This window comes from Globicephala melas, chromosome 17 (genome assembly GCF_963455315.2).
Source record: "Globicephala melas chromosome 17, mGloMel1.2, whole genome shotgun sequence".
In the NCBI taxonomy this organism is placed as follows: domain Eukaryota; kingdom Metazoa; phylum Chordata; class Mammalia; order Artiodactyla; family Delphinidae; genus Globicephala; species Globicephala melas.
In genome coordinates this window covers 37,641,099-37,929,456 of record NC_083330.1, presented here as the reverse complement: position 1 = coordinate 37,929,456, position 288,358 = coordinate 37,641,099, and the positions used below count along the sequence as shown (strand labels likewise).

The 288,358-nt window shown below is 38.7% G+C and overlaps 3 protein-coding genes, 1 long non-coding RNA gene and 1 pseudogene across 15 annotated transcripts; 3 read left to right on the top strand and 2 right to left on the bottom strand.

The window, feature by feature from the left end:
* Positions 1-33,088: 33,088 nt before the first annotated feature.
* Positions 33,089-76,344, bottom strand: TMEM67 (transmembrane protein 67). Of its 5 annotated transcripts, XR_004040883.2 has the most exons (29): positions 76,125-76,339; positions 74,229-74,317; positions 72,478-72,571; positions 71,443-71,542; positions 69,902-69,971; positions 69,735-69,809; positions 64,603-64,665; positions 62,964-63,118; positions 62,741-62,849; positions 61,820-61,906; positions 61,432-61,497; positions 59,595-59,751; positions 59,095-59,218; positions 57,362-57,467; positions 54,601-54,657; positions 53,434-53,532; positions 51,437-51,535; positions 51,095-51,181; positions 49,489-49,588; positions 49,255-49,394; positions 47,573-47,713; positions 43,302-43,382; positions 42,696-42,812; positions 38,695-38,811; positions 38,484-38,588; positions 37,827-37,929; positions 36,053-36,195; positions 34,973-35,111; positions 33,089-33,815 (listed from the first exon to the last, which is right to left on the bottom strand). XR_004040883.2 is itself a non-coding variant. In XM_030862881.2 (28 exons), exons 1-28 carry the CDS (start codon positions 76,315-76,317, stop codon positions 35,031-35,033), a joined length of 2,958 nt encoding a protein of 985 aa, XP_030718741.1. In that variant the 5' UTR covers positions 76,318-76,344; the 3' UTR covers positions 33,089-35,030. The 5 variants fall into 5 exon arrangements, 4 of the variants coding, with proteins under 4 accessions (XP_030718741.1, XP_060143332.1, XP_060143333.1 ...); XM_030862881.2 differs by having other exon boundaries at positions 33,089-35,111; positions 76,125-76,344; XM_060287349.1 differs by lacking the exon at positions 71,443-71,542 and adding an exon at positions 71,326-71,392 and having other exon boundaries at positions 33,089-35,111.
* On the top strand, positions 44,829-45,141 carry LOC115856532 (signal peptidase complex subunit 1-like; annotated as a pseudogene).
* Positions 76,345-90,112: 13,768 nt separating the features above from the next.
* RBM12B (RNA binding motif protein 12B) lies at positions 90,113-99,484 on the top strand. 2 transcript variants are annotated; one of them, XM_030862879.3, is made up of 3 exons: positions 90,113-90,196; positions 94,016-94,063; positions 94,649-99,484. In XM_030862879.3, exon 3 carries the CDS (start codon positions 94,677-94,679, stop codon positions 97,659-97,661), a length of 2,985 nt encoding a protein of 994 aa, XP_030718739.1. In that variant the 5' UTR covers positions 90,113-90,196; positions 94,016-94,063; positions 94,649-94,676; the 3' UTR covers positions 97,662-99,484. The 2 variants fall into 2 exon arrangements, with proteins under 2 accessions (XP_030718739.1, XP_030718740.1); XM_030862880.2 differs by lacking the exon at positions 90,113-90,196 and adding an exon at positions 90,228-90,428.
* A 1,937-nt stretch (positions 99,485-101,421) lies between these two features.
* On the bottom strand, positions 101,422-126,813 carry CIBAR1 (CBY1 interacting BAR domain containing 1). 7 transcript variants are annotated; one of them, XM_060287395.2, is made up of 10 exons: positions 126,664-126,813; positions 125,913-126,147; positions 124,714-124,737; positions 123,607-123,675; positions 122,548-122,649; positions 118,348-118,452; positions 109,404-109,517; positions 104,444-104,563; positions 102,705-102,781; positions 101,422-102,486 (listed from the first exon to the last, which is right to left on the bottom strand). In XM_060287395.2, exons 1-9 carry the CDS (start codon positions 126,687-126,689, stop codon positions 102,734-102,736), a joined length of 843 nt encoding a protein of 280 aa, XP_060143378.1. In that variant the 5' UTR covers positions 126,690-126,813; the 3' UTR covers positions 101,422-102,486; positions 102,705-102,733. The 7 variants fall into 7 exon arrangements, with proteins under 7 accessions (XP_060143378.1, XP_060143379.1, XP_060143381.1 ...); XM_060287396.2 differs by lacking the exon at positions 102,705-102,781 and having other exon boundaries at positions 101,423-102,486; positions 104,466-104,563; XM_060287393.2 differs by lacking the exon at positions 102,705-102,781 and having other exon boundaries at positions 101,431-102,486.
* Positions 126,814-126,901: 88 nt separating this feature from the next.
* Positions 126,902-265,131, top strand: LOC132593761 (uncharacterized). The gene is made up of 3 exons (XR_009559569.1): positions 126,902-127,087; positions 156,183-156,355; positions 264,803-265,131. It is a non-coding gene; the product is annotated as an uncharacterized lncRNA (long non-coding RNA).
* The last annotated feature ends 23,227 nt before the right edge of the window (positions 265,132-288,358 follow it).

Genomic DNA, 288,358 nt, shown 5'->3' with positions numbered 1-288,358 from the left:
GAGTCCCTAATTTCACTTCAGAGAAATTTTTATCACAAATCCACTTCACGAATCCTCTCTCACTCTCTACTCTCTCCCTTTGGGATGAGGGAGGGGATTTTAGTGTCCTGAAGTGGGTCCTGGGTACTTGGAATATTTTCTCTTGCATCTCAAAGTCTCTGTTAAAATGTAGAACTTAAAATCCTGTTATACAACTGAAAACACATGAACTAATGTTAATCTCTTTTTTTTTAACAACTTTATTAGAGTATAATTGCTTTACAATGGTGTGTTAGTTTCTGCTTTATAACAAAGTGAATCAGCTCTACATACACATATATCCCCATATCTCCTCCCTCTGTGTCTCCCTCCCACCCTCCCTATCCCACCCCTCTAGGTGGTCACAAAGCACCGAGCTGATCTCCCTGTGCTCTGCGGCTGCTTCCCACTAGCTACCTATTTTACGTTTGGTAGTGTATACATGTCCATGCCACTCTCTCACTTTGTCTCAGCTTACCCTTCCCCCTCCCCATGTCCTCAAGTCCATTCTCTAGTTTGTGTCTTTATTCCTGTCCTGCCTCTGGCTTCTTCATGACCGTTTTGGGTTTTTTTTTTTAGATTCCATATATATGTGTTAGTATACGGTATTTGTTTTTCTCTTTCTGACTTATTTCACTCTGTATGACAGACTCTAGGTCCATCCACCTCACTACAAATAACTCAATTTCGTTTCTTTTTATGGTTGAGTAATATTCCATTGTATATATGTGCCACATCTTCTCTATCCATTCATCTGTTGATGGACACTTAGGTGGCTTCCATGTCCTGGCTATTGTAAATAGAGCTGCAGTGAATATTGTGGTACATGACTCTTTTTGAATTATGGTTTTCTCAGGGTATATGCCCAGTAGTAGGATTGCTGGATCGTATGGTAGTTCTATTTTTAGTTTTTTAAGGAATCTCCATACTGTTCTCCATAGTGGCTGTATCAATTTACATTCCCACCAACAGTGCAAGAGTGTTCCCTTTTCTCTCCACACCCTCTCCAGCATCTACTCTTTCTAGATTTTTTGATGATGGCAGTGTTAATCTCTTGTGATAGTTCTTTAAGTATGAGTCATAGTCCTGACCTCAGAGAGGAAAGGAAATGCACAACCATTTAGGAACTGCCACGTGCTGGGCCTCAGAAAGAGCTTCGTATGTTTCTACGTCATTAAATTTGTGTAAGGACCCTGCCAGATGAGGGTTCTCATCTTCTTTTCAGGCCAAGAAACTCAACTTCAGATAAGACAATTAGCTTTGTGTATGTGAGGTCCCACAGCCAGAAAACGAAATCCAAACACAGGTCTGGTGATCTGCTAAGCACTTCCATAATCTTTGCATCCTATGCCAGAGACAAAACTGTGAATAAGTAAATTCTAGAGTACTGATCATATGATAAATCTCAGGAAAGGGGACTATCAGTGTGGGCTGTACTGATTTGAGAGTAGTCTGTGCTTAATGTTGAACTTGATCTTGAAGCATGAGGAACATTTAGGCAAACGGAAATTAGAAGGGAGGGCATTCCTGGGGTAAGGACTATACTAGGCAAATAAAAGGAGGAGGGAATTAGTACAGAGTATGTGAGGGACAGAGACTGGACCTTCCTCATTAAGGAGATGGTGCCTGTCGAAGAGCAGCAGGAGATAAGTTTCGATCAGAAGAGTCAGCGCACATTAGAACAGAACTGGAAGTCCAGCGTGGCGTAACACATACTGCATGGGGATAGACTTGGATCACTGCCTTGTCTTACTTGTGAAATCTTGGGCAATTCATTTAAACACACTGGTCCTCAGTTTCCTTACCTGTATGGTAGAGACGATCGTACACGTGTTGTAAGAAGTAGCGATGATATTGGGTTGGCCGAAAAGTTCGTATGGGTTTTTCTGTAACACCTTACGGAAAAACCCAAACGGACTATTTGGCCAACTCAATATATGTATAAAGTGTTTGTCCCAGACCTGGCACATAATAAGTGCTCGATATACGGTAGAGGCCTTTGCTACCATCACCATCATTATTGTCCTCATCCACACGTTAGACGGTAGGGAAGCAACGGATATTTCTAAACATAGGAGTGGCTGAGCAGAGGCAGTGTTTCAGGAAGACCTGCCCGCAACAGAATGCAGTCTGATTGCTGAGGGTGATGTCGGAGGCAAAGGGGACTGTCAGAGGACCCTCAGCTTACTGGGGTGTGAAACCAAGGGCTTGAGCAAGTGGAAGGAACTGGAAAGAAGAGGGAAGAGCAAACTAGTGGTTCTTTGAAGGAAGAGTTGGCAGAGCTCTCAGAATCCTGGAAGTGACGTACCAGGGAGAGAAAAGATTCTAAAAAACAGCACACTTTCTAGTAAGAGAGATGAAGGAGGAAGATGGGAACACCAGTGCTGTGAACTAAAACGAAGGAAGGAGGGCTGATTGGGGAGTGGAAACACCACGGGGGAGCTGCTCTGGTCAGTTCTGGGCTTGTTGAGACCTCAAAGTAAGACAAAACCATACATGGGGTGAGCGGGAACTGATACCAGAAAAAATGAGGAAAAAAACAGAGTATCTGAGAGAGAGAGCAAAGCAAGAGTCAATTAGAGTTGAATGAACCGGCAACAGTACCCTTCATACAAAGAATTCTTGTTGTCTGAAGCCAATAACAGAAAAACAGTGCACTTGTTTGTACTGTGGGAGCAGCCGCAGAAAGCCGGGAACCACGAGACCCTGCAAGGCTGTCCTTTGCCTACTTGGCCCATGGGTACTACTGCACTGGGCACAGTGCTAAGTGGTCACTGCTGTGGCAGAAGGAGGGAAGATGGTGTTATGGGAAGTTGCACGTTTCCTCTGCTGGGGAACTCTGAGCTTTTGTCCACACATACCTCATGTGTCAGCTCATATGACATGAAGGCAATGCAGCAGCACTGACCCTAATGCTAGGGTGCTGGCTGATATTTGATGTATATTCTGTTGGAAATCCCCTTAACACTTCTAGGTTGCTAGGATACTCTTCAGAACCACTCAGAACTTTGCATGTCTTGAAAGTGTTCATGTAGATCCCCCAAGACTTTAACTGTGACCCACTATATTTAAAAACTAAAGTGGAATTCATCTGATTTAGCAACAGTCACAAGGTTTTATCCTTTGTTTTTTTAAAAAATCGTATTTCAGCAAAATTTACCTAATGCATGAGTTATTCTCAGAGTAAAGGGTTTCTTTTCATTTCAAATCATGTCTGATTATTTCTGTGTTAATCACAATGTTGATCATTATTCCAAGAAACAAGACCGTCAGCATTTGGTACATTTTTTTTTTGGTACATTTATTATTTGAGTGAAATGGCGTACATCGTTAGCTGGATCCTAGATATGGCTTCCATTTTATTGGTATTCTGAATTCAAGCAGATTCTAAATTAAAGTATTAAATTTTATACAAGCAGTACAGTATCGTCAGAAGTGCCTTCTGGATAGGAAGGGGAGAGTAAGGAAGAGATTTTATTCTTGCTTCTGTTGCGGGACTATGCAGATCAGATGTCCAGTTGCCAACTTGACAAAAAAGCTCAAACCTGAAATTGTCGTGTCACTAGCTTTTCCGTTTGGCCCATGTTGCATTATCATGAGCTGGTAGCCCTGGTGATTTTTATTATAGAATTTACATAATAAAATTTAAGATTTACTGATGATGCCCCTCCTATGTTCCCCCAACCTTCTCTAACACAGAAACACTGCAGTGTGTTTAATTAGCATTAAATTGTCAGTTCTATGAAGAAGAGACCACGTCTGCTTTATTTACCATTGTATCCCCAGTACAGTTCCTGTGTCAAATTGTGACATGCATCCAGTACACATTTGAATATCTAAACCCATGAATGATGGCAACAAGCTGGTTCATGTGACTAGTTACATGAAATGCTAAGATGTTTCTTGAGTCATTAGAATTTTTCCCATCACCTATTGTTTTACCTTAGAATCATAGAAACTTAGAGTTATAGAGGCCTTATAAGTCACGTAGCGCAGTGGTTTTCAACTTTAAATGCACACTGGAAGCATCTGGGGGCTTTACAAAAGACCAGTGCCTGGATCCCCCCACCAGAGATTCTGATGCAATTGGTCTGGGATGTGGCCCAAGGGCTGGGAGTTCTAAAAGCTTCTCAGAAGACTCCAATGTGCAGTCATAGTTGAGAGGCATTGCTATGTTGCAGCCTTTTAGAGATAAGGAAGTTGAGGTCCAGAGAGACTAACTGACTTGCCCCACATCACAGAGTTAGCTAGTGGCAAAGGATGGAAACCCAGGTGTCCTGGCTCTCAGATCAGTGTTCTTCCCACTTATACCTGTGTTTTTCAATCTGGACTCACTCACAAACCATTTACTCTATCATTCAGTATTTTCCCTTAAAGGGACTCCTTTTTTAGCAGTTAACCGATTTGTCTTAAAAGAAAATTTTATATCATTTGATAACTGGAAAATCTGTTTCACTTGCTATACATAGATGAGAACTAAAAATAAAAATGTTACTAAGGGGCTTCCCTGGTGACGCAGTGGTTGACAGTCTGCCTGCCGATGCAGGGGACACGGGTTTGTGTCCCGGTCTGGGAAGATCCCACATGCCGCGGAGCGGCTGGGCCCGTGAGCCATGGCCGCTGAGCCTGGGCGTCCGGAGCCTGTGCTCCGCAACGGGAGAGGCCACAACAGTGAGAGGCCCGCGTACCGCAAAAAAAAAAAAAAAAAAAAAAAAAAAAAGTTGCTAAGTTTTAGCTCGATGAAGTTGCCTGCTGAAGACTCTCAGTCTGAAACGTGTTCTCTCCCTGAAAAGAACAGCAAGAAGAAACAGGTAACTCTCATTGAGGCTTTCTCCTTAACAAGAGGACTGAAAGGGAATTGAAATGGAATGACTAGACATAGAGAATGGAGATTAGGTTTGACATAATTACACTACCAAGTGTAAAAGATAGCTAGTGGGAACCTGCTGTATAGCACAGGGAGATCAGCTCGGTGCTCTGTGACGACCTAGATGGGTGGGATGGGGGGTGGGGTGGGAGGGAGGCTCAAGAGGGAGGGGATATGGGGATATAAGTATACATATAGCTGATTCACTTCATTGTACAGCAGAAACTAACACAACATTGTAAAGCAATTTTACTCCAATTAAAAAAAAAAAAAGAAATAGTGGTCTCCAAGAATCAGCAAATAGGATATGAAATCCCGTGAAAGAAAGATGGCACTTGCTCCCTCTTCTCCCAGAGGGCAGAATCATTCATTCATTCATTCATAAAAAAAGAAAAAAAAAAAAGAAATGGAATGACTTTTTAACTATATGAGTCAAATAATAAATTTTAGAAGAATGAATGAATTCTTTTATTAATCATGGATTCCGTGTCCGCGTAGCACCTACAACTGCCTCAAAGGTCAAGGTGGGCCACATCACATCCTCTCTGAAATCCCATGATGCAGGTGTAATTGGAGCCACAGCTGTTTCGCCGCAGTGGTCATCTAATCAGAGTGGTTAAAGACCAAAATATATTAAGGGTAGAATTCTGGCATAAAAGAAACTGTATAGAAAGGGGAGAAAAGAACAACACAGCATTTTCTTTTGATACGCCAAGAAAGGAAAAACTCACCAAGGATTTCTCTTACTGGGTTTAAAGCTCTTTCAGATTTTTCAGTTATCAAGTTCTGATGCAGATTACAAACTGGTATATTTACTAAGTGCTCTCTCCAGGCAGAAAAAGCAAAAACACTGGGTGGAATGAAAATAGAAGATAAAAAGTGGGTGGAAGACCCTGCTGAATTCTCAGCTAAGTCAAGTCTGATTAGACCACATTTTCTAAAGCAGATGTTTATGTTCTGAGGCAAAAGTTAAACTTATCAGACACACATGGCATGGACAGTGGAATGGGACAAATTATGAGGGACACAAGCCTGATGTCTGTTTCCTCAAGCATTATTCCATACCGAGGAAACGTTTGCTGGAACAATCCTTATGTTCTCCATAGCATTTGAACTTATAGGCACTCATCCACAGTTTCTTTCTTGGAGGCTGAAAACGTCTTTGTCTACTTTGTGCTGTTTAAAAGTTGTCTAATCAACGTTGGCCTAATGCTCTGTCCTTCCTGCAAAAGAGCCAGCTGGGATCTTTGGTTCCATCAGGGGGTAAGTTATAATACAGCCATTTCCCTTTTAACACATTGGCTGGGAAAACTCCCCTGCCAGGAACTAAAAGGCTTTAATTTTATGAATCATCAAAGCTTTTTCTTATACATGATGTAGAATAACCTTTTCTTTTCAGAAGGTCTAATCCCACAGCCTCCCAGAAATCAAGATGTCACCAAATGGCATGTGCGTGGAGCTCAAGAATAACAAAGGCAAGCTCTATTCAAGGCCAAGCTGCCTTCTTGCAGTCTTGCATAACACCCGGTGTTAGAAAACCTCGACCCATAAAACACTCACCTACTTTGTGGAGTTTAAATAAAGCAGAATGGTGTTCCTTTTTAAAGAAGTGCTTTACAGTTATCTTCCTGTCAGAATTTCAATTATTCTATGACTCAGTGGGTATATGTCTAGCTTTTTTTTAATTCTTTTTTTGGGTAAGAATGTGAAGAAGTTTTTCGGAGAAGTTTGTAAAGGAAACGTTTATATAACAATGCTAAGCTGCATCAAATACAAATACAGCTTATTTCATTCTTGGAAATACAATATTTTAAAAGCAATGTTTTAAGAATTGAGCCTTATCTATAAAAGTGAACAACATTTTCTTTGGTGCATTTGAAAACATGGTAGTTCACTTGGGAATTAACTGACATTTATGGCAGAGTTGAGGTTATTCAATATTCACCTGTCTCAGTCCTTCGGATTCAGACTTCCATAGAAGAAGATAAATCAGGCTGAAATTTCTTACATGCAAGGGATTCATTTTTCCTGGTTTTCACAAAATCTGAGCATCTGTCCTTTCTCTCATCTAGAGCATAGGCTGGCCAGCTGCCCCCTATACCCACCTCCACCTCTGAACACACAGCTAGACTACATTCCCAGCGCTTCGTGCCCATGACTAGTTCTGGCCAGCAGAACGTGGACAGAAGTGGTGCGCTTTTCCGGCCTGGCCCATAGAAACTCCCTGTGACACCTGCGCCCATCATCAAATGGCCAAACACCCGGGGCGGACACTGAGGCCACGTCACAAGCTGAATGGCCATGTGCCAACCACAAACGTGCACAGCACTGAACTCTGAGTCTGAAATAAGCTTTCATTGTGTTAAATCACTGAGAGTTTAGAGTTTTTCATTGTTTTTAACAGTAACAACCAATACATCACTGTTGTCTTTTCTTCTCTCTTTCCGTCTCCTTCTGCTGTCCTCTTTCCTTCACTCGTTCCTACTGTCTCTCCTTATCGTGTGATTAGGTCTCTCCGATTTAATAACTAAACCAAATTGCTTTATTGGATTTGCGATTAAGGCCTTAACAGTGTTGAAATAATAAGCAGACTCAATTAATTTAATTGGGAGAAAAACTTCAATCAATTCGACTTTTCAAAAAGCGTACAAGTTAATATTTAGGATAATTTGTATTAAACAACTGAGTAAATAGTGAACATTTTATCTCATTTAGAAATCACATGAGAGCCTCAGGGTAAGTTATCTTAATGCTAATGACCCAGCAGATGTGTACATGACAACCATCTTCTAATGAGGAAAACCGGTGTCCATGCCCTTGGAAATCGATATAACCTTATGTTCTCAGACAACTCTATTTGAATGGCACTGTGACTTCCAGTGGGCAAGCATGGGCACTGTCACATCAGGCAGGCCAGAAAAAACACACTCGTACTACATACGACAACGTGAGGCTTCCAAAAGAATTAGAGTTTCAAAGTGGCTTTTAGAAGATCCAAAATGGAAATTCCGATCTGATCTTGTGTAAGCTGCTTTCTTTCAGACTCAATATGGCAATTAACCCTCCTCCTTCTTTTCTTGCTCCAAGTTGGTGATTCTCAAACTGGACTCAGGGAAGCCCATTTAGAGGTTATCTCCAGAAGTAGGCTCCAGGCAACTCACTCCAGATTTGACTAGAAAAGCTTTATTTTGATCTGTTTTGCAAACTGGGTTTCTGCATAAGCATTTATTTTTGTGTGTGAGTGGAGAAGATTCTTCTGCTTTAAAGCAAAAAAAAAAAACATAGCTTTATATGTTCTACCTGGATATGACATCTACTCTCAGAGTTTTAGTCACACAAATGTCCAAAGACGTCCAAATGTGAACCTCTAGCACATCATCCCACTTGTATTTCACCACCTCCGCTCGCTGGATGCCTCATAGCCACCTCTTCACAATATTCCTGAAATAGAATGCATTATCCTGCCTACCCTCTTCCTGCATTAATGACATAGCCTCTACCTGATTACTCAACAGAAAGCTCTGAATCATCCTGACCCCCTTTCCTTTTCCTCCCCATATCCCAGCAGTCGTTTAGTCCAGTTTGTAAACCGTCCTAAGTATCCATTAAATATGTCCTTCCTCTCCATCCTCGTTGCCACGGCCTTAGTCATACTCCTTCTGGACCATCACAATAGTCCCCAGTGGCTCTCATGTTACTCTGCCCCGACGGCACTGAAATACAGTAGAAATCATAATAGTTCATATTTGTCTTTAGCTTGGCAGTTAATAAAATGCTTTCACGTACATTGTCATATTTAAGTATCACCACATTCCAGCAAGAAGACATTGTTAGTCTTCATTTAGATCAGGAGGCCTCAGAAAATTATCTTGATCAGGCATCCTCAGAAAGTCAAAGAGCTGGTGCTCGAACCCGAGGACTCTGAAGCAAATTCAGATGACATTAACCACACTACCAAAGACACATCAGTCCTTGGCTTTAAGACCTTCAATTCCTCACCACTGCCTACAAAAGAAAACCCAGACCTTTTAGCACCTCGAACACAGCTCGCTCTAATAGTGCCCCAGGAAGCTTTAGAAGTTAGTAGTAGTAGCTAATTTAGTAGTTAACATTCCAGCTCTGGAGTTAGAACACACATTCTAGTGTAAAACCTTGGATAAGTTACATAACGTTTTTAAACCTCAGTTCCTGAAGGTGCAATGTAAGGCTAATAATGGAGTTAATCCCACGAGGTTGCTGTAGGGCCTAAGTAAGATTGTGCCCGTGAAGTGCTTTACACACTGCCTGTCCCATAGGAAGTGCTCAGTGAATGTTGGCTGTGGGGGGGCAATTTACCAGCCTCTTCCTGCTCTTTCTATCCTTTCTATCCTTTCTATCTATCTATACTTTCTATCCTCCACCCTTCAAGCAGCCACACTCTCTACGATGTCCTCCATGAAACCCCGAAAATCCCATGTGGTAAGCCCCCCACCACTTTGTACACACCTCTACAGTTAGATGCTTGGTTGGGTTATACCACCCGTAAGACCAGGGGTGGAATGTTCCCTGGGGCTGGTCACAAGGTCTCGGAGAAAGTCCCCACAATGGAAGCCTCTTCCCACAAGCTCTCCTAGGTCTCTTGCTTTAGGTGTCTTTGCTCTGCCTCTCCCCCAACCCCTGGCACTTCTGACATCAGTGTTGTTCTCCAGGCTTGCCTGTGCCCCAGCCGGATAGCCCTGCTGTCTAACTCCAGTAGTTCGATGGCTATGTGACCTCAGCTCCGTGTCAGCACAGTTGTTCCCCTTCGGTGCAAAGCTTTGGCATCTGGTCTGGGTTCTTTCTGGCATCTGACCTCCAGCTTCTAGCTCTTCCGAAGCTGATGGCTCCCAGAGTCTGACCCAGAATGGGTCAGATGGGACGATCATGAATCTTATCACGCTGTTTTGTGTTGTTTGTCTTGTCTTTGATCTTGGTAGGTCCTCCACAGCACCTGGTTTAGAATAAACACTATCAGTGCTTGTTGACTGAATATGAGACAGGCTGGGACCTGCAACCTGGGACCCTTTGCTGCAGTGCTGGCACCTGGACAAATGTCTCCTCAAGCAACAAAATGTAAAGAAACTTAAGGGACTACAAACAACTGTGTGCATGCACAGTTGGGGCAAATTATGGACAATAAGATACAAAAAAAAAAAAAAAAAAAAATCCAACTGCCACTTCTGAAGAGCTGGGAGCAAAAGGAGGGTGTTGGGAGCAAAAGCGGGGTACTGTGCATGACCCCTGCACACAACACTACCAAAGGGGTGAGCAAACCATCTAAGCTACCTCTTCAGCCCGATCCCCGGACAAGGCCCTACCCTCACCCCAGATAAGTAACAAGCTCCCCCCCGCCCCCCCCCCCAGGGAGTGAACAAGCAAGTGAACTTATTGCTTGTTTTTGCTCCCCCCTGCTGTAGCAGAGGCCCCAGTAAAGCTTTGCCTGAATTTCTTGTCTGGCCTCTTATCAATTTCTGTTGATTAAGGAGGTCAAGGACCCTGGTCCGTCCCAAAGGAGTGGCTGTGAGTCTTGGGAACTCCTGATATATAAGTTCTTAAGACCACCTAGGGGCATCTGACAGCGAACTCAGTCTTCTGAAACCTCTCAAACACCACAACATTCAGATCAGTGGGAAGTACACGTAACTGTGGTCATACGTGAGGGTTTTATCCCCAGTGGAATTAAGAAAAGCATTCCACCTGTAAAGTGTTTTTTTTCTTGTTTTTGTCCATTATGTAATAATAAGCTTCATTTTCTGTGTTTTCAAGATTGACTGCTTTTTGCCAAGCACTGTGTTGATAGTAATTCCTCGCAACTGTACATAATTCCTTGAAAGAAGCCTTATCTTTGTGTACTTTTTCTTTCTGGTGGCACCTTGCTGAGCAACTTTATGAAAAATGCATGCCACAAAATGTTTCTTAAGTTGAAATACACTGCAGTTTTCCAAGTTTTGTAGCTGAGAAATATTCCCATTTTGTGTTTGATTCAGTTATTATGGCTTTCATTGGATACACTTTTTTAAACCACTGGGCGTTATTTTTGTTTTAAATCTGTAAAACAAAAAAAAGTTGCCTAAATGATTACTGTTTCTTCTCAACTCCAGCTATCTGTAGTGTATAGTTAAAAACCCTGGTGTCTCCCCGTCTCAAATGGTCTCAGAGTTAGTCAGCAAAGATCCTAAAATTCTACTGGTTTACTAAAAATAAGAATACACTTTGAAATTATTAAAATTTTAAAACATACACTTTAGAGAAATGCAAATTGATGCAGTGAGATACTGTTACCAAATCCAGGCTCACTCTACGACAGGCCAATGAATCGGTGACGAGTTGTTGAGGCAAGGAACACGACTTTAATTCGGAAAGCCAGCAGACCAAGAAGATGGCAGACTAGTATCTCCGCAAACCATCTTTTTGGGGTCTGGATGCCAGTTTTCTTTATAGAACAAACGGGGGGATGAGATGAGGAAGTAAAGTAAAAAGGTCATAAGTTTTACAAATATCCCCTGGTATGGACAGCCTCGGGGAGGGGATGTGTTAATGTTAATTTCTTCTTTCTTACAGCCATCCACAGGTGGACAGGGTCCGGATGTTTCCCTGAACAAAGGCATTTTGGTTTAACATTCAAGCACAAGGGTAGGGCTCCCTGAGGCAGGCCATTATGTATAGACAGTATCCTTTTAGTGAACAAAAGCAATGGGATGCAAGGGTTAAAGTAAAAAAAAAACAGATCCAACATGTAGTCAGATTTGGCTCCTCCCTGTTAAAATAGCACAAATTGCCTACCAAAAAGAATGATTATCGCCAATGCTGGGAATATTATCAGACACCACTGGTAGGAATGTACAACCATTATGGAGGACAATTTCACAATATGTATCACCAGACTTAAAAATGCATATTTAAAAAATGCATATAGGGCTTCCCTGGTGGCGCAGTGGTTGAGAGTCTGCCTGCCGATGCAGGGGACACGGGTTTGTGCCACGGTCCGGGAAGATCCCACCTGCCGCTGAGCGGCTGCTCCCGTGAGCCATGGCCGCTGAGCCTGCACGTCCGGAGCCTGTGCTCCGCAACGGGAGAGGCCACAACAGTGACAGACCCGCGTACCGCAAAAAAAGAAAAAAAGCATATAAACTCTGAACCAAACATTATTCTTCTAGAAGTTTCTCCCAAAGAAATGATCGAGGATAGATGCAAAGCTTTATTTTTTTTCACATCTTTATAGGAGTATAAATGATTTACAATGTTGTATTAATTTCTGCTGTACAACAAAGTGAATCAGCTATATGTATACATATATCTCCATATCCCCTCCCTCTTGAGTCTCCCTCCCACTCTTCCTATCCCACCCCTCTAGGTGGTCACAAAGCTTCGAGCTGATCTTGTGCTATGCAGCAGCTTCCCACTAGCCACCCATTTTATATTTGGTAGTGTATATATGCCAATGTTACTCTCTCACTTCATCCCTATATATGCCAATGTTACTCTCTCACTTCATCCCAACCTCACCATCCCCCTGTGCCCTGAAGTCCGTTCTCTACATCTGCATCTTTATTCCTGCCCTGCCACTAGGTTCATCAGTACCGCTTTTTAAAATTCCATATATATGCATTAGCATATGGTATTTGTTTTTCTCTTTCTGACTTAACTTCACTCTGTATGACAGATTCTAGGTCCATCTACTTCACTACAAATAACAATCTCACTCCTCTTTATAGCTGAGTAACATTCCACTGTATATATGTGCCACATCTTCTTTATCTATTCATCTGTTGATGGACGTTTAGGTTGCTTCCATGTCCTGGCTATTGTAAATAGTGCTGCAATGAACACTGTGGTACATGACTCTTTCTGAATTATGGTTTGCTCAGGGTATATGTCCAGTAGTGGGATTGCTGGGTCATATGGTAATTCTATTTTTAGTTTTCTAAGGAACCTCCATACTGTTCTCCATAGTGGCTGTATCAATTTACATTCCCACCAACCATGTACAAGGGTTTCCTTTTCTCCACACCCTCTCCAGCATTTATTGTTTGTAGATTTTTTGATGATGGCTATTCTGACCAGTGTGAGGTGATATCTCATTGTAGTTTTGATTTGCGTTTCTCTAATGATTAGTGATGTCGAGCATCTTTTCATGTATTTTTTGGCCATCTGTATGTCTCCTTTGGAAAAATGTCTATTTAGGTCTTCCGCCCATTTTTGGATTGGGTTGTTTTTGTGATATTGAGCTGCATGAGCTACTTGTATATTTTGGAGATTAATCCTTTGCCAGTTGCTTCATTTGCAAATATTTTCTCCATTCTGAGGGTTGTCTTTTCTTCTTGTTTATGGTTTCCTTTGCTGTGCAAAAGCTTTCAAGTTTCATTAGGTCCCATTTGTTTATTTTTGTTTTTATTTCCCTTACTCTAGGAGGTGGATCAAAAAGGATCTTGCTGTGATTTATGTCATAGAGTGTTCTGCCTATGTTTTCCTCTAAGAGTTTTATAGTGTCTGGCCTTACATTTAGGTCTTTAAAGCATTTTGAGTTTATTTTTGTGTATGGTGTTAGGGTGTGTTCTAATTTCATTCTTTTACATGTATCTCTCCATTTTTCCCAGCACCACTTATTGAAGAGGCTGCCTTTTCTCCACTGTATATTCTTGCCTCCTTTGTCAAAAATAAGGTGACCATATGTGCATCGGTTTACCTCTGGGCTCAGAGCTTTAGCTCTGAATGGTAGTTCTCAACCTTGAGATTGGAAAAGAAATGAAACAAATGTTTGTGGATTGGCTGAAATGCCATTTCCCCAACAAGTTGGACAGATCTTTGGGGCAATCGTTCTGTAAGTACTGTAGGCTGGGCACACAGTAGGTCAGAAACTCACACAGACTCTTTCTGGAGCTCAAGTCTCCGGGCTGATCCCACGGGGGTTGGGCTGGGCGAGGCCATTTTCCTTTATCCCCTCCCTGGCTTTGTTATGTGACAAACCAGAGGGAACTGAGCATCTCAGAATCTGAACCAGAGGTTTGAGGAAGAAGAGCCTGGATGAGGTAAGGGAGCCAAGGAGAGGAACAGAGGTAAAAAGCTAGAAGGGAGGACAAAAGAGGAGGCCGGGGCAGAGCCACTCCTACACCCCCTATGAGGAGACGAGCTCCGAGAACAAGAGATGACTGGGTGGAAAAGGAAAGCGCTCTCTTGCGCCACCTTCTGGTAACTATGTGTATATACAGCATACATTTTCTGCTCATAAACTCTGCTTGCTCTTCTAGATGGTTAGGACATAGTTACTGGATTACAGTAGAAAGTAACCAAAAAGTCCAACAGTGGAAGATGGACTGAGAAAATTTTTATAGACGACTACTGTAGAGGAGGAAAAATAATTTTCCTTTTACTCTTCTAAGTTCTTAGCTGAGACCCCTGTAATAAAGACATTAACAAGAGAAAACCAGGAATTTTATTAACGAATATGTCATGTATACATGACATATTCATGAATACATGTATACATGTATTCATGTATACATAGTAGAGACGCAGGGAAAAATGCGTGGCTCTTAGAATTCAGACTTAAATGCCATTTTAATAGAGAAAGGGGAAGGGAATGTAGCCCTCTCAGCAGGGAGTGAATGATTTTTAGGAGAGATGGCTGGGCACTTAGCAGAGCAGGTGGGAGATATGATGATTTGTGGTGAAGCTTGTCTGGTCTCCTCTCCTGTGGTAAAAGTCAGTCTTCCCGGGGAGGGGACTTATCACCGTTGAGCTCCTTTTGGAGAATCTGTCTTGAGGCAGATAAAGGGAGTTCAGAGAAAGCCTCTCCCTGCATTTGCTGCTTTTCCAGTAACTGTAGCTGAAAACTTAAAAAAATATACAAAGCAGAATATTTTGGGGTCGCATACTCTGCTGCCTTTCACTATTTTCTAACATGAAATGCTATTTACAATACGCCGTTGAGTGAAAAAAGCAGGTTACCAAAAAAGTGTGCAGCCATTTCAGTGCTGTGAAAACAACACACAAGTCATATATTGTATATATACAGTCAGAAACATGGAAAAAATATGAAATGGTACTCTTTAAGGTGTTAACAGAGTTCTAGGCCCTGGGGTTAGATACAGAAGCAAACAGGACAGACAAAGCTCCTACTTGTGGACCTTTCATTCTCCTGAAGATATACATAACTTAAGAAACAAGCTAATAAATAAATAAATAATATGTGCCGCATACTGTTACCAGTGCTGGGGTTAAAATTTTGTGTACATGACGTGTGGATATGGTCCATATCCTGATAGAAGTCTCAGTCCTTCTGAGGAGGCAGGCAGGAAAACAGGTTAAGTGGATGCCACGATCAGTGCTATGAAAGAGGAAGTAAGGTCGCTGTGGGCCTGAAGGGAAGGGGTGCCCGACCTTATCCTCGGGGTCAGGGAAAGCTTCCTGAGGAGGGAAGTCCAAGCTGACAGCTGGAAGATGAGGTAGGAGTTAGCTGAAATAGGGGAGAGCTTTCCAGAAAGAGGCCATTGCAGGTTGGAAGGCCTTAAGGAGGCAGGGAGGTGGGAGAACAGACAGACACGCTGGCTGAATGACAGAATGAGTCATTCCGAGAACCGAGTCTGGGTTCTCTGGTGCTTAGAGTTTGAGTGTGGACAGAACAATGGGAAGAGAAGAAACTGGAGAAGCAAACAAGGGAAGACCATGAAACCATGTTAAGCAGTGTTTGGACTTGACCTTGAGTTACCTTTCAAAGATCATCATGAGTAATTCAAGGGATCAGTAAACGGGGTTAGCCCTAGTATGTTCCTCCTCAGGAGGAAAACATCTTAAAATAATGATGTTGTTAAAATCAATTTCTGAAAAATACTTAATCCAGACTCAACACTGAGGGTCCACGAGATTTTACTCTCATTTTTCTGTAACAATTTGAATTGTAATCTGAGCAGCACTAAAGTAAGCTCTGTTTATCATTTGACAATAAGACATAAATTTCCCTATTGACAGATAAATTTCACCTGTACAACTACTCTATATGCACATATTTTTGCATGTCTAATAGTGTCATTTGCATATAATTTAAAATCATAGGTCATGTTGGAAGAATTCTGAGCCATACTGGTTGTACTCAACAAGCAAGGGAAACAATCTAAATTATATCCTGTCTCTGTTTAAACTATTATCAGACCAGCAGTGGGTGTCCTGAGGAGGCTTTCATTCCAGCTCTCCACTGAGGGGCCTTGGATCTACCACAGAACTCCTTAGGGCTTCAGTTTTCTGATCCATACTTGAGGGAGGTAAGCAAGTATTGCTAAGGTCCACCGAAGTCTATTATTTGGGGACTTCTTTTTCCCCATGGTAAAACTTGACAACATCCTAAAAACATTCTACACTGAGCACTCTTTGGATACTAATAATCTGTATTTTACAAGTTTTACAGAAAAGGAACAATTGTTTTTTTAAAAAGAAATGTTTGAAGCTTCTTTCTCATTATGGAAGGTGGAAAAGACAAGGCTGATTTTTTTTGTTTGAGAAATACCTGGAAAGAGCTTTTGGGTTATAAAAGGTGAGCTCTGCCTGGCATATTCTGGAAAGAGATATTTTTGACAGAGAACCTAACTGTTCTGTAGATAAAGTAGAGAGATTGCGGATTTGCAGTGGTAAAATGAGTGGTGACTATTGACAGAAGTGGCTTCAGCTGTTATTCTATAACCTCCAGTAGACATCCCCCAACCCACTTCAAGTAACATATAATCTAAGCTTTTAAAAACAAGGTGCTTCTAAACAAAGGACACTTGGACAGAGGGACTTTACCCCTTACCTCCAATCAAATTTTCCTCTCCAAGCCCCTTCTATATAGTCTGATAGTCACCACTGGCAGAAGGAAAAGGTTTAGGAACCCTGGGGACTCCAAGAAGAAGATAAATGGGAAAAAGATCAGGATGGAGAAGAAGGTAGGTCTCAGCAGCACACAGCAGGCCAGCGCCTGAAAGTTAAGACAACAATGTAAATTCCCCACAGTGGAGAGTTGGCTGAAGGACTCTGAGAACAACAGGGCTTAACATTCAACTTGAAGTTGTTTTCTGATCCATGCTATGCTTTAACCCCTCCTCTGTTATTCCAGGTCTTTGGCAAACTGTTAAAACATACAGTTATCTAACAGGGATAAAATGGATGCAAAAAGGTATTAACAGATATAATCAAAGAAAAAAATCCTCAAAATGAAGATTTGAATCTCCAGAACTAAAAGTACACGTTCTATTTGAAGAAAATTAATATCAGTATGTTTAACTCTAAGGTAAGTAATTGGACTTTAAAGATAAAATTCTTTAAGCATCCAGGCAGAAAAAAAAGTCACCTATAAAAGAAGAAAGTTAAACTGCCCTCAGACTTCTCTACAGCATTATTTACTGTCCAGACATCATGGAAGAGTCTCCAAAATTTGGAAATAAAATTTGACTCAAGGATGTTAGACCTAAGTAACCTGTCTTGAATTCGAAGTTTAAGAGACAAACATCTTCAGACATGAAGGAACTCAGGGTATATGACATACACAACTCCTACTTGAAAAAAAAAAAAAAAACCAAAAATTATTCAATGATGAAATTCAGCCAAGATAATGCAAATGTTAAAAATATGGTAAACGGGATTAATGTAACACTCAATTACAAACAATAAAGTAATGTCTCTGGGTCCAACAAAACTAAATGTAAGCCAAGAATTTTGAACGTAGTCAGACTTTTCTTGAGTATAAAGAGAACAAATATTATCAAACACGGAAGAAATCAAGAAATGGATCATCCATGAGACTTTCTGGAAAGTACAAGCTGCCAATGGCATTAATTCAATTGAGAGACAAATAGCATGTAGACATCAAGAGTTAGATTTTGAATATTAGAAATACTGCAGAATGGAGGCTTCCCTGGTGGTGCAGTGGTTAAGAATCTGCCTGCCAACACAGGGGACACGGGTTCAAGCCCTGGTGTGGGAAGATTCCACATGCTGCAGAGCAACTAAGCCCATGCACCACAACTACTGAGCCTGTGCTCTAGAGCCCTTGAGCCACAACTACTGAGCCATATGCCACAACTACTGAAGCCCATGCACCTAGAGACTGTGCTCCACAGCAAAAGAAGCCACCACAATGAGAAGCCTGCACACCGCAATGAAAAGTAGCCCCCGCTTGCCACAACTAGGGAAAGCCCACGCGCAGCAAGGAAGACCCAACACAGCCAAAAATTAAAATAAATAAAATAAATAAATTTTAAAAAAGAAAGAAATACTGCAGAATAATAGGGAGTTTCATACTCTTTTAGTGTAATTTAAATTAGTAACATTGTTCTAATAATAATGGTAATGATTTTAAAAATAGGTCTGAATAGTTATACCCTCTGTTCCAATAATTCACTTCTAGTCATTTATTCTGATGAAATTATTAAGGATTTGAAAAAAAGATATCTGATGAAAGACAGTGATGTCAACACCATTTGTGAAAGGGTAAAATTCTTTTTTGATTTTCTAAGACAAGAATAGTTATGGAACATCTACAATATTATGCATAAAATTTCTGAAAATGTATACCTTGCAATTTTTTATTAGTGTAAATTATGTTCTTTCTGGATACAGAAATAGTCTCATACTGGATGGATAGATAGATAGATAGATAGATAGATCAATAGGTAAATTAACTGATTTGGGAAACCCAGACATGTAGATGAGACCCCGCAAACTGACTATTACACACTCAACAATGAGTATATAAAGTAATAAAGTAAGGTAGCCTTTGACATTTGAAATAAGGAAATTAAAACAATTTTTCTATCCTGATGAATTTTTACAGATAATTTATGTAAGTAATATAAATCTGCCTGTGTGTAGTTGTTAGTCCAACTCTGTTGGCAGTTTGGGTTTCTAGAGTGAAATATAAGCCTAAGAAAATTTATGAGTAAATTTATTTTTAGCATTTAATTTTTCAAAATATAGTTTCAATGTATTTTGTATTTATAAAATATTTCACAGGGCAAAAAAAGAACTTGTGAGTAAATTTATTGTTATGTAAACTGATTGACTTAAAAAAAGGGTGACATAAACTCAAAATGGACTAAAGACCTAAATGTAAGGCCAGACACTATAAAACTCTTAGAGGAAAACATAGGCAGAACATTGTGACATAAATCACAGCAAGATCCTTTTTGACCCACTTCCTAGAGAAATAGAAATAAAAATAAACAAATGGGACCTAATGAAACTTCAAAGCTTTTGCACAGCAAAGGAAACCATAAACAAGACCAGAAGACAACCCTCAGAATGGGAGAAAATATTTAGAAATGAAGCAACTGACAAAGGATTAATCTCCAAATTTTACAAGCAGCTCATGCAGCTCAATATCAAAAAAGCAAACAACCCAATCCAAAACTTGGCAGAAGACCTAAATAGACATTTCTCGAAAGAAGATATACAGATTGCCAACAAACACATGAAAGGATGGTCAACATCATTAATCATTAGAGAAATACAAATCAAAACTTCAATGAGATATCATCTCACACTGGTCTGAATGGCTATCATCAAAAAATCTACAAACAATAAATGCTGGAGAGGGTGTGGAGAAAAGGGAACCCTCTTGCACTGTTGGTGAGAATGTAAATTGATACAGCCACTACGGAGAACAGTATGGAGGTTCCTTAAAAAACTACAAATAGAACTACCATACGACCCAGCAATCCCACTACTGGGCATATACCCTGAGAAAACCATAATTCAAAAAGAGTCATGTACCACAATGTTCTTTGCAGCTCTATTTACAATAGCCAGGACATGGAAGTAACCTAAGTGTCCATCAGCAGATGAATGGATAAAGAAGATGTGGCACATATATACTATGGAATATTACTCAGTCATAAAAAGAAACAAAACTGAGTTATTTGTAGTGAGGTGGATGGAACTAGAGTCTGTCATACAGAGTGAAGTAAGTCAGAAAGAGAAAAACAAATACCGTAGGCTAACACATATATATGGAATCTAAAAAAAAAGAAAGAAAAATGGTCATGAAGAACCTAGGGGCAAGACAGGAATAAAGACACAGACCTACTAGAGAATGGATTTGAGGATACGGGGAGGGGGAAGGATAACCTGTGACAAAGTGAGAGAGTGGCATGGACCTATATACACTACCGAACGTAAAATAGATAGCTAGTGGGAAGCAGCCACATAGCACAAGGAGATCAGCTCAGTGCTTTGTGACCACCTAGAGGGGTGGGATAGGGAGGGTGGGAGGGAGACGCAAGAGGGAGGCGATATGGGGATAAATGTATATGTATAGCTGATTCACTTTGTTATAAAGCCGAAAATAACACACCATTGTAAGGCAATTATACTCCAATAAAGACGCTAAAAAAATAAAAGAAATTAAACAAAAAATTTTTAAAAAGCTGACAAATAAAAAATTCAGAAATCAAAAAAAAATACAGATGTCTAGTGTTAATAGTACTTCAGGGAAAGATGGAAGAGGGGTGGGGTCCCCATAGGGGTGACGTGACAGGAGCAAGACCTGTAGCTGCAGGAGGTGAGATGAGGAACAGGACTTCATCAAAACCATTCAGAGTGAGAGTGACTCCAAGAACATAAGCCAACACAGCTCCCACTCGCACCGCTCCTCTGCTGTGAGCCATGCCACACCCCTGAGCACCTGCACTTGTGCACACACACAAGCGCACAGAAGAACTGCCTGACCCACCCCACAGGCCATTTCCCCTTACCTGTCATTAAGGTCTCTTCATTTAAATGATTGAGTTTTAGTATCAGATGCTGTGTATACTCCCGAATTCAGTGTGTGTAAAACTAGGAACACTTAACACGTGACTGTAACAGAAGTAAATATACAAGATGTGACCTGGGTTTCGAGGGTCTTTTGTTTGTTTGTTTTTTTTTTTTTAATAAATTTATTTATTTATTTTTGGCTGTGTTGGGTCTTCGTCGCTGCGTGCGGGCTTTTCTCTAGTTGGGGCGAGTGGGGGCTACTCTTCACTGTGGTGCACGGGCTTCTCATTGCGGTGGCTTCTCTCTCGCTTTTTTTTTTTTTTTTTTTTGCGGTACGCGGGCTTCTCACTGTTTTGGCCTCTCCCGTTGCGGAGCACAGGCTCTGGATGCGCAGGCTCAGCGAACATGGCTCACGGGCCCAGCCGCTCCGCGGCATGTGGGATCTTCCCTGACCGGGGAAGGAACCCGGGTCCGCTGCATCAGCAGGCGGATTCTCAACCACTGCGCCACCAGGGAAGCCCTGCGGTGGCTTCTCTTGTTGCGGAGCAGAGGCCCTAGGCACACGGGCTTCAGTAGCTGTGGCAAGCGGGCTCAGCAGTTGTGGCGCACGGGCTTAGTTGCTCCGCGGCATGTGGGATCTTGCCGGACCAGGGCTCGAACCCATGTCTCCTTCACTGGCAGGCGGATTCTTAACCACTGTGCCACCAGGGAAGCCCTCGAGGGTGTTTTTTTATCCTGATTCATTCTGTGTCAACTGAAGAAAAACGCACAACCTAAAATTTGCGAGTTAAGTTTTATTTGGGGACTTGACTGAGGACTGTAGCCCTGGAGACAGCCTCTCCGACAGCTCTGAGGAACTCTTCTGGGAGGAGCCAGTATACACAGGAGTTTTTACTGGAAAAAAAAAAAGTGTAGTCGAACATCAAAAGGTTACTGCTATTCACAAAAAAACAGACATCTCAAGTTATTGGTTTTAGTGCTTTTCTATGTAGGGGAAGATGCAGGAGTCTGGGCTCATTGAAATTATTTCCTAGATGGGCTTCTTAAGTATTTAGGGCCAGTATTCAGAGCACAGAATGTTTTCTGGTTTTCTTCCCCCTGAATTCCCCTCAGGGCGCACCATCAGGAAGGCAGCTGCAGTGGCTGATGACTTGCTGGTGGGCAACATTCATTGTTTATTGGGATGGCAGGGGACATTCCATTTCCACATCTGTTAGCTTCCATGACCCACCGCAAGCTAAAGAATGGTCCAAACCCTCTGTCTCTACTCTTGCTGCCCTTGTAAAAGCGAAGTTTAAAGTACAAGATCATGAAACCATTCTGTGAGCCAGAACTTTCTTTGGTTATTCATGAACATATGTGAGTAAATGCCTTTTGGGTATGATGATTATAAGTGTAACAAGATGGGAGGAAAATTCTGTTAGCCACTGATGCAAGCATCCCTCTCAGGGAGAGCTTGCCTCCCTTAGGAAAATGCCATTCTTGCCCGAGCTAAGAGCTGAGTCTACGGTGGTGGGGTATGTCTTGTTACTCCGCAAGGAGCTCCTGGGTGAATTTGGGAGGGCTGTGGGAAGAGGAAGAGAGGGAAGGACAGAGACAAAGGGAGAGAGGAGATGTCCAGTGCTGTGCCACGACTGGGATCTCCTGAATCTTCAGAAAGTTAAAAGAAACCCAACACAGAATACTTCGTGTGTTTGCATTTCTCATGAAACCCTCAGTGGGACTGAGAAGCCAAGCAGCTAGCGCCCATGCAGTCACAGGGAGAAGAGCCCCTGTGTGGGTGACAGACAGGATCAGCCTGCTGGGGGGAGATGGAGGAAGAAGCTTAGAGAACAGAAGCCGAGGTCTGCGGCAGGCGTGCACACTCGGGAAGTGGACTGAGATGGTTAGTGAAAAGATACCTATAGGACAGATGAAGGAAATGTCATGAGTTTGAGGGAAGGCTTGAGTGGAAGAGCTCGTCCTGTCCAGCAGGGACATAGGAGCCCAATCCTTATAGGAAGAAGAAAAATATACCTATCTTATTTTCTGTTCTTAAGAGGAGTGCAGGCATTCTTGGAAACTGTGTCATAAAGCGGGATGTTACAAAATAGAATCTATTTTAATCCAAGGAAAATTATTATAGCAGAGTAGCATCCTGACTGAGAACTCAGCATTGCATAAACCATAAATACAACCAACACGAATCGTGAAAGCAAAGATACATATAAATTTACATAACCACTTAAAACTGTAACGTTATTCTTGAGTTCTTTAAAACAGATATAAATGTAATATACACAGAATTTTATAAAAGACTCCAGTATGCTATAAAGTGAATAGCTGTAAAAACAACTAGTGTAACCAATTTAACATGAAATATGTTAGTTATAATAAAAATTAAACAATTAATAATATTGTGTTTGCCTTCTTAGCACTTAAATATAGTTTTCTGGAACAGTAAGTATAAGCCTTAAAGGGGTTATTCAAGAAAGCTTGAGCTAATGCCTTCTTTTTTCTACTAAATGCCCCTGAATTAAGCAATGCTGCTGGCAGTCAGTCAATTAATCAGAAGTTTCTTAAGGAACAGAGTTGATACTCACTACTTGCTTGCTGTTCTTGTTGAGGGTGAAGATGATGTCTTGTCAGAAAACCATGAATAGCATATTTAGAAGAAAGAAGCAGAGAGGAAGGTATGAGAGGAGGATTCTCCACCGTGTCATTGAGTTGAGTGGGCTGTAAGTGGGTATTTGCACTCTTAGGAGGTAGGACATTGTATCAGGTGAAATTCCTACTATGGTTTAACTAGTGTGGGCTGACTGGGAAGTAGTTGTTGAGGGGGTGTTTAAAAGTCAGGATTGCATTATATTGCATGTAATGGACACCTGTCTACAAATAGGGGTTAATAGTTCCCAGTAACAAGAAGTACCAGCAGCCCTGGGCTGACCTAACTGCTCGAGGCAGTCATCAAAGACCCAGTCTTCTGTACTCTCCTGCTCTGCAGCCTCATGCTTGAGCTCAAGATGTCTTCGGCACCTCCAGGCATAATGACCACACTCCAGGCAGGAAGAGGGAAAGGGCAAAAGTATGTTAGTTCAGTTCATCTCTCTTTATCAGAAAATCAATAGCTTCTCAGAAGTACTAATGAACTTCTGCTAGCCTCTCATAGGCCACCATGAAACATGGCCACCTACACCATGGAAGCTGAGCATATTCCATCCCAAATGAAACCAGTGTTCCATAGTGAAGAAGGAGGGGAGAATGGATATTCCATAGACAGCTAGCAGTGTTCTTCCACGGGTTGATTTATCTGGGATAGGAATTCGGGGCTTTGTGGCGGCATACTCCATATTACAGGCTATGTTCAAATGTCGGGGCCATTAACATCTTTCACATACATTGTCTGAGTTTAAACTGATGTGCTGCTTATAAACTTGCCCTCTCAAGATTATTATTTACCATTTTAAAATATATAAAACTATATTTTAAATATATTTAAAATATATAAAATATATATATATTTAAAATATATAAAACTAAATTTTAGGTTAAATGACTAGTCCAAGGGCAAGTGGGCTCAGTACGAACATTAATTACCTTCATCTGGCATTTTACATAGAGAAAGTTGTCAGTTGTGGATCTTGTATTTAGAGATAGAAGAGGCCCTAGAGATTACTGGGACTACAGATGATGGAACAGAAGCCCAGACAGCAAAGCTGGTTTAGCCAAGGTCTAGTTACCAATAGAGACAGAACTAAACCCAAACATTTTGACTTCAGTCTCGCATACTTTCCAAGATCTGCCTGATAAATATTCATCTAACCTTTGAACTCCTTTCTTTTGTGAGGAAGAAGAAATGAGTTTCAGAGCTTTCATTTGATCTCCATCCATTTCAGACTTTCCTAAACCACTTCTTATTTACAGAGCCCCTCAAGACAACCCTAATAACGAGGCTTGTTACTTTGCGGACTTAGACACGTACATCGTGGGATAAATTCTATTTCCCAAAATGGTAGGACTATATAAATAACAGCCTGGTGTCCAGTTAGTCTCTGATCCTTGAGCTTATTCTGTGTGCAAGAATAAGTGTTCTTTTTTTAAATAAATTTATTTATTTATTTTTGGCTGCATTGGGTCTTCATTTCTATGCAAGGGCTTTCTCTAGTTGCGGCAAGCAGGGGCCACTCTTCATTGCAGTGCGCGGGCCTCTCACTGTCGCGGCCTCTCTTGTGGCAGAGCACAGGCTCCAGACGCACAGGCTCAGTAGTTATGGCTCATGGGCCTAGTTGCTCCGCGGCATGTGAGATCTTCCCAGACCAGGGCTCGAACCCGTGTCCCTTGCATTGGCAGGTAGATTCTCAACCACTGCACCACCAGGGAAGCCCAAGAATAAATGTTCTTTAGTATTTTAGTTCTCAAGGCTCACCATCCAAGGGGCCAAATAGACACCCTCGTTTGATGTGGTGATTTTGTCTGGGAAGGTTTAGAATTAACTTTTATTGCAGTATAGTTGATTTGCAATGTTGTGTTAGTTTCTGCTGTACAGAACAGTGAATCAGATATACATATACATATATCCACTCTTTTTTAGATTCTATTCCCATATAGGTTGTTACAGAGTATTGAGCAGAGTTCCCTGTGCTATACAGTAGGTTCTTCTTAGTTATCTGTTTTATATATAGTAGTGTGTATATGTCAATCTCAATCCCCCAATTTATCCCACCCCCTCCTGGGAAGGCTTTGTGTGCACACCCAAGTGGCAGACTGGGAAAGGACCATGGAATCCACATGGTCCACACTTTCCCCAAGGAAGGTAACCCCTCTCTGCATCCCAACATGTGCCGTTCTAAGGCGTGTGTAGGAAGACCTGAATGACGAGGAACCACTGTTATTTAGGTGTCTCTAAATTATCTGAAAGTTCTTCCCTCTCTTGAGCTGAAATCCACTGTTTCATAGCTTCCATTCATTGATTCTAAGTCAGTGGTTGGGAGCTGTATGGACATTAACTCCATCTTCCACGGGACAAATATTTGAAGAAAGCCACCGTGGTCCTGGCAAATTTTTTCCAGTTCCTTCTGTTATTCTTCCTGGGGCATCTCTAGATCCTTCATCATCCTAATCACCACCCTCCAAATAAAATCCAATTTGTCAAGGCCCCTAAGAATCAGGTACATTTGGAACCAGACACCATGGATGAGTGGCACATAGTAGGGCCATTCCCTTCTTTCTTTTGGATACTCAATTAAAGGGGCCTTAACTTGCATTAAGGAAGTTAACACTCCTCCCACTGTTGTTCCATCTTGAGGTTGTTGGTCAATCAAAGGTGTTTCTCTTTTTCTGGAGCACCGTTTTTTGGCCACGTCTTGTCTTCTGGACTGTCATATCTATACTCACCACAGGTTTACACAGAAGCATTCAAATAAGTGAATGTGTCACATCCAATTGTTTTGAGGTTGTCAAAACAGTAATTCAGTCACAGTGATGTACATTCATTGTGCAATTACCTGTTCCAGGCTCTGTGCTAACAACTTTATGTGTATTATCTCCTTTGATCCTTACAAGGACCCTCTTGAGACAGTTATCTTCTAGTTTGACAGATGAAGAACAGACTCAAAGAGGTTGAAGAGTCTGCTTATGATCACATACAAAGGAACCAGAGAAGTGGGGAGTTCAGATCCAGGTCTCTCAGAATTCAAAGCTTTTGCTCTTCGCTACAATTCTATTGTGCCTCTTTATGGTAAGCACACAAAAAGCCAAAAAAGGGATTAAAGGAGGGCTCTTCCTGCAGCTTTATAATAACCAAAGAGAGAGGGCATAATAAGAGAAATGGGTTTGAAGTTCTGGTTTGGTTAGTATCTAGGATAGATACTCTGGTCATAAGATCTCATAACCCTCTACCCTCTGGGGGTTAGGGCTACATTGCTCTCGTAAGTTACGGAAGTATTGAAAATGTCAATTTAATGAGTCTCCCTGGCAGCTGGCATTGCTGTGCTCATAATACAAAGCAGCTGAAAAGAATACATGGAATGACACCCAAACATTTATTAACATATTGGGAATCAAAGTGCCATGGAAACACTAACTACAAATATTTATCAAAATATTGGGAATCAAAATGCCATGCAGACAGTGCTACAATTATTCCCAATGAGAGCTGGCTTGAGAAAAGTTCAACAGTGACATAAGGGGAAAAAGAGCTCTATGATTTATTTTAAAACTATTTTTTAAATGCCCTGGTCTACTAACAGCTGTTTTTTCCTGCTGTGTTAGTTCCGTCCTTCAGCTCCTCACAACAAGAGTGGCTGCAAAAAGAAAACTGCTAACATGAAAACATGATCGGAATAATAGGCGACCCCCAGCAAGGAGCAGACCTTCCCCAAGTAGGACTGGAGCCTTGGCTTTGTGTTCTGAGCTTGGTCTCTCTCTCTCTTTTAGGTAACAATCCTTTGAAAATATGTGTGATGATGGATTTGAGAAAGGCTCCAGAAAATGAGAACTGTCCGGTGGATGGAACCACATTTAGCTAGCTAAATAAAACAAACAAAACTAAATCTTGCTCTGGCTGCTGCAACGGGGAAGTAGATAGAATCCAGAACTTAAGTTTTTTCTTGCTTTGAAACTGTATGCTTGACTCTAAGCAAATTCTCTCTCTACTGTTGGTAAGTTCTGTCAAATGGCCCACCCCGAGCTCCTGTAAACGGAGTTGCTCCTACCTCAGGGCCTTTGCACATGTTCCTTCTCTCTGGAAATGTTCACCCTCATTTCCACCCCATCATCCTGGCTGACTTCTGCTCATCCTTTATATCTCTGCTACCCTCCCACAACAGGCCTTACCAAGGCTACCCAAACTATTTTAGGTGTAGGTTTTATGTTCTTTTACCCTGTACATTTTCTTTTAATTGCTTGTGGTAAGCAGAATAATGCCCCCCTCCAAAGATAGTCATGTCCTAATCCCCAGAATCTGTGAATACATTACCTTACATGGTAAAAAGGACTCTGAAGATATGATTAAGTTAATGACCTTAAGATGGTGATTATCTGGTGGGCCCAATAATCACAGGAGTCCTTATAAGTAAAATCAGTCTCTGTATTTTAAATACAGAGTGTATTGAGGCAGGAGATTCAGAGGCTGAGAGGGATTTGAAGATGCTACGCTGCTGGCCTTGAAGAAAGAGGAAGGAACCAAGAGCCAAGGAATCCAGGTGATCCTAGAAGCTGGAAAAGACCTCGTATCCTTAGGACCTAGCCCAGTACCTGGCGTGTATAAACACTGGATAAATATTTGAAAATTGATTATGCTCTATAGGAGCAAGCAGTAATGGCATCACGAGATCTCCCCCAGTCTTCGTGATAATAGACAATAACTCTGACCAGAAGACCCCTTCATTCATTCATTCATTTTCATTCTTTTACACATTTGCTTTTTTTTTTTTTTTTTAATTTATTTTTGGCTGTGTTTGGTCTTCATTGCTGCAAGCGGGTTTTCTCTAGTTGTGGCGAGAGGGGGCTACTCTTCATTGTAGGGCGCAGGCTTCTCTTTGCAGTGGTTTTTCTTGCTGTGGAGCACGGGCTCTAGGCGCACGGGCTTCAGTAGTTCTGGCACGCGGACTTAGTAGTTGTGGCGCACGGGCTTAGTTGCTCTGCAGGCATGTGGGTTCTTCCCAGACCAGGGCTCGAACCCGTGTCCCCTGCATTGACAGGCGGATTCTTGCGCCACCAGGGAAGTCCCTGCTATTATTTTCAAGGTGCAATGCCAGACAATTGGGATAAGAGAGAAATCAAAACAGACCTGATCTTTCCCTTAATGATGAGGCTAAGTGGTGCCACCTGCTACCCAGGAGCTTCCTTTTCTGTCACACGGTTGTGCCCAAGTAACCAAAGTGATTGATTGTGGGGCGGGGGGTAAACACAAATTTTTGGTGAAAAATCTTGTTTATATTTGCTATGTCATTTAAACATGGATTTGTAACTGGAAGATGTATATGAGAAGGCTGTTTGTAAGCTCATAGTTATAGGATGTAGTTTTAGTAAGCAGCAGGTCACTATATATAAATTCCATCATTCTCTCCCCAAGGAAAAGAAACAGGTACAAGTTAAAGATGATCAGACTGGTAGAGACCAGGCCCAGTGACAGGCTTGACCATGGCTCTCTCAGTCAGGTCAAGACTGTGTGTGACTATTTTCTTCTGATTCCATCAAGTAAAAGAATAAATATGAGATATAAACTAGAAAACTAATAGCATCATAGTATTAAAAAGTACAAATATTGCGTAAACAAAAAATAGGGGGGAAACATACACATGTCATCACACTTATACACGCTGAAAACCTCTCTTGTAATCTTGCTTAATATAGAGGCCTCACTCATGTAAAACAAACTCTAAGAAAATCTAAGAAAAGAACGTGGGCTGCATGGTTTTGGAAACTATATTGCCTTTTGATGAAGGTTTAAGGTTGCCACATTAAAACATATAACATATAGTATTAACATACAATATAGTATGTCACATTTTACATTATGATATATCATATATCATAGCATATAAGGAAAATATCATAAAGAGCCCCATTTAGTGAGATTATATTTATAAAAGAGGCCTTACATACTCTGGATAATGTTTTTTTTTTAAGATTTTAATGTAAATGTGTATTTTATTAAAATGAAGGAAGATTCCATAATCATTAGATTTTTAATGAGTTTTTTTTTCCTCGAGACATGACCTGTTTCGTGATTCTCTCTCTTATATTCTACTTTTAGCATTCAATTCCCAAACCTGGGTTGAAAAAACCTCAGCATTACGTATACGGGGAGGGACAGTAGAAGTGAGGAGCAGTGACAAGGTCAAGGTCCTGAAGTGCGATGCTAGGGAACCCTGTCCCCAGGCTCTGCAGCCCAGGGAGCTCAACACCCTGGAAAGCTGGCCAGAGTTCAGCATGCGCTCTACTGCCATCCGCTGTCACCGCAGCTTCAGTCAAACAGGGCAGAGACGTTGAGTCTTAACATCTTTGAGATACCTGGAAAATAGTCCAGTCTAATAAGACAAATCCTCTCGCTTTGTATAACATAGTATCAGTCATTTGTTCCACTTCCTTACCAACAGCTGGTATTTTAAGATATTAGCCATTTTGATGGTTGGGTAGTCGGTGGTATCTCTTGATTTTATTTTGCATTCTCACGATGACTAAGGTTGAGCACTTTTCACATGTGCTGGTTGGTCATTTGCGAGCCCGGTTTTGGGAGATGCATACTTCAGTTTTTTGCCCATTTTTCCATTGGATTGTCTGTCTTTTCCTTATTGATTTGATGAGTTCTTTATTCTGGATGGAATGCTTTGTCAGATATATGTTTATCAATTTTTTTCCTCATATTGAAGTTTGTCTTTTCATTCTTATAATGCTATTTTTTGATGAACAGAGTTCCTAATTTCAACGTAAATGGAAAATTTACATTTACTGTAAATATGCATAATTGTAAATTTAATGTAAATAGTGAAGTCCAACTTACCAATGGTCGGTCTTTTCTGGGTCTTAAGACATCTTGGCCTACACCAATGTTATGAACATATTTTCCAATGTTATCTTCTAGAAGCTTTATCATTTAAACTTTCACATTTAGATCTACCATCTGCCTGAAATTGATTTTTGTGTGTAACATTAGGGTAAAGATTCATTTTTTCCCTTGTGATATTCAATTGAACATTGAGAAACCACCCTTTCCTCACTGCACTGCATGTCACCCTTGTCATAAATCAAGTGACTGTATACCTGTGGCTGTTTCTAGTCTCCCTCCCAATGGTCATTTGCTTATCCTTGGGCCACAGCCGTGTATTTCTTTTGTAATAATAACTATAATAGAAGGAAAGTTACTTATTAAATCCTACAGACTGCTTTGATTGGGCAGTTTGTCTACTGTTCTAGCACTCCCAGCGATGTGACAGTGTCTTAATACAAGCTCCCAGGGGACTAATCTGGGTCTTTCTTTCATAATTAAATATTCATGGGACTTACTACCACTACTACTACTACTACTATTACATAGCTAACATCTACATAGCATTTACTATGTGCCAGGCACTCTTCTAAGCACCGTACACACGTTAACTCATTTAACCTTCCCAATAACTCTATGAAATAGGTACTATTATCCCCTTTTACAGATGAGCAAGATACCCCAAACCACCCAGCTACTACGTGGTGGTGCCAGGACTTGAATACAGGCAGTGCGGCTCCAGAGTTTGTGTTCTCAGCCACTATCCTTTACTGCCTTACTGCCTCTCTTATAGGCAATGTATTTTCTTGTGAACCATGACATGCAGCCAGGCAGTCTCCTAGCCCATGGACCATCAATTATACCAGAGCCATCTGACTGTGGAAGGTCCCCTCTTGCACCTCTGTCCATTCACTTACTCTTCGGGGTACTGAGTATTCATTTGTAGGTAGGCTGGGAAACTTAGCTTGGTTAAACTCTGCATACACTGTGGCTTGATGTAAAAGCCTTTAATGATATGGCTCCTGTTTTCCTTTCCAACCATCTCCCTCCAAAACCCCCAAATGTACTGTTGTGTGTTCCTTTACGGGATAGTCAGTCAGCTTCGGCCACAAGAAGAGACACAGTAGAGGCTCAGGAAAACAAAGTTTATTATACTCACAGGTCAGAAACAGGAGGCACCCATGCCATGCAGAGCCACATGGGGAAGCACCAGTGTTGGTCAGGAGGCAAAGGGACAGGAGCGAGGGAAGAGCCTAGGCCATGGCCTTTATTAGTTTCTGCATTTCTGCAGGAAAGGCAAGGCAGGGCAGGGTAACAATTTAGGACTGGTTACTTTGAATAATTACAGCAGGCTCTAAGCTATAGGAGTGGTCCCTGGTTGCCTGGTACTTGGTCCTGGGATGACTAAGGCAGAGGACTATTGCTTCCAGTGGGGGTAAGGGCCAGATGGTGCAGGTATGGCTCTGGATTGGTGAGTTTGCATATCAGAGGCCTGCTTCTGTGTGGGTCCTTTGCTACCTCTAAGAATTGGCTAGTCCCAGCAGGGCAGTCTCTCCCCAGTCTGAAAAAAATGTTAAGATGTTAAAACATCATAATATACAGAATATTAAAAATATATATATAAACAATATATGTATTCCGTATTCAAACAATCTGTAGTAGCCAATGGCCATGTGCTTCACCTCAGAGCATATATTGTTCCTTGCTTTGATTGCACTTGCCTTATCTTTAAATCTTAGATCAAATACCACTCTGTCAGGTCAAAGCCCTGATGACCAGAGATGCGGTTACGAGCTTTCCTCACATCACACCCTAGTGGCTGCAGCACTTTTCAGATTGCTGTAATTATGGTTACTATACCTGTTTCCTCTACTAATTGTCTTACCCTTCTGAGGGGCCAGGGAGTGGGAATGGGTAGAAATGTTGCTTGAATGAATGTATAAATGAATAAGCAAATGAAATAAACCCTCCCTTCCAGAGACAACATTCCACTCTCTACTCTTTTCTAATCTGTACCACAAACCACACCTACAAAATGGGGTAACAGCTCCTTCTTGCCTCCTTTCACTAAAGGTCTGACATCTACCAAGGCCTCTTCCTTGTTGAGGCTGGGGTGACTGAGGCAGAAGTAAGGTCCAGGATTTTCATTACTTAGTTACTGAAATCAGTAATCTCAGTTTTGATATCATAGAATTAATTTATTAGCAAGATAGAATATACATTTGAAGGCACATATTTCAAACTAAAATATTTTAAAATTCCAGTGTTCATAGTTTACCATTATAAGCCTATCTTAATGAATTAATCCTTACAAGTGGTAAGCAAAGGATATTATTTCCATTATAAAGATGTGGAGTGAAGCTCAAAGATGCCAAACAACTTGGTGTAAAGTCACAAAGCTAGTAAGTGACAAAGGGCAAAATTCTAATTCAAATCCACGGCTTCTGTTACTAAATTTGGAGCATTTTTCCATTAAGCCACACTGCTCTTCAACTTACATTTATTTCCTCTCAGCTTTTATTGTCAATGTTTACCAACAACAAAAAGGTACATGTTTCATGCTTGCAAGCACTGTGTTAATGGTCATTTTGAATGCTTCTCAATCTAGGTAAACAGCAGAGCCTTCTCAAAAGGCAGTTTGCTAGGGCAGCAGTATGAAAGAAGTAAGCGAGTATAAACATCTCAAATAGAGAGACTGATCTGCAGAATTATTTCAAGGGCCTATGCATTTCTAAGGAGTATAGGGCTTCCCTGGTGGCACAGTGGTTGAGAATCTGCCTGCTAATGCAGGGGACACGGGTTCGAGACCTGGTCTGGGAAGATCCCACATGCCGCGGAGCAACTGGGCCTGTGAGCCATAAGTACTGAGCCTGAGCGTCTGGAGCCTGTGCTCTGCAACAAGACAGGCCGCGATAGTGAGAGGCCCGCACACCACGATGAAGAGTGGCCCCCACTTGCCGCAACTAGAGAAAGCCCTCGCCCAGAAACGAAGACCCAACACAGCCAAAAATAAATAAATAAATTTATTAAAAAAAATAAATAAATAAGGAGGATAGAAAGCACAAAGCAGCTTGTAAAGAACCTCTAGGTGAACCTAGGGTTATTATGAAATGACCAAGAGATTTATCAAATGTTTCTATGTAATCAGTAAAATTAAGGATATAATATACAAAGTACAGTGGGTTGGTTTTACAGAAATAGACAAAAGATTATGGGTCTAGTAGAAAATTAAGCACATGATCACAAAGTTTAAACCGTGGAAATATGAACACAAGAGTCAACAGTATATGAAAACCTGTATACCCTTTTATGTATCTAACCAAAATAAAAATAATATTGTACAAAACTACTTTAAAATGATTTTTTAAATGTCTTTTCTCTGTCTTAATTTATCAGCAGGTGAGCCAACGGATCATATTTTTTGAAATTTCCACTTAGATACATTCACACGAATATTAACTTCTTTTATGTAGAATGAGAGTCGTATTTCTTTCATCAGCTTCTGAGTAGGTGGCTTTAAAAATCCATGCTGGTACATTTACTTATCTCTGAGGCTTTTAGAAAGGCATTTCTGTACTGTGACCCTTAAGAAACCAGAGTTTCAAATCCTCAACTTATTAGCCTCCCCTCTTCTCAGTCATCCTCAAGATTCAGAGAATGTAAAGGATTCAGCTTCAGCAATGGCTGGGGACACCCGCCCCAATACTGTTGTATTCCTAAATGCTATTTCATAAAATACATATTAATAAAACAGGAAAGAGAAACACCAAATGTTTTATTCTGTATTTTCAATTCAGTAATATAAACAATATTTACATAGCATTACATTTAAGTATTTACACATTAACATAGAAGGCAGTAAGAAATGTTGCTTTGGGGGTTAATGACCACTATACTTGAAATAAGGTGACTTTCAAGTTCATGGTACACAATGAAAAGGATTATTAAAGAGCATATTGAAGAAAAATAATATCATGGAAAACTATTAGCTACATGGCTCAGGATTTACATTAATTATATTTTGGCTCCTCATATTTTTTTCCTTATTTAAAAAAAAAATACTAGCCTACTAACTTATGAAGCCTAAGTTTACTTTCAATAAATCACCTTGTTAACATAACTTACAGTTTGTTATTTACAATCTTTAAACATAATTGAAGAGCAAAGTTTTGGGAGCGCTCTTAAAATGTTAAGTAATGAATAAATGTATAAAAAGCTATACTGAGGAAAATGTCACATATTACAGCTCAATAATGTAAATGATATTAGAGATATAAACATACTTCATGGAAAGAGTATATTGACCTAATAATACAGGTATACAAAGGAATGACTATGTACCATTTCACGAGGTGCCTATTATTCCAATAGTGAATCAGTCCACTGCCAAACAGGGTGAACAATTAAAATGAGGCAAATTGATTCAGCCCATATACAATTTCAAATTTCTAAGTAAACTTGAAAATATTTTCAACATTTATTTAACCAGAAAATATGTAAAACAAAATACTGAATTGAAAACTAGGCTTGAAATTGGAATCAAAATTCTTTTTCAGTGTGAGAAAATATAGGTAAATCTAGTTCATAAAATAATCTACAGAGACAAATGATGGGGACTGTTTTGAATATCATTAAAAAAATGTTATGCTGAAAGCAATATTTAGATTTTTTTTTTGTCCCATTGTCAGAGCTATCTAGTCTATAAGCTGGTGAATTAAATACCATGCATAATAGGAAAATAATATTTTCCACTGTATCACACTACATGTTCACAAAGCAAGTTATGTATCTACAAGTTATAAAAATAAATCTTTCTGTAGATTAAAAAATAAAAATAGAATAATTTGTATTACAAGTTTTAAAAAATATGGCAAACTAACCTGATAATCATGACTTTGTTTTTGCCATGATTATAATTGTCTTTATCTATTCAATAAATTAAATCAGAAATCTTTGATCCACCAGTGTTTTGGATGCCAAATTCTTCTGTCCTACTGTATTACGAATAAATCTAAAAATCTGAAAAAAAAAGTAAAACAATTCAGAAGGAAAAAAATATATATAAAGGAAATTAATTGTGCACATCAATTAAAATATCTAAATTAAACTAGCTAATTCTCTCAACTATTTATTTTCATGTATCAGACATCTGAATTCCATGGCAATACACAAAATTATTTCAAGACTATTATCATCTTTCATAATACTGAAGCAGTGTGCGTCCCTATTCAGAATATATTTTTATAAATTAATAATACAAATCCCCTTAGGTTCACAGGAATATACTTTTAAATATTTGGCAAGACAAGTTTCCTCTAGCTCTAAAAGCTATGGAAACGTCAAAAGAACTGTTAGGAACAGAATTTGTTCTAATTCTAGATCGCTATCAAAAACTAATATATCTTATTAACTCATATACTTCTTTGACATAGTGGGGAATATCTGGGTGTTATGAATACTAACATTTCTAGAACAAATTTGGTTTTTCTTGACGTCTCCATTTCAGGCTCCACACCCATCCACGCAATTGTTTTCTAATCCAAGCAGATAGGGGATGTGTGAGAGTTACAAGTTAAAGTGGCTGAGCCTCAGCTACATCTCAGAGCTTGCCTTTTTGTTACAGTAACATCTGGTGCACAGGGTGAATGGGACTCTAATTACTGCTCACTGCTGGCATGTAGGAGAGATGGGTAATTTAAATGTCTTCCTATTAGGTTCCTTTCACATTTGCTCAAGCAACTTATGCCTTCCCCGAGACCTCAGTACTTCATTGAACCTGAAGGAAAGTGTAGAATGAACCTCGTTGAAATGTTTTTCCTTTTTTTGGCAGGGAGAATCATATTCTAAATCTTTATAAATTCCTAGTGAGAGTATACATTGTTACTCTCTGCTATAAAAATAAATATCTACTTCTAACATACTTCTTTTAAATGAAACCCAGAAAAAATTCTTAAATTTACCTCTTGCTGTAGGTACGTAAGGAAGGATGCTAAAATAAAATTTTGGCAAGCCAAATCCACAACACAGAAGAACATCAGATCATAAATAAGAAGAGTGGCTTCATTTCCATAATACAGAACACTGCTGAAAGAATAACTTTCATCTATCAAAAAAAGCAATTTGTAAGACATAAATTAGAAATTTAAAAATAGAATAAACCTGTGATAATTTCTGGTGATAAAACTTGGATATTTAAAAACAACTAGTTACTATAATACTTCATGGCTATTGTATGTCAATTATACCTGAATTTAAAAAAAGAAAAAAATACTTCATGGTTTACAAAAAATAATGGGTATTAAAATTTGCTAATCTAAAAGGTTAATCAAAGAACTCTGCTCATAAAAAGTAGTTTTATCATTTGCACCAAGGGTTGTAATTGCTAGTAGTTTAAGTACACAGTCAATATCTTTCAATGATCAGGTAATGAATATCCCTTCTCTATTTGTTTATATAACTAAAGGCTAAAGAATCTTAGAAAGATTCTCTGAGATAGATTAAGTTTAAAAAGCAAAACACACTTTTCTGTACAGCAGAGAATTAACACAGCATTGTATATCAACTGTACTTCAATTAAAATAAATAAATGAAAAGCAAAACAAAACCAGCAAGGACTAGAATAGTGTGCTATAATTTATGTCTCAAGTAGTCCCCTAAGGTTCTTCTCTGAGACCTTTTCTCTTCTCACTCCCCAAGTAGGGGTTCATCCTTTCTGGGATGTGAACACCCTTTTAAGATTCTAATGAAAGCTACAGACCCTTGCACGAGAGGAAGTGGGGGAAGTACACATATACAAATCTTGCACACAATTTCAGGGAGGTACAGAGAATCACTTCAGTGATTCAGCCGCCCATGGATACCCAGTTAGGACCTCTTGTTTTATACAAGAGGACATCTGGCTTGCTGTTAACATTCTTTTTTGATCAGGGAGTTAGTTATAGGAATATATTCAGTTTGTGAAAATTCACTGGCCATTTAGCTATATCCTTACAAGATATGCACTTCTGTACATATAGTTGTATACATATTTTTAAAAAATAAACAAGCCAGCAATATACACTCTTCGTGGGTGACCTTTCACTGCCATCGCTCCAGCAATGATCTCATTTGATGAGACTCCCCAGCTTACTGTGTGCCTTTACTTTCTCCTAAGATCCAGTCCCCCAGTTCCTTACATTTAATGGCTTACTGGACATCTCTTCCTAGATGTCCCAAAGGTACCTCAAGACACAACATATTCAAAACCAAATTCATCCTCTTTCCTTCAAAACCTGGTCCTCCATCTGCACTTCCTGTCTCAGAGAAGGGTGGCACCACCACCAACCACCTAGTCACAAAAGCTGGAAATCCGGATGATTTTTGACTACTCTTTCTCTCCTACGCTCTTTTCCTTAACATCTCTGGCAATCTTTTCTTCTTCTTTATCCTCATCACTACTGCCTTAGCTCATATTCTCCTAATTTCCCAATAGAGATGAAGAAATTGTTGATGATGATTGTACATCTTGATTTTTTTACTTTCTTGTAGAATAATTATCTTTTATATATTTGTTTCTTGCTATTGATACATGACATAATAAAATGGGACACAGAAAACTACTATAATTCCTTGAAGTTAACTAAGTTCATTATGTTTCCTATATAAAAGTATAAAATCAAAAGACAGGAATTACAAGCATGTTTTTTCAAACTTGGAAAATAATAATCAAGTTCAGCAAAGGCATTTGAAGGGTACCATTGTAAAAGATGCTTTTTTCCATTGGTTCCATGAATTCCATTCCAAGAATTCTTTCAAGAAGCAATTTATCTTTTATAAAGTAGTCCATTTCCTTATGAACCTAATATAAAAAACGAGAGTCATTTCAAAAACAGCAGTGAAATGAATGCTTCCCAATTTTTGTAAAATCAGAAGGAGAGAAAAAGAAAAATGAATAGGACACAAAGAAAATCTGTTCTTTAAAGACAATTTACTACGCTGGACTTTATAACAAAATACTCTTTAAGAATGTTTTAAATTTTAAATGCTATTAGTAGTACTTAGGACTAGATATACTGAAAATCAATTTATAACAAGCTTTTTAGGAATACAATCATAGCATATTTCTACAATAAATAATTGATAATATTTGTTAAGTAACAAAATTCCAGTACAGACATATTTTAAGGTAATCATCATGCTAATAGACAGGTAAAAATCTTTTCTTTTTATATAACTTAACTCCATTCCTAAGCCACAGTATTAGTTTTTACAGCAAAAACAAACAAACAAACAAAAAACCCCACAAGGCATAAGTCCATTGACTTGGTTGACTGAAGAAATAATTGACACTCCTCGTTAACTTTTTTAAAATTGCATTTTGATTCTAGCTTAAAAATAAATGATGATACATACATGATCGATGAAAGAGCCAAGAAATTTATTCATAGTATGATATGCTTTTATACTCTGCTCAAAAGTACTTCCTGATGAACTCAATAGTCTAGCAGGGCCATTTTTCTAACGTGAAAAAGAGACAAGGATAAATGCAACATGCCTTACATCCTTGGTATCTAAATAACATGAAATACTGACAAAATATATGTGAATTGTACTTTATACAAACCCTTGTTAGTGTCTCATGGATTCTGTCATACTGTTGTCTCATTTGGCTAGAAATAGCAATTTGAAAAGTTTGACCATCTGTATTGGGTATCAAACCTCTTTGGCTACACAAATTTTCCTGAAAAGTTAAAAAATTTAAATTAAGATCAAGATTATGAAAATTTTGCCTATCTTAAAAAGAAAATACAATATTTAACATTACAAGATTTGGAAGCCAACTGAAATTGTACTGAACTATTATATTTGAGACAATGAGAGTCCAACAGTATTCAAGGTTCCCACTCCCCTCTAGGTTTTACTAATTTCTATTTCGTCATACTTCCTTGCAGGTGCTGTATCATCTCCTTTACTCTGCCTACTTAAAAAAAACCTCATACTAAGTTCACTGTATATTGATATTCTTAGTTTTTTTTTTTTTTTAAAGGGCTTCAAATGCTTGGCTTTTTAATTTATTTATTTATTTATTTATTTATTTATTTATTTATGGCCATGTTGGGTCCTCATTTCTGCGTGAGGCCTTCCTCCAGCTGTGGCAAGCGGGGGCCACTCTTCATCGTGGTGCACGGGCCCCTCACTATCGCGGCCTCTCTCGTTGCAGAGCACAGGCTCCAGACGTGCAGTAGTTGTGGCTCACGGGCCCAGCCGCTCCGAGGCATGTGGGATCCTCCCAGACCAGGGCTCGAACCCGTGTCCCCTGCATTAGCAGGCAGACTCTCAACCACTGCGCCACCAGGGAAGCCCATTCTTAGCTTTTTTATAATTAATTTATTGCTCTTTAATAAATGACAAAAAGTCTAGTCCTAGAATTAGCTACTTTTATAAATGGTCTTTTTTGTTTTCTAAACACTTTAATATGCTTCCTTAATTAATTCCAATAAAAAAGGTAGTGATACATGACCCAATGGTTAATGTTATAGACCAGATATCTATTTCATCTCTTTTTTTAATTATTATTATTTTTACATCTTTATTGGAGTATAATTGCTTTACAATGGTGTGTTAGTTTCTGCTTTATAACAAAGTGAATCAGTTATACTCAAGTCTCTTTGACACGACTTGAATCCTGAGAACCATATGCCTGTCAGTTTGCCCTACCCCCGACCTAGCCAATTCTCATAGATGCTTTAGGGTTCAGCATAAGTATTCTTGCCTCCATTCTCAATTTTATTTGCCTACTCTGGAGCTTAACATTCTCCTCCTTTATCTAAACCTAAGCTGGAAACATAATATAACACTTGGTTTTCTACTGACTTAAAGGCAGTCTATGTGTAGTGAATTTCTCTATTAAAAAAAAAAATTTTTTTTTCCTGATTAAAAAAGCACATGCTGCTACAGATAATTTATAAAATATGGAGAAATACAAAAAAAGAAAAAAAATCACCTATAATCTGAACACCAAGAGATACAGGTATTTTAAGGTATTTCATTTCCTGTTGTTGTCTAGGCATATACATATAGATGGCATAAAACTGGGATCGTACTGATTTCTTTTTCACTTAACATTATATCCTCAGCAACTCCCCATGTCATTAAATGTTCTATAAAACATGATTTTTAATGTTTACCTAGGGTTTCACTGTATAGGTAAACCAATTTACTTAATATTCTCCCATTTTTACGTATTTTTTGCCCTTATAAATTAAGCCCTGTGATGAAGATCCTGAACCTAAGTAGTTTTTCACATTGCTAATTATTTCCTTGAGTTAGATTAATAGAATCAGTAAGTCAAAGATAATGAACTCTTTATTTTTTTTATTTTTGGCTGCATCAGGTCTTAGTTGCAGCACGCTGGCTCTTCCTTGTGGTGCGTGGGCTTCTCTCCAATTGTGGCATGCAGGTTTTTCCTCTCTCTCGCTGTGGTGTGTGGGCTCCAGAGCACATGGGCTCTGTAGTTTGCGGCATGCGGCCTCTAGTTGAGGCACGTGAGCTCAGTAGTTGTGGCACGTGGGCCCAGCTGTCCCGTGGCATGTGGGACCCTAGTTCCCCGACCAGGGATTGAACCCGCGTCCCCTGCACTGTAAGGTGGATTCTGTACCACTGGACCACCAGGGAAGTCCCAAAGATAATGAATTCTTAAAAAACTCTTGCCAAATGCTTTCCAGCGTTTGTAAAAATGTATTCTGAGACGAGTGCCCATTTCACCCTGTCCTTGATTCTACTAACTATTAGCTTTTTTTAAAAAAAGTTTGGTAATTTGAAGAAAGTAAAAATGTTGTTTTTACATTCATTTCTTTTATGATTTATGAGGTGAATATTTTTTAGACGTTTATTAGTCTCTTCTGTTTATTTACATATTAAAAAAATCTTTTTGTCCTTTTTCCATGGGAATTTTTTGTTTTGTTCTGTTTTGTTTTTGTTTTTTGGCCACGCTCTGCGGCATGCAGGATCTCAGTTCCCCAACCAGGGATTGAACCTGTGTCCCCTGCAGTGGAAGTGTGGAGTCTTAACCACTGGACCACCAGGGAAGTCCCTCCACTGAGGTTTTAACTTAATTTGCTTACTGATTTATATGACTTTCAACAGCTATCAATATGTTTGTCATATTTACTATGAGAATTTTACCCCATGTCTTTTATTAATATAATTGTTGTCTACACAAATGTTCTACATTAATAAAGTAAAATCAACAAATGTTACTTTTTGATGCTTTCTGTATTTTATGCTTAGATTGTCATCTCCCAATCTGAAATATTCTTTTCTAGGTTTTCATAGTTTCATTTTTAAATTTAACCTTTCAGTCCAGGTATAATTTCTAATAGTTAAACAACTGATTCAGTTCAATGTATTAAACAAATTGTTCTTCTCTGAGATGTTGTTATAATCTATTAAGTTCTTGCAAGTCACAGGTATAGTCCCTTAATCAATAAATCCTCTTGGTTTTTCCTCTTAAGTACATATTTTTCTTTTTAAATTTTCTTATGGAAGTTCTCTAATATACATAGTAGAAAGAACAGTAAACCATCCATCACCCAACTTCAACAATTAGCAACATTTTACCAATTTTCATCTATCCTCCCAACTTTTTTCTTTTAAAGCAAACCCCAGATACCATGTTATTTCATCTGCAAATACTTCTGTATGTATCTCTAACCAATAAGACCTTGAAAAAAAATGCCATTTTCACACCTAATAAAATTAATCTTTCCTTAATATAATTTAGTCTTTAGTCTATTAAATCTCCAAGATTTTTCCCAAAGATTTTTTTATAGTTGGTTTGTTTGAATCAGGATCCAATCAAAGTCTACATATTGTATTTGATTATTTTTTTTTCTTAAATTTCTCTTATATCTAACAGTCTTCTTCCACCACCACCACCACTTCTCCTTTTCTCTTCATGCCTTTGATTTGTTGGAGACACTGGGTCGTTTGTCCTGTGAGACATCCTAACATTTTGCATCTGGCTAATTGCTTCCTGTGGTATTATTTTGTCTCTATCCCCTCTATTTCCTGTAAACTGGTGGTTAGATCTAGAGGCTTGATTACATTTAGGTTCAATTTTCTTAGGCAAGAATATTTCATGGGTGATATTATGTACTTCCCTACTGCATCATAACAGGAAGTGCATAATGTCAGTTTTCCTAACTTTTACTTGTAGTAAGGTTGAGCCAGTGTGTTCAGATTATATCAACCTGATTCCTCATTATAAAGTTCCCTGTCATCCTTCACTTAATTTTTAGCATCCATTGATGACTGTAGCCTATAGGCATTAATCCATTAGTCATTACAAAACGGTGATTTTCTAACTTAGAATTCCTTTTACTTTCTTCCAACAGAAAGATCTTTCCCTCATGAATTATTTGGTTACTTTGAAATACAGTTCATAAAAGAACTGTAGGATGGAATTTGATTCATTCTCTTTCAGTGTTCAGGATAATGAGCTGGTATCCTAGCAACTTTCAAAAGTAATCAATGAGGATTTTTTAAAAAGATTACTACAAATCCCAGATTAAGAGAAACCATCTCTCAACTTAAAAAACAAAAAGATATAAAATACATTCATACCGCTTCTCTTTTAAGATTCATATTCATTTCTTCCATATTAGTATCAGCATGCCCATGTACTGATCTACCATGAATGTAATAACCAAAACATCTGTGGGATAACAGAAACACTGATATCTATCAAAAGAGAAGAAGAAGCAGTTAGCAACTCAACTGCAAAACAATAAAAATTAAGTTCTTCTTAAAATTGCTTCCTTTCTCTCAAAATAATGAGGGTTGAATTCTTGGAAAACATATAAAGAGAATAAGAAGATAATAAAGGATAATGAGGTTATTTTAAAAAGTAGATGCAAAAGAGACTGGAGACACTCCCAAGAAAGGAAGAAACAGGGTTGATATATGAAAACTTTTCAGGGACTTCAGGCTGAGTCAACTGTTTGGTGGCATAAGCAATTCATAATTAAGAAACTGCAAATAAAGAAGGAAAAATTAAGACAGTAAATATTAAATTGTAGCTTGTTATAACCATCTCTGGAATTAACCACCAGTGGAAATCAGACTAAAAATACAATCATAGCAAATCACTTTTAAAGCCTCTCTTAGTGTACTCATGACCTTTAAAAAGGGAGAAATAACAGTTGCAAGATAAAGTCAGAAAGTACTTACATTGCTCATACAGCACAAATCAACAAACTGTCGAATTTTATCTTCTACAAATCTCTCATAAAAGACAGCAAAGAACACAATCTGAAACATTAAGCCAAGTTTATGTTTATTAGATTTTAGGATTTAATTTTCTTTCATAGCCACAGTATAGTGTCATAAGAAAAAAGAAGTTCCAACCAAGAACATAGTGGCCAATAACAATTCCTGTGGGATAAAATCCTACTTATCATTTCTGATTCTTCTGTCAAAGGAAGAATGCTTTGCAATTGTGTTAAGATTCACTGAGGGAGCTTATTTTGAATTTAAAAAACTTTTCTGTGTCATTAAAATAAGATAGGACAAACACAGGGGGAGGAAGTAAGGGGCTTTAAAAGCTTTAGGATAAACCAATGCATTAATGGCCAGATTTAGGTCTGGTTCTGCAATTCCGCTCATCTCCTAAATTCAAAAAGCCACTAGAAAAATTGCTGTTTTTCAAATTAATCTTCTCTGATAGAGTAGCACATAAAAAGCATATGTCAAGTATTCTGTTTCAACTACAGAAAATGTGTTAAACATTCAAATGGAATGGTTTCAAGTGTTTTCTTAGATAGATTTAGTAACAATACTACAAAGGGAAGTTTTATAAATCACAAGAGAAAAGTTTACATTGTAGGCCTTCTTAGATCCACTTCAGAGAAGGATAACATTTCCTAACCACCCAATTCAAAGCTGTCGCCTGCTGTCGCATTCCTAACTTCCATTCCCCTTACCTCCCCCTCTACTCACTATCTCATCTCCCTGCTGATGCCCTTCACAGCACTTGTCACAGCTGTGACTTGTTCTTGTTACAGCATATCTTTGAGCTCAGCACAGTGCCTCGCACATAACACGTACTCAGATATGTAAAAGAATATAGCAGGTGAACACTGAGAAAACTTTCCTAAATAGTCTCTGAACACATTTTAAAACTCCTTTAAATGACATGAAAAACAGTAACATTCAAAGTTTAAAAACTAAAAGATGCCACTTAAAAATTGAAGAAGCTGGGTTTGGGGAAATATAAGGAGTGAACAATAAAGCCTAATATTATGAGAATCAAGAAGATTTTGTATAGACAAATTTATGGAACTGTAATAGGCTAAAGGAACTTTTATGGATATTTTAGGAATAAACACTGATAGTTTGAGAATGTGACCATGGTATCAAATGACAGCAAAGTGAGAAACAAAGAACGAGGTTAGACGGTAGTGCCCAAGACAGCTAGTTGCTGCCTGAACAATCCTTTCCCTTCCCCTTAGTGACAGACCCCTTCTTTGAGGGGGTCTACCCAGCTGACAGTGCAGTGAAGTGTGGCCATGTGACCAAGTTCTGACCAAGGAGATGTCAAAGACACTTCTGAAAGGGCTCTCAAAGAGGAGAGGGTGAGCGTCCATTGCACTCCCCGGATTGGCAGGCCCACCAATCTGCACACAGGACCAGACCCCGGCCCTTATGGTCGTTGAGTTTGGGCTGCCCTTGCTCCACTGCCCACCTCCTCATCCAGTCATGCTGGAGCATCTGAGCTCACTGCCCACACAAATGGATTACAAGGGCCAGAAGCTAGCTGAACAGGGGTTTCAGGGAATTATTCTTTTCTGCAATACTTGGATTTATCGATGGGTATGTGGCTGAACAGTCTGGGTGGACTACAAAGTTATGGCAGGATTTGCTTTTTCGTGTTTGCTGACATTTTCCTTCATGGCCCATTTATCACTGACACCCCCTCAAGTGGTTCGAGACTTGCTCTGTTTGAGACTCCGGCACACAAGACAAGAAACCAGGGGAAAGAAAAATTAAGAGGCATGCTAAAAATAACTGATAGGGGTTTTCATGATTCAGCTTTACTACTTTACCTGCTTGTGTTTCATGTGAAATGAGCTAAATTGTTTTCATACCTAAAACGTGAGCTAAAAACCACCTATGCTCAGCTATATATAAATTTTGTTCTCTTTATATTTTACTTCTCAGTTGGGTTTTGATTTATAAAACTTTTAGACTTTCTCTTAATAATCTTCCTCTGAAATGCAGAACAGAAAACAACACAAGTATGCAAACTTTCTTGCAGGTCTACAAAATAAGGAAGAATAAATGCCTCATAAATGATAATACAATTTAACTATTACAGTTTCATAATTTATTATGAGTAGTTAAGCTGTTTTAATGTTTTCAGTTAAAACTCATAGTGAACAAATAAAGAGGAAAGGGTGAGGTCTTCTCCCCTGGCTCACCCCTGCAACTCCATCAGCCATTACGGACTGCGAGGTGACCTTAGAGGTGAAGTCCTGAGGGGCAGAGCAGAACAACAGGCATCTGGGCCTGACAGCAGCCACCCTGCTGGCCCTGCATTGCCAACCTCTGCTCTTCTTTCTCACAGGAGACAGAAAAGTCACTTTTATTTCAGCCACTGCTATTTGGGGTTTCCGTATTGTTGTACTCAATCAATACGAAAAGCTTCAGATGGTATTCCTTTAAATTCTCTACACCCAGATAAATCTCATCTATTCACAAAAACTTATATTGGTATATGTAAAAATAAATATTTTCTTACTATTATACTGATGATAAACATCAAACCCCATAATACGGTTGACAGACAGTAACTAGGACTTATCATGGTGATCATTTTGAAATGTATAGAAATATCAAATCACTATGCTGTGTTCCAGGAACTAACATAGTGTTGTAGGTTAATTATACATCAAAAACAAACAGACAAATGAACAAACTCTTAGAAGAAGAGATGAGATTTCTGGTTACCAGAGGTGGGGGCTGGAGGGGGAAGTGGGGGGAACTGGATAAGGACAGTCAAAAGGCACAAACTTCCAGTTATAAGATAAATAAGTACTAAGGATGCAATGTGCAACATGATAAATTAACACTGTTTTAGGTTATACATAAAAATTAAGAGAATAAATCCTAAGAGTTCTCATCACAAGGGAAAAATATTTTTTTTTATTTCTTTAATTTTGTATCTGTATGAGATGATGGATGTTCACTAAACTTATTGTGGTAATCATTTCATGATGTGTGTAAGTTAAATCATTACGCTGTACGCCTTAAACTTATACAGTGTTGTATGTCAGTTATATCTCAATAAAACTGGAAGGAAAAAAATCAAACCCCATATTCTTTTAATCAAATTTTATTTCAAATCCTAATTTCTGTTTCTTTTTCTTTTCCAATTGTCAAACTATCCCTCACTAGCTCTATCCTATAGCTTCAAGTTTGAACAAGTCTCACCAACTTAAAATAAATGCAAATTTAAAGAGTCTATTCTTAAGTTTCAGAATGACACCTGAGTCCAATTCTGTAGGAATTTTGGGATTTCAATCCCAAAGATCGTTTAAAATAAGCTTTTAAGGCAAATATTTGCTCTCCAGTTTACACGAAGTTCAACCTATTCTTTCTAGAGGTCCCACCTTCATTTGCTTACTTAAAAGTTAGAGAGATCTTAATCAAACAGAAAGCCTTTTTCCACTCATGGGAGTGTCTGTAAGCAAGAGAAAGAAATGCAGAGATCAGAGTTAAGCGCTGTAGCTGCTGCTTCTTTCTTTTCTTCCTTCATTCTTTTTTTTAAAGCTTTAAGAAGATAAGGGAAGTAAGCACAGAAAAGATCCTCTGCTAGAGCCCTGGGACCTGAGAAGATTTATTTTTAGTTTCAGCTATTTCAATAAATATTTCAGAGAAGATTTCAGAAGGGGTACTGGTTTTTGAGAGGTTTAATGATATATAAATAAATGTAAACTATAAGTTATATTTCAAAAGAAAAGAAAAGATTAAGGGTACCTTAGCAATTCCTATCATTATATATAAACTAAATCCTGTGACTAGAAAGCTGCAGACTCTGAAAGACCCTTCAGAGACCCACTATTGAGAAGAAATGGACTCTGAAATCAGATTGCCTGGGTTCAAATTCCAGTTCTGCCAATTTCTAATTGCAGGACTTTAGGCAAATATTTAACCTTTCTGTGCCTCAGCATCCTCAGCTATAAAATGAGGATACTAAAAGAATCTATCTCTGAGGGCTACTATGAAGATTAAGTAAGTTACTTTGTGTAATGCAGTAAATTAACACAGTGCCTAGATTATCATACTATGTAAAAATTAGCTATTAGTTATTATTATTGTTGTTCTTGTCACCTTCTTTATACTATAGAAATCATGTTGTGGTCAATATTTGAGGATTAGCATGTAAACAGAGTTAAAAATATAGAGAGGCAATGTTGCTTAAAAGAATAATCTCTTGTTACCTGTATAATTCCAATGACTAGCCAAAGAGCGGTAGACACCGCATATCTCAAAATGCGGCTATAAGGCGCTATGTAGCTAGGTGGGCTTCTGGAAAGACTAGAAGATGAGTCCATTAATGCTAAGTTCTTGAATCCCACAACCTGAAATAATAAGAAAAAATAATTTAAACAGACATAAAGAAAACTCCTCTAGTCTGAAAATAAGACCCTCCTCTCTACCCCTTACCTTGAAAAACTAAAGTATTCAAGTTTGTATAAATGGTAGAAAATCTAGATAAAAATAATTATCCAGTATTTTAATTACAAAGTATTTAATACAAAATATTTAGCTAGTTCATTTGGTATTCTCTTCAATATGACTAAAGGCCAAATATAACATTATCATATACACAGACAAAGCTCAAAAATTTCTGTCAAGAGAATAAAGCTTTCTTCAGTAAACTACCAATGAACAACCAGTATTTCACGAGTTTTAACATATGCCAGGAACTATGTAAAATACCTTTTATACTTTAAAACAGTATTTTCCAAAATGTCTTTTGAGGAAGATACCATCTTTGATAAAAGGAAACCATGATCAAATAAGTTAAGTTAGTATATTATACTCACCTCCATGCCTTTCACCCTCATAGAATAAAAGTTCTGGAAAGTTTTATGGTAAAGGAATCTACATGACTTTACTGAATCCAGTGTTTTCCAAACTTACTTCATTATAATACTTTTTTCTCACGTAACACCTTTTAAAGCTTTAAAAAACACTACTATAAATGAATTTTTGAGACAGTGTTCATATATCCTAGGGACACACACATTCCTCTAGGTTTAAAAAGGAAAGGAAGGAGAAAAGTGGGAAAGAAGGAAAAAGGAAGGCAGACATACAAGTTAATAATTCATATGTAACCTTACTTAAGCAGCTAATTCTAGAGAAAACCTGTTACTCATACAGTTTCCATATTTCAGTCTCATATTCAGTACTGAATACTTCTTTAATAATTCTACTCAGACCCATGAAATAACTGTAAAGGGATCATAAGCATGTACCCATTCAGTGTGTCTTGTTAAGCTACAGCCCCAGCTCTTAAGACAGAACACAGTCCATAGTAGGTGTTCAATGATAATTTGTTAGAAAATTTCAACCTTCTAATAGTGGTTCTAATACAGGAGTAAGAATATGAATAATGGGGTGGGGGTTTCTTAAAATACAGATACTTGAGCTTGCCTCAGAGCTACGGAATTGAACATAATCTCGAGGGGTGAGGTAAGGCATAGGTATTCTGCAAAAGCTTCCTATGGGGTTCTGCTACAAACCAGTGGTTTAAAAATCACTCCTTACCTACAGTAGACAAATTCAAAGAGACAGAAAGTAGAATGGGCGTTTCCAGGCGCTGGGGAGAGGGGAGAAGACGGAGCTGTTGTTTAATGGGTACAGAGTTTTAGTTTTGCAAGATGAACAGAATTCTAGCGACTACTGCACAACAATGGAAATGTACTTAACAGTACTGGACTGTATACTTAAAATGATTAAGATGGTAAATTTCATGTTATGTGTGTTTTTTCATGGCTTGATTACAATATTTTAACCTTTAGAAAACTCTTCCACTGACATGAGAACTTAGCTGGAATTATATTAACATTTATGAGGTACCCATAAGTCGTATACAATTACATCAAACAGTTTATACCTCCAAAAGGAAGAGGACAGTAAGTACTTGAAAGAGTGGGTTAATTTTTCTCACAGTCTGAATTTCATTCCATTCATTTGCCACAAAATATGTTCTCCATATGCTTACTGGAACGGTAGCACTCCGAACACCACCCTCACCTGGTTGGGGGGATAAAATGAGTAAAAGCGTTTCACCTTCTTTGCTCTACAATGGTGGCAAAAGAATCTTGGTACAAATGGTTACTTTCATTACCTTCAACAGCTTTAAGAACCTTTCCTTTAGGTCGCTCCCAATCAATAAAGAATATGTCTATGGTAATCTGGGAGATGAGCTTATGCAAAAATTGCAGAGCCTGAGAATGACAAACAAAGCACCTTAAAGTATCTGCATTAAGCCTGCTTATGAAACCAACAGTGATTCTTTAAGAATGTCCATCAACAGATGAATGGATAAAGAAGATGTGGTACATATATACAATGGAATACTACTCAGCCATAAAAAAGAACGAAATAATGCCATTTGCAGCAACATGGATGCAACTAGAGATTATCATACTAAGTGAAGTAAGTCAGAAAGAGAAAGACAAATACCATACGATATCACTTACATGTGGAATCTAAAATATGACACAAATGAACTTATCTACGAAAACAGAAACAGACTCACAGACATAGAGAACAGACTTGTGGTTGCCAAGGTGAGGGGGGCAGAGAGGGATGGACTGGCAGTTTGGGGTTAGCAGATGCAAACTATTATATACAGAGTGGATAAACATGATCCTAATGTATAGCACAGGGAACTATACTCAATATCCTGTGATAAACCATAATGGAAAAGAATATAAAAAAAGAGTGTCTCTATGTGTATAACTGAGTCACTTTGCTGCACAGCAGAGATTGGCACAATGTTGTAAACCAACTATACTTCAAAAAAAAAAAAGAAACAAACATACCGTAATCACAAGAATATATAACTTTCACAAGTTACAAAGTCGTAATACCATTAGGGGATCAACAGAAGCTCACGAAATAACGGAATCATCAAATTCACAGAATTTTTATATACATATTAATTCGACTTCCCTTTCTCTGTCTTTCTTTGAAATAGGGATATGAAAGGAGACACACTACCTCCTCCTCATACAGGGATCTTGCATTGATTGTCTCTCTTTCCCAAGGTTTCCAAAAGCATACTTTGTTTTCTAGATCATCTAACTTCTTTATAAGTAAAGGTATTTCCAACTATAATTTGCTTGTCCTAATTAAAGTTTTAGCATGCTCTCACTGTTGTTTTTTTCCCCCTATTTCTGGTATTTTCATTTACAGAATATGTTTAAACTAAGGCTTCCTCCTAGTAGGTACATTATTGATCAAACAAGGGATAAAAATCTAAGTATGGGATGATTCCTCTCTTCGTGGAGCTCACAGATCAGTGGGAACATCAGACACTTAATAATCACAACACAATTGGATGAGATCTACCACAGAAGCATGTAAAGAGCTTCACATCCATCGACAGAACAATGAAGTAGGGAGGGGGGTTGCCATGGAGAGAGGAGGAAAGGAATATGGAGGCAGAGAACAAATGCTAAGAGTTCAGCACTTTATCCAGCATGGTACCTTTTACTCTCAATTAACAGGTTAAATTAAATAATAAAAGAATATTTAAGGCAGATCTTCAGAATAAGATATCTATTATAAATAAAAGTAGACTTCCTAGTAAAACAGAATTAATTCATGCTTTCTTCCAAAATTAAACTAAATTTTACACCAAAGATTTTGAAAGCAGTTTAATTTTAAAGACTTATATGCTTATTAGCAGGTCTTTTAAATTCAGTAACCCGTGCTTTGAAACTTACCTTCAGAGCAAAGGCACATCCCACATAAGTAACAAAACGTTCTTCCTGAGCCGGCATTGGTAGCAAAACAGAGACAGACTTCTGTGCCTATGATAAAAATTACGCTGCTAAATATGACCATACAAAGTTTTTACTAAACACAAGTTATAACCCAAAGAAAGCGTAAAAGAGGAAGGTGGTGATGCACTCAGTAAACACAGCACACTCAGGGAATGGTGAGTTTAGCATTTGCCCCAATACTCTTGATCAGAAATATCCTCCACTAAAGACAGTTCCTTTATAAAGAAAGCTTACAAGTTATTCAGGTATTGGCACTTAGGTTAAATTCAGAAAATCACTTACTTTGAAGAAAATAAGCCAGTAAAGACCTGTTCCCACAGTGATGATAAAGAAAACATTGGCCAGATCACCAGCATAGTAAACCAAGAATTTCATAACTGTCTGCAATTTAAAAAGAGAATTACAGCCATTATAGACACAACCTATTTATACTATTACTTTTAATAACATGTTATTTAATAACATGTTATTTACAAGCTTGAAGCCTTGTTTCATGTATACGTGGATCAGTTAGAAAGACCAACTGCAGCCACTTCCTAGACACCTTTTGGGTCCTAACCTTTTGATCCATTCCCAATAGCCTCTGTCTTATTCAACCCTTCTCATCTTTCACCATCTAAGAAATTTAGAACCGCCTCCTAATTTTCTTCGAGTCTGGAATCCTTCTCTCCAATGTATCCTCTATACTACCATCAGAGTTGGCTTTCTAAAATGTAAATTGGATTGTGTTACTCCCCTTCTTAAAAATGTACAGTGACTCCTTATTAAAATATAAATTCCTGACTCACAAGGTCCTCCACAACCTAGACAAAAATTAAATATTTAGCCTCATCTGCCAGTTCCAACCACTTACTCAATAATTAAACTATTCCACACTTTCATCTCAAATGTTTTGGGGAATGAAATGGGCATTGATTCTACAAATATTCTTCTCTTTTTCTCTCTGGCAAACTCTCATGAGCTCTGAGGGCAGAGACGATGTCTCTCTTTGCTCATTATCACAATCCCCCCAGTGCCTAGTAGAGCACCTGGCACTCAGACAGTAGGCTGTCAGTGACTATTTGTGGAACGCGCAGATAACCCAGCTTAAAGTTCACTTCTCTTGGAAGCCTTTCTTGACTATCCCAGACAGTAAATCAAGCCCCCCTCCTCTGATTCCTTGGCACATTGGCTCTGGAGCCAGGAAGACATCCCAGCACAAACAAATTTACTACGTGCCTTTCTCATGTTCTTTATCAGCGAAATGGAAATACCACCTATTACTTTGTTGCTATAAAAATTAAATGAATAGGGGCTTCCCTGGTGGCGCAGTGGTTGAGAGTCCGCCTGCTGATGCAGGGGACATGGGTTTGTGCCCCGGTCTGGGAAGATCCCACATGCCACAGAGCGGCTGGACCCGTGAGCCATGGCCGCTGAGCCGGTGCGTCCGGAGCCTGTGCTCCGCAACGGGAGAGGCCACAGCAGTGAGAGACCTGCGCACCGCAAAAAAAAAAAAAAAAAAAAAAGTGCCTGGCACATAGTAAATATTCAAAAAATGATAGATAAAAATAAAAACAAACATAAAGAAGATTAATTGAGAAGAGAAACTATAAAGTTAATAGAGTAAAATATGGGCAAATACCTTTTTGATCTTGAGATAGGGGAGGCTTTCCTAAACAAGATCCTAAAAGCACATGCCATAATATGAAAACCTACTCAGATCTGACAATATTAAAATCAAGAGTTTCTGTTAAACAAAGTAACACATAGATAAAATAACACATGAATCACTCTTGGAGAATAAATTTCAACATCAAAAACCAAAAGTGGATTTATATTTAGAAAATACATAAAACTCCAAATAAATAAAATATAAAAACTTGTTTAAATAAACAAGAAAAACTGAAAACTTAATTAGAAAAATGGGCAAGGGATACAAACAGGAAGTTCACAGAAGGGGAAACCCAAATGATTAATAAAGCATATGAAGAGTAATCAGAGAAATGAAAATTAAATCAAGAATAACATACTACTTACCCCACCAAATTGGCAAAAAATGGAAAGACTTGAAAAACAGCAAGTATTGATTGGTGAGGACGTGAGGAAACAAGAACAGCTCTGCTGTTGTGTGCAGACTGGCCCACAGCAACGTGGGAGGGAAATGAGCATACACCTCTCATAGTCATATACACCAGAGAAACTCAAGGCAACTTTTGACTCATTCTCTAGCTGTGTTTTATTAGAAGGATGTAAAATAGCCAAAAGATAAAAATATACTTAAAAAATTCCTGTGATCATACCTGTAAATCGATCATGGGACTCCCAATGCGTCTCTTCCAACCTGCTGTCTTCAAAAGAGACAATAAAACAGCTAGTCCACCCAACACACCCAAAGCAATCTAAAGGAAAATAAAAATTTGGAATTTATGTAATTTCATAATGTAATTTCATCCATGTTCAAAGATACTGTAAACAGAAAGTAAGGAAGTACTCAAAAAATGGTGGTGGAAGGTGGCTAAAAGGACATAGGAGCCAAATTTAAGGAACTCCCAATGGTCAAATCTGGGACAATTTGAGCAAGAAAATAGATAGTAATGAATTATTATTGTTAGAAAAAATAAATATCCATGAGTCCATACTGATTTAAATAAATAATTGAATAAATAAATCAATGTGGACAAAGGGACAGTTCCTCCTTATAGCAGAACTTGAATTAACAAATATAGAAGAAATGATGGAAATACACAATCATCATCAGACAAATGTCACAGTAACACTTTTTACTGGCAAGAATTAACAATGGGTGCTAAAATTAGAGGGCAAAAGAATAATGAGGAGCAGGATATTTGCATAATCTCAAGTATCTCCTCACAAGATACAAGACACTTATTAATTATAAGTGGAAAAATACAGTGGAGAACTCTGTGGACACCATCTTAGCCATATGATCGAAGGTGACATCACTGTTAATAAGATACACTGACATCAAGTATCTTCTGATATGATTTGCTGAGAAGGGTACAACATCATTTCTGTGGCATTTGTGCTAAAACTACATTTAATCATGGGAAAATATCAGATAAACCCAACTGAGGTCCAAAATACCAGTGTCAGTCATGAAAGACAAAGAATGACAGAGCACCTGTCACAGATCTAAAGATACACACGATGGCTAGAAGTAATATGTGACCCTGGACTGGGTCCTAAAACAGAAGAAAGATAGTGAAAAAAATCTGTAAAATCCAAAGAGTATTTAGATTAGTTAACAGATTAGGACTACATCAATATTAACTTTCTGATTAACATCACTGTACTACCATCATGTAAGATGTTAACATTAGGGGAGGCTGGGTGAGGGATATATGGCAAATCTCTCTATTTTGACAACTTTCCTGTACATGTAAAAACCTTTTTTTTTAAGTAAAAAATATACTGTAAGTATTTTTAACAGGTTAAAATAAACTCACATCTGTCTGGACATGTGCTTCTCCTTGATCCATTTCATATGTGACCGAGAAAGAAACCTGATATTTAAAAGAAAGTGAATTAGCCATACTGAAGTTATATAACACAAAACTACTTTTACTAGAAAAATACATTTGTAACTGAATTTTACCATAAATGCCATACTTTTGAACTATCAATGTTACTAGAGTTGACCCTTATTTGTATCAATACATAAATGAATACGCTCTTGGGAATTATTCATGCTACTTTAAACATCCCTTTTGAACACATGTTAAAGAAAGAGGGCTTCATTAGGAGCTAGGTAGGTTCATTAATAGCAGTCAAGCCAAATTAATCGTATTTCATTTTCTGATAGGTTTCTGTAACTGAGGAGTGTGACTGATCTTACATATCAAGAATTCAGCAACTGGCTAAACAATCACAGCCTAAGATGGCAGATTAATCAAAGGGCTGAACAAGAATCTTAGGGATACCATTATATTGAGACAGTAGAAAGAAGAACCAGCAAAGGGTTAAGAGAAACAGGAGTATGAGAAGTAGGAGAGGGAAGATACCTAAGTCTTAGCAAGGTCATAAACAGGGAGTTTCAAAAAGGAGGAGGTCACCAGTAGTGTCAAATGTTGTACAACTGGCCCTTGAACAATGCAGGGGTTAGAGACGCCAACCCCCGTGCAGTCAAAAATCCAGAGAGAACTTTAGAATTGGCCCTCCGCATCCATGGATTCAACCAACTTCGTGTAGTGCTGTGGTACATATTGAGTGAAGGAAAAAAAACACCCCATGTATAAGTAGACCCATGCAGTTCAAACCCATGTTGTTCAAGGGTCAACTGTGTAAGTGTCAAGTTAAAGAAATAAAGCCAGTGTATGTGGAATTCATTGCTGACTTCATGAAACAGGTTTTCAAAGAAGCAAATGGCAAGAGCAAAACTGCAAATGATGAAAGAGTAAATGGTTGGGAAATCAAGGAAAGACACACGATAGCAAGCTGAACAGTTGGCAGAGCTGATGGATAATTTTACTGTTTGGTCGTGTTAGTTTGTTTTTAAGATGGGGCAACCTGAAGGGTATTATAAGCAAAGGAAAGGGACCAGCAGAGAAGCTGGCTGAATAAAGGGTTGTGGGTGAAACAGGATACTGGAGGAAGTACTCTAAACAAGTACAGGTTGAAAATTTGCTTAAGAAAGTGGGAAGGGTCCTTTTTTCTTAGAAATAGGAACAGGAGTTAGGAAAGATAATGAAACAGAGATACTTAAGTATTAAAGAGGAAATCTGAAGGAATTCGTATTGGATGGTTTTGATCTGCTCCGTAAAATACAAAGATAGGTTATTTGTCTTTGGTGAGAGAGCAGAGATGTAGCTGGATACTTAAAATGAATGTAGAACTTTTACAATAGCTGTCATGAGAAATTAAGAAATGATGAAAGAACTGTACATTCTACAATTAGAATGAATTTGAGGTGGACTTCCTCAATATGGTTTTATGATTCTCTCAACTTTTTTTCCAATTTGTCAAGACTTAGTTTAGAATATTTCGGACAAGAAAAATATTTAAAGAAAACACCCAGAAGTGTTTTATGTTAAGATAAATATACTCTTGACTACCCAAGAATGACCATTCCAGGAAGACGTAAACCAGGCAGTCTTTTGTTGTTACTAAGCATGTTTCTGGATTTTCTTCTCCTCTCACTATAATGTATACAAACACAGGCAATCGAAGCTAATTTTAACATGAAACCAGGTAATACAAATGAGGATGTGAAATCTTTCAAAGAAAAGTTATTTATGTGCCTACTTTTCACTTAACAAAAGCCTGAATCCAATAGTAGCTGAGCACACATACAAGTGCAACAGAGAGGCCAAAAGCACTGGCTGAAGAACTAGAATTTTAAAATTCAGAAAAATAAAATAATAGAAATTAAAAGCTATTAGTGAGTCTTGGAGTAAGGAATGCTCACCTTCCAATTCTCATGTTTCTGGAGAGGACAGGGAATGAGGAAGAAGTAGAGAAGGATTAGCCTGCTTTTGACCTCTATCCTCTCTCATTTACCCCTCATCAAAGCAGGGATGCTTCATCTGCCTGGCGAGGCAGAGAGGAGGAACTGTGTCGTGCGGCTCAGCCTTTCCCAGGCTCATTCTCTTTGGTGTAGCCCGTTTTCAGTGTGTACATGGTATCGCTTCCATATACAGGCCCTGCCAGGCAGGGGAGGATTATAGTTCTGTGGTTAAACTTAACTGAGTTGGGAAATAGCAGAAGACTAATTGGCTGACGGTCCAAACTGCATTCTCTAGCTCACTTTAGCGCTACTAGTTATAAAGCTGATAATTTGATTCTCTTTCTGCCTGTTGAATTGTGTCTCTATCAAGTGGGCAAGACTGGTGAGAAGAGGAACACACATGCCCACTTAAGGTTTGAGTTCCTGGTTTAGTTAGTCAAGGAGGCAAAATCTTAACAGAAGCAAGGTGGCCAAAGAGGATGGGAGCAGATGTTGCATGGCTCCGCCTACCCCAGGATACTGACAGGGAGGCCCAGCTGCTGGTGACGCTGTCTACTGACAAACATAATTCTTGCTTTTTTATACCCAGGATCCATAAGAACTCACCTCTTACCACTATTAGTAAAAAATAATTAAGTCTTGACTATATAAAGTGCCATGTTTATTTAAAACTTTAAGAAGGACTAATTGTCTTTTGATCATAACACAAACTCTATCAGCATTATACGAACACATAGAGAGGCAATGATTAGGAAGGAACTCACCTTCACAGACTGGCTGTTGGGATCTTTGATATCAATGTCACTGTAGGCAATGGTAATTAAGGGAGGGTAGATATTTCCATTTTTTGTGTTGGGTACAAGGCGGATACTGTTTAAAAGAAAATTCATTTTTAGTTATAAATACATCTAGGCCCTTAAACATAAATTTAACTTATTGTTTCTTCTGAATTAGATACGGATAGTCTTGGTGATCTCAGAACTACCAGTTACTAAAAACTAGAGGTCAAACATAAACTAATGGTAACAACATAGGCTATTTGAAGTGGTCAGAACTTTATATTGAAATATAACCTCTGAGACAAATTAGAAACTCTTGTTGATCTAGGTCCTACGAAGTTTACAAATGAAATCAGTGAAGTACTGTGCACCACTTTTGAGGACTACTCAAAAGAGAAGTGTTACATGAAGCCTAGAGGAAGGCAGATAATATCCTAATTTTCAAAGAAGATGAATTCTTAACAAAATACTGTGTCATATCTAATACTCTTTAGGGCACATAATGGGGTACATTTTGCTGAATTCAATGCATTAGTAATGTACAGTTTGTAAACTCAGAAAGGAAAATGCCAAGCACCGGTGGCCAGCATAGTTTCTCCAAGAGCAAATCACGCGTGGCTAGTTTCAATGTCGTTTTCACTAGGGATACTACATTAGATTGAGGGACTGCTAAAAACAGCACAGTTGGATTTCAGCAAGGTATATGACAAAACTTCTGTACTGCCTACCTGATAAGATTATCATAAAAATCAAAGTGAAAAAAATAATGTATGTTGAAGTGCCAGAAAGAAGATGGTGCTGATTTTCATCAGTGTATTCAAGGTGCACATCATAAAATATTGGAGTGGGAAGGCTGGTTAAGGTCTTAGAGATAGGAATCTCACACTGGAGAAGACGCATGAGGGCTGCAAGGCACTACCCTAAGGCAGGGTCATCATTAAAGTATCCCAGGAAGGTACTTCCCTGGTGGAGCGGTGGTTAAGAATCCGCCTGCCAATGCAGGGGACACGGGTTCGATCCCTGGTCCGGGAAGATCCCACATGCCACGGAGCAACTAAGCTCGTGCGCCACAACTACTGAACCTGTGCTCTAGAGCCTGCAAGCCACAACTACTGAGCCTGTGTGCCACAGCTACTGAAGCCCGCACACCTAGAGCCTGTGCTCCACAACAAGAGAAGCCACCGCCATAAGAAGCCCGCGCACCACAATGCAGAGTAGCCCCCGCTCGCTGCAACTAGAGAAAGCCCGTGCACAGCAAGGAAGACCCAACACAACCAAAAATAAATAAGTAAATTTATTTTTAAAAAAAAGTATCCTAGGAAGAGTGAGGTGTTGATAATTAATGAGGGCCAACCTAGAACAGTAGCTGTTAAAGGAGATGGAGCCGCAGAAGCCTGCCTATTGCAATCACCTGGCAGGCTCTAACATACCTGCTTCAGCCCACTGATCTTCACTTTCCCCCTCTCAACCCATTCTAATTTAGCAGGTCTAGAGTGGGCCTACAATATGAATTTTGGCAAAAGTCCTTAATCTCTTCTGACGTAATTTTCCCCTCTATTAGTGTATCCCAATCTATCGGGACATCTAAAAACACAGTATGTATTGTTCCAGTTCAGGTGTTCTTATTGTTTTCACCTGATAACTACAGGTCACTACTTTCACTACCACATTTTCCCATATACTCCAAGCCTCATTTAGTGCATTAGACGTTTGTTTACCTCAGTGATATTTGGGTAGCAACTCGAATTAATCTTGGCTGACTTCCTAAGTCATTTTCTCTTCCACTTAGTGCATCCACTAAGAAAATGCGCCGAGTCAGAAGCCACTTGCCAGAGCTACTGTCTGTTATAATAATAAAAAAAGAGATGGCATTTAAAAAGTATCTTCAATTCTTCAAGATGGCTCTCAAGGAGAACTTTTTCCATTCTACTAATTTTTCTATTAAAATTAGCCCTGATTTTACAGTTCTACTAATTTTTCTCAGGATACACTTTTAGCAATAACATAATTTCTTAATAATAAGCCTGATATATTTAGTAAAAATTTCTAAATATACCAGCAACCTTACTGTTTTACTTTTAGGCATGCTATATAGAAACTTATACTCAGAGAGAATCTATGACCATTCTTATAATCTGCGATTTATTAAATTATCATGTTGGTTGACTGGTTAATTGATTTCAGCTCAGAGAAAGAGTGGTATGTATGGACGCCTTACCTTGGTTCACAAATATTTTATTGTGCTGAAGATTTAAGTTTAACACAGGCACAGCCCAAATATATTGGTGTTGATTTTCATCAGTATATTCAAGGTACACATCATAAAATGTAGGCGTGGGGAAGTCAGTTAAGATCTTAGAGATAGGAATCTCACACTGGAAAAGAAAATGAAAAATGAAAGTATCCAAATTGAAAATTAGAAAGCATATTTATTATCCTTACAAGTTTTTTTTAATTGTAAAATGAAAAGCTTTCAGTTACCTTGTTTATCCACATTTCCATGTGTCTTTCAAAACATGAATACTATGTATGATTCTTTTATAAGGGCCAAAATAACTAACAGTAAAGAACCACCTGGATCTTGTCCTACAACCCATTCATTCTCAACAGTAAGTGTACAGTGAAAAGGTTTAAAAACTCCTATCCTATGGGATGAGGTCCCAATTCTTTCTCCTGACGTACACTGCTGTTTATGATTTGGCTCCCCTTAACAGAGCCAGGTTTATCTCCCACTGCTCCCTCTCTGTCTATGGTCCAGTCAGACTAATCTACTTACAGTCTCTAAATATGCTGTGCTATTCTACATCTCTCTGACATTGCAAATGGTGTTTCTGCTTGACATTCCCTTCCCCACTGTGCTCTCCTGGCAAACTCATATTCATTCTACAAGCTCAAGTATCACTCACTCTGTAAAGCCTTTCCATATTTCCCTAGGAACTGCTAATGAACCCTCCTTTGGACCAACATGGTACCTTGTTCATATCTATAGAACAACACATCACATTCTTTGCAATTCTTTGTCTGTCTATATAGCTGTTTTCTCTACTAGGCTATGAACTCCTTGAGAGGCAACCAGGTTCAATGGAAAACCCATGATTTTCAAGCCTAACAGAACATTTACTTGATGCAACACCTTGAGTAAATTACCTAATCTTACTGAGCACCATTTCCTCATTCATAAAACACAAATAATATGTATTTCACATAGTTATTTCATGGATCAGATGAGATAAAAATGATAAAATGCTGAGCATACAGCAGCGGGCATTTAACAAGTCTTGATTCTCCTGGCCCAAAGTAGACACAAAATAGCATTTTTTTAAAATAACATAGAAGTCGTTTCTGATAATAAAAGTAAATGCACGTTCATGATAGAAAATTTGGAAAATATAAAAAAGAGAAAAAATCACCTGTAATCCCACCATTCAGAGATAACCGCTGTTAAAAATGTTTATCTTCTAATCTGTTTTCCCTGATAGTATTTTTTATTGTGGTTTTAACAAAACTGGAAGCACAGTTTTGTTCTATGGTGTACATATATGCATTTTATCAAGAAGTATTTTTGTAGACTAGTGAATTTCTTTCAAACGTTTAATGGCTCATAATATTCCTTTGTACCATACTGTAGTTTTAAAATGCATTACCAAAGGAAGGAAGGTCAGGGAGGGAGGGAGGGAGGAAAGCATGGAAGGAGAGAAAAGGAAAGCATTTTTATTTGTTTCTGGAGGGTAGAGGGAGGAGGGAGTGATAACACTTTATTGTTCATTAAAAATGAAGTAATACTTTTGCTTTATTCTAAAATGTTCAAAAGTAGAGATTATTTTTATGACCTATATGCCTAGAAGTAAATAAACAACTAATTATGATGTTTAAGACTCTATCTATGACAAGGTACTCTTTTCATGCTGATTAGATTAATAAAAACTATATCAATCGGTGAAATTATTCATTACTACAAGAAATTTCCAATTTCAAAAACTCAAAGATATTCCAATTATTGCTGATGTGAAAAAATGAAGCTAAAATACAGACTGCCTAAAATAGTTCCAACTTACATTCTGCTGATAGGTTGTTCCAAAGGAATAAGCAGCATTTAATCTTGTCTCTGTGTCTGGACAAAGCTACAGCAAAAGAATACAACTGATAAATATCTCTCACAGATGTTTTCTTTGCTTATAGTCAAGGGTTCTCAACACTCAACATGGACATATACTTTATATAATACTCATTCAATGTATCAAGGAATGAAAAGTTAAGGGAGCATCTTTGTTATAAGTCATAACTTAAAGTAGTTTTAAGAAATTCCAATTTAAAACACATGAAAAAAATCAACTCTACCAAGCAACTGATGCTCTATCCAAGCAATAATCTAGTTTTTTTCTCATCTTTGCCTCAGTCAAATATAAGACACGTTAGGAATTCTCTAGCTAGAATCATACTCACCTGTAAAACACCTCCTTCTAAAGTTTGCCACTTGAGAAAATTTCCTCTTACATCATAAGAAGCAGCAACAAACTTCAGTTTTGTATACTGATTAAAGAAAAACAAGAATAAAATAATGTCACATACTCTGAAACTCTATAAATACATATATTACATACAACAGTCTATACAAACTTTCAGAGTTTAGACTTCCAGAGTATATATTCAGTAAAATAGCCTATAAAATTTTTTTCATTGTTGATTGATCTTTTCTTTTTCCAGAGATCAAATATTGAATTCAACTATCTTTACTTTGAAGCAACATTAATCTAAGTATCTCTATGATTAAACACACCAAAATAAATGGACTGGGTTTTCGCACAAAAACTATTATTTCAGAATTGAGAGGCAGCGCTGGTGACAGATAACTTCATTTGAAACCTGTTAAATGTGTGTGTTGTGTGTGTGTGTGTGTGTGAGTGTGTGTGTGTGTGTGTGTGTGTGTGTGTGTGTGTGTGTATGGGGGGTGAGTAGGGGAGGGAAAAATCTGTTCTTTCATTCTAGAAGGTCAAAAAGTTGAGGTAAGAATTTGGAGCTGTGAAGTGCTAAGGAAAGGCATAAGAATCCCAGTCAATCTTTGGAAGCCCTTTTTATACATGTGGAGATACAGGACAGAGATGGCTTTGCATTTGGTGATGAAAACTGTCCTTCCCAACCCCACAAGTACTACTTGCTGCCATACGACATAATCCAGAGGTATCATATACTCAAGTAAGGCAGCTAAACTTTATATTTTTAGTTCCTCAGCAGCTAATATTCAGATTTAGTTTAGTAATTAAATTTTTAAAAGCCTATCAAGAATTATGACTAGTAATATTCTTGTTACCTTTTAAAATTGTAAATCAAAATGTAGTTATCCTTCAATAATATAGTGACCTGTACCTGGTTTTCCCCTTTAAAACTGAAATTTGTAGGAAGAGGTGTAGTACTGAGTACTTGAGGTGCTAATCCTAGCTGGTCTCCATAGAACAGCCATGGAAGATTCTGTCTCCTATAAACAATCACAATTGTTTTAATAATGGGGAACAATTCTTAATATGTATTTGTGCAAGTAATTGCACTGAATTTCGTCAAAATGATGGTTCATCAATTAGAATAGCCTTACCAAAATGAAACAGAATGAACAGTGCCCAGTCCAGCAGTATTTTCAAAGATAAACTGAAACAGTCGACATGCATCAAAAGTGGTAGAGTCATAAGAATTCATATTCATCACACACATATTTCCAAGAGCTTGGCAAGATGTCAGATTGGCATACACCTACAAGAGAGCAATGACAGAGAAATGTATGGACTTTAACATCCTAAGCAAAAGTTGACATAAAAATTATGCTCGGTTTTAACTTTACCTATTCTGCAAATTCTTTTTTTGGACATTCTTTTGCTTTTAATACCTTTCCTCTAATTTAAGTAGAAAAGAACTTTCTATATGGCAGATAAATAATTTGTACATTTTAACTGTAAATTTTAGGTGGAAATATAAAGACAAGCAATTAAAAGAAGAACTAACAGCATGACATTTAAAAAAACTATTATGCAGAATAATTTTTGGAAGAATAATAATTTGTTCCTATATTAGAGCTTATGCATATAAATCTAATCCATTTTAAGTAATTTGTTTATGAACAGCAAAATAAGATCATTTGTTGAGTTTGCCCCTTAAACTTCTTTTTCAGTTTTCCCTTTCAGGAAAAGACCACTCCATTTTTAGTTATTCAAATAAAAATCACTGCAGTAATATTCTGTCTCTCCCTTCTCGTATCCAGCTCATCATTAAATCCTATTGGCTCAATCTTCAAAGTATATCCAGAAGCTAAACATTTCTCACACTTCCATGGTACCACCCTTGTCCACGAGTCCACTTTCTCTCACCTGGATTACTCTAATACTCTCCTAAATGGTCCCCCCGCTTCTGTCTTTGCCCCAACAAAATGTGCTCTCCATATTAGAGTGATCTTTTCAAAACCTGAGGTCAACCATTGTCTTCCTTTGCACAAAATCCTCTATATCCCTTCCAGTAAACTCCAAGTCCTCAACATAGTCACTCCCTTCACCCGTGAACTCATCTCTCCACTTTCCCTGCTCACTCTGTTCTAGCCACTCAGGTCTCCTTCCTGTTTCTTTAGCATGAACACCAGAGAACTCCTGCTTCGGGACCTCTGCACTTGCTACAGTCTCTGCTTAGAATACTCTTCCCCTAGATATTTACAAGGCTCTCTTCTACTTCCTTCAGATCTTTACTCAAATATCACGCTCCCAGAGATGCCTGTCCTGACCACCCTCCATAAAATAGCACCACCTTCCACTCTCTATGCTCTTTACCCTGATTTATTTGCCTTTATAGCACTTAGCACCACCTAACATTTACTTACAATATAATTCTACGGGGGATTTTTCTCTGCCTTTTCCTGAAATAGATAACTTAAAGATTTGAGAACAGAGCTTGGCATACAGTAGGTCATCAATAAACATTTACTAAATGATAGTATGAATCAGTTTCCCCTAACATTCAATTTCTGCTGAATAAGTTTGGACACATTCAATTTACGAATAATGAAATGTGAAATGAATAACATTTTCTTTAGTATTCTCTTTCAGTCCACTTAGAAAGGGTTTATTTTTCTTATAGAAAATGACCAAGGAGATATATCTACTTAGAGAGGAAAGTTTTATTAAGTGGGGAAAAAAATGGTATCACAATTCTTTGAAATGGAATAAAATTATTTTCTAGAAATTCAAATATACCCAACAAGCAGCTGCTGATGACTGCAAATACTCTGCAAACCATTCTGAAGTGAAAGACATGCCCTGTAAACACAAAGATGAATTTTAGTTTTAAGTTCAAATAGAAATTCCTTAACCCTACGCTGTTTAGAAGACATTAATATGTATATTGCTGAGTCGGAAATAACTAACATTACTTTCTCAATATTATCAGAAAAATAGATTCTAACGGCAATATAAGAATTAATTCTAAGCAATGTCAGTAATTACAAATAGGACTGAATTACAAAATCACATCACTTAGGCAAAGGATATAAGGAAACAAAGTATGCCTATAATCAAAAAAAAACAAGAAAACACTATTATGCCCATTTCACTAAAACAAAAATCAAAGTGCAAAAAAATAAAAGAAAAACTAGATTCTGACTTAGTATTGGTTAATATTTGCTGATTTAGGATTATTACACTGTATTAAATTGGCAAGTAATAAAAAAGAAATATCTGTGAATGATTTCTAAGCAACTGGAGACTGGGGATATTCAGAGTAACTAATATGTAAAATCTCCAAAGTGGTGATTCTCAAACAATGATGGGTATCAGAATCAACTGTGGAATTTCCTAAAAACAGAAAATGCTTGGCTTCATTCTAAACCAAATGAAACAGAATGCCTAGGATGAGACCAAGGCATACATGTGCTCTAAAAGCTGCAGGTACAAGCCTCTAGTTAAGCACCACTGCTGTAAAGTTCATCTGCATATCTTGCTAAAAAATGAGACACCGAGAAGCACCATTCAGAATAAATTCTCTGAACATGGACAATGGAGATAAAACCAAATTATATGAATCGTGACACCACAACTGTCAAAGAAATCTAAAATAAAATTATGAGTCACTTCATTATTCATTATTTTCATCTCTTCAATAAGCAAAAATTCTCATTTTGTAAGAAAAAAACCTATGCATAGAAGGTTGACTAACACACACAAAAAGGCTGAGCAAAAATGGAAAGCGATAACAACAGTACTGGCAAATGCATGTAAAATGAAGCCACAGACAATGCCAGTGATAAAGTTGTATGATCCTTTGTAAAACAATATCCACGGAATTTTTAGAAACACTTAGGAAATTTGTCTTAAGGCAATAATCTCTCCAAAAGGAAAAACACATCTTTGTGCATAAAATGGTTGACAGCAATATTATTAATAACAGAAAACCTAAATAGTCAATAGACATACAATTACATGAATTTCAATGCATAAACTAGAGTATTACGTGACTATTTAAAATTATAATTACATTGGTTGAGCCTGGAACACAGTATAGAGAAACTAAGGTAGTGCCTAAAGACTGAAAGAGACATGTCAAAATAACACAGGGGCTATACCAAAGGAAGTCCAAATTTGAGGCAATTTGAGCTTTGAAAAGAAGAGTAACAGTGACAGATTATAACACACTCATGATACCTGGAGTTTGCAGTAAAGCTAAAAAAAAATAAAAGCACAGAGAGAAAAGAAAGCACTCTTTCTAGAAGACTGCTAACTAAAAATATAAAGGGAACAACAGAATTGTGAAATCATTTTTTTTTTTTTTTTTTTTTTTGCGGTACGCAGGCCTCTCATTGTTGTGGCCTCTCCTGCTGCGGAGCACAGGCTCCAGACGTGCAGGCTCAGCGGCCGTGGTTCACAGGCCCAGCCGCTCTGCGGCATGTGGGACCTTCCTGGACCGGGGCACGAACCCGTGTCCCCTGCATCGGCAGGCGGACTCTCAACCACTGTGCCACCAGGGAAGCCCTGTGAAATCATTTTGAAATAACCAATTTAATAATTGATTCAGGTAAGGTTCATCAATGGCTGCTAAAACAGATATGTACATAGTCTCAAAGTAAAATCTCAGACTAACTTATTAGTCACAGTACCTTTCCAATGGAGAGAAGTGGCAGACAGCACCATGACCAGGCAGTCAATTTAGCATCACCACTAACTGGACATCCTGACCTTATGTGCTCCTTGTTGATGCAATGGGCTATTCCCAACACCTATATCATATTTTTGCAAAAAGACATTTCACTGAGTCTAATCATGAGAAAAATCCAGAGTGTGGGATGCTCTACAAGAAAGCTGGCCTTGACTCTCCAAGAGTCAATGCAAACAAAAAAAAACAAAAAAAAAGCCAAAACAAAAAACCCAAAAAGCAAAACAGAACAAGGATCTCTCTGTTCTAAATTAAAGGAGACTAAAAAGATTAACTCAGTGCGGGGTCTTTCACTGATCCTGGGTCCCCCTTGCCAAAAAAAGTGGGGAGGGATAAAAGACTTTATTGAAACAAATGGGGAAATTTGTTGGGTATGAACAGTATATCAGGTAATTCTATTATATTAATTTTAATCTTATTAGGTGTGATACCAGAAAAATGCCCTTGTTCTTAGGAGCTACATGATAAAGTATTTAGGAGTGAAATGTTATATAGCTACAAATTATTTTCAAGTGGCTCAGAAAAAAATATGGATGTGTATGTGTGCATATGCATACACTCACATACACAGAGAGAGATAAAGCAAATGTGTCAAAACATTAATAATTGGTTAAACTACTAAAAGATATATGCACAGTTATTATTTTTTTCAACTTTTCTGCAACTTAAAAATTTTTCAAAATTAAAATTGGGAAAACAAACGAAGATGTAAGCTGTTTTTGGAAAAAGGGAATGGGAAGACACTGGTTCATATATTTGGAAAGTTTTTATTGATTGTCTGGTATATTACCTGAGGAGGACTGCATGTCTCTCTTATAAAATTATATAAAACTATAGGATACAGAAATAGTTATAGATATGTGTATGTATATACATAATGTGTGTATATATTTTCTAGCTATGTCTGCTAAAGAGGGCATACTAAGCATGGTAAGCTTGGTTTCTAAGTATTATCCTTAAGAGCTTCTTAGAGAAATAACCGTTTCCAGGGCTGAAGCAGGAAAAGTACAAGATGAGCCTGGAAATCTTATTGTGCCAGAAAGTAAGGAAATGCTCAAAGAATGATAGAGATATGTCAAAAAGACATAGGAACCAACTCAAAGGGCCTTCTAATAATGGCCAAATCTATGACAATTTGAGCACCAAAACAAACAATACATATACTGGATTATAAGAAATGAATAAAATAGGAACCCACAAATCCATACTGTCCTTACTGAACAAATAAATATATAAAGGTGAGGAAGGGAAAATTCCTTACAGTAGAATGTTAATAATGTGGAAGGAATGATAGAAACATTTGGCAACCATCATAGTAGTGGTTGATGAAGGCAAGTGACATCAGTGGAAACTAAAGCTACTTAGTTTAGAGAAGGTTTAGAGAAGAAGAAGTGTAACCTTGGAAATTCTCCTCAAAAATACTACCAAATACAGGGGCTTCCCTGGTGGTGCAGTGGTTGAGAGTCCGCCTGCCGATGCAGGGGACACGGGTTTGTGCCCTGGTCCGGGAAGATCCCACATGCCGCAGAGCAGCTGGGCCCGTGAGCCATGGCCGCTGAGCCTGAACGTCTGGAGCCTGTGCTCCACAATGGGACAGGCCACAACAGTGAGAGGCCCGCGTACCGCAAAAAAAAAAACAACTACCAAATACAAAGAAAATGGTAACTTAATAGCAGATGTGGTGAGTTTACAGCAGGGGGTGATGGTTAGGTTGACACCACCAGTGGTGGGACAGATGGACAACATGTGTCTCCTCATGTGACGCAATGGATTGAGAAGAGCACATCTTTTTTGTGGTTTCCTGCCAGGCATGTCCTGATTATGAAAAAAAACTGGATGGACCCAGGTTGAGGGTCACCCTCTGGATTGTAAGGCCTGTAGTCTTCAAAACTGTCGAGGTAGGGGACTTCCCTGGTGGCCTAGAGGTTAGGATTCTGGGTTTTCACTACTGTGGCCCAGGGTTCAATCCCTGGTCAGGGAACAAGATCCCGCAAGCCATGTGGCATGGTCAAAAAAAAGAAAAAATAGTAAAATGACAAAACTGTCGAGTTCATGAAAGGCAGGGCAAGACTGAGGACGTGTTCCAGACTGGAGGAGACTGAAGGGGACGTGACCTCTAAATGACTGGTAATCTGAGACCAAATATGAAAAAGAGACATTGTTGGAATTTTTGGCAAAATTATTTTTACTTATTTTGAAAAGGAAAAAATGAAAATTAAAGGCCTGCAAATTTGATAATGGTATATGTCACTATAATCAGAGACCGGAGAAGAATGCCCCAGAAAACTTGAATCTTACTACAAACGAGCCAATATTTGGATGATCTTAAGCTCCCTATGTATATGTCTATTTTAGTATTTGTTTTTCTGCAAATATTTGGTACTTGCCTGTAATCCCACAAGACTATACTGGAGGAGAGGAATTTTTGCTTTATTCATGAGGATTCCAGATTCCACCCTCATCACGGCTATCCTTACAGCCCCCCTAGTCACTCTCATTTATTCAGTGATGATTGTAGCAACCAGATCCTAGCCTATCCACACAAGCTCTACTCTGACTGACTCCTAGTTAGTCATCTAACTCCTCTTCTCTTGGACTGATGACCTCTTCAGTTCCGATTCATCCACTTCCCATTTTACATCCCAGATCTTGTTATCACCAGATTCTGTTGCAAAAGCTCTAACTATCTGCCATCACGCTCTCATCTATAAACAAGGAACTTGGTCGGATACAAATAATCCTCAAATCTCCAGTGACTACCATGTACAGGCTCTGTGAGGTAGGTATTATTACACCCAACCTACAGACAATAAAACTGACGTTTAGAAAAGTCCAAAGGTATAAAACTAATGACTGGTAAATCCAGGGTTCAAATCTAGAGTCTCTGGTGCTCTTAACTATATTATACTGCATTCTTTATAGGGTCTATAAAAGACCTTTCCAGCTTAAACATTCTGAGATCCACTGAAAAAGAAATGAGCTGAGGTAGAGAAGAGAGCAACTGTACTTATAAATTATAATGCTGAGTTGTTGTCTAATGTTTCTTACTGACTGATAATTTCTATTTAAAAGGGATTTACACATAAATGTTTCTCATTTTAGCCCCAAATTAATTACCAAAGGAAGAAATGCAGAAATATCCTTAACAATAGAACAAAAAAAAAAACTGAAGCATACTCACAAGATCTCCATAACGTGCAGCTGAAATCATACGTGGAGGGAAATTCCCTGTGCTGCTGAAACATAATCCCCCTGTCTTCATTAATAAATAAGAAAAAAAAAAGTTTATGGAAGAATATAAGTAATTTAATTTAAAAGTATATACATTATCAATTTGATTAGACTTACTAAAATGTTAGGTTCTGAACATACACAGGACCTGCTGGTGTTAATGAATGTTGGTTCACATCGGACACACCTGTCAATATAACAAAAATAATTTGTTAAATGTTAATAAATTACACTAGCCCTAATTTAATTGAGAACTTGTCTTCCTAACTGATTATATTAGAATAGATTCATTCAACTAAGCAATTACTTGTAATAAAGTAAACATATTAGAAGTATTAATGCTGATATACTACTCTTTGTATTACAAGGCAAGGTATAAATAAATAAAATTAACCAATAATAGGCGAATATTCTTTTGAAGCCGCAGGTAATATAAAATAAATAGTATTGAATAGCAAAGATGGTTAAGTCACTCAAATAACAAAAGAGCCCAACAAACTCATATAAATGAAACCAAATCCATTTTTATAAGTAGTTATTATCGAATATACTTTCCTTATTTTTCTGCCACAAAGCAAAAAGGTAACATACGCTGAAAAGAAACGAGTATCTATACCCTCATCAAACCTACAACAAACACTCTTAAAGTCTTTTCATCTTCTTTATTTTAGGAAAATACTTTATATTTTTCATTAATGAATGATATAGAGGGAGGGAGGGAGGGCAGTGGACTAGTGGGGACACTGATAGGTTTCTATGGGTACTCATTACAAAACAGAACAGGTAGGAGGAGGAGCTGGGGCACAGCACAGAACTCAAACTAGGCTTAGGGAGGTATAAAAGGAGAGGAACGGGGGATCAACCCAGTGGTCTGTATTAGGATGCTACAACCTAGGTCAGCCTGAGAGAAAAGATGATCCAACACTAAGTATCCCCAGGAGAAACTGCTCAAGTATTTTCTATCTCCAATTTGGGAACTGAAGAGAAAACAGTATTTAGAGGGAGGTCAGCATGTAGGCAACTAAAAAAATTGAAGAACTGGAATAGGAATGATGTGTTTGAGTTAAAGAAACGGAGGGGTGTGTGTGTGGTGTGCAGGTATGCATGCATAAACGGGGAACAGGAAGTGAAAGAGAATAAGGCTATAAACCAGGATACCTGGGTTATGATAATTATCATCACATTTATTAACATATTTTTATGTAATATAATATATAAAGATAGTACCTAGTATATAATAAGTAGATTGCAAATAAAAGTTACTATTATATACTATGCATTATATTATAGATTATGTACAAATTACATGACAAACAAAAATCGGTACCTTTTACTGAGCACTTACTCTGTAGTATTTAGCTAAGAACTTTAGATATGTAAAGTATGTTTCTGAGCTGTGGTAACAGCCTATGAAGTGGGTGGTATGTCCCCATTCTGAAGACAAGGAGACAGACTTATCGAGTGAGGTCAAACAACAACAAGACACTGAAACAAGAATTAAACCCTATTCTGTCTCATTTTCTGGGCCTCAGCTTCCTTACCTGTTTATTTCTATCCTTCCTTGGGTTATTGTGAGGAGCAAGGAATCTGATAGGAAAGGCACAGATTCTACATAAATATAAGATATTAATGAAGTCAGCACCCAGCATACCGCTTACCTGTTTCCTAAAGCATTTGCTATTGTAAAAGAGTTTTCACTTTCCTCACAGAGTTTACAAGTTGCTTCAGACAACAACATTCCATTAACATCTCTTTCCACTAAACAATTTAGAAACAATAAGATGTTAACTCATAGTCAATATATAAGCTTCTATACACTTAGTAAAACCCAGTTGTAATTATTATTCTAGTAATTCTCAAAACAACTTGTTTGCATAAAGTCATGTCAAGCACCATCCATAATAAAGTATCAAAAAGTGAAGCCTTCCCCATTCCCACATAAAAAATACAGAAACCAATTTCCAAATCATCATCATCATCTTAAATTAATATATTTTCCTCAGAGAATTTCTTACCTCTTACCTGCATGTTCCTGTTACACTGGATTTGGGGAAACAAGTATTTTCATAGACTTCTGATAAGTTTCACAACTTAGAGGGCTTTTGGTGGTATCTATTACAATTGTAAATTCATATACCTTATAATACTACAGTTTCATTTTCAGATACCTAACCCACAGAAACACTTGAAGATGTGCATAAAAATATTCATCAAAACATTATTTGTGGGCTTCCCTGGTGGCGCAGTGGTTGAGAGTCCGCCTGCCGATACAGGGGACGTGGGTTCGTGCCCTGGTCCGGTAAGATCCCACATGCCGCGGAGAGGCTAGGCCCGTGAGCCATGACCGCTGAGCCTGTGCGTCCGGAGTCTGTGCTCCGCAACGGGAGAGGCCACAACAGTGAGAGGCCCGCGTACCGCAAAAAAACCCCAAACATTATTTGTTAGAAAATAATCTAAATATTTTAAATAGCAAAATGCTATGAAATACCATGGAGTGGATTAAAAAGTATGTGGTAGATCTAACAGATCATACCATTAACTGAAAAAAGTATGCTGGAGAACAATGTTTTTGGTATGAAGTATTTACATAAAAAATACCACTTATATTTCCTGTGGTTACAATGTATACAATGTACATTAAAAACAGGAAAAAAAAAAGTCTATAAGGACACATTCTAGAATCTACTTCTTACCTAAAATATGGCCAGTGGGACAGTGGCATTTTCCTTCTGCAGTTAAACCACCAGGGCAAGAAATACAGTTCCAGCCATCTTCAGTAACACCTTTCTAAATTAAAAGAAAAAAATTATTTTCCCTTTCTTAATTAATGTTCTCCTTAATTTATCATTAAGTCCAAAAAGCCACAACAGTGTATAATTTGCAGGAGCTATGCAAATAAATTACATAAATATGAGCCACATAAAGATTTCCTGGATAGACAATTTGTGCTTATATTCAAAAATCAAGCTATACGTTATTACTACAAGTACTGACTACTATATTATCATTACTATAAGTACTGACTACTATTAACTCCAGGCAATAGTTCTTTTTTCCTTATGATTTTCAATTTAAATGAGTCCTTACTCTCATAATTAAGTCATTCAGTTTTTGCATTTACAAAGAAAAAATGCAACGAAATTCCACACTATTTAATCAACAGATAGCCAATTAATAGTTTAGTCTTACCTGTTCTAAAATAGTTATTCTAATTTTTAAAAATTCAAATATAATAGCTTTTAACAATTAAGTTATGATTTAAAATGGATGAATTTTATCATAAATAAATATACTTAAAGTTGTTTAAATTATGAGATCTTTCCTTTTATCCACTAATAGTAAAGGTTTTTGATAAAATATGACATCATCAAAAATTGGGCTTATAATATTATATGGTTTAGAAAAAAACCTGGGGTAAAAATACAGTAATTTTATTACAAATATGGATGTAACCAAAATTAATAGAAAACAATGGTAACAACAAAACAATGCCACAAATTATTTTAGGTTTTGGTTGAAAAGACTGGATATATCAAGAAATGCTCCTATATTTGTTAGTACATTTATACATGTAGGACTATTTAAAAATTATGATAGCTTAGTAATGTCACTGAAAAATAAATCTGCTTTGGCACCATTTCATATTAGCAGCTTTTTATCACTGTAATTCAGCTAGGGTCAATATTTCCAAAAATATAAAGTTTCAAAATGATCATCAAACCTGTAAGTACTAGTCATAAACAAGGACTGGTTTATATATTAAATATTAAATTCCCAGACTCAATTTTTTTAATACAATAATGAGAAGAAACATTACTATAAAGGCAGAACTGGCACACTGACTCCTAATTACCCAAAATGATTCAAAGATATATTTCTGTTAATTAAGAATCATCATATATAGTAAATATTAATTTACTAATTTTCCAAAAATTATGATATAATGAAATGATTAACAAAACAGATATTAACCTATTTACTGATGAAACTGGCATTTCATGAACTTATCACTCAGATATCATTACGAACATGAATCATTATATAAAACTGTTGACGCTAAATCTAAGACACTGAACTCACTCTGTACCAAATGATACAAAAATGAAAAACTGCTCTATATATGTATCATTCACTCATCTATTGATATTTGCTTTTATAACGCAGTTTCTCTATGAAATAAAAATAAAAATAAAGACACTCAAATTTTCACAGCTTTGTGTTTTTTCAGATTTCAAAAAGTAAAGCAATATCTTTGTTTTTTCCAAGTTTGCAAAATTTCACTGATCTCCCAAAATTTACTCTAGTAAAAACAAAGTTGGCTTAATAATTTTAAAATCTGTGGGAAAATATTAGAGTACAGCATTAAATTGTAGTTTAAAAAACAAAGGTATTTAATTTACTATTTTTTACAGTAAGATTATTTTTTAAAATAAATACTCCATACCATGTTTTCTGGGCACTTTTTACAAATAATATCAGGTCCTCCATTATTAGAGATCATCTGAAATCCTGGTAGACACACACATACAGTTCCTAAAAAGAAAAGAGCCAATTTTGACCTTGATAAATAAAACTCCAAGATAGGAAAATTTTAATAACTCTTAAGATCTTGAGAAGTAGTAGTTAAGAGCAAGACAGCAGAGGGACTTCCCGGTGGAGCAGTGGTTAAGACTCTGTGCTCCCAATACAGGGGGCTGGGGTTTGATCCCTGGTCAGGAAACTAGATCCCACATGCATGCCACAACTAAGAGTTTGCATGCCACAACTAAGGAGCCCACGAGCCACAACTAAGGAGCCCTCCTGCCACAACTAAGACCCAGGGCAACCAAATGAATAAATATTAAAAAAAAAAAGCAACACAGTGGAGCCAGTACTGCCTAGGTTCTAATCTTGATTCTGCTACTTAGTTGTGTGACCCTGAGCAAGGCTCTCTGCTTTGGCTTCCAATTTGGTAAAATGGGAACAACAAATAGTACCTACCTCACGGGGTTAATATAAGTTAGTTATTATCTGTAAAGGTCTTAGAATCCGTCTGGCACACAGTAGGTATTGTGTTTGCTACCATTTTAAGTGCAAGCATAAATAAACTATTAAGTTATAACTATTAAACTAATAACCAAACTACTGATTAACTGCTATGGGAGATTTTGCATTTCTATTTCATCCAACCATACACATATATTCAATGAATTCAAATTTACTTTGTCAAAACAAAACCTTATTAGGAAAGTTATCTCGATTCGAATAAATCACTGTTTTCCTCTGTTTGGAAAGATAGTAAACTTTATAAGATAATCACTACTCAATTTGCTGAATAGGTAAGGACAGCATTCTCTAAGAAGGCATTAAGTGGATACAGCACCCATAGGAATCCATGTAGTAGAATGTTTATGATATCAGGGTTCATAACTATGAACCTTACACTTTAGAGTCTGGGAAATGCTTTCTCATTCATATTTCCTCACCTGAGAATCCTGACCTGTCCTACACAGGTCTTAAATAAAGATACATCAAATTTAAAGATGGCAGAAAGTTAATACCTGGGTGCCCAAACCGAGATTAAAAACATTCTAAACTTTATAATATGGGAAAAGTCTTATTCTGAGCAGTTTCAGTGAGGACAACTAGGACCAAATGATGAACGTCTCAAGAAAAAAAAAGTTAAGTTTAATCTAAAGAGACTTTAAGGGCAATCAGTAATATTCAACAATGAAAGGGCTAAATCCTAAGGAAATCTATAATATTACGGACAGACTGCATAGTGGAAACACATAGGTCAAGACTGAGGGCAAAGAGACAGGAGTTCTTCCTGTCCCCAATTTAGAAGACAAAGAAGACATTACGACCTCATCTGGGCTTCCATTTCTGTATCTGTAAAACGAGAAGACTGGACCTGATTACGGTTAAGGTCCCTTCCAGCTCTAAATTCTGGGATTTGAGAAGATCAAAAACTATCAAAGTTTACAAGCGCTAATTTGCATTCCCTCCCTGACCTGTTCTGTCACCTGCTCCTCTGCACCTCAGATTACTTCTCTATTTTTCTTCCTTCGGTAGTCAGCTTTCCAGGTGCCTCCCTAAAGACCCCCCGGATGAGGAGTGAGGGACTGGAGCCGAGAAATTAATTTCGACAGCCTATGAGGTAGCGGACTCAGGGTTTCCCCAACCTCACTCGTTGTGTGCAAACTTCAATCCTCCAAGAAACCCTCCTCTCAGGCGTTGGCAGTTAACCCTTCTGAAACATTCTTCCGCAGACGAAAAGATATTTTAGTGACGAGGGGTCTGGGGACAGCATCAAGGCGGAGGTGTTACTTTGGCTAGGGCCCATCCCGGACCGTCTCACCTCGAGCATCCTGCCTCTGATTGGCTCCACACGCGACACAGGAGAGCGCGGAGATATCGAAGTACTGGTTGTGGCCGCATGTCTCCGGCTGCCGGAAAGGGAAGAAGAAGGTCTGAGCCTGTGAGACGCGAAGAAGGACCAACAAGAGGAACAGAGTCACACCCACAGCGTTTAAGGTGGACCAAGCCGCCATTGCCACCACAGTCCCGCGTCCGCCCGTCACCAAGACGCACTCACTCGCGGCCGCGCAGTCTCCGGCGCCCCATCAGCCTCCGCGACAACTCTGCAGAGCTGATTGGACAACTGTGGTCCGGAAGTGTCTGCCTGCGCTGTCTGGTTGCTAGGTTACCAAAGCCGCGGGAAGCTGGCTGGTCTGGGAAAGGATGAGTTAGAGACAAGCTAACCCTGGAGCCTGGCAAGTGGGACCGGCTATTTACAACGTTTGCTTCAAACTCTGCTACTCGACCCATTAGCGGGACGTGAAATCAATTTAGGAGGTCGCAAAATAGATAACCACAGAAAAGAAAATATCTGATTTTTATCACACAAATTAAGTATTGCTTCATTAAACTGTTAAATCATATTTACATCAAAATTTACACAGACTAGGTCATTTTCGTGTTAAAGGCGACATTCCAACAATGTATTTGTCAAAATACATTGGTCAAAAAGTAGGAAAAACACTGATTTGAAATAAGCAATGTTGGAAGATTGACTCAAGCACTAAAAACAGATCTTTCCTGACAGACCTTTCTTTGTGTTTCTATGTTCTGTGTTTTAAGCATAGACATCATGTTTACAAAATGAGATCTTTAGTCCAGTTGTGAATAAAAAAGGGACTTATTTTTTTTAAATCAAATATACACATACACGATTGTTGTCTTTCAAAATGGGCACTCTTGGAAGCTGTTAACCCCAAAACATTTTAGAATTACCTTCAAAGCCAGTTTCTGGGTCATAAAAGAAAAATTTATTTCTTAATATTTAAATCTCACTTCTGCTTTTGTTGTATTCTATTTGTTTTGTTGTATTTTGTTCTCCCCCCCAATAAAATCTGGCATATTTTGAAGCCACCTTATTCATCAGTGATATCTTAAAATGACTTTTGGCTTTCCAAAAAACCCACAAACTTCAAAATAAAAATGATGATTTATCACTATTAAGGAAAATACACACACACGTATAATGTTCTCAGTACGTGTGGGAAAATGCATGTAAGGAAGTTAGATAACTTTAACTATTAGCCACCATTAGGCCTATTATTTGTCATGTGACCTTCCCCAAAAGACCAGCATTCACTCTGTCGCTAATACCTATGACACAGAAGGTGTATGTTATGAAAAATGTTCCTTAAAGAGGCATTATAAAAAATGTTTTTTGAGTAATTACCATATTGTTGGAGTGTCTAATTTGAAGTAGAAATCACTTATCTGAATATAATTTTTGAAAAACATATGACTCCATAAATGTTAATTGGGGCTCAGAAAGAGTATGGTCAGAATAGTTGAGATTAATCTTCAAAAGCTTCCTGTGGGTGAATTTTAACTCTAGTCCTCCTTAATGCTCTGTGGGAGTGGTCAGGGCAGTAAAATTTACTCACTGTCTACTATATAATTGAAGCAATAAAAGAGCAGATTCTTTGTATTCCACACTGTGCACTATGCTAGGCACTTGACAGCATTAACCTTAGCTCTTCATAATAACCCTTTGTAGGAACGCTATCCCCTTTTTAGGCTACTTTTACAATTAAAGAAACTGAGGATCAAAAAATTTACATTTTAGGAAGTGGTGAAACTAGACTCTGTCTCCATCTGGCCAACTCCAAAATTGTTATCTTTTCATACTCGTTATGTTGAACGAGTTGCTTTACTCAGTTGCTATCTTCTCAATCTATTTAGTGGCTTCTTTGCAGAATAGATAGAGAAAAAAGGCATATTCTATATGTAGGACAAACCTATTGTCTTTAGTTAACAAGATGATACTGCCATTTTATACCACAGACAGTGGAACTATGTGGTTGTCTAAGACTTTTGGGCACTGCACCTAAAAAAACTTCCCCAAAGAGCTAACTAGTTTATCTGTAGCACAAGGATTCAAAATAGATGTAGTTAAGTTGGAAATAACTGTAGATACTCTCGGTTCATCTTTATAAACTGCCTAGAAGGATAACAGAAAGACTGTTAGCTACAACTGTTAAGCATAAATTGGGACTGTATCATTAGGAATATTTTCATTGCAAGTAATAGAAGATCAGGTAGTTTAAACCAGTTCACAGTGGCTTAAACAAAAACAAACATAGGAATTCTGGAGGTAGGGGCTTCTGGTGTTCATTCAATGATATCAGATAGTCATCTCTGCAGTTTTCTTGGCTTTTCCCTCCTACCTGCAATGTGATTGCCTTACACCAGATATCAACATTCAGATTTAAGACAGGAAGAAGGAAAGTTACGGAACCAGAGATGTTTCCTCTGTTTCTTTAGTCAGAAAAGCAAATGTTTTCTGTATGCCAGATATTGTGCTAAACTTAAACGTCTTACATGTATCATTTCAATCTTTTTATGAATAGGTAGTAATCGCCACTTATCAGGCTTAAAGACATGCCCAGTATCACCCAGCAAAGAAGTGAAAGAGTTATACATAGAAGTGGATGAGAAGAAGAACATGTTTTAGTGTCAGCTTAAGAAGAACTTTACCCCCCAAAAGTGAAACGATGGGTTCAAACACTATCGCAAATGCTTATTGAACACCTAGAATGAGATAGGCACTGCAACATGCCTTACCAAAATTATCATCCACTCAACACCCTTAAGAAACCTATACTGCTATTATCGTCTCTTTTTTTATAGATGACAAATGGAGACAGAAGATTTTTAAAACTTACCAAAATTCAAGGCTTGCAATTTACAGAAGCAACTTTAAATTATGGCAGTTTAACTCTTGGGGCTGCTTAACCACAATGCTGTGTGTCCTAACAATATAAATGCTACAAAAGGTCAAGGAGGCTCAGGATGGAGAAAAAGTCTTTGGATTTGGAAATTAGGGGATCATTAGTGATCTTTTAGAGCACAGTTTTATTACAGTGATAGGGGTAGAAGCAAATCATAGAACAGTACTGAGAAAGAGCAACCACCAGATGTAGACTATTTTGGCATTGAAAGGAAGGCAAAAGAAGGGACTGAGCTAAAAGAATTTTAATTTTTTCTTTAGGATAAGGAGAATAGGTCTATAAGTGGAGAGTAAAGGAAAGGAGTAGTAGAAGAGAGATTTAAAATAAAGAGAGGAATAATTGACTCTCTCTTGAGCTCCTGGGAAGGGGTCAAGGACTTAAAGTAAGAGTGGGAGGAGGACCATCTAAGGGGAAGAAAGTCATTCTGGGATTAGAAGGAAAAAAGAAAGATGAGTGAAGCCATCAATAAATCTTGGGCTAGGGATCAGAGAAATTGAACAAGATCAGTTTTCTAAGTAAAGAACATAGGTAAAAGTAAGAAATATTTTGAAAAGGTAGAGTGGATAATTGGAAGGGAAATCATTTAGAGTTGAAAATTGGCAGCAATTCTAGACCTTACCTGCAAAAAGGCTAGATCACGTTGGAGTGGGAGCATCTAGAGGATAGGCTAGGAAAGTCCTAGGGTCAAAGTGAACAGTTTATGGAGAGGACAAGTATAGTTTGGTTATGTTGAACAAGTTGCTTACTCAGGTAGAGAGGTATAACAGAAATGGATGTGGAGGTCTAGGGCTTGATGAAGAGTTTGGAGCTGGAAATGGGAATCATCTTGAGTGTTCCAAAGACTTGTGTTTTTGAATCCCTAAAATGAGTTACGAGAGGCATAATTGCCAGGAAAGAGAGCCCTATGGGAAGTCAGAGGGCATCTCATCTTTGGTGGGGAGTTCAATCATTTTTCAAACATTTACTGAGCACTTCTATGAGTAGACACTTGTTAGGGACAAGAGCTATCCCTGGCACTTTCCCTCAGGGGCTTCATAGAAAGAAATACATAGAAACGAATCATTAAAATATTTTGAGATAACTGCTCTAATTGAGACTGTGCAACTTGAAGATGGGATTACCCCTGCCTTGGTGGGTAAGAGGGAGATCAGTGAAGAAGTCGCAGAGTAAGAGACACTGTAGGACAGGACAGGTAGCGGGACCAGCAGAACAGACCCAGAGGCATGAGTGAGGAGGCACACCAGTGAATGACACATATCTCAGTATCCCTGAGATGTGGGGTGTGTATGGTCAGTGGCAGGAGATAGATGAGGCTGGAAAAGTAGGAAGAAATACAAATGAATGTTCTTGAATGCCTGTTATTTGCCTACCATTGTTGATCAGATTTGCATTTTAGAAAATATTCTAGAAAAGAGGTATATGGAAACCTCTAGAGGTAGAGACCACTTGGGAAGCTAAAGCAGAAATCTAGGGTCTAAATAGGGCAGGGGAAGAAGGGAGAGGCAGGAGAAGATAAATGAAAGAGCTGTTTGGGAGGAAGAATTGTGAGAATTTTATGACTTGGATAGAGGAAGTAAACAGGAATAAGAATCGTTCCCAGGTTTTCTGATTTGGGTGGCTGGGTGAACTGTGACATTAAAGGAATATAGAAAATACTTGGGGCAGATAAAGGCTTCTTACTGATTAAAGAAAAAAATTTAAAGGTAGAAATTCAACTTATAGGAATTATCTAATATGTTGGTGGGAGTTAAGACCATGGATAATAATTGAAATAACTGATATTAATTTCTTGCTGTCAATGTGTTAGGCACTGAAATATCTCATTTGATCCTACATTGGGACCATTATCATCACCTTTACTTTACAGATGAGAAAACCAAGGCTCAAAAAGCATCTATGACTTCCTAGGGTCACACTCAGATCATGATTCTAACCCTGACAATTTGACACCAGAGGCCACGCTTTTTTAACCCTGATTCTTTTGTGGCCTCTCCCATTGCAGAGCACAGGCTCCGGACGCGCAGGCTCAGCGGCCATGGCTCACGGGCCCAGCCACTCCGTGGCACATGAGATCTTTCCGGACCGGGGCACGAACCCGCATCTTCTGCATCGGCAGGCGGACTCTCAACCACTGCGCCACCAGGGAAGCCCTAACCCTGATTCTTTACTGGTGCTCTTGAGTCCCTGGATGTGCTTTCCTGGGCATTAACAAATAAAAGGGAAAGGTAAGTGAGTCCATGAGGGGATTAATGAACTAAAATACTACAAAGAACATGAAGGCTAAATGCAAAGTGCAGAAATGGAGGTTGTGGTCAAAAGGGGAATTAGGTCAAAATCCTACAATTGGGGCCTTTTGTGTGGTGAGTCTTGCACTCTTTCCCAATCTCCAGATTCTTAGATAAAAACAACTAGATATAAACAACTGCTGCTTTGTATTCATTATGTTCCAAACTGAACTTGGCCTCCATGATGGAACACTCTCCTGGTTTTCCTCCAGGTTATTCCTAGAATAAACTTTCTGGTTATTCCTGCTCTCTGCCCTTTGTAGGCCCAGACTCCTTTACTTGGCTATTAAATGTGGAATCCCTGAGGACTCACTCCTAGACTTTTGACTCTTCTCATTCTTTGGTTTTCCTCCTGGGGAAAGTCACGTCCATGACTTCAATGACCACTTTTTGTAGATGACTCATATATATATGTATATCCAGGCCAAATAATTTTTCTGAGCTCTGAATCAGTATTTCCACTGTTTTCTTGAAAAACTCCATTTGGGTGGAATGGAGTATCTTTAAATCCAGGTGTCCAAAAACAGCTCATGATCTCCGTCCCTTCTCCCACCCCCAAACTTGCTCTCTTCTAATGTCCTCTATCTCAGTTAATGGCAACATCATCCAAACTGTAATAAAGGCCAAAACTCTAGGAGTAACTTTTAATGCTTTCCTTCCCTTCAACTTCCCATTTCAGTCCATTAGCAAGACTTCTTGATTTTTATCTTTTAAATATCTCTTGACTTTATTGCCCAAATATCCCTTGAATTCTTTTACTTTTCTTAATCTCTGCCATCACTGCCACCCTAAATACAACTCTCCCCCACTCCTTAATTACTGCAATGGCCTGTTTTAAACTTAATTTTTCAGCTGTTGGCATTATCAGTTGTCTGCCTGCTATGGAAGACGAAGATTTGCTTTTTATCACATTTTCTGAACTTCTCCATCTTTTTAATATATTTATTTTAAATTTTCAGTTAGAGTAGTAATCACTTTTACATTACTATGACTACTTAAATGCTGTTCACATTTGAGTCATGTACTGTACCACAATTTTTATCTTTCTCTTATTTGAGTGTCTTCTTTGCTTCTTTAGTTATCATATGCTATCATTTAAAAAAATCCTCAATTCTTCCTCAGAACTATGAATCTCCTTTCAATATATTTAACACATTTACTATGGGCCAGGTTATCCTCCAAGTGGTTTTAATCTGTACAGTGGCCCTTTGAAGTAGATACTGTTATCCCCCATTTATAGATGAGGAAATTTAGGAAGAGAGAGAGCCAATAAGAACTTGTATTAGGATCCAGGCATCTGTGTTCCTTTTCTCTTCTTATTTTTTTTTGGAAAATATTTTATTTTATTTATTTATTTTTATTGAGGCACAACCGACATGTAACATTAGTTTCAGGTGTACAACATAATGATTCAATATTTGTATATATTGCAAAATGATCACCTCAATAAGTCTGGTTAACATCTGTCACCACACATAGTTAAAAATTCTTTTTCTTGTGATGAGAACTTTTAAGATCTGCTCTCTTAGCAACTTTCAAATATACAATATAGTATTATTAACTATATTCACAATGCTGTACATGACATCCCCATGACTTATTTATTTTATAACTGGAAGTTTGTACCTTTTGACACCCTCCACCCATTTTGCTCACCCCCTGCCTCTGGCAACCACCAATCTGTTCTCTGTATCTATGAGTTTGGCTTTTTTTTTTTTTTTTAAAGATTCCACACATAAGTGAGATCATATGATCATATGGTATTTGTCTTTCGCTGTCTGACTTATCACTTACTATAACGCCCTCAAGTTCCACCCATGTTATTGCAAATGGCAAGATTTCATTATTTTTTGTGGCTGAATAATATTCCACTGTGTGTGTGTGTGTGTGTGTGTGTGTGTATATCACAATTTCTTTATCCATTCATCCATTGATGAATGCTCAGGTTGTTTTCATACCTTGGCTATTATAAATAATGCTACAGTGAGCATGGGGGTGCATATATCTTTTTGAGTTAGTATTTTCATTTTCTTCAGATAAAACCCAGAAGTGGAATTGCTAGATCATATGATAGTTCTATTTTTAATTTTTTAGGAACCTTCATACTGTTTTCCATAATGGCTCACCAATTTACATTTCCACCAAGAGTGCACAAGGCTTCCCTTTTCTCTATATACTGGCCAATACTTATTTCTTGTCTGTTTGATAATAACCATTCTAACAGGTGTGAGGTGTTATCCCATTGTGGTTTTGATTTGGATTTCCTGAGTGGTTAGTGATGTTTAGTTCCATTTCACATGCCTGTTGGCCATCTGTATGTCTTCTTTGGATAAATGTCTATTCAGATCTTATGCCCCTTTTAAAATTGGATTTTTTGGGGCTTTTGCTACTGAATTGTATGAGTGATTTATATATTTCAGATAGTTACTCTTGTTAGATATATGATTTGCAAATATTTTCTCCTATTTGGTAGGTTGCCATTTTATTTTATTGATGGTTTCCTTTGCTGTGCATAAGACTTCTTAGTTTGATGTAGTCCCACTGGTTTATTTTTGTTTTTGTTGCCTCAGGCATCCATGCTCTTAACCACTATATTATATGATCTCTCCTCAAGGGAGTAAACCAAGATTGAAGAGAATATGCACTCTATTAAGCTGGAAGAGGAAAAGAGAGATCTCAGGCTTAGTGGATTGTATATCCTCTTATTTCCTGGTTTACTTCTTTCTTTGGGCTGAGCACATACTTCAGCAGCTTCCTGAGAGGGGTCATAAGATGGAAATTTTAGAGACCTTGGATATCTGAAAATGTCTTTAGTCTTCCCCCACACTTAGTAGTTTCCCCCCTGTTGTGCTGATCGAATTCCCCAGAAATAATCTTCTCCCTGAAGGATTTAAGCTTGGTTACCAGTTTTAGTGGGGAAAAGAGTGTGAGTTTCATCATTCAATTTCATCATTCACATGATGCCCTTCTTTTCAACATAGAGCCTCTGATCTCATCTGTATCCATTGTCCCTACGTGGAACTCTCTCCAGAGAATAAACCTTCAATCTTCTGCTATAGTGGGGGAGAGACAGGTTTCTTGTACTGGAAGGAAAGAGCCTTAAGTGCATGTCTTCAGTGCTTTGTAAATTGATGTTCAATCAACTCTGTTTTCACTTCCTTCTGCAGCAGAAGATATTGAGGCCTCTTAAGCCTTTGAGGACTTATTTGGTGCATATAAGGTTGCTTCTTAGCTTTTTCCACTGTCAGTTCAGAATCCTCTTGGATTCACAAAAGAAACGATCACCTATCCATCTCATTCCTGCTTGCAAAGTTTTATTGCTGTTGTCTCCTACCCTATCATCTTCATTCTTGTCAGAAATCCTTTGAAAGTTCCCTTTTTGATATTTTATTTGGATTTCTGAAAGGAGTGAAAATAACTACAGTTCAAACTGTCACCTTAAACTGGAAGTCAAAATAACCTGTTGACCTGTCTTCATGTGCATACTCTTGCCACAGTCTAATCCATTCTCCAGACCTCAGCTGGAGTAATCTTTTGAAATGCAAGTCTAGTATGTCACCTCTCTGTTGAAAATAGTTCATTGGTTTTCCACTGGAGAGCTCAAAGTCTTTAACGTGAACCGTAACCCCCAGCAGGGTCTGACTTCTTCCTGCAGCCTTTCATTGTCCTGTGCACTCTGCCCACACTGGTCTTCTTTCAGTTCTCTGATTGCCACTGAGCCTGTGCACTTCTCTGCCTGCACCACCTCTCCTCCCTTCCCCTTCCCAGCAATTTCCCTTTACCTTGTTAATTCTTCCTTTCCTTCCAGCTCATCTGTCACTTCTCTTCCTGACTTCCATGAGCAGGCCAGGCCCTCCTATGAAATACTCTCAGAGGAACATGTATTTCCCTTTTACAGCTCTTATCCCTGTTGTAAATTTACATTTAGTTTAATAATTCTTTCACTAGTTTTCTCTCTTCTCCTGAACTATAGTCTTCACGAGAATAAATACCATGTCCATTTTTGTTCACCATTGTCTCCTGGAGTTGTGTGTAATACATTATAAGCATTTAATACACATTTGTTGAAATGGAAAAGATCAAAACTTGCTTCATTCCCTCATTCTCTAGTTTATTGTCATCTTCCGAACTCTAAGGGGAGCTCAATGCTCTCTTCCCTCGTTTCATCCCTGGGAAGGGAGCAGAGGACCAATGTGGGTTAGACCTAGACCACGAGGCCTCTGGCCATAGTCCTTATGGACAGAATTTTTTGGTGTCCACATGGCATGGTGTCAGGCAGAGTACAATGCACTAATTATCAATCCTGAGGAAAACTCCAAACACGTCTGCCCATTGCATCTTGGTATTGATTGGAGTTTCAAAAAAAACAAAAAACAAAAAACAATGCAGTCCAGCCCTGGATGGGACAGCACTTAACTTACATAGAGAAGAGGCACAGCAAGCTCAGCTTCAATAATGGGCATCGGCACCCCATAGCTAGCGGGTCTCTCCCTGCTGCTGACACAGGGTAATTAGCCTAGGCGCTGCACCCATTCATGCTGCAGTGAAAGGAACCCTGTTCCCTCGCCTTAGAGGACAGTCATAACAGTAGGGTTGGTCAGGTACCATATGAGGCACATGCTTTAAGCAGAGACAAAAGAGTACTCATTGAGATTGAAACAAGGAAACATATTCCCACACAACGTAATAAACCAGGCATGGTCTGTGTGGGCTCCTTAACCCTTGGTAAGGAAGTGTTCCAGACCCAAGGTCCATTCTTATGCAGCTGAGTGGGGGCTCCATGAGACTGCCTTTTCCAATGCAAGGTCTTCTGGATTCTCTCTCTCTCTCTTTTATTTTTTCGTTTTCTCCTTTTGTTCTCTCTTCAGAATTTCTCTGTAGATTCTTAGGTCTTCCTCTTGCTTCTTCCTTTTGTTTTATGTTCCTGGGACTGGATGGAACACAGGGGAAGGAAGCCTAAGCAGAAGGAGACATCCAGTTTCACACATGGTCCTGCCTGTTCACTAGAAATAGGTTCTACAGTGAGATTTGGGGGTCATAGCTTCATCACTGAAACCCAGAGATTTTATCCAGTACCCTTCCTGCACGTCTCCTTTTTGTTAACTATAGCATCCATAGACTATTCAGGATCTCAGTCTCCTCCATATTTCTACCACGGAGACAAGACTCTTATTTACATCAGGCAAGAAGTTATCCAAGTTAGAATGCTGGGGTCCTGTTCAATTCTAATTGACCACACATCATTCATTTGTTGATTCTGTTAAGTCTTTTGGATCTGACTTCTGTTACACACAACTGAGCAACTTCCTTTATTTAATTAGTAGTATCCATACAGTGCTCCGGTGATTCCTGGAGGTTTTGTAGGTGAGCCCCTGAGAACCACTGCAGGGGACAAACTGGAAAGGAGCATACAGGCCACCAGAGAGACATGTAAGATTTTCATGTTATATGCTTTTCCTGGTGCTTTACTGTGGCTCTTTAATGCTTATATATATAAGACCATTTTATCTACACAACAACTCTACTATTGTCATCTTCATTTGATGGGTGAAGAAACTGAAGTTCAGCAACTAAAATGATACAGCTAGCAAGTGGCAGAGTTGGGCTTGGAACTATGGTATTCTGATTTCTGAGCCTACCTTCTTGATTTCTAAGTTATACAGTTGGCTCTTCATATCCATGGGTTTCACATTTATGGATTCAACCAACTGCAGTTTGAAAATATTTGGGAAAAAATTCCAGAAATTTCCAAAAAGCAAAACTTTAATTTGCCACATACTGGCAACTATTTACATAGCATTAATACTGTACTAGGTATTATAAGTAATCTAGAGATGATTTAAAATATACAGAAGCATGTGCATAGGTTATATGCAAAGACTATGACATTTTATATAAGGGACTTGAATATCCTTGTATTTTGGTATCTGAAGGGGTCCTGGAACTAATCCCCTGAGGATACCGAGGGACAACTGTAATGGAGTTTACTGTGTCTTAGGGACTGTTGTAAATGCTTTACAAGCATTATTTCACTTAGTCCTCATAATGGCCCTGCATGGTGGGTACTGTTAACTTCCTCTACAAATGGAGAAGTTTAAGGATAAGGAATTTGTCCATAGTCACGAAGTGGAAGAGCTGGGATTTATACTTGAATCTGGCTGATCCAAGAGCCCACGGTCTTAATCCCTATGCTCTACATGTCCTCCTGTATGTGATGACTGGCTGCACATGTGGGCTTGTCTCTTCTGCTACAGTATGAGCTTCTTGAGGAAAGAGGACCGTGATTTCTTCAGCTTTGTCTGTCAGGAGCCTTAGCAAGGTTCTGGACACACAGTCCATGCTCAATAAATCCCAGTTGAATTGAGTGGAAGTCAGGGTTTGCAAGAGGGTCCTTGGAGTTTAGAAGATGGAGGAACTCTGAGACCAAGTGATGAAAGGCTGTTCTTGTAGATGTTGAAGACCTAGGAAGGACAGCTGAAAACTGTCTGATAGCAAAATCATGCAGGAAGGTAAGTAGTGCTGTAGTCATGGTAACATGCCTAGTAAAGTTGACTAATTGCCCAGGCAGAGCCAAAGAATGGTGATGGCTCCGTGTGGTTACCATGTTTCAGGGTACAGTCTTCTGTTTTGCTGTTCCAGAAACTTTCTTTCTGTTTTCTAAAATGATTACGTTTTCATGTTGACACACTAAAGGCTCAAGAAACTGTTCAATAGCCAGAATACCATATAGGTAAACTCAATTACCTGGACTGGAATTTTCTTCTTTTGATTGTAATGGTGTAGTCATCAGAGAAAGGCAGAAGGCAGACAAGAAAAAAACAGCCATTCACTATATTGTTCTGTTTGGAGAAAATCTGTGAATAGAAGGGGGATGGTCATCTTCGAAAAACAAGGGCAACTGGCAATATCTGTCTAAGCCTTTCCAAGGGAAGGAGTCTGATCTAAGCACACTTGTTCAGATGAGGCTTATAGTAAGTGCTCATTAAATGACAGCTGTATTTTTGTTAAGATGGGTTAGATGGGTTTCTTAGGTACCCTTAACTGAAAAACAGTTTTTGACATTAGATAACTCATGCTCTATTTTCATGCTTAGCAAACAATCCTCTCATCATTTGACTTCATACAGAGTGTTTACAGCCAGTAAAGTGCTGGTCAGCCTGAGTTGATCTCAGTTTCACTTTACTAGTGTTTCTTCTTGTGAATTAATATTGACAATATTGACATTTTGGAGCATTGTTTCTGTGTGCTTGTTTACATGGAGTCTGCCTCAGAAGATAGCATACTCTCCCTGTATAATTCAGAGCAGTGTTCTCTGGAAGCAAACCACTAGGGTTCAATTCCTGGTTAATACTATCTCTGTAACCTGGGGCAAGCTACGCAATCCTTTATGCCTTAGTTTCTCTTATTTGTAAAATAGGAAAAATAATAGTACCTACCTCTAAAAGTAGTTGTAAGAATAAAACGAGATAATACACAGGGGCTGGCACATAATAAACTCTCAGTAGATGTTAGTTTTTAAGTTCAGGTTCTTGAGCTTGCTAGGCTAGGTCCAAACCCTGGAGTTTTGGAAATAATCAAGGTAAATGCTGCCTAGTCATTGAGCCTAGCTCCCTGAGGTGACACCTTCTGCTTGTCTATGGGGTCACCTTGACATTTGAAACAAGTCACTAATACTTATGTAGTCTCAGATATTTACATATATTTGCTCATTCAACATTTCTGGCAACCTTAAGAGGCAGGTTCTAATATTATCCCCATTTTACAGATGAGGAAACTGAGGCATAGAGAGGCTAAGCTCACTCAGAGAACTATCTTTTATTCACTTGTTAAACTACCTTTTCTTTCTCAAAGAGAATGGGTATTTTGCAGTGAGAGAGATATTGAAAACTCATTTTTTCTCTCATATGTAACAATGCTTTAAAGTAATAGCTTCTTAGTGAGCTTTGAATCCACCCATAAATGTATCCTGTAATTATAAAATGTGGTGGGCTGCTTTGTTACTTGCAAATAATAAAATAAAACACAAGGTTGTTCACCAGTTCTTACAAAGCAGGCACCACAGAACTTGCCTGTAACTGTGCTTTTCGCTTCCCAATTTGCAAAATTGGCTTTATGTGTTCTGTTTCCAAAAACCCAAAGGTAGGAAGAACTGTATAAAGACATTAACAGACTTCATAAATGTCTCTAAAGTTGAATATGCATGCACTTATTAAGCCCCTTGGGTGTTGGCATTGTACCTGTAACATCTAAGGCAGCAACACTAACATTTTTCTGGTCTTTTAAAAGTATTTACAAAGAGGCTTTCGTTAGATGCTTAGAACACATAACTGCAGCGCTGAAAAGATGAAATCGTAAAATTTTCTCCGCTTTTGCGTCTCTTTTCTTAACTCCTGGGAATCACGAACGTTTGTCCAGTGTACTTCAGCTGTTATTTACTGAAGCCTCTCACCGCAGCAACGGGTTAACCCCGAACTTTGTCTCAGAAGCTCTCTCCTGTTCCTTGTTCAGGTTCCCGGCTTGGTTGGAATCCGAGCATGCGCAGGAGCTCAGCAACTCCAAGGCGAGCGAGCGCGCTTGCGGGAGCCACCTCCCTTCCCTGGACGACGGGAAGTAGGTGAGCGTCTGGGCGCGTGCGCAAACGTGGCCGGGGCGCCGGGGTGGTGGGTTGCGCCTGGAGAGCGCATGGGCAGACAAACTGTGCGTCCGTTTGTCCGGAGCAGAGGGGAGAGTGGGCGCCATCTTCTTCTAGGCTCACTCAGGGGTCTGCCTGTTTTGGGGAAGCTGCTGCGACGAGGAGTGCACCCCGCCCCCAGCCTTGTGGTTCCGACTCGGCAGCAGCGGTGTGTGTTTATTGCCAAGTGCGAAGCAGTTACCCCTGGGGCGCCGGGGGCTGGGAGGGGTTGGCGGCCGGGACGGAAGCACAGGGAAAGGCGGGGCCGCGCAAGGAACTAGCGTAGCTTCTGTCGTTAGGGCACCCTCTTTCCTTGCTAAATACCGACTCCCCCGTCCATGTGGTGGTGTGTGTGCACTTGCCAGTCTGCTTGAGAGTGAAGATCTCGAAGGATTGCATAGGTATTTTTTTTCTTTGCTATGTCATCGTAGTCAGCGGTGGCAGAAAAGCGCTGAAGGCCTGGCTCATTAGGCTTGAGGGGAGCTAAAGTGTTTCAGTTAGATTTGGGGACAGTTCACGCTTTGGCGAGTTAGGGCGGAATGTGTTTGCCCTTGGGACGGTGTAACGGAAAGGCACGGAGGTTGGGCGGTCCAGGTTAATATGAAGGCTGATTTTTGGCTGAAGGTCTGGCTACAGCATCGGATCCCACGTAGCAACTTTGGCCTGGTGCGAAAGAAGGAAGCTCTGACCCCTGGGAGTATGGACAAAGGCTTTGGGCTATAGAAGCAATGCCTTCGGATGATCCGTTTGAGGATGATGGATGTTATGGGAATTCCTGTGCCGTGTGGATTCATCTTCATTTACGGTTCCTACTGGGGACTTGGCTCTGTGTCGTCATGCCTTTAGTTTTTTATTTTAACCATCTACATTATAAAAGGATAAAAGGCAGATCGTCATAAAGAATCATTGTGGACTGGGGTAGATTATTTTCTGCAGGGGAAACTCTTGCGTTTGTGCTTCAAATGTGCTTCATCCTAACTTTAGGTTTTAAGAAATAGTGGCAGTGTTCTCCCCCTCACCATGTCTGGAAAATGACTTGCTATTCTCTAGTTAAAATAAATGGATCTGAAATAATACCATTTAAATTTAGCCTTCCTCCCTTTTCCCTTTCAGTCTTGATGAAAAGATGCACATTTCGTGGGGTTTTTTTTGGTGATAATGATGATTAAGTGGGATGAATCGTTGGATGAAATTAGCAAAATTATTTAAAATGAGCTTGTTAATTTCAGCGACTTGCCCTTAAATGAGCTCTTAAGGACCCACTTCCTTCTTTTCATAGGTTAGAAGTTCTAACAGATCACTGTCTTTAAACCAACACAGCCACAAAAATACTTTTGTTGCATTCGTAAGTAGAAAAATTTTAAGTGTAGAGTATTTTAGGGTATTTTTGTGTTTTACTTTTTTGTGTAATGTTCTAAGAATAGAATTTCTGGGGAATTTGCTTAAGGAAATAACATGGGAACCACAGGAAAGATGCTCGTTTTCAGAGCTGGTTTCTTATAGGTGGTCTCCTAGGTGTGTTTTTTAGAGGGATAAATGGTACATTACCTTTCTATCTCAAGGGCAGAAAAGTTTAAGCAGTAGTTATATTTGTGGCAAATTAGAAGAAACATTTTATATATTCAACTTGAATTGCAATTCACGAATTTGTACTCGTGGAACTACTTAGAATATTGTTTACAAATTAGGGAGGATAAATTATAAGCCTTTTTTTTTTTTTTTTTTTTGTGGTATGTGGGCCTCTCATTGTTGTGGCCTCTCCCGTTGCAGAGCACAGGCTCCGGACGCGCAGGCTCAGCGGCCATGGCTCACGGGCCCAGCCGCTCCGAGGCATGTGGGATCCTTCCGGACCGGGGCACGAACCCGCGTCCCCTGCATCGGCAGGCAGACTCTCAACCACTGCGCCACCAGGGAAGCCCCTATAAGGCATTTTTTGTATTTGGCATTAATTACTCCGTGAAATGTTCTCAGCTTTTTCTGTAGATATATTTCTGTTCCTTTTTGAATTTTTAAGAAAGTTTAGGAGGGACAAAATGATGTTTATTACACTGCTTTCTAAAATATTTTAAAAGCGAAAAAGGAGCTAAGTCATTTTGCATAGGAAGAAGTCTTGGAACAGTAATGTGGACAACTATTCCAGAAGCCATTTGTAGTTTTTGTTAAAATGTTCGTGTGGATGTTGGTTTGTTGAAGAAACTAAGCTTATACACGATTTTTGGCGGGGGGTGGGTGGGGGTGGGGTTGGGGAGACAGTGCAGATATTTTCTAATAGACTAGTTTTTAGAACGGTTTTTTAGTTTCACAGTAATATTTAGTGGAAGGTAGAAAGATTTCCCATATGTCCTCTGCCCCTCCCCCACATACCATGCAAATATTTTATAGTAAAACTCATTAATATTTTTAATATCAGTTTGGCACTGATAATTTAGATGTGTAAAATGTGCCAGTTAATTTCTTGCTATCCTTGTTAGTTTAGCTTGTAGTTTAAAAAGTAATCTATGGACATTTTTCAAAGGAAAATAAGCCTTGCAGACCTCAAAGAACATGTTTTCAGACACCACTTTTGTGGATGAGTGGTACTTAGGTGTAAGTACTGAATTAAAACAACCTTTATTTGCACACTAAAAACATAAACTTATAATCATTAATTTAGCCGGTCTTAAAAACTTACTTGGTTAAGACTACTTTGTTTGGGTACATCTGAAAGTATTAGATGTAATTTCCTTAAGGAATATTAAATTCAGATTTTTCAGTTGTTAATACTGATATCCCCAAACATTCCAAACTAATATATTCTTTTTTTTTTGCGGTACGGGGTCCTCTCACTCTTGTGGCCTCTCCCGTTGCGGAGCACAGGCTCCGGACGCGCAGGCTCAGCGGCCATGGCTCACGGGTCCAGCCGCTCCGTGGCATGTGGGATCCTCCCGCACCGGGGCACGAACCCGTGTGCCCTGCATGGGCAGGCGGACTCTCAACCACTGCGCCGCCAGGGAAGCCCCAAACTAATATATTCTTACTATATTTTTACCTTTCTACATTTTCATTTGGGTTTCCTCGGTAGAATGCAGGATAGTTGTTTGAAATGGAATAAACATTAGCATCATAAGATTCTGTGTTTATCTGAATGTTTTCTTTCTGGCTTAAGATGAATTTTACTGGTTTTTTAGGAGTTTAAGATAAGGAGTAGCAATAATTGAGTATAAGAGTAGTAGTAATTGAGATTTTAGATTTTAGGGATATTTTATTATTTGTCTTATTTATAGTGGAATCAGGAAATTTGGTTCCATGTTTAGAAATGTGAGGTGTATATGTAGAATGTAAAATTGTGTCCAAATGGTAGCCATTGGTCTTGGATTTATTGCTTTAAAAATTGGTTTTTGAATTTGAAACATTAGTGTTCACTGTATCATTTATTAATTTGATTTGGTCTTATGTTTTGAAAGGGAGGAGATTTGCAGGAGAGTTGGACATAATGAATTAGATGTTGGTCTTTTCATGGGTGGAAATGAATAGAAGGTGTTTTGGGAATTTGGGGTGTTAAATTGTCATTTTACTTGTAGAACAGTTTTTTTTTTTTTAAAGTGGATATAAAATTCATATACAGTGAAATGCACAGACCTTAAGGATAGAATTCATTTAGCCTTGATAAATTTATACAACCATATAACCAACACTCCAATCAAAATATATAACATGTCCATCACCTTTTTCCTCATGTCACTTCCAATCAAGGACCGATTGTTAAATTTTCAGGTTTTTTGCTTCTAAATAATTTGCCGATGTCTACTTGGAATCTGTACCTTCTTTTTGCTGAAGGATGATTAATTTCCCCTTGGAACAAAGATAACCATTTCGTAATGCCCTTAGTTGTGCTTCTTATATTGCTTCACTTTTATTAGGTAATTCTGAAGTGAATATCCTAATCTGGCGTTGTTTAAGATCAATTGCAGGGTCCAAGGATTAATTATATTTCATTTTCTTTCCACAGTTAAGTTGCTTTTACAGAATTAACAGGTCTCCAAGAAATAAAAAAAAGGTAAGATATCCAGAGCTTAAGGCGTTTCACAGAAGCTTGACCAAAAAAAATGCAAAGTAGAATAGTACATCTAGGTACATATGGCTTCTGTACTTTATGTCTGGTCAGTGGTGCACTAGTGGTAAGCAGTTTATTATCATGAGCAGCGATTATATACTGACCATAGATGCCTTTTCTAAGTATGTAAAATTCGTTGTGGTTGGTAAAATTCTTTAATCACCAAAGCTCTCTCTCCCATGTTTCAGTAGAAGATATGTCTGAAAATAGTTTGGTCTTGTTGTGAAGTAGCACTTGGCAGACTTACAAAGAAGATGTGATATTTTTGATGCTCATACTGTATAGGATAGGTGATAGGAAATGTTTCTTCAAAGTAGCTGGTTTATTTATTTGTATGTTTAGTTGGGAGAAAGTTTATTCCTTTTTTTCTTTTTAAGAATTAGATACAGTCAATATCTTTGTGAACTCATGTCTTATTTTCATTTATAAATGCTGAAGAAGGTAGGAACCAAGTAACTATTAAGCTTAGTTTGGGATTAGGTACTTCAAAAATAAGACTTGCTATTATGTGTACCTTTCTGTCTGCAGGTCATTATTGCTGTGGTTTGAGCTCAGCATGGCTGTAGTCATCCGTTTACTGGGGCTTCCTTTTATTGCGGGGCCTGTGGATATTCGTCACTTCTTCACGGGATTGACTATTCCTGATGGAGGAGTGCATATAATTGGAGGGGAAGTTGGGGAGGCTTTTATTATCTTTGCAACAGATGAAGATGCAAGACGTGCCATAAGTCGTTCAGGAGGGTTTATCAAGGATTCATCTGTAGAGCTTTTTCTTAGTAGTAAGGCAGAAATGCAGAAGACTATAGAAATGAAAAGAACTGATCGCATGGGAAGAGAGAGACCAGGATCTGGGGCACCAGGGGTTGGCAGCTTATCTAATTTTGTTGAGGCTATTAAAGAAGAAGCAAGTAATTCTGGATATGGCTCTCCGATTAATCAAGATGCTGGGTTTCATACTAATGGTACAGGACAAGGTGATTTAAGGCCAAGAAAGACACGGCCGTTGAAGGCAGAGAATCCTTACTTGTTTCTACGAGGCTTGCCTTACTTAGTAAACGAAGATGATGTACGTGTCTTTTTCTCTGGTTTGTGTGTGGATGGAGTAATTTTCTTAAAGCATCACGATGGCCGAAATAATGGTGATGCCATAGTAAAATTTGCTTCATGTATCGATGCTTCAGGAGGTCTTAAATGTCATAGAAGTTTTATGGGTTCAAGATTTATTGAAGTAATGCAAGGCTCGGAACAACAGTGGATTGAGTTTGGAGGTAATGCAGTTAAGGAGGGTGACATTTCTATGAGGACTGAAGAACATTCTCCACCAAGAGGAATTAATGATAGACATTTTTGGAAACGATCTCATTCAAAATCTCCCAGAAGAACACGTTCTCGTTCTCCTCTTGGATTTTATGTTCACTTAAAAAATCTGTCCCTAAGTATTAACAAAAGAGATTTAAGAAATTTCTTTAGAGATACTGATCTGACTAATGAACAGATTAGGTTTTTATATAAGGATGAAAGAAGAACAAGATATGCCTTTGTGATGTTCAAGACTCTGAAAGACTATAACACTGCTCTGGGTTTACATAAGACTGTTTTACAGTATCGTCCAGTTCATATTGATCCAGTTTCTAGAAAACAGATGCTGAAGTTCATTGACTGTTATGAAAAGAAAAGACCAGCGTCAACAGAGAAAGAGAGGCTTGGACACGTTTCACAAAAATACTCTCAAGAAGGCTATTCTGGCCAGAAACTGTGCATATATATAAGAAATTTTCCATTTGATGTTACAAAAGTTGAAGTGCAGAAGTTCTTTGCAGACTTTTCTCTTGCTGAGGATGACATTTACTTGCTTTATGATGACAAAGGAGTTGGTCTAGGAGAAGCATTGGTGAAATTCAGATCAGAAGAACAGGCCATGAAAGCTGAACGTTTAAACCGACGAAGATTCTTGGGGACAGAGGTATTGTTAAGGCTCATATCTGAGGTACAAATGCGGGAGTTTGGTGTAAATTTTTCTTCAATGTCCAGTGAGAGAATGCATGACCATTCACAGTCATGTGACAGAGATGATCATTCCCATTCATTTGACTCAAATGATCTGCCATTATACTCGGTTGGCCCTTCTGAAAACTTCAGGCATCAGCAGGAGGACTTGAGGCAACTGGACAATTTCAAGCATCCCCAGGGGGATTTCCGACCTCCTGAAAGGCGCCCTCCAGAAGACTTTAGGCATTCCCCAGAGGATTTCAGGCACTCCCCTGAAGACTTCAGGCACCTTCGGGAGGAACACTTCAGGCGGCCTCCTGAGGAGGACTTCAGGCGCTCTTGGGAAGAGGACTTCAGACACTCTCCGGAGGAGGATTTCAGGCACTCTCGGGAGGAGGACTGGAGGCGGCCACCTGAGGAGGATTTCAGGCGGCCTCCCAAGGAAGACTTCAGGAGACCCCCTGAGGAGGACTGGAGGCGGCCCCCCCAGGGAGACTTCAGGAGGCCACCTGAGGAGGATTGGAGACGGCCTCCTGAGGAGGACTTCAGACGGCTTCCCCCGGGGGAATGGAGGCGGCCACCTGAGGAAGACTTCAGGCGGCCCCCTGAGGAGGATTTCAGGCGACTTCCAGAGGAAGACTTCCGGCGACCTCCCGAGGAGGACTTCAGGCGGCCCCACGAGGAGGACTTCAGGCGGTCTCCTGAGGAGGATTTCCGGCGTTCTCCTGAGAAGGACTTCAGGCGGCCACCTGCGGAACACTTCCGGCGGCCACCCCCGGAGCATTTCCGGAGGCCGCCCCCGGAGCACTTCCGTCGGCCACCTCAGGAGCATTTCCGGCGGCCGCCCCCAGAGCATTTCAGACGGCCACCCCAGGAGCATTTCAGACGGCCGCCTCAGGAACATTTCAGGCGGCCATCCCAGGAGCATTTCAGGCGCCCCCGAGAGGAAGATTTTAGGCACTCACTGGATGAAGATTTCAGGGGTCCTCCAGATGAAGACTTTAGGCACCCTCCTGATGAGGACTTCAGGAATCCCCAGGAGGAAGATTTTAGAAGCCCTTCCGATGAGGACTTCAGGCGGCTCCCGGAGGAAGACCTCAGGGAAGCTCCAGAGGAGGACCCTAGACTTACTGACAGTTTTAGACTTCCTGGTGAGGAGTTTAGGAGCCCCCCTGATGATTTTAGAAGTCATCGCCCTTTTGTGAATTTTGGTCGCCCAGAAGGTGGCAAGTTTGATTTTGGAAAGCGTAATATGGGAAGTTTTCCTGAGGGGAGATTTATGCCTGATCCAAAATTAAATTGTAATTCAGGTAGAGTAACACCCATTAAGATAATGAATCTTCCATTTAAAGCTAATGTTAATGAAATTCTAGACTTTTTCCATGGTTACAGAATCATACCTGATTCAGTTTCAATACAGTATAACGAGCAAGGATTACCTACAGGGGAAGCCATTGTTGCCATGATAAACTACAATGAAGCTATGGCTGCTATTAAAGATCTGAATGATAGGCCAGTTGGCCCCCGCAAAGTTAAGTTAATTTTGCTCTAGAGAGCATTTCTAAATTCAGAATTACCTCCCCACAGTATTGATGCAGTAAAATGCATTTTTTTAAGTGTTTACTTTTAACTAATGAAAAGAAACATTTTAATTTTGACCTGTGAATAGAACAAATGTAAATAGAATGTGAATCTGGTTTTCTTTTGCTTGCAAATTGCCGTTCACTTTTTCTAACTTAAAAATATATATGCCTTTTTTTGACCAGTGGGGGAGAGAACTAATTCCCTGAGTGCATTAATTTTTGTTGATGTCATGGGTAAACGTCAAGACTTGTATAGTAGAACTGTATTTGGGGAAGATAAGTTTTATATTCACTTTTGTTTCCATTCTGTAGTCTACATCTTGTTACTCAAACTGTATAAGGAAATGGTCAGTGACTGACTGTTCAGGGTTAGCATTTTCATTGCTAACTGCCTGCAGAATTAATGCCCTCTTCCTTGTCTGAGATATTACTGTTAAGCCTCCCCTTAATCATAAATAGTTCAAAATTGACAGACTGTGAACTTGAAATTTACTTATGTAAAAAGCTTAGGAAATTCTTAAAACTTCGATGATCATAACTTTCAAAATTTTATAAAAATAAAAAAATTGCAACTGAATAAACCAACTAATTGTATTTGTACAAAGAGAAAAAAATATTATAGCTTCTTTTGTGAAGGTTTCCAACAGCTGTATAAGGTAATATTTATGACAGGAGAGACCAAACATTCTGTAATAATAGTGTATTAGTGCTGTGTATAGTTCTGTGGTTTCTTCCAACATCTCATCAACCAAACTGATAAGATTTACTCAAAATACTTAAAGACAAAAAAATAAAAAAGTAATTATAGGTACAAGGGGACTTTCAGGCTTATGCTGGTAAGAATCTGATAAATGGACATAGTTTGTGTTTCTAGGAAGAATTTACTGATGATTCATATAAATTGTATTTTTCAAATTAGGTTCTCATCTCTTAATTTCAAAACTTTTTATCCAAAGACTCAGTGACTAAATATAACAAGACTTTTGTGAGATTGAATTTTGACTTCTTTGATATTTGACATTTAGACATTTTGCAAATACTGGATTTGATTTTCTATACCATCATAATGTTAATGCTTACATTGGGCACTTACTGTGTGCTAGGCAGTATAAGTACTTTACATGCATAATGTCAATCTTAATTATTCCCTAAGAAGCTTAAGAGTATTTAGCGCTATTTCACAAATGAGATAATGAAATTCAGAGAGTTTAAGTTACTTGCCTAAAGTCATAGCTAGTAAATCATGGAGCCAGTTTCAACCCAGACAGACTACACACTCCAGTTCATGCTCTTAATACTTTTGCCTGCTAACTTTGTTAAATGCTGTTTTTAATTTTAGTAAGACCATGCTAAAAATATTTTCAAGAGTAAAGGATATTTTCTTACCTCCATTTTTGCTTTAAAAATAGCATTAAGAAAAGATAAAATTAGTATGCCCAAACATTGTTAATAAAAGACAAAGTAACTAAAACTTCCAGTGTTTCTCTGGGAGACAAACATTATGTATTGGCTTCTAATTTAAAATTGTTCATCTTATGAAACATGATTTGACTTTGGTTGGCCTTTTATAGTTTACATAAAACAAGGTTAATTTTCCTCAATTCTGTGATTTAGATATTTCCCACAGTGAGCAAATAAGAATAAAGTTTGAATTTATATCAGTAGTTTAGTCATTTAATAATAGGGTATGGCAGAAGTAGAATACTTTGTCAGTATTTAGCCAGTTAGTGCTATAAGTATTTTGGATTAATCTTTAGTGATTTAAAGAAGTCTAAGAAAAACCAACCGAAGTTTCTGCGTTTTTTTTTTTTTTTTTTTTTTGCAGTACGCGGGCCTCTCACTGTTGTGGCCTCTTCCGTTGCGGAGCACAGGCTCCGGACGCTCAGGCTCAGCGGCCATGGCTCACGGGCCCAGCCGCTCCGCGGCATGTGGGATCCTCCCGGACCGGGGCGCGAACCCCTGTCCCCTGCATCGGCAGGCGGACTCCCAACCACTGCGCCACCAGGGAAGCCCTCTGTGTTTTTAATTATGTTGAGTGTCGTTCTTGCTAGTGGAATGAATAAATTGGTAAATTTGGTTCAAAAAAGCACATCAGTATGGCTCTTGAAACTAGTAAGCTTACAAGCAGCTAGGAAAATGACAATAAGAAGAAATGATATTTTTAACTGCTCAGAGATTATTTAGATAATTTATTGGAGGAGATATGGGAAGACTTAAAAATGCTTCTTAAATATGTATCAGTAAAAGCTAAGATGAAGCTTAAAGTGCAGTATCACTTAATATTGAACTGCTTCTCAATCTAGGCTGGGATGGTCGTGGTAGATAAGAGGCTATCACAATAGTAAACACAGGCTTTGTATTTCGATTGTAAAATTAATGGATTGATATGAAGTTAATTTACTCCGTAATCTTCGGTTTAATATATTTTTTAACTTTAAAAAGTTTATTACAGAAAGCTGGCTTCTACTTCTTGGGAGCCATTTTTGCATATCTGTTCCCAACTCTGCCTTCAGTGACATGTTGATAACTTAAATTGGCCGTGGTAGGAGTATTCACACCATGGAAATTGGTAAATGCAGAAAATCAGGGCATTTTCCATCCCAGAGAGCCAACTACCAGCACACCACCAATTTCAAACAGGTAAGAGAATAGTGTACTAAATCCTCATACACCCATCACCCAGCTCCAGTAATTACCTCATAGCCAGTTTTGTTTCCTCTCCTAGATGTATCAGGTACAGTGGCATACTGGTTCTCTAGTTTAATACCCAGTGGCATTTTAATTATCTTAAAGCCAAACATTTTTGACTCGAGGTATTCTGAAAAATATAGATCATGCCTAGAAAGTAAACTTAATCCCAAGAGATAGGTAAGAATCATTGTGTTAGGAGCACACACTTACCACTTACTGAAAATACTGTCAAGAGCATTGGCTCTTGGTCCATATATCACCTATTAAGCAGTGACCCTATCACCTCCATCTTTGTATTAAATGTAAGCTAATATTTACTGAGCTGTAATAGATACTGTGTATTTATGATCTTTAATTACATGTGAATTAACTATATCATTTAGTTCCAATAACCCTAATAAACCTATTTTGGAGATAAGAAATGGAAGCCTATAGCCTGTCTTTTTATAAGGAAGCTAAAAGAGGCTTTTACATTTTTAAATAGGGTTACATAAGTACCTATGTAATAGCCTTGATTTTGTCTCAGCTCACAAATTGTAAAAATCTTTACTGTGTAACCCTTTAAGGAGTTTGCCAACCTATGTCTGGTCTAAAATTTAATTTTACATCGAAAGTATTTTGTATATTCCTTTTGTCCTTAGAATATTTTTTTTGAAGTAGCCAAAGCATACATTTTATATCAGAATTATTTGCTGATTGCTTTATATATCAGGCACTATTTTAACTTTATAAATAGGGCAACTGATGCTCAAGAGAAGTGAATTGCTATCATAAGCAGCAAGAGCAATACTAGATCTGTGTTTTTTTTCTCCCAGCTACAAATACCAAGATTAAATACTGAGAAAATAAAAATGCAATGATATCCTCAGTTTTTTAAGAATATCAAATTATTTAGGATTTTAAAATGTTTTGAATATTTTACTTAAAAACTAAGTAAATTTATCACTTAGGGCTATTTTCATGAAGCAGTGCTTTGTTAAGAACAGAACCATGAATAACAAAGTCAAAAAAGCTTTCTGGAAAGTTTTATTTTTCTGTTATCCTTTTGTGGTAATCCCAAATGATCATTTCCTAATTTTTATATGCCTGACTGGGATCTATGAAATAACAAGTACAATTCCCCATCCAAAGAAGAAAAGCATCAGACATACTGAAAGGCTCTGATTAAATTGTTTTATATTTTCAGGAACAAGAGTGACTGTACATTCTTTTATTGATTAGATGGTAATTTGGTAAAAGTTTTACAGAATTTTTACTGATTTATGGTTTTCCATGATGTTTTTTAGGGCAACATTCCACCAAATCATAGCTTTGCAAAAGATGTAGTGCCATATATAGCACTTTAGTATGACAGTGGCTTCGTTTTAAAACCAGAATCAAGCTGAATGTAGCTTTCTAAAGCTAAAATTTATGCTTTATGTATAGTTGTAAAACACCAATATCCTAGTGTCCTATTATTGTTAAGAGTGACTATAATACTCTCGTTGAAAAGTAAATTTATATATTGAATGATGAAACTTCAGGTTGTAGTAGAAGTGAAAAAAAAGTAAAAAAAGAAAACTTGGCTTTTTGATTAAAGCTTTATGGAACAGAATTTGTATTTCATCAGAATGACTATCTAGGACCCTTTTCTGGTATTGAAAGCATGGTGTCTTAACCTAAAGGAAGCAAGTGGAATTGTTAGATTTTTTTGTTGTTGTTGTTATCTATTTAACTAGTGTAACCTCAACTAGGTATAATGCATTAATATGAAATACTTCTGAAATACATAATCTTTTTTAAAAAATGGAACTTATACAAAAAGATCACATGCTGCTAGACAGAATGTTGAAATGACTGGTGTGTAATATTTTTTAAAACTTTATTTTTGGTCAGCATAAATTTCCTTTAATAATTTCTCCATTTCCAGTAGGATTTCATTTCATTTCAAGCCAGTATAAAGTTTTACAGTTTTAGTCATTCTGGATTCCAAGTCATTTAAGATGAAAATGGAAATGCAAAGTTTACTTAAGAAATTTAATTTTCTTCTTCTGTAACATCTAAGTCTTCATCCTCTTCATCATCTTCTATTTGTTGATCCTTTCTTAGTCGACAGGTGGATACCTGTTAAAAGTTAAAACATTTTAAATAATACTAACTAAAAAATATGTTTACATGCTTGGTATCTTTTTTTTTTTTTTTTTTTGCGGTACGCGGGCCTCTCACTGTTGAGGCCTCTCCCGTTGCAGAGCACAGGCTCCGGACGCGCAGGCTCAGCGGCCATGGCTCACGGGCCCAGCCGTTCCGCGGCATGTGGGATCTTCCCGGACCGGGGCACATACCTGTGTCCCCTGCATCGGCAGGCGGACTCTCAACCACTGCGCCACCAGGGAAGCCCTTGGTATCTTTTTAATACGCCCTGATAGAGAAGTACACGTAGAACAAATATTTCAGAAAAATGTCCATAAGTAGTAATTTTTAGTAATGAAAATTCCCTATGAATTATTGTATCTTAAGGTTTGAAAACAGATGCAAAATTTTTTCATTCATATTATTTTTTGAAGAAAAATGTGAAATTAGCCATTTGATTCCAGTTGGGTACCAGTACTTCAATAACCGACTTTCAGAGAAAAGTATAGTCTCTGTATATTATAAATGTCAAAAAATATTTTAAGTTAAACAGTTCTTAGGTCACAAAAACAGGTATCTGAATGAAACTCATTAAAGGGATGGCAAAAACACAAGGATATTTCAACTAGGCAACTGAAATATTAAACTTTAAAAATAGTGTGATTTAAATGTAACGAGTTGAGAATCTGAATTCACTACTTGGCTTTAAGTCCTGACTGTTGCCACTTGGATCATCCTGCTTCAAACTTTTCTGAGGGTGATTATACCCAGGGGACATCTGGCAATGTCTGGAGACACTGTTGATTGTCAAAACTGGGGTGTGTGTTGGTGTGTTACTGGCATCTTGTGGGTAGAGGCTAAGGATGCTGCTCAACATCTGTACAATGCACAGGACAGTACCCCTGCCTCCCTCCCCCCCCTCCAAATTATCTGGCTCAAAGTTAATAGTGCTGAGGTTGCGAAACCCTGGGATTATGTATTCTAAAGTGCTACACAGATCTTGGCTAACTTAGGTGATATTATTAGCTCTAAAAGGTCAAAACTCTGCATACTATAATACTATAGTACTATAATACTAGTACTATAATACTAGATTTATGGAATTTATGTGCAAGGCACTTAGTACTGGAATAATAAAAATATAATTTGATTAAGGGGAGAGATGCATAAATAAAAAGCAGTAAATAAATGCTTAGAGGAGAATCAAATGTAAACAGAAGGTACTGGGTCACACTTACCTGAAAGTTATATTTTGAAAATATTTTGCTAAATTTTGAATTCTGAAGGCTAGATATGAAAAAGGCCATAGCTTTCTAAATCAGGAGTTGGCAAGCTATAGCCCAGTTTGTGGCGTTTCTGTAAATAAAGTTTTATTACAACTACTGATTTGTTCATGTATTGTTTATGGCTGCTCTTGGTTGGGGCAGAGACCATATGGCCCACAAAACCTGCTATTTTCTGTGTGGCCCTTTAGAGAAAAAGGTGGTTGACCCCTCCCTGTTCTAGATACCAGGTACTTCAGGCTTTCTGGATATAGAAGAAAAGAAAATTGATTCTTTACCCTAAAGATATGTGCTTCTGGATCTATGATAATGTTCAACAAAAGCCCTTTTTAGGTATCATTTCCAGTAAGCTGTGATAGTGGGATTTAAATCCTAAATAGTTTGATTTCAGAATCTGTGCTCTTCCTGCTATACCAGAGAACAAATGTAGATCAGCATTTTCCTGTCCCTTCCACCTCTGCTCCCAAGTGTTCTGCTTCAGAGAGTAATATCTTACAGATGATAAAAGAATTAAGAGCCGAACCTAGTGCAGTCTTATGTTATTTTACATAAGAGGGTAAGAGAGGGTAAGTTATTCGAAGTCCTGTGACTTAAGGGAAACATTTTTAGTACTGAACAATTCCAAAGGCAGTAGCTCACATTCCTTTAAATTATGGTTTCTAGCTCACCTGTCCTGTTCCAGATACGCACTTAGCTGACAGTGATCTCTGAAGAGGTGACTTTGAATTTGCTCTTACGATATCTAAACGGGATGAATAATCTGGTGGATACAGAGAATTTCGGAAAACCTGTTGCAATGATAAAACATTATAAAGTGATACTAAACAATGGAAATCTAGAAAATCATGTTAAGTTCCCTTTAGTTTATCATGTTAAGTTCCCCCTTAGCTTAGAATTTTTTTAAGCAACTCCCCTCCCCACACTGGGGACAAAGTTTATTTATTGTAAATTTAAAACAAAAATCAAAAAAATAAAATAAATATTTTAAGTTGGAAAGATGTAAGCTAAAAAATTCTATTGAACCACCTAAGATGATGACGGGCCCTGAAACAATCACTTAAGAGCTTTTGCTGGTGAAACATGGAAAGTTCCTACATTCAAAGAGTATGCAAGCCAGTGGGAAGACTAAGTCACAACTTTGATTCTTTCTGTTCTGCTTATCCTCAACTCTTTATCAGTTTAAATTCACTGATGGCTTTCATAGTACATCACATAAGAGTAAATGGAGCCACTCTAATTTATGGATTCCAATCTCACTAGGATCTGGAATGCCATTGCTTGGCAGTAGTTCCAAATCTTACTGTGGTCTTAAGCTTCCCTACCTGTAGCTTTTCCACCATTTCTGTAACAAAGAAGGCAAGTCTGTCAGATGGGAATTTCTTCATATTCCCTCTTTTTTTCCTCAACTCTTCACCCTATCCTTTTCCTTTTTTTTTTTTTTTTTTTTTTTTTTTGTGGTACACGGGCCTCTCACTGTTGTGGCCTCTCCCGTTGCGGAGCACAGGCTCTGGATGCGCAGGCTCAGCGGCCATTGCTCACGGGCCCAGCCGCTCCGCAGCATGTGGGATCTTCCCGGACCAGGGCATGGACCCGCGTCCCCTGCATTGGCAGGTGAACTCTCAACCACTGCGCCACCAGGGAAGCCCCCTTTTCCTTTTTTAAAGCAAATGTCATTCTGATTCTCTCCAAGGTGCATTTTCCCTTTAGCGAAACTTCAACAAACAAAAGCTCTCTCCAGTTTTCCTCCCCCACAAACGAGATCCGTTAAAAAAAAAATTACTTCAAGGTATAACTTTACTTTTTAAAAATCTTCTCAAACATTCTACTTCATTTGTCAACAAACTACAGTTAGGCTTTCCCCTTCCACTGAAATTGGTCTTGCTGTCAGTTACCAAAGTTGTCTTTTTGTCTTCAGCTGACCTTGTCCTGAAACTTCTTTTCCATGCATGCCATCACGAAACTCTGCATGTGCTAGCTGCTCTATTTCTTCACATCCCTTTTTCTACTGCATATACCTGAAATATTTTTAAAGGGTTTCCCTTAGCCCACGTTACCTTTTTTGACAACTTTCTCTGACTAGAAAACTTTGGCTCCTGACTATTGAGAGTCTAAATGCCTTAGGTGACATTCAAGGCTTACAATCACCCACACCTACCCATTATACTTCACTTTTAGCATATATACCTATATGCAGAACATGTAATACTACTGTGACTTTGCAGTGCTGGTTCCTCAGCCTGGAATTTCAGCGCACTTACTCATCCTTCAGGAGCCAAGTCAAATGCCATCTTTTTTCTGCTCTCCCCTGTTCTCTAGTCAGTAGCTCCTATTGTTTATACCCTCAGTACAGCTTTTATCTCACTGTTTTGTAATTACATGTCTGTTTCTACAACTAGTTTTAAGTTCCTCTAGAGCAAGAAGCCTTGTTTTATCTTTGCAGTTCCTTCCAGCTTAAGACAGTAGCCTGGTAAATGAATGATGTTAACATGAACTTAATCTGGGTGTTTTGAGAAAAAACGACCCAAACTAGGGGATGTCTCTACACATTTCTTTAAACCTTAAAGAAGTGCAGGACACAAAAGGAATCAAGGGATGAAACTTAACGCAAGATGCAAGAGGTATGACTTGGTTTAAGGGCAATTCAGGCATGCTAATAATTAGGTTATTGAACAGTTTACTGAGGACCCAATTATATTTTGGTGCCAGACATGGAACCTGGCATCCTGGTATGATATCAAAACTGGACGACTCAATCCACTGGTATTTGGAAGAAATATATTTTTGTTAGAATGACATTCCTTTTTAAGCTTTTCTAGCAAAGATAAAAGTGGGAAGTGGAAGATAATTTACAACCTTTGGGGTAAAAGTCTAAACCAGTTGAATATTAGTCTCCTACTGCAAAACAACAGATTTACAGGAATATTAATTTATTGGCAATAATGCATTTTCCAATATGGTCCAAGATCTCTTCTAGGAGTGAGTCTCAAGATCTGAAATATGCTCTGAACTGAATGTACAGAGGTGATCTTTTGAAGGGGAATATGGGCCTGACAATACTTTTTATGTGAAGAACAAATCAGGTAAGATGGTTTCTGATAACTAGATTCAAATAATTAGCTGCTGCCTGAGTAAGTCAGGACTGCTATCTAAGAAGAACAGCAAATTATTTCTCTGTTCCTCTCTGCATATTTTCTCTACTTGTTTCCAAGAAACTTGTATTTAAAGGGTCCTTCCTCATCTTGGTAGCTGTTTGATGTAATTTTACTTCGACTTGTCCCACACAACTTTCCCCAGACTGCTCTCTTCTCCTTTCCACAGTTTCTGTATGGCATTGTAGTGATAGCTTAGGCCTATAGTTCATGACATCTCAGGACCTTTGTATACCTATCTGAGCTCTCTGCCTGAAAGCTGTTGCCACGTATCCTACTTATCCCTCAAACTTCTGATTAAGAAATCATTCTTTCTCTAGACTATTTAGAATCCTCCATCACATACACTTGCAGCACACTATATTTTTTCTTTATTTTTTCTTTGTATATTTTTTTCTTCTTCACATTATAAAACGTAAATAGTCACACAGTATATTTTTTAAATGTCTGAACTCCTTTTAAGTTTCTGCTTTTTTGACAACTTGGACCAATTCTTATAATGCTAAATCCTTGGCACTTAGAATGGTGTCTGGCATATAACAGGTGCTCAATAAATGTACTTTTTATGAGGTAAGCACTATAAGTATCTCCATTTTACAGATGAGGAAGCTGAAGCATGAAAAAGTTAACTTGCTCAATACTGCCCCAATAGAAAAAATGGGGAAGTTCATACTCAAAAACACATCTACCACACAGCCCTGAGATCTTGAATTTTTTTTAATGAATCCTACAACCTAGCTAGCTAGCTGATGAAGAACAGTGGTAAGAGAAGTGGTAAAGGAAGTGGTGTGACAAAAAAGATATCTAGGACCTCTGGAATGAGAAGGAAAATCTTGGGGTCCAAAGGGCTTGAAGGAACTTTTAGTGACTTTAGTGACAAGTGTATTGGGTCAAGCGTATTAGAAAAAGGAGAATGAAAATACTTGTAAAGGAAACTTAAGTCTTGTAGGAAAAGCGAGGGATCAATTTTGAACCTGCCACTCAATATAGTGTTGTTTCTTGTAGGAAATGGTTCATGTCACTCATCAAGAACGCTTCTGGCAGTATAGATAGGATAAAAACACAATGTCTATAGTCAAACTTCTGGGTTTGGTTCCCAGCTTTGTTACTTACTAGCTATGGGATCCTCTGGGAGGTTCCTTAACCTCACCATGCCTCAGTTTTCTCATCCACAGAAGTAAAGATAATACTTTTATTAAAGTTGATGGTAGCGTTAAAATAATACAATGAAAATGCATCGATCAGTAGCTGGTTCAAAGTAATCACTATATAAACATTTGCTACTTTTACAAATTACAGATAAAAGCTTGATCTATTTTTTTAAAAAAATAGGATATAAAAAGGAGTAAAAATTTAGAAACCTTAGCTTTAGTATTTGGAGGGAATAGACACTTAAGAAGCCATCTATTAACAAACAGTAATAGAAATATGATCATGTATGCTTAACTGAGGTAAAACTGAGAGCAGATTTTGGCACTGGAAAATGTATATACACATACTAAAACACGTACTTTTCTTCATTTTGGCCAAGCTATAATCTGGTTTTACTGAATTCAAGTTTCTTGGAACCAGCAGAGTAGTGGAAAGTGAAGGCCCAGGGGATCTCTTTATAGATACTTCAGTTAAAAAAAAAATGGAATCTTCAAAATTATGAAATGACAGACACTCTCAAATTCTATCACTTATTAATACAAAATTCTGGTTATATCTTGAGAGTACGTGGCCTTTTTCACTTCTACTGTAGACAGAGTATATCTCGAATATTTTATCTATTTCAGCAAAAATACTTTGCCTTTTTTTCCCCTTTTGGAAGGTAAGATTGTAGGACATTAACTCTACAGGTGAGCTGGTTGAAACCAGGCTTTGATATTTAATTGCTCTAATGTTAGCTGGCCAGTAAGATTTATTTGCATTTAACTATCAGTACAAAGCAAACCTACATTTATTTCATAGCTTACTGATTAAGTCCCACAAAACTAGTTAGAAGCCAGATTCTGCTATTTACTAGCTAAGTGGCCAAGGGCAAGTTAAGTTACTTAAAACCTCTACACCTGTTTCTTTATTTGTAAAACGAGAATGATAACAGTACCTACATCAAAGGAGTGAGTGAGAAAATGCCTGTAAAGCTTTGGGTGTTGTGACATAAACACTCAAATGTTAGCTCAAATCAATAAATGCTATTTTTAGCACATGTAAGTGACATATCACTAGTCAAAATGATACATTATTTCATGTAATGGCTTTATTTCTATGTTTTACTAGATATTAATCCTTGGAACTCTACCATGGTTAATTTGAACAGTTAAAAAATAAATAGAAATAAATAGAAAGTCATACAGGTTCAGCTATTTGGAACTGCATACAATAACATCTAAACCATGTAGTGTTCTAATTTAAGATATTTTTACCCAAACTAATGCTTTCTTTTAAACATTTCCATATCAATAGAAGAACTGAGCTTAGATGGACGTAGTCTTACCTCTAAATCTTCTTCTTCATCAATCTTTTGTATATTTTGGTAGGCAGCAGTGTAGACCTCTAAAGCTTTGCCATGAAATAACATTTCGATAGTGATAAATTCTGAAAATATAGTCTAAAAACACAAGGATTTGAATTTAAACAATCATATAAACTGCTTCATGAATTTAGTAAATTTATTCCTTACTATATAGTCTTGGCATTTTATGAGATACAGAGGTGTCTGTTTTTCCACAGGGCAGATGAAGTACAAAAGATAACTGGAATAAAAATAGTTGCAAAGCCCTTCTGCAGCAAAACTTTCAAATTACACAAAATATTTCCTATCTTATTATTTACTTCCCTTTTTTAGTCAGTTCTTCTATTAGATATTTATGATTTTAAAAAAGATTTGACTAAAATGTATGTCATTATGTACTCTGTTGCTCAGTGCCTGTAAGTATTAGCTAAAGCAGTTTAGTACTGAAGCTGTTTTTTGTTAGCAACTCCAACTGATGTTTAAAAGAATGTTTTTTAGGCAAGAATTCTATCCCATCATATTTATATGATACTTGTATTCTCTAACCACAAAGGGATTACTTGGTAATAATGATATTCCTACTACTGATAATAGCACTGTACATTTGCATAGAGCTTTCCAGTTTACAAATATATGACTTGTCCAGTGTTGCTCACAGCTATAATGTTAAGACTTAGATCTGACTCTTCAAAGTTATAGCTCTTACTCTTACTCATTGTACTGTGCTGTTCTCGCTGGAATCAATCATTTCCTTTAAAAATAAACTACAGGTAAACTCTATGAGCATGATGATGACAACTTACAGTAGGGAAGGTCATGAGCAAAGAGAAATGAATAAAGATGTGCATGTTGATCTAAGCAGAGGTGAGATAATCGGTGGGTAGGGAAAGTATACAAGCCAGACAAGTTTTCAATAAAATAGGATCTATCCTTTTGTTATCTTATCCCTTATCAAAATAAAAAATCAGAGCATTAATGTAAAGAGAAGTGGGCAGAATAAGAATAGGATAGAAAATACTCAAGCATTGTCCTTTCAGGGGCAATATAGATGAGATGGGTTAGGCTAGAAGGCAATAGTCAAATACTCATTTTCCTTCATTTCTGTTCTCCTGTGTTAACCACCCAGATAGGAGTGGTCCTGCACCTTGCAAAGTAGCCATACAGATATCCCTTAGTGTCCTGTGATTTTTTTTTCCCCCTCTCCATCTCCATTCTTAAGGATTAGAAAAATATTTAAGGGAGAACTAACAGGCTTCTGATTGCTACTCAGTGGAAATAGATCTGTAGTTGAAAGTAACCCTTCTGAGCTGCCAAGCACATATGTAGGGCTAAATACAAAGATTGGGCTCTGGGATAAATGACTTATAACTATAACTGACAATGACCTTTACTGTCACTTCATATAGGTCACAAAGTGCTCTGGTATACTGGACTGGCAACTGACTAATAAACAGCATTATGCCAAGGTGCAACTTTGGATTCCACACCAAGAATCTCCAGATAGGAATACCTTAGAGGTAGAATGGCTTTTGACTAGGGCTGGTACTTCTCTTGTCAGTCTTCCTAAGATAGTTGACTAGCTAGAAAGTAAGGGGTTAAGCTTAAATCGCTCAAGTAAATTGGGTATTACTCCTATTTTTAAATAGTTCTACAAATGAACATTCTAAATCTTTAAGAGACTGGCACACTATTTAATAACTAATGAAATCCAAACATTTACAGCCTTATTACACCTAAATCTGTAGGTTTAGGCTTAATTCAAGTCTATTCCACTGTGGTAACTGAGGAATATGGAAAAAATTCAAAATAATTTAAAATATTTTTTGAATATTTGAATATAGTTATTAAATCCCTGATGCCAAAATCTCTGAATGTGATGTCATCTCTGAACTAACAATTTCTTAATAATAGCATTTTATAGGAGTTATATTCCCCTTAGCTCATAAGTAAGCCCTGAAAATATGTTGATATGTCTGTCACTGAAGAATGATACATTATTTTGGTTTATCCATATCCTCTGATAAAAGAATCTATTACACTCTCATTTGAAAAGACAGAGCTCAACATTGAGTCTGTTAGTATTTTGCAGTCTCAAAATTTAATTTCACTTAGTGATAGAAAACATTTTAAGAAGTAGCTTTAATTAGTAAATGGCTATTATTTACTACTTGGAACAATGAGTGAAAAATCACTCAAGTTTTGTGATACTTTGGTTTAATCCTTTATGGTTTGACCTTTTACTTCTTGACAGAACATATACTATATATCTATTTAAGGTGGGAATGGCCCTGTTAACTCTTCTGTCAAAAACAGTGATGGAGAATCAGTGGCATTGCTAAGGCAGTATTCCAGACTTGGAATTTTTGACCCAAGAACCATGAAGCCTTAAGATTATCAGAGAGGACAGTTATATCCCTGAGTATAGTAAGGAGGAAAAACTACCAGTTATACTTTTTCTTTCTAGCTATTGATAGAATTTCATGAAACATGGGAAAATGGGCAGAAAGGAGGAGGATAATAGCAAGGAAGAATCAGATGACAACTGGTATAAGAAAGAACATAAAAACACTGTGTGTTAAAAATAAAATAATTTCAGTGAGTCACCAGAAAGGTGGTGGAACTTTGAAAGATCCATTCATATTTAGAAAAAATTTTCCTCAAATAAACATAGCTTTCAATGATCTCATGTAATCTGCTAATCTGGAATGGGTCAGTATGGTCAGGGACAGAGGCATTCACACATTACTTTTTTTTCCTCATTTTCAATTTTATTTTGTGTGACTAGAAGGCCATTTGGGTACGTACTTAATTTTTATTGGTGGGGGTGGTGGGGGAGCTAATATGAAATTCTCTACCCATTGGCAAGTATTCTGCAAAGCAGGTAGCCTAGTAGTTTAAAATAGGGGCTCTGGATTAAGATAAACCTGGGTTCAAATCAAGACGGAAACAAATCAGCTGTGTAATATTAAACACTTTGTTCTTTTCTCCTTAATTTCAACATCTTAGGTTTTGCCTTAAGGATTAAATGTAATCCAGGAAAAGGTACAGTATGGTAACTGGCTTAGAGTAAGTGCTCAGCACAAGTGTGCTGTTTTTATTGTCCAAGGAGTAAACCAGCTAAATTAGAAAATGTTCCTTATCATAACATTAAAGCCTCCATCTGGTTTAATTAGAAAGCAGGATATTTAACAAAAAAGTCATAAAAGGTCTTGTTAATAATTTTGGCAAATGGGAAATGACAGCTCTCCGGAGTAGAGGCTATTTAATAAATGATGTCAGGAGAATTTTCTATCCATTTGAGAATAATAAAGTTAGACATCTACCTCATACCATAGGCAAAATACAACTGCATAAAATAAAATATTTAAAATATTAAAAAATCATACAAATACTAGAAAATATGAGCAAATAATTATATAATCTTGGGGATGAAAACTCCTTTCTAAGCATGACACCAAGGCAGAAATCAAAAAGGAGAAGATCAATAGATCTGGCAGCAAAAATAAGACTTTAAGGTGGTAAAAACATACCATAAGCAACAAAATGGGAAAATATATTTGCAACAGATCTTCTCTTTAATATAATGGGTTAATATTCTCAATATAAAGAATTTTTACAAATTAATAAGAAAAATGCCAACACTCAATAAAAATATAGGCTAAGGTCAAATGTGAGTAATTTACTAAAGAAAAATGTGTCATTAAATATATGAAAAAATACTCTGCCTCAACAGTAGTAACTGTAGCAAATTAAGATGATACTGATTTTTCACCTATTAGATTATTTTATTATTAAAAATACTACTACTCGTCATTGTTACATTGGTGTGCTCATGTAAGGTTCTGCAGAAATGTTAACTAGTTAAAGCTTTGTGGACAGAAGTTAAAAACAGCTATCCAAATTGAAAGTGTGTATGCTCTTTTGAATGAGAATGCCACTTCTAGTAATTTATCCCAAGAGAATAACTGGACCAGAAAAAAGGCTGATGTTTAATGATGCAATGAGATCTGTAATTGCAAAAATAATCTAGATGTCCATCAATGAGGGCTGTTTAAATAAACTGATATATCCATATAGCAAAATACCATATGATGGTGCCATTATGGACAATATGGATCTTTGTTTCCTCAGCACAAATATATCCATGATACATTAAATTTTAAAAAGATGCTACATATAGTGTGGCCCCATTTAAATAAAACTGTATAGTGGTAATAATATTACCTTTCTCATAGGACACTGTGAGGAGGAAATGAGTTAATCCATATAAAATGCTTAGAATGTGTGACATAGTTAATGTCTAAGAAATATTTGTTGTTATTATTCTTATTAGTATATTTCTTGAGTATATTTCATAGAAAGAAAGTCTGGAAGGATATAAACTGAAACGGCTTATTTCTGAGCAGTGGAATTATTACATTTTTCTCAATTTTATGAAAAAAAGTCATGGTGATTTCATATTTATTTATAAGAAAAATAAAGTTACTAAAAATTAAGTTTTGAAGCTATTTCTTGCTCACGTCAGCGACTTTACCAGTACTGAATTCCTGTCCCTATCTGTTCCAGGAGTGACCCCTGGTCAAGATCGTTTTCATAGGTCAGAAATTCCCTTGACACCATATAACTGATGACTTTTTCCATTACATGGGAAACAAATAGGATTGTGACTTTTCTTCCACATTCTATACAACTAAGTTCATACCAGCTTTTCCCAGAAAGACAGATCCTTTGCAAGGTTCCTATCAAAAGTCTTTTCCTAAAAATTGTGCTACCTTACTAATTAACACTGCTGCTAAAATTCAGATGGACTTGTCAATTAAACCCCACCTCAAACACAGTTAATACAGTTATGAGCAGTGCTCACTACTGCCAATCATTTCTACCCCCAGGGAGGTTAAAGAAAGACCCAGAAGCTCTGCCTCCATCTGAAGCAGTAGCCTGATAACAGGTACAATAAGAATGTTCTTTAAAAAAAAAAATGTTTTGTGTCTGATTCTCCCAAAACATGAGCGGGATCAACAGTTTTGACTTTTCCAAGAATTTATCTCACAAACAGAGGTGTTTGTCAGACATGGTAAAATCAACATGGCAATATCTGAATATTGTTTTTGTTAGAAATAAGGGAGTGGTAAAGTAACCCTTCTGATTGATTTTCGAGGCTTTTGGGTACAGGATCTGTGCATCCCTCTTTATCATAAAACATCTCAAATGAGGCCTAACTTGGAAAAGGAACAATTTGACAGTAAGGAGGAAAGACATACAGAACAGAGATTCATAACCTTAACAGACTCTGGTATTAATCTCTGGAACTCATATTTCTGGGAGTTTGCTAGAGTCATGGGGGCCTGTATTAAAAGTGTACACTTTCACAGATGACATGATCTTGTACGTAGAAAATCTTGAGGAATCTGCAAAAAACTATCAGACCTAATAAATGAGTTTTGCAAGGTTGCAAGATATAAGATCAATGCACAAAAATCAACGGTATTTCTGTGCACTTGCAATGAACTGAAATGAAATCAAGTAAACAAAATTCCATTTACAGTAGCATCAATAATCATAAAATACTTTGGAAAAAGTTAAAGAAAAGCACAAAACCTACACTTTGAAACTTATAAACATTGTTAAAAGAAATTAAGGATGATTCAAATAAATGGAAAACCAGCCCACGTTCATGGATTGGAAGAATTAATCTTAAGATGGCAGTACTCCTCAAATTGACCTACAGATTTGATGCAATCCCTGTCAGCATCCCAGCTGACTTGTAGAAACTGACAAGCTGATTCAAAAAGTCATACCGAATTACAACAGATCCAGAATAGCGAAAACAATCTTAAAAAGGAACAAAATAGAACTCACACACCCTGATTTTAAAAGTTACTACAAAGCACTGTTAATTAATCAGGACAGTGTGCTACTGGCGTAAGGATAGACATAGATCAATAAGAATGGGAGTTCAGAAACAAAACCACATCAACTGATTTTCAACAAGAGTGCCTAGACTTCAATGAGAAAAGAACAGTCTCTTCAATAAATGGTGCTGGAACAACTGGATAGTCAGTCACATGCAAAAGAATGGGGTTTAACACCTTCAGTTCACATGATACACAAAAATTGCATAAAAGACTTAACAATGAAAACTATAAACGTGTTAGAAGAAAACAGGGATAAATCTTTATAATCTCAGATTTGGCAATGGATCCTTAGATATGACACTAAAAGCACAATCAACAAAAGAAAAAGATAAACTGGACTTCATCAAAATTAAAAAGCTTTGTGCTTCAAGGGACACCATCAAGATAGTGAAAAGAACTCACAGAATGGAAGAAAATAACTGCAAAACATATCTGATAAGGGATCTGTATCCAGAATATATAAAGAACTCTTAAAATGCAATAAAAAGAGATAACCCAATTAAAAGATCTGAATAGACACTTTTTTCAAAAAAGATACACAAATGGCCATAAGCATCAGCAGGAAAATGCAAATCAAAACCACAATAAGGTACCACTCTACACCCACTAGGACGGCTATAATGAAAAAGTCTGATGAACAACAAGTATTGGTGAGGATGCAGAGAAATTGGAACCCTCATATACTACTGGTGGGAAAATACAATGGCACAGCCACTTTGGAAAACAGTCCGGCAGTTTCTCACATAATTAAAGACAGAGTTACCATATGAACCAGCCATTCAACAGGTTATATGGTTGAACTGAACTGAAATGTCCAAGAGAAATGAAAATATGTCTATACAAAAACTTGTCCATGAATGTTTATATCATTAATCATAATAGCCAAAAGGTAGAAACAATCCGAAAGTCCATCAACTGATGAAAAGATAAACATAATGTGCTTAATATCCATACAATGGAATATTATTCCACCATAAAAAGGAATGAGATACTGATACATACTACACTATGGCTAAACCCTGAAAGCATGCTAAGTGAAAGAAGCCAGTTACGAAAGCCATGTATTTTATGATTCCATTCATATGAAATGTATGTTCAGAATAGCCAAATCCAAAGAGACATGAGATTAGTGATGGTTGCTTAGGCTGGGGGTGAGGGCTGGGGGAGCAGGAAGGTAAAAGTTAAAGTGTACTAGGCCTCACTTTGAGATGATAAAAATGTTCTAAAATTGAGTGATGATGGTTGTACATATCTGTACACACTAAAAACCACTGAGCTGTACATTTTAAATTGGAGAATTGTACGGTATATGAATTCTCTCTCCATTTTTAAAAAAGTAGGTTTTTTCCTGTCTTCTTTTTTTGTGACCACCACAAGACTTCCCTCTTCCAGGGTCATGATATAGCAGGCCAAGAGAGAAGCTTGGAAGCCCTTTTCTTCTCTGTGCACCATCCACTGTGCAGTCCCTTACTCCATGTCCTACTGCTTCAGGAAATCCCAGGTCGTAGGAATTGTAATTGGGAATTCTGCACTCACTGTCTCTGCCCGTTTTGTAACTGGTGATGCTCATGGGATTAAAATCACCTGTAGAGTTGGCCAGCATGCAGATGGAACACTGAAGTGAGCCTAAAGATCAGAGACGCAGATTGCCATGTGTAAAAGAGAAGTTTTTAGGCATGAAGAACAGTGGTAAAGTGAGGAATCAGGCTCCCAAGTCACTAAAGAAGCCCTTACTTAGGTGGCAATGAATCAGACATACCTCACAAGTCTCCAATCTCATTTTTCAGATTAAAGCCAATTATTTTAATCGTCCTTCCCTTCTCCCTCAATTTGAGAGAGGATGTCAGCAGTTGTAAAATGTAATGCCCTGCCCACACTCTTCTATGTCGGTAAAAGGGTTTGTCTCAGGGCAGCTCCTGAGGTGCTCTTCCTGAGTAGCAATCTACACAGCAGAGTGCAGAGTGAATGGAAAGGCTTAATTTTTTTTTTTTTTTTTTTTAATCTTCAGGACCAAAGTAGAGACGTTTGAGCCTGGCTATCAGAAAAATCAAAGTTCTGAAATCCTATGAAACTATGATAGGAAATTTAAAAAAAATAAAAGGGCAAATGAATGTTGTTTCATGGACTGGAGAGAGAAATGATTCAATTAAGTGGCAGATAATGCCTATTTTATTGATAAGAACGTAACTTTTGAAGGCAGGATATTTTCTTTGTTAATAAGTTATTAAAATGACAAAAAATACTCTTCTTTAAAAGCTGTTCCAGGAAAATTTGCAGTGAGCCAAAAGGCATCCTTAGATGACTTGTTTTAAAGGCCATAACGTGATCATAAGTAATCCTCCGAATCTTTCCAAGATGCCTATGAGAAAGTCACTGAAGACCTTCTCAAGTCCATGATCCTGAATGTCTACTGATGTGTTATAATAAGTCAATTCTTGTGACACCATACCATGGTGGATGCAAGTTTATGTGGTTAGCTACTCTTAATTATTTGATAATACGTAGGTATTAGAAACCTATAAGCTATAAAAATTAGTGATAGTGTATCATAATGGAAAGCACAGATTTTTAAAATACATAATTGGTTTATGGTTCAGACTTTTGGCTATGATACTTCAGAAAGGTTACTTTATATCTCTGCTTAATTTTTTTTTTTTTACATAATATATGATAACACCACCTCACTTTCATGGGGTTGCTGTAAAGATTAAAAGATAATTTATGTAAAGTGCCTGGAGCCGTACCTGATACATAAAAACATAATAAATGTCATTTTTCTGTGATTAACACTATTTGTAATAACATTTGAATATCTGGCCTTTGGTTGGGAATGGAGCCCCTTTAAATACCATTGTTTCCATAAGAAAATAATATTAGATATGTTTCTGTTTACATCTTTTTCACACAGACTATTTATGGACTAAAAAAATCAGTACTTTAAATTTGTCATAAATTTAAATAAAAAATAAGGTTAGAAAACATATTTTGAACCTTAACAGTTACTTTGTTACCTTTATATCCTTTATTTTCTGCTTTTCAAAGCTGTCAATAGTCTCCTCCAGATGGCGACTTGTTCGAGCAGCATCCATTGTGGCCCTTTGTAATTCAGTTTCTGCCTACAAAAGTGTCCCCGCCAAAGTACAGGAAAAACTCACGTCAGAATCCATTCGACTCAGTCTTTTTGTAAACGCTACCACTATGGTACTGGCTTTTTGCCATAACAGCGTCAATCATTCAAAGTATATTTTACCACATAAAGTAAAACGATCTATACGATAAGCACATGCAGAGTAAAGAACTTTAAATCTTTCAGGTGACATGATTCATGATCTCAAACAAAAGAAAACAAAAATTCCTTCCCTTTCTGCATACAAAATCATTTTATTTCTATATCACCCTTGGATGATTTACTGTAAAACAATTTTCTATATTTTCTACTGCTTTCACATATTTCACTGTCTCTGCCATTTATCATACTCTCCTTTTCTCCTCACTATCTCTCTCCCCTTTAACCCTTTCTCCCCCCAAATACGTAAGTATTTTCAATCTTCTAGTTCTCCAAATGCATGAAATGTTTCTACTTCTGTAATATCCTAATCAGGTAGAGTAGGATATACACTACAAATATTTATTTCAGCATGGATTTTCTATTTGTATATTCTTCTTATAAGCTAACAATATTACACTATTACTTAGTTAATGCTTATTACAAAAAATATATACCAGCAACTAATAAATTAGATGGAAAATCTAATACTTTCCTTCAAAGTACTCATACTATCTAGATCCATGTTGTACAATCAATACGGTGGCCACTAGCAACATGTAGCTATTTACATTTAAATTAATTAAAATCAAATGTAAATTAAAAAACTGGTTTCTCTAGTTGCCATTTCAAGAGCTCAATAGCCATACATATAGCTAGTGGCTACAGTGCTGTAAAGTGCAGAACATTTCCAATCTAATCATGTATTTCTCTTTAAAAAAATCATCTCTTCCTTTAAGGACAACAGTTTGCCTCAAAATATTTAAAATTTTTTGTTAAACAATAACATATTTTTAAAAACATGGCCCAATTTTCTGATTAAACTCTTTCTAATAATGTTGTTTCCTATGTTAGTATTATGTTTACTCAAAAGTATCACATATCATCATTTTAATATTTACTCCATAGGAAAAATTTGCAGTTGTGAATCAAAGTTTTGTGAAACATAATATTATGACATTTAAGCCTTTGCTTTCTTTTTCAAGAAAATGTATAAATTGAAATAAGTAAAAAGGTTTACTATAGGGGTCCATCTCTTCACACATCACTTTATTACCCACCTGTGACTGAAATTTTTCATAAAGGAAAAAAATACATTTCAAATAGAACAATTTCTTCCAATAAATTAAAATCATATGCTATTATAGAATTATATCTTCTTGCAATTAGATTATACATTAATCATAACTTTATATTGATTATATACTTACAACTAGGTTAATTCAGATATACAATTTCAAGAAACTAAGCATTTAAAACTTATTTATATATATCTCTGTGTGTGTATATTTGCTATATAGGGTATAAAGTTTTCTTTAAATCCATGCAAACTTTTATGCTTTTAATCATAACCAGTAATCAAAAACAATTCTCTTTATTACTGATTTTCAGATTTTTAAAAATATAACTATCACAGGATTTATTACGAAAAAATTTCTAACAGTTATGATGCATGTTAACCTTTTACTAATGAGAATATTCAAGCAGACTATTTTTCTAATACTGTTCAGTACATGTGACTTGTGAAATTCTTTACCGTGACTACTTACTTTTGACTTAACGTCTTTTCCCTCCCCGTTTATTGACAGTTTCATTTTAAAATCTGGAAGGGTAGGTAGAGTTGGCTAAATTAGCAAAGAGCAGGGAAGCAGAAGCCACCTTCCACCACACTCCAGCAACCATGATTCATTTCCTAGTCTCAAATCCTTTTACTCAGGCATAGCCACGTGCCCAAATTCGCACAGCTATTTTTAGCAAAGTGGATACAGATTTCTGTTTCTTCCTTTTGTTGAAAATTCTTCAAAATCCTATAACATACCAATTTGGGTAGGGGATACTTTTGATTAAAATACTGTGATACTTTATGAATAAGGATATCAGTATATTTAATGAAATTAGTCATGAGTGCAAAATGGCTTATAAAAGAGTGAGCCAGATTGGTGTTTTTCTGTTGCAAGAAGCTTTTTCAGAAGCCACCAGGGGCCTTAGGGGGCCCAGGCAGAACACTGGGATTCTTCTTTACCCCATCCTCTTATACCAGAACTACTCTTTTATTTTATATACTGAACTTTAGTGTACTTCTTTTGAAGATCAGATGAATTTTAAGGGTCTATCCTGGTAAATATTCTATGATGCTATGATAGAATATCTGTGTATTTATAGTGGATGCATTTACATGTAGACTGTCCTTTATTTTCTGGTTTCAGGTTGTCAAAATCCACTGGAGTCCTATACCTTTCCCACTGAGTGTGGCAATTCATCTACAGCCATAATCTATTCAGTTGCTGCTTTATCTCCCCCTGTGTGAACTCCTGACCTGCTCTGTCTATGGTATAAGACAGCCTCCTCCACAGCAGTGTTTACAGCAAAGTACCAAAGTCAGAGGCGTCTGTCTTAGGAAGACATTTATTTCCACATCGAGTGTCCACAGCAATACCCCTGAATCAATCTTAACCACCTCCTCAAGATTCCAGATGTGACATTTTTTCTGCCCTTATGTACTCTCCCCTCCTCCGAACAAAGCAGCAAAATTTTGACCTCTGGCTTGATTCTTAAAAACTGGTGATATTCCCTAGTCTCTGCCTTAGTCCATAGTTGTCAGTCAGATTTTCCAGCATACTGTAGTTTGTCTGACTTGCTTGAAACCCAGACTCTATAATCTCCAGTTTGTAGATCCCAGACATGTGGCTGCCCATTTTTATTACAAGGTTGGGCGTATGTATCTTTGGTCCAAAGGAAGGAGGACCAGGCTGTTGGTGCAGTCCAAAATCACTAATCAAGGGATTCCCCTCAGAAATGGAGGTGTTCTGGAACCTCAAATGTCCCCAAAGAGTCAATCCTCATGTGGTTTCTGGCAAAGGTGGGCTGTAAAAAACCTTAAGGAAGTAGGGAGGAGACACAAGGAATGGGAAAAAGAGGCAGCGGGATAAGTTAGTACTTTATATACAACTGCACCTATCCCAGTTGCTGGCAATTAGCCAGATGCTATTTTCTTTATTTAGTTAATTTATTTATCTAACTATTTATTTATTTATTTATGGCTGCATTGGGTCTTCGTTGCTGCATGTGGGCTTTCTCTAGTTACGGTGAGCAGGGGCTACTCTTCCTTGTGGTGCACCAGCTTCTCATTGCAGTGGCTTCTCTTGTTGCAGAACATGGGCTCTAGGTGCGCGGGCTTCAGTAGTTGTGGCTCATGGGCTCTATAGCGCAGGCTCAGTAGTTGTGGTGCACGGGCTTAGTTGCTCCGCAGCATGTGGGATCTTCCCTCACCAGGGATCGAACCCGTGTCCCATGCACTGGCAGGTGGATTCTTAACCACTGCACCACCAGGGAAGTCCCTGTTTAGTTTTGAACAAGGCACATTCTAGTTTAACAAATAATCATTCTGAACAGAAGAACCTTGTTACAGTAGACACTCCTATTTAGATCTGTGTCCAGCTGTGGACCTCAATTATACTCTTGAATCTCCTGAGGGTCTTTGGCTGGAAGTCATAATTGTGGTTTCACATAGCTGTTGTTTTTTAAGATGAAGGGAATTTTACCAGGAAAAAAATTATTGTTCCTTCCTTTTCTCAAATGCAGGCCTGAGAAGGCATTGATATATTAAGATTAATGATAGATCTTTAAGTTTATAATTAATATTTAGTCATCATTTATGTAAAAAATCTTAGAATTTTGTATTCTTCATAAAAACATCTACACTTATGAGTGTTTTATATTTTGAATATCTTGTGGAAAACAACATAAGACTGAATTAAGTTGTGTATTCTCTTTAAAATTAGCTAATTTCCATAGTGAGAATTTGTAAATGCATGTGTTTCTTTTCAAACTTTACATTCATATTCTTTGCACATTTAAAGTAGAAATGCATAATTTCCATATATATTTACTTCTGTACTGCATACCTTACAAAATATCTTTTTAAAGACCCAAATTCAAAGGATACAATAACATGTCGATCAGATGGGTTTCTCTGACGTGTTCTTTCTAACTGAGTTAACTGTTTAGCTTCTCGATTCCTTGCTGTTAATGTTGCTTTGAGGTCATCCTGCAAACAGGCATTTTTTTTTTTGTTAATAAAAATCTCTTATTTAAGTAGTAAAATATACACTTCTCTGTTTTAAGAAGGGAAGAACACTCCCTATTTGATCCAGGCATCACTACCACAGGAATTATTACTATTGCATAATCAGTGTGTGTCTTTTTGTGTGAGACTGTGTGCATGTGTGTAGTTTAATATCCTCTCAAATAATGACACAATTTCAATGCAAAACTATATATATATTTATATATATGTATATACACACACATAAAATTTTGATTGTGGTGGTAGTTACAGATGTATACACACTTATTAAAACTCAGTGTACATTTAAAACAAGAGCATTTTACTGCATGTAAATTATACCTCAATAAAGTTGATTTAAAAAATAGAACTTTGGGAATGTAATGTATACCCTGGTGACTAGAATTAATAATACTGTACTGCATTTTGAAAGTTGCTAGGAGACTAGATCTTAAAAGTTCTCATCACAAGAAAAAAAAATTTGTAACTATGTATCATGACAGATGTTAACTAAACTTACTGTGGCCATTTCATATTATACACAAACATCAAATCGTTATGTTGTACACTTGAAACTAATATATGTCAATTATACCTCAAAAAAATTTAAAAAAAACTCTGTCACATTCATTTTTAGTTTACATGTTATCGCCTGCTTTAAAACAAAAATATAAACAAATTCATTTAGTAAAATAATTTCTGTCCACATGTTCTTCATGAATATAAATATTAAATATTTTAAAGTTTCCATAATAAACAAAACTGCTACAGTAGTATATAAAAATACTTCCTTATTCTCAAAGTTCTAAGAATGCTTCAGAGTGTGTAAAAAGAATGACTAAACACTACTCTGTACCTTTTATTAAAAGGACAGTTATTGGAAACCTCATATGTTTTGCCAGAATACCTAATAATAGTAGAAAAAATGAATTTACTTACTCGTTTCATTTTTACAATGGTTCCATAAGCTTTCAAAGGTTCAACTACTTTGGCTTCAAGTCTTTCAACCTATTGAAAATTATTATAAAATATAACTGAAAAGAAACATAGACATATCAAAATTTAAATTCTGAAATAAAACGTGTGCTGTCAAACCTGAACATAATTACTACACCGATTAATATTTGAAATTTTTAAAATTAAAATGTCAGTTACCTTTATAAATAAAAGAATAACCACCAGAAATTGATAAGACTCAGAACCTAAACTCAAATACATTAAAAACTGTTAAGCTGTGCAGTAGCAATAAAAGCTTTTGGTAAGTTTTAAGACACCTCAAGTTTTATTGCAGCTACCACTTTCAGTGTGTTTAATACTTGGATGGATACTTTACATACATTATATCCGAAATGTAAAAGCCCAACCTTCCAGATAAGAAAATCAAAGCTGAAAAATATAGCATATTGGCAACATTTAAAACAACACAATCCCCAAAAGCAAAAAAGCCTACAGACCACTTAGAGAACAAGATAGTGTTTCTGAGCTGTTATACTGTATGGTGGATCTCTCTTTTATTTAAAATTAAACAGTTTTTCTTAAACATTACAATATTTATCAGATTTTGAGTAATTTCTCCTTTTACTAATAGCACTAGTGGAAGGCACTAAAGAAACAGATTTTTTTTTAAGGCAAGTATATAACTATAGCATAAGAAAAATAACTCCTGGACATTAAAATTTTCTTTTTCAGGATAGCTAATACAAGATGACATGTATTTAATTGTTTAAAATGAACATGTATTACTTTTGTAGCAGGAAAAAGGCTTTTCTTTTGATGATACAGGTTTATATAATCAGTGAGTGTATATCACTTCATATTCATTTTTGTTTAGTTTCTATAAACAGAATGTATATGAATGTTTCACTTAAAAAATTTTAGGAAAATGGAGAAGATCAAGTTCTCATTGAGCATTTAAATATTAGGAATCCTAAAATCAAATCCATGAATACTCAGGATTATTTATTCCATTTCAAATAATCCATACACTGATTATTCAGTGTAAAGATTAGCCAAGTCTTTTTTTCTGTTCTCCTTTTTGTAGCCTACCTTTTGTTCATTGTTCTTTAGCACCTCCACCATTTGGTAAGCAAGTGAAATAAAAAAAACAAATGTAAATCAATTCAGTTTGCTATTTGGTAAATAGCATAAAGGTTGTCTAGAAAGGGGCACTGAAATTATTGGCTAACGTAGGGTTCTAGTATTATCTGTGAGTATAAACTACTTTTGAAACATTAAGTTCCCAGTTACACATAACTGAGAGTTGCTTATTACAGAATAAATATCATATGACAAGAACGAAACATTTTCCCCCAAAGTAGCCCCAAAAGTAATTACTACTCAAATTTCTGTATGATTAGCAGTTATAGGTTCAAAGATCATTATCTTCTTTTTGATTCTGAGGTTTTTTTGATAATTGAAATTTCTGTTTTAGGCTTTTAAAAAGGAAGAAAAGCACTGATGAGAAAAGTACGAAAGAAGCAATGCAGCTCTAATTGGGCAACTTCTGACAAGTTAAAAGTTAAAGTGAAAATTTCTGACCTGTATCTTGAATCCTGAAGTAAATATAAGTGAAAGTACTGATGAGGTATTAAAGTAAATGGGCTTTAACAATTTAAACAATTACAACACCACCTTCTTCCCTCCCCCCACCTCAAAGCAAAAAAACCCAAACAAACCCACAAAAAAAACAAAAAACTCCACAAAATTTCACTACCGGTTTGTATGCATAATACCATGGTGACTAGAATTAATAATACTGTACTCCCCCTCCGCCCCCCCCACCGCCTTTCAATGAAACATTGGTCAACTTTCCAGAGCATGGAAGCAGCAACAAAAATCTTTTGTTCATTTACTACTTATTCACTCACATTACCACTTCCAACATCTTCCATCTCCATATATACTTTAAAATATACCTACCTGCACACAAGACACAAATCATGCTCCTTTTCTTGTCCTGGGGTACTATGTTTACTACGCCCTGCAAATAGCCACCCCATGGCCAAAAGTTGGCAAGTAATTTGGGGAAATTCAGTACTTCAAGACACCCTAGAGTTTAGTTTGAAAACGGTAAAATCACAGGAAGCGTCCCTTTAATAGACTTACACAATGTTACCGACATGAAAAGGTACGTTTATCAAGAGTGTGTTCGCCACTGCAGTTAGGTAGATTACAAGTCTTCAGAGCTCCTCCGTCCACTATGTCAGGGCTCATTCATAACATCACGGTGTGACTTCACTCCATACCTCTGCTTGTCGATAATCCTGAAGTTTGGCAAACTCATCAGCAAAGGTTTTCAGGCCCTGCTTTAACTTCGGGGTCTCTGTAGAGGCATACACGTTGATTTCATTCACCAGGAGGTCTGCTTTGTCTCGCAGTCTGGCAGTTTTCCGCACATAAGCAGCAAAGATTTGGCACAGCTCTCCAAAGTGCTTCTCCACGTTTGTGACAGCATCTTGCAGTTGTCTGGTTTGAGCATCCCTAGAGAAAAAGGTGACACAAAAAGCAAATCATTCTCATTTGAGATGAGATGGCTTCATCTTCACGTTAATTTGATTATCCCAACATTCCCGGGGTATTCTGCAGCTTCGACGGCGCAAACCTTCAAAGATCCCACCATCTCCCAAGGCCGATCCTCCTCTAGGTCCCCATTCGGGGCCTGGCCTCCACATCCCACAGTGCAGGCGCACGAAGAGGCCTGGCTCCGGCCGGCGGCGCCACTGCGGGGTGGCGGCTCCCGGGGCAGCTCCGCGCCATGCTGCCCGGGCGCCCGGCTGCCACCCGGCGTCTGCACCGCCCGCGGCAGTGCGGGGGCCGGCGCCTGGGGAGCGTGAGGGCCGGCCACCGGGGAGGTAGGCCCCAGAGCGCGGCGGCTACTGTCCAGCCCCCGGCCCCGCGCCGGAGCTCGGCGCGGAGGCCCACGGAGGAAGGCTCCACTCCCCCACCCGAGCCCTCGCGTGTGGCGGCCCTGGGCAGCTGCGGCCCCGGGGCTGTTACCGGTTTTCCAAGCTGCGCCTCAACATCTTCCCTCGCGCACGGTCGGAGACCCGGGGCTGCGGCCCAAAGACAGGGGTTCCGAAACGCCCGGGCGTGCGCGGGGTCGCGAGAGCCCGAGAGCCCGCCCCACGCGCCGCCGCGGCGGCCCCGGCGTTTCCACGGCAACGCGGCGCGCGCCCGCGCGATCGGCGCCGGCGTCCCGGAGCGCGGAAGCGAGAGAGAGAGGTGCCCCGGCACCCACCCGCGCCCAGCGGCCGGCGCGTCCACCTGCGTGCTCCTGCCCGCGCGAGCGTCTGGAACGCGGCGGAAGGCTGGGGGCTGCCGGGCCTCTCCGCGTCCTGCGGCAACCCGCCACCAAACTCCCGCCTCCGTCCCTACATGCTGGACTGTGAGCAAAGTTTGCAGGAGAAAAGCGGGTCAAACGGTAACGAGGAGGGAGGGAAAACTGGAGGCCAGTGGGGCCAGTCTCTGCTTATGCGACGCTGAGTCTTAGAAACTGTGCTCATCTTGTCCACTTCTCTGTGTTGAAGCCTAACTTGTGGGCTCTTGGAAGGAGCAGTGCTTTCCGCCTTATTCATTTATTCAGCTTTTCACTTATTCAGCAAATATTTACTGAGTTCCCATTTTGTGGAAAAAGTAATGTTCGACACTGGGAATAATACAAAGATAAGAATCCCCTCTCCGCCCGTAACCTTCCCGGCCCTGAAGGGCCTTAGAGTTTGATGAGGAGACACTTAAACCTTTGCGATATAACCCGAGATAAATAACAAACAAAACCCCCTATCCTTGGCCTTCACTTCTGCTGCTCTTCCAAGTAAACACCATCAGGACTAAATCTAGGCTTTATTTCTTTCAAGAACCCTACCGTGACAATTTGCACTCTTCCCTCTTCCAGACAGCGTTAGGGCCCCCTTCCAAAGTCGTGTATTCTGTTGATTTTGTACTGTGTCCCGTAGTCTAGACTTTTGAGCTCTTGGAGGCAGAGGCAATGTAATCTTGGCCTTGTGTTCCTCACCACTTGGTGCTGATAAAACTTTGTTTTGGACAAACGGATGTCCCCCGTCCTATGTTACCTCTCTTACAGAACTTTTATTCTCTCATGTTACAGTGTATGCCTCTCTTCTCCCCTTGCATTCATTCAGGAAGTTATCCATTGACTGCCTGGTGTGTTCCAGATGTTATGCCGAGCTCTGAGCATGGAGTGGTAACTTAAAACCAGAATAGTCTTTACTCTTACAGAGCCCACTTGGAGGGATAGACACTAATCAAACAAATATTGATACATGTAAGATTGTAACTGAGTTGTGTGCTATTGTATCAGTTTTTGCTGTGTAGCAAACCACCACAAAACCTAGTGGCTTACAGCAATGCTTTAGCTAACTCGGGATTCCGTGAGTGAGCTGGGTGGTTTTTCTACTTTGGGTTTGCTCAGCTGGGCTCTTTCATACATTCCTGGTCAGCTGGCGGGTCTGCTGGTGGCTGGATGATCTAGGATGGTCTCGCTACCAAGTCTTCTGGTGGGAAGGCTGTCAGCAGGGGCAAAAAAGGCAACATGTTAGTAGCCACTTCTGCAATGTGACACAAGTACTAAGGAAAAATAGATGACACCAAGAGAGCATGTACTGAATATAAACGTTTGTTTTGAACTATTTGGGGAAAGGACTAAAGTGATGTTTGAGCTGAGATCCAATAATTGGGAAGGGGGTAACTAGGTGAAGAGGGAAGGAAAAACAGTCCAAAGAGAGGGATAATACAGGCAAATTGCCCTCCCCCCTCCACCCCATTCCCATCTATACCTCAACTTCATGTTTCAGAAAATGGTACCAACCTCCAGCTGATTGTTCTAGTCAGAAACCTAGCAGTCATCCTTTCTTTTCCCCAGGCATGCTGGCAGTTCTCACCTGTTCTACCTCCAAAACATATCCTGAACCATTCCTTCTTCATTTCTACATCACCGTAATCCAAACTACTGGCATCATTCACCTTTACTGCAAACCCTTCTTACTGGTCTCTTCATGTCCGTAGTTACACACTGAAGTGCAAAATAAAAGATGTGGGTCAGATCACGCCAACCTTTCAGAGCCTCTGCTGGATGCGTCTGAATGTTTGTGTCTCCCCAAAATTCATATGTTGAAATCCTACCCACTAAGGTGATGGTATTAGGATGTGGGGCCTTTGGAAGGTGCTTAGGGCATGAGGGCAGAGACCTCGTGAATGGGATTAAGTGCTCTTATACAAGAGACTCCGGAGAGCTCCCTAGCTCCTTCTGACATCGTGTACTGAGCAGACGGTCTCAGCAGGCACTGAATTGGCCAGTGCCATGATCTTGGATCATGAATTGTGAGAAGTAAATTTCTGTTTTTTTTTTTTCTATGCTACCCAGTTTGTGGCATTTTTGCTATAGCAGCTCAATGGACTAAGACACACTCCCAGTGTACTTAAAATAAAATTTTAAATTCTTACTCTGGTTATTAAGGCTGTATCTCACTCTTGCCTACCTTCGCTCACTGCCCCAGTGTGCTATAGCTACAATATCTTTCTTTCTGTCTCTAGCATATATCTAGCTCATTTCAGAGTCAGTTTTGTGTTTGTTTTCTCTGCCTAGAACACTCCGTTCTCATATCTCCACATGCCTGGCCCCTTTTCATCATATAGAATTCTACTTAAAAGAGATCTAGAGAGTGAGGCTTTCTCTGATCACCTAGCTGTTACCATATCACCCTTTTTTGTTTCCTTTGAAGCACATGCTACTCTCTATTTGTTTATATGTTGTTTGCCTCCCCTGACTAGAATATATTCTCCATGAAACCAAGCACTTTGCTGTCATGTTCATGTTAGATTTCCCATACCACCACAGTCCTTGACTCATAGTAGAAACTCAGTAATTAGCTGAGTTTGCCAGTGAATGAGTGAGTGAAAACCCCATGACAGAGGGAGCATGGTGTGTGTGAGGAAATGGAAGAAAACCAGTGAGGCTGGAGTAGAGGAAGTGGGCATGATGATATGTGTTGCAGTGGGAGGGTAGGTAGGGCCAGGTCTTGTAGGGCATCTCGGCCATGCTAAGGAGTTTGGTCCTTGTATTAGTCAGGGTTCTCCAGAGAGAACCATATATATGGTTTTCTTATAAAGAATTGGCTCCTATAATTATGGAGGCCAATTCCCAAGATTTGTAGTCAGCAAGCTGGAAACCCAGGAGAGCTAATGGCATGAATTCCAGTATGAAAGCTATTAGGCTCAAGACCCAAGAAGAGCTGATGTTTCTGGCTGGGTCTGAAGACTGGAAAAAACCAAAATCTCAGCTCACACAGTCAGGCAGGAGGAAATCCCTCTTCCTCAGCCTTTTTGTTTTTGTCAGGTCTTAAATTGGTTGGATGAGGCCCACCCACATTAGGGAGGGCAATCCCTTTTCCTCGGTCTACCAATTCAAATGTTGAGCCCATCCAGAAACACCCTTACAAACACACCCAGAGTAATGTTTAGCCAAATGTCTGGGCATCCTGTGGCCTAGTCAAGGTGACACAGATTAACCATCAAAGTCCTTATCTTGGTATCTATGTGAAGATATTGATGTGCTATAGCAAGGACTATCTTATTCATCATGTAACTCATATCTTTTAGCAGATGCCTCATATATAGTATAGTAATTGTTGAATAAATATATATTGAAGTGCACTCTTTCAGTCTCCACCCAACGAATGGGCTGAATGTGTTCTAGGAACCCTTCTCCTGACATTTAGTCTCTTTGATCTTATTCTCCTGTCAACAGACATTTCAAAACATGCATCATTACAATTGTTCTCCAGTGTTTGCACTGCTTGGAGAAACTTTCTTTCTTATAGACTATACTTTCTCCTAGGACACCTCTCATAGAAGAGGAGCTGGGGGCCTGGGGAGGCCAAGTGCCATGGCCAAGGTCACATGATGAGATAGTAGGGGAGCTGGAATTAAATCCTTTGTCTTCCCTCTCTCTCCAGTGCTCTTTCCACTGTACCAGGATCCACTCCCCCCCATTATGCTTTTTTCCAAAGTTATTAAACAAATATAAACATAAAATACTAAGTAGTCAATGAATGTCATTTCATGTTTGGAATAAGGAGAGGGTGTGCCCATCATTGGTTGTAGCATTCCAAAATCTCTCGGGATTATTGTTCCAGGTTACAAGCAGTGTAACCTGACTTTTCTTAAACTACAACTGCCTTTTCATAAACCACTATATGATATTTGTATATTTATTGTGAAAAACAGCACAATCTTATTTTGTATAATGAATAAATTCCAGTGCGGGATGGCTTAAGAAAGGTCCAGTGGAGACAAAGAGTTACATTAACTTCATTCACTCATTTATTCAGCCCTACTTACTGAGAACTCATCATGTACCAGATGCTGGATTTACCAATCTTTAATCCATGTGCTCTGAATAACGTGGAAAGAGACAGCTATACACATAACTGGATCATTAAAAATTTTTTTCTATTCTTTCTTTAGAACTTTAGAGATGATGTTTAAATTAGATTATTTTACTTAAATTATGTTATTATTTTGTTAATATTTCTCCTCCCCTACCCTTTTGTCCCATTTTATTTTTAAAAAAATATTTATTTATTTTCCTTATGTTTTTCTTTTGGCTGCGTTGGGTCTTAGCTGTGGCACACGGGATCTTTGTTGAGGCCTGCAGGATCTTTTCTTTACGCACTCTCTGCTCAGGTTTTCTCTCTAGGTACGGCATATGGGCTTCTTTCTAGCTGAGGCGTCTCGTTGAAGTGTGCGAGCTCAATAGTTGTGGCATGTGGGCTTAGTTGCCCCACAGCATGTGGGATCTTAGTTCCCTGACCAGGGATGGAACCTGCATCCCCTGCATTGGAAGGCGGATTCTTTACCACTGGACCACCAGGGAAGTCCCTGTCCCATTTTAGAAATGAAGAAAGATGTTAAATGACCAACCATGATATATTGTATTTATTTGCTAGTGTTTATGCCTAAACAATATAACTTCAGATGCAGCTGTCCCATGTTAAGAAGCTTAAGCAAATTGTTTTAATGCTGATGCACAGAAATAAAACCTCTCTCCAGTAAAATTTTAGGCTTTTTTTGGTTTGTATGATTTTATTTTTTGCTTTAAAGATTCAATACTTGAGGGGATATAGGGGCTCCTTCTAGTGGTGAATTTAGTATTTAAAATTACTTGGTCAAGCACTAGAAGCAAAGAGTATAGAATGAAACTACCCCAGAATCCTATCTCATTTAACACCAGTTTTTAAGTAGAGATCACCTATAGCCGGTTTTCTTTTTAGTAGTTAAGGGGTGGAGTATTATTAAGTGATAAAGCACATGGGCTTTGATGGACTCTGAGGTCTCATACCTGGAATTAAATTCTGGCTCCATCATTTTCTCAACTGTTAGCATGCCTCAGAACCACCTGGAGGGCATGTTAAAACACAACCTTCTAAGCCCCACCCCAGAGTTTCTGATTTGGCAGGTCTGGAGTGAGAGCCAAGAATATGCATTTATAACAAATTCTCAGGTGATACTGATGCTGCTGGTCCAGGGACCACACTTTGAGAAGCACCATCCTTGACTCCTAGAGTGATGAAACTAAGCCTTATATTCCTCAAGGTTTAGCCATAGGGTTATTGTGAGGGTTAAATGGAACAGTAGATGTTAAGCGCTTAGCATGGTACCCGACATAGTAAGTGCTCCACAGAGGTTAACTCCTAGTAATAGAGCTATCAGTGTTTTCCAATGTGAAAAATTCAAAAAATAACGTAGAACTTTTTAATAATATTGTTGTTGAGCTACTATTGTTAGCTAAGTTATATCAGTAATTTTACTTATGATTGAGTGTGCGTGACAGTGTACTAAGCATTATTAATATATCTATTAGCATCTCTCTAATTAATACATTGATCTTTATGCATATTGCTTTGAAAAATTGATATAAAACAAAACAAAAACAACACACTGAGGGTGCTATGTCAAAGAGACAGAGGGGCCAGTTGAAAGGGATCCCAATGACCAAAGTTGGGACAATTTGAGCAATAAAATAAAGTGGTAATTGATTATAACCCACATTAAAAAGTAAATATCCCTGAGTTCATGCTGAGATAAATAAATGATTGAAGGAAGGAAGGAATAAACAAACAAATAAATGGAGAAGAAGAGACAAATCTCCCGTGTTAGTAATTCCAAATATTCTCTGTAGACGCTATGCCCTCAAAGACGTGGGGGATAGCTACCCACTCCTTAAGTGTGAGCAGCACATGGTGACTTCCTCGCGAAGAGGGAAAAAAGAGTAACTTTACAGCAGAGAAACATGACACACACCACCTCAGCCAGGTGATTAAGGTCAATATCAACGGTGGTAAGTCATGTTACTAGTATGTACCCTTTATATGATGTACCTTAAACTTACGGTCTTCTTCCTGATAACCCATAACCCCAGTGTAACCATGAGAAACACATCAGATAAATCCCAGTTCAGGGATACTTTACAATATACCTGACCATTACTCCTAAAATTTGTCAAGGTCACTAAAAATAAGGAAAGTCTGAGAAACTGTCACAGCCAAGAAGACCTTAAAGAGACATGACAACTAAATGTAATGTGATATACTGGATGGGGTGGGTCCTGGAACAGGAAATGTACATTAGGTAAAAACCAAGGAAATATGAATAAGGTATGGAAAAATATAAAGCAAAACTCTTTGACTTTTAGAAAAAAAAGACATATATTTGTTATTAGAAGTAGCATCAAAACTTGAAAAGCGTAGTAAAGAAAATAAATGCCAATGCTATATGATGTTATGTTAATATTAGGTGAACATTTTTCTAGATTGATCTATCTACCTATCTAATAAATAGAGGTAGAGCATATATACACATACATATATATATACACACACATATATAAACACATAGGCATGAAGACAAGCAATCTTATAAAAATAAGATCTTTATATGTGTTTTAAAATTTTATTTGGGGCATTATTTGATTTTTTTTTTACATTATGAAATATATCAAACATACAGAAAATAATTAACTGACCCCTATAGTAGTATATTTACTGGGCGGATTTTACCATATTTGCTTCAGTTTTTTTAAATAAGCAAAAGTTCTAGATGAGTTAAAGCCCTACCCCTTCATCTTATTCCCTCTGTCCCTTTTGTCTCATAATATTGCTATCTTCAAGGTGGTGTGTATTCTTTCCATGTTTGTTTGTATATTTCTACTTTATGTGTATGTGTTTATTAATGATGTACTATTTTTATGTTTTTGAACTTTACATAACTGGTATAATATTTTATATACCTTTTTGAAATTTACTTTTTAACACAGCATTATGTTTTAGAGATTTATCCATGTTGTTACATTTCGTACTGTATAGATTTCTTTTGTATGAATAAATGACGGTGTTTTCGTTCTTCTGGTAAATATTGGTTGTTTTTTTTCCTATTTACAAAATATGCTGCAATGTATATGTACTTTATTTTCTCTAGAGTATCTGTATAGAAATGGTTTGTCTTTTCATGTTGTTTGTAATCACTTTTGCAGAGCAGAAGTTTTTAATATTAGGTCTTTAATCTAGTTGAAATTTATTTTTGTATATATTCAGAGGTTAAGATCTAATTTTATCTTTTTCTATATGGATAACCACTTGTGCCAAATTAATGTATTGAAGTTTTGGTTCAACACCCCCCCATCCTAACTGATTTTTTCTTTTTTTTTTTTTTTTTTTTTTTACTACTTCTGTCATATACCAATTTCCCATACATAGTTTTGCCTGTTTCTAGGCATTCTATTCTACTGGCCTATTTGTTTATAGCTGGACCAATTCTAAACCATTTATATTAGAGATATTCTGAATGGATTTAATTACTCGAAACAAGAGAAACTTGTTTGTTGACTTTTAAGATAAATCAAGTTGGCCTTAACGTGAAAAAAATTTTTAATGGCTGTAACCACAATTTATTTTCCTAATCCACTTTTTGGGGACAGCTTTATTGTGATATAATTTATACACCATACAATTTGCCTATTTAAAGTGTACAATTCCATCTTTTTTAGTACATTTACAGACTTGTACAATCTATTACCACAATCAATTTTAGAACATTTTTATCACCCCCAAAAGAAACTCTGCACACATTAGTGGTCACTCTCTATTTCTCCTCAATCCTCCCAGCCCCAGGCAATCAATAATCTACTTTCAGTCTCTATAGATTTACCTCTTTGGGACATATATAAATGAAATCATACAATATGCGGTCTTTTGTGACTGACCTTTTTCACTTAAGATAATGTTTTCAAGGGTCCATTCATCTTATAATATGTATCAGAACTTTGTTCTTTTTATTGCTGAGTAATATTCCATTGTATGGATATACCAATTTGACTTATCCATTCATCTGTTGATAGACATTTGGGTTATTTCCACTTTTTGGCTATTACAAATCATGCTGCTATGAACATGTGCCTTCAAGGTTTTGTGTGGACACATGTTTCCATTTCTCATGGTTATATACCTAGGAGTGGAATTACTGGATCCTTTGATAATACTATGTTTAACTTTTTGAGGAACTTCCAGACAATTTTGCAAAGTGGCTGCACCATTTTACATTCCCACTAGCAGTGTGTGAGAGCTCCAATTTCTCCACATCCTCACCAACACTTGGTATTATCTGACTTTATTGATTCTAGCCATCCAAGTGAGTATGAAGTGGTATCTCAAAATGGTTTTGATTTCCATTTCCCTGATGGCTAGTAACGTTGAGCATCTTTTCATGTTCTTATTGGCCATTTGTAAATCTGTTTTGGAGAAGTAACTATTTGTATCTTTTGTCTATTTTTAAACTGGGTTGTTTGTCTTTTTATTACTGACTTATAAATGTTCTTTATATATTCTAGATATAAGTCCTTATCAGATATATAGATTTGCAAATATTTTCTCCTATATATGGATTGTCTTTTCACTCTCTTCCTTTTTTTTTTTTTGTTTGCGGTATGTGGGCCTCTTACTGTTGTGGCCTCTCCCGTTGCGGAGCACAGGCTCTGGACGCGCAGGCTTAGCGGCCATGGCTCACGGGCCCAGCCGCTCCACAGCATGTGGGATCTTCCCGGACTGGGGCACGAACCCATGTCCCCTGCATCGGCAGGTGGACTCTCAACCACTGTGCCACCAGGGAAGCCCTCTTTTCACTTTCTTGATAGTATCTTTTGAAGCACAAAAGTTTTTAATTTTGATGAAATTCAGTTTATCTAATTTTTCTTTTGTACCTAGTGCTTTTGGTGCTTAGTTTAGGCAAAGCCTTCTTTTCCTACCTAAGGTCACGAAGAATCACTCCTATATTTTCTTTTAAGAATTTTATAGTTTGGGCACTTACATTTATGTCTATGGTCTAGTTTGAGCTAAATTTTGTGTATGGTGTGAGGAGGGGTCAAAGTTCATTCTTTTGCATGTAATTATTCAGTTGTCCCAGAACATTCATGGAAGAGACAATTTTTTCCCCACTGAGTGTCTTGGTACCCTTGTTGAAAATAATTGATCATTAATATAAGGGTTAATTTCTGGATCTCAACTTCTTGCCATTGATTTTTATGTTGACCCTTGTGCCAGTACTATACAGTCTTATAATTTTGTAGTTGTTTTGAAATTGGGGTAAAGATAGGATATTTTTAAAGACATTGTTTTTAATTAAAATGTTAACTTTAATTTTATTGAATTTAATAACAGAGAAAAAAGAAATAAAGTACAATATAAGGAGGTCTTGAAATTTAGAAAATAATATTCCTGTTCCACAAGATATTAGTTCCTAAAAGATCTAAGATTTAAAAAAGGGAAGTCATTAAGAATAGAAGTTTTCACATTTTGTAAACATGTGCTTAAATTTCAGGTTCTATGTTTAACTCTCCTATGAAAAATAAGGAAATTAGCATCTTCATAATTCCTACCTCTTCCCTTTCCTCACATTTTGTTTTTATTAATAATAGTTTCATGGTACATTATCAATGTTACTAACAATATATTTGAAACTACAACCCATACAGTGGCTTAGTCTTGGTTATACATTAACATCACCTCAATGCTCCCTACCAGTCCATGTTATCTAAGTTGTTGACTAGAAGCTCAAAGTTGTCTGTAATATTATCTTTTTTTATTGAGTTATGGTTGATGTACACTATTATATAAGTTGCAGGTGTACAATATAGTGATTCACAATTTGTAAAGCTTATACTCCATATGTAGTTATCACAAGATATTGGCTATATTCCATGTGTTGTACAGTTTATCTTTGTAGCTTATACATAATACTATGGACCTCTTAATCCCCAAATCGTATATTGCCCCTCTCCCCAGTGGTAATCAGTAGTTTTTTCTCTATATCTGTAAGTCTGCTTTTTTGTTATATTCAAAATAGTTTGTTATATTTTTTAGATTCCACATATAAGTGATGTCATGCAGTATCTGTCTTTCTCTGTCTGACTTATTTCACTTAGCGTAATACCCTCCAAGTCCATCCATGTTGTTGCACATGGCAATATTTTCTTTTTTGATGGCTGAGTAGCCTTCCATTGTGTATGTATAACACATCTTCTTTATCCATTCATATGTTGATGGGCACATGAGTTGCTTCCATATCTTGGCTATTGTAAATAATGCTACTGTGAACATTGGAGTGCATGTATCTTTTTGAATTAGTGTTTTTGGGGTTTTTGGGGGATATATACCCAGGAGTGGAATTGCTGGGTCATTTGCCAGCTCTATTTTTAGTTTTTTGAGAAATCTCCATACAATTTTTCAGTGTGGCTGCACTAATTAACGTTCCCACCAACAGTGTACAGGGGTTCCCTTTTCTCCACATTCTCACCAACATTTGTAATTTGTGTTCTTTTTGATGATAGCCATTCTGACAGGCATGAAGTGAAATCTTATCATGGTTTTGATTTGCATTTTCCTGATGATTAGCAATGTTGAGCATCTTTTCATGTGCCTGTTGGCCATCTGCATTTTCTCTTTGGAAAAATGTCTATTCAGTTCTTCTGACCAGTTTTTAATTGGGTGGTTTGTTTTTTTGATGTTGAGTTGTATGAGCTGTTTATATATGTTGGATATTAATCCCTTATTGGTCATATCATTTGCAAATATCTTCTCTCATTCGGTAGGTTTTCTTTTCATTTTGTCAGTGGTTTCCTTTGCTGTATAAAAGCTTTTAAGTTTAATTAGGCCCATTTGTTTATTTTTTTCTCTTGTTTCCTTTGCTTTAGGAGACAGATCCAAAAAAAATATTGCTGTGTCAGAGTGTTCTGCTTATGTTTTTTTTCCCCTAGGAGTTTTATAATATCAATTTAGGTATTTAATTCATTTTGAGTTTATTTTTGTATATAGTGTTAAAGAATGTTCTAATTTCATTCTTTTACATGTAGCTGTCCAGTTTCCCCAGCACCACTTATTGAAGAGACTGTCTTTTCTCCATTGTATATTCTTGCCTCCTTTGTGATAGATTAATTGACCATGAGTGTGTCGGTTTATTTATGGGCTCTCTATTCTGTTCTATTGATCTATGTGTCTGTTTTTGTGCCAGTACTACACTGTTTTGATTACTGTAGCTTTGTAGAATAGTATGAAGTCAGGGAACATAATTCCTTCAGCTCTGTTCTTCTTTCTTAAAATTGTTTTGGCTACTAGGAGTCTTTTGTTTTTCCATACAAATTTTAAAATTATTTTTTCTATTTCTGTGAAAAAATGCTATTGGTATTTTGATAGGGATTGCACTGAATTTGTAGATTGCCTTGGGTATTATGGTCATTTTAACAATATTAATTCTACCAATCCATAAGTATGGTATATCTTTCCATCTTTTGTGTCCTCTTCAATTTCTTTCATCAGTGTCTTATAGTTTTCCAAGTACAGGTCTTTTACTTACTTAAGTAGGTTTATTCCTAGGTATTTTATTCTTTATATTGCAATGGTAAACAGGATTGTTTCCCTATTTTCTCTTTCTGATAGTTCATTGTTAATGTATAGAAATGCAACAGATTTCTATATATTAATTTTGTATCCTGCAACTTTACTGAATTCATTGATGAGCTGTAGTAGTTTTCTGGTGGCTTCTTTAGGATTTTCTAAGTATAGTATCATGTCATCTGCAAACAGTGACAGTTTTACTTCTTCCTTTCCAATTTGGATTACTTTTATTTCTTTTTCTTTTCTGATTGCTGTGGCTAGGACTTCCAGAACTATGTTGAAGGAAAGTGGTGAGAGTGAGTATTCTCTTCTTTTTCCTGATCTTAGAGAAAAAATTTTCAGCTTTTCACCATAGAGTATGATGTTAGATGTGGGTTTGTCATATATGGCCTTTATTATGTTGAGGTATTTTCCCTCTATGCCCACTCTCTGGAGATTTTTTTATCATAAATGGATGTTTACCAGAAGCTTTTTCTGCATCTATTGAGATGATCATATATGTCATCTAAGTCTTCTTTTGAAAAAAGTCAGCTCAGGTATTCTGCCCATTTTTAAAATTGGATTATTCATTTTTTAATATTGATTTTTATGAGCTCTTTATATATTGTGGATATTAACCCGTTATCAGACATGCCACTTTCAAATATCTTCTCCCATTCAGGAGGTGGCCTTTCTGTTTTGTTGATGATTTACTTCACTGTGGAAAAGCTTTTAAGTTTAATTAGGTTCCATTTGTTTAGTTTTGCTTTTGTATCCCTTGATTGAGGAGGCAGACCCCCCTGCCAATAATATCACTAAGACTTATGTCAAAGGGTGTACTGCCTAGGTTATCTTCTCGAGTTTTATTATTTTCAGACTTACATTTCAGTCGTTAATCAATTTTATTTTTGTATATGGTATGAGGAAATGTTCTAAGTTTATTCTTTTAGATGTAGCTCTCCAGTTTTCCCATCACCACTTATTGAAAAGACTATATTTTACCCATTGTATGACTTTGCCTCCTTTGTCATAGCTTAATTCACCATATGTGCATGGGTTTATTTCTGGGCTCTCTATTCTGTTCCATTGATCTATGTGTCTGTTTTTGTGCTCATACCATACTGTTTTGATTCCTGTAGCTTTGCAGTGTATTCTGAAGTCAGGGGCAGGGCACTTCCAACTTTGTTCATTTTTGTTTTGAAGATTGTTTGGCTATTTGTGGGTTTTTTTGTGGTTCTATACAAATTTTAGGATTATTTGTTCTTGTTCTATGAAATATGTTATGGGTATTTTGATAGGGATTTCACTGAATCTATAGATGGCTTTGCATAGTATGGACATTTTAATGATATTAATTCTTTCCATGAACATGGGATATCTTTATATTTATTTGTATCATCTTCAATTTCCTTCATCAGTGTTTTATATTTTTCAGAGTATAGGTCTTTCACTTCCCTAGTTATATTTATTCCTAGGTATTTAATTCTTTTTGATTTGACTGTAAATGGGATTGTTTTCTTAGGGGAATTACCTGGCAGTCCACTGGTTAGGATATGGCACTTTCACTGCTGGGGCCTGGGTTTGATCTCTGGTCGGGTAACTAAGATCCTGCAAGACGTGCAGTGCAGCCAAATTAAAAAAAAAAAAGCAACAGATTTCTGTATATTAATCTTATACCTGCAGCTTTACTGAATTCATTTATTGGGCTCTAATAGTTTTCTGGCAGAGACTTTAGGGTTTCCTATATGCAGTATCATGTCATTTGCAAATAGTGACAGTTTTACTTCTTCCCTTCCAGTTTGGATGCCTTTTGTTTCTTTTTCTTGACTGATTGCTGTGGCTAGGAGTTTCAATACTATGTTGAATAAAAGTGGCAAGAGTGGGCATCCTTGTCTTATTCCTGAACTTTAAGGAAATTCTTTCCAATTTTCTACATTGAGTATGATGTTAGCTGTGGTCTTGTCATATATGGCCTTTATTATGTTGAGATATATTCCCTCTATACCTACTTTGTTGAGCATTTTTATCATAAATGGGTGTTGAGTTTTGTCAGATGCTTTTTCTGCCACCTATTGAGAAGATCGTGTGATTCTTATCTTTCCTTTTGCTAATGTGGTATATCACATTGATTGATTTGCAGACATTGAACCATTCTTATATCCGTGGAAGAAATCAAACTTGGGACTTCCCTGGTGGTCCATTGGTTAAGACTCTGCACTTCTACTGCAGGGGCTGCGGGTTTGATCCCTGATTGGGGAGCAAAGATCCCACATGCTGTGTGGCATGGCCAAGAAGAAAAAAAAAAATAAAACATTTTTTAAAAGAAAGAAATCAAACTTGATCATGGTCTATGAACCTATTTATATGTTGATTTGATTTGCTAAATTATTTTTGAGGATTTTTGCATCTGTATTCATCAGGGATTTTGGCCTGTAATTTTCTTTCTTTTCTTTACTTTCTTTCTTCTTCTTTTTTTTTTTTTGTAGTATCTTTGGCTGGTTTTGGTATTAGAGTAAAAGTGGCATTGTAGAATAAATTTGGGAATTTTCTCTCCTCTTCATTTTTGGGAATAGTTTGAGAAGTATAGTTATTAACTGTTCTTTTTATGTTTAGTAGAATTCCCCTGTCTGATCCTGGACTTGTATTTGTTGGGAGTTTTTTGATCACTGCTTCAATTTCAATACTAATAATTGATATTTTCAGATTATTTATTTCTTCCTGATTCAGTCTCAGAAGATTGTATGTTTCTAGGAATTTATCCATTTCTTCTAGGTTGTCCAGTTTGTTGGCATATAACTGTTCATAGAATTCTCTTATGATTATTTGTATTTCTGTGATACTGATTGTAACTTGTTTTTCATTTCTTATTTTGTTCATTTTGGTCCTTTCCCCATTTTTTAATGGTCTCTCTAATGGCTTATCTATTTTGTTTATCTTTTCCAAAACCAAGTTCTTGGTTTTATTGATCTTTTCTACATCATTTTTTTGTCTCTATTTAATTTGTTTCCTCTCTGATCTTTATTATTTCCTTCCTTCTTCTGACTTTGGTGTTTGTTTGTTCTTTTTCTAATTCCTTTAGGTGATAGGTTAGGTAGTTTATCTGACATTTTTCTTGTTTCATGAGGTAGGCCTCTATCAGTATAAACTTCTCTAGTTTTGTTGCATTCCATAGATTTTTGGAAGGTTATGGCTTTATTCTAATTGGTTGCAAGGTATTTTCTGATTTCCTCTTTGATTTCTTCATTGACCCATTGTTTTTTTTATTAACATATTGTTTAGTCTTCATGTGATTGTGTTTTTCCCATTTTTCTTCCTGTAATTGATTTCTAATTTCACACCATTGTGGAAAAAATGCTCGATATAATTTCTATCCTTTTAAGTTTGTTGAGACTTGTTTTGTGGCCTAGTATGTGGTCTCTCCTAGAAATATTCCATGTGCACTTGAAAAGAATATGTATTCTACTGGTATTGGATGGAATGTCCTGTAGATATCTACTAAGTCCAACCGGTCTAATGTGTCATTTAGGGCAGTGGTCCCCAACCTTTTTGGCCCAAGGGACCGGCTTTGTGAAAGACAATTTTTCCATGGACCGGGGGGCAGGGGGGATGGTTCAGGCAGTAATGCCAACGATTGCCAGTGATTGGGAGCGAGTGGTAGATGAAGTTTCACTCACTCGCCCACTACTTACCTCTTACTGTGTGGCCCAGTTCCTAACAGGCTGCGGACTGGTACTGGTCTGTGGCCTGGGGGTTGGGGACCCTGATCTAAGGCCAGTGTTTCCTTATTGATTTTTTTTCTGGATGATCTGTCCATTGATGTAAGTGGGGTGTTAAAGTCCCCTATTATTATTGTATTATTGTTAATTTCTCCCTTCATGTCTGTTAATATTTGTATATATGTTGATGAACATTATATCTGCTTCTTGTATTGTTCTCTTTATCATTATATAATGCCCTTCTTTGTTTTTTATTATAGACTTTGTTTTAAAGTCTATTTTTTTTCTGATATGAATATTGCTACCCAGCTTTCTCTTTGTTTCCATTTGCGTTTTTCCATCCCCTCACTTTCAGTCTGTGTGTCTTTAGCTCAGAAGTGAGTATCTTTTAGGCAGCATATAGATGGGTCTTATTTTTTCATCCAGTTAGCCACTCTTTGTCTTTTGATTGGGCATTTAATCCATCGACATTTAAAGTGATTATTGATAGGCATGCACTTATTGCCATTTTTTTTTTTCTGTGTTCTGGTTGTTTTGTAGTTCTCTGTTCTTTTTTTCTTCTTTTAGTCTCTTGTTTTGTGGTTTGATGATTTTCTTTAGTGTTATATTTGTGTTCCTTTCTCTCTAGTTTTGTATATCTATTGTAGGTTTTTTGATTTGTATTTACATGTTGATCTATAACCATTTCTACTTATTAAAAACTGGTAGTCATTTAAGTTCAAACACATTCTAAAAGCTCTACATTTCAGCTGCCCCACCATGTTTTGTGTGTGGTTTTTTTTTTTTTTTTTTTTTTTGCGGTACGTGGGCCTCTCACTGTTGTGGCCTCTCCCGTTGTGGAGCACAGGCTCCAGACGCTCAGGCTTAGCAGCCATGACTCACGGGCCTAGCTGCTCTGTGGCATGTGGAATCTTCCCGGACCGGGGCATGAACCCATGTCCCCTGCATCAGCACGTGGACTCTCAACCACTGTGCCACCAGGGAAGCCCTGTTTTGTGTTTTTGATGTCATATTTTACATCTTGATGTCTATCCCTTAACTGTTTATTGTTGTTATAGTTGACTTCACAATCTTTGTCTTTTAACCTTTGTACTAGCTAATTTAAGTGGTTGATCCATAGCCTTTACCAGCAGGATTTTTCCCTTTCTATAATTTCTTATTTCTTGTTGTAGCCTTTTTTTTCCACTTAGTAAGAAGACCCTTTAACACTTCTTGTAAGACTGGTTTATTATTGATGAACCCTTTTAGTTTTTGCTTCTCTGAGAAGTTCTTTGTCTCCTCTTCAATTCTGAATGATAACCTTGGTTATCTAGGTTGTAGATTTTGTCCTTTCAGCACTTTAAATATATCTTGCCATTCCCTACTGGCCTGCAAAGGTTCTGCTGAAAAATCAGCTGATAGCCTTATGGGGTTCCCTTGTATATAACTCATTTTTCTCTTCCTGTCTTTAGAATTATTTTTTATCTTTAACTTTTGCCATTTTAATTATGATATGTCTTGGTGTGCTTCTCTTTTTGTTCATCTTGTTTGGGACTCTCTGTGCTTCATGGACCTGGGTATCTGTTTTCTTCTTCAGGTTCGGGAAGTTTTCAGCCATAATTTCATCAAATACCTTTTCACCCTTTTCTCTCTCTTCTTCTTCTGGGCCTCCTATAATGCAAATGTTAGTATGCTTGATGTTTTCTCAGAGGTCCCTTAAACTATTCTCATTTTTTTAAATGTGTTTTTCTTTTTGCTGCTGTGATTGGATGATTTCCATTATTCGATCTTTCAGATTGTTTATGTGTTCTTCTCTATCACCTAATATGCTGTTAATTCCCTCTAGTGTGTTTTTCATTTCAGTTATTGTATTCTTTGGTTCTGACGGATTCTTTTTTAAAAAAAATATTTTCTAGTTCTTTGTTAAAATTCTCACTGTGTTCATATATTCTTTTCCCCAGTTCAGCTTATTATTGCTTTGAGCTCTTTTTTTTTTTCCATAAATTATTTCTTTCTGTTTCATCAGGTTTTTTGTTCAGGGTTTTTCTTTTTCTTTCATTTTAAACATATTCCTCTGTCTTTTCATTTTGTTCAACTTTGTCTCTATGAAATTAGGTGACTTGGTTTTGAAGTCGTGTCCTTGTGTGAGAGCATCCCTTTTCAGTCTGTGTGTGCCCAGTGTCTTTGGTCAGAGAACTGGATCTGAAGTAGGCAGGGATCATGTCTTCCCCAGGGTGTGCTGGCAGCACCACTTTGGTGGTGGGTGGGTCTGGAGGCGGAGTGACTAGAGCAAGAGCCAGGTGCAAGTTGGAGTTTTTCCGTGATCAGTGGCTGTTACTGCCCTATCAGGGGCTAGGGCAGAGCCCGTGGGGCTGGAGCAGGAACTTTGAGGAAGCTAGATTTCTCCCAGGTGTGATGGTAGTCTTTGCCTTGGTTTGGGATGGGGCCTGAGCCTGAGGCTTGGGGCTGTACTTCTGTGTTGGTTTCATTTTTCCTCTGGGGTAAGCGCCTTGGTTAGAGCCTGTGTTTGGGCTGGAGGGGTTGGTGTCACACCACTGAGCTAGCCTTATCCTGTCCCAAGTATACACAGGGATGCATGCTATGACGATGGTGGTCTCTGCTCTGGAGTTAGCCTCATTCCCTTGCAGTTGCGTGCAATCAGAAGGCATGTGCTGGCAATGGCTGCCTCCATGCTGGTCAGAGGCAGGGCCAGAGTCCAAGCTGGCTCCATTCCCTCCAAGTTTGTGCACTCTTGTTGGCAATGGCGGACTCCCTCTTAGTGGGGAGCAGCGTTGGAGCAAGAGGGGCTGGAGCAGGAGCCCAGTGCGGGCTGGAGGAGTGCTCTGGGGCAGCCCTGGCATGCTGGGGAGTGCTGCCTCAGCGCTATGACTGGGAGTGAGCCAGGCTCTGTGCATGCTCTTTAAGAGTGGAGTCTCAGTTTCTTACAGCCTTCTGATAAGCCCCAGTGGGTTTTAGACCAGCTAAGGTGCTTCATCTTCATGGTGTCACACCCCAGGGCTGGCATGTCTAATATGTAGCTCGGACCCCTTACTCCGCAGGGAGGATCCCCGAGCTTGTAATGTCCTCTCCTCTCTGTTTCCCCCACTAGGGGTGCAGGTCCCGACCAAATTGCTTCTCCTCACTTCCTTCCAGACTCTGTGTGGGTCTTTCTTTATAATCTTAGTTGTAGAAGAGCTGTTCTGCTAGTCCCCAGGTCAATTTCAGCAAGAGTCATTCTATATGTCATTATAGTTTTGATGTGTTCATGAGGGAAGGTGAGCCCAGCATCCTCCTACTCTGCCAGCTTGATCTGTCTCTTTTGGTAAATATTTCTTTTCTATTGACTAGGGTTTTAGATGGTACATATACTTATATATATGGTATGGTAACTATTTTATATAAAACTCCAGCCAATAAAAAGAAACGTGTGTGTGTGTGTATATATATATATATATATTTCTATTAATATAAAACATACAATGACACAAGTTAAGTTTTTATGGAATTGTAAATACTATGTAGGCTATTTTGTAAATTGTTTAAAATATATTGATAATGTACTTGGAAATTTTTGTATAGCAAAATATACGTCTATCTCATTCTATTTAGTGGCTATGTAGTACTCCATGGTATGAATGTTTCATTATGCATTAACTATTAACCTATTGTTGGATATGTAGGTTATCTACCATTTTTTGCTATTACAAACAATACTGAAGTGATCACTTTATACCTTATCAATGTGCACAAGGTGTGTGCAATCTTTAAGAAAAATTCCTAGAAGTTGAACTTTTGGGTTTAAAAGGTTAATGGTTTAAAGTTTAAATTTCTGGGCTAAAAGATTTAAGTGCCAAATTATTCTCTAAAAAGACTTATAAATTTCTGTTCCTTTCAACAGTGTGTGAGAAAAGTATTACTTTCTCTACACCCTTGCGTTTACTGAATATTATCTATTCTTTAAAATTTTGCCAATAGTGAATAATGCTTTCTCCTTGTTTTAATTTGCATTTCTGTGAATAGCAGTGAAGTTGAGCATCATATGTATATATATATATATATATATATATACACACACACACATATATATGTATATATATTTGTCCTTTTAAAAACATTTCATTTGGAAATAATTTCAAAACTGCAAATATAAAAACAGTACAAGGAACATATGCACACACTATTTACCCAGGTTCATCTATTGCTAACATTTGACCACATTTGCTTTATCATTTGTTCTCTGTGCATATGTTTGCATGTGTGTGTGTGTGTGTGTATGTGTGCAGAATTTTTTGCTGACCTATTTGAAGGTTACATATATTATAATCCTTTAAAGTATCTTCATGTATATTTCCTAAAAATAGGAATACTTTTTTACATAACCATAATGAAGGTATCAAATTCATAAGTTAATATTGATACAATACCTTAGTCTATCATTCATAGTCCAGTTTTGTCCATTGACCTAATAATATCCCTGATAGCAGTTTTTCCATTCTAGTAAAAGATCCAGTCTAGGATAAGGTATCACATTTAATTGTCACGTTTCTTTAGCTTTCTTTAATATAGAACATTTCTATAACCTTTTTGTCTTTTGTGACATTAATATTTTGTAACACTGTAATCCTTTGTGCCCCGCTTTCTTAGTAGAATGTTTATCATTTTGTGCTTGTCAGATGTTTCCTAATAACAGACTGAGGTTATGCGTTCTTGGCAAAAAATACTGCATAGTTGATGGTGTGTTCTTCTCAGGGTGTCACATATGGAGCACAGGTTGTCCATCTCTTCCTTATTGATTATGGTAATAGTCACATGTCAGTTGTTCAACATGCATCCCTTATATGTTAAGTACTGGGTTCAAAGATGAATAAGATAATCCCTTTGCCAAGGAGATTATGGTCTAGGGAGGAAGCAGAAATATAAACAGAAAAAGTATGTTGAATGTTGTAATAGAGGCATGGACAATGGAATAACTAATTCTACCTTTAGGAGTAACTCTGGCCAGGGAAGTTGGGGAAGCTTTACAGAGATAAGTTATTTGAGAACAGGGACTATCATTATGAATGTTTGTTTCCTGTATAGCATCTGGCCTTATACTCATTAAATGTGTTAAATAAATAAATGAAAAAAAATCTATGTACCTCAAAATAAAACCGTCAGAATATGGTACAAAATATGATTTTGTCTCTCTTTTTAGCTCACTATTGATTACAGAATTGAATGTTTTACACACTAAAGAAATATAGTTACATGCTGAGAGAAAATGTTCTTAGTAAATTATGTGCAAAACTGTGGTTTATAAATTTATGATGTAAGCTTTTCTAATACAGTTTTATATCCAGTTAGAGACCTTGATTACAAAATTGAAATATGTACAGAATCATAGATCTTGATGCAGAAAAGGATTTCAAGAGTGCATTCATTCCAATCTCTTCTCTTCAGGCAAGGCCAATTTTACATGCAAATCCATGGGACTCAGAGAAGTTTAATGGTTTGACAAGGTCAAAGTTATACAGTTATCAAGGAGTCTATAGTCCTGATCAAATACCAGGCATGTTCCTGGCAATAATTGGTGCTAAATTCATATTTGCAGAATGAATAATGTTCCTTCTTCCTAGTGTATTGTGTTATCTACTATTCACACTGAACTTTTAGGAATCCCTAAGATTGCAGTTCCTATTTGTGGTCTCCAAGAGTCACAGCTAATCCTTCAAGTCATATCCTAAAGTTACAAGTTCTATTGCTGTGAACTAATACCACTGTCTAATAAAAATATAAAATGAGCCATGTTTGTAATTATAAATCTTGTGGTGGCTACATTAAAAAAATAAAAAGAAAGAATAAAGTTAATTTTCATATTTTATTTAATGAATATATTCAAAGTTTTAGCATTTTAGTATGTAAACAATATAAAAATTATTGAGATATTTTACATTCTTTTTTCATAATTTCTTAGAAATGCAGTGTGTATTTTGCATCTCAATCTTATTTTGGACTATCTACATTTCAAGTGCTCTATAGCCACGTGTAGCTACTGGTTACCATATAGTCCAATACTAACAATATGGAGTGTGTGTAGGACAGTGCAGATCTAGCGTGACCTTTGGTAATCTACCCTTATGCTTTGCATTGTTCAGTGCCAGCTGCCAAAGGACAGATGTCCCAATGAAAGGTCTCTTCTCCCACCAGACCTGACTGTGACATAGTCTCAGGGTTGTGAGTACAGATCTTTATATTGTTCTTTCATAGAATTGTGGAATTTTAGAAAGGAATGAGAAAATATAGTGGTACTTTAATAAAAACATACACACACACAACTGCTTGCTTCTCATGTTTATGGTATCAACAGCTAGTTGTGATGTTTTCAGAATTAGACCATGGGTAATGTGTTCATCTAAACTGATCTCCATGTTCCTTTTATAGATTGATACATCATAGCATCAAGATAAAATTGCTTACTCCTAGATTTGAGGGGAGGAAGAGAAGATAGCTTTGATGAAAATTTGACATTCAGATTTTAAATACTTTATTTTATATGTTGATAGTGAACATTTTTCTTCGCTATTATTAAAGACGGAAACCTTTGTAAAAGATAACGTTTCAAATTAGTAGGTAAAGATAATGGACTTACTACATGATCCTGGGAAAACTGAGCATACCTCTGTAGAACTGTAAAATAATAAAGCTGGATCCGAACTTTATTTCTATATCAATATGGTGCCGTATGAGACATTCTGTTTCATGTATTGTTGGTGGAGTGGAAAATTGGAGGGCAATTTGGCAATGTCAATTTAAATTGTATGTTTCTACCTCTAGGAACATATCCAAGATATATGTTCATACATGTACAAAGAGAAGTATGTAAAATGTAATTTACTTTATCAATTATTTATAATAACAAAAAATTAGAAAACAACCAAAATGTGTATCAGTATAGGATTGGCTAAATAAATTTTGATACATCCATACAGTAGCTTTTCATATACTTCTTTAAAAACGAGATCTCGCTAATATTCTGATATAAAATTCACTCTAAGACATATACAGAAAACAAGATACAGAAATGTATATAGATCGGGGTCAGCAAACAATCCAACTTACTGCCTGTTATTGTAAATAAAGTTTTATTGGAACACAGATTCTCCCATTTGTTTATGTTTTGTCTATGGCTGCTTTTGTGCCACAATATGAGTACTTTTTATTTTTTTTAACATTTTTGTTGGAGTATAATTGCTTTACAAAGGTGTGTTAGTTTCTGCTTTATAACAAAGTGAATCAGCTATACATATACATATATCCCCATATCTCCTCCCTCTTGCATCTCCCTCCCACCCTCCCTATCACACCGCTCTAGGTGGTCACAAAGCACCGAGCTGATCTCCCTGTGCTATGTGGCTGCTTCCCACTAGCTATCTATTTTACATTTGGTAGTATATATAACTCCATGCACTCTCTCACTTCATCCCAGCCTACCCTTCCCTCTCCCCTTGTCCTCAAGTCCATTCTCTACATCTGTGTCTTTATTCCTGTCCTGCCCCTAGGTTCTTCATAACCATTTTGTTTTAGATTCCATATATATGTGTTAGCATATGGTATTTGTTTTTCTCTTTCTGACTTACTTCACTCTGTATGACAGACTCTAGGCCCATTCACTTCACTGCACATAACTCAATTTCATTTCTTTTTATGGCTGATTAATATTTCATTGTATATATGTGCCACATCTTCTTTATCCATTCATCTGTTGATGGACACTTAGGTTGCTTCCATGTCCAGACTGTTGTAAATAGAGCTGCAATGAACATTGTGCTACATGACTCTTTAGAATTATGGTTTTCTCGGGGTATATGCCCAGTAGTGGGATTGCTGGGCCGTATGGTAGCTATACTTTTAGTATTTTATGTACCTCTATACTGTTCTCCATAGTGGCTGTATCAGTTTACATTCCCACCAACAGTGTAACAGGGTTCTCTTTTCTCCACACGCTCTCCAGCATTTATTGTTTGTAGATTTTTTGCTGATGGCCATTGTGACTGGTGTCAGGTGATACATCATTGTAGTTTTGAGTTGCATTTCTCTAATGATTAGTGATGTTGAGCATCCTTTCATGTTTTTGTTGGCAATCTGTATATCTTCTTTGGAGAAATGTCTATTTAGGTCTTCTGCCCATTTTTGGATTGGGTTGTTTCTTTTTTTGATACTGAGCTGCATGAGCTGCTTGTAAATTTTGGATATTAATCCTTTGTCAGTTGCTTCATTTCTAAATATTTTCTCCCATTCTGAGGGTTGTCTTTTCGTCTTGTTTATGGTTTCCTGTGCTGTGCAAAAGCTTTTATGTTTCATTAGGTCCCATTTGTTTATTTTTGTTTTTATTTCCATTTCTCTAGGGGTGGGGCAAAAAGGATCTTGCTGTGATTTATGTCATAGAGTGTTCTGCCTATGTTTTCTTGTAAGAGTTTTATAGAGTCTGGCCTTACATTTAAGTCTTTAACCCGTTTTGAGTTTATTTTTATGTATGGTGTTAGGGAGTGTTCTAATTTCATTCTTTTACATGTAGCTGTCCAGTTTTCCCAGCACCACTTATTGAAGAGGCTGTCTTTTCTCCATTGTATATTCTTGACTCTTTTATGAAAAATAAGGTGACCATATGTGCATGGGTCTATCCCTGGGCTTTCTATTCTGTTCCATTGATCTATATTTCTGTTTTTGTGCCAGTACCATACTGTCTTGATTACTGTAGCGTTATAGTATAGTCTGAAGTCTGGGAGCCTGATTCCTCCAGCTCCATTTTTCTTTCTCAAGATTGCTTTGGCTGTTTGGGGTCTTTTGTGTTTCCATACAAATTGTGCAATTTTTTGTTCTAGTTCTGTGAAAAATGCCATTGGTAGTTTGATAGGGATTGCATTGAATTGAATCTGTAGATTGCTTTGCATAGTATAATCATTTTCACAATGTTGATTCTTCCAGTCCAAGAACATGGTATATCTCTCCATCTGTTTGTATTGTGTTTAATGTCTTTCATCAGTGTCTTATAGTTTTCTGCATACAGGTCTTTTATCTCCTTAGGTAGGTTTATTCCTAGGTATTTTATTGTTTTTGTTGCAGTGATAAATGGGAGTATTTCCTTAATTTCTCTTTCAGATTTTTCATCATTAATGTATAGGAGTGCAAGTGATTTCTGTGCATTAATTTTGTATCCTGCTACTTTACCAAATTCATTGATTAGCTCTAGTAGTTTTCTGGTAGCATCTTTAGGATTCTCTATGTATAGTATCATGTCATCTGCAAACAGTGACAGCTTTACTTCTTCTTTTCCAATTTGGATTCCTTTTATTTCTTTTTCTTCTCTGATTGCTGTGGCTAAAACTTCCAAAACTATGTTGAATAATAGTAGTGAGAGTGGACAACCTTGTCTTGTTCCTGATCTTAGAGGATATGGTATCAGTTTTTCACCTTTGAGAGCGATGTTGGCTATGGGTTTGTCATACATGGCCTTTATTATGTTGAGGTACGTTCCCTCTATGCCTACTTTCTGGAGGGTTTTTTTTTTTATCATAAATGGGTATTGAATTTTTTCTGAAGCTTTTTATTCATCTACTGAGATGATCATATGGTTTTTCTTCCTGAGTTTGTTAATATGGTGTATCACATTGATTGATTTGCATATATTGAAGAATCATTGCATTCCTGGCATAAACCCCACTTGATCCTGGTGTATGACCCTTTTAATGTGCTGTTGGATTCTGTTTGCTAGTATTTTGTTGAGGATTTTTGCATCTATGTTCATCAGTGATATTTGCCTGTAGTTTTCTTTCTTTGTGGCATCTTTGTCTGATTTTCATATGACTGTGATTGTAGCCTCGTAGAATGAGTTTGGGAGTGTTCCTCCCTCTGCTATATTTTGGAAGAGTTTGAGCAAGATAGGTGTTAGCTGTTCTCTAAATGTTTGATAGAATTTGCCTGTGAAGCCATCTGGTCCTGGGCTTTTGTTTGTTGGAAGATTTTTAATCACGGTCTCAATTTCAGTGCTTGTGATTGGTCTGTTTATATTTTCTATTTCTTCCTGGTTCAGTCTCGGAAGGTTGTGCTTTTCTAAGAACTTGTCCATTTCTTCCAGGTTGTCCATTGTATTGGCATATAGTTGGTTGTAGTAATCTCTCATGTTCCTTTGTATTTCTGCAGTGTCAGTTGTTACTTCTCCTGTTTCATTTCTAATTCTATTGGTTTGAGTCTTCTCCCTTTTTTTTTTTTTGATGAGTCTGGCTAATGGTTTTCAATTTCGTTTATCTTCTCAAAGAACCAGCTTTTAGTTTTATTGATCTTTGCTATTATTTCCTTCATTTTTTTTCATTTATTTCTGATCTGATCTTTATTATTTCTTTCCTTCTGCTAACTTTGGGGGTTTTTTGTTCTTCTTTCTCTAGTTGCTTTAGGTGTAAGGTTAGATTGTTTATTTGAGATGTTTGTTGTTTCTTGAGGTAGGATTGTATTGCTATAAACTTCCCGCTTAGAACTGCTTTTGCTGCATCCCATAGGTTTTGGGTCATCATGTTTTCATTGTCATTTGTTTCTAGGTATTTTTTTGATCTCCTCTTTGATTTCTTTGGTGGTTTCTTGGTTAATTAGTAGTGTATTGTTTAGCTTCCATGTGTTCGTATATTTTATAGATTTTTTTCTGTAGTCTCATAGTGTTGTGGTTGGCAAAGATACTTGATATGATTTCAGTTTTCTTAAATTTACCAAGGCTTTATCTGTGACCCAAGATATGATCTCTCCTGGAGAATGTGCCATGAGTATTTGGGAAGAAAGTCTATTGTGTTGTTTTTGGATGGAATGTCCTATAAATACCAATTAAGTCCATCTTGTTTAATGTATCATTTAAAGCTTGTGTTTCCTTATTTATTTTCATTTTGGATGACCTGTCCATTGGTGGAAGTGGGGTGTTAAAGTTCCCTACTATGATTGTGTTACTGTTGATTTCCCCTTTTATGGCTGTTACCATTTGCCTTATGTATTGAGGTGCTCCTATGTTGGGTGCATAAATATTTACAATTGTTATATCTTCTTCTTGGATTGATCCCTTGATCATTATGTAGTGTCCCTTTTTGTCTCTTGTAATAGTCTTTATTTTAAAGTCTATTTTGTCTGATATGAGAATTGCTACTCCAGCTTTCTTTTGATTTCCTTTTGCATGGAATATCTTTTTCCATACCCTCAGTTTCAGGATGTATGTGTCTCTAGGTCTGAAGTGGGTCTCTTGTAGAGAGCATATATATGGGTCTTGTTTTTGTATCCATTCAGCCAATCTGTGTCTTTTGTTGGGAGCATTTAGTCCATTTACATTTAAGTTAGTTATCGTTATGTATGTACCTATTACCATTTTCTTAATTGTTTTGTGTTTGTTATTGTAGTTCTTTTCCTTCTCTTGTGTTTCCTGCGTAGATAAATTCCTTTAGAATTTGATGTAAAGCTGGTTTTGGTGGTGCTGAACTCTCTCTGCTCTTGCTTGTCTGTAAGGTTTTAACTTCTCCGTCAAATCTGGATGAGATCCTTGCTGGGTAGAGTAATCTTGGTTGTAGGTCTTTCCCTTTCATCACGTTCATTATGTCTTGTCACTCCCTTCTGGTTTGCAGAGTTTCTGCTGAAAGATCAGCTGTTAACCTTATGGGGATTCCCTTGTATGTTATTTGTTGTTTTTCCCTTGCTGCTTTTAATACTTTTTATTTGTATTTAATTTTTGATAGTTTGGTTAATATGTGTCTTGGCTTTTTTCTCCTTGGATTTATCCTGTATGGGACCCTTTGCACTTCCTGGATTTGATTAACTGTTTCCTTTCTCATATTAGGGAAGTTTTCAACTATAATATCTTCAAATATTTTCTCAGTCCCTTTCTTTTTCTCTTCTTCTTCTGGGACCCAAATAATTCAATTGTTGGTGCATTTAATGTTGTCCCAGAGGTCTCTGAGACTGTCCTCAATTCTTTTCATTCTTTTTTCTTTATTCTGCTCTGCAGTAGTTATTTCCACTATTCTATCTTCCAGGTTACTTATCCGTTTGTCTGTCTCCATTATTCTGCTGTTGATTCCTTCTAAAGAATTTTTAATTTTATTTATTGTGTTGTTCACCATTGTGTGTTTGCTCTTTACTTCTTCTAGGTCCTGTTTCTGTATTTTCTCCATTCTCTTTCCAAGATTTTGGATCATCTTAACTATCATTACTCTGAATTCTTTTTCAGGTAGACTGCCTATTTCCTCTTCATTTGTTTGGTCTGGTGGGTTTTTACCTTGCTCCTTCATCTGCTGTGTGTTTCTCTGTCTTCTCATTTTGCTTAACTTACTGTGCTCGGGGTCTCCTTTTTGCAGAGTGCAGGTTCGTAATTCCTGTTGTGTTTGGTGTCTACCCCCAGTGGCTAATGTTGGTTCATTGGGTTGTGTAGGCTTCCTGGTGGACGGGACTGGTGCCTGTTTCTGGTGGATGAGGCTGGATCTTGTCTTTCTGGTGGGCTGGTCCACGTCCGGTGGTGTGTTTTGGGGCATCTGTGACCTTAATATGATTTTAGGCGGCCTCTCTGCTAATGGGTAGGGTTGTGTTCCTGTGTTGCTAGTTGTTTGGCATAGGGAGTCCAGCACCGTAGCTTGCTGGTAGTTGAATGGAGCTGTGTCTTAGCATTGAGATGGACATATCTGGGAGAGCTTTTATCATTTGAATTAGGTGGAGCCATGTCTTATCGTTGAGATGGAGATCTCTGGGAGAGCTTGCATAGTTTGAATTACGTGGAGTTGGGAGGTCTCTAGTGGACCAATGTCCTGAACTTGGCTCCCCCACCTCAGAGGCACAGGCCTGACACCCGTCTGGAGAACCAAGACTCTGTCAGCCACACGGCTCAGAAAAAAGGGAGAAATAAAGAAAGAAGGAAAGAAAAAAATAGAATAAAATAAAGTTATGAAAACAAAAAATAATTATTAAAATTAAAAAAATTAAAAAGTAATGAAAAAAATAAAAAGAAAGAGGAGAGCAACCAAACCAAAAAACAAATCCACCAATGATAACAAACTCTAAAAACTATACTAAAGAAAAATAGAAAAAAACAAAAACCAAAAAAAAAAAGCAACAAAACGGACAGACAGAATCCTAGGACAAATGGTAAAAGCAAAACTATACAGACAAAATCACACAGAGAAGCATACACATACACACTCATAAAAAGAGGAAAAGAAAAAATTATATATTGTTGCTCCCAAAGTCTACCATCTCAATTTTTGGATGATTCATTGTCTATTCAGTATTCCACAGATGCAGGGTACATCAAGTTGATTGTGGAGAATTAATCTGCTGCCCCCGAGGCTGCTGGGAGAGATTTCCCTTTCTCTTCATTGTTTGCACATCTCCTGCGGTTCAGCTTTGGATTCGGCCGTGACTCTGCATGTAGGTCGCCTGAGGGCATCTGTTCTTCACTCAGACAGGACAGGGTTAAAGTAGCAACTGATTAGGGGGCTCTGGCTCACTCAGGCCAGGTGGAGGGAAGGGTTCGGAATGCAGGGCGAGCCTGCGGCAGCAGAGGCCAGCCTGACGTTGCAACAGCCTGAGGTGCTCTGTGTTCTCCCGGGGAAGTTGTCCTTGGATCACGGGACCCTGGCAGTGGCGGGCTGCACAGGCTCCTGGGAGGGGAGGTGTGGATAGTGACCTGTGCTTGCACACAGGCTTCTTGGTGGCTGCAGCAGTAGCCTTAGTGTCTCATGCCCATGTCTGGTGTCCGTGCTGATAGCTGCGGCTCACGCCCGTTTCTGGAGCTCATTTAGGGGTTGCTCTGAATCCCCTCTCCTCGTGCACCCCAAAGCAATTGTCGTGCACCCCAAAACAATTGTCTCTTGTCTCTTGTCTCTTGCAGTTCCACATTTTTTCCCGGACTCCCTCCCGGCTAGCTGTGGCGCACTAGCCCCCTTCAGGCTGTGTTCATGCAGCCAACCCCAGTCCTCTCCCTGGGATCTGACCTCCGAAGCTAGAGCCTCAGCTCTCAGCCCCCACCTGCCCTATGCGTGAGCAGACAAGGATCTCAGGCTGGTGAGTGCTGATCGTCACCGATATTCTGTGTGGGAATCTCACTACTTTGCCCTCCGCACCCCCATTGCTGTGCTCTCCTCCGTGGCTCCGAAGCTTCCCCCCACACCACCCGCAGTCTCTGCCCCCGAAGAGTCTTCCTAGTGTGTGGAAACCTTTCTTCCTTTATAGCTCCCTCCCACTGGTGTAGGTCCCGTCCCTATCCTTTTGTCTCTGTTTATTCTTTTTTCTTTTGCCCTACCCAGGTTCGTGGGGAGTTTCTTGCCTTTTGGGAGGTCTGAGGTCTTCTGCCAGCGTTCAGGTGGTGTTCTGTAAGAGTTGTTCCACATGTAGATGTGTTTCTGATGTATTTGTGGGGAGGAAGGTGATCTCCACGTCTTACTCTTCTGCCATCTTGAAGGTCTCCCACGAGTAGTTGTAACAGAGACCATGTGGACTGAAAAGCAGAAAATATTTACTATCTGCCCTTTAGAAAAAATCTTTCTGAGGCCTGTATGCTAATATCTGTGTTATATAACTTTGACTAGTTAAAAAATAATATAAAATAATTGGAGATTATCCCATCTCCAACATAGATATCATTTCACAATTGTAAATCTGAAAAATTCTCAATGGCATGTCATTGAAATTTCCTGCCTTTAAAGAGGTTTCAGTAAAAATCGTCAAGGAAACATTTTTATGTGGTTTTTAATATGATCAATCCATGGAAGGAAATTACATTTCCCTATGACAGGATCTGCATTGTGTCAGAAGAGCAATTGAAAAGGTGGAAAAATTTAATCAATCAATTCATCATTTTGTGTACAAAGTAAGTAGTTCGAAGGTTGTTTTTCCTTGCCTGAACTCACTGTAGCAACTGCCTGGCCACCAGGCAAGTTGGCAGAGTAGTGAGAGTTACCAGCTAGCCGGGTAACTAATACCAGGAGCTCTCAGAGTGAGAGGACTGGACATAATGATTTTTTTTTGGGTGCGGGGGGTGAGGTATAGTTGCTTTACAATGTTATGTTAGTTTCTGCTTTATAATGAAGTGAATCAGCTATTTGTATACATATATCCCTCCCTCTTGTACCTCCCTCTGCCCCCCTGCCCACCATCCCACCCATCTAGGTCACCACAGAGCACCAAGCTGAGCTCCCTGTGCTATACAGCAGGTTCCCACTAGCTATCTGTTTTACACATGGTAATGTATATATGTCAATCCCAATCTCCCAGTTCATCCCAATCCTCCTCCCCCCACCATGTCCATATGTCCGTTCTCTGCATCTACATCTCTATTCCTGCCCTGCAAATAGGTTCATCTGTACCATTTTCCTACATTCCACATATATGAGTTAATATACGATATTTGTCTTTTTCTTTCTGACTTACTTCACTCTGTATGACAGACTCTAGGTCCATCCGCCTCTCTACAAATGACCCGATTTCATTCTTTTTATGGCTAATATTCCATTTTATATATGTACCATATCTTCTTTATCCATTCATCTGTTGATGGACATTGAGGTTGCTTCCATGTCCTGGCTATTGTAAATAGTTCTGCAATGAACATTGGAGTGTATGTGTCTCTTTGAATTATGGTTTTCTCAGGGTATATGCCCAGTAGTGGGATTGCTGGATCATATGATAGTTCTATTTTTAGTTTTTTAAGGAACCTCCATACTATTCTCCATAGTGGCTGTATCAATTTACATTCCCACCAACAATGCAAGACAGTTCCCTTTTCTCCACACCCTCTTGAGCATTTATTGTTTGTAGATATTTTAATGATGGCCATTCTGACCGGTGTGAGGTGATACCTCATTGCAGTTTTGATCTGCATTACTCTAATAATTAGTGATGCTGAGCATTTTTTCATGTGCCTCTTGGCCATCTGTATGTCTTTTTTGGAGAAATGTCTATTTAGGTCTTCTGCCCATTTTTTGATTGGGTTGTTTGTTTTTTTGGTATTGAGCTGCATGACTTGTTTTGGAGATTAGTCCCTTGTCCATTGCTTTGTTTGCAAATATTTTCTCCCATTCTGAGTGTTGTCTTTCCATCTCATTTATGATTTTCTTTGTTGTGCAAAAGCTTTTAAGTTTCATTAGGTCCCATTTGTTTATTTATGTTTTTATTTTCATTAGGAGGTGGGTCAGAAAAGATCTTGCTGTGATTTATGTCAAAGTGTGTTCTGCCTATGTTTTCCTCTAAGAGTTTTATAGTGTCTGGTATTACATTTAGGTCTTTAATCCATTTTAAGTTTATTTTTGTATATGGTGTTAGGAAGTGTTCCAATTTCATTCTTTTACATGTAGATGTCCAGTTTTCCCAGCACCACTTATTAAAGGGACAGTCTTTTCTCCATTGTATATTCTTGCCTCCTTTCTCATAGATTAGGTGACCATAGGTGCATGGGTTTATCTCTGGGCTTTCTGTCCTGTTCCATTGATCTATATTTCTGTTTTTGTGCCAGTACCATACTGTCTTGATTATTGTAGCTTTGTAGTATAGTCTGAAGTCAGGGAGGCTGATTCTTCCAGCCCTGTTTTTCTTTCTCAAGATTGCTTTGCCTTTTCAGGGTCTTTTGTGTTTCCATGTAAATTGTAAAATATTTTGTCCTAATTCTGTGCAAAATGCCATTGGTAATTTGATAGGGATTGCATTGAATCTATAGATTGCTTTGGGTAGTGTAGTCATTTTCACAATATTAATTCTTCCAATCCAGGAACATGGTATGTCTCTCCATCTGTTTGTGTCATCTTTAATTTCTTTCATCAGTGTCTTTTAGTTTTCTGCATACAGGTCTTTGATTTCTTTCAACAGTCTCTTATAGTTTTCTTAGTACCGGTCTTTTACCTCCTCAGTTAGGTTTATTCCTAGGTATTTTATTCTTGTTGCAATGGTAAATGGGATTGTTTCCTGAATTTTTCATTCTGATCTTTCGTTGTTAGTGTATAGGAATGCAAGATATTTCTGTGCATTAATTTTGTATCCTGCAACTTTACCAAATTCATGGATTAGCTCTAGTAGTTTTCTGGTGGCATCTTTAGGATTTTCTATGTATAGTATCATGTCATCTGCAAACAGTGACAGTTTTACTTCTTCCTTTCTAATTTATATTCCTTTTATTTCTTTTTCTTTTTAGATTGCCGTGGCTAGGACTTCCAAACTATGTTGAATAATAGTGGCGAGAGTGGACATCCTTGTCTTGTTCCTGATCTTAGAGGAAATGCTTTCAATTTTTCACCATTGAGAATGATGTTAGATGTGGGTTTGTTGTATATGGCCTTTATTATGTTGAGGTATGTTCCCTCTATGCCCACTTTCTGGAGAGTTTTTATCATAAATGGTATTGAATTTTGTCAAAAGCTTTTTCTGCATCTATTGAGATGATGATATGGTTTTTATTCTTTAATTTGTTGATATGGTGTATCACATTGATTGATTTGCATATATTGAAAAATCCTTGCATCCCTGGGATAAATCCCACTTGATCATGTTGTATGACCCTTTTAATGTGTTGTTGGATTCTGTTTGCTAGTATTTTGTTGAGTATTTTTGTGTCTATGTTTGTCAGTGATATTGGTCTGTAATTTTCTTTTTATGTTATATCTTTGTCTGGTTTTGGTATCAGGGTGATGATGGCCTTGTAGAATGAACTTGGGAGTGTTCCTTCCTCTGCAATTTTTTGGAAGAGTTTTAGAAGCATGGGTGTTAGTTCTTTGCTCAGTGTTTGATAGAATTCACCTATGAAGCCATCTGGTCCTGGACTTTTGTTTGTTGGAAGATTTTTAATTGAAGTTTCAATTTCATTACTTGTGACTGGTTTATATATTCTATTTCTTCCTGGTTAAGTCTTGGAAAGTTGTACCTTTCTATGAATTTGTCCATTTTTTCCATGTTGTCCATTTTGTTGGCCTGTAGTTGCTTGTAGTACTCTCTTATGATCCTTTGCATTTCTGCAGTGTCAGTTGTAATTTCTCCTTTTTCATTTCTAATTTTATTGATTTGAATCCTCTCCTTTTTTTTCTTGACAAGTCTGGCTAAAGATTTATCAATTTTGTTTATCTTCTCAAAGAAGTAGCTTTTCTTTTCTTTGATTTTAGCTATTGTTTTCTTCATTTCTATTTTATTTATTCTGCTCTGATTTCTTTCCTTCTACTAACTTTGGGTTTTGTTTGTTCTTCTTTCTCTAGTTGCTTTAGGTGTAAGGTTAGGTTGTTTATTTGAGATTTTTCTTGTTTCTTGAGGTGGGATTGAATTGCTATAAACTTCCCTCTTAGAACTGCTTTTGCTGCATCCCATAGGTTTTGGGTTTTCATGTTTTAATTGTTTGTTTCTATGTAGTTTTAAATTTCCTCTCTGATATTTTTCAGTTATCTCATGGTTATAATAGTGTATTGTTTAGCCTCCATGTGTATGTGCTTTTACAGTTTTTTCCCCCTGTAATTTATTTCTAATCTCATAGTGTTGTGGTTGGACAAGATGCTTGATGTGATTTCAATTTTCTTAAATTTACCATGGCTTGATTTGTGACCCAAGATGTGATGTATCCTGCAGATTTTTCCATGTGCACTTGAGAAGAGAGTGTATTCTGCTGCTTTCAAGTGGAATGTTCTATAAATATCAATTAAGTCTGTCTGGTCAGTTGTGTTATTTAAAGCTTGTGTGTCCTTATTTATTTCCTGTCTGGATGATTTGTGCATTAGTGAAATTGGGGTGTTGACGTCCCCCACCATATTGTGTTACTGTTGATTTCCCCTTTTATGTTTGCTAGCATTTGCCTTATGCATTTAGGTGGTCCTATGTCGGGTGCATAAATATTTACAATTGTTATGTCCTCTTCTTTGATTGATCCCTTGATCATTATGTAGTGTCCTTCCTTGTCTCTTATAAGAGTCTTTATTTCAAAGTCTGGTGTATCTGATACAGTAGTGCTACTCCAGCTTTCTTTTGATTTCCATTTGCATGTAATATCTTTTTCCATCCCCTTACTTTCAGTCTGTATGTGTCTCTAGGTCTGAAGTGTGTCTCTTGTAGACAGCATATATAAAGGTCTAGGTTTTGTATCTATTCAGCTAATGTGTGCCTTTTGGTTGGAGCCTTTAATCCATTATCGATATGTATATTCCTATTACCATTTTCTTTATTGTTTTGTGTTTGTGTTGGTAGGTTTTTTCTTTTCTTTGTTTCCCACCTAGAGAAGTTCCTTTAGCGTTTGTTTTACAGCTGGTTTGGTGGTGCTGAATTCTCTTAGCTTTTGCTTGTCTGTAAAGCTTTTGATTTCTCTGTTGAATCTGAATGAGAGCCTTGCTGGGTAGAGTAATCTTGGTTGTAGGTTTTTCCCTTTCGTCACTTTAAATATATCCTGCTGCTCCCTTCTGGCCTGCAGAGTTTCTGCTGAAAAGTCAGCTGATAACCTTATGGGGATTACCTTGTATGTTATTTTTTTGCTTTTTCCTTTGCTGTTTTTAATATTTTTTCTTTGAATTTAATTTTTGTTAGTTTGATTAATATGTGTTTTGGCATGTTTCTCCTTCAGTTTCTCCTGTATGGGACTCTGTGCGTTTACTGGACTTGGGTGCCTATTTTCTTTCTCATGTTAGGGAAGTTTTTGACTGTAATCTCTTCAAATATTTTCTCAGATCCTTTGCCTTTCTCTTCTTCTTTTGGGTGCCTATAATTCTAATGTTGTTGTGTTTAATGTTGTCCCAGAGGCTCTGAGACTGTCCTTAATTCTTTTCTTTCTTTTTTCTTTATTCTGCTCCTCGGCAGTTATTTCCACCCTTCTATCTTCCAGCTCACTTATTGGTTCTTCTGTCTCTGTTATTCTGCTATTGATTCCTTCTAGTGTATTTTTTATTCCTGTTATTGTGTTGTTCATCACTGTTTGTTATTTAGTTCTTCTAGGTCCTTTTAAAACATTTCTTGTATTTTCTCGATCTGTGCCTCCATCCTATTTCTGAGATTTTGGATCATCTTTGCTATCATTACTCTGAATTCTTTTTCAGGTAAGTTGCCTAATTCCTCTTCATTTATTTGGTCTTGTAGGTTTTTACCTTGCTTCTTCATCTGTAACATATTTTTGATGTCTCATTTTTTTTGATGGGTGGGGCTGTATACCTGTCTTGCTGGTTGTTTGGCCTGAGGCATCCAGCACTAGAGTTTGCAGGCAGTTGGGCAGAGCTGGGTCTTGGTGCCGAGATGAGGACCTCTGAGAGATCTCACACTGATTAATATTCCCTGGGACCTGAAGTTCTCTGTTAGCTCAGTGCGTTGGGCTCAGCACTCCCACCACAGGAATTCAGGCCCGAACCCTGGCCTGGGAACCAAAACCCTGCCAGCTGTGCAGCATGGCAAAAGAAAAAAAAAAAAGCAACAAATAGAAAAGAGCAGAATAATAACAAAAAGTAAAAAATAAAATAAAATTAGAAAGAGTAACAATAAAAATGAAATAACAACAACAAAACAAAACAGAACCACAACAGCAAAAAATAAAGAAAAATAATAAAAAAGAATAAAAATAAGGAAAAAATAAAAAAATAAAAAATTCCCTGGTGCCTCCCCTATCAGTGTTCTTGCCCCCACGATGAGCTACAGCCTACCCCTGCCTCCTCCGTAGGCCTCCGAGACCTCTAGGTAGGTCTCTGGACCCACTGTGTCAGCCTCACCTCTGTTTTCCTTTCATCAGTGTCTATTCATGAAGCTGGCCTGGAGCACACATGCCCACACAGGCCAGCTGGGGTGCAGGCCTCCACAGGCGTGCCTGTAGGGCCCGGCACAGCTGGAGGAGACCTTGGAGGGGGGTGGTGCTCCGGCCTGCCTGGACCTGTGCTGCCAGAGGAGGCCCTGTTGGGGCGGCACTCAGTCTACCAGGACCCATGTGGCCAGAGGAGGCTTTGGTGGAGGCGGGGCTTAGGGCTGGGACCCGCACGGCCCTCGGAGGCCTTGTAGGGGGTGGTACTCAGGTCTGCTGGGACCTGCACAGCTGGAGGAGGCCCCAGCTGGGGTGGGGCTCAGGCCTGGGACTCATGTGGCTGGAAGAGGCCTTGGGGGGGGCAGGGCTCAAGCCCCAGGGACCCACGGAGCTGGAGGGGGTCCTGGGGGGTGGGGCAGGCCTGGGATCCATGCAGCTGGGGGGACCCTGGGGGGTGGGGGTTCAGGCCCAGGACCCCAGCAGGCTTGCTGGGGTCCAGGCAGGTGGGGGAGGCACTGGCCGTGTTCACCTCTGATCCCCTGACAGTCCCTCCCTGTCCCCACTGATCCCCTCGCTGTGAGTGGGCCCCTCGGAGTGTGGGAACCTCTCCCCTCTTCAGGCCCTCCTCCGGTAACAGTCTTGTCCTGCCTCCACTCTTCTCCCCCGCCCCTTCCCTCCCATATGGGGAAGGGGATTCCTCCCCGTGTGGGGATTCCTCCCATCCCCTTAGGTGTCCGAGGTCCCCCACCAGCACCTAGTAGATGCCCTAGTTGTGAGGAGGTGTGATCTCCACATCCTCCAAGTATGCCATCTTCTGGACATGATGATTGTTAAAGCCCAGTGCTGGACTAACATGCTATCATCCTGTAAGTTCCAGCTGGCCTTCTTGTATACCATGTCAGCATGCTGGCCTACTGGATGCATTGCCTGAACTTCGAAGGGGATAGCACACCCAGGCAAGGAGAATCTGTTTGGACTGTCCACTAACTAGTGTTCTGTAGCTGATTTGCTCTCTCTGGACACTAGGATGGTGGCTTCAATGCTAGTCAGGGTCACTCAGTTCAGGTTCCCCTTCTTAATATCAGGAGAAAAACTGCATCCACACTGTGGAATGCATTATACTAGGTAACCAGGAAACTTAAATATTAAAACACACACACACACACACACACACACACACACACACACGTTTGTGACTCTACCCAGGCATGACAATATGGTGACTCTGGATTAATGTTAAATGATTCCAGTTGTTCTGGAGAGGCCGCTTAGCTAGGTTCTCTTCTGGTCCAAGGCTGGGTACTTTAATTCTTTTGCCATCCCAATTCTGTTCAGCCTCCCTCTATATCTGGTGCTAGTCTTTTTGACACATTGATCCATAAAACTTTTCTTTTTAATTTAACAAAACATTTTTATAATACTTTGGACCCCCATACAGTATAGAGCCATAGTTACCTTCTTGACCTCTTCCCCATGACTTCCTCTGACTCATGTCTTTATATTTCCTGGTTCCTTGTTTGCTCTGACCTTGGATTATCCACCTATAGCATCCTGGCCTCCTGGCCTTTCTTAGCCCGGTCCCTGCCCCTCATCGGTACTGTTTCTCTCAGCTTGTAGCGTTGCCGGCTCAAACCAAACCAAAGCAAAAACTCTGTTGACACCTATAATCACAAACATGGCCCTTGCTCACCTAAGGGCATGTCAGCCAATAATTATCACAACCAATCTCCTTTCCCCATCATCAGCACCCTGTGCTCCTCTATGTCCCCCAGATACTGTGCTCTTTCATGGTTCCATTTTAAGCTGTTCCTCTGCTGGAACACACCCTGTGCCCTTTGCCCGGAGCATGCCTCTCACCTCAGCTCAGTTGTCTCTGACTCCTCTGGAGAGATTTACACTCTCTCATTTTTAATCCTCAATATTTTTTCTTAATGTTACTGTATTGAAATTGTACGGAAATTATTTATTTTTGTGCTTGTTTGCTCCTTGGTTGCAAATTGTGCAGTAGTCGTTTTATAGACCATGCCCCTTGAACAACATTGGTCACAAGTAAGTCTTCAACAAAAGTCTGAGGAATGAATGTGCTGTTCTTGAAAACTCCTTACAACCTTAAGTCTAAGGTTTTATGAATATAGACAAAATTATGGCCACAAATTCATTCAATAGCAATATTTATTAAGTACCTATTATGTACCAGACTCTGATGTGGTGCGTGATATGCCTCAAAGAGCAAAACAAACATCCCTGTGCCCTTGGAGTTTACTCAGTGGTGAGATGCCAGCAAAGAATAATAGATGTCATAAATAATCCAATTCTACAATATGTTAGACGGTAATAAGTACTACAACAAAAGGAAAAAATGGAGCAAGGTCAGAGAGATTAGCAGTGTTGGTATTAAGGTGGACAATTTCCAGTTACCCACTATTGCTTTTAAATATGGCATCTACTAATACCTAACACCTGTGCAAACAGTTGAAACACTTTATGAGCTTATTTAATTCTTTTACTAATCATAGGAGGTAGACATCACTATTCTCATTAGCTTTATTAATATGGATTAGGAAACTTCAGAGAGAGGTTCAGTAATTTGACTAAGGTCACACAGCTAATACATGGTAGGCAGTCTGATCTAAAAGTTTAGGTTCTTAATCAGTATTAATTAATACCCTGATACCTATGGGAGGTGATACATTTTCTATATTCTCCACTTCACTTTCTCGATATACAGTAATTTTTTCTTTTAAAGACAATAGTTTTATTCGAAGGTAAGGAATCTCTTTACAGCCAGGGGGCAGCAAACGATTGCTTTTGAACTATGTATAGGGCAAGTGAAAAAATGCAGATAGCTTTTTAAACTGCTTAATTGTAGTTAATAAGCCCCCAAATAAGAAAATGCAAGTCTTTCCTGGGCTTTTCTTTATGCTTTTAGAATAAAATTAATTACTTTCATGTTAAAGGAACATTTTAAAATAATTACTTTAAAGTACTAAATTTATATAAAGACTAATCACCATCTTGATCTGAATCTTGATCTGAATATCAGAATCTCTAATATTTTTCCACTTTGATTTTATAATGTTTTTAAATGCCAGAATGTGTATTCATTACAAATATTTTAATTGCTGTTTTCACAAGAGAATGGAATAAAATTAGAAATGGAATTTAAAATTTATGTATAAAGATATATATATATTTTTTTGTGGTACGCGATCCTCTCCCTGTTGTGGCCTCTCCTGTTGCGGAGCAACGCGCAGGCTCAGCGGCCATGGCTCACGGGCCCAGCCGCTCCGCGGCATGTGGGATCTTCCCGGACCGGGTCACGAACCCGTGTCCCCTGCATCGGCAGGCGGACTCTCAACCACTGTGCCACCAGGGAAGCCCTAAAGATATTTTTTAAAGATTCAAAAAGAAAGAAAGTGGTGTGGAAATATGACCACCAACTTAAATATTAATTTAGGTTTTCTGCGTTGTAAAAAGGCACGATTGCTAGATACTGTAAATGAAGATTCGAGGGTGCTTTTAGGGCTTTTTAAAGGAATAATACATAGAATAGCAGAATGCGGCATTTGATAGTAAATAGCAACTCAGTAATTCTTAGATAACCTAATGGGGAAACAGACATCATATTTCTACAAATCAATGGAAAGAAATGGAATTGGGGCAGAGGATTATTAACATTCTGATGGACATGAATTTTAAAACTGAGAGGATTCATATTCATTTATTAACCATCAGACAGATACTAATCCAAAATGAGGAATGCAAGCATTCCCCTTGGAATGACTGTGGTGTGAAAAGAAACAAGACGGGAGACAGGACGGCCAGTGCCAAGCGGGGGTGGGTGAATTTTGCCCCGTAGACTGCTGGTTCTGTGTGAGCTCTTCCTCAGGCTGGGTTACCTGCCCGAGGCCTAGACCCCCAGACTTACCGCTGGGAGGGGCCTCCAAAGACCCCTCTCCAAGAGCCTCCTCTCAGGAGGCCACCACCCGAGGTCGGTTTCTTTTAGTTAGAACAGCCTCTTAAAAATAGTAAGTGTGCTCCGAGGGAAAACACATTATACTACCAGTTATCGTTAACGCTTTTGGATAACTGATTTCCTCAGCTAACTTTCTTCAGAATAGGGAGCAGGTTTTAGCCTTTCTCCCAGGGCTCAGGTCTTGCTTTATTAACCCCTTCCTCCTGGGGCCTTCCCTAACCTCCCCCACGTCGAGGCCACGGACAACGTGTCTTGCTCTCGCTTGAATCCTTCCGACCCTAGCAGAGACCGAGTGGCTGGAAGAAAAGGGGAGTGGTGGGGGGCGTGTTGGGAGAAAGATGTTCCCAGAGAGTGCCGAGCAGGCAGGGCTTCGATCCCTGGAAGGAGAAGGCAGAGGACGAGGCCTGCAGGTGGAGGGTAGGGGGCCGTGAAAGAAATGTATTGTATACACTTCAAGATATTGTTAAAAGGTGGTTGTTTGCAGAGGTGAGAGAAAATAATCATCTGGACTTCTCCGGGTTCTAAATTAAAGCTGGATCCCACATCCATTTATAAGGCTTCATATTTGACAAAGAACTTTCCACTTCTTTTTCTCAAATAACAAACATAAGCAGAGGCCCTTTTGATATATACGTTTGAGGATCCCGAGGAAGGTTCTATGCACAGGGAAACATGATATATTTAGTGTATGTCCAAACGTGTTTTATATATAATATAAACATTGTGGAATATTCATATTTATAAATTTACATCATATCCATATGCTTATATATCTACATGATATTTATATTTCCCCCGTTATGGTCCTAACTCTAGTTGGCCCCGTGGGTGCTGCTTCACCGGCCCACGTCCTTTGTACAGACTCTTCTCAGATTTGAGCTCCTTTAGGGACTGCCCGCCCCCCACCCCCCCACCCCACCTCCCATAACCCCAACCCAACCTGCCCCTGCCTGCTGAGATTTTCCAACTGTTGCTGTGGAATCTAAACTGCTGTGGAATCATGTGTGTATCTCTCTTCCAACTCTTAAAAAAGTCTATTGGATATTAGTTTTAGTACATTTGTATTGTCAGCTTCCTTACATGATTTTAAGCTCTTTGAGCTTCTTCATCTTCATATCCTCTGCAGTGCTCAGCACCGCAGTGGCAGTGTTCCTGCCTCCGTGCCTTTGCACTTGCTGCCCCCTTTGCCAGGAGTGCCAGATATCTGCTTGGCTAGCTCTTTCACTTCCTTGAGAGCTCGACTCAAATTCACCTTGTCAGTGCCTAAAATCCTCCTGCCCCACTGCATTTTGTAACTCACTTTCCTACTTTATTTTTTCTCTTTAGTACAAAATATATCTAGTATTCTATATATTTTTGCTCATTAATCTGGTTCATTTTCTGTCTAAATTGCATGTTCCATGAGGACAGAGATTTTCGTCTCTTTTGTTTAGAACTATATCCCCAGTGCTTAGCACACAGTAGGTGTCCAATAAGTATTTAGCAAATAAAGGAATAAATAAATAGCAGCATTAAATAAATGCAGTAGAAATGAATCAGAGTATACAGGCATTGGATCTGAGCCTAGAACTGATGTCAAGGGAAACGAGTGATTTTTTTCCAACATGTGTAGAAGGGCATTAGTTAAGTTAATTCACAGTTACCTATATCTGTTAAGTTTATGAAATGCCAAATAATTGTTTCATTAATGTTTCATATATATGTATATATATAAAATTAAAAAAATAAAGAGTGGGTATGTAAAGATTTCCAACCGATTTTTACAGACCAAAGGGAAACATAGGTCTTTGTCTCCTGGATTGTCAGAGAAATGATTATGCTTCTAAGACATCTGTTCATCTCATCATTTTTTGTTTCCTCCTGTGGTTTATGCAATTGAGCCCAATGTTATGTATTTGTTTACATAATATGGCATATGGTATTGGTCAGTTCTGACCATAGAAATGTCCTGAAGATTTTCAGTAGCACTGGGCCTCACAATGTATGGTTTTGTCATTGAAAAATTAGATTTTTATTCTGGTAAACAAATGAGTACTGAGCAATTTGACAGGAATTTTGAATAAAGATGTTTAGATTTCTCACCCCACTGTACAATACTGAATTGCAAGATTTAGTGAGCTAATACTAAATAAGTAGTTTTTTCACTCATGAAAGGTAAGCTTGGATCTGGGCCAATTTGGGGAACTTGACATTCCAGAATGAAGCTTGGAAAATACTGGGACTTTTAGAACAATTTGTGAAAATAATTCACTATTCATTTGAATACAGACATTTTCCAGAAAGCATTGCCCTTGAAAAGCTTTGAAATTTTATCTTGGAGAACAGAAAAAAAATTTGAGAAATATGATTACCCTTATGAACATTGTATGATTTTGCTTCTAGGAAAAGAAGACTTTATCTTATAATCCTGATCTGCTTTATTTAGTCAATTTCCCTCAGTTTTAATTAGAATTCTTGATTTTGTCAAATATTTATAAAGTGGACTTAGTAAGGAGAGACTTTATTTGCAAGGATTATTGCAAAGGGGGGAAAGGTCTATTGCAATGTTGTGAGGGGGCTACTGCCGTAGAGAGAACCAGTGACCGTGAGATCTGCAGTGTCTTAAGAGTTAGGCAAAAGGGCTTTTATAAGAGGAGTGGACAAAGCTAGAAAGAGCCTGGTGTGGGGAAGTGGGATGAAAGGATGGCAGACAGGACAGTAGATCAGAGAATGTTTTATCTTGACACCAGCCTCTTCTCCAGGAAGACCCATATATAGGGGCTGTATGCTGTCTCAGGCTGAGAGTAGGCTCAAGTTCAGGGACTGAAAAAGGAGAGGAGCTTAACCAAAGTTTGGTTACCAAACATTTTATTCCCGTTTGTCAGTGGGGACAAGGGATTGAGCTAATCATTTGTGAAGCAAAGGCTGGCCTTGCCACAGGTAAACAAAGGGCATCTGTGAGTCTCAACTAAGTCGAGTCATGTGGGAAGGGTGGTTCTAAGCTGTTTTCCAGGACACAAAAGAGTGGGAGAATTCCTGTAACCTTCGCTGTTTGCCAGGAACACGGGGCTCAGGTTAAATTCAACATTGTCAGCCTGTCTACCTAGAATGATTTTGGACGATAGTCTGGCCTTGTTCTGTTTTCTTTATAAAAAGATTACAGTGAAAATAATCTCCTGGTTACTAATTTGAAATTTCCTCTCCAGGATGTTCCTGGGGGAGAAAGTGTGAATATATAAAATATCTCATTAAAATAAAAAGGTGCGTTTGAAGCTTTTTACTTGCAGATGAAGTATGTATTAAAGGAAGTGATTCTCTGGTTTATATGGCAGCTGACTTGCAAAGGCATTGCATATTTAATTTTTACAATGCGAATTGTAGGATAAAAGAAATCTTCTTTAAAACATTGATTAATCAAAATTAATATTTAAAAACTTTACCATAAAGGTAAATTCCCAGGTCACCCTAAGCTACTTGCTTTACAAAAAAATTAGACTACTTCCTGACCCTCTGGGAAGTTGCATTCTACAATGAATGATAGTGTTATGGCAAAAAGCTGCATACAGATAGAAAGAATTAAAGATAAAAAGCTAAGTGTTTCATTTTGTTGTATTGTGTTAAAAAAGGCCATCAAAACACAAAATTTATATTTAAATCAGTTCATTCTTTTCAGAAACATATTGGATACATCAACTGAGAGAGAACTGCCCATTTTATTTTCTCTTGCAGCTATGTATTTATATTAAATTTTGATTTTCCTCAAAGCAACTCGAAGAAAATGTATAATTTTTTAAGCCTCTGAAATTCCAAACATATGTAAAACAAATAAAAACAGGCTGGAGGTGGGAAAACTTTTGAGGAACATTTTGTAAAAGTGGCCACCTTGCAGGAAAATTTATTCCCACTGGGCCCAGTCCATAAGGAAAGCTTGTATCCAGTCTGAGTTCTGTCACTCACCAGCTGGATGACTCCAAGGTCACCTAAATTTTCCTAGCTTCGGTTTCCTTATCTGAAATGAAGACTAGATGGTGCATAAGGATAAGTGTAGTTTTAAAAGTTTATCGTATTGTCTTAAAGCCAGAAATTCCTTAATTTATGAAGCAATTTAAAAAATCTGTATCATCAACAGATTTCCACCCCTAAAAGGTTTGTAGAAAATGCAATTAGAGAAGAGGGTAAGAAAGAAGGAGAAAAAAGAAAACTATATACAGTAAAAGGCTCAGGAGAGAGATTTTCCCTGAAAAGGGCTGAGTGCTCAGGGAAAAAATAATGTTTGCTGGTAACACTTTCTCCAGGATCCTGCATTCCTCTTCACCTCACCCTGGCCATGTATCTCTACGGGGTCATCACTTATGCCAAAGCAACTCCCCTCTTTCTGTTTTTCTTCTCTTCTTCCTTCTGTCTCTGCAAAATACTCACCCTCTCAGCAGCCAAGGCTCATCCTGGTTTCCAGAATTAGCTGCACCTATGACAGCCTCATCACTTTTTCCCAGAGCCCTCTACAAACCATGTATAAAATGGCTTTTGTTGCTATTTCCATTTTCAGACAGTAGATGTCTCTGGTTTACTGTTAAAGAGGTCTTCCCAGTTGTCATCAGTGTTCCCAGGTCTCCTGTAGCAAGTTATGTATTGAACCACCTTAGAGTTAGAAATGTTTGATTTCAACTTGTTTGTAATCATATCTTCTAGGCAGTAATTTTACAAATTTATGTAAAATCCACAAACAGTGCTTCCTCGTCTTGGATATTTCTGTAGAAGAGTTATTTTCTCATTGTGATGCCGGTGGATGGGGAAAACTAGCTCCTCGTCTTAGAGATCTCATTAAATCATGCCATCTTCCATGAGGTGTTTGAGATGCTGCCTTTTGGAAAACTTGTATAATTGACAATATCTTCCAGCTAAATATTTGAAGTTCTAGTTCTAATTAAAAAAAAAAAACTTTTCAAGTTGTATCACCCATTTTATTTTTATGCCTCTTGTATATTTCTTTCTCTTTAAGCTATAAGACATTCTTTAGTCTTAAAAGAGTTCAGAATCAGTTTTCCAGAGACACTTTGCCATTTTCTCTTAATGCCGTGCCAGTAAGGTAAAGGGAGCATTATAGAGCAGATATACACATCTCCACGCCAGATACCTAAAATATACTTGCTGGCTTCAGAAAGATCTGCCTACCCTTTGTAAAAATTTTAAAAATGCTTTTATGAGAGATATCTTAAGAATTTTAATGGAAAACAAAATTATGGTGAATCTGATGAAAATTTATCTTTTCATTAATAAATTTATAATTTTTGTAACTCTAGTGAGAAATGTTCCCAGCATACAATTCCATTTATTTCACTGAATGGATATTTAAAAACTTAAGTTCAGGAATTCCCTGGTGGTCCAGTGGTTAGGACTCTTCACTTTCACTGCTGAAGGCCCAGGTTCAATCCCTGGTCAGGGAACTAAGATCCCACAAGTCATGTGTGACCAAAAACAAGCAAAACAAACAAACAAACAAACAAACAACCCCCATAAGTTCTTCTTTCCTTTCCTTCCGTTTTTCCCTTGGTATCTGACCAAATGCCATGTAAGACCAAAAACGTAAATGCATAAATTAAAATAAAGAGCATTTTAATTTCCATTAAAAAGGTCTCTAAAACTCATAGTTTTTCACATCTTGATTCATATTGGCTTTTCTGCAAAATGTCTTTTTAATTACAAAAGTTAATCAGTTCTTGGTGCTGTTGTTTAAGAGGGTAACCTAAATATTTTAGGAGGTAAATTAAATTTTTGATGAGCTCTGTGATTAGCATTAAAACCACTTCAAGATCTTCTATATACTCTCAAATATGATGATTTTGAACAGATTATAATTTAAAAATGATCTCTGCTATCTCTTCCAACAGTAGCGTCCTGTCATCTCACTGTTTCCCTCTTACTCTCCAATTACCTGAATGCTTACACTCTGAACACAGCCCTTCCCCGACCTGATGATGGCTTTGTGTAGCTGTCATTCTAGATTTATTGCTTAGTTTGGGAAAGAGCTGTTTCAACAGCACATGCCCTGCAGACTCTCAGAACTAGCAAAAACTGTTCGTTTAAAGAAAAATATTAGTCAATACCTCACATGCCTGTAATTCTGAAATTATGTAGGTTTTTTTTTTTCTGAATAAAGTTAGAAATCCAAAACAACAAGAAAAATTTCTTAACTTCATCCTAACTCTGTGATATTGCTGTCTGGCAATAGCCATGGCCAAACCCACGATTTAAGTTTCAGACTTAGTAAGTGCGAAATCATCTTCAAGAGCCAGAATACACAAAGCAGCAGTTGTGACAATATCCTTCTACAACGCATGTTAGAAAGAACATCACAAACACATTGCCAGAATTATTAATTTTCTAGAAGAAAAACACGTGAAGCAAATGTTCTTGTAAAACTAATATAGTTCATGCCTTGAAAATTGCTTTAACTAGCAATAATATATTGCTGTTGAATTGTACGTTCAAGACATTGGAATTCTTGTTAATTCATACTTTAACTGTTTTGTAACTACACATACTCGAGGATACCAAATATCTTTAATTAAAAGCTGAAGTTCTGAGGACTCAGACAATTTTCTGGGTCCCAGTCCTTTATACCTAAGAATGAGAAAATGGAAGGTAAGGGTGCAGGTAACATTGCCTCTTTCTCCTTCCTCTTCACGTGTCTCGTAACCAGTCCCAATTTGGTAAAATAACTTCACTTAGGGGGTCTGTCCTCAAGTTCAATATCCCAAACAACCTTTCTCTCTTCCAAACTGTAGTATTGTAAATCCCCTTGTTTCTGTCTCTTCCTTCAGGTTAAAAAGCCAGTGGCCATTTGGAATCTTCTCTCTCTCTCTCCTGTTCTTCTTCTAAATGCTTGCGGTCACTGGGCTCTTTCTCTGAAACATTTCCTCTTTTCAATCATTAAAATGTTTTTACTCTCTCCTCTTCACATCTGGATTTGACAGGTCAAAATTAGTCTATTTACAATGTTGTTTTTTATGTTTTTCTTTCATCTTCCCCAGAACTTAAGAGTTTAGACTCCGTTGCTGGTAAAAGCAAATATATTATTATTATTATTATTATTATTATTATTATTATTGCTGGTAGATTATAACAAAACCTACCTTGAATGGCATGATCCGTAGTCTTTTTTTTTTTTTTTTGGCGGTACGCGGGCCTCTCACTGTTGTGGCCTCTCCCGTTGTGGAGCACAGGCTCCGGACGCGCAGGCTCAGCGGCCATGGCTCACGGGCCCAGCCGCTCCGCAGCATGTGGGATCTTCCCGGACTGGGGCACGAACCCGTGTCCGCTGTATCGGCAGGCGGACTCTCAACCACTGCGCCACCAGGGAAGCCCACCTCTTGGTCTTTTTCATGCTATCTCTGATCCAGCTTTGTTTTGCCTACTCAAATTCAGTGTATTCTTCATTCAAAATGTGGTGCAAGTCCCGGGAAAGCTGCATTGTTTCCCCAAAGAGCACCCACATGGCCCTTTCCCTAATGGAAGTTCTTTGCTGGCACCGCTAATGTGCATCCTGTGACTTTCCTTGTGTTTTTACTATGTCCTCATGTGACCACCGCGGCATCCCAAGAATATTCCAAACTCCTGAGGCTGAGAATATTGATGATCTTTTTTCAAATTACCCACCATATGTTTTTTGTTGTTGTTGATAATGGCATTTGTTGTCCCTTCAGGGTTCTGATGACTGTTCCTCCAAGTGCTCTTTGCCCCTGAGACCATGGTTGTTGTTCATTTGGAAATCTCTTCCTTCTTCAGAGAGAGAGGATTGGTGTGTGATTTAAAATGCTGCTTCTACTTTTGGCTTTAAAACAAAACATTTATTTAGATATAATTTACATACCATAAAGTGCACCTGTTTTAAGTGTACAAACCAATGAATTTTAGTGTATCTACAGAGTTATGTAACTTCCACCACCATCTAACTTTAGAATATTTTCATCACCTCCAAAAGAAACCTAGTACCATTTTCAGTCATTCCACTATTGGTTGACATTTAACCCACCATTGTTTTAAAATACTGAATGCATTAGAATATCTCTATTCAACAGTGTGATTATTACTGAGGGAAAGCTATTAACTAATTTTTAATGGATTTTTTACTGTATTATAAATGTTCCCATCGCTCAGTAATGATTAAAGCTCCTTGATTAGGCACTCTAGTTTGAAAACTTTGTTTTTTTGATGCATCAAACTCCAATGCATAAGAATATTTGGCTTTTGTGCAATGGCAGATCATTTTTTTTTTTAAAGAAACTGTGCCAACAGGACAACTAATTCAACCATCTTGCTTGAACTGATGAGTTAATTTAATTTTTACAACACTGTTAAAAGTGATTGTTTGATCAAGAATATTTGCCATTTTATTCAAGTTTGTCAAATAATTTGAGTGTGTGGACAGTCTTATATCTGCCTTAATTAAGAATCGGTGGCAAAGAAATAGGACCTAATGCAAAAAGAATTTCAAGGGAGCACCACTTTGGAGTCTAGCCTATGTGTCTAGCTCCAAAGCTCCACATATTTCTTAAAAACTGACAATAGAAATTTAAAATATTTTATTAAACAGATGTGTGAGGTATAGAGAGTAAAGACTACATTGATTTACAGATGGCAAATCAGGAGCTTCAGTTAATATAAGTACCGTATGTACTTGTGACCACTTCCAGTATTTGGAAACCATTAGTCAGAGTCTGACATTTTGATATTTGCTTTATTATTTCTTCATGGTTTTATGTGTAACCTGTTGTTTTTACCTTCTAAATATTCCATGAATCTACTTATAGCATCTCTCAGGTCAAGAACTTGGACTCTCTCTTGGATTTTTGTCGTACAAGCCTAACTTGTATTCCTGCTTCCCCTCTCATACCCTTTCCCTCTCACCCCATCCCCAAGCCTATCCCTTCACTCTGCAGCCAGAGTGATCCCTCAAGACCAAATCCACACATGTCAGCTCCCTTTGACATGCCTCTATCACAAGGAGAGCAAAGGGCAAGCCTCTTGGCACAGCATACAAGGCCCTGTGCTTCTCTGCTCTGCTTGACCTTCTTTGCTGCCCATCTCCCAGAACACTGTTTATTCTAAAAACGCTTTCCTGCTGGATACTTTTGCACATGCCCTAATGTTTCCTGTTTCTCTTCAAGCAGTTCATTCTGCCTGCAGTGGTTGCCCTTCCATCCTTCTTCACACAGATAATTTGGATTCGTTTTTAAAGACAGTTCAGGTGTCGACTTTTCCAGAAAGCCTTTCCTTGATCACAGATTAGGTGAAGGGTCCCTCTCGTATGCTCCCTTAGGACCCCTTGCCTACCCCCCTCATGTCACTCATTTTATCATTTTTGAAAGAATTTGGTATGTGTCCCTCACTGGTGTGCAAATTCTTCGATGGCAGGGAGCATGTTTTATTCATCTCTCTATTCCCAGTGTTTGGCAGGTAGTAGGTGCTTTATAAAGGTTTGCTGACCTGAAGTGAATTTTGTTGAATAAATGACTAAATTTCTTGGTTCACGGAACACTTCTGCTTTTCTTCGGTGCCTTCTTTCTGAACATTTGTTCATCTCAATATTGTCACTCCAATTTACAACCAATTTTTTCTAGAACTTTTTTTCACAGTATCTTTGGGAATGATTCAAGTCTGATCTTAGGATGAAAAATGCAAAGTAAAGGTTCTCAAACATTATTCTATATTAACTCTTCATATGTTCACATTTATTTGTTGATCAGATATTTTCCAAACTGAAAGTTAGGTTAAAAATATTAAGTATTATAATATCTACCACCTTCATTTATCAAGTACTTACTGTATGCCAACCTCTGTAAAAAAACCCCTTCACAATAAGTTTATTATACTTAGACATCCTAACAACAAATGCAGACAAAATTATTATTCCCATTTTACATCCAGGGAAGCTGGGTCTCAGAGAGGTTAAGTAAGTTGCCCAAAGTCACACAGCTATACGTTGCACAGCTAGTTTTCAAACCCAGAGGTGTTAACTCCAGAGTCCATGTCTTTTCCACCTAGTCTCAATGCTTCCTGGAAAGGCAGTTTCTAGAAGAATGAGACAGAAAGTAGGTAGTTTATGATAAAAGGGAGATAGAGAGCAGGCAACAGTCAGACACTGCTTTGAGGGGGGCAAATTGAAATAATAGCATTGAAATAATAATAATAATGACCGAAGTTAGGGTGGTAGAGCGGGTGTCCTTTGAGGGGAGAATGGCAGGCCTCTTACATCTGGGGAGAGGTTGTGGAAAGCGGGTGGAGTCTATCAAAGACACAGTGTGCCGAGGCTCCCATTTTTCAAGTGACTGTCCTTGATAGGAAATATTTTGGTGCTTACTACTCATCACATGAACTAGGAAAAACTGTGAATGTCAGACTCCTTCCCCTGCTCCTAAGTCCCTTCCTTCCTTCCTTCCTTTCTTCTTTTTTTTTTCAGAAAGCAAAGAGGAGGAAGAAATTAAAGTAAAAAGAGAAAAGCATGTATAAATCGGTAAAGAAATAAAGAGAGAGGGTTAAGAAATAAAATATAACAGAGCTGGGATTGGTCACCAGGTAGTCTTCTATGCAAACATCAGATCCTCAGAGAAATGATTTCTTTCTTTTGGAAGCTTAAATTATATCTGCCTCAAATTGTTTTTCAAGAAAATCCATTTGGCTTGATTTTAACTTCAATATTTAAAAGACCTGCAATCATCATTCTTTTCCACACTTTATGATTCTTTTGAGGTCCCATTTTCTCAACATTTGACCAAATTATTGAAACAGAAGCTTTCTTCCAAATGGTGTGAACATTGCTTTATAATTTTGTTAGCATGTAGAAGTGACAGAATGCTCTATAATTTGTCTGCAAACTCTGAGCATGGACATTCAGTTTTAAAATGAATATCATTTGTGAAAATTATTACATCACTTGCTTCTAGAAATTTTACAATAAATCAGTTTCTTCTCTCTTTTTGGTATTGAGTTAAAACTTTCTGGTAGGTGAGCTTCCCAATATTAAGACAGATTTGAGTTAACAATCTCTTTGAAATCGAAAAAACGTTAAAGTGTATTGATAAACTGTGTGATAAATGGTTGTGTAGAAACCGTTGACATTGCATGGTGGATTAGAATTTTAAATAAGACTTAATTTATATATATATATTCATTCTTGTAAATTAGACTTAATACATGCCTTTGCTTCTAGCCACATATCTATATAAAGTAGTACATTTAAAAATATTTTAAAATGAGACAAAATTAAAAATTCGACTCAGAGGAAAATTGAACAATGGGAAGAATGAACTTCCTTTGACCTGGTATAAATGAAAAAGTGATTTCAACCAAAAATAATGTTTCTCCCTGCAGAACAGTAGGGTTATATATGGAGATACCTTTGCAGCATCCAGATGTGTAATTTCAGGATACTGCCAGATGTTATATGTGCTCCAGGAGAGCTCATAGCATTGGGTAGGAAGCATAGAATTTGCTGCCCGAGCGACACACAAGGAGGACCATGGGCCAATAAGGAAAGATCGCTTCCTAAACCAGGGCTGAGAGCTGCTGGCGGAGGAGTTCAGGCTCACCCAGGTGCTTGCCTTGGTTTGCCCCATCAAACAGGAGGCAAGGCTGGTTGGAGTGGGGAGAACCAGATCCAAGACTTTCTTCTAATCCCTTTCCTTGTCCTCTTCCCCTAAGATGTGGGAGGAAAGGGCATGTAAATTCAGATTATGTAGAATTCCTATCAATTTAAATTTCAGGCCGTAATGATATGAGTGCAGTGGTTAGGCCTACCTATTGTATATGTTCTCCTTTTACGCCTTTGTTACAAATGGGCTGATTTGTTCATTTATTCCCTCAGTTATTCCTTCCTTCCTTCATTTAGCTATCAAACATTAATTGCATTATCATTTTGCTAAAAGCTGATGGTGAAATAAGGCAGGGGCACAGCCCAAAAGGAATCTGGGAATGGGTGTTAACATCACTCCTCGTGGAACTCAGTCTAGTTGGGGGTACAGTCAGTAAATCAGTAAATTGAATAAATAACTTGATGATTACACTTTGTGATGGCTGCCGTGAAAGAAATGAATAGGATACAGTGGCAGAGAACCATGCTGGGGAGAAAACTACTTAGATAGGGTGGTCAGGGACAGCTTCTTTGAGGAGGGGGCATGGAGGCTCAAACTGAAGATGAAGAGAAGCCAGCCCTGAAAAGAGAGTGAGTAGCATGTGCAAAGGCCCTGAGGTCTGCACTCCTTGAGGTGTGAAGGAGCTTGGTATTTTCAAGGCATGGAAGGGGAAATATTTTCTTCTGTAACTGCAGCTTTTGTGAGTAAGGGAGAGAGTGGCACAAACTGGAGGATGGGTAGATACATGCCAGGTTATGCAGAGTTTTTTAAGGTGAGGCAAGGAACTTAAATTTTCTTTGAAATAAAATGCGGAGCTGTTAAAAAAGCTTAGGCAGGGGAGAAATATGAACTAGTTTATGTTTTAAAAAGAGTGCTGGGGCTGCCATGTGAAGAACAGATGGAGGTGGGCAGGGGAAGAAGCAAGGAAAGCTGTAAAGAGGCTTCTGCACTGGTCTGAGTGAAAGGACAGTGGCTGGTACCTGGTGGTGACAGAGGTGATTCAGTGGGGTGTGGCAGATAGGCAGGTAGAGTCGACAGGGCTGAGGGTGAGAGATCTCTCTTCGTCCTCTGGAGTTCTGTGGCTCTGGGAACACAGTTTGAAAATCACTAATCCATATAGTGTAAAAACGAGTTTGACTGACATTTTCAGACACGTAAAATGATTTGACTGAACCGACCAGATTCCCTGATGGTTGAAGCTATAGTTCTTCTAAAGCTAGAATTCTAGTTTGTTCAAAAGCTACGAGATTGTTTTTGATGATGGAAGTGTATTTACTGAGGTATATAAAAACTGTTTACCACACATGTTTTATTTAAAATGTTCTTTGGAGGAAATAATTTCTAAATCCTTGACTTCCAGTCTTATGATTGAAATCTCATGATTGAAAGTCAAGATCGAGGGGGCAGCATAAACAAGGGAAGAGGCCATCAGGAGGAAGAAAGAGCAAACATGAATTGAGTCAATGATTTAATGGAACACAAAATAGTCAAACTAAGTTACACTGCTGTGCTCAATCTTAATTTTTAAAAATGATACCCCTTTCTTTCAATGCACAGTGTTTGGAAGGTTAAGACAATGGTTCTGTGATTTTTAGGCCTTAGGCAGGTTGTGCTTCTGTATTTAATTTTGCTGCAGTAACACACACCCTTGTAATTCCCTTTTAGTAGGACTTCCAGCAGGGCTCTGCTGTCACTCGCAGCTCACGCAAAAGCAGCGGCACATCTGCCGGCTGATTTGAGAACGGGCAATCGTATTACCCCATCCTGTATAATTTGATCTGTGTGGGTCACCCAGGACTCCAGCAATATTTCTTTGTTTCTCGCTCGCTTTCTCTCTTTCTTTTAAAGGATGAAAATTACATTCGTCTGTATCCACACCTATGTATTTTCACAATCATTTATCTTTTCTTAGGGAGAATTGTGTGCCATTTTTCCTACTCTCAAGTCACATGTCATTTTAGGCTAAAGGTATCCATGCTGCTGTAACATAAGTGACAAGAAAAAAAAACTGTGAGGTAACATTATGAAGCACTGTTTTAAAAGATTTTATTTTTACTTAATCAAAGAGGCTTGTATCCCCAGGAAGGATGAAGAGCTATTCTATCCTATCCTATCCTACCCTATCCTACCCTATCCTATCCTATCCTATCCTATCCTATCCTATTCTATTCTATTCCATTCCATTCTATTCCATTTCATTCTCTTCCCTTCCATTCTTCTACTCACCAGTTCGTAAGGCTGGCAGTAGTCTGGAAGAGGGAGACAGCTGCTGCTGATGTTGCAGCTTTGTCTGTGGTTGGGAATGTAGCTTTTGACCCACATGGTTAGTAAATGTTGGAAAAGCTATGGATGCAGAGGTTAAGTCGGGCATCATGACACTGTGGGCTTCTCTGGATTGCCAGGTGCCTCTGCTTATTGTCTGATGAGCAACCTAGTCTAAGGTTGTTCAGAATGGTGGGAAGTTGGATTGGAAAAAAGATCATCAGTGTGTGTGCACAATTCTGGGCTCCTACTGAGAGGGGAAGTATAAGACAAGGTACACAAGTAGGGGACACACATCCTGCCTTCAAGGCCAGATGGGCATTGGACCATCCCTTCCTTCCTTCCTTCTTTCCTTCCTTCCTTCCTCCCTTCCAACAAATAGTTAAACCAGAAGAAAAAAAAGACATTCTTTTCTAATTGGTGTAAAGATCAGATTAGTGATTATGTGGCTAAACTGATCAAATTCCATGAGAAATCTGTTCAGTTTTAATGCTGTTTTGTTTTATTTATTTAACATCTTTATTGGAGTATAATTGCTTTACAAAGGTGTGTTAGTTTCTGCTTTATAACAAAGTGAATCAGCTCTACATATACATATATCCCCATATCTTTTCCTTCTTGTGTCTCCCTCCAACCCTCCCTATCCCAACCCTCTAGGTGGTCACAAAGCACCGAGCTGATCTCCCTGTGCTATGTGGCTGCTTCCCACTAACTATCTGTTTTACGTTTGGTAGTGTATATATGTCCATGTCACTCTCTCACTTCGTCCCAGCTTACCCTTCCCCCTCCCCGTGTCATCAAGTCCATTCTCTACATCTGCATCTTTATTCCTGTCCTGCCCCTAGGTTTTTCAGAACCATTTGTGTTTTTTTCTTAGATTCCATATACCTGTTTTAGCATACTGTATTTGTTTTTCTCTTTCTGACTTACTTCATTCTGTATGACAGACTCTAGGTCCATCCACCTCACTACAAATAACTCAATTTCGTTTCTTTTTATGGATGAGTACTATTCCATTGTATAGATGTGCCACATCTTCTTTATCCATTCATCTGTTGATGGATACTTAGGTTGCTTCCATGTCCCGGCTATTGTAAATAGAGCTGCAGTGAACATTGTGGTACATGACTCTTTTTGAATTATGGTTTTCTCAGGGTATATGCCCAGTAGTGGGATTGCTGGGTTGTATGGTAGCTATATTTTTAGTACTTTATGGACCTCCGTACTGTTCTCCTTAGTGGCTGTATCAGTTTACATGCCCACCAACAGTGCAAGAGGGTTCTCTTTTCTCCACACCCTCTCCAGCATTTATTGTTTGTAGATTTTTTTCTGATGGCTATTGTGACTGGTGTGAGGTGATACCTCATTGTAGTTTTGATTTGCATTTCTCTAATGATCGGTGATGTTGAGCATCCTTTCATGTGTTTGTTGGCAATCTGTATATCTTCTTTGGAGAAATGTCTATTTAGGTCTTCTGCCCAGTTTGGGATTGGGTTGTTTCTTTTTTAGATACTGAGCTGCATGAGCTGCTTGTAAATTTTGGATATTAATCCTTTGTCAGTTGCTTCATTTCTAAATATTTTCTCCCATTCTGAGGGTTGTCTTTTCGTCTTGTTTATGGTTTCCTTTGCTGTGCAAAAGCTTTTAAGTTTCATTAGGTCCCATTTGTTTATTTTTGTTTTTATTTCCATTTCTCTAGAAGGTGGGTCAAAAAGGATCTTGCTGTGATTTATGTCATAGAGTGTTCTGCCTATGTTTTCCTCTAAGAGTTTGATAGTGTCTGGCCTTACATTAAGGTCTGTAACTCATTTTGAGTTTATTTTTATGTATGGTGTTAAGGAGTGTTCTAATTTCATTCTTTTACATGTAGCTGTCCAGATTTCCCAGCACCACTTATTGAAGAGGCTGTCTTTTCTCCATTGTATATTCTGCCTCCTTTAACAAAAATAAGGTGTCCATATGTGCATGGGTTTATCTCTGGGCTTTCTATCCTGTTCCTTTGATCTATATTTCTGTTTTTGTGCCAGTACCATACTGTCTTGATTACTGTAGCTTTGTAGTATAGTCTGAAGTCAGGGAGCCTGATTCCTCAAGCTCCGTTTTTCTTTCTCAAGATTGCTTTGGCTGTTTGGGGTCTTTTGTGTTTCCATACAAATTATGCAATTTTTTGTTCTAGTTCTGTGAAAAAATGCCATTGGTAGTTTGATAGGGATTGCATTGAATATGTAGATTGCTTTGGGTAGTATAGTCATTTTCACAATGTTGATTCTTCCAATCCAAGAACATGGTATATCTCTCCATCTGTTTGTATCGTGTTTAATGTCTTTCATCAGTGTCTTATAGTTTTCTGCATACAGGTGTTTAGTCTCCTTAGGTAGGTTTATTCCTAGATATTTTATTCTTTTTGTTACAATGGTAAATGGGAGTGATTCCTTAATTTCTCTTTCAGATATTTCATCATTAGTGTATAAGTGTGCAAGAGATTTCTGTGCATCATTTTTGTCTCCTGTTACTTTACAAAGTCATTGATTAGCTCTAGCAGTTTTCTGGTAGCATCTTTAGGATTCTGTATGTATAGTATCATGTCATCTGCAAACAGTGACAGCTTTACTTCTTTTCCATTTTGGAATCCTTTTGTTTCTTTTCCTTCTCTGATTGCTGTGGCTAAAACTTCCAAAACTATGTTGAATAATAGTGGTGAGAGTGGACAACCTTGTCTTGTTCCTGATCTTAGAGGAAATGCTTTCAATTTTTCACCATTGAGAACGATGTTGGCTGTGGGTTTGTTGTATATGGCCTTTATTATGTTGAGGTAAGTTCCCTCTGTGCCTACTCTCTGGAGGTTTTATCAAAAATGGGTGTTGAATTTTGTCAAAACCTTTTTCTGCATCTATTGAGATGATCATATGGTTTTTCTCCTTCAATTTGTTTATATGGTTTATCACATTGATTGATTTGCATATACTGAAGAATCCTTGCATTCCTGGGATAAACCCCACTTGATCCTGGTGTATGATCCTTTTAATGTGCTGTTGGATTCTGTTTGCTAGTATTTTGTTGAGGATTTTTGCATCTATGTTCATCAGTGATATTGTTCTGTAGTTTTCTTTCTTTGTGATAACTTTGTCTGGTTTTGGTATCAGGGTGATGGTGGCCTCGTAGAATGAGTTTAGGAGTATTCCTCCCTCTGCTGTATTTTGGAAGAGTTTGAGAAGGATAGGTGTTAGCTCTTCTCTAAATGCTTGGTAGAATTTGCCTGTGAAGCCCTCTGGTCCTGGACTTTTGTTTGTTGGAAGATTTTTAATCACAGTCTCAATTTCAGTGCTTGTGATTGGTGTGTTTATCTTTTCTCTTTCTTCCTGTTTCAGTCTCAGAAGGTTGTGCTTTCCTAAGAATTTGTCCATTTCTTCCAGGTTGTCCATTTTACTGGCATATGGTTGCTTGTAGTAATCTCTCATGTTCCTTTGTATTTCTGCAGTGTCAGTTGTTACTTCTCCTTTTTCATTTCTAATTCTATTGATTGAGTCTTCTCCCTTTTTTCTTGATGAGTCTGGCTAGTGCTTTATCAATTTTATCTTTTCAAAGAACCAGCATTTAGTTTTATTGATTTTTGCTATTGCTTTCTTCATTTCTTTTTCATTTATTTCTGATATGATCTTTATGACTTCTTTCCTTGTGCTAACTTTGAGGGTTTTTTTGTTCTTCTTTCTCTAATTGTTTAGGTGTAAGTTTAGGTTGTTTATTTGAGATGTTTGTTGTTTCTTGAGGTAGGATTGGATTGCTACACACTTCCCTCTTCGAACTGCCTTTGCTGATCCCAAAGGTTTTGGGTTGTGCTGTTTTCACTGCCATGTGTTTCTAGGTATTTTTTTGATTTCCTTTTTAATATCTTCAGTGATCTCTTAGTTATTAAGTCGTGTATTGTTTAGCCTCCATGATTTTGTATTTTTTACAGATGTTTTCATGTAATTGATATCTAGTCTCATAGCCTTTGTGGTCGGAAAAGATAATTGATACAATTTCAATTTTCTTAAATTTACCAAGGCTTGATTGTGACCTAGAATATGACTTATCCTGGAGAATGTTCCATGAGCACTTGAGAAGAAAGTGTATTGTGTTGTTTTTGGATGGAATGTCCTATAAATATCGATTAAGTACATTTTGTTTAATGTATTATGTAAAGCTTTTGTTTCCTTATTTATTTTCATTTTGGATGATCTATTCATTAGTGAAAGTGGGGTGTTAAAGGTCCTTACTATGATTGTGTTACTCTTGATTTCCCCTTTTATGGCTGTTAGCATTTCCCTTATGTATTGAGATGATCCTATGTTGGGTGCATAAAGATTTACAATCGTTATATCTTCTTGGATTGATCCCTTGATCATTGTGTAGTGTCCTTCTTTGTCTCATGTAATAGTCTTTATTTTAAAGTCTATATTTTATGATATGAGAATTGCTACTCCAGCTTTCTTTTGATTTCCATTTGCATTGAACATCTTTTTCCATCCCCTCACTTTCAATCTGTATGTGCCCCTAGGACTGAAGTGGGTCTCTTGTAGACAGCATATATACCTGTCTTGTTTTTGATTCCTTCAGCCAGTCTATGTCTTTTGGCTAGAGCATATAATACAATTACATTTAAGGTAGTTATAAATATATATGTTCCTATTACCATTTTCTTAATTGTTTTGTGTTTGTTATTGTAGGTCTTTCCCTTCTCTTGTGTTTCCTGCCTAGAGAAGTTCTTTCGCATTTGTTATAAGGCTGGTTTGGTGGTGCTGAATTCTCTTAGCTTTTGCTTGTCTGCAAGGGTTTTAGTTTCTCTGTCAAATCTGAATGAGATCCTTGCTCAGTAGAGTAATCTTGGTTGTAAGTTTTTCCTTTTCATCACTTTAAATATGTCTTGCCACTCCCTTCTGGCTTGCAGAGTTTCTGCTGAAAGATCAGCTGTTAACCTTATGGGGATTCCTTTGTATGTTATTTGTTGTTTTTCCCTAGCTGCTCTTAATGTTTTTTCTTTGTATTTAATTTTTGATAGTTTGATTAATATGTGTCTTGGCACATGTTTCTCCTTGGATTTATCCTGTATGGGACTTTCTGCACTTCCTGCACTTGATTGACTATTTCCTTTCCCACATTGGGGAAGTTTTCAACTATAATCTCTTCAAATATTTTCTCAGTCCCTTTCTTTCTCTCTTCTTCTTCTGGGACCCCTATAATTAGAATGTTGGTGCATTTATTTTTGTCCCAGAGGTCTCTGAGACTGTCCTCAATTCTTTTCATTCTTTTTTCTTTATTCTGCTGTGCAGTAGTTATTTGCACTATTTTATTTTCCAGGTCACTTATCCGTTCTTCTGCCTCAGTTATTCTGCTATTGATTCCTTCTATAGAATTTTTAATTTCATTTATTGTGTTGTTCATCATTGTTTGTTTGCTCTTTAGTTCTTCTAGGTCCTTATTACATGTTTCTTTTATTTTCTCCATACTATCTCCAAGATTTTGGATCATCTTTACTATCATTATTCTGATTTCTTTTTCAGGTAGACTGCCTATTTCCTCTTCATTTGTTTGGTTTGGTGTGTTTTTACCTTCCTCCTTCATCTGCTATGTGTTTCTCTGTCTTCTCATTTTGCTTAACTTACTGTGTTTAGGGTCTCCTTTTCACAGTCTGCAGGGGCTGCAGGTTCGTATTTCCTGTTGTGTTTGGTGTCTGCCCCCCAGTGGCTACGGTTTGTTCAGGGGGTTGTGAGATTTCCTAGTGGAGGGGACTGGTGCCTGTGTTCTGGTGGATGAGGCTGGACCTTGTCTTTCTGGTGTACAGGACAGTGTCTGGTGTTGTATTTTGGGGTGTCTGTGACCTTACGATTTTAGGCAGCCTCTCTGCTAATGAGTGGGGTTGTGTACCTGTCTTGCTAGTTGTTTGGCATAGGGTATCTAGCACTGTAGCTTGCTGGTTTTTGAGTGGAACTGGTGTTAGCGTTGAGATGGAGATCTTTGGGAGAGCTTTTGCCGTTTGATATTATGTTGAGACAGGAGGTTTTTGGTAGACCAATGTGCTGAACTCGGCTCTCCCATCTCAGAGGCACAGGCCTGACACCTGGCCAGAGCACCAAGACCCTGTCAGCCACACGGCCAGGTACATGGGGAGTTTCTTGCCTTTTGGGAAGTCTGAGGTCTTCTACCTGTGGTCAGTAGGTGTTTTGTAGGAGTTTCCACATGTAGATGTATTTCTGATGTATTAGTGGGGAGGAAGGTGGTGTCCACATCTTACTCCTCCGCCATCTTGAAGGTCTCTGTTTTGTCTTTTAAAACATAGAGTACTTTATCTGAAGATTTATTTTTTACAAATACAGTAGAAGCAATGTGTAAGAGACTAAAGCTTACTTCATCAGGGTGAGGTCTAAGAAAAGCCATAGAAGAAGGAATCGAACCAATAAGCATTTTAATAGTGGGTAGTCCTGCTGCGATCAGAGAGTGGTTTATAGAAAGAAGTTGGATGGTTATAATTAGTGGTGGACGCAAATGGTTAATGCAAGGATGTTTTCTTTCATACAGCAGTGAAAGCCATTCTTGCTATGAAATAACATCACTTCTGCTGAAATAAACTCCACAGTGTTAGTCTCAGGCTGGTGATTAGAGAACCTAATTCTTGTGACACTTCTCAACCAAGGAGTACTAAAGCTCTTGACATAGTGCGGATGTTCAAGGTTGCCTGTGGCTTTACAGGCTTGCAGTGATATACTGCTGGGCTCTGTTAGGTCATAGAATTGGTTACTGGCTTTTAGAGGGATTTCAGTTTAAATTTGGAATCTCCAAGCCAAGAACAGGACCCTTTTTCTGCTATTCATTATAAAATAAACAAGTCTTCAATTAAGCCATCTCCTTTGTCAGAACCTATGGGGCAGGTAGCCCATCAATGAAGGCATCGTTTCTTGTAGATGAAGGGCGGGTAACAATAGGATGCTACTTTACAGTATTTTATAAACACTTAGATGAAATTACCCTATGATTTGTACTTGGAAGTAACAAATTAAATATTTTGGGTGCATATACTAGAATCAGTTGCTTCATGAATTCTAATGGGGGTGTGAGAAAAGAGTTGTGCAGTGCTCCAGCCTGTGGCTTCAGCTGGACACGCCCGTGGGGGAGTCTGACTCTGATATATCTAAAGGAGACATTTTCTAAAGCCGACCTTGAAGGTAGAAAATAGAATGCAAGTGGTGGTGGTGGGACTTGAGGAAAATGCTTTCTCTTGGGATCTGGAAAGGAGATGCCAGAGAAGATAGGACTCAAGGTTTGAAAAAATGGGGTGAGCTAAGAGGCATCCTAAATGAGTTTCTAGATTGTTTGGTTAAAATGGTCCCTGATTTTTTTTTGTTTTTTAACAAAAACACCTCTGAGGATCCCTAAAGCAAATTTATGTATATCACATTAAAAATATGCCTATTAAATTGTTTTCCAACTCGTGATATCCTAGATGAATCAAGTCCACAAGACCTTTCAAGTGATCAGTATAACCTTATAGAAATAGCTAGACTCAGGAAGTTTTGATTTTGAGATTTAATGAGTATTTCAATGAACGAGGGTAATTAATTTTATTTCTTTCAGAAATTTTAAAAAGTGTGTATATGTGTATTTTCTTTTAGGGAAATGGCCAAAAACCTTATTGAAAAATAGAGGGAGTACAAGATGGCTTATACCTTCTTGTGACCAAGGGCAAGTCACTTCACTTCTTTGGTCCTCAATTACTTTATTCATAAAATGAGAGAACTGATGTAGGTTCTTGGATGTGTATAGATACTTATAAAATAAATGATGCTGCTTGTGTGTAAATACTCTTTTAATGTGCATGGACTGTTGCTTATCTTTTTCAGTAACCATTATGAGGTGGGCACTTAGCTGGTGGAGTGGAGGAGGAATGTGGAGCAGGGATGAGGGTAAGCTGATGCAGGAAGGGGAGCCTTGTGCGGATTGATGATGGCTGTGCACGGTGAGCTGAGGAGTGCGCCCGTGGCCCCAAAGATTAAAGCAAAGGAGAGAAAGCTAGACAAGTGGACAGTTCCCAATCTATTAAATCTCATCAGCTAACAGTATTTCAAAAACAATGTTTGGGGATTGACAATCATATTTTGTAAGGATATTAAAAAATCTAGTATGATGTGTTACCTACATTTTGTGAATAAAATGACATTCACATCTGTGTATATAGGAAGCATATATTATCAGGAAAAAAAATCCAGTTCTTTAAATTCAACAAATTTATCTTTTGGAAAACTCATCCCATCATCCTTATTCTCCTCATTTTTCCTTGGACTGGTAAAAAATGTCATCCTAATGGCCACAGGTCCTAGGACCAGCATTTAGAAATCAATGAGTGTTTCCAGGATTCATTCTATGATCCTTGTTTGTATTTTCTGGGAGAGAACTAGTAAATGAGTGCTCTCCTAGACTTAAAACCCTGAGAGTCTATGTTTAGTGGTTCTAGCGATGCAGGGATTGAAGGGGGAGAACAACTCTTTGTCACCTTCTTGGTGGACCAGCGAGTGGCTCTGTATGTGGGAAGGGCAGGCAGGAGCACATGTGTCTTTGGAAACAGTGGCAAGCACTGAGATGGAACCTCCGTAACCCTGCTGGGATGATCATCTTTAGACTGAGTTTTACAATTAGAATGGTATGAATAACATAAATAAACTGATGGTGACTTACCTTGCTTTTTAGTTTCATTTCCTGGAGTTTTATGACTTGAGTTTTGTGAAAATCACCATTATCAGTCGGCAGGTAGTCCACCCATCTCAAATTATTTGTTGATTGTCTGAGAAATAATTTTTCCCGAAGGAAGTCCAGCACTGACATAATACTGATTTAATTATTAAACAATTCTGCTTATTTTTCCATAGCCTTTTGGCCATATGTAGCCTTTTGGTGTTCTGAGGATGGCTCCTAGCACTGCAGTGGTGCTGTCCGCGTCAATCAGTGTACCCTCAATGGGAAAGCCTGTTTTCAGGGGACTCAGTTTCCCCCTTTGTGTTGGAGGGTGATAATAGTGAGATAGTCATCTCCTGAAGGCAGAGATAAGAGCATCCGTCTGTTACCCTGTCATGATTCCCTGATATAACTGTGTTCACCACCAATGTATATTTAGACCAGGAGCTTCCCACTATCTGAAGCAAAAATTTCTTGTTGCAAACCTGCAGTATGTATATTGGCAAATAATCAATGTCCCTTAAGAGGAAACTGGAAGGCACCTTGGATTATTTCTGTTAGAGCATGTGAGTCCTCTAAGCTATGGCATTTTTCTGGTCAGTCTGATTGGCAGGCAGGAGGCCAAAGTTAGCATTGACCCAGAGGCCACCACAGTGGGGAGAGGGTAAGTAGGGGATGTGTCTCCCTTGTTTAGAGTCACACAGGGACCTTAAAATATACCCTTCTGGTGTTTAGACCAGGTTACTCTTTCCTTCAAGGAGGTATGTTAAGTTCCTTCTACTCGTCTCCTACTGAATGTTATATATAACTGAACTTAATTTTTTTTTTTTAAGTTCTGGTAATGAAGTAGCTTTGAAGACTAGTCTCTTTGTTTTGTGAAGACAGGGGCCTTTAAAGATGGGATAACAAAGAAAGGGGCCTGGAATAGGTTGAAAAGGTAGCAGCCTGGAGAGTGATGTGTGAGTGACTCTTCGGGCAGGACTTCTTGTCATTCTTCTCTTCCTGTAAACACAGAGGCTCAGCTTCACGGGAAACCAGAACTCTGCCCATGAAACATCTTCATCCTGCCATTCTCTAGGTCTCAATCAATGAAGCCATATAATTTCAACCATTCACAGTAAAAAATTTAACCCAGGCTTCCCTGGTGGCGCAGTGGTTGAGAGTCCGCCTGCCGATGCAGGGGACGCGGGTTCGTACCCCGGTCCGGGAAGATCCCACATGCCGTGGAGCGGTTGGGCCCGTGAGCCATGGCCGCTGAGCCTGCGCATCCGGAGCCTGTGCTCCGCAACGGGAGAGGCCACAACAGTGAGAGACCGCACACCGCAAAAAAAAAAAAAAAAAAAAAAAAAAATTAACCCATTAAAAAACTTTATCAATGCTCTTGACTTTTCATTTTTAATCAGTTACTGGGGGGGGGGTGTTCTCTAAATAGTTCTCTCCATCCTCATCATAATTACTTAATCCAGACCCCCATATCTCCCTGCCTGGACTTGGGCGTGGTCCTCCTGGTTGCTTCCTTGGCCTCAGTCTCTCTGCCCTTCCAATCCATTGCGTGTGCTTGTTTGGGGACTTATCCTTCCTTCACCCCCGCTCACATCATCACCTCCCTGTCTTAACCAGTACCCAGTGCATCGAGTCTCAGCTCTACTGATTGAGCTTCCCCAGGATTCACCCGCTCCACACAAATTTATTGAGCACCAACAATGCATCTGGCATGGTGCCAGGACCTGGACATAGGAAAAAGATAAAAGCCCCACTTTTGAAGAGCATTGGTTCTTGTTGAGGAGAGAAAGTGTAGGGGAAGTTCCGGAGTCAGGGAAGCCTTTGCCAAGGAGGTGACCTTGGAACCTGGTTTTGAGGGAGTGGAATTCATCAGACAAAAGGAATTTCCAAGGAAGAGGAACTGTGAAGAGAGATGAAAGGTACTCGTTTGAGAGGTGGCATGAATTCTGAAGTTAGCGCAGGATGGCTTGAGGATGGGCGCTGGTAACTTGGCAGGAAGGAGGAGGTGTGGGCTGCACCCAGGCCTCGTCACTGTGGTTCCGCTCTCCCCAGTCAGCAGAGAGCCCGCCTCCGGCTGGGCCTGCCTCGTGCCATCTTGCTCCTTTCCCAACCGGGCCCTCACTTGCATGTTCCCCTCACTTGACATGACAAGTCATGTCATGTCATGGAAACATGACATTCCCCCAGATCTTTCTATCTTTTAAGGTGCAGTTATTGTGCCACTTGCTCTAAGGAGACTTCCTAGACTTCTTGGGCCCTCTTCACAGTGCCCTCTGTTTCTAAACTTTTTTGTGCGATAAAGTTACATAATATAAAATTTACCGTTTTAATTATTTTTTAGTGTACAATGTGGCATTAACTACGTTTGCATTGTCGTGCAACCATCACCACCATCTCCAGAAATTTTTCATCTTCCCCAAATTGAAACTCTATACCCCATCTCTCCAGCTCCTGGAAGCCACCTTGTTACTTTCTGTTTCCATAAATTTGACTTCTCTAGGTACCTCATGTAAGTGGAATCATACAATATTTGTGCCCTTGTGACTGGCTTCTTTCATGTAGCATAATGTCTTCAGGTTTCATCCATGTTGTAGCATACATCAGAATTTCATTCCTTTTTAAGGCTGAGTAAAACTCCATTATATGTACGTACCACCTTTGTTTACCTATTCACCTGTCAGTGGACACTTGGGTTTCTTCCGCATTCTGGCTGTTGTGAATGATGCTGCTTTTAACGTGGATGTATAGTGTTTGAGTCCCTGTGTTCACTTCTTTGGGGAGTGTTTCTCTGCTTAAAAAATTATTTTAGTCTATACACAATTTGGCATGAAATAACTTCTTATTTATTACTGATATTATTTTATAATACTTTGAACACCTACTAAATGGTATGGAATAGGCACTTCATGTAGAGAAACAATCAGAGCCACTAACATTTACTGAGCACTTATGATGTACCAAGTACTCTTCTGCATGTTTTGCATGTAGTAACACATTTAATCCTCAGAATAACCTTAGGAGAAGAACACTTATAGTCCCCATTTTACAGACTGAGGAAACGGAGGCACTGACTAGTTATGTAACTTACCCAAGGGCATGTAGCAAGTAAGAGGTATATGTTATGAACTCTCACAGCAACTCAGAGAAGCAAATATTACCATTTTCACTTATTCTGATGAGAAAATTATTGCTGTCAGAAATTGTCACACCTAATACCACACAGTTAAGAAGCAGCAGAATTCAGATAGAACCCTGGTTTACCTGACTCCAATTCCCATGCTCTGCAGTGTATTTTATTTTATTTTACTTTAAAACCAGATTGCACATTCTTGTGAGAAGAAAACATCTTTCTGATTACTGCACATTTCTAAGTACATAATCAGTGATCACTAAATATTTGTTTTCTTATTGTTAGGTTAATAAGTGGATGAATGTGTAGGATTTAAGGAAAGGATATCATAGTTTTGAGTGGAGACTTGAGTTTGAGGACAAGGGAATGGGAAGAAATCATTTAAAACAATAACAAAGAAATTAATGCTCAATAACCATTGTTTTTCCAAATCTATAAGTAGGTCATAATACATGAAATGCAGCGTTACATATCCTGTGTCCCATGAAAAACAGTTATTGACGATTCACAGAGTTCCACTGCTCTTGTGAATTGTTCAAATTTGCTGGTAAGATGAGAAGCCCCAGACTCCCACCAGGCTGCTGTCTCTGCTCCTGCCATGGAGGAGCCTTTTCTGTGAAGAGGGGAGAGCTTGGGGGAAGCCAGGCTGGGAGGGGATGGCTGACAGGGAGAGTCAGGATGGATGGATGAGGATGGATGGCCCCAGTGGGAGGAGGGCACGCGTGAATTGAGAAGTAGGATCCATCCATTATATAAAAGTAAACAATAAGCAACTTTTGAATCACGGTGCTGCATTTCCTTCTGGGATTCAAATGACTGCACAAACCACTTGAGCTTCATTTTTATGGTTTATGAAGCTCAAGGGAATTATATGCTCATGATTTGTAGTTGCTGGTTCCACGTAGTGTTTATGGCTCCGTATGCTGTGTACGATGATATCGTGTGCATGCCTGTACACAGGGTTTAATTAATGACCTAGAGATTATCCTTGGCCTGACTTATTGATGTCTCTGTGTTGGAAAACATGTGCTCACATGCTGAAAAATAAGAGCAGCTTAGGGCCAAGAGCAGGAGCCTTGGAATTTGGAGTGAAATTTCATGCCACTCCATGCTTTTACCAGCTGCAGAGTCAGTCTTTGGAATTCTTCATGTGTTGTGCACCTTTCCAGCTCATCCTCTAAGCTTCTGCAATAAGTGAATCAATTAAAAGTTGAATTAGATTCTAATTCCCTTTGAATCTGTTCTTTCCTATAGTTTTTGGAGAGTGCAATGGATATAAAAGTTACAATTGTTTTTTTAGTTATTCTTTCTTTGAGAAGCAGTGAGTCTTCTCCATCTTCTGCAGTTCAGGGCGTGTGGTGTCCTGCCATGGACTCATGTAACAATGTTTTTTGGGCCCCGTGTGTGAAGAGGGAAGGTCGGGGCACAGGTTGCAATTTTATTAACTTTTTTCTTTAGAGTAGCTCTGCTAAAATTAGATTTTAGAGTGTTAAAGTGACTTAGATTCAGTTCAGTGATTTTCAAACTTTAAAAAATTTAGAGATCCTTTCTTTAAGGAAAAGCAAGTGTAGAAGCCAACAGACAAAACAGATAAACAAGCAGTTGTCCTTGTCCCTTTGGCCAGGTGAGGGGCAGTGTGTGCAGTGGTTACAAGTATGAACTGTGGCATTAGACTGCTTGGGTTCAGGTCCCAACTTGTCCCACTTACTTAGAAGGGCAAGTTACTTAATCCTCTTTTATCTCAGTTTATCCATCTATAAAATGGGGGTGATATGAATAAAACTTTTCTCATGGGGTTGTTGATATAAGTTAAGTGCTTAGGCTGTTCCTTGCATGTGGTACTATCAGCTACTGCTATTATTATTTAACCTGCTCAAGGCTCAGTGAAGTAGTCTGAAAACCTCTGAGTTCTTCAAATATGTATTGAATACCTGCCATATGCCAGGCACAGGTCTAACTGCTGGGGGGAAGGTGGTGAACAAAACAAAGTCTGCTTGTCTGGCTCTTACATGCTGGTGGTTTAGCCCAGGGGTTGGCAGACTTTTTCTGTAAAGGTTCGGGTGTGTAAGTGTTTTAGGCTCTGCAGACTGTACTGTCTCCGTCATCACTGCTCAGCTCTGCAGCTGTGGCATTAAGCAGCCCTAGACAATATGTAAATGAATGGGCGTGGTTGTGTTCTAATAAAACTTTGTTTATAAAAACAGGGAAGTGGGGTGGATCTGGCCCGAGGGCAGAGGTTTGCCTCTTCCTGATCTAACCTAACCTCTCCTTTTATAAACAAGAAAATTGAAGCCCAGGTCACACAGTAGTGGCAAAATCAAAACTAAAATCCTGTTTCAGACATCCTGTGCTGTATTCTTTCATTCTGCCATGCTCTCTGGTGCACTGGTTCTGTGAGGGCCCAGTCTTCTCCCTTCCTATCTTCTATTAAACTGCACAGTGAGCTGCGTGAAGAAAAGGTGACCAGGAGTCTTCCCAGCAGATCCTGTGATTTGCTTGCTTTTTTATCTGTCTTTAGATTGGTGTATTCACTCATTCAACAAATACTTACTAGGTGCTTATTGTGTCCTAGGTACTGTTCTAAGACACAGTGGCTAGTGGTTAGCAAAGCACACAAAGATCCCTGCCCTCTTGGAGTTTCCATTCTAGAGGGGAGGAGGGTGACAATAAGCAATACACACAACAACTAAGTAAATTATCAGATGACGAGGACGAACAGGAGTGTAGGCATAGGTTGTAGGGTTTCCTAGATGGTCAGAGTAGGCCTCGCAGAGAATGTGAAATTGTAACTGAACCAAACTTGGGTCTGCTCCCCCACATGCAGTAAAGACAATCTACTGACGCCAGGTTGTGGTGAAGGGAAGTGCAGCATTTATTGCAGGTGCCAAGCAAGGAGTCCAGGGTAGCTAGTGCTCAAAACACCCGAAGTCCCCATGGGTTTCAGCAAAGAATTTTTAAAGGCAACGTGGGGAGGGGCATCCCAGGGTATGTGATCAGCTCATGCACAACCTCTGATTGGCTGATGGTGAAGTAACAGGGTTAACATTACCAGTCTTTAGGCTCCAGGCTGGGGAGCCTGGGGGCTACATGTTCATGGTCATCACGTGGTTAACATCTTCCATTTGGTGGGGGTTTTCGAGTCTGTAAAACAACTCAGGAAACGTGCGTCAGATACTATTTTCTAGGCTACTTAAGAGAGGAGTTAAAGCAGAGGATATGGGGGAGGGGTCTGTCCCAGGAAGGCCCCAGAGGGTCCCGCTCAGTTACAAAATTTGAGAAAAGCTTTGAGGGAGATGAGAACATCAGCAGAGCGAACCTGAGGCAAGAGCAAGAACTGCTAGAGCAAAGAGAGGGGTTCCTGTGAAGAGTGTTGGAAGAATGGCAAATAGGCCAGTGCAGCTGGAGAGGAGTGTGCAAGGGGGCGTAACAGGAGTGGAGGTGGGGTGGGGCAGAGACCATACTGTGTCCATGAGCCTGAGGGCAGTGGGAAGGCACTGCAATATTCTGGACAGAGGACTGCCCTGCTCCAGGAGAATGGGCTCCCTCTGGCTGCTCTTGAGAATGGAGTATAGAAGCAGACTGGGTAGGAGGACATGGCATCAATCCAGATGAGAGGTGATGTTGACTCAGGCCACAGGGACAATGATGGATGGAGAGAGAGAGGAGGTCAGATTCTGGAGATATATTTTGAATGTAGCACTGATAGCATTTCCAACATATTGAAGGTGGAGTATGAAGAATGAGAGGAATTAAAATGATCTTCTGCTTACAGTATTCATAGGATTCCTGAGCTGATTACACAGCCCAGGAACCTTCATTTATGTCTGGGAGAACTGAGGTCCAGAGAGGAAGGACTTTCCCTCGGTCGGGGCAGCTCTATCTCCCTTTTCTATTGACGGTCTTTTGTCTTCTTGTGTTTATCTTCTTCCTTCTTACCTGATGCCACAGAGCTAGGTGCCCCTCCTCTGGCCTTTCCCTGTCATTCTGTTTTTACTTACACCTGTCATGAAATGTCCCTCTCTGTTTACTTGTTCCCCCCCATAGGTTAGCTCTCTGAGGCCTCCTAGCATAGTGCTTGATATATAGTAGGTGCTTAGTTAATATTTGTTGTATGAAGAAATACATTTTTTGAAATAGTCTCCTCCAAATTTCCAGCCATTCTGAAGTCTCATTGTTGTCCTTTTATAGTTTTTCTTCTTTCACTGACTTTTCTTTCAGTGTTTTCTTTCTTTCTTTCATTTCTCATAGAATCTTAACTTGGATTTGCTTCATATTTTCTATTTTAAGAATTTCCCTTGGGCCTGTCACATTGAAAGGAAAAGTCCTTTGATTTTCGTTTTAAATTACATCTGTTAAACAGTAACACATCAGGCAGTAAGGCATTTGATATTTTAAATCTCTACTTTTACTTTCTTTTTGTTCCTCAACAGGTCTCTTGGGGGCATTCAAGTTCAGAGTATCTTGAAATTCTGCCAAGACTGGGGCACAGTTGCTGTGGTGTGTGTAATGCTTGAATGTGTGACGTGCAGCTGGATAATGCAGAGTTTGCTCATGCCCAGAGTGTAATGCATCTGTCTACACCCGATCCTCTCCTTTGCCATTACTCTTAGTTGAGCATGTGCTATAAAAACCACCAGGTGTCAACAATCTAGGCAACCAAGCCCTAACTAAATCTTCTCAGGATGAAGGTACACCTGCCGGAAGCATCTTCCAGAACTGCAAATTCATAAAACCCTTTGCTTTTAGCTGAATGATTGCTCCATGTCCTGAAAGCTACAAAAACACAACATCAGGTTAGAGTACATAATGGGTAAAATACCTGTTATCTATAGTGACTTGAAAGATATTTTTATTCTTTTTGCATATTATTTTTTGAGGGATATGTGAGTCTTTTTACTGTCTTAAAAGGGCTGTGAGCTAGCAACAGATTATTGGTTGCCACATTTTTGGCTTTATGATTCATTGATCATAGTCTCATTCTTTGGAGTTCAATGATGAAATAATAGATAATATTTATAGCCTAGCACCATGCTAAGTATCCTACATGCGTTCTTTAATTCTCACAACCCTACGGTAGGTGCTATTATTATTATTATTCCCATTTTACATTTGGGGCGTGAAGTTAAGTAACTGACTCCATGACAATATCTGTGGAGCCCAGGGCATACTTGTTCTTACTAAATGGTGTTTGCTTATCTGTAGCTCTGTGGTATTATGCTGGCTCATGTTCAGTTTTTCCTCATTTCGATTTTAAATTATGATCGTTTTGGGGATACAGGGTAAATCTCAATAAGCCCTAATGTTCATTTGTGTTTCATTTGGTGTATATTTTATAAAAATTTCCAACTGTTCTATACCACTATAGCATTTACAAAATGCTTTTACAAATAATATCTCCCTTAATTTTAGTGTTCTTCGGACTCTATTCTTCTATCATCAGAGTCATACTGATCATCTTAAATGCAGAGAAAAGCTTCCCTGTCCTTTCTTTTCCCTTTTAATTCCCCCCAAATCCCACCTCTCCTCACATCTGTTGCTTCACAGTATTCAAAATAATTTCATATCTATTATCCCATCGAATCCTCAAACCAGTCATCTGAGGTAGATGGTGTTTTCCCTATTTTTCTGCCGAAGAAATTGAGTCTTAGAGAAGTGATTTGACTGTCAGAGAGATGAGGCAGAAGGGAAATCAGAGAGATTCGAAGTCTGGGAAAGATTCAACCCACCATTTGCTGGCTTTGAAGATGAAGGGTCCCAAGCCTGGGAAGATGAGCAGTCTCTAGAAGCCGAGACCAACCCCTGGCCAACAGCTGGCAAGGAAACAGGGACCTTAGTCCTACAACCTCAGGGACCTGACTTCTCCCCTAGTACCTCCAGAGAGGAGCACAGCCCTGTAGACACCTTGATTTTCAGCCTTGTGAGACACTTAGAGAGAACCACCTGAGCCATGCTGTGCCCGGACTCCTGACTCATGGAGCCAGGAGAAAATAAATGTGTCGTTTTAAGCTGCTGAATTTGTGGGTCTATTACAGTGACAGGAGAAGACAGATACGGTCACAAAAGCTGTTCTCTACTATTTCCACTGGCTTCCTGGGACAGCACCCAGCACTGTGCTTTCTAAAAGGGAGAGGACCATCCACTCCAGGTATGCACAAGATGATCCGCTTAGGTAAAGAAAAAAAAACTCAACTCTTAAATTTACAGTTTTGTAGTTTTTATAATGTAATTAATGTATTGGTATAGCAGAATATTTATAATGCATGTATTGTGTTGTCTGCTCAATTGTTTTTTTACTGATAGGGTTACATGATCAAAAAAGCATGTTGAGCAGTGACCTAGTGGAGCGGGGAGCAGAATGTCAAGTCAGCATGTCTAGTGGTAAGCTCACTGTATTTGGAGTTGGAGCGATTGATTTTGTTTCCACCTATGATGGAAATTAGCCTGGTGGCTTTGGTTAAGCCACTTTACATCTGTGGCTCACATGTCCCCATGGAACCTGAGGGAGATTACTTGAGCTTCCTTGAGAGTATAGGGATGCCACGTTGATGTCCAATCAGTAACTACCATCTCTGAACCATGTCTTTGTTCTGATTGAGGAAAAAGAAACTTAGACCAAAAATACAGGTTTTACTGAGTTGGCTTTTTGTTTGGACAAATTGATCACTGTGTTTGACAGAGTTTACTTAATACAGTAAGCTACTTCTGGACAGGTATTTTTCTGATTCACTTCTCAGGTCTTTCAACCTCTAATCTGGTACTTTGCACCAGATTAATAATAAGATTTTGCAGTATCAATGTGTGGACTTAATTAGGTAAAATAAAAAAGTTAAAAAGAAGCAGTAACAACATAATTATAGTGATATATCTTAGTTATTACCAGGGCCCAGGTTGCCTGACTGCTTCCATTAGGACACAGCATTTCAAGGAGACTGGCAGTAAAATTGATGTCACTAGAGATATTCCAACAGGACTGTCAGCTAGCTCCATGTAAGTAGTACATACCGTGTGCCAGATGTTATTCTAAGTACTTTCTATTTCTATACTAACTCAATGCTCACAATAACAATATTGGTTTTGTACTAATATTTTAGTTACAAGTGGGTAAAGCAAGGCACAGAGAGGTTAAAGAACCTACCAGAGGTCACACAACTATTGATAGTAATTGGCAAAGCAGGTATCCAAACCCAGCAGGATGGATTCAGAGTCTGTGCCCATCACCACTATGCTCTGTTGCTTCTCCATGGTACGAGGTTGTGAGGTAGGCTTAGAAGGACTCTTCTTCTGAGTTCTTCAAGCATAGGTATTCTTAAATTCCTAACCCATCAGGAATTGAGGACCACCTTCCTTCCCCAAGGACTCAGAGCATGAGAGCAGAATGGGAGAGCCCAGCGTGGGGTGTCTAGGGTGTTGCTATGGAGATGAGTAGCAGGGAGAGCATGGCTCAAAGAGCTCTCTGGCCTTGGGAAAATTAAGCTTTCTGAGCCACAGTTTCCTCATATGTCAACATGGAGCTGACAAACCTACTTGATGAGGCAATAGAGGATGAAATGAAATAATGGATGTATAGCATTGCTTTGGGCATGGAACACAGCAGTGCTTAACGAGACTTTGTTGAACAGCACTGTGCCCAAAAGGTGTTAACACACAGGAAAGAGGATACGTCCCGCTACCTACGGCACAGCTTTGACTACGTGGAACTCCAATGCACTGTGTCCCAAGCCTGTCCCATGATCTCCTGCTTCCATTCTGACCTGCCTGTGTTCCTGTGTTCTGAACCCTCCCACAACTTCACCATCCCCCAGCGTCCTAGGTTGGAAACCTCACCTGTACCCAAACAGCTGCAGAGCTTTGTTGAGTCTGCCTCTCTAAAGTCAGCAGGACTCATCTTCCTCTTTGTTTCTTTATGGCTAAGGATTTAGCTTAGGTCATCGTCAGTAGGCTTGGATTATAGGCACAGCCTCTTAACCCATCTTCCCATCTCCATGTTGCTGCTGGTTATCTGTCCAAAACACAAGCCAAAATATTGCTTCCTCATGAAAACCTCCTTTTACCTTTGTACTGCTTTTAGTGAGACTGTATAATCTGGACCCTTTCATGGTCACATCCCATCCAGGAACAAGATGTGCACTTGGCAGAAGTGCCTTGTGTTACCTAAGGAGTACATGAGTGTGGTGGTGGTGGCTGGATGTGGTACGTCAGCAACTGGGTAAGGGAGCCACCAGCACTGGGGTTGCTTAGAATAACTAGTCAAAGATAGAGGGTGACTAGCTGCAGTCTTGGCCAGGGCCATTGATTTCTCCTTCCTTTCCACTTTCCACCTTTTGAATGCTTCCTTGTCACCAACTCTCCCACCAAAGTATATACAAGAAGAATAAAAAAAGCCTTTCAGAATTTGCAGATACCTGGGAAGGGCTCTGGAAACAATCTGCATATCCAGAATCTGGGAAATACTGTATATATAAGCATTGGCTTCTAAATACACAGTTTGTAGGCCTGAGATCTTTGTGGTCACTAGGCTATAATTTTTTTTTTTTTTTTGCGGTACGCGGGCCTCTCACTGTTGTGGCCTCTCCCGTTGCGGAGCACAGGCTCCGGACGCGCAGGCTCAGCAGCCATGGCTCATGGGCCCAGCCGCTCCGCGGCATGTGGGATCTTCCCGGACCGGGGCACGAACCCGCGTCCCCTGCATCGGCAGGCGGACTCTCAACCACTGCGCCACCAGGGAAGCCCTTCAGGTGTCTTTTGTCCCTAGCCCAGAGAAGCTAAGAAGCAGAAAACTGGAAGACGGCAGGGAAGTTGCAAGTCACAATCATACTAATGGAAGAGAAGAATGACAGCTGACAGCAAGGGAGGTGACAGCAAAGCTCAATCAGCAATGCAGGACTGCTGTGGACTAGCTCGGAATTGTTGGCTTTTGTCTGCAAGTCCAGGGCAAACCAAGTGGGGATTGCCTTTAGGCACCACACACAGGAAAGGGACATTGGAGGGAATGACTTCAGCTAGGAAGATGTGAATCTCTAAATGTTGTTCATAATTTTGCCACATCAAAGAGCTCTGTCTGGGGAGGAAGCTGGGATAGGAAACTGGGCAAATGTTGCTTGGCTCAAGATAGATGCTGGAGGACCAAGAGTTGGTTTCCAAGGTAGGTGGGCACGAGTGCTAAAGAGAGGTGCTCTCAGGTCCATGTGGGTGGTCAGGTTGATTCAGAAACTAAATTAGAAGAGTTTAGGTTTTTGCTGACCAAGTTCCTTTCACATAACCTTAAAAAAAATCTGCTGCAGACTGGTACCTTCAAGATGTATGCTCTAGGGAGGGAGCACAATGATCTTGGGGTATGTGGTGTATGTAGTATACAATGCCTTTTTATCTAAATACAGAAAGAAATTAAGCTTTAGTTAAATAAATATTGACAGTGGCATTTTGTGACACATACATAAATATACATTTTTTGTGGGGATACTCAAGTACAAAATGTCAAGTGTTTGAAAATGACTGGTCTACAGAATAATATGGCTCTATCAAGCAGTCTGCATGAATTCTTTCAATTTCTTGCCCCCAATTGCATCTGCACACTTACCTGTATCCATAGCCTCATTTCCCCCTTCACTCCTTTTGCTATGAAAAAGAGCTCTTTCAGTGGAAGAGATGGCCTTACCTTTTTTCTGAAGGTGGTTCCTCCTCCTGCATTTAGGGTCCCAGTTCTACCAGTTAATTTTGAATAGTACTTACTCCATAAATCTGTTCTCTTTCTTACTACATATTTAATATTTTATGCTCAACTTATGAGTAGTCTCACAACTTTCCCATGTTTAGAAACACTCTCCAACTCTTCATCCTGAATCTATTGTCCTTCCTCCCCACCATACCTCATTCCTGAGAAGATTTTGCAAGAGGAGCCCAGGCTCCCTGCATGCACTTTCTCTCTTCCTTTGACTTGTCTTCCCCTCTAATCTGGGTTCTGTCCCAGCATCCCATGGAAGCTGCCCTGGCTTTTATGCTCCGGCTTTAATCACCAGTAATCACCTAATGCCAAACCCAGTGTGCACTTTTACTGCTCATTTTTCTTAGCCATTCTTTGGCATCTTAACCATTCCTTTTCTTTTGAATGTCTACTTTCAGTCCACCTCTATTAACACTCATGACCACCTACCTGGGAAACCACCTCTTTCAGGTCAGATATGGAAAACATCATCTTTGGTCTAAGCTGGTTCCTCTGTCTGTATTTCCCTTTCTTAATGAATGCCAACACTGTCTGCTCTATCACTTGAGACTGAGCTTCAACTCCCTCTACTGATGAGTCAGTCAAAGACATTCTTCATTTCTATTACTGTGTTTATGATTTCTAGCATTTCCTTTTGATTCTATCTTTGAGTTTCCATTTCCATGCTTACATTTCCCATCTTTTCTTGCATACTGTCTACTAACTTTTTTCATTAGAGCCCTTTACATATTATAGTTATTTTAAATTCTCTGTATAATTCTAACATCCGTGTCATATTTGAGTCTGGTTCTGATGATGTTTTTTTCTCTACAGACTATTTTTTCTTGCCTTTTGTCACACCTAGTAATTTTTTTTTTGAAAGCCAGGCATGTTGTATTGGGAGCTACAAATTGAGAGAAATAGGTCTTTAGTGGGAGGGTGTATGTTAATCTGGCTAGCAGTTGGATGTACCAGAGGCCTGAGTTTCCTCTAGTCCCTGTTTTTGTTCACCCTTTTGGTTTTGACTCTTCCCTATGTACTGTTCCTTGGAGAGAGTTTGCATCTCTCACCTCCTCTTTTAGCTGTAATCCACTATTATTATACTGGAACCTATTGGTGCAGTTGTAGGGTGTGGGGGCGGGGGTGTGTTCTATAATCTTCTAAGTGTTGGTCATAGGTTCATAGGAGCCTATGTCTCCAGGATGTGGCCTTCACAAGGTTTTCTGTCCCTCTCCCAGTGGTATAGTTTTTTCCCCCTTGCGCCATGCTCCACTCCTGGACTGCAGTTTTCCCAATCTGTTTCATTGAAGCCTAGTTCTTTATGAATATGGGCTTTTCTCTTCCCCCCTTAAGTGTGACAGGAAGACTGGAGGAGGCTGGAAGGGGAGGGAATTCCTTTCCCCAAGTGAGATAAGGTTTCAAAATTGTGCTGAGGTGAAACACTTTCCTCTGGAGACTAGGATTTTGTTATAGAGATTGCTCTGGGTGGGTTTCACAGCAGTTGCTCTCCCCCTCCCCATGCCAGGGCTAGGAGTGGGAAGAGTTCTTTCTCAGATCCTTCCTGTGAGAACATGGTGGGGTTCCTGGAGGGAAAACTCAGGGAGGATCCCTCCCCCAGGAATCTCTCACTCTTACACCAGTCTACACTGAGCCTCCAGCAATTTGTCAACATTACCAGTTAAGCTTCCTACCAGTTTATGGCTCCTCTGGCTTTTGCTCCAGGGAAACTAATTTCGATTGTTTTACCCCCCGGACTGTGCCTGTCTCTCTAGATTTAAGGGAGATGGTTTGCCCTGCTACCTCAGTTCTATGATAGGTCCAAGAAAAGTGATTTTCAGTTTGTCCAGATTTTTCTTGTTTAAGGATGGGAGTGATGACTTCCAAGATTTTTATACGTCAGAGCTAAGATCGAAGTCGGCCTCATTCCTAGACCGTCACTGTCCATATCTAAGTCCTATTACTTCTCTTTCCAAAATATCTCTTGAGACATCCTCAGTGTTAGTCAAAGCATCCTGATTTCTTGTCTGGATCCCTGTGGTAGTCTCCTGACCATTCTTATCTCCAGAAATGCACTTGTTCAGTGGATTCTTTAAGTGGCATTTTACGACTGTCCTTACTAATGTCTTCTGATGGTCCATCCACCTTAGTAGAGAATACAGTGTCCCTCTATGGCTCCTGCTCTCTAGTCCCTTACAATTTAGTAGAAAAGGCAAAAGGTTCAGAGTCTGAACACAGGGATATGGATGCATTTTATGAGAATTTTGAAATTATTCCTTTAATTTCTGTTGCTTCAATTAAGTAATCCCTTTAAATTGGGACCTGTTCACAGAAGTAAGAAAACAGGTCAAAGAGAAATAAAAGTCAGCACAAATTTTAATAAATGGTCTATTTATTGATACAAAATTTGTTTCTTTGTGATCACACTAACATACCCATAGTTGTACAGAGGAAGGGACTGGATTGAAATGTCTGTTATTTTGGCCACAACTGCAATAAAGTCCTGAGGGCTGTGATGTGACACACACTCTGTCAGAACATACATGAGCCTGGACACGGGTAAGATGAGGGTCCCCAGCATAAGCGTTTGACTTACTTTCAACCTCAGGAGCTCTTAATTCACTTCCAAGGACCAAATGAAGTGATAACTGTAACGCACCAACAGTCTAGAATTTAGCTGGCCATGGAGACATTGCATTAGTGTTCCATGGGTGAGGTCTAAATTAGATGGCAGTCAGGTATGTACACAGGAGCGGTCATTACTGCGGGCAGATGTGCACGGCTAATGGCTGGCAGTGGAGATTGCTGCAGGGGGAATTCCTTGATAAAAATGAGTTAAAATGAGACAGTGGATTATCCAGAAGGGTGCTTTTCTACAGACTACACTTTTATTGGTGAAGGCAATCAAAAGGAAAAAAAATAGAGCCATTAAAAATGAAAGCCACTATAATGTATTTATTTAATATCATCTACGTAGTACACAACTGTATGCCTATATGTGATTTTTTTCTTTCAGTCTGAGTAAACTAAAGGAAATAACTGCTTTTATTTTTTCCTCAAATAAATGGAAATGGGAGGCTGGTACATTAAGGCAATGTAGGGACCTAACGTACAGGGGCAGAGGGACTACTTGCAAAAGAGCGAAACCTTTATACATGTAAGCCACACTGCCCACGATCTCATTACACTGCAGAGAGCTTGCAAGCACTGCTCCCCAATCACAAAGAAAAATCAGCGTGCAAGTGACCTGTGCGTTCGCACCTCTGCAAATCTCAGGCAGGAGCGGAGATTTATATTCACTTTACACACCCCTGAGGAAATACCCATTTTATGCCATTGATGGGCCAGATGTATTTTCCTCTGTGAAATCTGATCAGAATGTAATTAGAAGAAAATACGCTGTGTATTCAAAAACAAATGCACAGTATTCTTTAAAACTCCATGGTAATTTAGGCAGTGATATCAGATTAGACGAGCTGTACGGAAGGGTTGTTATGTGTGATCGAGCCTATGCGGTTATATTTGTGACAGTGCACTGATTTAGTTCTATAGCCATTGAGCTGAATTGAAGATTTCACATGTCCAAAAAAAACTTTGTCTGAATATGATTACCAATGTGATAAAATACCTCATATTAGGTAGTGGGATTCCTTGAAAATGACAATGTGGATTTGAATCTTTTTTTTTTCCGGAACCGATTTTACATAGAAGGAAAAAAAAATGAAGATGGCTTTGGGGGAAAAATACACACATTTCTAATAAAACTTGCTAGAGCAATCACACAGACTGCTATTGTTCGACCTCATCTGTGCATTTTACTGTAACAAAGTGATTAATATGCTTCAAATTTTGAACTTATGGACTCAACTATTTTAGCGTCATATCATCAAAATATACAAAAGCCTGACACATCTAATTTCTATGTAATCCCAAGTAGTATAAAATTATGTGTGTATTTATAATATTTAGGCATTTGAATGGATTGTGTGACATAAGCATGGACAATTATATAGAGGAACATGAATAAAACATGTTCAAATGCATAAACAAGGCAGACACCAGCCAAAAGAACTGTATATGTGAATGAAGAATTAGGATGAAAATTCACCCTTTAATCTCTTGTAGACTTTGGATCACAATATTTTATGTAAGACTGAATACTTTATAGGAAATATCAGGGAAAAAAGGCATCATTTATAATCTGTGTACTACAAGGATGTTAATTCTTAGTTTTATGTGAACCAGAAAGGTGAGTAAAATGTTGTTAGTGTTCCTGAACCTCTCTGAGGAGGTCCAAAGAGAGGATGGATTAATGGCATTGGATTTAAAGGCACGATTAACAGGCACTGCTTCTGAATTGAAGGTATTAGGAAGCAACTTTACAAAGAAGAGTATTCTCATAAGCAGATTCAGGCATCATCTGGGAATACTGATGGCTTCCAAGGAACCAGTAAGCTACAGCCTTGCTCTGGTATTTGTCAAAACCTTTCAAATGTGAAGAATGTCTAAAGAAAAGGAGAGTTTCTGGGTGCACGTTAAGGATTGAAAGAAGACATGGCAGTTTAAAAACATGGCCCCGAATTCTTTGATACTCCTCCCATTGAGAGGTTGGGTCATTTCCCTTCCCTTTTATTTATTTCTTTCTTTTCATTTTTTATTGGAGTATGGTTGCTTTACAATGTTGTGTTAGTCTCCACTGCACAACAAAATGAATCAGCCATACACATACAGGTATCCCCTCCCTTTTGGACTTCCCTCCCATTTAGGACATCACGGTGCATTAGGTAGAGTTCCCTTTGCTATACAGTATCATGTCCCTTCCATTTGAATCTAGGTGGGTCTGTGGCTGCTTTGACCCACAGAATGTAGTGGAAGTGATGCCATGTGATTCTGAGGCTCAGTCAGAAGGGGCCATGCAGTGTTCACCCAGTCCTCTGGGGGTGCTCACTCTGACAGAAGCCAGCCACCTTGTAAAGAAATCTACCCACGCTTGAGACCGCCATGCTGGAGAGGCAGCTGTGGGCACGCTGGCTGACAGAGTGGAACCTTCAGATGGCAGTCTTTGCAGGCACTGAGGAGTAGAGACAAGCACTCTCCCTTTTTCTTCTCCAAATCACTGATCCCCAGAATCTGTGAAAATAATAACGTTGTTATTTTATACCACTTAGTTTTGGTGTGTTTGGTTCTCAGCAGCAGTAACTGGAACAAGCCAGTATTTCCCAAAGTTCTCTTTAGTAATTATCATTTGGGCAGCACGTTAAAAACGGATTCCCACATTTCACCCACGGACTTTCTGACTTAATATGTCTGGTCAGGGTTAGGGATGGAGAAATCTATTTTTAACCAACAGTAAGGAAAGTTAACTATAATAAAATGACTCCAAGATGCCACATGATTTGTTGGCCAGTTTTGATATATGACTTTTTCATGACAAACATATTTCTTTGACCCTTGGAACAGGCTGCCAGGTCCATTCCCTTCCCTTATTTTAACATTGTAGAACACACCATTTACAGGCCTATCTATTTTTCTAGTCCCACTTGTGAAAAAGCAGCAAACAAGACAAGACACTCTCATTCATTCAGCGCTAAACTGGAGCACAGAGGGGGCGGCCGGTATTAGGTCTTTAATGCTGACGGTGCTGGGGCTGGCTTAGGGGATAAGGACGGTATCACAGGTGGGGTATGGAAGCAGGAGGGAAGGCAGAGGGCGAATGAGCGCCCAGATTCCACCGTAACCCCGCGGGCACTCCATTGCGCTAGTTTATTACCATTACTACTTCTAACAACAACAACGGCAGCCACCCAAACCATGTTTTGTGGAGCATTTCCTTTGTGTGCATTTCCTGCATTCGCTCACATCTGTCTCCTGCCCTTCCAGTGCCAGCATCACATCTTCTTTTTCATCCCGTGATTAGTGAGTAGCTAGCACACGGTGTGCAGGCCCATAAATGTTTGTTGAACAATAATAATAAATGATAAGAGGTAATCTTTACGGGGCTCTTACTAGGTGCCAGACCATGTGCTAGGCACTTTAAATAGATAATCCTGTCTATAGCAAACGTATCATAGAGTAAGATCATGATCCCCATTTGACAGAAATGAGAACTGAGGCTGATTTGTGACTAGCTCAGAGTCAGATGCATCAGGAACGGTGGCCCCTGCGTGCTGCCCTAGGGAACTGGACTTCAGAACTTGACTCTGAATGCATTAATAAAGCTGTGAAAGAGAGTGAACAGAGTGTCACTCTTGACCCTTCCACATCCTGCCTCTGCTGGGGGCATTCTCAAGGAAGCTTGAGAGGGGACAAGCAAGGAAGCTTGCTCAGCTAACCCTGCTCATCCTGCCCTTGTGGGGCCCAGGCATGACAGAGCCCCAGGCTCTACTCTCCCATAGCCCTCCCTCTGTACCTTCTCTTTTATTATTCACGCCACACTTTAAATTACTAGTTTAATGTCTGTCCTCTCCTCTAGACAGGAGGGAAGGGCTCATGTCAGTCTTATTCCCAGAGCCCAACATGTGGCATGCTCCCAGGGCATTGCTATCGAGTGACATCCTTTATGTGTATACTGCACACGGCATACCTCAGTGGGTTACGTGGTATGCTCTAGTGCATGTAGTGTTAGGTACTGAGGAATCAGAAGTTTGGGGAAGCCAAACTCTCTATTTCCAGAGATCCCAGTGGTCAATGGCGGTGGGGGGGGGAGACTGATAATGAAACAAACAGGTGTAAAATTTCTGAGTGGTGGCCGATATGGAGAGATTGTCAGGACATGCTGCCAAAACAAGGAGATCCTCGAGCTGTCCTTGCAGGATGAGTCCTAGTTAGTTGGGTGGGTGTGGGGGACAGGGACTGGATGGACATCTAGGCGGAGGGAGAAGCATGAGTGAAGGTCCAGGCACAGGGAAGAGCAAGGCACATGTGTGCGGCGGCAGGGAGCTTGGTGATGCTGGAGGCAAGGGTATGTGGGGCTATCACAGGAAATAAGAATGCCAGTGGCAATGGAATAAGTCATGAAGGACTTGATCGGGTTTGATTAGGTTTGAACTTCATCTTTAAGGAAATGGGGGAGTCCTAGATACGATTCAACCAATAAAAATCTAGAATCAGTTCTGAAGGGGAGCGTTGAGTAATAAGTGGGGATGTTGTGGGAAGTCACACTGGGCAACACCTCTCTGACATTTAGTGGGGACAGGAATGGGGTTGTATCCTGCAGTGCTTGGAACTATCCCAGACAAACTGGCGGAGGTGCCCCTGTTGAGAAACACGGTACATGATTACACTAACAAACACCTGGAAGGAAAGCACCCTGATATTTACAGGGTTCAGGTGGTGAATAATTTTGTTTTGTTGATAGGAGAGGACCCGCTTGAAGTACCAAACTTACAGGGAACAATTTATTTAAGGGCTGATTCCATAAAAAACCAAAACAGCAGCATTTTCACGTTGGATCTGAATCCAACGATATTTTAATCTTTTAGCTCTTAAAATATATTCATTTATTCACATAGTCATTCATTTAGTCAACAAATATTTATTGAATACTTTTTTAGGGGCAAAGCACTGTTCTAGGCTTAGGAGAGACAGCATGAAGAGGACGCTGCCCTCATGCAAGAGGGAGTTTACAGTCCCCCAAATTCCAAGGGGGATAAAACATGAGAGAGATGATTCAGTTGCTTCTTTTGCAGCCTAGAATTATTTATGTGGGATCTCTGAAAATATAACTAGGGCCACATTTCTTTGTAACTAGACAAGCTCGTAACCCCAAGGGTGTATGCATTGTCCATGCCTTGCAGGAGAGGTAGATGGAGACTGCGTCATTAAAACCAAGTGCTGACACATACCCAGGACTGCTCAGGGAGTAAGAGAGTTGAAGATTTATTTAAAATTGGGACAGCAGAAGATTGGCACCTGTAGGAAATCTTGCCAGTGCAGTTATGTCAACTGCCATACACATTTCAGTAAAATCAGTGGTTAAAGTCTATCAGCGTTGACCTAATTGGTTGCAAATAAGGCAAAACCCAAAGATTGTCAAGAATCCTTTTAAAGCAGTATTGGTTTCACTTTCTCTCAGCTCATTTCCCCAAACTTCTTTGTTGGGGCCAGCCAAGCAAGAAGAAGAAATATATGTAGGTTACAAAGAGAGTGTTAATTGTCATCATCATTATTTTGTTTATTTTTCTGTGGTGGTACTTCAGATAATGTTCTTAATTTGATGGGCCGGAAGAAAGAAAGCTAAGATAGTTTCCTTCCCATTGGCTCAATGTAATTGAGGGAGAGACCAAGAGAAACATTCCCTGCGTACACCTGAAGCCAAAGATACAAAAAAGGGGTAAAGAGATACTACTGGTAGAAAAAGTGAACAGAATCACAATTAACCACGCTGGGAGGTTACTGTCATGGCAGGATCCTTTATTGAGACATGAGCTGCGTTTTGTCTTTCCTGGGCTAGAGAGGAGGTGGCCACTCCTTGGGTTCACTTACCTCAGGGGAAGCATGGCCCAGGAGGGGACTTCTCTTCCTGTTTTTGGTGGAAGACGAAACTTGTTGAGGTGATTATACTAAGGTGCCCTGGAGATCAGGAGAGAGCAGGAAAAAGAGAAGAGATGGAAGAACAGGAGAGAGAAGAAATCCTCCGAGACTAGCAAGATCTTAACGTCGAGGAGACCTACACTCTGTTCTGTCACAGCGGACCCAGGAGTAGCAGGGCTAGAGGGGAATGGCAGTATGAAGGCTGGACCCTAGGCCCAGGATTTGCTAGTCAAGGCAAAGATTCCACTGTCTGTTTTGACTCAGGGCCATTGGGGTCAAGGTCCCTCTCTGGACAAAGTGAGCCTCAGTCATAAAGCATCTGCTGTGACCACATGGATGGGAGATTGAAGGTCTGTGTCTGTTTTTCTGGGTACTATATAAGCCTCTCAGGTTTTTGTGAGATTTTTAGAGAGGGAGGGGTTTTAAGAACTGTGAAGGGTCTGAGACCTTATCCTACTTCCAGGCTGATAAGTTAACGCATAACTGTTTCATGGATGCTGGCAGAAGATATTACACTCTTAGATCAGAGATAAAGGGTAGATTATTACAGCAATACTAGTAACCATAGTATCATCATTTTTGTATTGATTCCCTCAGTTCCAGTGCCCATAGGGTGACGTGAGGAGGGCCAGGTGATATCTACACAAGCAGTGGGTTATATTATAGGACAGGAACCCTGAGCTTGGGGAATGCCAGTCTTGTATAATGGACGGTAAGCATGCCTGCCCTTTGCTCTGGAGGGAGACATTCCCTCTGTCTTCTGAGGCTGTTTGCTATAGAAATATCTTTGAAAAGATGATCTGGAACAAAGGGCAGTTAGTACCTCTGCTCAGCAGATGTGCAGAAACGCGGAAGACCTAAGGAGATGAGTCTCCCAATGGAGGGGACATTCCATAACGACTGAGGTTAAAATCCAGCTATGGAATAGGGACTTGAAGTCAGATTTAATTTGGTTCAAAGAAAATAAAGAAATATGATATTGCTTAAAAAAGAGTCTTTGGAATAAGTTTTATACCTAGTATATTACAATATTCCAGACACAATGCTATTGCTTTACATGATTGATCTCACTTAAGAGCAAGGATTTTGGAGTCAGACTGATCTGAGTTCAAGTTCTGGATATCACTTCCTGGGGTAGCTGTTTAACCCTCAGCCTCTGTTTGCTCACCTGTGAAATGGGGATGATTTCTGCCTCAGAGATGATGTGAGGAATCAACAAGATGATGCCTGGAAAGAGTTTAGCCTGTTGCGTGGCATAAAATCGTTGCCACGTGTTTGGGAGCTAGTAATATTATTTAAAGTCACGTAATGTAATAACACTAACTATATGTGGGAAACGTGTAATGGAAGGTAGGAAAAGAGAGAAGCCTTGCTTTTCAAGTCTTCTACCTTATCTCTGAGATCCTCATTCTTTTGAATTGGCAGGCTTTTTGAATAGGCAACTTAGGTTTGAAGAAAATTCAAGTTTTCCATACCTGCATCCCTCACACCTTTGTTTGAGTTGACGTACAATATAGAAACATTACTACTTTACAGAGAAAACCAGGGCTAAAGGATAAGAAGGCCTGAAAGTCCAAGCTGACCCAAAGACCAACTGTGAGAACAATGGACCCAGAGGCCACCTAGCCCCTTATGGACAGGCTGTCCAAAGAATAAGCATGCAGGCAGGCCATGAATGGGTTACCAGTGTGCCCAAGTAGTGGTCCCCTAAGCAGGTATGTGGCTCGGAAGGGTCTGGGGTGGCTGGGGTCCCTCCTTGGGCCAGTCACCTCTGACTGAGAACAAGTCTTGTAGACGCAGGGTGGTGACTATAGTTAATAATACTGTTTTGTATATGTGAAAGTCACTGAGGAGGAGATCTTACAAGTTTCATCACAAGAAAAAAAACTGGTGTAACTATGTGAGGTGATGGATTTTATACTTACTGTGGAGATCATTTCACAATATATACAAATATCAAATCATTATGTTGTACCTCTGAAATTAATACAATGTTATATGTTAATTACATCTCAGAAATGAATAAGTCTTATTTCCTATGTGTGCCAGGACGTTGTAAAAGTTTAGGAAGCACTGATTTAAGGATTGAGCACTTTTGATCCACAATGGGGAGGATTGTCTCTGGAGGTAGGAAGAGATGGGGTAAAGTATCATTGGAAAGCTCAAGCTAAATTCAAGATTTATCAAACCCAAGCAAGAACAGGATAGGTGAATTCCAGGATTCCAGGGAGGCAATTTTTTTTGCCATGGATGCCCACATGGGGTTGGGAGCTGGGACTTACCTATAGGGCAACATACTGCCACTTGGTTACAAAGCAGAAACCTACTTATCTGGGAACTAGGGTACCAGTACCAAAATGAAGCTGGAACCCAGAATAAAGTCCTACCAACTGTCCAGGTTATTGGCTTAAGGCTCCTTTGTACTTCCTCAGCTTAGGGCAAGTGGACAAGCTTGTCATCTGAGTCTGGAGCAGGGCCAGATTTTAAAGTAAAGGCTTAAGTGGATTTAGGTTTGAATGTTAAGAAGGAAGCCAGGCAAGGAGCCAAGCAGACCACAAAACCGCCCACTCTTTGGGCTCTTGTGGCTGTGCTGTCAAGTCTGGAATCCACCAGCCAATCACCCCACCCCCATATCAGAGAACAACTTTATTCCTTGCTGAAGCTAAAGAACATTTCGGTTCTGTTCTGCCACATCAGATCACAGGATTTTTAAAATAGAGTGAGTTAAGTAATCAACTCAGATAATCAGCTCAGCCCTTACAGCAGCATTTGAGTCATTTATTAATGCAGGGACATTAATCTGGTCTATTATAAATGCAGGATAATTACCCAGATGATGTGTGAAGCTCTTTCTAAATTTCTTTTCTTTATTTAGTCCAACATAAGAACTGACATATGGCGCCTTTGCCATGGGTAAATGTGGATGAGGTCAGTTACAAAGAAAGCAAAAACTGATAAGTGGGTGTGGGTTTGAGAATCAATCAGTCAATTAGGACATAAGGCCTTCTGTGACTTGGAGTAGGTACTGGGGGCACAGGATCAAAAAAGTAAAGACCATAGGCATGTGCCCCAAAGGATTTCTAATCAAGCAGGGGAAGGAAGGCTAAGCTGTTAACGTCAATTAGGGCGGGTGAGAACTTGGGAACCCTTGGAGGTGGGACCCTCCATTGTGGAGGAGCTTGGAAATGTCGATCACACATTGCAGGAAGGTAGGCACATAGACAATAGTTCACAACTCTGGTTTGCGTCTTTGGTTTAAGGCAAGGAGGGTTCTTGAAGAAAATAGAGTTTAATCTAATGTAAGGTGGGTGACTGTAGAAAAGAGGCAATCCTTTAGAGAGAACAACAGCAAGAAGAAAAAAAAAGGACAAATCTTTGGTTAACTGGGCTTTGGTGCCACTTGAGAAAGAGAGTCAGAATGATAGATCTAGAATCCATGGCAAGAAATGTGTAACATTTTTTACCCTTTGAACTTCCTGTGTTTTTTTTTTTTTTAAGCTTTTTTCCTCCATGGTGATTATCAGTGTGTTTGGGGAAGGACAACAAATTTCAGGAGGTTGGAGCTGGTGGAATGTTAGTAACAGGAGTTGTAATAATAAGTGTATGGCTGTTTGTTGTGCAGATTGCACTGAAGTTCCTTTGTTGCTCTCAGAGCTCTGCCTTATACCCCTGTCCAGTGGTGATCATTTGTGGGAGACTGGAAGGGAAAAGGGAGCCCCATCCCACATTGGTGTGGATTTGGGCTGGAGAGGAGAGAATGACTGGAAGAGGGAAGACACAAACCAGCAGTGGAAAGAACTCACTGGAAGCAAGCAATCAAAATGAGGGGAGACTAGGGAAACAGCATTTTTTGAGAGTCCTGAGATACTGGGGTGATGTTAATTCATGCTTGAGCATTTCTTAAATTGATGCCGAGATTGTCCCCCATTTTTGCCCCTCAGTTCCAGAAAGTTTCAATAGGACATCAGGCAGCTGACATTGGGTTATAAAGGCCCCCGTGTTTTCCTTTGTGGCAACAAGGAAGGGGTGGGTATTTTAGAGGCTGTGTCCTACTCCACAACCAACCTCAAGAAGGTAGTACAGAAGAGGGGAGGGAGCAGACCTTCCGTCACTGGGGCCTGTAGCAGATAAGAAAAGGAAGCCTGCCCATGGCTTAAAAAATTGTCCTGAACAACCTTGTAGTTTCCGCAGAGAGCAATAGCCCTCATGCGCCATCTATCCCCAGGGAGGGTGTCAGTTGGCAATGCATGCATTACAAGTTCAAAAGAGGGGGTAAGTGTAGTGGCAGAAACTTCTTGGATGAGATCTGCCTTTGGTTTGATTCTAAAGAGTGAGAGGGATTTGGCCAGGCAAGGAAGAGAAATAATTGAATGATAGCTCCCATCTCTGTGTATTTCCCATGGCCAGGCCTGTGCTATTTTACATATGTTATTTCATTTAATCTTTGAAAGGCTTATTTAATAAATGACCAAAATGAGGTTTAGAGAGATGAAGACCGTGGAGCTGAGTTTCGTATCTAAGAACCTCTGGTACCACTGAGTGTTTTTGGTCGCTATACTCTGGGGTCTCAATAGACCAGACTGTGGGGTTTTAAACCCATTAGTTCCTCTATTGAGAAAGCCTGGAGGAAAGAGCATAAGTGTGGGAGATGAGGCCGTGGAAAATGGGCATTGCCAGCATTAGGGTACCTGTGAGGGTCAGAGTGGAGATTTGTCTAATCAGTGCACAGACTCAGACTGGGGAGAAAAGGTTGTTTGCTTCTCAAACATTCCAAGTCCTTCCCAATTCTGCTGGTTCTCTCCTTAATCTACCTTTTCTTTGCATAGTCATTCTTGTCCTTCAGGTCTTGGAACAAATATAATCTCCTCAAGTAGTTCTTCTCAAACCATGGCCCAATTTATTTCATCGTATCTGTAACTATTTATCTAACAAATGTCTAACAACTTGCCCCAAACTCAGCAGCTTAAAACAAGACTTATTGTCCATCTCAAATTTTCTGTGTGTCAGGAATCTGAGAGCTAGTGGGCTGGCTCAGGGTCTCTCATGAGGTTGCAGTCAAGCTGTCGGCTGGGTACAGTCCCCTGAAGGGCTGGTGGATCTGCTTCTAAGACTGTTCACCCATTGCCAGGGGCACCTCAGTGTCTTATTGAGGACACTCAGTTGCCACGTGGGACTCCTCATAGGCTGTCTGGGTGTCCTCGATACATGGCAGTTGGCTTCTCCCCCAGAGTGAGCCAGAACATGAGAGGGTGACAGGAATAGAAGACATAGTGTCTTCTCTAACTTAATCTTGAAAGTGACAAACCATCACTTCTTCCACATTGTACTGGTCAGTCAGACCAACTTTATATAAGGGGGAAAGGACTACACAACGGTGTGAACATCAGGAGGCAGGATCATTGCGGACCATCTTGGAGGTGGTGACCGCAGTCCTGCTTATTTTCTTCATAGCATATATCTCAATCTTAGATTTTCTTGTTTATTTGTTCACTTGTTGATTGTTGATCTCTTCCCCACTGAAACGAAAGCTATACAAGGGCAGAGACACTTATCTGGCTCACTCCTGAGTCTCCAGCCCCTAGAAGTGTCTGACACAATCAATATTCTTGAATGAATGAAAATGTGATTGAACCACGTGGCAAAGTATAGGGAGTCACTAACCTGCCTCCATTTCTTCTAACTTTATTTTTTATCACATTAGTTTGTCATTATGTTAACGGCTGATATAAGATCACTGACTGGACAAAGAGGCAGGAGCATGATACGGATGTCTTGTTTAATTTTTTTTCACTTGATAAATGATTTAAAATAATTAACCAATATGTTCTTAGTCTTTACATTCTACCAAATACATTCTTTAATCATCAAAATAGTCTGGTATAGAATATCATAGTTTCAAAATTGCTTTGACATTCTACGCTCCATTTGACCTTAACGATGCCATGTTTCAATTGATGGAACTTATGTTTATAGATGAGGTATTGGAGGTTTGGAGAGGTCAATGACTAACCAAAAGGATAAACTTAGTGATAACATGGGGACCTAAATGAAGTCTATCTCCAAATTAAGGACACTGTCCATGAGCCCAGATTGCCTTTGTTTAATGCTTACATAATACTCCTCTCATGATAATTTTAATAGTCTTATATAGAATGATATTTTCAGAATAGCTATTCTCAGAATAACTTTCTTTCATATGTGCATGGACTGTTTCTTGCACAGCAGGGTGATTATATTAACTTACCATGATAGCCTGGGCTTTGAATTGTTTATTTAATTTAATTTAGTTATCATTTTTGACTGCCTGCTGTGTGTACCAGAAGTGGGCTAGATGCTGCATATAAAAAAGGTGAATAAGCGATGTGCTTTGATTTTAAAGAATGACATTTCTTGTATTTTCTCCTAATTCTAAAAGCAACTTAGGTGTTTTTCAGAATTTTGGAAAAATATGAAATATATAAAGAAGAAAAAAAATGCCTACAAACCAACTTCCAAATGTTAACTACCATTAACATTTTGGAGTATTTCCTTCTAGTGTTTCATGTCTATCTATCTATCTATCTATCTATCTATCTATCTATCTATCTATCTATCTATCTGCCTAAATGTATATGTTCTTTCCTATAATATTTTAATGCAAGGAAAAAATCACATTAAAAAAATTTCCCCCACATCCCATTAAATATGACTTAGCCCCTCACCTACCTGCTATTGGGGTTGGCCAATGACTCCCTCGAGATTGTTAAAGACCCCAAAGGCTTAACAACCTGGGAAAATTGGAAAAGCTTCTGAGCTTAAGCTATGGTCCCAGCCCTCACAGACCATTCAGTGGTGGAGCTCCCTGGTGTCAGGGCTCAGAAGGGGCTGATGTTCAGGCCCCAGATCTCCAGGAGCCATGCACACCTGTGGGGCACATACAATACAGCCCGGGAACAGAAACCCATCACTTGATTCTTCCATCTCCTAGTCTTAAGAAATCCAACTCTCTCTCTATGTCTGGGCCATGTTCTCTGTTACCCTTAAATTATCCCCCCCACCAAGATAAATGTCCAGCTTGCTCACTCTTGCTATGATTGAAATACCAAAGATGTTCAATCCATTTTGGAGCAAGAGTCTCCAATCTCACAGGCCTTGCTGTTCTTCAGCAAGAGGGAAGGGGAAAATTACATTTCCATCTGCTTGCTAATGGTTACTCAGCAGAAGAGAAAAGACAAAATGCTAATGAGTTTAATAATTACACATGCTATCAATATTTCTCTCTACCTATATTTAAATTTATTTTTTGTTTTTAACATCTTTATTGGAGTATAATTGCTTTAAAATGGTGTGTTAGTTTCTGCTTTATAACAAAGTGAAACAGCTATACATATACATATATACCCATATCTCCTCCCTCTTGCATCTCCCTCCCACCCTCCCTAGCCCACCACTCTAGGTGGTGACAGAGCACCGAGCTGATCTCCCTGTGCTATGTGGCTGCTTCCCACTAGCTATCTATTTTACATCTGGTAGTGTATATATGTCCATGCCACTCTCTCATTTCGTCCCAGCTTACAGTTCCCCCTCCCTGTGTCCTCAAGTCCATTCTCTACGTCTGCATCTTTATTCCTGTCCTTCTCCTAGCTTCTTCATAAACTTTTTTTTTTTTTTTTAGATTCCATATATATGTGTTAGCATACGGTATTTGTTTTTCTCTTTTAGCATACGGTATTTGTTTTTCTCTTTTAGCATACGGTATTTGTTTTTCTCTTTCTGACTTACTTCACTCTGTATGACAGACTCTAGGTCCATCCACCTCACTACAAATAACTCAATTTCATTTCTTTTTATGGCTGAGTAATATTCCATTGTATATATGTACCACATCTTCTTCTCCATTCATCAGTCGTTGGACAATTAGGTTGTTTCCATGACCTGCCTATTGTAAGTAGAGATGCAATGAACATTGTGGTACATGACTCTTTTTAAATTACGGTTTCCTCAGGGTGTATGCCCAGTAGTGGGATTGCTGGGTTGTATGGTAGTTCTATTTGTAGTTTTTTAAGGAACCTCCATACTGTTCTCCATAGTGGCTGTATCAATTTACATTCCCATCAACAGTGCAAGAGGGTTCTCATTTCTCCACACCCTCTCCAGCAGTTATTGTTTGTAGATATTTTGATGATGGCCATTCTGACTGGTGTGAGCTGATACCCATTGTAATTTTGATTTACATTTCTCTAATTATTAGTAATGTTGAGCATCCTTTCATGTGTTTGTTGGTAATCTGTATATCTTCTTTGGAGAAATGTCTATTTAGGTCTTCTGCCCATTTTTGAATTGGGTTGTTTGTTCTTTTGATATTGAGCTGCATGAGCTGCTTGTATATTTGGAGATTAATCGTTTGTCAGTTGCTTCATTTGCAAATATTTTCTCCCATTCTGAGGGTTGTCTTTCCATCTTGTTTATGGTTTCCTTTGCCGTACAAAAGCTTTTAAGTTTCATTAGGTCCCATTTGTTTATTTTTGTTTTTATTTCCATTTCTCTAGAAGGTGGGTCAAAAAGGATCTTGCTAATGAAACTTTAAAGCTTTTGCACAGCAAAGGAAACCATAAACAAGACCAAAAGACAACCCTCAGAATGGGAGAAAATATTTGCAAATGAAGCAACTGACAAAGGATTAATCTCCAAAATTTATAAGCAGCTCAATAACAAAAAAGCAAACAACCCAATCCAAAAATGGGCAGAAGACCTGAATAGACATTTCCCCAAAGAAGATATACAGACTGCCAAAAAACACAGAAAGAATGCTCAACATCATTAATCATTAGAGAAATGCAAATCAAAACTACAATGAGATATCATCTCACACCAGTCAGAATGGCCATCATCAAAAAATCTAGAAACAATAAATGCTGGAGAGGGTGTGGAGAAAAGGGAACACTCTTGCACTGTCAGTGAGAATGTGAATTGGTACAGCCACTATGGAGAACAGTATGGAGGTTCCTTAAAAAAGTACAAATAGAACTACCATATGACCCAACAATCCCACTATTGGGCATATCCCCTGAGGAAACCATAATTCAAAAAGAGTCATGTACCACAATGTTCATTGCAGCTCTATTTACAATAGCCAGGAGATGGAAACAACCTAAGTGTCCATCATCGGATGAATGGATAAAGAAGATGTGGCACTTCTATACAATGGAATATTACTCAGCCATAAAAAGAAACGAAATTGAGCTATTTGTAATGAGGTGGATAGACCTAGAGTCTGTCATACAGAGTGAAGTAAGTCAGAAAGAGAAAGACAAATACCGTTTGCTAACACATATATATGGAATTTAAGAAAAAAAAATGTCATGAAGAACATAGGGGTAAGACAGGAATAAAGACACAGACCTAATAGAGAACGGACTTGAGGATATGGGGAGGGGGAAGGGTGAGCTGTGACAAAGCGAGAGAGAGGCATGGACATATATACACTACCAAACGTAAGGTAGATAGCTAGTGGGAAGCAGCCACATAGCACAGGGATATCAGCTCAGTGCTTTGTGACTGCCTGGAGGGATGGGATAGGGAGGGTGGGAGAGAGGGAGACGCAAGAGGGAAGAGATATGGGAACATATGTATATGTATAACTGATTCACTTTGTTATAAAGCAGAAACTAACACACCATTGTAAAGCAATTATACCCCAATAAAGATGTTAAAAAAAAAAAAAAAAGGATCTTGTTGCGATTTATGTTGTAGAGTGTTTTGCCTATGTTTTCCTCTAAGAGTTTGATAGTGTCTGGCCTTACATTTAGGTCTTTAATCCATTTTGAGTTTATTTTTGTGTATGGTGTTTGGGGGTGTTCTAATTTCATTCTTTTACATGTAGCTGTCCAGTTTCCCAGAACCACTTATTGAAGAGGCTGTCTTTTCTCCATTGTATATCCTTGCGTCCTTTATCAAAAATAAGATGACCATAAGTATGTGGGTTGATCTCTGGGCTTTCTTTTTTTTTTCCTTTTTACATCTTATTGGAGTACAACTACCTTACAATGGTTTGTTAGTTTCTGTTTTATAACAAAGTGAATCAATTATACATATACATATGTTCCCATATCTCTTCCCTCTTGCAACTCCCTCCCTCCCACCCTCCCTATCCCACCCCTCCAGGCAGTCACAAAGCACCGAGCTGATATCCCTGTGCTATGTGGCTGCTTCCCACTAGCTAACTATTTTACATTTTGTAGTGTATATATATCCATGCCACTCTCTCGCTTTGTCACAGCTTACCCTTCCCCCGCCCCATATCATCAAGTCCATTCTCTAGTAGGTCTGTGTCTTTATTCCTGTCTTACCCCTAGGTTCATCATGTCATTTAATTTTTCTTAAATTCCATATATATGTGTTAGCATACGGTATTTGTCTTTCTCTTTCTGACTTACTTCACTCTGTATGACAGACTCTAGGTCTGTCCACCTCATTACAAATAGCTCAATTTCGTTTCTTTTTATGGCTGAGTAATATTCCATTGTATATATGTGCCACATCTTCTTTATCCATTCATCCGATGATGGGTACTTAGGTTGTTTCCATCTCTGGGCTATTGTAAACAGAGCTGCAATGAACATTTTGGTACATGACTCTTTTTGAATTTTGGTTTTCTCAGGGGATATGCCCAATAGTGGGATTGTTGGGTCATATGGTAGTTCTATTTGTACTTTTTTAAGGAACCTCCATACTGTTCTCCATAGTGACTGAACCAATTCACATTCCCACCAGCAGTGCAAGAGTGTTCCCTTTTCTCCACACCCTCTCCAGCATTTATTGTTTCTAGATTTTTTGATGATGGCCATTCTGACTGGTGTGAGATGATATCTCATTGTAGTTTTGATTTGCATTTCTCTAATGATTAATGATGTTGAGCATTCTTTCATGTGTTTTTTGGCAGTCTGTATATCTTCTTTGGAGAAATGTCTATTTAGGTCTTCTGCCCATTTTTGGATTGGGTTGTTTGTTATTGAGCTGCATGAGCTGCTTATAAATTTTGGAGATTAATCCTTTGTCACTTGCTTCATGTGCAAATATTTTCTCCCATTCTGAAGGTTGTCTTTTGGTCTTGTTTATGGTTTCCTTTGCTGTGTAAAAGCTTTGAAGTTTCATAAGTCCCATTTGTTTATTTTTGTTTTTATTTCCATTTCTCTAGGAGGTGGGTCAAAAAGGATCTTGTTGTGATTTATGTCATAGAGTGTTCTGCCTATGTTTTCCTCTAAGAGTTTGATCGTTTCTGGCCTTACATTTAGGGCTTTAATCCATTTTGAGCCTATTTTTGTGTATGGTGTTAGGCAGTGATCTAATCTCATACTTTTACATGTACCTGTCCAGTTTTCCCAGCACCGCTTATTGAAGAGGCTGTCCTTTCTCCACTGTACATTCCTGCCTCCTTTATCAAAGATAAGGTGACCATATGTGCATGGGTTTATCTCGTGGCTTTCTATCCTGTTCCATTGATCTATCTTTCTTTTTTTGTGCCAGTACCATACTGTCTCTATCAGTGTAGCTTGTAGTATAGTCTCAAGTCAGGGAACCTGATTCCTCCAGCTCCGTTTTTCATTCTCAAGATTGCTTTCGCTATTCGGGGTCTTTTGTGTTTCCATACAAATTGTGAAATTTTTTGTTAGTTCTGTGAAAAATGCCAGTGGTACTTTGATAGGGATTGCATTGAATCTGTAGATTGCTTTGGGTAGTAGAGTCATTTTCACAATGTTGATTCTTCCAATCCAAGAACATGGTATATCTCTCCATCTATTTGTATCATCTTTAATTTCTTTCATCAGTGTCTTATAATTTTCTGCATACAGGTCTTTTGTCTCCTTAGGTAGGTTTATTCCTAGATATTTTATTCTTTTTGTTGCAGTGGTAAATGGGAGTGTTTTCTTGATTTCACTTTCAGATTTTTCATCATTAGTATATAGGAATGCCAGAGATTTCTGTGCATTAATTTTGTATCCTGCTACTTTACCAAATTCATTGATTAGCTCTAGTAGTTTTCTGGTAGCATCTTTAGGATTCTCTATGTATGGTATCATGTCATCTGCAAACAGTGGCAGCTTTACTTCTTCTTTTCCAAATTGCATTCCTTTTATTTCCTTTTCTTCTCTGATTTCTGTGGCTAAAACTTCCAAAACTATGTTGAGTAAGAGTGGTGAGAGTGGGCAACCTTGTCTTGTTCCTGATATTCGTGGAAATGCTTTCAGTTTTTCACCATTAAGGACGATGTTGGCTGTGGGTTTGTCTTATACGGCCTTTATTATGTTGAGGAAAGTTTCCTCTATGCCTACTTTCTGCAGGGTTTTTATCATAAATCGGTGTTGAATTTTGTCAGAAGCTTTCTCTGCATCTATTGAGATGATCATGTGGTTTTTCTTCCTGAGTTTGTTAATATGTTGTATCACATTGATTGATTTGCGTATATTGAAGAATCCTTGCATTCCTGGAATAAACCCCACTTGATCATGGTGCATGATCCTTTTAATGTGCTGTTGGATTCTGTTTGCTAGTATTTAGTTGAGAATTTTTGCATCTATGTTCATCAGTGATATTGGCCTGTAGATTTCTTTCTTTGTGACATCCTTGTCTGGTTTTGGTAGCAAGGTGATGGTGGCCTCGTAGAATGAGTTTGGAAGTGTTCCTCCCTCTGCTTTTGGAAGAGTTTGAGAAGGATCAGTGTTAGCTGTTCTGTAAATGTTTGATAGAATTCGCCTGTGAAGGCATCTGGTCCTGGGCTTTTGTTTGTTTGAAGATTTTTAATCACAGTTTCAATTTCAGTGCTTGTGATTGGTCTGTTCATATTTTCTCTTTCTTCCTGATTCAGTCTTGGCAGGTTGTGCATTTCTAAGAATTTGTCCATTTCTTCCAGGTTGTCCATTTTATTGGCATATTGTTGTTGTAGTAATCTCTCATGATCTTTTGTATTTCTGCAGTGTCAGTTGTTAGTTCTCCTTTATCACTTCTAATTCTATTGATTTGAGTCTTCTCCATTTTTTTCCTTGATGAGTCTGGCTAATGGTTTATCAATTTTGTTTATCTTCTTGAAGAACAAGATTTTAGTTTTATTGATCTTTGCTATCGTTTGCTTCATTTCTTTTTCATTTATTTCTGATCTGATCTTTATGATTTCTTTCCTTCTGCTAACTTTGGAGGTTTATTGTTCTTCTTTCTCTAATTGCTTTAGGTGCAAGGTTATGTTGTTTATTCGAGATGTTTCCTGTTTCTTAAGGTAGGATTGTATTGCTATAAACTTCCCTCTTAGAACTGCTTTTGCTGCATCCCATAGGTTTTCATCATTGTCATTTGTTTTACATGTAGCTGTCCAGTTTCCCAGAACCACTTATTGAAGAGGCTGTCTTTTCTCCATTGTATATTCTTGCGTCTCCATTGTCATTTGTTTCTAGGTATTTTTTTATTTCCTCTTTGATTTCTTCAATGATCACTTCGTTATTAAGTAGTGTATTGTTTAGCCTTCATGTGTTTGTATTTTTTGCAGATCTTTTCCTGTAATTGATACCTAGTCTCATAGCTTTGTGGTCGGAAAAGATACTTGATACAATTTCAATTTTCTTAAGTTTACCAAGGCTTGATTTGTGACCCAAGATATGATCTATCCTGGAGAATGTTCCATGAGCACTTTTGAAAAATGTGTTTTCTGTTGTTTTTGGATGGAATGTCAATATCAATTAAGTCCATCTTGTTTAATGTATCAGTTAAAAGTTGTGTTTCCTTATTTATTTTCATTTTGGATGATCTGTCCATTGGTGAAAGTGGGGTGTTAAAGTCCCCTACTATGAATGTGTTACTGTCGATTTCCCCTTTTATGGCTGTTAGTATTTGCCTTATGTATTGAGGTGCTCCTATGTTGGGTGCATAAATATTTACAATTGTTTTATCTTCTTCTTGGATCGATCCCTTGATAATTATGTAGTGTTCTTCTTTGTCTCTTCTAATAGTCCTTATTTTAAAGTCTATTTTGTCTGATATGAGAATTGCTACTCCAGCTTTCTTTTGGTTTCCATTTGCATGAAATATCTTTTTCCATCCCCTTACTTTCAGTCTGTATGTGTCTCTAGGTCTGAAGTGGTCTCTTGTAGACAGCATATATATGGTTCTTGTTTTTGTATCCATTCAGCCAATCTGTGTCTTTTGGTGGGAGCATTTAGTCCATTTACATTTAAGGTAATTATCGATATGTATGTTCCTATTCCCATTTTCTTAATTGTTTTGGGTTCATTATTGTAGGTCTTTTCCTTCTCTTGAGTTTCTTGCCTAGAGAAGTTACTTTAGCATTTGTTGTAAAGCTGGTTTGGTGGTGCTGAATTCTCTCTGCTCTTGCTTGTCTGTAAAGGTTTTAATTTCTCCATCAAATCTGAATGAGATCCTTGCTGGATAGAGTAATATTGGTTGCAGGTTTTTCTCCTTCATCACTTTAAATATGTCCTGCCAGTCCCTTCTGGCTTGCAGAGTTTCTGCTGAAAGATCAGCTGTTAACCTTATGGGGATTCCCTTGTGTGTTATTTTTCCCTTGCTGCTTTCAATATGTTTTCTTTTATTTAATTTTTGACAGTTTGATTAATATTTGTCTTGGTGTATTTCTCCTTGGATTTATCCTTTATGGGACTCTCTGTGATTCCTGGACTTGATTAACTATTTCATTTCCCATATTAGGGAAGTTTTCAACTATAATCTCTTCAAATATTTTCTCTGTCCCTTTCTTTTTCTCTTTTTCTTCTGGAACCCCTATAATTCGAATGTTGGTTCATTTAATGTTGTCCCAGAGGTCTCTGAGACTGTCCTCAGTTCTTTTCATTCTTTTTTCTTTATTCTGCTCTGCAGTAGTTATTTCCACTATTTTATCTTCCAGGTCACTTATCCGTTCTTCTGCCTCAGTTATTCTGCTATTGATCCCATCTAGAGTATTTTTAATTTCATTTATTGTGTTGTTCATCACCGCTTGTTTCATCTTTAGTTCTTCTAGGTCCTTGTTATGTTTCTTGCATTTTGTCTATTCTATTTCCAAGATTTTGGATCATCTTTAGTATCATTATTCTGAATTCTTTTTCAGGTAGACTGCCTATTTCCTCTTCATTTGTTAGGTCTGGTGGGTTTTTATCTTGCTCCTTCATCTGCTGTGTGTTTTTCTGTCTTCTCATTTTGCTTATCTTACTGTGTTTGGGGTCTCTTTTTTTGCAGGCTGCAGGTTCATAGTTCCCATTGTTTTTGGTGTCTGTCCCCAGTGGCTAAGGTTGGTTCAGTGGGTTGTGTAGGCTTCCTGGTGGAGGGGACTAGTGCCTGTGTTCTGGTGGATGAGGCTGGATCTTGTCTTTCTGGTGGGCAGGTCCACGTCTGGTGGTGTGTTTTGGGGAGTCTGTGGATTTATTATGATTTCAGGCAGCCTCTCTGCTAATGGGTGGGGGTGTGTTCCTGTCTTGCTAGTTGTTTGTCATAGGGTGTCCATCACTGTAGCTTGCTGGTCATTGAGTGAAGCTGGATGCTGGTGTTGAGATGGAGATCTCTGGGAGATTTTCACCGTTTGATATTATGTGGAGCTGGGAGGTGTCTTGTGGACCAGTGTCCTGACGTTGGCTCTCCCATCTCAGAGGCATAGCACTGACTCCTGACTGCAGCACCAGAGCCTTTCATCCACATGGCTCAGAATAAAAGGGAGAAAAAGTAGAAAGAAAAGAAAGAAAGAAAGAAAGAAAGAAAGAAAGAAAGAAAGAAAGAAAGGGAAAGAAGGAAAGAAAGAAAGAAAGGAGGGAGGGAGGAAGGAAGGAGGGAAGGAAGGAAAGAAAGAAAGAACGAAAAGATAAAATAAAGTACGATAAAGAAATAAAGTTATTAAAATATAAAATAATTATTAAGAAAAAAAATTTTTTTAAAAGAAAAGAAAAAAAACACGAATGGATAGAACCCTAGGACAAATGGTGACAGCAAAGCTATACAGACAAAATCTCACACAGAAGCATACGTATACACACTCACAAAAGAGGAAAAGGGGAAAAAATAGTAAATCTTGCTCTCAAAGTCCACCTGCTCAATTTGGAATGATTCATTGTCTATTCATGTATTCCACAGATGCAGGGTACATCAAGTTGATTGTGGAGCTTAAATCCGCTGCTTCTGAGGCTGCTCGCCGAAGGGCATCTGTTCTTCGCTCAGACAGGACGGAGTTAAAGGAGCAGCTGCTTCAGGGGCTCTGGCTCACTCAGGCCGAGGGGAGGGAGGGGTACGGAGTGCGGGGCAAGCCTGCGGTGGCAGAGGCCGCCGTGACGTTGCACCTGCCTGAGGCGCGCCATGCGTTCTCCTGGGGAAGTTGTCCCTGGATCCCGGGACCCTGGCAGTGGCAGGCTGCACAGGCTCCCGGAAGCGGGGTGTGGATAGTGACCTGTGCTCGCACACAGACTTCTTGGTGGCGGCAGCAGCAGCCTTAGCGTCTCATGCCCGTCTCTGGGGTCCGTGATTTAGCCGCGGCTCAAGGCCGTCTCTGGAGCTCCTTTAAGCAGTGCTCTTAATCCCCTCTCCTCGCGCAGCAGGAAACAAGAGGGAAGAAAAAGTCTCTTGCCTCTTTGGCAGGTCCAGACTTTTCCCCAGACTCCCACCTGGCTAGCCGTGGTTCACTAACCCCCTGCAGGCTTTGTTCACGCCACCAACCCCAGTCCTCTCCCTGCGCTCCTACCTCTCCCTGAAGCCCGAGCCTCAGCTCCCAGCCCCGCCCGCTCTGGAGGGTGAGTCGACAAGCCTCTCGGGCTGGTGAGTGCCGGTTGGCACCGATCCTCTGTGCGGGAATCTCTCTGCTTTGCCCTCCGCACCCCTGTTGCTGTGCTCTTCTCCTCAGCTCCGAAGCTTTCCCCCTCCGCCACCCGCAATCTCTGCCCGCGAAGGGGCTCCTAGTGTGTTGAAACCTTTCCTCCTTCACAGCTCCCTCCCACTGGTGCAGGTCCCGTCCCTATCCTTTTGTCTCTGTTTATTCTTTTTTCTTTTGCCCTACCCAGGTACGTGGGGACTTTCTTGCCCTTTGGGAGGTCTGAGGTCTTCTGCCAGCATTCAGTAGGTGTTCTGTAGGAGTTATTCCACGTGTAGATGTATTTCTGGTGTATCTGTGGGGAGGATGATGATCTCCATGTCTTACTCTTCCGCCGTCTTCCCCCCATCCAATCTCTGGGCTTTCTATCCTGTTCCATCAATCTATATTTCTGTTTGTGCCAGTACCATACTGTCTTGATGACTGTACCTTTGTCATATAGTTTGAAGTCTGGGAGCCTTATCCTCCAGCTCCATTTTTCTTTCTCAAGATTACTTTGGCTATTTGGGGTCGTTTGTGTTTCCATACAAATTGTGAAATTTTTTGTTCTAGTTCTGTGAAAAATGCCAGTGGTTTTTCGATAGCAATTGCATTGAATCTGTAGATTGCTTTGGGTAGTATAGTCATTTTCATAATATTTATTCTTCCAGTCCAAGAACATGGTATATCTCTCCACCTATTGATATCATCTTTAATTTTTTTCCTCAGTGTCTTATCATTTTCTGCATGCAAGTATTTTGTCTCCTTAGGTAGGTTTAATCCTAGGTATTTTATTCTTTTTGTTGCCGTGGTAAGTGGGAGTGTTTATTTAATTTCTCTTTCAGACTTTTCATCATTAGTGTATAGGAATGCAAGAGATTTTGGTGCATTAATTTTGTATCCTGCTACTTTACCACATTCATAGATTAGCTTCAGTAGTTTTCTGGTAGCATCTTTAGGTTTCTCTATGTACAGTATCATGTCATCTCTAAAGAGTGACAGCTTTACTTCTTCTTTTCTAATTTGGATTCCTTTTATTTCTTTTTCTTCTCTGATTGCTGTGGCGAAAACTTCCACAACTATGTTGAATAATAGTGGTGAGAGTGGACAACCTTGTCTTTTTCCTGATCTTAGAGAAAATGGTTTCAGTTTTTCACCATTGAGAATGATGTTGGCTGTGGGTTTGTCATATATGGCCTTTAGTATGTTGAGGTAAGTTCCCTCTATGCGTACATTCTGGAGGGTTTTTATCATAAATGAGTGTTGAATTTTGTCAAAAGCTTTTTCTGCATGTATTGAGATGATCATATGATTTTTCTCCTTCAATTTGTTAATATAGTGTATCACTTTGATTGATTTGCATATACTGAAGAATCCTTGCATTCCTGGGATAAACCCCACTTGATCCTGGTGTATGATCCTTTTAATGTGCTGTTTGATTCTGTTTGCTAGTATTTTGTTGAGGATTTTTGCATCTATGTCAGTGATATTGTCTAGTAGTTTTCTTTCTTTGTGGCATCTTTGTCTCATTTTGGTATCAGGGTGATGGTGGCCTCGTAGAATGAGGTTGGGAGTGCTCCTCCCTCTGCTATATTGTGGAAGATTTTGAGAATAGGTGTTAGCTCTTCTCTAAATGTTTGGTAGAATTTGCCTGTGAAGCCATCTGGGCCTGGGATTTTGTTTGTTGGAAGATTTTTAATCACAGTCTCAATTTCAGTGCTTGTGATTGGTCTGTTTATCTTTTCTGTTTCTTCCTGGTTCAGTCTCGGAAGGTTGTGCTTTTCTAAGAATTTGTCCATTTCTTCCAGGTTGTCATTTTTATTGACATATAGTTGCTTGTAGTAATCTCTCATGATTCTTTGTATTTCTGCAGTGTCAGTTGTTACTTCTCCTTTTTCATTTCTAATTCTACTGATTTGAGTCTTCTCCCTTTTTTTCTTGATGAGTCTGGCTAATGGTTTAGCAATTTTGTTTATATTCTCAAATAACCAACTTTTAGTTTTATTGATCTTTGCTATTGTTTTCTTCATTTCTTTTTCATTTACTTCTGACTTGATCTTTATGGTTTCTTTCCTTCTGCTAACTTTGGGGGTTTTTTGTTCTTCTTTCTCTAATTGCTTTAAGTGCAAGGTTAGGTTGTTTATTTGAGATGTTTGTTTTTCTTGAGGTAGGATTGTATTGCCATAAACTTCCCTCTTATAACTGCTTTTGCTGATCCCAAAGGTTTTGGGTCATCGTGTTTCCATTGTCATTTGTTTCTCGGTATTTTTTGATTTCTTCTTTGATTTCTTCAGTGATCTCTTGGTTACTTAGTAGTGTATTGTTTAGCTTCCATGTGTTTGTATTTTTTACAGATTTTTTCCTGTAACTGGTATCTAGTCTCACAGCGTTGTTGTTGGAAAAGATACTTGATATGATTTCAGTTTTCTTAAATTTACCAAGGCTTGATTTGTGACTGAAGATGTGATCTATCCTGGAGATTTTTCCATGAGCAATTGGGAAGAAAGTGTATTCTGTTGTTTTTGGATGGAATGTCCTATAAATATCAATTAAGTCCACATTGTTTAATGCATCATTTAAAGCTTGTTTTTCTTTATTTATTTTCATTTTGGATGATCTGTCCATTGGTGAAAGTGGGGTGTTAAAGTCCCCTACTATGAATGTGTTACTGTCTATTTCCCCTTTATGGCTGTTAGCATTTGCCTTATGTATTGAGGTGCTGCTATGTTGGGTGCATAAATATGTACAATTTTTATATCTTGTTCTTGGATTGTTCCATTAATCATTATGTAGTGTTCTTCTTTGTCTCTTGTAATAGTCTTTATTTTAAAATCTATTTTTTTCTGATATGAGAATTGCTACTCCAGCTTTCTTTTGATTTCCATTTGCATGGAATATCTTTTTCCATCTGCTCACTTTCAATCTATATGTGTCCCTAGGACTGAAGTGGGTCTCTTGTAGACAGCATATCTAGCAGACTTGTTTTTGTATCCATTCAGCCAGTCTGTTTCTTTTGGTTAGAGCATTTAATCCATTTACATTTAAGGTAGTTATCAATATTTATGTTCCTGTTACCATTTTCTTAATAGTTTTGGGTTTGTTATTGTAAGTCTTTCCCTTCTCTTGTGTTTCCTGCCTAGAGAAGTTCCTTTAGCATTTGTTGCAAAGCTGTTTTGGTGATGTGGAAATCTCTTAGCTTTTGCTTGTCTGTAAAGGTTTTAATTTCTCCGTCGAATATGAATGAGATTCTTGCCTGATCAAGTAATCTTGGTTGTATGTTTTTCCCTTTCATCACTTTAAATATGTCCTGCCACTCCCTTCTGGTTTGCAGAGTTTCTGCTGAAAGATCAGCTATTAACCTTATGGGGATTCCCTTGTGTGTTATTTTTCCCTTGCTGCTTTTAATATTTTTTCTTTGTATTTAATTTTTGATAGTTTGATTAATATATGTCTCGGCACGTGTTTCTGCTTGGATTTATCCTGTATGGACTCTCTGCACTTCCTGCACTTGATTGACTATTTCCTTTCCCATATTGGGGAAGTTTTCAACTATAATCTCTTCAAATATTTTCTCAGATCCGTTTCTTTTTCTCTTCTTCTTCTGGGACACCTATAATTAGAATATTGGTGCATTTAATGTTGTCCCAGTGGTCTCTGAGACTGTCCACCATTCTTTTCATTCTTTTTTCTTTATTCTCCTCTGTGATAGTTATTTCCACTATTTTAGCTTCCAGGTCACTTATCCGTTCTTCTTTCTCAGTTATTCTGCTATTGATTCTTTCTAGCGAATTTTAAGTTTCATTTATTGTGTTGTTCATCATTGTTTGCTTGCTCTTTAGTTCTTCTAGGTCCTTGTTAAATGTTTCTTGTATTTTTTCCATTCTATTTCCAAGATTTTGGATCATGTTTACTATCATTACTCTGAATTCTTTTTCAGGTGACTGCCTATTTCCTCTTCGTTTGTTTGGTCTGGTGGGTTTTTACCTTCCTCCTTCATCTGCTGTGTGTTTCTCTGTCTTCTCATTTTGCTTAACTTACTCTGTTTGGGGTCTCCTTTTCAGGGGCTGCATTTTCATAATTCCTGTTTTTTTTTGATGTCTGCCCCCAGTTTCTAAGTTTGGTTCAGTGGGTTGTGTAGGCTTCCTGGTGGAGGGGACTGGTGCCTGTATGCTGGTGGATGAGGCTGGATCTTGTCTCTCTGGTGGGCAGGTCCACGTCTGGTGGTGTTTTTTGGGGTGTCTGTGGACTTATTATGATTTTAGGCTGCCTCTCTGCTAATGGGTGGCATTGTGTTCCTGTTTTGCTAGTTGTTTGGTATAGGGTGTCCAGCACTGTAACTTGCTGGTCATTGAGTGGATCTGGGTCTTAACTTTGAGATGGAAATCTCTGGGAGAATTTTTGCCATTTGATATTATGTGGATATGGGATTTCTCTGCTGGACCAGTGTCCTGAACTCAGGTCTCCCACCTCAGAGGCACAGGCTTGAAACCTGGCCGGAGCGCCAAGACTCTGTCAGCCACACAGATGATTTTGGAGCTCCAGAAGTCCCTAGATCTGCCATTTTCACACCGGAGAACCAGGGAAACCAGGGTGTCCAGAGGTGCAAGAACCAGGAGTGCCAATGTTAAAACTTGGTTTTCAGGTTTTCTTAAGGGTCCATGTTCCAGGATATCCCGTAATCTCATGAAAAATGTAGGAATTCTGGAGTAAGGCTAAGCCTACAAGGGAGCTACTGGCAGAGTAACCTGAGGTCAACCTCTGTCCAAAAATGCTAAATAGAAAATTCCAGAGGTAAACAATTCAGAAGCTTTAAATTTCATGCTGGTCTGAGTTGCATGAGGAAATCTCACTATATTGAAATTTAGATGATACATCCATAGTTTTTGATCCTGCTTTTTAACATGATGCCATATCATGAACATAACCCACATTTTAAAATATTTTAAAAGAAACAATTTTCCTACTTTTTGATCTTACAAAAAGTTCTGAAATCAACATTTTTGAGCACAAATCTTTGTTCAAACCTATGATCAATTTTTAGAATAAATGATGGGTTTCTGCTCTCAAAGAGTTCACTTCTGGCTTGGGAGTGAGAGGGCAGGGAGATAATGAGAGGAATAATTTTCATGCATGTGGTGGTTTGGACAATGGAAACAGAATACTGGGTGCAAAGGTGAGAAAAACAGGGAAGACATCAGCAGCGGTGACAGATTTGTCAAGATGTGTTTAGACATGCTTCCTTAAGTCCTCTGACAGTTAATGGCACATATTTCAGATGTGCCCCTGAAAGAGTGGTGTAGTCTAAGGCCTTACTCCCCAAGAGTGGCCTCAGACCAGCAGCGTCAACTACTTGGGAGTCACTACAAATGCAGAACCTCAGACCCTCCTCCAGACCTTGAAAAACTGTAGATACCATCACTGTTATACCATCCTATGTCTCTGTGTTCTAACCAGCTGATAAGCCTGCATTTTTAGCTTGCATCCTAATTTCCCTTTCCATCAACACAGAGCCCATATTTGAAAATGCATGAGCAGTTATTGCTATTATGATGATGACTATTATTACTATTACCTTGATTTTATAGTGTATAGTTTCTTTTAAGAAAAGAAAAGGCTTGAGAAATATTATAACACTAATCCTTACAATATCACTGTGAAATAGGTAGGTGGCAAATATAAACAAGTATCAATGTTATGCTAAATCATACTTAAGTATATGGTGTGAAATCCTGCGCAATCTAATGAAAGCAAAATCCTTTTGTTGCAGATGAAGTATTTTATGTTTATATCTCTTATGTTAAATCTCCAAGGGGTAGGGCTTGGTGACCTATTCTGTTTTTCTCTACCTCTCATTTAAATAATGTTCCTTTTCCATTTATATGAGAAAAAGTTACATATATATTTTGAAAAAATTCTAGGCCTTAAGGAGATTTTACAAATGTGACCTCAGCAATGCCCATATATAAGGGAAACTGACATACTTAGAATTACAAATGGAATTGAAATCAAAGGCTGTAATTCAATCTGGTCAGCTTCTATATTGAGGTATTACTGGACTGAATCCAACCCTTCTTTCCATCTTGCCAGTTACTATGTCAGACTAGTTCTTTCCAAACTTTAGTCATTTTTTTTATCACATTCAGTAATTTATTATTTATCTTTAAAAACAACTAATTAAAAAAATCCTAAATATATTTTCCTTAAAAAGAAATTTTATATTACCACCACAAATGGAAGACGAGTAAGTTCTACTTGGTATAAAATAAAATAATACTAAAAACAAACACCATGAAACCAAACTATGTTATTAATTCTAGTCTTTATCCTTTGAGCCTGAGGCAGGCTCTCTCTTTGTTAAAAAGAGAGATTTAGCAAGTACTGAAGTGGTGTGAAAGATATATTGGCACCAAAGGGAGATTTGCTTCTTGAGGCAATTAGGAGAATTAACAGAGTTGCTAAGAGATTATTTTTCTGACTTTATAATTCAATGTTATTTAATGCCCACATGTGTACTACTTAAACTCATTTCCCTTAACTCCCCTAGTTTTGAACATTAATTCTCAGAAGTAGCCAGAGTGGCCTACCCACAATTTCCCCTATTACTTCTGCATCCTCCTGCTAAATACTTCCTGCTCTGAGCCTTTGTAAAGCTTATCCCATCTGATATGACTTCTCCTTTTTTCTGACCATCTGAATCTTTTCAGCCTTTAAGACTGACTCTATATTCCTCTGGATGAGATTCCTTGATTTCCTGGGCTTGTGGAAATCTCAGCCTCTTTTAAATTCCTTTTACAGCATTCACTTCATATTTATCATACACCAAGTTAATGGTTGATTGAGAAACTTCTTGTGGGAGAACCTGCCTTCATTACCAACTAGGTGCTAAGCTTTCTGAGGGCAGCATGGCACCAGAAGCTCCTTTCAGCATGGTGCCTTGCAAGGAGCAGGTGCTCAGTCAGTAACTGGTGCTTATTTGAGACAAAATTTCTCTGACTCTGCTCTATTTATGTTTTGAAAATTCATGTGCTAAGTGGGGCTGTATCTACAGGAGATTGATAGCTCTGAGGGTTCCCGATTTACCTTGTCACTCTGTTTGGTGCCATTACAGCAGAAGTAGAAATTTTCAGCAGCTTGATTTCTGCTTTGACCTCGAAGTTGTGGTTTGTGCTGTTTGTGACATTTTTAGGGACCTTAGGATAGCCCTGTTAACTCAGAGAAGGTAAATTAAATCAAATGTAAACTTTGGGTTTTGATTCAATCTAGTAGCCTAACCATTTAGAATTCATAGAAAGCATCCCTGGAAGAGGCAAAGAAATCATCTTAGACCACCCGATACAGTTTTCATTATTCAAGCCATCAGATCTTAACTTCTTTCTTCAGCATGCAATACTTTTCAGACTCTGCCTACCATGATATGATTTTTAATTCAATCCTTCCTTTTGGGCTCTGCTTGCCAGGTTGATTAACTGCATTTGTCTCATATCCTGAAAGGTAATTGTTTTTAAGATTTGGTTGCAGTATTCCCCAGAAGATCACCAATTTTACAAAAACATTGTTACTGCTGAAATCTTGATATTTCACTTGGGTAAAATTGTAAGTACCGAGATCATTATCTAAATACTGATAAACGTTCCCTGTTTGAAATCTTTCCTTGTGTAAGGTTATACTTGATATAACTTTTAAGTTATTTGATGGCTGTAAGGACTTTCTTCAGGAATATACTCTTTTTGCAGAGATCTTTTTTACATCTAGAAGCTTTTCAAAATTTCTTTTCAAAAACAGCTAGAGTACATTTTAAACAACATAGAAAATTATTATAAAAGACTGGAATTTACATAGGAATCAGAGATGTCAAATTCAACCAAGCAAATCCATAGTTCCTTCTTATGGTTGGTTAGAGGTGTTGAGATTGCATAAAATTGCCTGTATGTGTAGGAATATTAAAGGGTTAACCTGTTTCGTTTACTTAAATATTCCAAACTATGATGAAAACATTTTTGCACCTAAGAGGAAAGATTGTGGGTGAAAAACTGAAGATACATGATTTATCACTCCCCTCACAAATAAAATTTATTCATTGCATCCACCAGCCATCACACAGATGGTCAGAAAATTGGCTTTGTGTAGGGATGTGGATTCAGGCATGAATATTAATATGAGACAGATGTAAACGCATATTAATATGCATTTGCTTTGCATGGACTGACATTACACTATTTTCATTAAGGAAACTGCATTTGAAAAGAAAGTATAGGTCACCTTTTACAAAGCATAAAATTGTATGGTAGATATATTTGTGGGCTCTGGAAAACTGCTGTTGCTAAGAAATGGAAGAATTAATGTTGAATCTGTGGTTGGATGTTTACAACATGGCAGCAGAGGCATCAGAAAGATTTTGCTCCTCTGATTACAATTAAACTATATTTTCGAACTGTAGCCATACAAAGTACAGGCGGCTGCCACTTGAGCAATCTAGGAAGCAAAGCCCTGTTTGGATATGATACATGGACAAGTATAAATTATGAAGAGTCTAAGATAAGCTAAACTATCTAGAAAGATCATTCACATCCTAAGACAAATTTTCAGTGTGTGGTTGCCATAATGGCAGTGATTCATAAAAATATAAGATTTATGCAGGCGTGGTACTTTGGGAATATTTTTATTTTGGTGCGGGACAGCATTTATGCTCACATCAGCGCCAGCATCTGTGCTGTTAGTATCTGCTTATGGTAGCATTGTGCTTCCTTCCCAAGTGGAAGGAGAGAACGTGACATTGTAAAAAGCTATTCACACGCTTGCTGCTTTGTACTCACAAACCATTCACAGGGTGTTTTGCCACTAAAATATTGCTTACTGGAGAGAACAGCAGCTTTCTTGTGTTTGCGAATCCCTTTAAAACTGCTGTGTTGACTCTTCAGGCAAACATGATTACATCCCAGCCCATGAATGTGCAAGTTAATAATTATAAATGATCTGTTATTGATTATTCAGTTCAGTGACTTCACTAATCCTTACAGAACCTCCATGAAGCTTCTGAATTCCATTCACCAGCTCCGATTTCCCCCTGACTTTATGCCTTTCCACTGTCCGTTCAAAAAATTCATCTGGAGGTCTAGCCATGTGTCCACAAATGGACCTGACATCTTCCCCCACAATATACGGAATAGTGGAGTAGGCGTGGAACCTTGTCTAGGGTCAGGAAGCTTTGGGTTCGAATCCTGGCTCTGCCTTTCACTGGCCGCATGACCCAGGCAAACACCAGGTTATGAACACCATTGGTATGCTTCCTAAAGTTGCAATTCAGAGTTCCACATCTAGTCACTTCCAAAGAAACAAACAAACAAAATATCTTTATTTCCCACTTGAAGGTGACTGGGTGTCATAGCAAATAGAACACAGGGTGATTACAGAATATATGTAATAGGTCGCCTGACCCTATTTCTCTTCACTCATGCAGGCATCCATGTTTTAAAGCAGTGATACCTAGTCAGAGGGACATATCTCTCTTTAGGAAATATATGGATGGAATTTGGGGTCCATGAGATTGCTAAAATTATGTACATAATTGCATATGATTTTTTCCAGGGACAGGGTCTACAGATTTAAAAAAATTTTTCTTATTATATTATGCTTACTTGCTTTTTAAAAGATGTGTAGAGGGACCTTCAAGATGGCAGAGGAATAAGATGTGGAGATCACCTTCCTCCCCACAAATACATCAAAAATATATCTATATGTGGAATAACTTCCACAGAACACCTACTGAACACTGGCAGAAGACCTCAGACTTCCCAAAAGGCAAGAAACTCCCCATGTACCTGGGTAGGGCAAAAGAAAAAAGGAAAAACAGAGACAAAATAATAGGGATGGGACCTGCATCTCTGGGAGGGAGCTGTGAAGGAGGAAAAGTTTCCACACACTAGGAAGCCCCTTCACTGGTGGAGACGGGGGGTGGGTTGGGGGGAAGCTTTGGAGCTACGGAGGAGAGCACAGCAACAGGGGTGCAGAGGGCAAGGCAGAGAGATTCCTGCACAGAGGATTGATGCCGACCAAAACTCACCAGCCTGAGAGGCTTGTCTGCTCACCTGCCGGGGTGGATGGGGGCTAGGAGCTGAGACTCTGGCTTCAGAGGTCAGATCCCAGGGAGAGGACTGGAGTTGGCTGCGTGAACACAGCCTGAAGGGAGCTAGTATGCCACAGCTAGTAAGGAGGGAGTGCGGGAAAAAGTCTGGAATGGCCTAAGAGGCAAGAGACCATTGTTTCGGGGTGTGCGAGGATTCAGAGCGCTGCCTAAATGAGCTCCAGAGATGGGCACGAGCCGCGGCTATCAGCGTGGACACCAGAGACGGGCATGAAACACTAAGGCTGCTTCTGCAACCACCAAGAAGCCTGTGTGCAAGCACAGGTCACTATCCACACCTTCCCTCCTGGGAGCCTGTGCAGCCCACCACTGCCAGGGTCCTGTGATCCAGGGACAACTTCCCCGGGAGAACGCATGGCATGCCTCAGACTGTTGCAACATCATGCTGCCCTCTGCCCCTGCAGGCTTGCCCCGCATTCTGTTCCTCTCCCTCCCCCTGGCCTGAGTGAGCCACAGCCCCCTAATCAGCTGCTACTTTAACCCTGTCCTGTTTGGGCAGGGAACAGATGCCCTCAGGCGACCTACACGCAGAGGCAGGGCCAATTCCTAAGCGGAACCCCAGGAGCTGTGCAAACAAAGAAGAGAAAGGGAAATTTCTCCGAGAAGCCTCAGGAACAGCGGATTAAATCTCTACAATCAACTTGATGTGCCCTGCATCTGTGGAATACCTGAATAGACAACGAATCATCCCAAATTGAGGAGGTGGCCTTTGGGAGCAACTGTAGACTTGGGGTTTGCTTTCTGCATCTAATTTGTTTCTGCTTTTATGTTTATCTTAGTTTAGTATTTAGAGCTTATTTCCTTTAGTAGATTTGTTTATTGATTTTCTTGCTCTCTTCCTTTTTTTACATATATATATATATTTTCCCCCTTTTGCTCTTTTTCTGAGTGTGTATATGTATGCTTCTTTGTGTGATTTTGTCTGTATAGCTTTGCTTTTACCATTTGTCCTATGGTTCTGTCTGTCATTTTATTTTAGTATAGATTTTTGTGCTTGTTATCATTGGTGGATTTGTTTTTTGGTTTGGTTACTCTCATGACTCTTTCTTTTTTTATATACTTTTTTAACTGTAATAATAGTTTTTTATTTTAATTATTTATTTTATTTTATTTTATTTATTTTCTTTCTTTCTTTTTCTCCCTTTTCTTCAGAGCTGTGTGGCTGACAGGGTCTTGGTGCTCCGGCCGGATATCAGGCCTAAGCCTCTGAGGTGGGAGAGCCGAGTTCAGGACACTGGTCCACCGGAGACCTCCCAGCCCCAAGTAATATCAAACGGGATAAGCTCTCCCAGAGATCTCCATCTCAAAACTAAGGCCCTGCTCCACTCAACTACCAGCAAGCTACAGTGCTGGACACCCTATGCCAAACAACTAGAAAGACAGGAACACAACCCCACCCATTAGCAGAGAGGCTACCTAAAATCATACTAAGTTCACTGACAACCCAAAACACACCACTGAACATGGTCCTGACCACCAAAAAGACAAGATCCAGCCTCATCCACCAGAACACAGGCACCAGTCCCCTCCACCAGGAAGTCTCACAATCCACTGAACCAACCTTAGCCACTGGGGGCAGACACCAAAAACAACGGGAACTATGAACCTTCAGCCTGCAAAATGGAGACCCCAAACACAGTAAGTTAAGCAAAATGAGAAGACAGAGAAACACACAGCAGATGAAGGAGGAAGGTAAAAACCCACCAGACCAAACAAACGAAGAGGAAATAGGCAGTCTACCTGAAAAAGAATTCAGAGTAATGATAGTAAACATGATCCAAAATCTTGGAAATAGAATGGAAAAAATACAAGAAACATTTAACAAGGACCTAGAAGAACTAAAGAGCAAACAAACAATGATGAACAACACAATAAATGAAATTGAAAATTCTCTAAAAGGAATCAATAGCAGAATAACTGAGGCAGAAGAAGGGATAAGTGACCTGGAAGATAAAATAGTGGAAATAACTATGGAGAGCAGAATAAAGAAAAAAGAATGAAAAGAATTGAGGGCAGCCTCAGAGACTTCTGGGACAACAATAAATGCACCAATATTCTAATTATAGGGGTCCCAGAAGAAGAAGAGAAAAAGAAACGGATCTGAGAAAATATTTGAAGAGATTATAGTTGAAAACTTCCCCAGTATGGGAAAGGAAATAGTCAATCAAGCCCAGGAAGTGCAGATAGTCCCATACAGGATAAATCCAGGGAGAAATATGTGCCAAGACACATATTAATCAAACTATCAAAAATTAAATACAAAGAAAAAACATTAAGAGCAGCAAGAGAAAAACAACAAATAATATACAAAGGAATCCCCATAAAGTTAACAGCTGATCTTTCAGCAGAAACTGTGCAAGCCAGAAGGGAGTGCAGGACATATTTAAAGTGATGAAAGGGAAAAACTTACAACCAAGATTATTCTATGCAGCAAGGATCTCATTAAGATTTGACGGAGAAATCAAAACCTTTACAGACAAGCAAAAGCTAAGAGATTTCCACACCACCAAACCATCTTTAGAACAAATGCTAAAGGAACTTCTCTAGGCAGGAAACACAAGAGAAGGGAAAGACCTACAATAACAAACCCAAAACAATTAAGAAAATCGTAATAGGAACATATATATTGATAACCACCTTAAATGTAAATGGATTATATGCTCTAACCAAAAGACATAGACTGGCTGAATGAATCAAAAACAAGACTGGTAGATATGCTGCCTACAAGAGACCCACTTCAGTCTTAGGGACACATGCAGATTGAGAGGATGGAAAAAGACATTCCATGCAAAAGGAAATCAAGAGAAAGCTGGAGTAGCAATTCTCATATCAGAAAAAAAAAGATTTAAAAATAAAGACTATTACAAGAGACAAAGAAGGACACTACATAATGATCAAGGGATCAATCCATGAAGAAGATATAACAATTGTAAATCTTTATGCACCCAACATAGGAGCACCTAAATACATAAGGTAAATTCTAACAGCCATAAAAGGGGAAAGCAACAGTAACACAATCATACTAGGGGAATTTAATACGCCACTTTCACCAATGGACAAATCATCCAAAATGAAAATAAATAAGGAAATACAAGCTTTAAATGATGCATTAAACAAGGTGGACTTAATTGACATTTATAGGACATTCTATCCAAAACAACAGAATACACTTTCTTCTCAAGTGCTCATGGAACATTCTCCAGGATAGATCATATCTTGGGTCACAAATGAAGCCTTGGTAAATTTAAGAAAATTGAAATCATATCAAGTATCTTTTCTGACCACAACATTATGAGACTAGATATCAATTACAGGAAAAAAATGTAAAAAATACAAATACATAGAGGCTAAACAGTACAATACTAAATAACCAAGAGATCACTGAAGAAATCAAAGAGGAAATCAAAAAATACCTAGAGACAAATGACAATGAAAACATGACGGCCTAAAACCTATGGGATGGAGCAAAAGCAGTTCTAAGAGGGAAGTTTACAGCAATACAATCCTACCTCAAGAAAAACAAACATCTCAAATAAACAACCTAACCTTACACCTAAAGTAATCAGAGAAATAAGAACAAAAACCCCCAAAGTTAGCAGAAGGAAAGAAATCATAAAAATCAGATCAGAAATAAATGGGAAAAAAAAGGAAGAAAACGATAGCAAAGATCAATAAAACTAAAAGCTGCTTCTTTGAGATGATAAGCAAAATTGATAAACCATTAGCCAGATTTACGAAGAAAAAAAGGGAGATGACTCAGATCAATAGAATAAGACATGAAAGCAGAGAACTAACAACTGACACTGCAGAAATACATAGGATCATGAGAGATTACTACAAGGAACTATATACCAATAAAATGGACAACATGGAAGAAATGGACAATTTCATAGAAAAGCACAACCTTCTGAGACTGAACCAGGAAGAAATAGAAAAGAGAAATAGACCAATCACAAGCACTGAAATGAAATTGTGATTAAAAATCTTCCATCAAGCAAAAGCCCAGGACCACATGGATTCAGAGGTGTATTCTATCAAGCATCTAGAGAAAAGCTAACACCCATCCTTCTCAAACTCTTCCAAAATATAGCAGAGGGAGGAACACTCCAAACTCATTCTACAATGCCAACATCACCCTGATACCAAAACCAGACAAAGATGTCACAAAGAAAGAAAGCTACAGACCAATATCACTAATGAATAGAGATGCAAAAATCTTCAACAAAATTCTAGCAAACAGAATCCAACAACACATTAAAAGGATAATACACCAAGATCAAGTTGGGTTTATCCCAGGAATACAAGGATTCTTCAATATATGGAAATTAGTCAATGTGATACACCATATTAACAAACTGAAGGAAAAAAACCATATGATCATCTCCACACATGCAGAAAACCTTTCAAGAAAATTCAACACCCATTTATGATGAAAACCCTCCAGAAAGTAGGTATAGAGGGAATTTGCCTCAACATAATAAATGCTATATATGACAAACCCACAGCCAACATCGTTCCCAATGGTGGAAAACTGAAACCATTTCCACTAAGGTCCGGAATAAGACAAGGTTGCCCACTCTCACCACTATTATTCAACATAGTTTTGGAAGTTTTAGCCACAGCAATCAGAGAAGAAAAAGAAATAAAAGGATTCCAAATCGGAAAAGAAGAAGTAAAGCTGTCACTGTGTGCAGATGACATGATACTGTACATAGAGAATCCTAAAGATGCTACCAGAAAACTGCTAGAGCAAATCAATGAATTTGGTAAAGTAGCAGGATACAAAAATAATGCACAGAAATCTCTTGCATTTCTAAACACTAATGATGAAAAATCTGAAAGAGAAGTTAAGGAAACACTCCCATTTACCATTGCAACAAAAACAGTAAAATACCTAGGAATAAACCTACCTAAGGAGACAACGTACCTGTATGCAGAAAACTATGAGACACTGATGAAAAAAATTAAAGATGTTACAAACAGGTGGAGAGATATACCATGTCCTTGGATCGGAAGAATCAACATTGTGAAAATGACTATACTTCCCAAAACAATCTACAGATTCAGTGCAATCCCTATCAAACAACCAATGGCATTTTTCACAGAACTAGAACAAAAAATTTTAAAGTTTGTATAGAAACACAAAAAAACCCAAATAGCCAAAACAATCTTGAGAAAGAAAAATGGAGCTTGAGCAATCAGGCTCTCTGATTACAGACTATACTACAAAGCTACAGTAATCAAGACAGTATGGCACTGGCACAAAAACAGAAAGATAGATCAATGGAACAGGATAGAAATCCCAGAGATAAACCCACGCACATATGGTCACTTTATCTTTGACAAAGGAGGCAAGAATATACAATGGAGAAAAGACAGCCTCTTCAGTAAGTGGTGCTGGGAAAACTGGACAGCTACATGTAAAAGAATGAAATTTGAACACTCCCTAACACCATACACAAAAATAAACTCAAAACGGGTTAAAGACTTAAATGTAAAGCCAGACAGTATAAAACTCTTAGAGGAAGACATAAGCAGAACACTCTATGACATAAATCACAGCAAGATCCTTTTTGACCCACGTTCTAGAGAAATGGAAATAAAAACAAAAATAAACAAATGGGACCTAATGAAACTTCAAAGCTTTTGCACAGCAAAGGAAACCATAAACAAGACGAGAAGACAACCCTCAAAAATGGGCAGAAGACCTAAATAGACAGTTCTCCAAAGAAGACATACAGATGGCCAACAAACACATGAAAGGATGCTCGACATCACTAATCATTAGAGAAATGCAAATCAAAACTCTACTGAGGTATCACATCACACCAGTCAGAATGGCCATCATCAAAAAATCTACAAACAATAAATGCTGGAGAGGGTGTGGCTAAAAGGGGACCCTCCTGCACTGTTGGTGGAAATGTAAACTGATACAGCCACTATGGAGAACAGTATAGAGGTTCCTTAAAAATCTAAAAATAAAACTACCATATGACCAAGCAATCCCACTACTGGGCATATACCCTGAGAAAACCATAATTCAAAAAGAGTCATGTACCACAATGTTCTTTGCAGCTCTACTTACAATAGCCAGGGCATGGAAGCAACCGAATTGTCCATAGACTGATAAATGGATATAGAAGATGTGGCACATATATACAGTGGAATATTACTCAGCTATAAAAGGAAACGAAATTGAGTTATTTGTAGTGAGGTGGATGGACCTAGAGTCTGTCATACAGAGTGAAATAAGTCAGAAAGAGAAAAACAAATACTGTGTTGTAACACATATATGTGGAATCTAAAAAAAAATGGTTCTGAAGAAGCTAGGGGCAGGACAGGTATAAAGACCCAGACATAGAGAATGGACTTGAGGACACAGGGAAGCGGGGAAAGGTAAGCTGGGATGAAGTGAGAGAGCGTCATGGACATATATACTGTACCAGGTGTAAAATAGATAGCTAGTGGGAAGCAGCCGCATGGCACAGCAAGATCAGCTCAGTGCTTTGTGTCCACCCAGAGGGGTGGGATAGTGAGGGTTGGAGGGAGAAACAAGAAGGAGGAGATATGGGGATATATGTATATGTATAGCTGATTCACTTTGTTATAGAGCAGAAACTAACACACTGTTGTTAAGCAATTATAGTCCAATAAAGATGTTAAAAATATAAATGATGAATAATATGTTTATACTGTAAAAACTTCAAATTGTACAGAAGAATATCAAGTAAAAAAATCAACCATCACAGAAGCATATCAAGTAAAAAGTTAGAATTCATTTTTCTCCACTTTTCACTCTTTACATTCTCAATCTCATCAGAGGTTCATACCATAATTCTATTTGATACTGACTTTAATAACATAAAGTCGTATTACCATATCAGTATATAAAGACCTACCTTTTAAAAATATATATTTTGAAATAATTATAGCTTCAGAGCATGTTAATAAAATGTATAGAAGGGTAACATATTTCTTATTCTTAACATATTTCATATAACTGGTAACATATTTCTTAACTGTAATACAATATCAAACCCAGGAAACTGACATTGGTAACTGACTACAGAGCTTCATGTGATCTTACCAGTTTTACATGTACCTGTGTGTGTGTGTGTAGTACTATGCCATTGTATCATGTGCAGATTCACTTAACCACTACCATAATCAAGGTACAGCAATGTCCATAATCACAAGGATCCCTCCTGCCACCCCTTTGGCAGCCTCATCCACCTCTCTCCTCGCTATCCCTAATCCCTGGCAGCCACTAATCTGTTCCTCAATCTTGTATATTTGCTATTTCAAGAATGTTATATAAATGGAATCATATGACTTGTAGTCTTTTGAGATTCTCTTTTTTTTTTTTACGCTCAGCACAACTCCCTGGAGATTCATTCAAGTTGTTGAGCGTATCAATAGTTCACTCTTTTTTATTGCTGAGCAGTAAGTGGTACTGTAGGGTTGTACCACAATTTTGTTTTTAGTCATTTGCCCATTGAAGAACATTTAAGTTGTTTCCAGTTTTTGGCTATTATGAATACAGCTGCTATGAACATTACTGTACAGGTTTTAGTGTGGACCAAAAGTTTTCATTTCTTTGGGACAAGTGCCCAACAGTACAATTGCTGGCTTATATGGTAAGTGCATGTAGTTTTATAAGACACTGCAAAACTCTTTTGAGTTTTGCTTTCCCACAGATTTTCTGAGAGCTATGACTCTAAGAAGGTTGAACCAAATGGACATGACCCAGATTTGGCCTGTGACCCAATTATTTGCTCCAAATTGTCATGTAAGGAAACTTCTCTTTTCTTACCCTTTCTATTACTACTAATGGGCATTTCACACTAAAACTTCAGCAATAGTTCTTTGATGACATTTCCTCATCATTCACAACCCTGGTCCTAGGACTCCCCTAACTCCTATTCATCTAAAGTCTTTTAAGCATCCATTATCTGCAAGAGAAATCAGCAATAACTTGTTCTCAAGGATTTTGATTGTGTTCCTCACACTGTTCTTATTTATTTACATTGTTGACACTCCATCTACTGATTGTGAGTGTCTGCTCTGTTAGCTCTGTGTTTCATAGAAAGTTAAGGTCCTTCTACTTACTATTGAACTGCATTCCATAGGTCCTCAAAGTGCAACTCATTGAAACCCTGTTTTAGCTGTCATCCTTTTTGCTGCAGGGAAAACTTGAAAGGAAACAGCTCAGCTTAGGCTGGTGGTGAGAGATGAATTTTCTAGGATAGAGAAGGATGATGGCACACATTGATTAAAGCCAGGGTGATGCAGGTTTATAATTTCTTTTAAGTTAAATCTTCACCGGCACTTTATTTACTGGCACTTGGCTTGAAGTGAAAAATAAGCACATTCAACAGCCATTTACAAATATAAACATAAAAAAATTCCAGAGATAATGAAGCCGATAGTTTGGGCTAAAAGGACAGCCAATATCTAATGTTCCCAGTTACTTTCTTTTTTTCCTGATTATTAGCCTGTTTGATCCAACATTTGTTTCAGCTTCTAAGTCTATACTGCTTCAGCTGACTCTGGGATCCAAGTATCCAATGATAATGTGTCATCAGAGCCAGAAAACTTGCATTTTAGAAAGTACTTTCACTTTGTTGCATCTGATTCATACCAGATGCTCTTCAAGATCTGATGACATGACATGACATCAAGTTCTCAACATCTAGGCTCTCTTTGCTTGATCTTGGTGAAGCTTGACTAGATTTCAATGGTTGTGAGCAAACACCAGAACAGGTTTTGTTATTTTTTTATTCTCTCTCTTTCCTTTTAGCTAATGTTTATCAAGAGCTAATTTACTGCCAAGCATTGTGCTAAGTATTTTGCATTGCCTCATTTAATGTTTACAGCAACCTTGGGCACTTAGCCCATGGCTATTGTATCTGACACTTTCCTTCCCTGTAACACATGCTGACTGGTCTAATAGTACACAAGGTGCTCAAGGCCACTGCATTATTCTCTGGAGGGCTGAGTCCTTCAGCTGCCCTCAGCAGAGGGATGGGCTCTTGTGGGTCAGTTGAACTTATTCCCAAACCTGTTTTTCACATGTTATTCTTGTTGGAATTATAATAATTGATTAAATATTATGGAAAATGAGGATATATAGATGGGAAAGAAAGAGGTTTTTTTTCTCTTTTATGAAAACAAAGTTGAATCTTTAGAAAGTCTTAATAAGAGAAGTCACTACCAAATTGCTATTAAATTTAGTGTGGGGGAGCGGGGGGGAAATGCAGAAGGATTTTGCACTTAGATTGTTTTATGAATGTAAAACAGTCTGTTCTGTTTCTGTTTAAAGAAAGTAAAATGGGATGGTGGTGGGATGAACTGGGAGATTGGGATTGACATATATACACTAATATGTATACAATAGATAACTAATATGTATACAATAGATAACTAATAAGAACCTGCTGTATAAAAAAATAAAATAAATTTCAAAAGAAAAGTAAGACGAAATTGTAGAAACATTATGGATGTGGTTTATGCAAGGAAGGAATAAAAGGGTCTTAGTACTATTTCATAAGCTTGATGAATATTTCTTTATGTTTTAAGTTACTATAAAATAATTTAGGTGTGTTTGTATCATTTTAGGACTCCTCTTTTAACTGACATTTTGCTTGTGTAACTAATTCCAGGCCTGAATGAAGCAAGATAAGGAGCCTGCAACAACACTATGGCATTTTACAGATGTAGAAACTGAAGCTTAGAGAAGTTGTTTTACTTATTTTCTTTTCCCAGACAATTCATGATATCCTATGGGATAGTGCAAAGCTAGGATCGGGTATACATGTCTTATATGTCAGGAAATTGCTTGTGTCAAAAACCTGTGTCAAGATTTTTTTAAACTTTATATTGGTGCCGAAAACCATTTTTGATGATGAGTGTAACCAAATCTAAAATATTGTAACATTACAATTAAAATATTCAAGAATGTTTAGTAAAAAAAGCAGGTTATAAATATTTAATGTAATACAAATCCTATTTCAGGGAGAATTTTATATATATATATATATATATATAAATTTGTATGTTTTAGATTATCATCATCATCGAATACATATAACTCCACATAAAGTAGACTGAAAGAATTTATGCCAGGTGTTAATGATTGTTTTTATTTCTGAATGGTAAGAGGAGAGATTCTTAATTTTGCTTTTCAATATTTTTCAAACTTGCCTCTATACACACATATTTTTATGATTATTTAAAATGTTCTAAAAAATGAATCATGGGCTTGATTTGTTCCTTCTCCCTTTACCCTAAAAATCTGCTGTTTGGCCTATTATTACCGTCATCTTAATAATGGAAGCATGGAGTCACGAATCTTCTACAATATTTTCCCTTTGTCTGGCTTTCTGGACAAATTGCTTTAAAAAAATAGCCTTCCATTCTGACCTGATTTTTTCTGATACCTGACAATTCGTCTCAGATGTTTCTCTCCTGGGTCTACCAATGCCTTATCAGTACTGCGTTCAGAAGAATTGAATGCAGTATGGGTTGATTTAACAAAGCTTCTGTCATCCTAGATCTCTATTATATGTAAGATTATAAGAAGTCTCCTGTCTTGTGACCTGGAATGGCCTAGCTAGAATGAATAATTCACCATATAGTCTTCTCTACTCAACTATTTATGCTTTACCTTTTTTAAAATGGAGGTTTTCTAACAAATGAAAAAAAAATGGGTAAACATGTTTTCAGATTTTATTTCTTATATACCTTTAGTAGATTCTTGAGCTATATAAATGTGCAAATGAAAGCTGTCTCTTCCTGTCCACCTCGTTTTCTCTGTGCAATTCATTTAGTTATGTCTCTGTCTTTTCTTTTTGATGTAACAATTGCTGATATGAGGATGAAATGTAACATTACTTGTCTGGAATCTCACTGAGTGAAGTATGCCTGAAGAATGCAGTGATCAGGGCGAGGGGGATGTTTCTATGTCAAAAACAGGTTTTTGGGTTTTTTTTATCAGCATTGATAGAAAAATTCCCAGCCAGTACACAGAGCTTTTAGTTAAAAACAAACAAAAAAGTCTGAAATTATAGTTTTCCACAGGAACATGATAATAATTCATTAAACTCTAACAATTTAATCCAGGAGTCAGTGATGGTGGGGGGCCTCTGTGTGAAGCATAGAAAAAAATCTCTCTGAGGTTTGGTGCAATTTTCTTGCTTTTTAATCTGGCACTCAGGGTGTTTTCAATCATCCTGGCTTCACAGTTGGGAGTTCTTCCTCGGTGTTCTCAGAGACTGTAGAAGGAGTGATAAAACAGCTGTTGTCAGGCTGCGTGAGAATTCATCTCTTCCCTCACAATAGGAGAGCGAGGTACAGATGTTGTTTAATAAAGAATTTAAGAGACAAAGTCAGCCTGTCCAGTCTGGACAAACCCAAGGCTGTAATTGCTCAAGTAAGGGACACATGTTGTCCCCAGAGAGGATTCTCCTTGACTTCTCTGGCTTTTCTGCCTGAGCCCTTCAAGAGGTGGGCATAATGATGTCTGTGGATATATATTGATGTGTGTATGGGTAAACAGGGATGGTGGCAGGTGGCAGATTTGAGAGTCACAAAATGTTTCATGAACTTTTCCTTTGTTTTCTAAATTTAAGACACGGCATAAGAATAGCGCTGAGAGTTCAGTCTTTGACTTTTCTTGAAGAATTCAATACTCATTGCTAATCCACCCACCAATCAAGAACTCGGAGGCAAACGGAAAATACGTGAGGATGAACCAAATACCTTACTCGTTATAGAGGTTTCATGAGTTTAGAACAAGGGAGAGTTCACACGAATGATCTCTCGGGACAGCATCTGAAAATTTCTGCTAACAGTAAACGGATCCACAGAGGCCTGATTCTACTCTTGGTCTAGCAGGTGATGAAGGCTCCCCCGGCCATGGAAGCTCAGGGATTTATCCTTTCCAAGGGATTAGGCACTTGTTCACTTTGTGAGCAAACAAATCATAAACTAGTGTAATAAGAGCTCTCATGAAAAGAATCTCAGAGGATGAGAAAGTTTCATTTTTGTGAAGTACTATCACTTTTGTCTATCTTTTAAATGTAAAACTAAAATATGCTCATTAATAAAACGAAAAAAAATGAAAAAAATAAAAGAGAAATGACGTATCTTTGAATTGAAATCCCATCATCCAAAGGTAATTATTGTCTTGGTGTCCTTTTTCCATACTGTTTGTTACACATGTATAACTCCCCCAACACACATACACTTTAGTTTTTTTTACATAATAATGGAACAATTACATTCACATCATTTAATAATCTGCTACTGTCACTTGATAATACCATGGTCATTATTTCATGTCCATACATTAAGCCTATGACATAGTTTTAAATAACCACATAGTAATCAATTGTATGGATTTATCATTAGTTATTAAGCTGATTCCCTACAGATGGACATTTAGTTTGTTTCCACTATTCTGCTACACACTCTATGCTGAATACCTTTGCCATCCTTTCTTCCTCCCACACATTTGACAAATTACATTAGGAAATAGAATTTCTGGGAAAAAAATTGATAGCTATAGCCAAACTGTCACCTAAAGATGGTAAACCAATTTTTGTTCCTGCCAATAGTGTATGAGAATGACTGTGTGCCCTCAAACGCTTGCCAACATTACATTTTGTGTTTTTAAAAAATCTATATTAATCTGTTAAATCAAACATATCAGTTCATTGTCCTAATTTGCATTTATTTTATTACTAATAAGATAGATCATCTTTTATACACTTGAATGCCATTTGTATTCTTTCTTTTACAATCTGCCTCTTCATAACTTTTGTTCATTTTCATATTGAGCTGTTTATATTTTCATTATTGATCTTTAAATTTCCTTATATTATAAGCATATTAATTATTTTCTCATAAATTCTCTCCCCTAACCTCGAATTTGTCAACTGACTTTCTTTTTTTCTTCATTTTTATTTGGTAAAATCTAGTGATATTTTCCTTTGAGGTTTCACCTTTTATTTTTATGTGTGGAAATTTTATAATTCTTAGAGCAATTCAGTATTCATGTATATTTAATGTAATGATTTAGTTCATCTAGGATTTATTTTGATGTATGGATCTAACTTGATATTATATTGATTATAATCAATTTCCCCAATACTTTTTAAATTGAGATATAATTCACATAAAATCCACCATTTTCAAGTGTACAATTCGGTGTTTTTTTAAAAAATAAATTTATTTATTTATTTTTGGCTGTGTTGACTCTTTTTTGCTGCTTGCGGGCTTTTCTCTAGTTGCGGCGGGCAGGGGCTACTCTTCGCTGTGGTGCATAGGCTTCTCATTGTGGTGGCTTCCCTTGTTGCACAGCCTGGGCTTTAGGTGCACGGGCTTCAATAGTTGTGGCTCGCGGGCTCTAGAGTGCAGGCTCATTAGTTGTGGCGCATGGGCTTAGTTGCTCCGTGGCATGTGGGATCTTCCCGGATCTTCTTCGAATCCGTGTCGCCTGAATTGGCAGGTGGATTCTTAACCACTGCACCACCAGGGAAGTCCCTCAAATGACTTTTTAAGAACTTTGTTAATGATGTTTTGTGTCAAACAGAAACTTTAAAAGTGATTATTATCAAATCTATCCATCTCTTTCCTTCATGAATTCTATCTTTGGTATAATTTCTAGACCAAGATTTTATCAATTTCATTTGTATTTTCTTCTAGTACTTCTATTACTTATTTGTTACTATTTGAATCTTTAATCTAACTAGAATGTTTCATACATTCCAGTATACAGGATGGGTTAGAAACTCAACAACTTTTTCTCCTTAAATGGTTAGCCGGGGTCTCCATCATTACTAAATTTTCCATTATTTCATTATTGTTTTGAGGGGCTTTATCAGATTATAAATTCTGATACATACTGGTTCTATTTCTGAAATTACTCTTCTGTTAATTCATCTATTCTTCTTTTTTAGGTTGAGATTTATTTTTTACTTTTAAAATTGTGATTCAATATACGTAAAATTCACCATTTTAACCATGTTTAAGTGTACAATTCTATGGCATTAAGTATGTTCAGATAGTTGTGCAACAATCCATCTATTCTTATACCAGCACCATACCCTTTCAAAAACTGAAAGAGAATACAGTGAATAACTGAAGGATATATCCTTTTATCTATTCAGCCATTACACTACACCACCTTTTCACAGTTATGAACATGTGCCTGTACTTGAATCCAACCCTGGCACTTACAAAGTATGTAATCACAAGCAAATTATCCAACTCTTTCTTAAATAACTCATGCATTGATTTCTTCCTGTGTAAAATGAAAAAAAAAAAAAAAACTTACCTCACAGTGTTGTTGTTTAAAGTTCTTCTTGCCAGGCCTGGAATATAGTATGCTCAATGATGAATGTTAGTTTATAATAGAAAGTCATTTAGGACATGGTCATGCTCATGATTTTGCTTATGACTTAACTGGAGAGATTAACTATAGACATGAGAAGGGAGGTGACTTCAAGACACACCACAAAGTAAATGTGTACGTTCAAACCCTTCCTTCTACTGGGAGGCAGACTCTGGACTGCTGTGGCAGAGACAGAGGTGTGAATAAGGCAGCTGGCTGCTCAAGTCAGACATTTCAAGGTGGGAGTGGGTTGGTTTGAACATTAATGTCCAGGAATTCATTCTCAGGGTGGAGTCAGTTCGGATCTGGAGTACCAAGTAACACCTGCTAAATATATGTTTTGAATGTTACCTGATCTGAGAAGATGCACTACCTTAATGAAACAGACCAGTCCAGAAAGTATGGACATCTGTCTTCTGCTGGCCATTTTTATAAGCACAGCACAATCTCTTCCTTCATTTTTTATGTCTACCAATCACTATTATGCCCAGGTTTCCCAAATCAGATGGGTGGTGTGTACTGCAAGTACCCAGATGCAGTTGTAACTTATTGAGTGCCCTCTCCCTCATGGAGTATGAATCCCCTAAACTGTTTATGAATATGGATTTCAGGACTGCAAGGCCTGCCTTTACTACCCTATGTGACACTAAAACAGCTTGATGTGACTTATACTAATTTCCTTTTCTATCCCTTAACCACCTATTTCCTTTTTTTTTTCAGAATTTTTATTTCTCTATTTATTTTAACATCTTTATTGGAGTATAATTGCTTTACATTGTTGTGCTAGTTTCTGCTGTATAACAAAGTGACTCAGCTATATGTATATATATATCCTCATATCCCCACTCTCTTGCGTCTCCCTCCCACCCTCCCTATCCCACCCCTCTAGGTGTTCACAAAGCACCGAGCTGATCTCCCTGTGCTATGCAGCTGCTTCACACTAGCTATCTATTTTACATCTGGTAGTGTATATATGTCCATGCTGCTCTCTCACTTTGTCACAGCTTACAGTTCCCCCTCCCTGTGCCCACAAGTCCATTCTCTACATCTGTGTCTTTATTCCTGTCTTGCCCCTAGGTTCTTCAGATACAATTATCTTTTTTTTAGACTACATATATACGTGTTAGCATATGGTATTTGTTTTTCTCTCCATCCACTTCACTATAAATAACTCAATTTAGTTTCTTTTTATGTCTGAGTAATATTCCATTGTATATATGTGCCACATCTTCTTTATCCATTCACCTGTTGATGGATACTTAAGTTGCTTCCATGTCCTGGCTATTGTAAATAGTTCTGCAATGAACATTGGAGTGCATGTGTCTCTTTGAATTATGGTTTTCTCAGGGTATATGCCCAGTAATTGGATTGCTGGGTCATATGGTAGTTTTAATTTTAGTTTTTTAAGGAACCTCCATACTGTTCTCCATAGTGGCTGTATCAGTTTACATTCCCACCAACAGTGCAAGAGGGTTCCCTTTTCTCTACACCCACTCCAGCATTGTTTGTAGATTTTTTGATGATGGCCATTCTGACTGGTGTGAGGTGATGCCTCATTGTAGTTTTGATTTGCATTTCTCTAATGATTAGTGATGTTGAGCATCCTTTCATGTGCTTGTTGGCAATCTGAATATCTTCTTTGGAGAAATGTCTGTTTAGGTCTTCTGTCCATTTTTGGATTGGGTTGTTTGTTTTTTTGATATTGAGCTGCATGAGCTGCTTGTATATTTTGGAGATTAATCCTTTGTCGGTTGCTTCATTTGCAAGTATCTTCTCCCATAATGAGAGTTGTCTTTTCATCTTGTGTATGATTTCCTGTGCTGTGCAAAAGCTTTTAAGTTTCATTAGATCCCATTTGTTTATTTATTTTTTTATTTCCATTACTCTAGGAGGTGGGTCAAAAAGGATCTTGCTGTGATTTATATCATAGAATGTTCTCCCTATGTTTTCATCTAAGAGTTTTATAGTGTCTGGCCTTATATTTAGGTCTTTAATCCATTTTGAGTTTATTTTTGTGTATGGTGTTAGGGAGTGTTCAAATTTCATTCTTTTACATGTAGCTGTTCGGTTTTCCCAGAACCACTTATTGAAGAGGCTGTCTATTCTCCATTGTATATTCTTGCCTTCTTTATCAAAAATAAGGTGACCATATGTGTGTGGGTTTATCTCTGGGCTTTCTATCCTGTTCCATTGATCTATATTACTGTTTTTGTGCCAGTACCATACTGTCTTGATTACTGTAGCTCTGTAGTCTGAAATCAAGGAGCCTGATTCCTCCAGCTCCATTTTTCTTTCTGAAGATTGTTTTGCCTATTCAGGGTTTTATGTGTTTCCATACAAATTTTGAAATTTTTTGTTCTAGTTCTGTGAAAAATGCCATTGGTAGTTTGATAGAGATTGCATTGAATCTGTAGGTTGTTTTGGGAAGTATAGTCATTTTCAAATGTTGATTCTTCCAATCCAAGAACATGGTATATTTCTCCATCTGTTTATATTATCTTTAATTTCTTTCATCAGTGTCTTATAGTTTTCTGCATACAGGCCTTTGTCTCCTTCGGTAGGTTTATTCCTAGGTATTTTATTCTTTTTTTTTTTTGCAATGGTAAATGGGAGTGTTTCCTTAATTTCTCTTTCAGGTTTTTCATCATTAGTGTATAGGAATGCAAGAGATTTCTGTGCATTAATATTGTATTCTGCTACTTTACCAAATTCATTGATTAGCTCTAGTAGTTTTCTGGTAGCATCTTTAGGATTCTCTATGTACAGTATCATGTCATCTGCAAACAGTGACAGCTTTACTTCTTCTTTTCTGATTTGGATTCCTTTTATTTCTTTTTCTTCTCCGATTGCTGTGGCTAAAACTTCCAAAACTATGTTGAATAATTGTGGTGAGAGTGGGCAACCCTGTATTTTTCCTGATCTTAGGGGAAATGGTTTCAGTTTTTCACCATTGAGAACAATGTTGGTTGTGGGTGTCATATATGGCTTTTATTATGTTGAGGTAAGTTCCCCCTATGCCTACTTTCTGGAGGGTTTTTATCATAAATGAGTGTTGAATTTTGTCAAAAGCTTTCTCTGCATCTATTGAGCTGATCATATGGTTTTTATCCTTCAGTTTGTTAATATGGTGTGTCACATTGATTGATTTCCATATATTATAGAATCCTTGCATTCCTGGTATAATCCCCACTTGATCATGGTGTATGATCCTTTTAATGTGCTGTTGGATTCTGATTGCTAGAATTTTGTTGAGGATTTTTACATCTATATTTACCTTTGGTATTGGTTTTCTTTTTTTGTGACATGTTTGTCTGGTTTTGGTATCAGGGTGATGGTAACCTCATAGAATGAGTTTGGAGAGTGTTCCTCCCTCTGCTCTATTTTGGAAGATTTTGAGAAGGTGGTGTTAGCTCTTGTCTAGAAGTTTGATAGAAGTCACGTGTGAATCCATGTGGTTGTGGGCTTTTGTTTGTTGGAAGATTTTTAATCACAGTCTCAATTTCAGTGCTTGTGATTGGTCTGTTTATATTTTCTATTTCTTCCTGGTTTAGTCTCAGAAGGTTGTGCTTTTCTAAGAATTTGTCCATTTCCTCCAGGTTATCCATGTTATTGGCATGTAGTTCCTTGTAGTAATCTCTCATGATCCTTTGTATTTCTGCAGCATGATTTGTTACTTCTCCTTTTTCATTTATAATTCTGCTGATTTGAGTCTTCTCCCTTTTTTTCTTGATGATTCTGGCTAATGGTTTATCAATTGTGTTTATCTTCTCAAAGAACCAGCTTTCGGTTTCATTGATCTTTGCTATTGTTTTCTTCATTTCTTTTTCATTTATTTCTGATCTGATATTTATGAATTCTTTCCTTCTGCTAACTTGGTTTTTTTGTTCTTCTTTCTTTAATTTCTGTAGGTGTAAGGTTAGGTTGTTTATTTGAGATGTTTTTTGTTTCTTGAAGTAGGATTGTATTGCTATAAACATCCCTCTTAGAACTGCTTTTGCTGCATCCCATAGGTTTTGGGTTGACTTGTTTTCATTGTCATTTGTTTCTAGGTATTTGATTTCCTCTTTGATTTCTTCAATGATCTCTTGGTTATTTAGTAGCATAGTGTTTAGCCTCCATGTGTTTGTATTTTTTATAGTTTTTTTTCCCCTGTAGTTGATATCTAGTGTCATAGCATTGTGGTCAGAAAAGATACTTGATATGATTTCAATTTTCTTAAATTCACCAAGGCTTGATTTGTGACCCAAGATATGATCTATCCTGGAGGATGTTCCATGAGCACTTGAGAAGAAAGTGTATTCTGTTGATTTTGGATTGAATGTCTTATCAATTAAATCCATCTTGTTTAATGTGTCATTTAAAGCTTGTGTTTCCTTATTTATTTTCATTTTGGATGATCTGTTCATTGGTGAAAGTGGGGTGTTAAAGTCCCTTACTATTATTGTGTATATTGTGTCAGTTTCCCATTTTATGGCTGTTAGCATTTGCCTTATGTATTGAGGTGCTCCTTTGTTGGGTGCATAAAGATTTACAATTGTTATATCTTCTTCTGGATTGATCCCTTGATCATTATGTAGTGTTCTTCTTTGTCTCTTGTAATAGTTTTTATTTTAAAGTCTGTTTTGTCTGATATGAGAATTGCTGCTCCAGGTTTCTTTTGATTTCCATTTGCATTGAATAACTTTTTCCATCCCCTCACTTTCTCTCTGTATGTGTCCTTAAGACTGAAGTGGGTCTCTTGTAGGCAGCATATCTACCAGTCTTGTTTTTGTGTCCATTCAGCCAGTCTATGTCTTTTGGTTAGAACATTTAATCCATTTACATTTAAGGTAGTTATCAATATATATGTTCCTATTACCATTTTCTTAAATATTTTGGGTTTTTATTGTAGGTCTTTTCCTTCTCTTGTGTTTCCTACCTAGGGAAGTTCCTTTAACATTTGTTGTAAAGCTGGTTTGGTGGTGTGGAATTCTCTTGGCTTTTGCTTGTCTGTAAATGTTTTGATTTCTCCATCGAATCTGAATGAGATCTTTGCTGGGTAGAGTAATCTTGGTTGTAGGCTTTGCCCTTTCATCACTTTACATATGTCCTGCCACTCCCTTCTGGCTTGCAGAGTTTCTGCTGAAAGATCAGCTATTAACCTTATGGGGATTCCCTTTTATGTTATTTGTTGCTTTTCCCTTGCTGCTTTTAATATTTTTTTCTTTGTATTTAATCTCTGATAGTTTGATTAATATGTGTCAGTGTGTTTCTCCTTGGATTTATCCTGTATTGAACTCTCTGCACTTCCTGGACTTGATTGACTATTTTCTTTCCCATACTGGGGGAGTTCAACTATAATCTCTTCAAATATTTTCTCAGTCCCTTTCTTTTTCTTTTCTTCTTCTGGGACCACTATAATTAGAATGTTGGTGCACTTATTGTTATCCCAGAGGTCTCTGAGATTGTTCTCCATTCTTTTCATTCTTTTTTCTTTATTCTGCTCTGCAGTAGTTATTTCCACTATTTTATCTTCCAGGTCACTTATCTGTTCTTCTGTCTGAGTTATTCTGCTATTGATTCCTTCTAGAGAATATTTAATTTCATTTACTGTGTTGTTCATCATTGTTTGTTTGCCCTTTAGTTCTTCTGGGTCCTTGTTAAACATTTCTTATATTTTCTCCTTTCTATTTGCAAGAGTTTGGATCATGTTTACTATCATTACTCTGAATTCTTTTTCAGGTAGATTGCCTATTCCCTCTTCATTTATTTGATCTGGTGGGTTTTTCCCTTCCTCCTTCATCTACTGTGTTTTTCTCTGTCTTCTCATTTTGCTTAACTTACTGTGTTTGAGGTGTCCATTTTGCAGGCTGCAGGTTCATAGTTCCCATTCTTTTTGGTGTCTGCCCCCAGTGGGTTAGGTTTGCTTAGTGGTGTGTTTAGTTTTCCTTGTGGAGGGAACTGGTGCCTGTGTTCTGGTAGATGAGGTTGCATCTTGTCTTTCTGGTGGGCAGGACCACATCCAGTTGTGTGTTTTGTGGTGTCTGTGAAGTTATATGATTTTAGGTAGTCTCCCTGCTAATGGGTGGGGTTGTGTTCCTATCCTGTTAGTTTTTTGACATGGGGCATCCAGCACTGGAGCTTGCTGGTCTTTGAGTGGAGATGGGTCTTAGCGTTGAGATGGATATCTCTGGGACAGCTCTCACCGACTGATATTATGTGTGGCTGGAGGTCTCTGGTGGACCAGTGTCCTGAACTTGGCTCTCTCACCTCAGAGGCTGAGGCCTGACATCCAGCCAGAGCACCATGGCTACATGGCTCAGAAGAAAAGGGAGAAAAAAAAGAAAGAAAGAAAAAATAAAATAATATAAAAAATAAAGTTATTAAAATAAAAAATTAAAATAATATTATTAAAATAAAAAAGTAATAAAAAAGAAAAGAGAGGAGAGCAACAAAACCAATAAAAAAATCCACCAGTGATAACAAGTGGTAAAAATTAAACTAAGATATACATAAAAATCAGAAACTAGTCAGTCACATAGAGCAAACCCCAAGTCTATAGTTGCTTCCAAAATTCACCACCTCAATTTTGGGCTGATTCATTGTCTACTCAGGTATTCCACAGATGCAGGATACATCAAGTTGATTGTGGAGATTAATCCACTGCTCCTGAGGCTGCATGGAGAAATTTCCCTTTCTCTTCTTTGTTCGGACACCTCCTTGGGTTCAGCTTTGTCTTTGGCCCTGGCTCTGCATGTAGGTCACCCACTGGCATCTGTTCTTCACCCAGACAGGAGGGGGTTAAAGGAGTGGCTGATTATGTGGCTCTGGCTCACTCAGGCTCGGGGGATGGAGGGGTATGGAATGCGGGACGAGTCTGTGGTGACAGAGGCCGTAATCATGTTGCAACTGCCTGGGCCATGCCATGTGTTCTCCCGGGGATGCTGTCCCTGGATCACGGGACCCTGGCAGGGGTGGGCTGCACATGCTCCCTGGAAGGGAGATGTGGATAGTGACCTGTGCTTGCATCCAGGATTCTTGGTGGCTGCAGCAGCAGTGTTAGCATTTCATGCCCGTCTCTGGTGTCTGCGCTGATAGCCCCAGCTCGCGTCCATCTCTGGAGTTCATTTGGGTGGTGCTCTGAATCCTCTCTCCTTGTGCACCCTGAAACAATGGTTTCTTGCCTCTTAGGTAGTTCCAGACTTTTTCCCAGACTCCCTCCCGGCTAGCTGTGGTGCACAGCTGTGTTCAGGCTGTGTTCACACAGCCAACCCCAGTCCTCTCCCTGAGATCTGACCTCTGAAGCCCAAGCCTCAGCTCCCAGCCCCCACCCACCTCTGCAGGTGAGCAGACAAGCGTCTCAGGCTGGTGAGTGCTGCTTGGCACTGATCATCTGAGCGGGAATCTCTCCGCTTTGCCCTCTGCACCCCTGTTGCTGCGCTCTCCTCCATGGCTCTGAATCTTCCCCCTGCCACCTCCCCCCCCACATCTCCACCAGTGAAGGGGCTTCCTAGTGTATGGAAAATTTTCCTCCCTCACAGCTCCCTCTAAGTGGTGCAAGTCCCATCCCTATTTTTTTTGTGTCTGTTTTTTCTTTTTTCTTTTACCCTACCCAGGTACATGGGGGAGTTTCTTGCCTTTTGGGAAGTCTGAGGTCTTCTGCCAGTGTTCAATAGGTGTCCTGTAGGAGTTGTTCCACATGTAGATGTATTTTTGATGTATTTGTGAGGAGGAAGGTGATCTCCACAGCTTACTCCCCCGCCATCTTGAAGGTTCTCCTAACCACCTATTTCTTATGCCAGCCTCTTATACCTAGGTTAATTATTCCTGCACCCTAAAGTAGAGTTGTTTCAGTAACAAGAACAGGTGTTTCTTAATACAATGTTTATCTATTGGATAAACACTGACAAATTCACATTCTTTGGCCTTCCTTTTCCTTTTTTTAATGTTAATTTTATTACAGTATAGTTGATTTACAATGTTGTGTTAGTTTCAGATGTATAGCAAAGTGAATCAGTTATACATATACATACATCCACTCTTTTTTGGATCTTTTTCCCATATTGGTCATTACAGAGTATTGAGTAGATTCTCTGTGCTATACAGTAGGTTCTTATTTGTTATCTATTTTATATATAGTAGTGTACATGTCAATCACAGTCTCCCAATTTATCCCTCCCCCACTTTCCCCCTTGGTAACCATAAGTTTGTTTTCTACATCTGTGACTCTATTTCTGTTTTGTAAATAGGTTCATTTGTACCACTTTTTTAGATTCCACATATGAGCGATATCATATGATATTTGTCTTTCTCTGTCTGACTTACTTCTCTCAGTATGATAATCTCTAGGTCCATCCATGTTGCTGCAAATGGCATTATTTTGTTTCTTATGGCTGAGTAATATTCCATTGTATATATATATATATATATATATATATATATATATATATATACCACATCGTCTTTATCCATTCCTCTATTTATGGACATTTAGGTTGCTTCCATGTCCTGGATATTGTAAATAGTGCTGCAAAGAACATTGTGGTGCATGTATCTTTTCGAATTATGGTTTTCTGCAGCCTTCCTTTTCCTTGATTACACATCTTCTTCTGTTGATACTTCCCTTCTTTATAGATGAGATAAATAAGCTTGGTTACATTATAACTTTAATTCCCTACATTCTAGCCCTTAGCTGTTGGGCTTGGTGAATTCCTAAGTCCATGCAGCAGCACATGTGCACAATGACTTTTAGGACCACTAATAATGTTAACCACCAATTATCTCTTATATGTTGACTTTTACCACCTTCTGTTGCAATGGGTGGTTGTTTCCTGACTATCTCCAAATTAATAGATGGTGTGGATTCTTGAGTACAGCTTCCAAATGATCAGTGACTTCTTTTATGTTTCTTTTATGCTGCTAAAAGGAAACCTGTGCCCTCATCCTAGTTCCTTTTTCCTTGGGTGACACAAGATGAGGGAATTTCAGTTTTCACATCTAGTGTTATCTCTCTATACCATAATAGCAGCCTTAGTTGCTCTAAACTGCTGTTGAAAGAGACAACCACTACTAAGCCATTACCTATATATATATTTTTATCACCCACTATTCATTATAATGCCTTTGTGTTCTGTCAGTGTTATCAGAGGCAACCAGTATTTATTAGGTATCCGCTGGATGTGTTACATTGTGGTAGGTGTTGCCAGGCGCCCTTATTTAGAATGAAGCATTACTTTGGAAGAAGGTGACAATTTTTCTCTACAGGCCACCACTTTACCTTTTACTGTGGTTTAGGCCACCACGTTGGTCAAATTACTCATTATGTCCCATGGGCTCTGTTAGGATTTTCTAGAAATGTGAGTGTGTTTGTCGTGTGCCTTAGATGGACTCCCTGCAATATGGCCTTTGGGTGAATTTGCAAATGTAAAGAGAAAAGATAGTCCCTCCCATTATATTTACACTTTAACACATAGTAAAAAACAAAAAATACTAGTACCATGCACCTGTGATTTGGAAAACAACAAAATTTTCTAAGGAGAAATTGTGTGCGTGTGTGTGTGTGTGTGTGTGTGTGTGTCTCAATCTCAGGAGGCATAAGAACTTCTACTTTCATTTTAATATGTATGCTATGGACCTGGGGTAATATAAGACTTGTAAATATTTCTAGGCCTATTTACCTTAATAAGCATAGTTTACCTTATTTTATATCATGTCCTGGTGAGGCCTTAGTGTTCTCATCTGGGAATCATTTCTGATTTCTTGGCTTCTGATCAGTATAGATTTTGAACTCCCAGTATTCTTAGTCTTTGCATTCGTCAACCATCTTAAGTCTTAGAGAGTAGGTATAGCTGTAATAATTACCTTGCTGGTCTAGTGAGTCTGAGGTCACTGTCCATTTTGGCACACACAGTATGCCCTTTAATCCTACACTCTCTTGGTCTCTGGGGTATCTGTCATTACATCATGGAGTCCTGCTAGATACAAGTGACAAATCTACCAAGATCTTTTTAAAGTTTTGGATGCCTTTTTAATTTTGAGAATGATGATGGCTTGGGTTACAACTCATTTCTTGTTCTCTGCCCAAAATTTCATTGCAGAGTTAGAACTATGCAGGTGTTGTGATCACTGGACATACCAGTAGAGGGTTGCATGGCATTTTCTTGTACCCTGAGAGGAACTTACATTGTATTAAACAGAGAAGCAAGCTAACTCACTGAACAAGACATTTCAGTGTGATGGAATCCCCTTAACAGACATGACAGTCATTATTATTATTAATACAAATATTGATAAGAAATTTCAATGCATGCAATGCCATCATTTTACACAGCATCCAGATATTTTTTGGCTATAATTTGCATGCTGTTGTATGTTTTCCATGTGTGTCCTTTTATTCAACATAGGCAAAAATAGATACCGTTGCCTTATTTGGGGAGGCATAATGGGGAATTGGAGAACAGATAGACCTGTGGTTTGATTTCACCTCAACTCCTTTAATCAACTCAGTAGTGAATGTGAGCAACTTACTGTCATCTCTGAATTGAGGGTTGTATCACTTGGGTTCTGGTCAGGAGGCAGCAACTGTACCAGTTATATTAACAGGGAGAAGTTAATATTAAGAATTGTTAATCTGGGATTGGAGAAATGAAAGGTTAAAAATGAATACCTAGGTATCATGGAGGTGATGATGCAGGAAGCAGCTACCAAGACCCTTGGCTGGGGAAACAAAAGGAATAAGTTGGACTTCTTACAACTCAGAGGATTGGAGAAGGGGCCCTGCAGAGCTTGTATGCTGATCTCTGAGGAGGCTGTGCTGGCTGGCTGGGCTGGGGTCACTGAAGGGTAGCATCATGAGGCTGGTTCTATGAGTGGTAGAAAAAGTACACAGTTGAATCGCTATTGCTAATGGAATGAAAGCTACTGCTGCAAGCTGGAATGAGCTGCTGCTGCCAGGGCTAAGAATTGTTGCTGAGATGATGCTGACAAGAACAGGAAATAAAACCAGAAGCATCAAATCCCTGCTTCCTCCTGAAGCCTTGCAGTCTCTCTCTGGTGCTCCCTATTGGCAGAGCCTAATGGATCAGCTGGCAAAGCAGAAATGAGGTCTGCAGATTCTCAGCCCCAGCACAGAGAGTAGAACAGAAAAACAGTTGGTTTGAAACTGAGAAACAATTGCTTAATAACCAGTAGAGGGGTGATATTATACCCCAGAGATTGGTTATTGTTTTAACATTATTATTATTATTGAAATTTATGTAAATAATCTAGTATGATGACTGGGTCATAGTAAGAGCTAAAACTCATCTGCTCTTTTCATTTTGCTAGATTTACTAAGTGTTCTACCAGCCTAGTTATTGAAGATGGCCAATTACACTTTGATGATCCATTTTGATTTTTCCATTTTGGCCCCAATTCCACTCCAGTAACATTCATATATACAGATTAGTAGTGTTGACTCTGGAATCTACTGGTTTTTAGCCATGAACTATGGGCGAGTTAATTAAGTTCTCCAAGCCTCAGACTCTATTACATGAGATAACACATATACAGTGCTTAACTCAAAGCCTGTCCAATAAGTGTCTACAAATACTAGTGCCATTACTGTTATCATCATCACTATCATTATTTATTGAGTGTATAGAAATTGCCACAAAATAATATCAACTTAAAATACAACATTTAAGGAGCCAGCTTTCTCCAAAATCACAAACAAATACCTTGGTCCTCTGAAATTTAATTGTTATCGTGCGAAGTAAACATGGTTAATTTTCCTTGTTAGCCATCTCTGTCATTTTTGGTGCTTCAGAAGATTCCTACTTTTCTGATCTTTTATGTGATATTCTGAAAGAAGCCAACATTTCCAATTCTGTTTTGCATTAGCGGATATGGAGACCTGAAGTCTCTGAGACTTGCCATGAGTCATGCGTGTGTTTGTAAGAAGGCCTGGAAGGGATTTGAAAATCCATCATACCACTATCAGGGACTCTTGAATTCTGAAGCATTCCTGGCTGCCACTAACTCAGGGATATGGAGATTGTCACTAGAAATTCAGAGTGAGTGTCGTGCATGGTAATACGGTACATCATGGCTAGGTCCTGAGGCAAGCTGAGGACATCGTAGATTTGTTGCATTATGCATGAGAGGGTGTAAGAAATAAAGGATCAATCATCTTCTCCCTCAGATAACATTGATCATTTGCTACACATTATTTGGCTGGGTTCTGTGCAGATTTATTTTCTACAATGAGAATGAAAAGCAGATTGCCTGTTTCCTTAATGAGCAATGACATCAATCCAGCCAAATCTATCCAATGCATTGGATGGCGCTCTCTCTCTCTCTCTCTCTCTCTCTCTCTCTCGCTGCCCCCCTCTGTCATAGTTAGAAGAAATAGGGACAGCTTCTGAAGAAGGTGCCAGCCCCTGAGAGGATGGCGACAGAGTGGGAAAATTGGGTCTAATTTAGGCTGATGAAAAGTCTCTTTCTCTCTCTTTACATTTTTTGCTTTTTAATTTAAAGCAGTGTTTCCACTCTCCATTTTTCCAGATGACATTCTGAGGGGCTGATCTCCGGAAAAGGCCAAGTGAAAAGTCATCCAATAACAAGGAAGAAGATGGCGTGTAGAATGCACGAATAGGCTTTGCTGCTGGGATGCTACTCAGGACGAAAGGGCACAGTCACGGGGGCACACAGCAAGTAGCATCAGAGAATGTTATTACGATGCTCCCCAGTCAACGCCAGTGACTTTAATAACATTGGAATCAACATGTGGCATTCCATAAGAAAATGGAGTTGAAGTTTGTCTTCTGTTGATACAGTATTCTCCCTGTTGTGGTAGTGAATCGTCGGTAAAATTGTGTTGGAAGTAGTGTATGATCCAGGATTTGGGAGGAGATAAGATGTCTTGCTGGGGCACACTCTCTGCTTCAATCAGACAAGTATCTGCTGAGGGAGGCTGGGTGGGTGGGGGGCTTTGACGAGCCAACGATGGGCAGCTGGGGAAGTGGTGGAGCAGGTGACAAACAGCAGGTCTGGGCTGGCATGAAATCCTGGCAGAAGGGGTCCCCCTGCAGGCTCAGTCTGCAGAGAAGCCCCATGCCTAAGGGAGAGCAGAGATTGCAGGTCTCTCTCAAGCGGGGATCCCGAGAGAGGGGGAGTGTTCAGACAGGTGGATGGAGCACCGGGTCAGGGCCACATCCGGGAGGTACTGCCAACAGATGGCTGTTGCTCAGGCCCTGGAAGGAAGAGTGACGAGGACCAAGCAGGAGACCATGTGGGGAAGGGCCAGGGGGCTGGATACAAGGCCTCCCGCACGAGGAAGTTCCCATCACACTGCATTTTTAAAACTGTAGGAAGCTAATTAATCATGAACCATGATATCACATGGAATCAGTAATGTAAATTGTGAACTACAAGTCCTGGTTCTGTTTTTCTGCAGAAATGTAAATATGGGAGAGTTTTCACCAAGATGAGAATGAATTACAAAGAAGACCTGGGGAGGGGCCTTTCATGGAGTGTATGCCTCTGCTACATCAGCCTTGCTTCCCACCCTGAAGGCCACAGAGGCAGGTTACCAGAACCGGGGCTCAGGAGCTGGGCTGGGGGAGAAGCAGACTTTCAGTGGAGGGCGGAAGGAGAGGCTGGGAGGGTACTGGAGGCTTGGCTGTAATAATACCTCACTCTACGCCTCACGCTGTGCTAAGCCTATAGTTTCCCATAAAATTAGGTGTTATTAGCATGTTCTTTTCTGTTCTGTTTCTTTCTTCCCTCCCTTCTGCCTCCCTTTCCTTCCTTCCTTCTTTCGTTCCTGTTTTTTTTTTTTAACGAATGAGGGAACTGTAACAGAGAAATAAACTAACTTTCCCAAGTCAGTGACAGGTAGAGAGCTGACCTATAATCTGTTGTTTTGTATCCGGAACCTGGTCTCTCGACCACTGCTCCACATGACGTCCCACTGACCTGATCTGTGTGTCACATAAGAGTCAGCCCTGCTCAGAGACTGCCCTGAGACAACCCATCACCTTGCTCATCCTAGAGAGTCCTTTACCAGCTCCTCTTAAGATCAGCTTGTCTGGGGAGTTCAACTTCAACGTGGTGTTGGTTGTGTGAACGTGTAGTCAGTTCCTAAGCTTAATTTTATTTTGTACCCAAATGGAGATCATTATATTGCAGATCTTATTTAAATTCATCTCTTTGCGTTTAGCCATCTCATTGTTCTAGCCTGTCTAGATCTCTTTAAATCCTTCTAACAGCAGATTTTTCTTTTTTCTCTCTTTTTTACAATCCAATGCAACCTGAAATGAAAGCCACAGCTCTCCTAAAATCCCTCCTGTTTCTGAAAGCTTTGACACATTCAGCAAAGATCTATTCCTCGGTGTCTGAGCGTGCTGTGTTTATTTTCTGCTTTGCCGATGCGTGGAGTTTAACTGTACCCAAATGTGCCTTTAGATGGCAAACTCTTTGGGGCAAGGGCTCTGCTCTTTGCTTTGGCACGTGCTACTTATTACAGAGCTCAGTGCACACCTGGGGCTCCAGATAAATAATAACAATTCAGGAGTATTTCTCACTTTGAGAGTGGCACGGGCCCTTTCAGGCAGCCTGTTAGCTTTCTTAAAGAATATCCCAGTGACCGATTTCACCTTGACATTGGAGGTGCCCATCTCTCTGCACCTGTTCCACCTGCTGCCAGCCTGATATCTGCTTCTTTATTGTTTGCTGTTTCTGCTCTGCCCTTAGGAGCCATTCCTGAGACGTAGCACTTGGGCTCGCAGATGACGCTCCCTAGTATATGGATGTTTTGATTCTGACCCCAGCCAGGCAGCCTTCTTCCCCTCTTCCTGCCCCACTGCAAAACTCTCCCTTTTCCACCCCATTCATGCCAAAGTGTGAATCCCGGATGATTGCCAGGGGAAAGAAGCCAGAACAGGAGGAGGTAAAGAGGTGGGAGGGGACAGTTATTTGCTTTTGGCAGGAAAAATAACTAACCAAAGCCTGACTTTCACAGATTTTAGCAAAAGGGTCTTTGATTTTGGTTTCTTTCTCTGTTTTGCTCATGCGGGGGGTGGAGTGGACACAGGTTTGCAGCTTTCTCTTGTGAGCTTTGAAAAGAATAGTTTAAATATAGTTAACATACATATTATCATCTTCAAAATCTAGAAGGAAAAAAATCCTGGTTTGGCCCCAATGGATTTGGAAGCCAAGTTGCCCGCTTTGACTGCAGCCAGATTAGGTTACTCTAATTCTCTCAAGTAGTACTTTTGCCAACAAGCCAAGTGGATCTTACGGAGGGGCCAGGACTCAGCTGAGAGGGAGAGGTCTTATACCCATAAATCATCTGTATTTGTTCGCAGATTTAGAATGGAAAATCCACTTTTAATTCCCCTGACTTGAGTTGCTGTTGCATAGGAGGGGTTGCTCCTTGGCGGGCTGACACTTCAAGCTCTTGAATTACCTGGTTCAGTCTCGTGCCTTCTGGCTTTTCTTGGCAAACCAAACGCCACCATTAGACAGTGTTTATATTCTCGATCAAAGAATCCTTTTAAACATTCCTTTTCATCATGCTCGTATCTCATTCACTCACTTCCAAAGCAGTCAGGCCAAAATTGGTGTCTAGGAAATTACTATATTATTCTGTGCTGTGTGATATATATATGTAATTGGTATTGACTCTACGGTCATATAGTTTTGTTCCAAAGAGTAACTTTATTTCTAAACTGACTTTAATTTCTGCCTCTGAGTCTTCAGCTTGTTTTCCAATAAAACCTCTCCGATACACGAATTTCTTGGTCAAGTTCTACAATATGGACATAGGCCAGTTCATGGTTTCATCAGTCCAGTGTTCAACTAGATCAAGATTGTTTTCTCTGTGCAAAATTTCTTCCTCTCCATTTCTCCTGATATAACTTCTAAATGACACTGAGGGAAGGATAAGTCACTCTTGTGATGTTGAAGACTGGGAAGACACCATGCATTTTCTGTTCTGCTAATATTCCTTTAGTCTATTATCCTACTCTGACCGACACCTGGAGGAATCACACGGCAGCAACCGTCCTCCTTCCCACTCCACAGGCAGCTTCATTCTCCTCCCCCTCCTGTTGAATGTTCTTCCCCAGATGGGCTCCTAGAATTGCTCATTGCTGAGGCTGGTGGGGGGCCCCCCTCTCGTGTCTCTGTGCACAGGCCAGCACACTCTTGTTTCCTTCAAGTCTCATGGGGCTGGATAGGTTTGCAAAGACAGTATTCTCCAACTGTACCTGGAAAATGTATCAGCAGTCTTTTTTTCCCCAGGCATTCCAAACATCATAGGAGAATGCCCTGGTACACCTCAAGCCCCTAGTTTGGTCAGAGGTGGAAAAGAATAAAAAATTCCCCACTGCTCATTCTTTTCACTTTTAATCTTATTTGGACTCCTCCATCTCTCCTCTTTCCACAGGCTCAAGCCCTTTTGGAATGGCAGAGGGGAGTAGTCATTGGTGCTGTGGGTGGAGAGGTCGGGTGAAGACCAGCTCCCCTGCTTTGCAAATGTGTACCAGTATCCCCTTTCTTACACCTGAGGTCTTTTATCTCAAAGACAAAACTGGGGCATTTCTTTTTACTACTTCCCATATATGTCAACTGTATGTGTTTTCAGATTTAGAATAAAAAAGCAACTTTTCTTTCCTTCCTTTTGGTTCATGTGGGTTGATGATGGGAACAACTACTTCCCCATGGCAAATGGTGACTCAGTGTCTCCTGGTCTGAATGCCGGTGTTGCAGGGGGTATGAATACTACATGCTGCTTGATACCTCAGATTATTAGTGTGCCACAAATACTTTACATTTCTTCCTGCTATATATGTGTGTGAGTGTGTACACTTGTGTGTGTATTTTGGCAACTAACATAACCAAAGTATGTTAGCTGGTTCTACTTCTAATTCTCAAGTAAAAAGAAAAATGATAATATTAAAATGCCAATCATACAAATATTTAGGAGTATTAACTATGATGTCATCTCAAGAACCATATACAAGAAGGAATGAACATTTTTGTTCTTAGAAGAAAATATTCATGGCTATATCAAAACAAATATAATGATCAAGTATAGAGAAATATGGGATAATATTTCTTTGTTTTAGAGTATCTGGAAGCAAGAGGACAGTCTTTTTCTAATACTAGGCCAAAGGATGCTGGAGGTGGGGTGGATGTGCACAGGAATGCTGGTGTGGAGGTCTGGTGCTCAGAATCAGATGGAGAGCAAGAAGATTTCACCTTTACGGTATGTTGGCTTATCTACCTTGCAGATTACCCATGGCAAGTAAGGAACGCAAGATTGTTTTCTATACTGCACAGCATAAGACTGGGCCTCTTGTCCATGCACTTACTGGTGTATGGTAAAGGAATTACACTTAATTCCCTCTTCAGTGGCTCTTCTCCCAGCCCCTCTGCATCCATTCTCCAGATGGCAGACAAAGATCTCTTCAGAAAGCAAAACTGATCCAGTCATACTTCCACTGAAAACTCTGCAGTGTCTTCCCATCGGTCTCAAAAAAATTTTTTTTTCTTTCTTTTTTTGCGGTACACGGGCTTGTTACTGTTGTGGCCTCTCCCGTTGCAGAGCACAGGCTCCGGACGCGCAGGCTCACCGGCCATGGCTCACGGGCCCAGCCACTCCGAGGCATGTGGGATCTTCCCGGACCGGGGCACGAACCCGTGTCTCCTGCATCAGCAAGAGGACTCTCAACCACTGCGCCACCAGGGAAGCCCACCCTAGTTATATAATATTAACTTATATTTAATCTCACAATTTCTCCTTGCAGTAAGTGCTACTGTTTTTCTCATTTTAAAAACAAGAGAACTAAAGCACACACAGAGATTAGAGGCAAAGATGACAAACAACATCCCACTTGATTTTCCTACCTTAGTTTTGTTTTCTCCAATTCACTTTCCACAACACAACTAGATAGTTCTAAAATAAAAATCTTACTGTGTTGCTCAAGGAATCAAAATCTTTTCCTCTCTTTCTGGCCTCTTGCTGCCACTTTGAGCCCATATTCTGTACCCCTTTCCCATGGGACCTTACCTACGTAAGAATAGTAACTGATAGAAAATTAATGGTGGAAGTTGAGTACCATAGCAGGTTTGGGGGAGGGCTATCTTTGGACCAGCACCTTCTTGGTGCCTTCAGCAGACTGTATGTTCCAAAGATGACTGCAACAAAATCTCTCCCCTCACATGATCTTGCAATGTGACACTGAGAGGTAGGGTCTATGTTCCCTTCTCTTGAATCTGGGTGGGCTCATGACTTTGGTCACTATGACATTATGGGACTTCCAATGCTAGATCATAAAAGGTGATGCAGCTTCCATTGATCATTGGAATAATTGCTTTGTAGCTCTAAGCTTCTGTGTAAGTAATCAAAATGACTTGAGGCCATTGGGCTATGAGGAAGTGCAGAGTAGCTCAAGGGGAGAGACCACACAGAGAAGCCTGGATACTACTGAGGATAGAGGTGCCTGGCCAGCCACCAGCTGTTCCAGCACCAGCCATCATATGACTGAATGACTTGGAGCCAGAATCAGCCAGCGAAGGCCCTCCCAGATGATGACCAGAGATAATAAAATGATTATTGCTGTTTAAGCCACTAAGCTTTGGGACAATTTGTCATGCAGCAATATATAACTGGAACTGTGTCCTTCAATTCACACCACTTGAGAGTGTGGCTATATGCATGAGGAGGACACTCTAAGTGTTTTGATCCCTGGTTTGTGCTGGGAAAGGGGGTTCCATGTTTGAGGATGGGTTGAAGCAACTCCAAAAGGTGAGTGGCTGAGACAATTTTGTGCCCTTGAATTATGCTTCTTTCTGAAATTTCAGCATATTGGAGTGTCACAGGAGACGAAATACACATTCTGTCAGTTGATTACCTGGTGGCTGTCTCCTGCTTCCATTAGGTGGCTTGGCAGGGAGCTCACTCATCAGAAGGGGACAAGGTCACCAGATGTACTTGCCTTGACCCCTAGCCTAGAAGTTCCCTTGTTAGCTAGTCCATGGGTGTTCTCTGCTCTCCTCCCAGCTTCTGGCATCTGCTTTCTGGCAACACTGGGGTGCAGATTCCTTTCTGGAGCGTTTTCCGCGGTGCCTCCACTGTATTGGGCTGACTGAACTCTCTGGGAGCTCGAGGAACTATAGGCGCTCTGTTGCTGTTCTGCTTGTATGTTTTTCTCAATAAATCTCATTTTAACATTATTCTATGTGTCACTACTGGTAACTTACACTGTTTGTGCCTGTTATACAGCAAGTAAGGTCAACAGCCAACCTATTCTATGGATTTAGCCAGTCCAAGCTGAATCAATAGAGACAGAACAGGAAGTCTCCTTCATAGTTAACTACGAGAATATTTCAGCAAAAACATCTCACTGGATGCCTGTCTCTGTGCCTGATATTTCACCATTAGAGATTTATCCAATCAAGATTTTTTGAGTGCCCTTTATATGCTGGACTCTGTGCTAGTTATTGGAGATATAAAGTTTTCAAGGATTCTAGAGTTTAGAGAGGGAGACAGACAAGGGGGGCTGGCAACTGCAGTTCAGGATGATACGAACTAGGGCAGGACTATGCCTGGAGCATCATGGGAGGAAACAGGTCTGGGGGGAGGTCAGGGATGGCTGAGGTGGGAGTAATGTCAGGACTGAGATCTGAAGATGAAGTTGGCCAGGTGAAGGGGAGGAAAAGTGAGAGAAACTGAAGTGGAACTGAAAAACCATTTTCTGCTTCTGGAGATTGAGGGGAAAAAAGAATGGGGAGGAAAGCTGCAGGAGGGGCAGGAGAGGTTGGAGAGGACAAGGAAAGCATTAAAGCTGCGCATGGGAGTTGGACTCTATTTTGAGGGCAATAAGAAGCTACTCATTGTTCTTCGGTAGAGGAGGGACAGGATGAGATTTGTCTTTTAGGAGTATCAGCTTGGCTGTAATGTAGAGTAGATTGGAAGGGACTGTGGTGAGAGATGCATTCAGGTGAGAGATGCTGGAGGCCTCAATGGGGATAGTGGCCCTGAGATGCAAAAAAGTGGATACTTTTCAATGTGACCTCAGAATATTTTTCCATCCTTATCCTCCATAATTCCCAGGCCTCCACCCCAAACACTCTGTTGCACCCTACTCGTCTTTGAATACATCAGCTCTTGCCTCTCTCATGCTGTGTGTGTGTGTGTGCACATGTCTTTATCTGCCTGCATGTGTACACACAAGCCCATCACTGAAGGTCAATGGTTATGTAAGATGTTAACATCAGGGGAAGCTGGATCAAGGGTGTGTGGGAATTCTCTGTACTCTCTTTGCAACTTTTTTGTAAATCTAAAATTATACCATAATAAAGAGGTTTTTTTTTTTTAAATATTTATCAGCTCTTCAGCAGGATTAGGCACCTAGAATTTTTTTCCCGTCACAGTTTTCCCGTCTGTAATGTCCTTTGTCTTCTTTTGTCTTCTTCTACATTAGGTAAACTCGTACTCAGCCTTCAAGACCCATCTCCTCTCTATCTTCCCTGACTTCCCCAGGAAATATTATTTCTTCCTTGGTACTTCCATAGATCTGTATCCTTTCTTCCATTATATGTCCTGTATGTTTCTGTTTTCAGCTTCACATCTACTCTTTCCATCCTCTCTACCCTGCTAGTTGCCTGAGCAGTCAGGCTGAATGGATACCATTTCTTGATCTCCGGCTTCTGATCAGGTTTGGACATTATCAGGAGAAGAGAGGGAAAAAGGAGAATAAATGTGGGCGCTTTATTCCCCTAGTTTCCTTTCTGTGGATTTACTCTGGGCTGGTTGCTTCCCACAGCAAAGGTTGATATTCTGGTAAATGGTTAACAACAAGCCTGGGGGTTGAGGAAGCCCTGACTTGTAGTGTTTGCCCACTTCTGTGGTGTAAATAGTCCCACCACGGCTGATTTCAAGCAAACAATGTACCTTATGCAATGTGGAGCTGGAAAGAAATGTACACTGTCAGTTCTCTGGAACTGGCTTGAGCAAGCACCCACACCCCGCTGTTGCATTCTTTCCTTCCAGGAAGTTGTATCTGCTCCTCCTCTAGTCCGTCAGGCCCAGAACAGGGGCTGTGTCCCACAGTTTTCAGCCCTGGGACACTGCACTATCTCCTGTGGTTTTCCTCACTATACCCATACTTTGGAAATAGTCCCCTTATTAGACCCTCTTCAAATTATCCAATTTGAGATACCATCTGTTTCCTGATGAGATCCCAATTGATTCACCAAGTTATACTGTGTGGAAATGAGTCATTTAGAAATCTTTTCTCCTCCTGTATTATAAATACCTATAGTGCAGGGATCATGATTAATTTCTGTATCTCCAACAACTAGCCAGTGGAGAGGGTGGGAAGGACAAAAAGGAGCTAAGTTTTGTTGAGTATCTACTATGCACTATATATTCTATCAAATTCTTTAGAAATGTTCTCTCTTTAATCTTAACAAATGAAATTAATTCTATGCACTACCATCCTAGGCATTTACAGACAAGGAAATTGAGGCTCAGAGAGGTTAAGTAACTGTTTCAAAGTTACACAGTTAGGAAGTAGCTGAATTGGGATTTGAACGTGAGTGTCTGGCTCTAAAACCTATTCTTTACACACTATTGCCTCAATTTATTTTTAGCAGATGAATGGATGTTTTTGTCAATGGAAAAGATAGAGTGAATGCCATTAGCAATGCCTGATAAGAGGAATCTTCAAATGGGAGGGAGATGGGAATTGGCTTCCTTCCGTTCCTAGGAACGAAGTTTCTAGCAGTCTAATAGTTTATGAAATGTAAACTGTCCATGTGTAAGCATTCCCTTTGAACAGGGTATTTTAGAGAACAAAGAGCAAGTCATATATTAGTTGTAAATCTGGCAGATATTTTCATTAGTAGCTTAACAATTCGATATCTTACAATAGTGCTGGGCAGCTTTCTCCTTAAGGTCTAAAATGAGCTTCATACTCTGAGAAGAGGAAAACCATGTCTGTTTAATTTTGACTTAAATAGTGGGGGGAAACTGCAAACATGATCAATTCAAGAGAAATTTTATGAAAGAAAATACTTAGATCATCCTAACCTCTCAAATCTTGTGCTGTAATCTTTCCATCTAGAAGATACTGGTGACTTTAGTCAAGCCTTGGGAAGATCTGTGGGAGGTCTGCTTTAAAGAAACAGCTGTAATATATTTCTACTCTCTTAAAAGGGCTGATAGCAACTAGTATTTTCTTTTAATAATGAAAAACATTTGCTGGAAAAATTGAAGCTTGTTTTGGCAATTTCAGCCTAAGATACCATGAAAAGGAACCCAGTAGATCTAATGGACCCGTTAGAAACCTCAGTGAGAAAATCTGAGTCTTGCTCTGGCTTGGCCACTTGCCTAGTTTTATAATTATAGTTTAGTCACTTAAATGTTCTGTACCTCAGTCTCTTTATACGTGAACTGGGTAGTTAGATTAGATGTAGACTAAATTATCTTCCTAACTCAAACAAATTTATAAAATGCTTAAGAAATTTTTGTTTTAGTAAAGCCATTACAATTTTTCTACATCTATTAGCTACCAGGTTTATTCCAATTTTATTATTTTTTGTTATAGTAATGATTTCATTATTGAGTCATTTCCCCCTAATTATCTATCATCTATTTACCATCTACCTATATATCTATAACCACTAAGAAGAAAAGCTGCTCAATCTCCAATATGAGGGTAAAAAAATAAACCAATCCTTACATTATAGCTCTGTGTAGCCTTCTATTCCCTAACATATATTTTGTATGTGTGTGTGTGTGTGCACATTTGTATATACACACACACAGATACACACACACAGAGTTATGTCCTGGTAAATGTTTATCAATCAGCTCTCCTGGGAAAAAAATAAGCTCTGATTTATAGGATTTACCGGTTTCTGTGGTGTAACTGTTCACACGATGGCCAATTTCAAGTTATCCGTAGTAAGTTGCTGAATGTGGAGGTGAGAAAAGCTCTACCAAATTGGCTCTTGCAGGCTGGTCCAAGCTGGCTCCAGCGCTTCTCTGAATGTAAGCAGTCTGTGGGGTACTAACTGCTCTCTACCTATTATAACATATACTTTGAGTACTGAATACTAAACTTAAAACTAACCTATACAAAGCTTGTGTTTTTTCTTTGATTTCTGTTCATTGTGATCTTTACCTTAAATTATTCTTAATAGCTCTCTCCCTCACCCTCATACCAAATGTGCAACATACAAGCACATATATGCATACACACCCAAATTCTGTTAAGTTTTTTTGATGATGTTTATGCATTATGTAATAACGTGTAAGTAGACAATACTAACATATTGTGCAATATTTTTTCTTCCGAAGTCATCTATCCTTTCAAATTTAAAGTTAAAAGAGCTTCCTTAAAAAAATCTGTATTTCTAAATGGTTCTAAGCTTTTAAGTCCTTCCTAACGTATGTGTCTGTATTTGTACCCAAGATTTTCAATGATTAGTTATTTCTCAAAGGAGTTAGGGCTGGAAACACCCCCAGCTATTAGATCATCAAGTCTGGGAATGTTATAAATTTGATATACTCAGAAATCCAAAAAGCTTCACACAGTAATTTGGTATTTAGTCAATCACAGAAAGTCTACAATGCGTTGACTGTTGACTGAATGATGAGCATCAAACATAGAGTGTAATTAACACAGACAGAAGCTTACTGCCAACAACAGTTTGAAACAATTTTAGTTCTCTCTTTCCTGCCAACTTTGATATGTAAAGAACCCTTCATAGCATGATTGAGAAAATTTGTTTTTGCGTGGGGCATTCAGATTGCACTCCCCAGAGCCTCCAGAATAGTGGCTTTCGCAGGGTGGGAACTTAACGGGTATTTGTTTGATTGGACCAGATCTATATTTTTAAAATTGATCCTCTGACACCACAATTCTTGTTAGTAAATTCTCATTGAATTTCATGAACCAGTAGTAACATATTCTCAGTGCTCTTATGTAGTAAGTGAGCCTTTGCTAAGCTAGAGAACATTTTCCAAAGGAGAAAAGACAGTGATGGATACAGATCTTATTCAGTCCAAGGAAAACTTTTACAAAAATTGTTATTGGGAATTTGAAGTGTGTGCTGATCCAAGAACTGATCTGTGCTGATCAAATGTGCAAAAAGGAATATCACCTCCAAGTTACCCATTAATAATTTATCTGCTAAAACTGGAACCATGTTTGCCTTGATGCTTTGCTGAGTCCTGGGCAATCAGCTTGAATTTTGAGCTGAGAGCTAGTTGTGACTGGACTTGGAAAAGGGTATATGCCTGACTGAGCTGCAGGTATCGACGTGTGTGTGTATGTGTGTGTGTGTGTGTGTGTGTGTGTGTGTGAGAGAGAGAGAGAGAGAGAGAGAGAGAGAGTTCAAACATTAAAAATGTGTATCATTTATCCACATTGATAGACATAATTGTCAGAACATAACAATTATCTGTAGCCCTTGATTGTCTTTAGGCTACAGTTCAAGTCCAGGAGCTGCCTCACCTCTTGCCACTTCCTTCCTTCTACCCACAAATCAGTCATGCTGAACTACTTGCAGATCCTCAAGGCAGTCAGGCTTCTGACACCTCTGTGCCACATAGAATGCCCTATCAAGCAGTAGCTGCCTCTTACCATCCTGACACTTTCCCTCCACCCTTAACTCAGCTTGTTTACTCCTTTAAATCCTTCTAAACCCATTTCAGACATCTTTTCCTCAGGATGTCACCCTACTCTGCATCGAGTGCCCATCTTTCAAGGTTGATTGCATTCAGTAATGCATATATCAGTGTCTATCACACTGCCTGTCTGTCTCTCCTGCAGACTGTATGCTCTTGAGGAAGAGATTGATACTTATTTCCAGGACCTAGCACAGCCTTTGCAAATAGCATGTACTCTTTAATGTTGAGTATTCCAATATACAAATAACTAAAATTAATAAACAAATGCTAGACCAGTTGAGTATTCATCTATTCAGTCTTGGACTGCTTTTGTTAATCAGGATTTTTTTATTGTAACAGAAACACAACTCAAAGTCACTTAAAGAAAACCAGGAATTTACCATTTCAAATAACTGAGATTCCAAAAAGTGGTGTTAACGATGTGCATATTGGATTCAGGTCTCAGATGATGTCATTAGAAATTTCTCTCTTCCCATGTCTATTTCTTTTTTCCTCTGGGGTGTTTTATCTAGCAAGCTCTCTCCGTTGGAAAAGATGGTCCTCATACCTCTAGGTTTACATAGCTTAATACAGCTCACCGTTTCAGAAGGATACTGAGTACTTACACCAATCCACCAAAAATGACTATGCTTGGCTCTTTGGGTTCCACATTCACTCCTGGACCAAATTTTACCGAGTCTGAGCTCTTACTGCTCACCACATGACAGGCCAATAAATCAAGAGATGAGGTGTTAGGGCAAGGAATAACGACTTTATTAGGAAAGACAGCAGATGGAGAAGATCATGGACTAGTGTCCCAAAGAACCATCTTACCCAAGTTAGAATTCAGGCTTCTTTTATACTAAAAGGAGAGGGACTGTGGCTGGTTGTTACAAACTTCTTGGTGCCAGCAAGACCCTGGAGGGGATGTGATAATCCTTTGTTCTTGTAGTTGTCCCACTAGATCTGGTCACAATGTTCCTGCAAACCTCCAACAAGACAAATGTTATTCTTTTTATCTCTATCTGAATGAAAAGTATTTTACTTTTTTTTTTTTTGCGGTATGCGGGCCTCTCACTGTTGTGGCCTCTCCCGTTGTGGAGCACAGGCTCCGGATGCACAGACTCAGTGGCCATGGCTCACGGGTCCAGCTGCTCCGTGGCATGTGGGATCTTCCCGGACTGGGGCACGGACCCGTGTACCCCTGCGTTGGCAGGTGGACTCTCAACCACTGCACCACCAGGGAAGCCCAAAAAGTATTATACTTTTAAAGGTCAAGCCTGGGAGTTAGAGCCTTGAGAATGGGCTATTGTGTATATTTCAGGCTCTAGGTCACATTCTTTTACGGAGGTGCAGAGCCAGCATGACTAAGCACAGGCAACAGAACACAAAGGTTAGAGCTAAAGGAACACATCCAGTATGTCAGGTTTGTTCTTCTCTGTTACACAACCACTGTGCCCAGGGTGATAGGGCATTGTGACTGGTCGTATGCTTAGGTCATCTGCAAGCTCCTGTGGAAGGTAGGACTCCTTGACAAAGGAAATGATATGGGAAGTCAAAAATATAACAGGTATGTCTGCACTGTGGTTGATTTTGCAGTATGATCAACCAATACGTATTTTTAAAAGTCGCCATGGGTCCAGGCTAATTTAACTACTTCATACATCTTTTCTAGGCCCACTGAGACGCACCAAGACTGACAGAAAAGGAATGTCTGAAGGATGCTCGGTTTTCAAGCACTTAGATGCTGGGCTTAAGTGTATAATCCTGTGCCTGTACCTTGCTTCTTACTACTTCCTTTTATTTATTGCTTTTGAAAAAAAAAAAAAACTTTTTATTTTAGAATAACTTTTGATTTACAAACAAGTTGCACAGATAGCATAGGGAGTTCTCATCTACCCTATCACCCAGTTTTCCCTACTATTAACATCTTACATTACTATGGTACATTTATCACAACTAAGGAACCAGATTGGTATGTTAGTATTAACTAATGTTCACAGTTTATTTGGCCTCCACTAATTTTTTTGTGGCCTCTCCCATTGCAGAGCACAGGCTCCAGATGCGCAGGCTCAGCGGCCATGGCTCATGGGCCCAGCCGCTCCGCGGCATGTGGGATCTTCCCGGTCCAGGGCACGAACCCGTGTCCCCTGCATCGGCAGGCGGACCCTCAACCACTGCGCCACCAGGGAAGCCCCCTGGCCTCCACTAATTTTTCCTTAACATACGTTTTCTGTTCTAGGATACCATTCAAGGTACCACATTCTATTTAGTCATCATGTCTTTTTGGCCCCCTCCTTTGATAGTTTCTCAGGCTTTCCTTAGTTTTGATGACCTTGGCAGTTTTGAGGAGTGCTGGTCAGGTATTCTGCAAAATGTGCCTCAATTTGGGGTTTTCTGATATTTTTCTCATGGTTAGACTGGGGTAATAGATTTTGGGGAGGAAGACCTCAGAGTTAAAGTGCCATTCTTGTCACATAATATCAAAGGTAAATACTATCAACATGATTTATCACTGTGGATATTAACTTGATCACCTGGCTGAGGTAGTGTTTGCCAGTAAAGTTATTTTTTCTCCCCCTTCTTACACTCTATTTGGAAGTATGCCACTAAGCACAGGTCATACAAGTTGGGTGTTAAACTTTACTTTTTTGAGTGGAGGAGTACCTACATAAATTACTTGGAATTCTTCTGTGTGGGAGGTTTGTCTCTTCTCCATTTATTTATTTACTCAATCATTTTTTTAATGTTAACATGAACCCATGGATATTTATTTTGTTTTGGGTTATAAGCCAGTACTACATTACTTTGTTCTTTAAACTGTTCCAACTTTAACAGTTGGGAGCTCTTTCAGTTGGCTTCTCTGTCCCTTCACTATGCTCCCGTCCTTTTGTTTCTTAAGCACTTCTTTACTTCTGGCTTTACAGGATACTCCATTCTCATTTTGTAAATTCTGTCCCAGTCCTAGAATCATTCATTTCTCTAAGGAGCTCTGCTTTCTTTCACTGGAGAATGGTATTAGAAACCGAGAACTGGGAGTTGGTTGTGCTCATTGATACTGGGTATCATTACTTCTATGCCCTCTTGATGGGTAGAGCTAGGAAATATATGCATGTATGCTCATTTCACTGCTTCCTTTTAGTTTCCTTTGTTATTGATTTTTTCTCTTTCATCTATGCATGCCTTCACCTTGTCCCACAGTTTGATTCATAATTTGTTTTCTTCTGACTTCCAAATTTGGCTCTATTTCTTAGTTATCCTTTTATTAAATTTTCTCCTTGATTCAGTGATTATAATGTAAGAAGTAATGTGTTCAGCTTGACCCAGCTCTTGAAATGGCTACTCCTCTGCTCTGTCCTTGCAGACTACATGTTCTTCCCAGGACTTACTGGTGACACCAAGATGCTATAGGATAAATAGACAAGGTTTTCTTTCAGGACTCTGTTTTGAGAAGCTTTTACTGTAATTACATAACTCTGTGTGAAAAAATATATATTCTGTCTGAATATCCATTTTCAATATTCAACAAAGTAATAAAGTAAATGTCTTGTGCCAGAAAGTTGGATCAGGTTATAAAAATTTCTAGAATTCTGCTACTGCAAGGGTATAAAACATTCTCTGAAAATTATAGTGTTATTGGGAAGGAGGATGAGTTTTTTGAAGACATGTATAAAGTAGACCATCTCAGGGTTAGAAGTGGGTATAAGTAATTTTCTGATGATGCTTTTTATTCCTTTATTTTTTTTTATGTTTTAGTTGAATATATTTGACATACAACATTGTACAAATTTAAGGTTTAAATCTTTCTTTTTTTTTCCTTCCTTCTTCCCCCCCTTTACTTTTTGTTTTCTGCTACGAGTAGGGAAAAAGGATTTATGAAAGACTTGAGGGGAATATAAAACACCAAACCATGGTAAACAATGTGTGAGGAAGAAAGTGAGATTTATTCCCTGAGAAACTGGATAGAAGGTAAACCCTTGAAGACTGAAGGAGTTAGCAGTTGCCTTATGTATTGAGGTGCTCCTATGTTGGGTGCATATATATTTATAATTGTTTTATCTTCTTCTTGGATTGATCCCTTGATTGTTATGTAGTGTCCTTCTTTGTCTCTTGTCACATTCTTTATTTTAAAGTCTATTTTACCTGATATGAGTATTGCTATTCCAGCTTTCTTTTGATTTCCATTTGCATGGAATACCTTTTTCCATCCCCTCACTTTCAGTCTGTATGTGTCCCTAGGTCTGAAGTGGGTCTTTTGTAGACAGCATATATATGGGTCATGTTTTTGTATCCATTCAGTGAGCCTGTGTCTTTTGGTTGGAATATTTAATCCATTCACGTTTAAGGTAATTATCGATATGTATGTTCCTATGACCATTTTCTGAATTGTTTTGGGTTTGTTTTTGTAGGTCCTTTTCTTCTCTTGTGTTTCTCACTTAGAGAAGTTCCTTTAGCATTTGTTGTAGAGCTGGTTTGATGGTGCTGAAGTCTCTTAGCTTTTGCTTGTCTGTAAAGTTTTTGATTTCTCCATCGAATCTGAATGAGATCCTTGCTGGGTAGAGTAATCTTGGTTGTAGTTTCTTCCCTTTCATCACTTTAAGTATATCATGCCAGTCCCTTCTGGCTTGTAGAGTTTCTGCTGAGAAATCAGCTGTTAACCTTATGGGAGTTCCATTGTATGTTGTCATTTTTCCCTTGCTGCTTTCAATAATTTTTCTTTGCCTTTAATTTTTGCCAATTTGATTAATATGTGTCTCAGCGTGTTTCTCATTGGGTTTATCCTGTATGGGACTCACTGTGCTTCCTGGACTTGGGTGACTATTTCCTTTCCCATGTTAGGGAACTTTTCGACTATAATCTCTTCAAATATTTTCTCTGATTCTTTCTCTCTCTCTTCTCCTTCTGGGACCCCTATAATGCGAATGTTGTTGCATTTAATGTTGTCCCAGAGGTCTCTTAGACTGTCTTCATTTCTTTTCATTCTTTTTTCTTTATTTTGTTCTACAGCAGTGAATTCTACCATTCTGTCTTCCAGGTCACTTATCCGTTCTTCTGCCTCAGTAATTCTGCTATTGATTCCTTCTAGTGTATTTTTCATTTCAGTTATTGTATTGTTCATCTCTGTTTGTTTCTTCTTTAATTCTTCTAGGTCTTTGTTAAACATTTCTTGCATCTTCTCAATCTTTGCCTCCATTCTTTTTCCTAGGTCCTGGATCATCTTCACTATCATTATTCTGAATTCTTTTTCTGGAAGGTTGCCTATCTCCACTTCATTTAGTTGTTTTTCTGGAGTTTTATCTTGATCCTTCATCTGGTACATAGCCCTCTGCCTTTTCATCTTGTCTGTCTTTCTGTGAATGTGGTTTTTGTTCCACAGGCTGCAGGATTGTAGTTCTTGCTTCTGCTGTCTGCCCTCTGGTGGATGAGGCTATCTAAGGGCTTGTGTAAGTTTCCTGATGGGAGGGACTGATGGTGGGTAGAGCTGACTGTTGCTCTGGTGGGCAGAGCTCAGTAAAATTTTAATCCGCTTGACTGCTGATGGGTGGGGCTGGGTTCCCTCCCTGTTGGTTGTTTGGCCTGAGGCGACCCAACACTGGAGTCTACCTGGGCTCTTTGGTGGGACCAATGACAGACACCGGGAGGACTCACACCAAGGAGCACCCCTCAGAACCTCTGCCACCAGTGTTCTCATCCCCATGGTGAGCCACAGCCACCCCCTGCCTCTGCAAGAGACCCTCCAACACTAGCAGGTAGGTCTGGCTCAGTCTCCCCTGGGGTCACTGCTCCTTCCACTGGGTCCCAATGCGCACACTACTTTGTGTGTGCCCTCCAAGAGTGGAGTCTCTGTTTCCCACCAGTCCTGTTGAAATCCTGCAATCTTATCTCACTAGGCTTCAAAGTCTGATTCTCTGGGAAGTCCTCCTCCCATTGCCAAACCCCCAGGTTGGGAAGCCTGACGTGGGGCTCAGAGCCTTCACTCCAGTGGGTGGACTTCTGTGGTACAAGTGTTCTCCAGTCTTTGAGTCACCCACCCAGCAGTTATGGGATTTGATTTTACTCTGATTGCATCCCTAATACCATCTCATTGTGGCTCCTCCTTTGTCTTTGGATGTGGGGTACACTTTCTGGTGAGCTCCAGTGTCATCCTGTTGATGATTGTCCAGCAGCTAGCTGTGACTCTGGTGTTCTCAGAAGAGGGAGTGAGAGCACGTCCTTCTACTCCGCCATCTTGGTTCCTTATCAGAAATAAACATTTATTTCTTAAAATAAGTGTAAAATTAGTAAACATTAGTATTTATTTATACTGATATTGCTACATTTCCTCAAACTTTCTTTTTCTAGAAAAGATATAACTAGAACATGGTTTCTACTCTCATTTATTATTCTTGGTGAAGGCTGGTTTATTTCAGACATTCACTAACTCAGTCATTAGCCATTTATTGAAGAGGAACGAGCCAGACATCATTCAAGGTTTTCAGGATATAGTTTTATGTCAGTTACAGTCCTTATCAACCACCCTTTGAGTCCAAATTTTGGGAATCTAAAGGAGACCACCGTGTAAGGAGTAAAGTGTTATAGGTGCTATCATAGAGGTAAGTATGAGGTACACAGTTTGTGAAAAGGAGAAAGATGAATCACTTCTATTTTGGCAGCTCCTACATCGCAGGCACAGTGCTTGAGAAAGAAACCAAAAGCTACTCCAGCAAATTGTGTAAACCCAAAGCCATAAAAAACACAGGAAAAGGAGGCTGGAGTGCTCTTTCTCCCCTTGCACTCACTCTCATCCTCCCTCCTTCACGCTCATTCTGCTTCTTACCCTCAGAGCAGAGGTCAGGGGTTTCAAATTTAGAAATATTAGCACCATTGAACACTTTATAAATTCTCCTCAAGGGAATGTGTTTAGATTTCATGATTGGGGAATAAAAACTGATAGGATTCTAGGATTTAAGATGAACAGGGTGTGAGGGATGGGGATGGAGAGGAGGTATGCAGGAAAGAGAAAAATGACAAGGGATGAGTCCAAAATGATCCAAATTATCAGGCCTCATGAGTGGGAATGAATGAATGTCAAATGAAATCAACAGATACAAGAGTATAGCAGTCATTCAATGCAGGTTGTAATAGCCAGACAGCATGATTTCAAATCCCTGCATAAGCTGCTTAACTCCTTTGTCCCCCACCATGTACTCAGCCTGCCTTTTTTTTTTCTAAATAAATTTATTTACTTAATTTAATTTATTTTACTTTTGACTACATTGGGTGTTTGTTGCTGCGCCCGGGCTTTTCTCTGGTTGTGACGAGCGGGGGCTACTCTTTGTTGCGGTGCACAGGCTTCTCATTGCGGTGGGTTCTCTTGTTGTGGAGCACAGGCTCTAGGCACATGGGCTTCAGTAGTTGTGGCATGCAGGCTCAGTAGTTGCGGCTCACGGGCTAGAGCACAGGCTCAGTAGTTATGGCGCATGGGTTTAGTTGCTCTGCGGCATGTGGGATCTTCCCGGACCAGAGATCGAACCTGTGTCCCCTGCATTGGCAGGCAGATTCTTAACCACTGTGCCACCAGGGAAGCCCTCAGCCTGCCTTTTGTCTGTGAAAAAACTTTAGCCAAACAATATGTTTAATCAGAGAAGTGAGAAAATGCAGAAACAGAGGAAAACAGTCAAACAAGACCAAATAAGAATAGATTAGTCATTAAGCAAAGTGAAGGACATTTTGTTCCTCTTCAAGGGCTATAGATAATATTCTGAGCCATATCCTTTGAGCTATCTGATAGACACTGAAACCCCCACCAGGTGGAAGAAGTTAACTACATGATGACCAGACTGCAGCCATGACATAAGCTGCCACAATTCTGAAAGCTGCCCTCAAAGAAATGGGAAAAATCAACCCCAGAACTAAAAACAATCAAGATGATGCTGATCAGACCACGGCACGAATAATTTCAAGAAGACTGTCAGAGCTGACTGTGCTGTTTCTACATGTAGCCCCCTCCCTCCGTCTATAAAAGCTCTTGCCCACTGATCGCCAGTGGGGAGAGTCGGCCTTTGTACAGAAGTCTGCCCCTGCCCACACCCCAACCATTGCTGGCCTCCGATATAAAGCAAACTTTCCTTTCCACAAACCTTGCCTCTTTATTGGCTTCAGAGTGGTGAGCAACCAGACCCCCACTTTCAGTAACACTTCTATTTCCTTATCTGTATGGTGGGAAGGGTAATTGCTGTACTCACTTTGTGTGAGGATTATATGAGTAAATACATATAAGATCCTTAGAACAAATAGTGCAGGGCACACAGTCAGTGCTGTATAGTTAAGTGTTTGCAATTGTTAAAATTTATGTGTTGAGTCTTCTGGGTGCAAGATGCTCTACTAATACTAGGAAGTACAAAAGATCTTCTGGTAGCATTCCTTCCACCATCTTTATTAGCATGTGCTTCTAAATCCTTTCCACCCCAGCACTTCTTCACACGCCCATTTTTTGCTCTCCTTTTAAGGAAATAATACACCTCTTCTTATAGGTATGCATTTTCTGTTAGGTATTATACTAGCTGTTCATTAAACCAGGAAGTATATGTAACTTTGGGAAAACATTGACTTGGAGTGGAAACATCATCTAAGGCAAAAGTGCTTGGATAATGAAGAACCTGATTAACTTTGCCCAGAAGGGAGTAAAATATCTATCTGCCATTTTCCAACAGCAATATCTTCAGATGCTCTGAGGGTCTTTAATTACTATTTCCAATTGTTAAAACTATCAAAAGTACACATAAAAACAGCCAGTTAGACTCTAATATAAACAGATCAGCCATGATGCAGCATTTTAAAAAATTGAGGTATTTTAATTGAACATACCATTTGAAAATAACAAAAAAATGTTCACAATTTAGTCAAAAAAGAGTCATTCATCAGTTCTTTGAATTTATAAACTGGGGTTGAAAGTCCAGCACTGTTTGCAGGCCTAGTGTTCTAGTTGTGGGTCTGTGGGCCCATCAATTACCTTCTTTTTCTTTAGTGGTAAAGAATCAGAAAGGTAAAATTATCATGTTTCTACTTTGCAGAAATACTATGAGGTTAAGTTAAAGAATCCTTTTGAAACTCTCTGAGACCTCAAGTGTCAATAACTTTCAAAATAAAACTAATATTTGAGTTAGTAATTAAAAATGTGCTCTGTGAGCTATATACTTAAGACCTACATCTGCTAAAGAGAGAATCAAGAAAATCATTTTAACTTTAAGTAAAAATTGATACCTTTTAAAAGTTCAAAAATAGAAATTTTGACTGCTCGTAATTCTAAACTAGTAGCTAAAAAGACGTTTGGGCATCTAAATGAACTACAAGGAATGGCTGCATTTTAAAAGACTTTCATGTTATCAAGAAGCCGTAAAAAGAAACACCAACATAAAATCTTCTCCTCTCTCTCCATTTGCCTGGATTAGTTTTAAGGTACAATATTTAAAAAATTAGATATATGCATTAGGAAATTTCACTGACGTTCACTATCCCTGAACATTCCTTACTTCTTAAAAAGAGTTTCAGTGGGGTTAATTTCTAAATTAATTCAGGCATTTGAGGGCAGTTGGGCCTTCTGTGCTTGAATAATTAAGTGACTACTATTAAAGGAAAGGCTACACATTAGTAACTTGGAGGAACCAGAGCGGATGAAACACTTTTCAGAACCTGCATGACAATTTTGAAAATTAAAACCAGTTAATAGAAAAAAATGCTAAATCAATGGCCATAAAACTCAATGGGTTTATAGCAGCCTTAACACAGTAGGACTGAATTATCATGTTAATTTAATTTCCATTTCTAAATGAACCAGAAGGCACAATAAAGGTCAATTAACCAGCTACCTTCCCTGTCTTCTTTTTCTTTTACTGCCGGTTTTAAATCACATTCAGCCCCAAAGCACTCACACTGCTCCTGGAAACTCATTAGTTTTTCTTGAAATTAAAACAAAAAAGGAAAAAAAGAAGAAACAAAAACTAACAACTAACCATGTGCTGAGAACAACCACTGAGAATGTGCTACAATTATGGGGATATATGTATTCAATGAAAAATCTCTTACTCTTGTCAGATCAAAGCTACAAACTTAGTTACATCAAGCCTAGGGAAACACACAAGTTAAAGGTCTCGATGATAGTGTTTACCAAGTGTTCATCTACAGTGAAAAAGCTGTGTGTGCTACTCCTAACATTTATGAGGTGAATAAGGAAGGGAACTCCCATCTGTGCAATGTGGGTCTATTGTTAGTTCAGTGAGAGCCACGAGCTTTGCACAGCCTGCATTTTTCACATCGAAATGTGTCACTATATATTAATAGGCTTTTATTACTTCAAAAAACTAATAGAAAGGGAAAAAAGAAGTCAGTTTCCTCCCCCCCACCAGGAAGAAAATTCAGTCCTTGTTTTTGGTGCAGTTAATTTATTGTTGCAATGGATTGCCTGTAATTTGATATGTTTATCAAAATCTTCAAATATTCTGGTGCTTTTTAGTGATATAAAGGGCACTAGGTTTGTGAACAAAATATATTTTTATTTTGCAATATTTATAATCATTAAAATTAGTTTCTAATTCCAATGTTTGCTATAATTTGAAAACTGATATGGAGATATTGCAAATGATCATAATTTTGATTTCAATAGGAACCTCTTTAAAAGAAAGTAAATAATGGTTCTAAAGTATCTAACACTAGGTATCAGGTAGCTGTCAATAAATGTTAACCTTCTTCCCCTTTCTCCTCTTCAGTATGAAGTAGAAAAATGAAATCTCCATTATTTAAAATTTATTTGGAATTATTTCTTAGGATTACAGGACTTTAAGAGAACAATGGTCTCAGTACCTTTGCTTATCAAGTTCTTATAACAAATATCCATGGAAATAATCAATAAACAATTTATAACGGGAATAGAAAATAATTTTATTCAAATCAAACTGAGAACTATAGCCTGGGAGACAGATTCAAGAAGCACTTGAATTGCGTTCCACTAGACTACAAAATGGAGGAGGCTTGTATAGGCAAAAAGCACAAAATTACATAAGTTCTTTGTGAGGAATTAGAATTGGAGCTGGCAAGAAGTGAGGGTGCTTGTTAAGCAGGGATTGATTGGGGTCCAAAATGGTTGCATAGTTATAAAGTTGCAGTGGCATCTGCCAGCAGATATTTTTTTGAAAATGGCTGGTAGTGACCTTGAGTTTGATACAGTTCAGAAAATTCAAGTTCTCGGTGATGAAGGAATGTGTCTGAAACCATATCCACAGTGGCCACTTGGCTCCATTTTGGATGCCTGAGTGACTTGTCAGAACAAAGAACAAACATCAAACCTGACAGGGGTACATTCCTCCAAGGTTTCAAAAGAGGCAGATTAGCATGTACACAGTGAGTCCGCATGACCCTGGTGTCTGAGAAGGAAACCTCGTCTTTGAAGGAGTACT

Coding starts and splice junctions, on each gene's coding strand:
- TMEM67 (XM_030862881.2), bottom strand. CDS start 76,317: ATGGCGGCTTGGTCCACCTTAAACGCTGTGGGTGTGACTCTGTTCCTC. Junction 53,533..54,600: donor AAGCACATGTCCAGACAGAT/GTGAGTTTATTT, acceptor ATTTTCCTTTAG/ATTGCTTTGGGTGTGTTGGG. Junction 51,182..51,436: donor ACTGGCTTATTTTCTTCAAA/GTAAGTGATTTT, acceptor TTTTTATCATAG/GCACAGAAGTCTGTCTCTGT.
- RBM12B (XM_030862879.3), top strand. CDS start 94,677: ATGGCTGTAGTCATCCGTTTACTGGGGCTTCCTTTTATTGCGGGGCCT.
- CIBAR1 (XM_060287393.2), bottom strand. CDS start 126,689: ATGTTGAGGCGCAGCTTGGAAAACCG. Junction 122,650..123,606: donor CCATTGTAAAAATGAAACGA/GTAAGTAAATTC, acceptor GCCTGTTTGCAG/GATGACCTCAAAGCAACATT. Junction 104,564..109,403: donor ATGAAGAAGAAGATTTAGAG/GTAAGACTACGT, acceptor TCATTGCAACAG/GTTTTCCGAAATTCTCTGTA.